We start from the raw sequence: 288358 nt of genomic DNA on the forward strand, positions 1-288358 counted from the left end.
AATTTTGTTTTATTTTGTTTGTTATCTCTGTTGGCTACCCTGCCTCCTCTGTTCTGGAACTGATAGAGGAGGAGGAAGTTTTCATTTAGTATCTTCTGTGACCTTGTGCAATTTCAGTGTAAGACACTGGCCAGACTCCCAGGGTAATACTCACATGATGTAACAATCATGGTGAAGGCCAACATAAGTCGAATGAGGAACCTCCACCCTGCAGAATGCTGGTGATAAGGAAAACCCCTGCTTGGAATTGACTTGGTGGGGAAAGAAACCCTGGCCAAGCAGCAAAGACTGAAAATCCTCAGCTGCCACCAAGCCCCTAAACCGCTGATTTGGTCCGTAACTTAAAAGGAAAAAAAGCAGGAGCATGGAGGGAGAAACATAACAACCTTAATAGTTGCTGCTAATTTAAAGAGACAAGAACAGGAGGATTGTGTGCACTCCGACGTTTATTTTTTTTTCCCTAAGGGAAATTCTGAGAAATCCTTTGGGAATTACAACCATCTGTAGATGTGAATTCTGACTCTTGATTTTCAAATATTATAGCTTTCACCCAGTTTCCCCAAAATGCAGGGACTGGTGGGTAAGAAGAGCAGAGGGAGGGAGTAGGATGTTGGGTGGCACCTCTGTCCACTAGCGAACAGCCCTAAAATCCTCGGATGACCCTTCTCTGTGTCCTTGGGTGATTTCTGTGTTCTGCCCCTCTTCACTGAGTTGGGAGAACCCCATTCTATCACAATAGCAGGAAGATAAGAGTTCCAAAGCGTTCAGCTTTCATACCTGCTATAACTGCTGTAACTGGTGTGTGTGTGTGTGTGTGTGTGTGTGTGTGTGTGTGTGTGTGTGTGAGAAAAGCAAGTGAATCGTGCTGTGCTGTATTTAAAAAGACCGATTGCCCACTTAGAATTTTTTTTCCGGAGTATTTGACTGTTTATCTCAATAGACAATCAGCCCTCAAATTCAGCGAAATGAACAGTACTGATAAGGAAGATGGAGAGGCTGGGAAACCCACACAGTCAGATGGAGCTGTCCAAACAGCCACAGTGACAGGGGAGGACGGGAAGCAAAGACAGAGAAAGTCTGTCTGTCTCTTCTCTTTTCTTGCACAATCCGGCAATGCCTGGTGTGCAAAATCGCTCACAGAAGATCAGCCTTCACGCGGGGGAGAAGTGTGTGTCGGGTGCAGCTGGCAGATGCGGTGGTCTGCCACCCAAAGAGGAGCGTCTCCCCCCGCGGCTCGCACCAAGTGCGCTGCTCCGGCGGGGGATGACTTCATGCGGCCCGCCTGGAGTAGCCAGCGGCGGCTGCAGCTGCAGGTGGGGCGGGGGCCGCGCGAGCCCATAGATCCCTGCACACGCGGCCAGACGGCGGGACTGCAGCCCGGGGCAGCCAGGACGCGCCTCTCCATCCTGAAGGTGAGCCACTAGCCCGCGCTAGCCGCCCTGAGCCGGGCTTTCCGCCTGGGTGATGATTGGCTTTGTAAGATCCGGAAAAGAAGAGATAACCCTGCTGCATTCTGCAGTGGGAAAAGGAGTAAGGGAGTGAAAGGTTGATCAGCCGTGCTTTGGAGATGGGAGGGGAGATGTTCCCGAGCAAACAAAGGGGCTTTCAGCTTTCAGCTCTTAAAGGTGATCAACCATTTCCGTAGCATGTTGGTTTAGACACCAAGGAGGATTCGAAATGTGAAACAGTCTGAGTGCCTGTTTTACCTTTGTGTCTTCCACCTTCATTCGATCATTCATTCCCTGGCTTGGGAGCACCATGTCCTTGGAAGCAGTTGGGGAAGCCGTCAGTAATCTTGCATCTATGTGTCTTCTTTGGTTCTCTGCCATCCCTGGTATCAGAGTGTTTCTTCACTCACCTCAATGTCATAACACCTGCTCGCTTCAATGCTGTGCCTTTGGGAGTCTGGGTGGAGGGAAAACTTCGCTCTCCTCCGAGTTCTGCTTGCTGTGGGCTGCACTTGGCACTTTCTCCCTTCATTTTCATCTTCCCTGTCAATTTCAGTTCATTGATTTACAGAGATGCTGTATCTACTCACAGGTCAACTCACCATCTCTCATGCTCCTCCAATTCCGTGGCTGACTTCATCAAGGACCCAAAAAGGGCATTGCCTCTCACAGGGTTCCTTATTGGGTATTCCCTTAACATACTATCACCGGTGTACTTTCCCCAGACGCATAGAATAAAATGCCCTGTTTTCCGCCCAGGACCAACATGGTTTTCTCTAACTGCCGTTCTTGCAGTCACTCTGGTTGGATAGTCACAACGGCTTGGGTGGGAAAACAGACTATATTGGGCTTTGCAGCCAGTTTTCTCTGTACAGCCATGGGTAGAGGAACACTGAAAATAGCAGTCTATCTAGTTCTCTTAAAAAAAAAAAATCTAGCTCTCTGGGTTGTAAGAAAATTAGCTATCAGAGTTTGGGGCAACCATTCCAAAAAAAATAAGTAGCGTGCTTGTGCTAGGATTCCTCAATAACCTCCAAATGGGGCTTTCCCATTGGCAGACAGAAAGCCTGGCGGTCTGCCCAATCCCAGGCTTGGATTATTTGATCATCCCAGGTTTGTCTCCTCAATATAGGGTCCTCACATTCTGAGCCTCGGCTGCCAGCCCCCCCCCCTCGCCCCCGCTCCCCCCAGCCCAAGTCCTTATTCCTGTTGTCACCTAGTTGCATACATCTGAATATGATGTGACACGTTAAGATGACTGTGGTGGGTGCTGTGGATGTGTGCCTCACCATCAGAGCCGTTACAGTGAGCCAGACTGTGGGGAGTCCATGAGCCAAAATTCCATTTAATTTTAAAGATCTGTCATCCCGACACTTGAAACTGGAAAAGCAGTTTGACTCAACAGCCATGCCGTTTCCTTCAGGAGGAAAGGTGATAAGGCAATGAAGAGGAGGACAAAATCTAACCTAAAATGTCACGGTTGCTTGTCTCTCTTTCCCAGAGTGCGAATTCTCTGAAGTCAGGCTAATTCTAGTGTGCACTGGTATTACTTTTCTAATTACAAATTCCTTGTGAGAAATGCACTCTAGGAAGATTTGGATTTGTTCCTTTGTCTCCGCTCTCAGTATCCGAGCAGAGGGAGGGGATGCCCACCACAAAATGGTCCACTCCACAAACTGTCGCGGGGATTTTCAGGAACTGAGGGCCATTTCTGTTTGTTTATTGTAGTGTTTTGAACATGGTTTATATTTCAGGTATTTAACACTTGAGATTCTAGAGTTTTGACTCAATAACATCTTCTAGTAAAGGAAACAAAGAATAAGATTTGGGGGTGGAGGGAAGTCCTTACTACCATAACCTTTAGTGATTCAAAAATACTTAATGCATCAATCATTTTCTTCTGAAAAATAACTAATTTTATAATAAATATAAATAATCCCTTTTTTAAAACTTAGCTCAATGCTTTCTAAGTCTAAGTCCCATTATATAATGATCACTCGATCCTACAGGACTAAAAACAATTTCTATAATGCTAAGAGCCATATGTTTTGGTTAAGAGAGAGCTATCTGAGAACATCCCAATAGTGGTTAAAAATTCTAAGATGCTGTTATTTGGTTTCTGAGGAAAGAAATCAGTTCAGGATCAAGGGGGCTGGTGCTTGGTGAGCTGGTAGGATGCCTGCCAATGTTGTCACTCTAAACAAATTACTAAGTGAAGGACTGGAGTCAGAGGCACCTTGTAGGGAAGAAGACAACTTAAAGATGTCATTTTCATTCTGGTACAAATGAGGAGGACAGGACACATATGGAACTCCAGATATGGACCTTGTTATGTTTAAACAATTTTGAGAAATATTTATAAACTTAGAGCTCTAAGTAGAAGCTCACCCACTCTCACACACACTCACACACACAGTTCCACAAGCACATACACTCATACTCATGCATAAATGGTGCTTCGACTAGAATTAATTTATCACTGTATTTCCTTTACTTTGCAAGTTTCTTGGGTGAAAAAGAGAATGAATTAGCTGGTTGGTGTTCAGAAATGAAGAAGGAATGGAGAATAGAATGCTTCACAGAATTAGGTGCTAAATGAGCTGTGAGCATTCCTGTATGTTTGACAAGATAGAATTGAAGTCAATCAGTTGCTTTCGCACCCCATGGACACTGTCTATGTCTAGCAGGCAGTAATAGCAGATCCTGAGCAGGGGCAAATTGCGAGGTCAGAGTTGACTTCTCATGACAAAAGAGTATATCGTGGTTTGTATTGCTGCCATTTGCTGCACTTAAAATAGCCTTGAGTTGAAATAATGAAAAAATGGAAAAGAAAGACAAAGGAATAAATGTCATTTTGTTTATCCAGTTCCTCTACTGAGAATGAGTAGGGGAAATGGTGTTATATTGGAGTTCTGAGCTAAAGTAGGGAACCCTATCTCAAACAAACACAAAAAGCTACTTAATGGACAGAGGTCTGCAATACTCTACTTTTTTCAGTATTTATGATAAATAATACTTACCATACAGAGTGAGAGCTCTTCATTCAGCTCACTAACCCTCTCAAAGTAACCAATGCCCAGCCATACATGAATTCATTCCTATACATGCCTCCTGATAGCAGGCATGTTTAGCTATCCTGCCAGGTCTTGTTCACAGATGCCCCTGGCTCTTCCACGACGCCTTCTCTGATGAGATAAGCTTTCTTCTCCTTTGTCTAAATCCCTACTGTTTTTTTTTTTTTTTTTTTTTTTTTTATGTCTTACACTAACCTTTCACGTGAAGATGCACTGTCTCTTTATTAAATGCAGACATACAAAACAAAGTCCGGGACTAAAATCAGCATATTACCGGCAACAAATTTTACAGTGCTCAGCTATGTGTATCCAGGGAAAATGTTCATGGATCTTTCATGACTAAGGGACTCATACTTAGATTACTGTGTTGACAAATGTGTAGAGGAACACTGCCAGAAGTTGACTGCTGTAGTCTACTTTGAGACACACTCATTTATCACTAGAAAAAAATATATCTCCTTCATTTGTAACTTATTCTTAATATTGCTTACTGCAGAAATTTATTTGTCTTTGTCAAGTGAAGGAAACAATGATAAATTATGTTCATCCGCCAAACAAGTTCCAGTGTAAGGAGACACATATAGCCTTGAATAAATTCTCAGCTGGAATGTATGAGGCTGGAACCAGCTGGCACAGCTGCTGTTAATTCAAACAGGTGTCATAAGAACAAAAAAATCAAGAAGGAGAGATTGAAAGCTCAAGAGGACACCCTCAGCTGTCACTTTCTCTACATTCCCCCTAAATCTTTTGGTTTCTAGCCAAAATATGACATTGTATAAGCACAACAACTTAGTGTAATTTTTTTAAAAAACCTTCGACTATCCCCACTCTTGAAATTTTATAGTGTATTTTGTAATTTTTAAAAATGTGACACTATACACACTTATGGGAAACTGGAACATATATTATATATAAGTTTTATGTATATTAAAATTAGTATAGTAATTTAACTATGTAAGATTTGAAATTACATAACACATCAATTTACCACTTTAACTCATTTAATCGTATACATTTGAAATGTTCTACAAACACTATGCTATCCATTTTCAGAACTTTTTCATCATCCTAAACAGACTCTGTGTGTGTCAAATAGTAATCCATCAGTCTTTGTTGTACCCTTCAGGCCCTAGTACTCTCTGTATCTGTGCCTATAAAATTGTCTATTTTGTCATAAAAATAGAAATATTACACTAATTGTCTTATTATGTCTGGCTTTTTACACTTAACACAATGCATTCAGAGTTCATCCATACCACTGTGTCAGGATTTCATTCTAATTTAAAGCTATTTTATTCTATGCATATACTGAATTTTGTAATTTTTAGTTACAGAACATTTTCAGTACATTATGTTTCTAACATGCATAATGCTATTTAGAAAATTAATAATATTTACCAGTTTTCTATGTGTATGCCATAATTTATTCAGTCAAAAACAGTTTGTAAGTATGTATTAAGTTCATAGTTGTCTTGTGATTTCAAGCCATGGTTATATTGTTATGGACATAGCAGTTATATGTATATAACATAAAGTTATATATCTTGTTTATATATAACATAAAAGTTACTGCATTTTACATTTGGTGGAAGTATGCGTAAACATTTAGGTTTGAATATGTAAACTAATTATGAAAATTGTGATCTTCTTCAGCAGATAGTATTTATGTTTATGACTGAACCAGTTCCAACAATCTTGCAAATGAACCCAAGTAATAAAAGGGAATCCATCTAGCATAATCTGAGTAAGGAGAGAGTCTCACATTTTTTCATTTGTAGTTTGCGAAGAAAAACACTCTGCATAAATATTGGAAGATTTCAAGTCTCACATATTCTGTCATTTCAGGATAGTGCCAGTGCATCACAGATGTCAAGTCTTCTAACAACGATGAATTAATGTAAAATGATCTGTAGCAATTTTTCTTTGTCTCAAGTTCCAGAAATGGATCGTTGTATCTAGCCTAATCTAAAGCATGATCTGTTTTTTAAGTTCAAATTTATGGACTAGCTTTATGGTAAATCTACTTTGTCTTCCTGGTATATCCTTTTAGTTTTTCTTTTTGTTTGTTTTTCTCATATCTTACATCCAGATTGCACTTTCCCCTCTCTCCTTCCCCCAGTCTCTCCTCGCTACCTCCACTCTCCCCCAAATCCACCTCCCCTCAGAAAAGAGCAGGTCTCCCAGGGACATCAACCTAACAAGCATAACAGGCTACATACAATAAGACCAGGGCCATGCCATCACTTCAAGACTGGATGAGGCAGCACAAAAGGAAAAAAAGATCCCTCAAGCAGGCAGATGAGGCAGAGGCAGCCCCCACCCCCACTGTTATGAATCTCACAGGAACACCAAACTATCCAGCCATAACACACATGCAGAGGACCTAAGTTAGACCCCTACAGGCCCCTTGGCCTCTGCAAACCCTCATGAGTCCCAGTCAATTGATTCTGTGGGTCATGTTCTCTTGGTGTCCCTGACCCCTCTGGTTCCTCAGATCCTTCCTCCCCGTCCTCCTCGGGACTCCCAAGCTCTGCCTAATGTTTAGCTGTGGGACTCTGCATCTTCTCCCATTAGTTGCTGTATGAAGTCTCTCTGGTCTCTTTGATGAAGATTCTGCTAGGCTCCGGTCCCAGAACACTCTGAAGATAGGAAAAACTGTAGGTCAAAGTGTTTGTGGCTTGGTGGGCGTCCCAATCCCTCCACTTGAGGCCTTTCCAGTTACAGAAGATGGTTGGTTCAGGCTCTGTGTCCCCATTACTTTTTTTGCTAGTGTTATTCTCGTAGCTTCTGTGGAGTTTCCCTTGCACCAGGTTTCCATTGCACCTCGCCTCAAATTCACCCCAAATCCAGTCGTTTCTCCCAGTGTTTTCTCCCCCTACCTCAACCTGATCCTTCCTATTCCCAACCCCAACTATCCACCCATGTGATCTCTTCTATTTCCTCTTCCCAGAGAGATCCTTGTATCACCACTTAAGCCCTCCTTGTTATGTAGCCTCTCTGGGTCTGTGGACTGTCCCATGATTATCCTTTACTTTAGAGCTAATATTCACTTATAAGTGAGTACATATCATGTTTATCTTTCTGGGTGTGAGTTACCTCACTCAGGATGAATTTTTTCTACTTCCATCCATTTGCTTGCAGATTTCAAGATGTTATTTTTGTTTGTTTGTTTTTTGAGACAGGGCTTCTCTGTGTAGGCCTGGCTGTCCTGGAACTCACTTTTTAGAACAGTCTGGCCTCCAACTCAGAGATCCAACTGTCTGCCTCATGAATGCTGGGATTAAAGGGGTGTGCCACCACAAACCAGCTGTTTGTTTGTTTGTTTTTGTTTTTTTCATTTTTGTTTTTAACAGCTGAGTAATACTCCATTGTATAAATATACCACGTTTTCTTATCCATTCTTAGGTTGAGGGATATCTAGGTTGTTTCCAGTTTCTGGCTATTATGAATAAAGCTGTTGTGAACATAGTTGAGCAAATCCTTGTGGTAGGATGGAGCATTCTTTGGGTATATGCCCAGGAGTGGTATAGCTGGGTCTTGAGGTAGATCTCTTCCCCATTTTCTCAGGAATCTCCACATTTATTTCCAAAGTGACTGTACAGTTTGCACTCCCACCAGCGGTGGAGGAGTGTTCCCCTGGCTCCACATCCTTTCCAGCATGAGCTGTCACTTGTGTTTTTGATCTTAGCCATTCTGACAGGTGTAAGATGGAATCTCAGAGTTGTTTTGATTTGCATTTTCCTGATGACTACTGATGCTGAACATTTCTTTAAGTGTTTCTCAGCCATTTAAGATTCCTCTATTGAGAATTCGGTTTATATCTGTACCAATTTTTTTGTTTGGATTATTTAGTCTGTTGATGTCTATTTTCTTGAGTTCTTAATATGTTAGATATCAGCCCTCTGTCAGATATGAAGTTGGTGAAGATCTTTTCTCATTCTGTATACTGCCATTTTGTCTTATTGACAGTGTCCTTTGACTTACAGAAGCTTTTCAGTTTCATGTCCCATTTATTAATTGTTCATCTTAGTGCCTGCATTATTGGTGTTCTGTTCAGGAAGTTATCTCCTATGCCAATTTGATAAGAGCTATTCCTCACTTTCTTTTCTTGAAACACAATTAAAAAAATCCACCAGCTAGTACTTAAGCTGAATTATCCAGTGTTTGGAATATCGAAAGCATCAATGGAACTAGGGGATGTAACTACTCACTGCATAAGTGTGCCTTGGTTGTCTTGTGCATTGGAGGAGCAACACTATAATATAAAGATGAAAGAATGAATGTTGTGACGTATATTTAAGGGACATTTGAAACTAATTGGTTGCAAGAATTTATATTCAAAGAACAAAATCATCCCACAAAGTAGGCCCTAGACAGATAACAGTGATATTTTATGGATGTTTTTCCTTTGTTGCTAGAGGTGGAGAGACTTATTGATGGACAGTTTTCTTCTTACTTGCTGTTGTCCTTGTTTCTCAGAAGAGCAATCTTAAAATACCCATTCTGACCTTTGCCTATATGAATATGAACACTTCTTAAACAATACATGGCAGCTTCTATGAGGAAAAAAGGTACAAGCTTTAAGCTTTTCGTTGAGATTATACCTGCAGTGCACGCAATCTACTGAATCCTTCCGTTGTGTAACTTTGAATTTAACTGAATAAATAGAAAAGTCAATAATATCTTTATTGCCTTTTCTTATGCTTTCATCCCTGTTCCTTCATGCTCAGCTTCTCTTGATAACTGTAATATAGGAAGGGGACAGCCAGATCTCAATATTTTCATGCAATTACAAACTTAATCCTGATAGAATATGCCCAAGTGCCTGAAGAGCTGGTAGATGTCAAAAAGAATCACTGGTAATAATCTTTCCTAGTCCTCAAACTTGAGCTTATCTTTAAAGACTAGCAGATTTTCACTACTGACTGGTAGTATGTCAGTAATATCAGATTTTTGGGAAAAAAATCACACGTTTTTGTTTCTAATTATAAAGTATGCTTGCTGGTTTTTGAGAAGGATTTATTCTGAAAAGACTATGTTAGCATTCTCCTCAAGTGAAGTTTTGACAGGGCTGTGTATCCAAGTGTCATCTCATTTGATGGTTCTCAATAGTTAAAAACTGGGGCTGGGGCTCAGCCATTAAGAGGAGCACTGACTGCTCTTCCAGGCTTCCAGGGGATCTGGGTAAATTCCCAGCACCCACACATGCCTCACAACTGTCTATAACTTCAGTCCCAGGGGATCTGACACTTTCTTCTAACCTTTGCCTCCTCTCTCTCTCCCTCCCTCTCTCTCTCCCTCTCTCTCCCTCTCCCTCTCTCTCTCTCTCCTCTCTCTCTCTCCCTCTCCCTCTCTCTCTCTCCCTCTCTCTCTCTCTCCCTCTCTCTCTCTCTCCCTCTCTTCCTCCCTCCCTCTCTCCCTCCCTCCTTCCCTCCGTCCCTCCCTCCCCCCTCTCTCTCTTGCTCTGGCTCTCCCTCTCTCCCTCTCCCTCTCCTCCCTCTCCCTCTCCCTTTCCCTCTCCCTCTCCCTCTCCCTCAAACCAAAACCTACTCATTTGAATTCAATTCCACTTAAATGGCAATTTGAGCCAGTAGACCTGTAATGCCATCATGTGACATTGTGAAGTCACAATTCACCCCCAAATGCAAAAAGATCTGATGGAAGACAAGCTCATTGAACAGGGGGATGGGGCTTGATGTCTTGATTATCTTAGAGAGAAAAGCCAGTAACCTGTTACACAAAGTATTTGCAGTGTTTAAATTCTCCTTCCTAGTAAGCAGCATGGGAAATGAGATGAGAAGGCAGTGAAATGTCATGAAAGGAAGAAGTCGAGTTGATTTCAGGTTGCTTGAGTATATGGTTAGTGTGGGTTTCTTTGCTTTATGGTTTTTTTCTTCAAATAAATTGACAGTAATTTTATACAGCATCCTAATGCAGCTCTTCAGTCGTTTCTGAGATGAGTTAAAACATGTACACTGACCACTGGGCTCTCCAGTTCCTTTTCTGTTTTTTATTTTTATTTTTATTTTTATTTTGAGTAGTTTGGGCAAGCACTTAGGTTATCCATGTGTCAAATGAAATTGCATTTGTAATTCATCTGCTAGCAAGGTGAGCTATTTGAGCATGCCTGAGCCTCCTGGGGTGCTATTTCAAAGCAATGGGCTCTGATCCTGCAGTCCTGTGGGAATTAGACTCAGCTTCTATTTTTGACTTTCAGGCAACTGATGGGATAATCTGATTCAAGTGACTGGCATCTTCTTTCTTCTCTGAATTATGTCGGATGTCCACTCCCACTTGTCACTGACTATCAGATGACAGTGAGGATGTTATGTGGGGGTGTTGATTTCAGAAGCCAAGTGCCCTGAAGAAGTGGAGCTGCCCCTTCCCTGGAGAAACACAGTTGCTGTGTTCTTTTTCCAGTGACAGTGTTGAATCCCTAAGGAAAGGATAGCTTGAGCCCATAAACACTATTAATGTCTACATCTGCCTCAAACAAGACCTTAAGTGACTGCTGGGGAAATGATAAAGATTTTTAAAACAATTTTTTATTTAATTTTTTGAGAATTTATGACAATGCATTTTTTTTTTGTTTGTTTTTTTTTTTTTGTTTTTCGAGACAGGGTTTCTCTGTGTAGCTTTGCGCCTTTCCTGGGACTCACTTGGTAGCCCAGGCTGGCCTCGAACTCACAGAGATCCGCCTGTCTCTGCCTCCCGAGTGCTGGGATTAAAGGCGTGCGCCGCCGCCGCCGCCGCCGCCGCCGCCGCCGCCGCCGCCGCCGCCGCCGCCGCCACCACCACCACCACCACCACCACCCGGCGACAATGCATTTTGAACATACCTTTTTAATGTGTAAAAATTGGTGAAATTTTATATAGCTATCAAAATAGTTAAGTTATCAAAAAGGAAAATTGATCTGTAACTATATGGTACATGAAACAGAGCTGGGTTTGGTCTGTTACATGTATTTATATTTGAAGCTCACAAAATTTAATATTCACAGAATGGTTCATTGCTAGGTACAGCTAATTAGATTTAATTAACAAGAACTTTAAACTAGTATTTTAAAAATGCAATGCCTGAAACACAAATTCTCTGATATGATGACTATTAATTCTTGAAAAGCAGATTTCAGTTTTTTGTTGTTGTTGAATGGCTTTATCTTATTTACGTGGATCATTTATTTGTGCTTAATGAAACTGGTATAAAAACCACCAAAGGCCTTATGTATTCTATAGTATGCAAATCATAGTTCAAAATTAGTATGTCATAGCTCGAGAGAAGGCTCAACTCTTAAGAGTGCATATTGCCCATTCAGAGGACACAAGTTTGTTTCCCAGCATCCACATCCAGAAACTTAACAACTTCCTGTAACTCCAGCTTCTGGGTGTCCAATGCTCCCTTCTGGCCTTTACAGGCACCCGTACTCACATGCACATACCTACATACAAACCCATACACATATACTTTATTAAAAATAATTTTTAAGTGAGATGTCTGTGGTGATTGTCAGCTCTGGCTGCACTTACATTGATTCACTGGGATTGGTGATCTCTTTATGTTTATCTGGGGATAGAATACCATCATTACCTTGGGTGAAAAACATACGTCATTAGTGAATATCTCCTCAATTTGAAGCCAATACACGGGCATAGGAAATTCATCAGACATTCATCAAAGGCTGGACATGGGGCCTAGTCTCTTTCTAAAATGTTGCCTTGAGAACAAGGAAAACACCTCTGTGAAAGATGCACATTTCTTCATTTGTACATTTATCACAGATGAAGAGAAGTGTTCTATGTACATTATAAGCTAATTTTCTTTAGTTAGTTTTATGTGAATAAATATTTATAGATTATGTGTGTGTGTATATTCATGACCTTTCTATTTCAAATACTTGATCACTACAAAGTTGAATTTCATTAAAATTTGAATAATATATGTTTTCTGAATCAATTTTTACAAAGAAAACATAGTTGCATTTTAATATCTGCACATGTACTGTATAAAACCTGGATTATAGATATTTATTTAAATGTTTAATAAATGTGTATTACTGACTTATTTCTACTACTCAATTAGGGGAAAACAAAGGCCTGAACACTGTGGTCTTTTAGCATGAACAGCATACTAACTTAGATTGTTTTTTCAGCAACTAAGTGTTTCTGCCCTTCTCATCGAATTTTCTCCTTTGAGTGATACATCGTCCAATGCAAAGGAATTTTCCTCGTCTGTCTGTTTTTCAGGCCGTGTGTCACAGTGCCTCTCTAGTCCTAATTGAACAGAGTGTTTTAGAACTCAGACATCGCCATGGCTACTGAACATCATCGGGATCCCTTACTTTTTATGTGGAGAGAAAGGGAGGGGCCAACTGTGCCCTGCGATGCTCACACTTTTCTGTTCTTGGCAGATTGCCCTCTTGTCCTAGAATCTAAGAAGGAATTCTAGTTCCTGATCTCAATTGCTGAGCTCAAACTAGAACATGGACCAAAGGAGCTGTGATTTTTTTTTTTTTAAGTCAGAAAATCAAATCTGATCTGACATTTATTCATCTGTCTTCACCATCATAACTCCAGGAGAATATTAGCCAGTTTTTTAAAAATAGCTAATTGCTGATTTCAATTATATTTATGTCAAGCTTTATCATAAATTGAGTTGCATAACACTTTCATGTAAAGAATTCATTTAACAAATACCCCGAGTTACACGTTACACTGCCTTTCTTCTGCATTACCTCGGAGTAAAATTATAGTTTAAAAAGTGCCTAGAGGCTAGACCTATTCATTAGGATTGAAAGGAAAAAAAGACTCTTTTTTAAAACTCTTCTCCATAATAGATTTCTCTTAGGATTAGTGATATATAAACTGATGATAGATGTGTGTACACTTGGACAATTTATTAAATGAATAGTCGTGTATCACATATTTTGTTCAATAGCTGACTGTATATTCACTCATAGTGCTGTAGGACTCTGTCAGCCACTGATGCAGATACCTTCATTACAATACACTTGATGGTATTCCCATAATGATAGAATTACTTGATGATGCATTTCTCAAAACGTACTATGGTGAAATGACATGGTTATAGTATATTTAATCATGAACTAAATTGTACAAACAGAAATTCCTTTCAAAGAAAAAATATTTATGATATCATTCAATATTTACATTTTATTAATTTGTGAAACATTGTATGTGTGTGTATGTGTGTGTATTGCCCCCAATTTAAGACTGTTCAACTTAGATTTTTCAACTTTACAGGACTTTAATAACAATTGTAATTTACATTAATAGTAAAAATACCTAGAACCATTCTATTTCTAACATTAAATACAGTGCTTATTAATCACACTGTAATTCAGCAGTTTGATATAAAGTAGATGTATTTTTAGCACAACTGTAGGCCAGTATACATATTCTGAGTATATATAGAGGTGGGATTAGGATAGATTGATTCCTGGATTAGCTATACAGAAAGTATCTTCAACTTTGGATGTCGTCTATTCACAGCAGGTTGGTTACATCATGACTCTGTATCTGTGATTTGTATTTCTTGTACATGTAAACTCTTCATTAATAGCAATGGTAGTTTAGGAATTTTAGTTCAACTACAAAGTATTAACAGGTTAAAAGTACTACAATTTTAGGGTCAATAAAATTCGAAAGTTACTGATGTCACTGTTATGATTTCTCAAAATTGCTATTTGAAATTTCATATTATATTTAAAAAAAATCCCTCATTTAGAGTTTCTGCCCCACTTAAACAGGCAGTGATGGCACACACCTTCAATCCCAGCACTTGGGAGTCACATGCTCTTAGTCCCAGTACTTGGGAGGTGGAGTTCAAGGCCAGGCTGGTCTATGGAAAGAGTTCCAGGGCAGCCAGAGTTATACAGAGACACCCTGTGTCAAAAAAAAAAATTAATAATAAATACTAGAGTTTCTGCCCCAATAATTACATAGTATTATAAAGATAATAACGAAATGATGTAGGGTTTGGAAATATAGCTTATACAATTGTTTTATAAATTACAGGTACCTATTGATGACACCTATTGATGATAAAATATATTTGATATTAAGTGTTTTCAAATTATTGTACTATATAACTGTGACCTTAATAAAATTAACAAATAACTTGCAGTGCTTGTTCTGTCTTACCTTATGACTCTCACTAATTATTAGTAGAATAGATGTTAAGTAACAATTCTATAAAGTCCATTTAGAATTTTTAAATCTCTAGTTCTGTTGCTTTTAAAATCTAATATATACATTCATTAAAAGAAAAGAATCTGGAGTTTTACATAAGCTTTCCAATGCATCAGTCATTTTAACATTATATATGAAATACATTTAAAAATCTGTATATGGTCTTTAATTAAATACAAATATTGGGGTAGTCCTTGAGACATTTGGTAACATTAAGTGTGCAAGAATGTGATATCCTTTAAGATGTATGAATTTCTAATGTAGATCTTTGACTTATTTGCACTAAATTATTTTATTCATTAAAATAATAGCTTATAGATACTTCTTTAATTGCAAGATGCTTGGAGAAGGAAATAACATAGAAATGAACAGCCAAACTTTTGTTTTGATAAAGTGCCAAGCAACAACATTACAATGCTAAGCATCCAAAGATCTTTATTCACAAAATGTTTTGAATACCATATATTATATGGTATTATATATATATATATATATATATATATATATATATATAGAGAGAGAGAGAGAGAGAGAGAGAGAGAGAGAGAGAAAATTGAAAAATCAGTTGTTAGTGCTTAAGCCAAGAGAGAGTCAGTGTGTGCTCATCTCCTTTATCAAGTACATTTAACATCTATACACTGCTTTCAGAACTCAGGAGGGATTTACTTGTGCAGACTAGCTGACCATTGTTAAAAGCGAGGCAAAGATGCTAAAAGGTGAATGTTTCATAGATTTCTTGCACAACTAGGCTGAAAAGGCAAATATAGTAGGGGAAGATGAATTATTCCTCATCCCTGACTAAATACAATCAATTATGTTTTAGAGGCATTATATTATCCTCAAAGCATCCCAGTGTCCGTTCTTCTGGTAGACCATACCAACTCCGAAGCTGGAAGAACAAGAGACTCATGTTTCAGACAGAGAACTGGAAGTTCATGGTGGTAATGTGCCAATTTAAGGAGCATCCATAAGAAACAGCAGCGCCAAATCAAACTCACTTCAAGGCAAGGCCAAAGCCGTGCTTGCCTTTCTGCTATAGTATGTAAGATACGATCACACAAATGAGAACTGGGCTCCAGTCTGCTCCTGAGTACCGATCCCTCAGCAGTCCCCACTGCTAACTACACCAGGAAGACCTCTGTGCAGGCTATTTGCATCAAGCCAGATGAACCCGGTTCGCATCCTCTCAAGTGTGGTTCACTCTTCTACTTCACCCCTAACCATAGCCTAGTTCGAGTACCTTTTGATTATCAACTACTGAATATACCATACACACTACTTGAAGACTGTCATGTGAGTAAACAAATACACACACTACTGATGGGGAACCTGACTTGAATAATTCCAATCTAGTTTGTGCTTGTGTAGTTCCACCATTACTGAGATCTTATTACTTGATTTAAGGATACACACATTCACTAGGTCCAATTCAAGACTCATTTCGCATACTATAACACTATTTCTGTAAATTGAATCTAATTGCAACACATAACTTTATAATCTCCCATTTTAAAAGTTATACAAAGTGCACAGAAAATTCTCTCCTATAACTATATTGTACGAATTTAATTCATTTTGATTAAGCATCTTTCAAATATGCAATAGTTAAATAACTTGTTTATGCGATTTGTATTATTTAATGCTTCTGAAACATTATCGTTATTGCCCAGTTTTTGTTTGTTTGTTTTGTTTTTTGTTTTTTGTTTTTTTTGTTTTCCCAATAGGTTAACACCTGCTGGGTATTCTTTCAGCTCCTACAAAAAAGCAAGAAAAGAAATATACTTATATTTTTAGCTTTAGTCAAGAGTTCTTCATTTAAGAATTAGTCCTTTGCTGTTATTGAAACACCAAATGTGCTTTTAGTACTAGAAATTTTTTTCTGTATGAATTTTTGGAAGTGTTTTTGTATGACGTAGTGTCATTAAGTAGTGAAGTGAAACTTGATTGTCCATTATTTCTTTGTTTCTTTAATGTCTGATGGTGAGAGCCCTCTTTTAAAGATTTACATTTTCAGTGTGCACATTGGCTGCTAAAATGTCAGAGACTGGTGATTTCGTTTTTTCAGTTGTAAAAAGCAAGATGCTAGAAGAATGGGGCTGAAGAAATGGCTCAGCCATTAAGAGGATGTGCTGCTTTTACAAAGGATCTGAGTTCTGTTCCCAGCACACCTCCTTTGGGCTACTTTCAAATGCCTATTCACACACACACACACACACACACACACACACACACACACACACACATCTTTAAAAAAGAAACTAAGGGAATAATTACAATTATATTTTTCTCCATTTAGCCAATCAGCTGCTCACATCAAGCGCCGTGTTTCCACATCTAAATGTGTCATACAGCCAGTGAAGTGAGAAATATCAATGCGCTAACTCTGTGCTGAAGCTGTTTTAAAGCCAAATGAATTTTTGCTCACAGCAATCCTAGAAGTGCATGTTATTATTCCGCTTTCACAGAAGGGCTGCCGAGGCATAGAATAATTGAGCACATTATGCATGACTGTGCAGGAAATAGAGGATTAAAACCAGGTGATCTGTTGTGAGAGTCCACTTTCTCAAGCCCTATCATGAACACAAAAAAAGTTCCCACCTCTTTCCTATGTTCTACAAACATTTATCAAACTGGAGTGGAGAAGAAGAGATACCAAAACCCTGCTCATTTGGTTATGCTCTATACTAGGGTGAAGTTCAATTTAAAAGCTTACAGAGACTTTACTAGAATAAATACTTCTGCGTATATTAGGATTATATCTCTATTAATATTATCAGATGGAGATAACACATGAATTTTGAATTATCACAAGTAAAACCCTGTGGCAGCCTCATATTGTAATATGAATAATTACAGTAATTTTTGCAGTAATAATTCTACCTTTCATAAAATTATTATCAGATATATTTCCACCTTTAGCTCTCAACTTAGTTCTGGTTGTACACATTTTTGTGTAAAAAGGCGTAGAATTTAGTAAGCTTCTTCTTTTTTGTTTCTGAGGTGGGTCTTTCTATCATAGCCTGTCTTAAAGTTTAGGTTGCCGTGATGAAACACCGTAAAGGCGACATAGACAGGACAGGGTTTGTTTAGCTTACATAACCTGAATCACTGTCCACTGGGAGAAACCAAGACAGCAACTCAAGCCGGGTGAGAGCATGGAGGCAGGAGTTGATCAGAGGCCATGGAGGGGTGCTTCTTACTGGCTTACTCCTTAGGGCTTGCCCAGCCTGCTTTCTTATTGAACCCAGGACCAGCAGCTAAGGAGTGGTTCCACCCACAGCAGGCTGTGCCCTCCCACATCCATCACTGATTAAGAAAATGTCATACTTGATAGTGGTGGACCATGCCTTTAATCCCAGCACTGGGGAAACAGAAGCAGAGGCAGGTGGATCTCTGAGTTCTAGGCCAGTCGGGTCTACAGATCAAGTTCCAGGACAGCCAGGGCTACACAAAGAAACCCTGTCTCAAAAAAAAAAAAAGCAAGGAAGGAAAGAAGAAAGGGAGGGAGGGAGGGAGGGAGGGAGGGAGCAGCAGGGTGCTGGGGGTAGAAAATGTCCTACAGGTTGGCCTATAGTCCAATCTTATTCAGCCAATTTCTCAGTTGAGGTTACCTGCTCTCCGATGACATTAGCTTGAGTCATATTGACATAAAATTGGCCAACACATAGCCCAAGGCTGGTCTTGAACTTGATCTGTATCACAACTAGGTCTTGAACTTTCTGTAAAGTCTAAGTTGATGTCAACTTCTTTGTCTTCCTACCTCAACCTTTCAAGTATTAGGATTGTAGACTTACATCACCATGGTCAGTTCCCCAGTAAGGTTTTAAATTAGGTTTACATCATCCGAGATACTGAAGAAAATATATAGCTTTTATCAGGAGGGAGGCAACTTGGTCCAATAGTAAAAACTAATTCTGTCTACCTTGTCTCATAGCTACACCTCCATTAAAGAAGGATGCAATAGACCAAATTACAGCATTCACTAATACATAGGGTTACTGTGTATGTAAAGGTCCCCAGCAGTGATTTCCCTGTTCTTTCTTATCCACTGCCTTAGCTTCTAAAGCAAGTGCAGCAAATGTCTTGGATATCAGACATTTGTTCTGTTTCTTCTTCGTACAGCAGAGTGGGCCTCATACAGTAGACCAACAGATGTTTATCTTTCCACTGCTGATTCTGTGGGAATGAGTCAAGCTCCATTTGAAGCACAGAAAAACTTGCATGCTCTCCACTCAACATCTAACTTTAAACACATACTCAGAAAATGATAGCCTGTCTATAATAAGCCTCTTACCGTCCCTCTAACTTCAGAGCTGTCAGATCCTGTCTGTCTTTGTTAGCAAGTAATTGCAGTTATGTTAATGTTTACTCTGGGTTAGTCACATGTGATTTGCAGTTTGTACCCCTTTTTGTTTTCCTGTATTGCAGCCTAAAACAGTTATGGGTTTTATTCAAGATAACTTAAGACTTTTGTTATGTTAGGTGTCAGGCACTCAGTGTACTAGGAACTCACAATAAAGTGTTAGTAGGAGAGTGTACATACTACACTTCAGTTTTCAAGGAAGACTATTAGGGAAGTATTCTTAAATCGAGAATCAAACAGGAAAAAGGTACGGAAATGTGTACAAATGAGATCTCAGTTGAATGTGTATGTTTGGATTTTAAATTTTGCATTATTTTATATATATGAGTGGTTTTTCTACGTGTGTGTGTACCACGTGCATGCTTGGTGCCTGTAGAGTTATTTAATGTTTAGCTCATATGTCTATGTTTTGGGGGACCAATCACATAGAAGGCTCATCTTTGGGGATGATTGATTTTCCCCCTCATAGTAGCTATTAGTTGCCTATAGCTTTTCACCTATACTTAGAGTCCTATGAGATTTCTCCTATTCAAGTTGGCTTGTCAACTGGTGTTGCCATCATTTGGGTCTTGCTTAGGCTACCGTACTGTTGAGATTTTGAGAGTGCAGCTTTCCTGTCCAATACAGAAGTTACAAATTGACAGCCAAGTCCTGAGCCGTTGACTTTTGCAATATCTCTACCTCCTCTTCTTGATGGGTAGAAGTTGGCATGTAGTGCCAACCAAAACTCAAAACCAGAGCACTTCTTTATCATGACATTCCTTTACCATCAATGAGGAAATAGGTTTCTGCTGTGTAAATCAATATGAATTGTGTCTTAATTAAAAGAGTTGATGTTGTGTTTCACTATGTCTTTGTTTCTACTAAAATTACTGTTATTTTATTGTCTATTAAATTAACCTAGAACAAACACCAAGTCCTGGTAGTTCAGGCATTTTTACTGTTCCAAATTTGCCATGGCTCCATCACCTATCTCTCTTCTAATTGTCCAATGCTAATCACAGCACAAGCCTCCTGAAGAGCTGGTAAGTGTTCTGATTTCTATGATACTTTTCAGGCCATCTACTCTGCCAGGCATTTGATTTCCCCAAGCAGAATGCACATGACACCCATTTTATTATAATATACTTTTACAGCTAATAAACAACCTAACATTATTAAATGACCCTAATCAAACCTGTGGTGTTAAAAAGAAGGGGCACAGATGCTTCTCTCATAGAGTGAACTCAGTGTCCTCATGGTACTTAAGATTTCTTGAATGAACTTAGCTCTGAATTTTCAAGATCCTTGCATGCATGTGATTTCTGAGTTTTGAATTCTCTCCTCCTACTCTTCATATTGTCTCCACCCCTTCCCCAAATAAAGCCTCACATTGGAGAAGTCAATAATTTACATCTTACATGGTTTTACTGTGGTTGATATAACAGTACCCTGAGCTGTAACTCCCTGGTCATTGTCGAGCATCCAACATGTATAAACTACTCAAATAGATGAATGTTGCTGACATTTTAATACAAAGTAAACTGACCTTGAAAAGTTCCATGGGGATAGTTATTAAAATTTATTAGTATATTTATATTTTAACATATCAATTGTAGTCGGTAGAAATCAAACCCTCCAATGTGCTCAGGGGTTGGGCAGGCAAAGTAAACATGTATTGTGGTAGTCAGGGAAGACATCAGTTAGTACACACTATGACCTTCACTCACACACATTTTGGTTTTGCTCATTAACTCCATCTAAGCCAAACAACACATAATTACTCTTATTAACCCTTGTGACAAAACTACTAAGAAGTATAAGAAAAGAGATTTTCATGAACATGACTTGTACATTCATCTACAATAAGAAAAAATAAATTAGGTAGTTAATAATAGGGAACTGATTAAGTTAAATTGTATCTACTGCACATCATATATTCCTTAATGTTAAACTCTGAATCATAGTGTGTGAAAAATGCCTTCCCAATTGGATACAACAAAGAAACAGGAGGACAATGGTATTTCACAACTGCCACTGTGTAGAAGTGTGCATCATGGGGAAAGAGAAAGAAAGACAGGAGTGAGGAAGGGAAGGACAGAAGCAGAAGAGAGAGGGGGTAGGGGAGTAAGGAATGCCTTCATGTTTCTGTGAAATGAAAACTGTCAGATTGTTCCTCTCATATGATTTTGTTTTCTAATTCAACACTGAGAAATCCTATTGTTTCCCCATCTCTGTAGAAAATTTTGGTAAACACTTTGATGCCCGTAGAAGACAACACCTAACAAGCAAAACCGGGTAACTTTGGATAATTGCTGTAGAATATTAATTGTGGGCTGTGATAGAAATACCATTGTCATAGCAACCACCAGCGATGTTATAGAGAAGAAATGACTTGTTTTTTTTTTCTTTTTTAATGGAGCTGACTAACAAGATCCCCTTTGAAATAGCTCTGGCACAGTGTAAGCTGATACACAAAGTTGAATAAATGCTAACACACAAGTTGATAAACCTTTTTATTGAGTCAGCTCCATTATTTTTGTTTGTTCAGCTGAATTGTCATCCTACATGACAATTGTTTTCATGTCCAAACTTCCCACAAGGGCTTCTGTGTTCAGTTCCACTCTGTTAGCACGAAGGACAAGAACACAGACTATTTGGAGAGCCTAGACTTGCTATGGTTTGTAAAAATAGTACCATTAACTAGCCCCAGGATGCTTCTCGTGATACAGTGAGGGTTTCTTCAATGGTGGAAACCTACTTCGTCATCTGCCTTAGTAACCAATCAACTAAAACTGCTAATTTTAAGATTATGCTAACGCCACAATTGGTTTCCTTGGAAACCACTTGCAAAAGCTGCATTGTCTTAGAAAATGTGCTCCTTTGCCAGTACATTCAAAGGGTGACACTTTGTCATCGTGTAAAAATTAGCATCATAGACATTGTGCCCTATAATCAAAGAGGCAGAGGTTGTCACTAGTTACATTTAAGCGGAAAATTCTACCTAAGATTGTTTTTAACTTGAGGTCAACTTTTATAGATGTGGATTTTTTATAAATAGCTATATATCTAAAATAGTGAATTTCCTTGTGTGTGTGTGTGTGTGTGTGTGTGTGTGTGTGTGTGTGTGTGATTATAAACTTTGAATGTAGTAAGGAAAACAAAGAAATGAAACAGCAACATCCTAGTACCCTAAAATAAGGAGCTGTATACTACTATCTGGATTGTGGAGATAATACTTCTCTTGTTTCCTTGACTCACAGGGTTATGTGTTTCATTGTTTTATGATAAGACACATCTGACATGAATTGGGGATTTTTTTTTTCTTGAAGAGAAAAAGCCAATAGCAACTGTGCACAATAGAAGTCAAAATCTGGCTGTGTTATAATGAAAAAAAAAATTGCAGAAAAACTTTTATTTAAGATTCAAGATTATTCTTTAGCTTAACTTCATAGGAAGGTTTCACAATGCTGTCTTTCTTTGAGATGGTTTAATTTTAAGAACTGACTTAGTAACTGCTATCATTTTACAACTTAAAGTTTTGGATGAATGCATCAATTATAAAACATCCCCTCTGTCTAGACTACCATGAAGCCTGGTGCTTGAATCGATCCTGATGTCTTCACAGAGATTTCAGCCATGAGGGACCATATTAAGTAACATATACAAGATGAACATGATGTATTACTCCCAAATTTGTTCATAATTATGAATGATTGAAGTCACAGAAATACGGGAGAAAGGGCCAAACAACTAGAGCAAGCATGCTCTGTGGCTTCTTCACAGTCATCTTGGGGACAGGCACAGTGAGGGAGAATAAAGGAATACGATTTTCAAAATAATTCTGGTTAAAAAAGAATATGATGGACTTTAAGGGTTCATTTAGTGCTAATAAAAGAGTAGTTCATCACTGGAGACAGAGAGCAGTTGGCAGAGGGCTTGGTGAAAAATAAATCCTACTTTGATCCCCAGCTGTACATAAAAAGGACATGGCGACACATGTCTGTGATGCAAGCCAGCCTGGGATATATGATATCCTCTTTCTAAAGAAAGAAAAACTAAATGAAGGAGTTGTTTGGGCCACTGTAAAGTATTTACTCTCAATCCTCACTAGCAAAGGCTGATTTTAACTAGCAGTTACAAAGGTTGGCAAGACAGTACTTACCATGAAAGTGGACAATTTGGTAGAAACCAGTTTTTTCTTAGCTAAACCTGGATGTAATCTACCTAAGGCAAAAAGTAGAAGACAGCTGATTTAATGGAGACCGTTTCCACAGGGGAGACTGTTTGGACTAAGAATGCAGCTGACTGAAAAGTCTGACAGGTGACCTGGTAGAGAAGTGCTGGAAGACCCAGTGGGGGAGAGAAAGGCTCTGTATAACCAGGCCATCTTTGTTCATTGACACCATCATTGACACCATTGACACCAAGAGTTGGGATTCTTCTGTCCCATAAAGATTGGAAAATTGGACACCATGTCCATCTTTTATAAGTTAGTTGATATAGATGCTCCTGTATGATATCTCTTTGAAGTTCTCAGGATCAACTCAGGTAATATACATTTAAGGCCCTCAAAAGAAATCCGGCAATTTAAAGTTTTTTAATGTAAGTGCTAAACAAAGGAGAAATCAGTGCCAACTCTCTGGGAAGGAAGACATTTGACTAGTTAAGCTTCAGATCACTTTTGGTCAATCAAATTTAGTCCACTTCCTATTTTGATTTGGATATTTCACTTATTACTTTACTATGGTGGCACAAGATTAAACTACTGTGCCAGATGCTTTTATGTCAACTTGACACAAGCGAAAGTCATCTGAGTGAAGGGAGCCTCAATTAAGAAAATATCTCCATAAGATCCTTCTGTAGGCAAACTTGTAGGGCATTTTCTTAATTGGGTATTGATGAGGGATAGACCAGTCCATTGTGGCTGGTGACATCCCTCCGCTGGAGGTCTCTCATTCTATAAGAAAGCAGGCTGAGCAAATCATAGGGATCAAGCTAGTAAGCAGAACTCCTCCATGGCCTCAGCATCAGCTCCTGCTTCCAAGTTCCTGCCCTGTGTGAGTTCCTCTCATGGCTTCCTTTAATGAAGCAATGTTGAAGTGTAAGCCAAATAAGGCATTTCCTCCCCAATTTGCTTTTTGGTCATGGTTTTTTGCCTTCACTGCAGCAGTAGAAGCCCTAACTAAGACAACTACCATGAGATTTGCCAGGTTGAATCACATATTTTTAAATATTTACTTATCTACTTACTAATTGACATGAGCCTTACTATAGAGCTCCAGCTTTCCTGCAATTGAGCACCACCTGTCTCAGACTTCCCACTGCCAGCATAGCTGATGTGAACCACCACACTCAGATGGTTCATTATTCTTGATGTGAACCATGGATTTTATTAGGGGAGTGATCCAGTTCAAATTTGTAACCTCAGGATTGACAGTAATGACCCTTACCATTTAGTAAATTAGCTATTTGCTGAAATAAATAGAACTGTAGGAAAACAGAGAATGTGGTACGCACTGACTATTAATATAGGAATAGCAGTAAGGAAATTAGAAAATAACTTAAAACTATTTGGAACAATGGATCCTTTAAGAAATATGATCAGAGGCTGTACATTCTTGGAAGATGAATTTTCCCAGCAAATCCTAGAAAACTGAAGGTAGACCACACTCAAAAATAGAAGGTTCATATTTAATTTATGCTGTGTGATACAAGCCATGTTAGAATAATCTGTGAGGAAAATACAGAAAATTCTATTTTTTAAATGAGAATGCCCATACACTTTTAGTATATTATATATTACATATATTTAGACATTTACCCACCACTATAACCAAATAATTCCACATTGGGACAGTCTTGAAGTTACATTTAAACATTTAAAAAGTTCAAGAAAGAATAAGTTTAGGATCCTGGATAGAGTACAGAGATCCTTTGCAAATCTGATATCTCTAAATCAATATCCATTAACTCTTGGTGATATCAATCTTTTCTAAAAGTACTCTCTGTTCCATTGATTTGGATATTGACTGCTGGTTTTATGAATTTATTAAACAGAGTAGTTCTGTTCACCAATGCTATTTAAGCATCTGACAGGGGGTGGAGGAAATACATTATTACTGGCTTCTTGACTCTTACTGTGTGTGATTATATGATGCAGAGCTGAATTTTAGCAACTGAAAGCTGGAAACATGAATGAAAACATTAATATGCTACAGCCATTCACACAAAGCCATTCGATTTCAACAAAACTGATTCTTGCACAGTCTAAAGAGGAGGCTTAGATAAGCACATCTATTTTTCTTTTCTAAAGAAGTTCTATGAAGTCAGCAAAAGGTCATCCTTAACCATGCAGACAAGACAACAGCTGGATCTTGGACACCAGCAATGCCACAGCCAAATAAATCCAAAGAGTGCTTATAAATGTTTAGATTGGCATCAGAACCCAGGGCGGGAAAGAAAGGGGAATGCCTTTTAGACATTGAGAAAGAATATCATTAGGAGACCCCAGGACATTGAACTATTTCATGAACATCCCTGACACCCAACATCCAACAAACCTTACGTGCATAAAGATGCTGGAGTCAAAGATCATGAGTTAGAGAAGCGAACCTATAGACCACCCTCTCACATTGCAGTCTACATTTTATGTATTCAATTATTTATTTATTTAGCCTCTAGAACTTGAGATTAAAGTCTGGACCTTGGACATGCTATACATGTGTTCTGTCGCTTAGAAATATCTCCAGTCTTTTTTAAAACCTTCATTTAACTTTGAGATAAGGACTAACCAAGTTGCCCAGACTTGCCCTGAGCCTACTCTGCAACCCAGACAGGTCTTAAATTTGTGAACTTTCTGCTTCAGCCTCTCAAGGAACTGAAATTATAGGCCTTGTATTACCAGGCCAGCTATGGCTTAGTAAGTCTGTCTCTATCTGTCTCTGTCTCTCTCTGTCTGTGTATGTGTGTGTCTCTGTCTGTCTGTCTGTTTCTCTCTGTGTCTCTCTCTGTTTCTCTGTCTCTGTCTCTCTGTGTCTCTCTCTGTCTGTCTCTGTCTCTGTCTCTGTCTCTCTCTCTCTGAAAAAACCCTTCTATATAGGCCAGGTAGACTTAGAACTTCTAGAGATCCACCTGCCTCTGCCTCATGTGTGCTGGGATTAAGGACATGGTGCCACCACACCCAGTCTTTAAATTCTATTTTTAATACATGTACAAAAAAATGTAAAAATATTTTAATTGTGTAAGAGTGATAGTTATTTATTAGTTAGTGTTGGTCCAAGTTGACTATGTGACCCCAGATATAGCCCTAAAATCCTGACAACTAGATTTGAAGAATATATTCTTCCTTCCCCAAATGCCACTTCTACTAAAGATTCTAAAGTAAGTAAATGTTTTTACAATAATACAGGTATTGAAATTCAGAGATATGGATCATTGATGAACACTTTGTGCTTCTGGTTGAAATTTTGAAAGTAATGAACAAAAATAGAGAATTTTCTGCTATTTGTGCTTAGCCATGATTCAAGAAAATGGCCTATTAGTTTACCAGGATGAAAAGCATCCTGTCTGGCAAGGGGTATAGTGCTATCCAAGAGAGAAATGACTATATTCAAAAGACTGACTTTTGCAGTGCCTGCTTCCATATTTCCAAGAGGCTTTTATGAATGGCAGCAAAGTCAGATTGGAGTTAGACCTAATGTAAATCTTTCATTATATAATGAGCAATGTTATGTTTAGGATAAGCTGTCAATAAACTGTATGTAATGATAGCAGTAGCAAATACTACATCTTGTTTATTTATTGAGAGATCTCCTATGGCCCTGGCTCCACTTGAACTTCTGATCCCTCTGGCTCAACCTCCCTAACTGCTGGGATTCAAAGCATACACCACCACATGCAGCCTGAATATTTTTTAACTAATAGTTTCTGTTACCTGTTTCCACTGTAGACACTGCCCTGATTTCTCTCTCTCTCTCTCCTCCACATCATCAAAACTTGCTTTTGAATAATTCAGGCTGAGATAAAAATGACTAATATCTGAAAGTACAGACATTATGAAAAAGAAAATTCTAGCTAAAGAAGTCATTCTCAGGTAAGGGAATGTCTACCAAACATTCACTAACTAAGTAGGATAGGAGACATGTTTAGGTACCAAAATTCTCTGCTTACGCAGTTATAACTCTAGTCCTATATAGTTGGAAGTCATATAGAAGTCATATAGTTGGAAAGGGAAATTAACTGCATAAAAGCCTCAAGATTATCAGGAAACAAAACAAAATCATCTTTAGGTCATAATTAGAAACTAGGTTTACCAAAGAGAGCAATGTAGCTGTCCATTTTCAAAACCTTGGCAGTGAAATGAAATTGGAGAAAGTAGCCTCCATGATAGTATGCAGGAAGGAAGACTAGTATGAGGTTACAAAAGTAATATGAATATCAGAACAGCATATGTAAATCCATACTTGTACAGAAATCATTTCTGTCTACCTAAGATGGCACATAAGCTTATTACTATTATTAATACATTGAGAAGAACCAGTGATTTTCATAAGATTCAATTGCCAAATGGGTCATATTTGAGTCAATAGGAATGACTCCATTAAACCATTGTCCAGGTTTACCATGTCATTTTATGGCCCTGGTGTGGAAGGAATCTGTGCCACAAACAACATATAGGTAATAATACCTGTCAAGAACATTGGCAATGCTTGAGCAAAAAATTAAATACTTTAGAGACCAATTTGTTTCAAATATAAATTTAAGATAAAAAATGAGATATCAATTTTAACTTTATTTTATAAATTAAAACAAATAGATTGATACTCATTAATCCAGTTACCAAAGGAATATGGAAATGGAATCTGAATGCAGATGGCTTTTTTTTCAGTACAACCACACAGTGAATTGTTTTCTGTTAGTTACATGGACCCTAATTTAGTAGTTTTTGATCATTTTACATGGAAAATAAAAGTGATTTTTCAACATTTACTCTCTTATAAGAGTATAGTAATAAAAGCAGTGTTTCTTTTTTCACCTCATTGGGTATTATGTAATTTGTTTGAAGGAAAAAAATGGCATTTCCTGGTACACAACAGCTTCTTGACTCTTCTGATGGTCATGAATATGAACCTTTTCTACAGAAGTATCTCTTGACCACAAACGGGATGATGCTGAAAATTCTGCAAGGAGAGAAAAACAATGAGACATAGCTTTCAACCCTTTATAACTATTCAAATTCCAAATGTACTTCACACAAATTTTATTATTCCTTCCTAATGACTTTAAGGTGAAATGTATTATTCTGTAAGTCTAATTATGGCATTAATATAATAGACTTCACATATTTCTATATCTTATGTTGATAACATTTAAATGTGAGCACTGAATTTTTATTGTTTCATGAACTAGAAGGCAGTCACTCTAACAAAAAGACCCTGGTGGGAACAAAGGATTTGGCACCAGCTGCTCTTTATCAGCTGTGATAATCATTACTCTGGCTGGCCCATTAATGACAATACATTACAAAATTTTCCCAACTAATGATTGACTCCGATTCACTGGTTCTGTTGCTGCCAATTTGACTACTCCTCTCAGATGTGGATACCATAACCTACATATCTTTTTCCCTTCCAATTTATCTCATGTGCAGCACATCCTAATCACTCACTTTACAATCAGATACTACTCGCTATAATAAGGAGAGAGCAGAGAAGAGGGAGGGACTATAATGGTGATTAGTGTTGCAGCTAATTAGAAGCCATGCTGTGGGGATAATAAGCCAGAGGAAGGACTGAAATGATGATATTTTAGTTTTAGAATGCTGTACATTAATCAACCAAATAGGACCCCACACCTAACTTTCTAGGTACTTCCTTTAACATGTGATACACAGCCAGCTTGTGAAGATTAGTAAGTAGCTAATAACAAAGAGGATTCAAAGAGTTACACATCTGCACAAGTCAGGTTGTCCTTATAAAAACATCCATTTATTGACTGTTCTTTTCTTCATTCACTGTGCTAGAACTTATATGATTGTCTAAGTTAAACAAAAACATTGTTCTAACTATAAGTCTGTGTGACATTAAATGAGAACTTAAGATAGAAGAAAATAAAGGGAATAAGGGAGAGGAAAGGGTTTAAAGACCCTTTTAGTTGTAAGGTGGGGTATGGTAATTATTGTTACACTGTCACGTCAGAAGAATATTAACATTCCCATCTTGTAGAGAATTCAGTTTTCAAATGCTAGTCCATCTGCCAGACCGTCATAGCTTGACCTCAGGAATTTCAGTTTTAGTGAGGGTAGAACTGGTAGAGTCCCCACTGTTGAAGTAAATAGGGATTTTTACTGGTTGTATTTGTATTTACTAATTTGTATTTGTGATTGTGTTTTGACCGTATCATGCAAGTATATAGTGCATTGCAATTCCACTCACCCAACTCTCTCAGTTCTCTCCCATTCTCACTGCCCGCTCCTCCTTCAGATACCTTTCCCACCTTTACGTCTTTTCAAACACATATTCTGGCCACATTAATTAGTCACTTATCCTTTCCAGGATAATGGTCCACATTTCAGGAGGAATTATCATTTTTTTACCCATAGAATTTTTATTGAGGTATTTATGCCAAGTATAGGTTTTGGCTGGTTTTATGTCAGCAGAGAAAGATGCAGCCTTACAGGCAAAGTGGGGTGCGCAGTTTGTGGTAAAGTGAGGATTACAGAGCTCTGTCGGGTACTCAGAGCAAGATCAATTTTGAAGTATTTTACATTAAATCGGGAAATAAATGCATTTTTCCACCCAAATATTATGTTAATTGTTTAAAATTCCCACAGCTGTCTTCAATCAGCATCAAGGAGACCGGGGGATAGGGCGGTCTAAGTAATAGATGAGGGAGACGCACACAAACCAAGGTCAGTGTCAGTATCGGAGTGGAACCCTAACTCCTTTCCCTGTGCAGCCTCCCGGTGTGAATAGTCAAGAGTTCATTGATTGCCTTTTCTGCATATTATTTACGTGACTGATCCTCACACACCATGATATCACTTTCTGTTTCACCATCGCTTGCTGTGTGTGCAAACCTTTCACCAAAATCACTGGCGCATGAATTATTTTCCATTTGCTGAATCTGGAATATTAGCTATCTTTGCATTTCAGGATTATTAGCCTGTAAACTTGTAATAGAGTTCAGGTGCCTGATAAATAAACAATCTTCCTATTATTACTTTTATAAAAAATAAATGTAAGTCTACAATATTCTTTAAGAAAAACTGACTTATTATCATGAATGTATGCGACACTTCCTTTCAAAGCAATCATTAAATATAAATTTCCCAACTGTAAACTGTCATGTTAACACAGCTAGCGACAATGACATTGTCTCCAATCACTGTTTTCATTTTCCTTGAAATGTACTTAGGATATATTTTCATCAGCTTGAATCTCTGACAAAGCCACCTCAGCTGTTCTTTTGAGGATTGATGGAGCTCACAATAAAAGATCTGAAATGTGTGAATCGTAATAGCTGAAGTGATGGAATATTTACTAACATGGAACTCAGTCCATCTAAGACAAGACACTGGAAAAGCAGGTCAACAGTGAAAGATTGAGAATATTTTTTTTGTTTGTTTGTTTTTTTTTTTTGTTTTTCGAGACAGGGTTTCTCTGTTTAGCTTTGCGCCTTTTCCTGGAACTCACTTGGTAGCCCAGGCTGGCCTCGAACTCACAGAGATCCGCCTGGCTCTGCCTCCCGAGTGCTGGGATTAAAGGCGTGCGCCACCACTGCCCGGAGAAATGAGATTCCTTTTTTTTTTTTTTTTTGGTTTTGAGAATAATTTTAAAGAACAATGAACTTGATATGTAGAACAACCTCTAAGAAAAACATGAAGTGAAAAACAAGCTTCATCCTTATCAAGAGAGAATTTGCAAATGATGTAATGTTTATAAATTGTGTTCTAATAATCTGGAACTACATATAGGGTATTATGTGTTTTTTAATCACATCGCTATGTCTTAGTACTGTCCCTATTGTAGGCAGCAAACTGACTTGGTGAAAGTTTGAACGTTACCTAATTAGAATCAGCAGCAAGACTTAAGCCAACTTAATTCCAGCGGAAGCATGTTTCTGCCTTATGAGTGTGTCTTTAGCTCACTGAGAACTGATGGGTTATCTGAGCCAGAAAAATGAAGCCCACTGGAAAGCTCTCTAAATGTGTTCATTGTTGGACTTGCTTCTGCTGGAGAATCTTCTGAAAAATTGCTTTCCTCTTAGAGAGCGGGCTTTAAATACTTTCTCTGATGATGTTTCTAAATCGTGCACATCAAAACTATTTTGCTTTAAGACCAAAATAAATAAAATTATAGTTTAGTGTCTCGTAGTGCCAGTGTGCCAGTGTCTGTTCTACATAGGTCAAAGCAAGTTAGGACGTGCCACAGTCTCTCCATTATAATAAGAACATTTTTTAGTAATTGAAGTAGAAAGCTTAATAATCACATGGCAAAAAAAAAAAAAAGAGGAAAGGAGACACTGAGTCCCACGTCAGAACCTCATGCTGATTCCTTAGCCTATCCCACAGCCCTAGGCCACAGATCTTAAACCATGGGAAAACCGATGGAGGGGATACATAACCAAATGTGGGCACGGGGGTGGGGGGGTGGGGGGGAAGGGGGCGGTTAAAATGAACAACACATAAAATGTAATTCCAAATCAAAGGCCCAGTGAATCCCAAATATTTCTGGTGGCACTTTTCCATGTGTCACCACAGGGCACCACTGCAGGCTGGACTCTGAACACATATGTGCACAATATGTGCACCATGCATGATGTCACACTGCACAATATTAACAAACACTGGGCACCTTAGATTGAAGACCACTGTATGCTATGGGTTGTAGAGTCTTTACTGCACATAGGAACTTCTCTGATCTGTTACAAACATAACGATTCAATTGCAAAAAAAAAAAAAAAAAAAAAAATAGGCTATGCATAATTTTCTACATTTTTCTACATGAAAGTGCCACATTAGCAGTGTGTCTTGAATTATATTGTGTTAAAATGCTGAATTTTGTGAATTGTTTGAATTAATGTTTAGATGCTCAAAAAACAAATCTTCAAGTGAACTTCATCTTGGGATTAAGTTAGAATTTCCAACAATTTTTCATAAAGTCCTAAACATGCCTCTGCTGTCTTGTATCACATATTTATAGGAACTAGAATTCTCAGGACTAATGTTATATAAAACAAAAATATCATAAACTCTGGAAAACATTGCATATGCTCTAAGTCTCTCCGTACATAGTATTTTGCTAAGATTTAATTCTCAATATAAGAATAAGCAAGTAACAAATTGGGTTCTCAGTCAGGATTTCCTTCGCTGTGATAAAAACACCATGACCAAAATCATCTTGGAGAGGAAACGGGTTTATATTATTTGACAACTAGTAATTCATGATGTAGTCAAGTTAGGACAGGGACTGGAGGCAGGAACTGATGAGGCGATGGAGGAATGCCGACTGCTAGATTGCTCCTACTGGTTTGCTGAGCCTGCTTTCTTTTAGCACCCAGGACCACCATCCCAGGGGTAACATTACATTCAATGAACCATACCCTCCTATATCAACAGAACTGACATGGATCCTTCCATTGGTGTGGGTCCTTCTAGATGAGGAGAACATCATATAAGCTCAGCCCTTATCATGCAGTCAGCATGTGCTGGACAACCTTGTCCCTTGAACCCATTTACATATAATTTTCAACTCCACAAATTGGCTTTTTGAGATTCATAAAAACCTAACCATTAAAAGACCTGTCACTGTTAGCTGACCCTGTGAATCAGAACACTTCCTGATCTGCTGGCTGACCCAAGAAACATCACTTAAACCCTTTAAAGTGTCAGATTTCTTTATCTGTAAAATGGAATAACAAGTATTCCTTCCTCATAGATTACTGAATAGTTAACATAAAGTAAGATAATGCATGATTACCTTTAGCACAATTCCTGGTTCTTCTGAGAACAGTTGCTCTTATTGTTGTTTTCTTTGTGGCCCGTTCTCAGCTCTGGCAAACCCATGGTGCTTTTTCAGAAAATCTTTACTGCACTGAGTTAACTGTACACCATGTATCATAGTAGGGCAGACCCCTTGCCCATTACTTCTCCCACCAAAGGGAGAAGCCACACACCAGGTCCTCTTCTTTTGCTCAGAACATCTTGTCCATCCCTTAGTTACAAAAATATATCACTGAGTTCCCCAATTTTTAAATAATACTCAACTGGAGTGGGTTTGTTTACCCTATGATAATGTGTCCCAGGAAGTTGGAGTCACCTGTTCAATTAAGACTAGTAATAATAATTAATGGTTGCTGTTATTTTGAGCCTTACAGAGATTTTTGTTTTCATTCAAACTATATACACAGGGCCTCAGCCCCCCTCCCCTGACCCCCGTCAGCTGTTCTCCAGTGTTACTGTCCTCAGTGAGTGGCATTTATTCAGCAGTTAGCTTTGTGCCTCTTTTCACTCGGGATGTCTGCTTCTGAGGAAAAGCACTGTCCTTCCCCATTAATGACTGCACACTCCAAGACAACAAAGCCACACAGGTCCTAGGTGCCCAGGAAACACGTGTTGGACAAGTGAGTAAATATGAAAAGGTATACACAAAGACACTGGTGCATGCTACAACCATGTCTCTTTTCAAGGAACAGAATCATCATAAAACACATTGACTCAGTAAGACTCAACCATGTGGTTGCCTGTGTGACTTGACGTACAAAGGATTGCTTTGCTTTTGAAGTATTCTGATGCTTTGGAAATAATTCACTCATTTAACTCGCTTAAAACATACTTTATTTTTTTTTTATCAATTCAAAACTTCCAGTATTAACTCCATCAAGAGGTAGCAACAATTACTGGTCATGTGACCTTTGATAAATTTCATATATATAGCCTTTTAGAGCCTCAATTTCCTCATCTGTGATGTGTAGAAAACAATAAGACAGAATTATGAGGAGAATAACCATTATGTTGAACATAAAGCTCTCCCATTAGTGTCTGGCACTTGACAAATACTACAAAATTACTGACTCTATCATTACTGTAATAGAGTTAAATATTAAGAATAATCTTTCAGAGTCACATATTCGTTGAAGGTGAATGAAGCGAGGAGAATATTTAGAGGTCAGATTAAGGGAGATCAAGCAAAACGTGCTGAGGTAGTGATCATGAAGGTCTGAAAGCATAACAGCACAGTAACATTTCAGAATTTTGCTTGCTTTCCTTTTCTTAAGAAACAACAAGCCCAGCGTGTGAGCATAGAACTTTTTATTGTCTGCGGTCACACAAGTTCCCTAGTGACCTTCACAAATGAAATTTCAGAGCGCTGTACAAATGCCTGGGGTGGGGAAGCCAGATGGAATCACGTTATAGAGTAAATGGAATGTGAGGATGGGGAGGCAAGGCATGCAGATCATTTCAAGAAGCGCAGCTGTGAAATGGAAAAGGCTGCTGGAGGCGGAGGAAGAGAAGGCTTCATGCTGCTCGCACCATTTTTAATACATAGAGAGGCGTTATTCATTTAGAAAAAATGAGTTTTGATTAGACTAATTTCTAAAGTATATAGGTAAGATGCAGAAAGAACTGTGCAGTCATTGGTAAGGTGAAAGAAACTGAAAGTACATTGCGTACAATGTAGATAGCTTTTTAACTCTGACAGTGAAAGGGAATTCAAAGACCAGTGCAGATGCTGATAAGATTTGACAGTGGGTCATTTACTGGCATCTGTTTTCTTTTTCTTCCTTTTCTTTCTTTGACGAGAGCTGAGGTAACTCATTATCTAAGAGCGGAAAGTATCAAGGACAAGAGGAAATGTGAGGACAGAATGAAAGGTTTTTTGTGTTTTTTTTTTCTAACAATCTTTAAAGGCAATGAGAGAAAGCTAAGCAGTGAGTCAGAACGGCAGTCCCAGGCTTGAAAGCCTATCTGAGGCTGGAAATTGTTCATTTATTGAACTATCAATTTGCCCTGTTAGCTGGGCAGACCTCACAAAGAGATGAAGTAAAAAATGAGAAAAGACAATTTTAAAAAAGGAAATACAGTTAGTATTTTGAATAAGTGTTTATTTGATGTTTAACCTCTGTAATTATAAAAAATAAAGAATATGAAGTTGTAGCTTATGAACTTATGAAAATCAAAAAATCATAGTACCTTATGTTGGCCAAGTTCTTTTTTGTTCCTTTTTTTATTATTAAGAATTTTTTTCTATTCACTTTACATACCAACCACAGATTCCCCCCCCCTTTCCCTCTTCCCACCCTGCAACCTTCCCCCCCCACCCCACCCCCACCCCCACAACCCAACCCACCCCCACATTTCCCAAGTTAAGGTTTCCCATCAATCCATTTGGGCACCACACAGCATTAATCCTCCCAACTCTTTAGGTTCCTATCAGTTGTCACATTTTCTTAGACTTTACTTATTTAAAGAATGAATGCTGATTGGATATTTCAGGACAGAAGTTATATTCTAGCCTACTCCCAGAACTTGTCTGATACTTTCCTTATGATAAGACAGGATTCTATTTGAAGGATTGACATGTCCTCCATAAGTCTTGGGCATTGAATACTTGGTCCCTATTTGGTGTCTGTTTGGATAGGATTAAAAAGCATGGCCTTGCTGGAGGAAGTATATCACTGGGCAGACTTTGGAGTTTGCAAAGACTCTAGCCATTTCCAGTTAGCTGTCAAAGTACAAGTGAAAATCATTTGTCATACCCCAAACCAGAAAGTCATGAAAACCTAAACAATGTAATCATTGCCAAGTAAACTTGGGTTGGAATTATAGTCAGTATGCTACATAAATTACTGATAAATCTTTGAAATATATAGTTCTTAAAATACATGAAAAAAGAAAATGTAAACAAAAATTGAAGCTATTAAGAATAAAGCCCAGTGAAAATAGTAAACATAAATTACACATTATCATTTAGTCATACTTGAGAAAAATAAAATAAAATAAAATTGACCACAACTGAAAACCAAAGAGAAAAATAGACCAGGGGTCTCATAATCTCAGAGACAATTGGGACAGTATGAAAAGTGCTATTACTTGTATCATGAGATTCTTAGATTGAAAAGGGAGCAAGGGAGACATAAAAAAAAAACTTGAAGAAATAGTGAACAAAGTGTGCAAATTACCAGAAGAAATAAACCTAGAGACTCAAGAACCCAAGTAGCCCAAGTACAGTAATAGCTATTTAAGCAGATATAATTATTAAAATTCTAGGTAGAAAAGATAAAGGAAAAAATTTAGAAAGAGGACAGAAATTTCACATTTTATTGATTCAAATGACAATAGATCTCAAATTTGAAACTCTGTAGGCCAGAAGTGTTTGTATAATGGATTTGAAGTGTTGAAGATAATGGCGGCAGCTTACTAGATAGAACACTTAGCTTAAATCACATAAAACCAGATGTGGTAGCTCATGCCTGTAATCCCAGCACATGAGAGGTAGGAATGCATACAGTCATCCCTGGCTACCTAAAATGTTTGAACCAGCCTGGGCTACATGAGGTCCTGCCCAAAAAGCAAACGGAGAAAGAAAGGAAAGAGGGAAGGAAGGGATGCTTAGAGGTAGGGGGGAAAACCAAGAAAGAAAGGGGAGTGGGAAGGGAGAGGGAATGAATGAAGGGAACTGTCAATTACAATTTTATTTCTAGTTTGACCTTGTTTGACTTTTAGAAATGAGCTATTGGGTATTTTTCTTATATACAAGATTGCAATCACATTTGAAAACAATTCTACTACAAAATTAATTTTTAAAGTAACAGCAACTTTTCTAAATTGCACACAGTTCTTTAGCGCACAGTTATTATAAAATACAAACCAATTTTTATCTAGTGTAACTTCATGATTTCAGTTAAAAATCCATGGGTGGCCATAATCTTGAGAGCTAATCTCAACATCCTTGCCACATAGGCATAAATCATTCAGTATCCTGTGCTATCTTTGCATCATCCTCTCTTTTCACTCCTTTCTGAACACTCGTTATACATCTTATGTACAACATTCCTTTCTGTCCTGTACAGAGTATTTTTATTTCTCTTGCCAACATATATTTCACTTCCCTTTCTTTTCAGAAACTCAGTCTCCCTTCCTAATTCACACACTATCCAAGACTGCCTTGTAGAATAAGGTGTTGTAATTATGGATTTACATTGGGTCTTCAGTCGATGAAATTAAAACACTGACTATAATAACACTACGTAGCTAAATGCCTGGCACACATAGTGGTGGCATGGTTATCCAATGCATATTGAACATGAGTGGTCAAATTAAAATTTTGTTTCAATTTCTTCACAATGATTCTGTCAAAGATACTGATGACTTTCCAAAACATCAGGGAATTGGGATTCTACACTTGATTCAATGGAGGAAATTTTCACTGATATCAATATCTGAATACTTCAAAGGAAGAACTTTTATGTGGGGTGTAAGGTTATCCATTGGCTTAAGAGCCAATCTCAAGGCAGTTTGATGCTATTGACATGGCCCCCACATCTCCTAGCATTTGCCCTCTCAGTACATACTCATTGCATCATACTGTTCCCCATAATTGCCTTTTGAGGTAAGTCTGGGAAGCTCGGCAATTAATGTTTCCTAATGTGATTTTAAACCAATTACAGTGGTTACTTGGGATATATGCATATCAGCTTTCTCACCCATTTATTGGGATAACCATGAGTCATATTCTTCAGAGTCTCAGAACTCCTCTGAAGAACTAACAGGTTCCTACAGGAGTAACTCATTCAGAACCATGGCTCTAGTTGCTTTCTTCCAGGCCCTATCTCCAATTTCCTACTCTACTCTTTAAATTAATTGGATGACCTCCTCCATAGACAGTTTGCATTTAACGTCTCATCTCAGATTCAGCTGCTGGTTGATCTCACACTAAGAAATCCCAAACTCTTTTTGACCTAAAAGCCCAGTACCTCTTAATAAATGGTAGTATTGCAAAGGAATGGCATAAGATATGTCATTCTTTGTAAATTGTACTGACTTCAAATCAAAACCAACATGAATTTACTAAGAAACAATTGTTATGGGAATGGCATGTGGGTAGAACAAGGTGGAAATAATGTCACTTGTTTTCTACTCATGGAGGTTGAAATTTATGGGCAGATGGTGTCTAACAGGTGTGGCTGCAATTTAAGAAGCCTGCTCCATTAGTCATCAGGAAATTGCTGTTAGTATTTTTGCAATGTTGACCTCAAAACATTAATGCTCCACTTGTTTCCACTTACCCTAATATCCATTGGCTTTGACTACTAATAGTTGATTTATCCAGTCTCTGCCATCCTGCTATAAAAATCATACACATGTGCACACATACTTTTATATGTGACAACTTGAAAAATCATTAAGGGTGTCTGTGAAATACCCTTCAAATAAGTTCTTATGTTTATTTTATGAATAATTAAATTTAATAAAACTAATTTTTGAAAATCTAAATGAAGATTGCTGAGAGGAAATCCAGTGGAGAAGGGAAGTGAATAAAATAAAATTTAAAAATAATTAGAAAACTTGAATCTTTTGTCCTCATTTTGTTTGTTAACTCATACAGGATGCCCAGCCTTCTGGGAACACTTTGCTTAGCTTGAAGTCTCAAACTGTAACCTGTGGTCTTATTACAGTGTATTTACTTCAAACTTATAAATTATAACCTTTCTTATAAATTAGAAGATATGGAGGACATTTACTTAAACGAGTAAGACAATGAAATCTATAGGTACAGATTATTAATATTTCACTAAACATTTATTTTCAGCTTCTGGAATATCAAGGCCTGATGACCCCAAGAAGCAATTTCTGGTAGAAATCTGAAGATTCTTTTTACGGGGAAAAAAGTCAATGAATTAAGGACAAGAAGGTTTCCAATCAGGTAGGAACACTAAAGAAAGTCACAGATTCAATCATGTCAAATGTACAGGTTTCTCAGTAGCTGTTTGAAACAGATGAGTCTCTCTAACTGAGAAGAGTTTGCTTTCAATTAATTCCTTGGAGGTGGAAGTGTTTACCAGAGAGTTCCTTGGAGGGAAGCAAATACAATAACAACATGATTTTTTTTTTTCCATTTTTAGCTCATGGTTACTATGTGCACTTAGTAAACTTGTGGCTTTAATCTCAGGAGGCTGTACATGCAGAATACTAGATGAACCCATTCCATCTTGTCTCCTAACACAAATCATTTTCATATGCTGTCTCCATGGCCCTTTAGTTGTTTATAAAAATCAAGGGCCCTGATAACATAAAGTGAGGAATACTTCCAGCTGACTGTATAAAGAAATTGACTTGGTTCTTCCTGGGGCCCATCTAGACTAAGTTTTGATGCTCAATGGAGTGGGAAGGGAGGAGAATGGTTGCACGTCGAAGAGAAACTGTTTTCATGTGGTTATGTACATCAGAATTCCATTCACAGTCTTCTTTTTCACTTACAATTTGAGATGGAAATTTACAGCAGAGAGCCTTTATATTTTATGAGACAAGAAACAGTGACATCAAAATCAAGGACTATTTTTCTCATGTGCAGTTAAGTGCTCAGCATTTAGCCTCATATATGACCTCTAGTCAGCATTCCAAACAAAGACGCATGATGAATGATAGATAGCTTAATGAGCGAATGAAACAAGTTAATAAGGCAAAAAAATTAAAATTAAAAAAATAAAAAAGGTGTCTGCCCTGATGTTGCATGATGTGTTGACTTCTGGAGTCCTAGGACCTATCACTGTAACTGAAACATGGGATAAAAGCCGTGAAAATCTATTGAAGGAATGGATTAATCCTCGTGATTCTGAGTCAAATTGGACAAGCCCAGACACCATGTTTGCCAAGGGCTATTGTAGAATTAGCCCTGACATAAAAGCTCAGATCTGACAGTTTACCTTGGTTTCAGATTAATTTTATAATAAGGTCACATAACATCCTTTCTTTACATGTAGACATATAGAACCTGCATTAAGCTTACTACCAGATGGTTGAAATGCGAGTAGAACATCCCTGCAATAATCTTCTATTTTAAGAAACATGTTTCTAAGAGAATTTTATAATGGTACTCTTAAAGATAATTTTAAAATAACTCTCAACTAAATTCTGCTTTGCATTCTTTTTGATGGGTGGAATAGCTACAGTGCCGAAGCAGTGATATTTCTGGGGGCTGTTGTTATCTTCTGTGGTCCCACGAAAGGAAAAAAAAGGTGCTTTATAATTAATTAAAGAAATGTAAATTTTATAGATTGCAGTTACCAAAAAAACCAAAACAACAAATGGTCTAAAATAACATACTGGAACTCATTTCAAAATATATAGAAATATATCTCCCTGGAGTTTTATTCCTTTACTGTTGGGTGGTACTCAGATGTACCTACTAATAGTGTGTCTGAGTTGCTAGGGTAGGCATCAATTGCTTTGCAGTTTTGCAAACGCTGTATGCATTTGTCAACAATCTCAAGTCTATCTCCCACACTTTTTTTCTTTCTTATATTCTCTTAGTAACAGAAGCTGCACTTATCTGATATCTTAAAGATTCTGGGCAGCCAAAAGGATAGTTCCACTTTAAGTACGGAGAATACATGTTCAGAAGTAGAATGCTTTATTATGAAACTAAGATCCTTCTATGAAAGAATTTCATAGCAGAAAGAAATTTACATATAAACCTGTAAACTTAAGTTTGTAAGTGGATGTGGATGGTCTTTAGAGGCAGAGATAGTTATCTTCAGAATTAAGGCCTGAAGGTAACACTTGCTATCTAGAGATTTTTAAAAACAATCTTATATAATATTTAGTTCTGGAAATATATATAATTTTTAAAATATAAGAACAAAATAAATGTCTCCAAAGTTAAGAACTAGGATGAACACCACAAGCTTTTCCTCTCATGTACGACATTGCTTTAAGCTTTTTCCATCAAAGAAATAACACTGTTCTTGGTTTCATATAAACATCCAAGAATTATTTTTATTGTATTGGGTAATCTTTTTTAATTTTGTACAATTACCATTATATTTTAAATAATTAGTACTTTTAAGTAAATATACTATTTCTAAGGTTCATACATTTGTTTGAACTTCTGTTTTCCTACCATTATTATAGTATTTTCTTGTGTAGAGATGAGCACGTTTATGATCATGTTGATAATGTTGGCATTGTCTTGGACTTATTTTAATAAGACTTAATGATTATTTATTTCAATATCCCCTTGTACACATGTGAGGTGTGTGTGTGTGTGTGTGTGTGTGTGTGTGTGTGTGTGTGTGTGTGTGTAGCCTTCTTCTCTATAGCTTCAGGCTTTGCCAAACTAGATGATGGACAGTTTCAATTTCAATAATTGGCTAGTGTTGCTTCAACAAATCTGAAAACCTTTTAGCTTAAATAACAAAGTTTTTTTCCATAGTTCTAGAAACAAACAAAAAAATCTGAGAGCTGTTTCTGTGCCTCTTGGTTGGCTGTTGCCGTGGCCACTCAGAGTAGATTAATGCCTCACCATTACAACCTCATTTAACCTGAAGTATCTCTGCAAAGACAGAGCTCTAAATGTTATCATATTAGAGTAGCAGCTTCACTGTGTGAATTTGTAGTAAATAATTCAGTCTATAGCAATCTAATGTAACTTTACTTCCAATCAGTAAAAAAATTCCTCATTGGTTTAATTATCAGCAAGTTTTCCAGTATGTGAAAATTCAGGAATATCTTCTACTATTATTTAGATTTTTATTTTATTTACTTACTTCTTACTGTTTTCAAGTATAAATAAATTAATAACCAGTGTACAAATAATTTCACTCAGGATAGTCTTTACTGGAAAAAAGGGTGTCTGGAGATAAATAGCCACTCTTAACATTAATGAAACCAAATTTATCTTTTAGGATAGTAGCTTTTTATATTAAAATGTTCTTTTCTTGTATTATGTTGTATAGATACCTGTTTTGGGGTGCAGTCTTCAAGTTCTAGTGTATTTTTCTTTCCAAGACAGTAATCTATGCAATATGATTCATATTTGATCCATTTTTATGAATCATCAAACTTTTCAGGACTAATCCAGTCACATTCTAGTAATTTTGTAGAGTTTATTTTAATTGTTTGTGTGTGTGCAAGTGGGTTTACATATGAGTGACGTGCCCAGTGAGGCCGGCAGAAAGAGTTGGGTATCTTGAAACTGAACCTTTAGGTGGTGGTGAGCTCCCTGACATGGGTGCTAGGACTCCAAATCTGTCCATCTGCAAGAACAGCATGTGCTTCTTATAACTTATCGCTCCAGAGCTCTACATCCTTGTAATTGTAAAGAATTCCCTGACTAATCTGATTTCCATATAAGTTATAGTCAGTTTCCGGACTCTTTACTCTGTTCCATTTGTCTGTTTCACTGCCCTCAAGTGCCACATCACATAATGCTTAATATAGCTCTATCTTTGTGTATGTAGTGAGCTAAAATACCCCCACATTAGGAAGATCTAGGCTATTCTTGGCCACTTGATCTCTCGTGTAAATCTCATAATTAGCAACTCCACAGAAGATCTGTCAAGTATTTGTATTGAAATTGTACCAAATGTGATAAAAAAAAAAAAAAGTTGAGAAACCCTCCACTCTTGCAGATAACATTTCCATCAGAGACTGGATCTATCTTTACACACAATTTTTAATAGAGTTTTTTTCTGCATAATCTCTTGCATATCTTTGTGTAACCTTATTCCAAATCAAGTTTGTTTTCTAACAATTGGAAATGATTTCCAGGGTCTTTTCTTGTAATTTCTTTGTCGAAACACCTTATTTTATATCTTGATCTTATTTTCAGACATTTTGATCATATCAATTCTCATTTTATAATAACAGTTTGACTTCTCTAATAACTGTAGACTTTCTCATAAAATGGAATAAATATAAAAATATTGTTTAAAGGTTAAGGTGAGCTCTGCTCAGAACTTTCTGTAATGGAAATGTTCTCCATGACGTCTAACAATGTAGCCCTTATGGGTGTGTGTGTGTGTGTGTGTGTGTGTGTGTGTGTGTGTGTGTGTGTGTGCATATGTATATATGGTTACATTTTTAATGTGTAGATATAATATATGTATATATATATATATATGTAAATGCAAATTCAGCAAAATTTAAAGTTCAATCCTGAGTAAACTCATTGGTTGTGACTTGACAGCAACCATATTATGGACAATCAGCCACACTGTAGGTGAAAAGACCTTCAGAGAAAGGCCAGAGTGCATACCTATGCTTTGACCAGTATCTGAAAGAAAGAAAGAAAGAAAGAAAGAAAGAAAGAAAGAAAGAAAGAAAGGAAGGAAGGAAGGAAGGAAGGAAGGAAGGAAGGAAGGAAGGAAGGAAGGAAGGAAGGAAGGAAGAAAAAAAAAGAAAAGGAGAGAGAGAGAGAGAGAGAGAGAGAGAGAGAGAGAGAGAGAGAGAGAGAGAGAGAGAGGTTGCATGTTTCTGAATAACAGAAAAAAAAGTGGACAGGGTCCAAAGTGCTTTGTGAAAAAGCTCTGAAAGCCTCCGCCCTGAGGGAGGGGCTGTTTAAAGGATGAGTATAGATTTCATTAAGAAGCAAATTAGTTCTTAGCTTGTTTGGTGGTTAGTATTTCTTGGGGGTTAACTGCTGACTAACTGATCAACAGGCTCTGAAGAACTGACTCTTGAAAAGATAATGATAAGTACTATTTTTAGAAATTTAGAAGATTGTGAGCTCTTCACCCAGGGCCAGAGATAAAACTTACATCCTATTCTTTTGATCAGGAGCAATTATCTTTGACTAATGGACCTCAACAAAGTCCAGATATCACCAACTTCTCATATATAAACTTAAACCTGAAGGGGGGGCTTCTTTTTCTGTCTTATCAGGGAAACAGGAGGTAAGGGTCCATCCTGAATTGTCTAGAAGGCTTCTAATACCAACAACATTAAGAGTTGAGACCATAAACTCATTGAGGAAAAAGATAAGGGACCAAACCCTCAAATACTTATGGTATTTCTGATATCTAGCTAGGATGGATCCAAGGAAATTTCTGGTTTGTGATCAAGGACGCTGATCAAGACCTCTGGTCCCTAAACTGCCTGCTGGTTTTCTGTCTAATGTCATCAGCAGTCATCCCTCTGAAGATGTAACCTTGACTGCTGTTAGGGAATTTGAATGAGGACTGATCTGGCTTTTTCTTGCTCTTCTGGGTCATAGGGTGTGGTCATTGCTACAATTCTCTAGCAGGCTTATCTAAAAGACTTTAAAAGTGCATAGATATGTGGTTTCATTTACATAACAAACAAGTGTAGCTAAGAAAGCAGCCATCAAGGGAACCCATATAGATGGGATTAGAGTACCATAATACTGTCTGACTACAGACTGGCTGTAAACAGAAAGATGGGAAATTAAAACAGCAGGTAAGTACATAAAGTGCAATGCTTAATAGATTGTAACTAGGGGTTATAATTGATATAAACCATTCCCACCATAAAATGCAAAGACCCTATTCCAAAGATAATTACCAATGGAATGATGGTGTTTGGCATGATCTCAGTCTAATTCTGAAAATACAATCACAGGAGATATTATCCAGAATATGTAGAATTATCCAGAATATGAACACAGTATTTTATTGACTGTTAGGAAGGGCTAGTTAAAGGTCTAGTCCTCAAGGGTCAGTTGGGCTTGGAATGAGTCTCTGGATCCTTTAAACTTTTATTTATTTATGTATTTTACCAGCTGTGCCATCTGTTGGGATAATTCTGAGTGTTGCTGGCCATACCATTTCTCGTGTAGGGGAGTTTATACTTCAGATAGAGGAACAAGGCAGCATTCAGTCCGTTTTTTTTTGTCATTTCAGGTACCCCCACCGTGGTATCTCACTCTTTGACCATTGGGGTCATTGGAACAGGACCCCAGATCTCAAACCTTTTTCTCCCATCAGGGATTGTCCCTGTAAAGAACACTATCCCTCAGTCTAGAGGTAAACTTCCCTAATGACCATTTCTGGACCACAGTTTTCTATCTACACTCACTGTTCATGAGTTTTTTGTTTGTTTGTTTTTTACTGTGATCTCATTACATTAAAATGAAGATGGTTATGGATCTTGAATTCATCCTTCCACATTTGACTGCTCATCCACATCTCAGATCTTCATAACTACAATTTTTTTATGTATCTGCTCTGTGAATCTCATACCAACGTTAACAAATATATTATGTGTTTTGCATTTTTTTTCTTTCCTTCTAGTGCAACAGTTCCCAACTTGTCACTCACAACCCCTTCACAGAGGTCACCTCAGACCATCGGAAAACACAGATATTTACATTATGATTCATAACAGTAGCAAAATTACAGTTATGAAGTAACAACCCAAATAATTTTATGGTTGAGGGTCATCAAAACATGACTGTATTATAGGGTTGCCGCATTAGGACGGTTGAGAATCAGTGATTTAGTGTTTTGAAATAGGCCCCCATTGGTTGTCTAAGTTGTTCTCTAACTTCCTGCCTCAGTGTTATGCCCAGATCACGGGGACCCCCAGAAGACCACCAAGGAGACTGAATCCCACATGTAAAAGCAAAGAGCTTTTATTTCAAGCTCAGAGCTTGGTCTCTCTGTCTGATGCAGCGATGAGAGCAGACAGCCCTGAGCCCGGGCAAGATAGGATTTTTATCATAGCAGAGATTGGGGTGAGGGGACTTCCAGGGTTCAGGACCCTGACTGGCTGACTTTTGTCTAGGAGGTATCTTGGTAAAAGGGGGAAATAGACCTGTGCTAGGTTCAGGGACATCTGGCGATCTTATCTAACCTTAACAGTTGGGATGTTTGGGATGTCAGGTACTTCCCCTTAGATGCTGAACTATCCTTGGCTGGAGTCAGCTTATGGCTTTTCCTGGATCTGGGTGTTGCCTGCCAGTAAGCCAGTCACAGAAGCTGTGTCTAGATCCCTAAGCCTGTCATGGCAGCTGTGTGGTTAAGCTGTTTCCACCCCCACCCCCACTCAGCATCCTGAATGTCTGGGAATAAAAGCATATACCACCACATCTGCCTACTATTTTACATTTATCTATCACTTCCACTCTAGTTTTTCCTATCTTTGCCACTATCCATTTGCTGAGATCAAAAACCGTGGCTTTACCCTTAACAAGTCATTATTCCAAGTTCCTACGTCTGGTTCATCTACAATTTGTAAAGACTAAATTCAACATCTAGCATGAACCCATCTCTTTTCTCACTAGCTTCTCTGAACCTCAAGCCATTATTGTTCACTCAGGTCAACAGACAACATCTTCCATGATCTACCACCTTCCTCTCTTGCCCCCATGTTTATCTTGTACTCTGTAACCAGTGCAAGATCCACAATAATCTAAAGAAACATGGAAATGGGTGACATGATTGTTTAAACCTCTGCCTCTCTTTAAAGTTAAAATACAAGTTTTATAGCTTTATATAATGTACATGTCCTTATTCAATGTTTTTCAAGCCTCAGTCTCCAAATGTATTTGCCACTGCTTCCTTAAACCTAGTATTTTTCTTCTCTGAAATTTTTTTCAACATTCTGATATTTGCACTTGTTTTGGTTGAAGCCTAAAAGATCTGTAAGATTCCAATGATCTAGATTTCAAAAAGCATTTGCATTCTATTTTGTGGAGACATTTGGGATAAGACTTTTTGGAAAACTAAAGATATATTTGTACATTATTCACACTTTTAACAATTCATCACTTGGTTAAATAAGAAATGTAAACTTAGATCTCAAACAAGAGTTACGAATGGTAAAATCCACGTGTTTGAAATCATGAACTTCGTGTGCTTATAGACACGGGAGCTGTACCGTGTACATGGCTGGTACAGTTGACCTGTGAGATGCACTGAAGATCAGCAGATGGTTTATAGTCCATGTGGCAAAAAAGGGGCGGAGGATAAGGTGAAGATGGGTCCAGATACTATCCCAAGCATGTTGACTAGTAATTATGCAGATCAATTCATAGAGTAGATAGCAGCCAAATGGCATTATTATTTTTAACCTATTAGGTATTAAATATTTAGGTGATTATCTGAGGGAAATGGTAAGGGCATTTTAGAAAGATAAAAGCATCAGATGGGGAAGGTACCACAGCCAGCAGCACTTAATAGCTACTCATAGCCTTTGGCTGCATGAGGAAAAGTTTGTATAGAAGGAAGGGCGACAGCAGTAAGAATTTGATAAAATATTTATCAATTCATTAAGGAAGGATATCTGGGATCGTGGTGACCAGTGTTTCTCACTGCCTGAGGGGTAAAGTAGGAAAAGAAAAAATAACCTATAATGAGCCATATGGTGTTGAATGAAAATGAATCATATTGAAGTGAATTGCATTTTTCAATGTAAACTGGTAAGAAATAAACACACATAAGGGATATAAGAATAAGCATATATGTTTTCATAGATATATGTCCCTAATCTCAAAGACCTGTCATTTGAGGAGTCCTACAGCTTCTTCCCTGCAGCAATGTCCTCACATAATGTCTTAGTTTCTAAATAGAGCTTTCCATTTAGAAGAACCAGGGATCTTTAAGGAAATGGCTGATTCAGAGGTAGATAAGGGAAAATATAAAATAGTCCTAGACTATTCTGCTGTTCCAATACATATAGAAAAAATTAGAGTGACTGGGGAATATCAAAGCATACTGGCCACACTGAAGCATTTCCACAGGATAAGTTACAAACAATACAGTCCTCAAAATAAGTAATGGCAAATTTTAATCACCTTCCACGGAAAGTTTAAGACTACACTGAAATAAGTAGTGGAGTTAGGTATAACTTTGATACTTATATAAAACAAAAATTATTAATGATGATGAAACAACTTTATAGTGAGAAAGGCAAGTGGGATTATTAGTGAATTTAATTAATATTAATATGCAAATAAGATAAAACTCAAAGGTTTGTCAGTATCATGTGCTAAGATGTCATGGTATAAATGCAGATTCACAGTCTGACATTTTCTGAATCCACTCATTGGTAAATTCAAACTGCTTTCTACAAATATAACTGACCTGTGATCTTGAAAGGTGTCAAGATCAGGCTACCCAAAAAGAAGCCCAAAAAGGTTTCCATATTAAAGAGAGTTGGCAGAAAGCTATATTAAATGCTGCATCTATATCCTGAGGAGATCCTTGTGATGTGAATGGTGTTACTGGATTAAGTGACGACCCTTACAAGGGTGTGAGGGTCATATCATGGCACTGTATTCAGGCCTGTGAGCATTCTGAATTCCATGATTTTGTTTTCTTGTATATTCATAGGAAATACTGAAGTATTTAGAATAGACAGGACCTCGTGTTGGTAACTTACGCTTACTGTTTGGGAAACAAATTACTTTTTACTTTTAATTCATTTTTTTTATTCATTTAATGTTTTTTAAAAAATTGTCAGCAACAATAAATCCCCAATTTCAGCTAAACCTCCTCTGGACTCCAGGAATGTTAAAAACTATTGACAGTGGCTTCAGGTTCTAGTGTCGGCCTGCTCATGTCATGTTAACACTTTATAATCCTGGCATTATTTCATTTAGGCCTTTATTTTTTTTCCTAATAGTATTTTTATTTTGTTTTGTCAATTATCTATGAAATAATGTGGTTATCTCTACTACAATAAAACCAACAAAATCCATAAGAATGAAAGTGAATACTTGTAGAATTTGTAAATATTTATTGACATTCAAATTAGAGTTAGTTGCAATAAAACTGATAAAGAAAACAATCATAAGGAATCCACTCAGAAACTCAGAATGGTCGAACATGTCTGTCAAGTGACAGACTCGGATGTCCCAACAGAAGTATGAGTTTTGGAATTATGTTTGGCATCAGACCATGAAACTATTGAGAAATTAATTAGCAAGTATTTAATGTGTGTGTGCACATGCATGTATATATACACACATATATACATATACTACATACTTACATATATATGTACAATATTGAGAAAAAAGAGAGTATTTAATGTGTGTATTCATGCATGCATGTATATACACATATACATGTATTATATACAAACATACATGCATATATATGTATAATATTAAGAAATCAGCAAGTATTTAATGCATTGTGCATGCATGCATATATATACACACACATATATACATCTAGCTTTCAATTCATTCTATTTATTATGCATACAGTGTTCTGTCTGCATATATCTCTGCAGGCCAGAAGAGAGCACCAGATCTCATTACAGGTGGTTGTGAGCCACCATGTGGTTGCTGGGAATTGAACTCAGAACCCTTGGAAGAGCAAGCAGCGCTCTTAACCTCTGAGCCATCTCTCCAGCCCGTCAATTCATTCTAAAATCAAGACATAAATTAGGTGCCAAACAATTTTTCCATTCTCTGAAGCCTGGACAGTTATTAGTTAAAACAAATCTGCTGTCCTACTGGCCTACACCTGGTTATAAATAGCAGTAAGACATGAGAACACCCAGCATGCCAAATGGGCCTTCTAAATATAACTTACCCTTCCTCCACAGCTTTGAAAAGAATGCTATCTTTTGTGAAAACATGGCCTTTACAAAGGGCACATGGAGGCTAAGGTCAGAGACTGTGAGACCTAGAAAATATTTGAAATATTTATTTAGTCTGGGAACCCATTTTTGGAGGCATAAGCACTAAAGCCATATTAAATTAATTTTGATACTCAGTATCAAATGATACATAAACAGTAATGACACTTCAGCCCATGTCTTGTAATCCATGGCCCATGGCATAAAACAGATAGGAAGAACTACTCATTTCCAGTGTGTTCAGCAGCAAGGCAGGCCCACCCTCTGGGCCTTGTTCTTCTTGCCCCTTTTAGAGGAAGGATTGACTTTGACAACTTTAGCCGTGACCAGTTTTCTAGTTGTTCTTTCTTGTACAATTCATTTCTCAAGTTCTGTTTCCATCTTTAAAATATACGAGACCTTTTCCTCTCTGTAAACAGTTCTGTCTGGTATTTGACTGTTGAATGGCCAGGCAACGCCAAGTACAGAAACACATTATAGCAAAGGAGCCAAGAGTGCAGGGCAGTAAGCCGGGCAGCAGAGATACCCTGCCTTAGGAGAGCAGAGAGAGGGGAGAAAACAGAAAATGTGTTTAAAAAAGTAAATATCCAGTTGATGTTTATCAGTACAATACAACATCTTAAGCTAATTGCAAAGAAATTCCTGTTGTTGGTATTGACACAGACTAGAGAGGAAACAAAATACCAAGATTTGTGTGTGTTCCAATTTCATGTGACTGTTCTAAAAGTTTCTACAGGGCCACTTTTCATAAATAAACAAAAAGGCCCTTTTTTAACTGTTCTCATTTGTCTGTACATTAATAAATGGATAAATAAGAAGATAAACTAAAAGTCATGGTTAAACCTGCCACAGCATTTGAAAGCACAGAAGACTGTGTATGTGCATGTATGTGTGTGAGCTAGTATACATATGTGTGCATGTGTGTGTGTTTGTGTATATGTGTTTTGTGTATCTGACCTGTCATAAAATTTTGAGGACTAGTATGCTGCCTTTGCAGTCAGTGAAATATAGCTCTCATTTTAAAATTATCCTAATTCTGCAAGCAAGGCCAGATTTGCTGGTGAGGTCAGCCATTGGTAAATTGGTAAGCATTCTGGGTGGTTCCTAGGTGTCATCCATATGAACACTTTCCTTTGCACACTTAGATGGAAGCATAACAAAGCATGCTGTAGGTGTTTACTCTATGTGCTCATGGAGTCTGTGTGGTGAAAAATATTAAAGTTGATGTGAACTGAGAAAGCTGTGAGACTCCCTGCGCAGCAGTGTAAGTGTAGAAGGGATGACAAGCACCAGGCCTTCTGGTGATCATTTAAAAGCATTTTGACAAAACATTATGGAAATCAGATAAGGCATTCCCAAGTTACGATGCTGAAGTAAAAATCTTCACTTAGACTATGTGTCAAAGAAGTTTGTACTATACTACAAATAACAGATTTGAGAATTGTTAGCTGTTAGTATTATTTTGTATCTAGCCTTGTATCTCTGTTTCAAGTCTTTTTTAACTTGAAAATTCATTGTAACTCTATCAGATGAGTTAAATTTTAATTGATAAAGACAGGCTTTAGCATTTAAATATTCATGATAATGAAAGGTAGTCACAAGGCCAAGTTCCAGTACTCAGAATCAATAAGATGCTCAATATGCACAATCAAGCCACACTTGTTTTGCTGGCCTGTAATAGCAACTATTGGAGAGGCTGAGGCTTTCCCAGATAGCCCAGTGGGTTAGAAGCTTGTTTCCAAGCCTTACAAGATGAGTTCAATCCCCAGAACCCAAAATTCCTGCAAGTTGTCATCTGACTCCTCATGAGCATGGCGGTGTAGATATGTTCTTTCCACACCCCTCAAATAAATCAATAAGAGTAAACAAGCAAACAAATATATAAATAAAAGAAACTGAGGAGGAAAATTGCAAATTCAAGGGCTGCAGGCTTTAAAAATGTTAAGTCAAGCCTTGACAATTCATTGAATCGCCGACTCAAAATAAACATTAAAAAGAAATACTGCGGATAAAACTCAGTAACAGAGTTCTTGCCCAAAGCCATATGTTCAATCACTGGTATTGAAAAAAAATATGTAGATACAGAGTCAAGTGTTTGTGATCATCTATGACACATCATTGTCTAGGCAAGTCAGTTTAACAAAATAAATATTATTATTTGTCTTCTCAATATAAATCTTTTTATATTACTGATACAATGACTTCATTCTTACATTTTAAGTATTTTGTTTAGTGAAATATCTCATTTGAAAGTGTCCATTGAACTGGACACACATCTGTAATCCCAGTACTTGGGAGGTTGAGGTAGAAACACTAGTTTAATGTCACCTTCTGCCATGTTGTGAGTCACAGAACAGCTGAGCTGAACTACAGGTGGTCCTGGAAGTAGAAGGAAGGGAAGGAAAGGAGGAAGACAGAGTGACAGAGCATCTGTCGATTTACGTATCAGTACCTCTTCTAATGGACACATTTCTCAATGTCCACATTAATACTTTTTAGAATGTTTATTTTTAATCTTTTCTTAATTTTAAAGTAATTGACTTAACTCTGCTGTTCTTCAGCAAACCCTCTTCTCTCTGTTTCTTTCACACTAACTTAGACAGTGTATTAGCATTCAGAAAGTCGAATGTATAGAAAAAGCCTTGAAATAACTTAAAGCAATGGTAAGGAGTATCAACATTGTGTAAGTAAGTCATTAATAAAAGGATTTTACAAACATAGTAATATTCAAATATATCAAGAATTGAATGGATTCACCATACTCTTGAGTAATGAATGGAGTTCATAACACTATATGGAAAGTAACATCTGCGAAGCAGATAATTGGCAGGAATTATACACATATTTAAAATATGCTAAGTGCAGTCATAGCATGTGTTATTTTTGGCTGAAAAGAGGCATATTGGGATGTATAAGCACAATTTCAATTGGAATTTCCAGATATGACACAAACAGAACTTGTGCTTGTCGAAGAAGAACTCATATTGGTGTGTGTGTGTGAAATGTGTGTGGTTTTTAGTTAATGCATTTCCACTCATTCAGCAAAGAAAAGATGAAGCATTGTGATATCATGAAGTGCCATTCTTAGACTTTTCAAACGGCTGTTCCTTTTCCATTTACCAAATAATGCCATCTGCTTATTTATCCCAGTTAAAACTCTAGACACACTCCAGGGTTCTCATCCCAGATCCCTCTGATTTCAACCATCCTACTCTCGTAGACACCATTCATCCCTTCTGTGGAGATAGAAGCCTCTTCCGTGTGCCCCAGCTCCTTCGTCCTCAGTGCCTAGCAGCTCTGCCTCAGTGTGGAGCAGGGATCTGAAAGCATTTTCCCCAAGAATGGACTAAAATTCATTATCATCATCATCCTTATTTTAAACACAAACAGTACATATTTAGTTGTTATGATCATTCAAAACAGGTAAATGTCACCAGCATCATATTTGCATAAATTGACAGGCATAACCAGGTCCCTTCTGTCTTTAGTTCTCTTTCAGTTATATTACCTACAAACTAATCTTTATTGCCTGACTCTAATTATCCTTAATTTTCTCTTTTTCTTTTTTAAGCCTTTCTTAGTCACAGACAATTTATGTTATTAACATTTACCAAATTAAAAGTCAACGTCATTTAGAAGTAACTGTGCGCCCTGGTTTTTGTGCACGCTGGTTTTATGGCAACTTGATACAAACTAGAATCATTGGATAGGGGGAAGCCTTACTGAGCAAACGCCTCCACAAGATTGAGCTGTAGGCAAGCCTGTAGGGCATTTTCTCAATTTGTGACTGATAGAAGAGGGCCCAGCCCATTGTGGGTGAGACCAGTCCTGGGCTGGAGGTCCCTAGTTCTATAAGAAAGCAGGATGAACAAGTCATGTGGGGCAAGCCAGTAAGTAGCACCCCTCCATGGCTTCTGCATCAGCTCCTGCTTCCAGGTTCCTGCCCTGTTTGAGTTCCTTCTGGATTTCTTCAAAGATGGACTACCCTGTGGAAGTATAAGCCAAATAAATCCTTTCCTCTCTGACTTGATTTTCAATCATGGTGTTTCATCACAGCAATAGTAATCTAAGAGAGTAACCAATTCTACTTAAAAACAAACTGGCATCCAATTTGATGAACTGCATTAATACCAGTATTGAAGTTATTAAACATTTTCTCCCTTTTGCAGGTTTTGTTTGTATTTTGGAATCATTTTCTCAGAAGTTACTTACAATTTTTGTAGATCCTTATCAAAATCCTAGTCACTGTTAATTGTGTTTTTATTCTCTTAAAGCTTGCCGGGCGGTGGTGGCGCACGCCTTTAATCCCAGCACTCGGGAGGCAGAGCCAGGTGGATCTCTGTGAGTTCGAGGCCAGCCTGGGCTACCAAGTGAGTTCCAGGAAAAGGCGCAAAGCTACACAGAGAAACCCTGTCTCGAAAAACCAAAAAAAAAAAAAAAAAAAAAAAAGCTAACCCACCTTCACAGTGAGGAATCTTGAATGTAAAGAGCATCTTCAAAGGATTAGACCAGATATGTGGAGTTTGAAGTAAGAAGGTTTTATAGACCAAACATAGAAATCAGGGAGGACTTACTGACTCTAATTAACATGTGTGATCAAATGATGATTGAAAAATCATGTTCTATAGCAATTTACATAGACAACCAGTTTGTGAAGTAATGTCTGTTTCAATATAGTGTAGAAATGGCTACATATTTATAAAGAAATATTGAGGTAAACTCTAAATAGAAAATTAAATAAGTTTAGCTTCTCATGTCCCAAAAGCATTATTGGAGAATGATTAATACTGATTGTGTGACTTAAAAATTCTAATCTGTTATTTCAGCATAAGAGAGCCATATTGATAACATTATTAAGACATTTAAATTTTCATTGTACACTTTCCAGTGTACCTGGCATTCTTTTTGAAGTTTTCAATATTCCTGAAGTACTCATGTTCATAAATTTCGCAGTTATTTTGTTATTTTTATGCTTATTATTATACATTAGACCAAACAAATAAACTTGACCTTCATTTGACTCTTCTTGTGAGCTTAAAAATGGAAAAGTAATCAATAATTTAAAAATGTGTCAGTGTCATAACCTATTTTTCGATTTTTTAAAACCACATTGTATCTATCACTTATTTATTGTATGTGTGTGTATACATGTGGATGTCAGAGGACAGCTTGTGGAATAGTTTCTCTCCCACCCCGCGAGGATCCCAGGAGTGGAGCTCAGCTAGCACTTAGGCTTGGGGGCAAGTGCCTTGACACCGTGAACCGACTTGCTAGCCCTTGATTTTCAAAAGCTAAGTATTTATCTGAACTACACAGGGGGAAGTACCTTACTTTAATGAGACAATATCTATGTTAAAAAGTATTTTTACTCCTAAAACTAATTTGGAGAGATTTACTTAAGGCGGACCATTACTAGCCTCAGGCTCTGAAAGCCGTTAGGATTTTGAAATTGGTAAATCCTGGTTTTCATTTTTATGTCGGTATTTCCACTTATTATGTAAGATATTAGAGAAATCAATTAAGCTGTCTGATTTAGTTTCTTCATTAGTAATGTACAGTGAATATTATTCATAGATAAATTAGCACTATTTCTGCCACTAATTAACTGTCTCAGCAGTGATATCACAGGGATTATATGACAGTCTTCAGAATATTCAATAAATGATATAGAAATCCCTCAAATAAGGGCAAAATAAATCATAGGAAGTCGTCAACTCTATTTTACAAAAGACATTGTAAACTAGCCATTGGCGAGATGACTTCTTCCCATGGGTGCAACTGAGACAATAGCTGTCTGTCTTGCTGAAGGATTCTTATTTATAATACGTTCTTGCTCTTTGCACTCCCCCTTTACCTAACTGAGGTAGCTTGAGATGTGTTGAACCTGTAAACCATGCATATTCATTTGCAACATTAGTTAAAAAATTATTTGATTAAAAAAAACTTAAAAACATAACTATTAATAAAAATGAACTAAGTTCAGTGTGCTAGAGATTGGTCAGTGCCTTCTGCTGCTGAGGTTACTGCTTAAATCCTCTGTTATAAATGAGAGCATATAAAGGCAGCTGGATAGCTGCTCATGCGTTGCTAGAGAAAAGGGAATTGAAGAAATTAATGTAGGAGGACCTGATCTTCCCCCTTAAAGCTATCTGGCTAGAGAAACATTAAAAACACAGAAATTGTCACTAGTAATGTTGGCTAAAGGGAAGTATTAACTGAGCAAAAGTATTTACGAGTACCCTTGAAGTCACTGGAGCCCTAAATAGAGTGAAAGTAGTTCCCAAAATAGATAGGGCCCCGGTTTTATTAACAGTTGTAAGTGACACTCTTTTGTTTTCAAGTTTTGACTGGCAAAACATTATGAGAGTAATGAAATTTAAGTTTTGTATTTTAGTAAAGAATTTAAGTTTTGATAAAAAAAATTGTGGAGAAGTGATTAAATAGAGATAAAATCAACCAACTTAAGAATTTATAAAAACACTATAAAATACATACACTAAAGCAAATACTAGGCTAACGTCTATACTAATGTTGACAATGTAAAATGGGAAAACTACCAACGGCTTTGAACTAATCAAACTAAGGACATGAACTTGCCAAAGAACCTACGTGTTTCACCACAACATACATTCAGTTAGTATTTTCTAAATGATGGACTTACTTAGAGTGTATATGACAAATCAATATCAAAGTATCAGTTTTATTGAGTCTCGGTCTTAGAGTGCACTTCTTTTCAGTATTTCATGTCCTAAAATGAGGAGGCCCATAAAGCCCCATTGTCCTGTGTCAAAAGACTCGGTTGTCTCTAGTAAATTTGTGACTGCTCAGGAAGAATCTAAACTGGCCCATTTTTTAACTGAATACCATTCCTGTTAGCATCTATATGAAGCAAACTCTGGTTATTTGAGCTTGGGTATTTTGCAATGGTTTTCTTGAAAATGAGTAAATGAGACGTTGTGAAAGTAATATCTAAGCTTTCACATGAAAATGATAATTTTTGGAAAATGTAGTCTCTGGTCCCATAAAGCTCTAAGTTTTAATTCCTAAAGACTTTATGATGATGCAGGTGGCATTAATAACCATTTTATATTATATAATTAAAAACACTGTCATTTGGAAAATTTTCCGACACAATGCCCAGTGAAACAATACATGCCAAAGGAGTGATTCTTGCTTGTGTGTGTGCACTGTGTGTATGCATTGTGTGTGTGTGTGTGTGTGTGTGCATTGTGTGTGTGCATGCACACATGTGCTTGCAAGGACAAAAGAGCCATTTACAATGCAAGGCAGATGTTAGACACATTAGTCAGACAGGGTGGAAAGCCTTTTGTTATGGTTTTATAGTCCACAGTATAAAAAAAATTCTACAGTTATCTGAAAAGAATATTCAAAGCCTCTTCACTTTCCAACCTAAGAGAAATCTGTGAGGGCCAGATTTTCTTCCCATAATTCAATGGGAGCAGCATATTGCAGTAAATCTAGTGCAGAAGCACACTGGAGAAACCAGCTGTCCCTGGTTAGCCAGACCTTTAGAAAAGCCAGAGTTACAAATGGAAAACGGGACAGAGTTCCTGCCATCGGTTTCTTTTGCTTTCAAAAACATTATTTCCTTTCCAATACAAATGTCTATGTAAATATATGATAGGGTTATTGGTATCGTTCAGCGAATTAATAAATACTTAAATTTGACCACTTCTTCATTTCGTACACAGTAAATCTTGGTAGATTTGTTCCACATAAATGAAAGCTCATTGGAGTTCTTGATCACCTTTCAGAATGCATGGAAATCTTAGACAACAAATGCCGATGTCTATCAAGCACTGAACACACTGCTAACTGCTCAGGGCCTTTTACAACAGCACAGGATTTCATTATTTTTAACACAAGCATTTTGTCAATGCATTTAAAGAGGGGAGCAAGAAAAGTTTTTTTTTTTTCTGCTTTTTACATTTAAACGTCTTTTTAAAAGAGAAGATCATATTGTTCACATTAGAGAGACGTCTTCAGTATTTGTGGAGGCAGTCCCTCCACTTTTCTTCCAAGTCTGTGAGTCTCATTTCATGTGTCCCATTTACAGAAGTAAAATTAGCATGTTCTCCAGTCACCGCTTGGCTCATGACTCAATGTCACTATAAAAACCATCTTCGCAGCTTCATAGGCTCCGCTTCTTCTCCTTCAGATAGGAGGCGTAAGTACCTGCCGCTGTGAGGCTCCCAAGCTTGACCTAAGTCTGTAGGTTCTGCTGGAGTAAAGCCTGGCTTATGTCCATGAGTAATTGCATTATAATATTGGAATAATTAAAGGGTGTATCCTAGAGAGAATGGGGCTGGCTCGAGGTGTGGGGAGCATGCTTATTTTTTATTTGTAAATTTTGATTGAATTGCATTAAATGTCATTTTTAATTTAAATTTTCAAATTCAATTTAACATTGGATAGCTCAATATTTAAAGAATAAAGTATCTTCCCCCCACTACATACTTAATATAATTTTGTGTTTGTATAACTGGGTACAGAAACCCACCATATTCCTTGTCTATATCTAATAAATTATCATTAGTTAATGTTTAGAAAATTCTATACAGAGCAGCACACATAAGAACTAGAGTTCATTATTACTATATTTTTCAAGGGTTTTCTCTTTATTTTATATAGTCAGAATATATGCAAATTGCTCCTCTGTTATACCGCTGTCAGGTTCTGGCATTTTTTTTTTTGATGATGTTGTTTTCTTTTCTCTTCTTTCTTTCTTTTCTTTCTTCCTTCCTTCCTTCCTTCCTTCCTTCCTTCCTTCCTTCCTTCCTTCCTGTTCCTTTGTATCTGTTATAACTTTTTGGAGATAATTCTCCAGAATTTCATAGCCAAAGTTCATTTTCCATGAAGTAATATGTTTGTTATATCTCTGAATATTTGGTTGCTGAATTAATAGACCTGTGCCTAAATAGTTGCTTCAGAGGAAAAGACATTGCATATATGAAAGCAAGTACTTTTGAGAACCTAAGAGTAATAATAAAAATTATTATCATGGAAAGACATACATAGAGTTCAAAGCAATGATGTATTTTGTTCAAAAATGATATCCCATTCCTTCTGCCTTGCATGTTTAGATGTGCTACTTTTTAGTTACTGTTTTTTTTATCATAAAATAAATCTATTGTTCATCAAAAAAGTATTATAAAAGTATTATAAAAACATCATTTCCTATTAATAGCTAGTACAATAATTAAGGCAATAATAACTAAATCCCTAATATTTAGTTTACAATTTACTTTAGATGTGTAGAGTGTGTACATATAAATATATACCAAAAACATTTAAGAGGTGGGCTTTTATTCAACTGTTCTCATTGTCACTCACTCACTCAAATGTAAGCTGCATGTGGCCATTTGAAGATAATTGCAATATGCCTTTATAACTTCCATACCCATGTTTGTCCCAGCATATGCCCATTAGCTAAGAGTGCACTAAATGAAAGTTCAAAGTTGTCAGTTCTGCTCACATGGGTACCTTCCCATGGGAAACGTAACCACTCTTCTCTGCTTCCTTTTTGATACTTCAAATCTCCGTAAAATCAGCAGCAGTGGAGCGAGTTAGACAAACCCTACATACGTCATTATGCAGAGAAAACAAGTTAGGGGGGAAAGCCAAGGACTGCTTTAATAAAATAAGGCCTGGCTTTTAAGCCATGGTCCTGTATATGATTTCAGGGTCACTTAAAACACTTAAAAATGCTGCCGGGCAGTGGTGGCACACGCCTTTAATCCCAGTACTTGGGAGACAGAGGCAGGCAGATCTTTGTGAGTTCGAGGCCAGCCTGGTTTACAGAGCGAGATCCAGGAAAGGAGCAAAGCTACACAGAGAAACCCTGTCTTGAAAAAAAAAACACTTAAAAATGAGCTATTGATTTTTACCTCTTTTTATTTTATTTTGCCAGATGATAAATAATAGCAAGTGTGTCCTTTCTTTTAAGTCCATGTTTTGAAACAACTATTTTAAAAAGACAATCACTAAGAATAGAAATTACTGTGGAAAAGCTTATTTCTCTAGCTCCATTTCTCCTTTAGTACTTACAAGTGTGTTCACCAGGCTGATATGTTTATTCAGCTCTAAACCTCCAGGTTCATGTAGAAATTATACATCATGTTGCTAATGTTGTTCTAGCTAATGACAATATATTTATAACTATAAGATTGAATTACTGCAAAGTCAAAACATTATTACTGACCCAGAAACAGCCTCATAAAGGAAAAGGAATGTGCTGGAACTTTATGAACCTAAGTTCCAAAAAACTTAAGTAACAAGGTAAAGATAGGCAATAGGTTGACTTATATGGGCTCTGTGTATAGAATCATACAGGTTGGAGTGGGTAAGTTTTTAGGATTTGTTAATTTGACATCTTCAGGAAGCAGGGGCATTTTCTGTGACTGCTGATGAAAGATAATTCATCATTTCTATTCACACTTTTATTTAGCTCTAACTATATGCAAGTGACTATGTTAGAAATTGCATACTATAAAAGAAATAACAAAATGCAGGTCCTTTTAAAAATAGTGTTATTGTTAGCTGGTAAATAAAATAATGGGATTCATATTGACATCTTTATGTACACAGCACTTTGTTTTACTCATGTCTATCACTCTATTCCCCTCTCCCTTCTTCCCATCCTCTTCCTTTCTGCCCCCCCCCCCCTTCTCTTCAAAGGATTCCACTTCTGCTATCTCTCATATTCATTCCACAATTGAGGGTATACACAATATTACCTCCATCCCATTAATAAGTTCTTAATTTGTTGTAGATTGCCATCTGTCTAGAAAGAGAGGTCACCATAATGCTGTCATTGCCTGTACAGAGAAAGTCCAGGTTCATGAAGTGCTGTCTGAAGACAGGGAGGGTAGAAAAAGGAAGACGAGTTTGGGCTGAATTTTGAGGGCTCAGTCTGTTTCACCAAGCAAATTTATTTGGGAACTGCATTCCAGGTGGAACAACAGATTTGAGCAAATGCACCATCACAGATCTCTGAAAAACACTGTGCTATATTTTGTAAAATACCAAGCATGAACGTGAGTGGTGAAGTAAAATCTGCAAAAGTAAGAGCCATTCAGATCATGGAGAGCCTTAAATGGAATTCTCACTTTCAGAATTTGTAGACTATGGGTGAGGCTTTGGAGGGTTTTGAGGATGGCCTGAGATCACCCTGGAAGCAGCATTCTAAACAGAGTGAAAATGTAAGTGATATAAAAAAAAAGTCAATATTTATTGAGAAATGGTTAGATATTGATTTCACCAGTGAGAGCTAAACAAAAATGTGCTAAACAAGGTGTATGATGTTACAGCAACTGATGATGGTATTGGAGATGAAATAAAATAAAACCAATAGCATGTCTCAAGAAAAAAAAGAAGGAAGAAAGGAAACAATTCACCAGTAAAAGACAATACAGAGAGATATTTAGGAGAAGAACTTTGAGAAAACTTACAGCCAGAGTCCTATATCCTTTTAGGAAGCAATGATGGAGCCATCACTGAAAACAGACAGTGTCTGATGTTTAGATTGGAAAGGGCTGGGAATAGTTCCCATGGATCAGAGCACAAGGAAATGTCACCTAGAGGTGAATAAGAGAATCAGTGCAACTCTGCCTACAGACTAATAATAGTCAGAAATGTCTAGTTGAGCCAATTGGCACAATTTTGTAACTTTTCCTGGTAACAGCCACCTGGTAGTGAGATCAAAGAAAGTGTACTGGGCTGTTTTCTCAGCATGAAACATAGGTAGGAAGGCATTGATCACAGTAGACCAAAGGGACTTCCTAATGCTTAGATGAAGAGACATGAACTGGTGGGTAACTGATTCACATGGCACTCCACCTAGCAAGACTGAAGTTAAAGGTTTTGAAGGAATTAAAGAGTGGTTCCATGTGAAGAACTGATTCGCAAAATATGAGAGGAAAGGGATGAAAGAGGTGACAATGGCCAGGGTAGGGGATTTCCAAATACAGGATTTTAGAAATGAGGTAGTTTTAAGTACCATTGTTATCATCCTTTCACTTCAAGCACATCAATTATCACATTATCTACTACCCTTCTTTACCAATTAGTAATTATGAACAAGATGGTTAAAGGTTTCTCAGTAATTCACTCTATGACTGGATGGCAGAGCAACAACCACAGCCCAAATTCTAGTTACTTTGATGAGGGAAAATATGTGGTGTAGAGAGCTGATAAAGTTGGCCAATGGTTTCATTGTTTTCTGATGATAGGTTCTGATGCCTTGAAGCTATAGCAAAACACCATGGTAGTTCCATGTGACATCAGAGCATACACACCTTGTATTATCCAGAAAGCTAAGAAAGAGGAAGAGGAGGACCCAGGGTCCTAAGACCTCCTTCAAGGTTATGCTGTCTATGATCTAACTCTCTTCTATTAGACGGTACCTTCTAAAGGTTCCACCACCTCCAATAGTAACATGAACTGGGACCTAAGTGTCTGTGATACATGGTATCCTGGTAAATTGTAATGTGCTCTTTAAGCTTATTGAGACAACTCTTCAAGAATGAGAACAGCTCCCTTGTCCCAGACACAAAGTGTCTAGACTGCCCTATCATAGAGCAGGCTAGTCCCCTTGCTCTTTGACATAGAGAAAGGAAGACAGCAAACAGCCAATTATAATTAAATATGTTGCATGTATATGTTTTTAGGGATGACTACTTGATGTTAGAAAATCAGGGGTCCATTCTTAGACTAATTCTCCATCTCTCAGAGGTCATTAACTGCCTGTAAGTCTCCATCTAGGAGTGGAGCCCATGAGATTTCTGCCTTCCATGTTGGTGTGTCAGCTGGTTTTGTCATTGTTCAGGTCGTGTTTAGGCATCCACATTGTTGAGATTTCATGGGTGAAGCTTCCCTGTCATATATAGAAGACATCTCCCAGCACAGCAGGTGCTCTGGTACTCTGACCCTTATAACCCTTGTGTCCTACCTTCTGCCGTGTTCCTGAGTGTTTGATGTGGGCGTTGTGCTGTGGATCTATCAGTGAGAGCTGGCCACCACACAGTCGGTTGTTCTCTGCATTTGACCAGTTGTGGCTTTCTACAGTGATCTCCATATTCTGTAAAAGGAAGTTTCTTTGATGAGGAGTGAGAATTACACATATTAAGGAACAGTAAACAGACTCAGAGACTGTACTTACACATTTATTCATTTACCTCCATGAATGCGTACATAACAATAATAATTAAAAAAGATCATGAAGTTGAGAAAGGACAATTGGGACATGAGAGGAGTTAGAGAGATGGGGGTAATTATATAAATACGGTACATTTATATAAAATAAAAATGAATTTAATTTAATAAAAATGTACCCTTAGTGACAGCTAGAAGATAAACCATTTCCAACAGAGGCTACTATTATCTAATAGTATACAAACGTCCATGTGGGACCTGGTGGCAGAAACTCACCCAAGAAGACCTGCTCTGCCCTGCTCTGCCCTGCTCTGCCCTGCTCTGCCCTGCTCTGCTCTGCTCTGCTCTGCCCTGCCCTGCTCTGCCCTACTCTGTTCTGCTCTGCTCTGCCCTGCTGTCAGTCTCCCAATCTGCAACTCCAGCATGGCTGTTTCAGTAGTTTCCCCACTCATTCTTGTCTAAGAATCTTACTTGATGTCACTAACTGAACTACTCCAACAGTTTTCATTAGGTGTTGAAAGAGCCCAATTTTATGATATTCTGCTATCTATATGTTTCCTCTATCTTCTATTTGCTATTTCTTCTTTTTCTTTTGCTTGCTATATACTTAATAGGCTCATTCATTTGAAACCCAAACTACACCTATCTTAGATAATTCTCCATATGGACTAGCATCCAACACATGGGCCTTTAGGGGGCATTCAGTATCTTGATTGTTTCAATATTCAAGTTTATGTATTGTGGATTTTGTCTGGGAAGTTCACTTTAATTCACTCTGCTAATTCAAAATTATATTTCAAGGACTATGTTACTCATCTCAAGCCATTGCTTGTCTCTAGGACAGAAGAGTCATCTTCCTGGATGTATTTGATCATTGACAATGTTTCATCATTGGCAGCAGTACTTGATCATTGGCAATGTTTAGAATTCCTGATGTAGGGTGATGATAGAATAAAAACTGTATTTGAATCTGTTTCTCAAGTATTCTTAGCTCTGTAGATAGTATACTTGCTGAATGCTCACCTCTGGACTGGACCACTTCATCAATCCTACCTTATTTTCAATTCAGCTCTAGAATATTATGAGAAAAGAGAATTTTAGGATATAAACCATGTAGAAACAAGCTATGGCCTGTGGGCTAAAGCTGGTCTTATACCATTTTCACAAAGCTCTTACTACATTTATTAAACTTATTATCTATGACTGTTTTAGACTATAAGTCAACATTGAGCAGTTGGAATAGAAGTCAAAGTATTGCTATTGAATCCTGAGCACAAGAAGGGTCCTAGATTCCTATTCCTTTGTTCTTACTTTTATTTTTGATGGCCTTGGGGTTGAAAGCAGGACATTGTGCACATAACATATATGTTCTACCACAGAACTATAACACTATCCCTTCAGAATTGTGGTTTTTTAAATAATTAAAAAAATATTTTTTGCTCTTATAATTACATCATTTTCCCTCTTCAACTTCCTCCCTCCAACTCCTTCCATACATCCTGTAGATCGCTCCAATTCATGGCCTATTAATTGTTACATATATACAAAAATACATAAATATGACTTGCTCAGCCTGTGTAATGTTACCTGTATGTATATTATCTTAGGACTGACCACTTGGTATTGGATAACCAGTTGAGAGTCTCTTCCCTGGGAAAGACCATTTCTCCAATGACACTCCCCAACTACCTATATTTCCTTGTCTAGGGTTGAGGTCCCATGAGCTTTCCCCCTTCTATATTATCACATCCATTGGTCTCATTAGTTCAGGTCTTGGTTAGGCAATGCAGTAGTTTGAATAAGAATGGTGTCCACAGTCTCATATATTTGAAAGTCTAACCACCAGGAAGTGGAGCCAATTTAAAGTATTAGAAAGATTAGGAGGTATGGCCCTAATGTTGGAGGAAATGTGTTCCTAGGAGCAGGCTTTGAGTTTTCAAAAGCCCACACCAGGCCCAGTGTCCCTTCTGACTGTGAATCAGGGTGTAGAACTCTCAGCTACTTCTCCAGCACCATGTATGCCTGCATGCTGCCATGCTCCACACCATAATAATAATGGAATAGCCTCTGAAACTGTAAGCTAGCCTTCAATTAAGTGCTTTCTTTTATAAGAGTTTCTTTGGATGTATTGTCTCTTCACAGCAATAGAACAGTAACTTTGACAGGAAGCCATGTTGATGACACTTCATCAAAATATAGCTTTTCTGACATTTCTAGTAGTTGAGTCTTACACCAAACTTTCTGTTCCTTTGGCTCTTACAACCCAACTCCCAATCTCTTCAATAATGGTCCTTGAGCCATACGTTCAGGAACTGGGTTGTGTATGTATCCACTGGGACCGGGCACCAAAGGATCATTTATTCTTTGCTTTTTCATTGGTTTTGGTGTTCTGTAATGGTATCCATTTCTTTCAAAAGGAAGTTTTTCTGACAAAACGTGAAAACTACATGTATCTGTGAGTGTAAGTGTAAACATTGGCAGTCAGGGAGGTGTTGGTTACAGCCAAGATATGTGTGCCACTACTGCACCCTTAGGGAGTTTCTGCCATGCTGGTCATTTTTGTGGTTTGATATAAACACTTCAGACAAGAATCCAAACCCTACTTCTAAGCACTTATTTCTCATTCATTTTATAAGCCATTCATTTCATAAGCCATTCATTTAATACTAATGTTTCTCTGTCAAATGTTCACCATTGATTAGAATTACATTCACCAATTAACTTCCCTTTCTTTCTTTTGCAGTCCCTGCTATGTGGATATTTGTTAGCAATGACTGATGTGGAAACTACATATGCAGATTTTATTGCTTCAGGAAGAACAGGTAGAAGAAATGCAATACATGATATCCTGGTTTCCTCTGCAAGTGGCAACAGCAATGAATTAGCCTTGAAATTAGCAGGTCTTGATATCAACAAGACAGGTGAGTCACTTTATGTAGACCTTTCTAGGAACATGACATGAAGTGATCTGACATTTCCCTACATGAGATTAGGACACATACACATAAACACACACACACACACACACACACACACACACACACACACATCAGATGACACAATTAAAAACAGTTCAAACAAGATGAAAGTCTCAAATTAGTTCCTCAATCCCTCCTTTTTTTCAGTGACTTATCATGAAAGGGTTCCCTACATCCATTGAAAAAATTAAAACACATGATCAAAAAAATTCAGTATCTACAAAAGCTTTGAAATTACTTATGGAGAAGCTTTAATAGAGTTAGGACTCCTGTCATGAATAATAATACTGGCTATCTCCTACATTTTGTACATATTTTAAAAGATTCACAACTGAGTCAGGCAGACCTTAATTCAAAGCATCATTCTAAAAGAGGTGCCCTAACCCATTTTTAGTGAGAATGGAAATAAAAATGTTTGTTACATAAGTACTATTTAGATAAAATGGTTTTTAAATTTTCATAATTGAATGGTTTTGTGGGGGAAAAATGTGTCTTAGTACTTATCCAAGTCACTTGACTTTACTAGTGAAAAAGAAAAGAATTAATGCATTAAAATATTTGATAGCCTTAATTCTGAGTATTAAAATAAGTTCTTTAATAGTTCCCCTATGCATAGCTTCTTCAAATTTATTAAAAAAGACTTGCACAAAATAATCATTAACTATGAAAAGAATTCACAATCAAAGAACCACAGTGTTGTGTACACAAAAGCAACCTATAATTTCTGACTCTGTAGCATTCAATATGGCTTCCCTATAAGAATAAACGTGTGAAAGCCTTCGGACTGTTGGACAATGTGTAAGGTTATGTACATGATTTTAAAAAGGCAGAATGTCATTCAGTTACTAAAGGTCAGTATATCATAGGCACCCTTTCAGTTTTAGATTAATGATAAATGTTGGCATCATGGCTGTGGACTGCATGGACCTGCATGTTTTAGGGCTCATCGCTTCCTTGCCGTTTTTGTATATACTTAACTCTGGAAGCAATTTGGAAAAAGACTATAGGGCATTATTTCATTTTATGGTCTTGAAATGAGTAAATATATTTTTCTGTGGTCTAGAAATTATTCCAGTTTCTTTTCATAGATTTATATTTTAATTTTTACTTGAATATTCAATTTTAAATGACTGCACAAATTTCAGAAAGCCTTAATATCGGACTTTTGACCCATGGAGTCATTTCTTCTGTTTTGCCTGTCACTCAGAATTGTTAGACTCAAGACTTTCATGCAAGAGAACATACTAAATTACTATAAGTAATTTTAATAGTAGTAATATTTATGTTCATAAAACAAAGTAAAATATAAGTCTGCACTAAATAAATTATAATTATATAATTGAAAAAATATTCAAACATATTGCTGGTCATAACATATCTTCTTTTCTAAACAGCTCTGCCTTTGAATCATAAGTATCTAAGCCCTTGCAAATTTTTTAGTTTCTCTTCAAATCATTAAGTTTCAAAGTAGGCAAGCTGTTAACAACCCTGACTTTACCATTCTCCATGCAAAAAAGAAATACACATAAAAGTCGAAACTATAAAACGTGATATACATTGAAACAAATACAGTACTTCTGAAGATTTGGAGGGACTTAGTTCATCACTTCTGTCTCTGTTTTCTTATAATATATATTTAACAATACCACTATTTCTTGATCAGTTAACAAACATTTAACAATGTCTATTTGCAGTGTATTGCTAAATCCTGAACAGTATCTTTAAACACCATCTTCATGGGAGTCAGGGTCCTCAGTCTGTATTTACACAGTTACTTTCATCCTTCATTATTCTGCTGTCTGGCATCTGCCTGAATCTGACTCCCATCCTGTGGTTAGGACAGATCAGAGACCAGCAAACTGTTGGACAAGAGACTGACCAACTATCAAAAATCCTTTCCATCTTCCACTGTTACTTTAAGTTTTGAATTAATAAAATATTTGAGAAATCAGGTGGATAATCCTAAAGTTATATAAATGATAGGAAAGGTAAATTTTAACTATTTCTTCCAATTAGAGGGTCAGGACACAATCCCTCCTGTGGTTTCTGGAGATTGTAAAAGCACATTTAAGAGTATTGAGCTTGGTTATGAGTTTTCCTTTATCAAAAGCACAGCCAGTCACAGATTAACCGAACATTTCGTAAGTTATTTGTTTCTGACTTTTGTTCCGATGTCACAGAAAGTGCCAAGCTCTGAATGCTTACACTATTTTCTTGGTCGTGCACTACCAAAAACCACATTTGTCTCCATAACATGTTCAGACTTTGTGGATATATGTCTAAAGTCTCCAACATCATACAGTAAGAGTCGGTAAGCATGAGCTCTTCTTTACCCTCCGTTTTCATTGTCCTTTTCAGAAGGTGAAGATGATGGACAGAGAAGCTCCACAGAACAAAGTGGGGAAGCCCAAGGAGAAGCCGCCAAATCTGAAAGCTAACACTCCATTCTGACCTTCACCGACACCTGACAGTGTGGCGAATCTCCTGACGTTGCTCGGATGTATTTGCTGCCATGGGTGGAGAGGAGGGGAAGAAAATGGCTGTGCTGCATGGCAAGAAGCTGTTCGTTGCCATGTTAAAAGTGGGGGCCGGGCCTGTGTCTGCAGACAGCCTTTTCCCTACCTCTGTCATTAGCAATGGTTGAAATCACCTGGCCTGTGCTCGGATATCGTTTTTGTATGGGTCCTTTCACTTGACCATATAATGAAATGCTTGTAGAGAGTAGCACCGACCTCGCTGATGATTCCTGTAGCATCTGGCCCCTCGTGATGTCAGAGGATTTAATTGTGTCTAATTGAAAAGGGTTGGTTGAACCCCAGAGTTTAACTATCTCTGGCTGGAGTAGTCACCCAGTAAAAGAACCATCCAGAGAGCACTGTTAGCATTCTGTCCCTGTGTGTTAGTGCTGTGTTATTTACACTGTTTCGTATCGTACAGTAGACCTGCTCAGCACTGCCCTTTGATTGCGTGTGTGAAACAAAATGATATACATTACTGTGAATTTTTATACCACTCATTTTTTAAAGGGCTGCCTTTTTAATTTTCCATAGTGTTGTGGCGTGCACAGGGAAGAACATACTTTTGTAAAACACTACTTTCCTCTTGAGAACTGTGTGCTGACAATGAAGTCCACCAGATTCACCGAGAGCCCTTTGCTTTATTACACAGGCATTTGGAGATATCCATTAATGTGAATATTGCCTGAGTTCAGTCTTCTCGGTATCTGCACAGCCAAGAATTCTGTCTATCAATATTGACTTTATTTCTAAATAAGAAGTTATTTCAACGAATTTTAATTTTTAATACTAAGAATTTTTGAAAATTGAGAAAGTGGAAAAAAGAAAGCCAGATAATTCTAATAACTGGAAATACTGTGCTCTGTGGATCAGTTTTGTCACACTGTTGTGTGCTATTGTTTAAATCTGGAGGATGGCTCATGAAGAAAGTACTCTCCTCCCCACCCTGTGGGTGACAGTCCAAAACATGAAGCCCTGTCTTGTGTTCTACCATGTCCTTTTTCAGCCCTTTCATATCCAGATGTTATTATGCACTTTTTAATGTTTGTAAACTTTTACTAATAATTAGTGTGACTTGCATTCTGATACAATAGTTATCACCTAACCACACTTTTACTGATGCTGTTGATGGCCTATGGTGTGTTTTGACATCGTGATTCTTGTATGGAAAATTTTTGTGGCCTGTGTAACCCTTCTGGTCAGTATTATGAAACCAACTGTCTGTGGTAATAAATAAGGATTCAGTAAGATGCCCAAGGTTCATGAATTGTGGGACAAATAACAGATGACAACAAAAGATCCCCGAAGTGTCCTGGAGGACATAGCTGCAGTTCCAGGGTAAGTAGAGAGCAATGTTTCAACATGCCGTCTGTGAGGCTGTCAGGAACTCGCCCTGTCTCTGTAGATGCTCACAAGGTGGAAGGTATGTCCGATCATGTCTTCCTTTACAGTGCATTTTTTACTGACTGGGAGGACATGAGTCTCATTTAGTCCCCAAATGGATGTTTTCCAGAAAAACAAGGAATGTTAAGTATGACTTTCTGGATATAGAACAACAAACAGATTAAGTATGAAGGCCTTGCTTTGATCCAACTCATTGGAGGCTAGTTAGGAGTGAAACAAATCTATCTATTGATAGACTCAAACATGTGAGCAGAAGCTTCTGGGCCAGGTTAGACAATCTTTGATAGTCTATTTAAAACATTCAACAGTTTTCAATGTCCTTGTTTAATTATCCTTATAGCCTCCTTGTGAATATGAAGTTCATTCTTAAAGTTGTGGAATTCCAAACTGATTTCACATGTGCTTTGTAAAGTTTAAAACCAGTGCTGAGTCTATGTGGAAGGTTTATATCCCTGTGTGATATACTATTACTAATGCATGTGGTGCCATGCTTGTCTTCAAATATATAAGTAGTGCTAAATGGAGAAGTCATATGGAGCTTTTGATTTTGTTTGGCCTCTTACTCTTTGTGTACTGTATTCAAACCCAGTGGTATTCTCAAGCTGTAAAGGAAAAAAAAAAAATCAACATTCTCAGTCTCCCACATTGTATCAATTTTGTTTGGCAAAAGTGCATAGAATCTCCTAATTTTCATTTAATATCTGTTATTTGCAAGTAAATAATAATGCATAGGGAATGAATCTGTAATGACAGACAGAAGAGGTGACAACCCAAACAAGTGCTTGTTAACCCCTCCAGCTGACTCACTTCAGAACCTTTCTTTCAGCTCTTCAAATGCACCATTTAGAGATCAGCCTTTCTCTCCTTCCACACATTGGGAAGTGAACATGAATAAGGACTGATTTTTGCAAGATTAGAAAGCTAATTTGAGCCCATGTTTCTCTATCAACAAAATTTTATTCCACATGTCATAAAATTAAAGCTAATTACACAGCATGTTTCTCTGTATAGAAAATGTTAGTGATGCATTCACTCAGCTTGTGTTTTACAAAGAAGGAACGTGAATTTCAAAAGGGACTTGCCTTTCTTGTGATTTGCAAATGAATCAATAACACATGTGGCTAAGCCCACTTTTATTTTTGTTTTATGTTTTTCTTTTTAAAATATTCAATTATAGCTTATTTTGAGAGTTTACTTCTGGCATGTAAACTGAAAATTTACATAGGTTTATGTTATAAATGTGTATCAATATTCTATGCTTTTTTATTTAATTACCGAGAAACGCAAAGATTTCCGTTTTTGATACATTAATGATAAGTGAGAAGTTGTTGAATTTACCTTTTTTCAACCGAGAGCATTTTTATGTCAATGCATGTTAATCTCGAGTTCACAGAAATGCTCTCGACTCTGTTCAAGAAATCACAAAATTCATTTTTCAAGGAATCCTAACATAGCAGCCCACTGTTGATGCCCTACCACTGAATCTTCCTCAGACATGGCATCAAGGTACCATTTTAGAAAATGAATGGCATTTCTATTTCTTCTCAGAGAAATAATAAAAGAAAAAAAAGATGTAACTGTTGGGCAGTAGGCTTCTGAGTTAATCCTGCAGTAGTAAGGAGCAGATGTGTAGTCATTAAATGAAAAGAAGAAAGGATCCATATTTGATGATGTCTTAGACGCCCTGCATTGTTCTTTGACTGAAGAATGGCAGCCTTGGAAGTCACTTGTGAGCTTCTATGACTTTTGTATTTAGCAATGTTGCATGCTCACACAATTGATATTAAAAGCAGCACTTGTTTTCTGAAATGCAGTCTATCAAGAGTATTTCTTTATTGTATACAAATACATGGTGCCAGAGAAAGGGCTGTAAAAGAGAAACTCAAAGCTTGAGGCATCTTGTAGTGTATGTCCCCAAGTCTCCTGATGTCACATCCCTGTCCTTTACCCTAGGAAGTTCTGCTTCACTCTACTGTAGTAGCCCAGCACCCCAATTTTGTCTCTGCCATAGCTGTCCCTCTCAAATCTGAAATGCCATCACACTTACACTTCTTACTTGGTTATCTGAAAGAGAGATTTTAAACATGCTGAAAGTTTTTAAAACATTCTCCAGCACACCCCAACACACACACACACACACACACACACACACACACACACACACACACACACTCAGAGAGAGAGAGAGAGAGAGAGAGAGAGAGAGAGAGAGAGAGAGAGAGAGAGAATCTATTACACTCCTTTTCCCTAAATTAACTTCTTACATGATTTTTGGTAACTTTCTTCCCTCCTACCCACATGTGAGAACTAGTGCAAGGCCTGAGGCCCCACATTGCCCCCTCTACTATAAGGAATTCAGATGAATCAGCAATGGCATACATTGTTAGAGACAGACCTCTTCACTGTGTTGAGGATGGCATTTGGTGTCAGGAGCTATTTGACTAGACCTTCCTTTATCTTTGTGGTATTCTCTTTTAGTTACAATACTTTTATCACATGCAGGTAGAAAAGACCAAGAAGAAAACCATGTAAGATTCAAGTGAAATTAGCCACTCACCAGGCAGGATCCAAAGTCTCCAGGCCAAATGGGCCTTGTAATCAAATCTGTCTTACTCAAGCTACTGAAACAAAACACACCTGGGAAACACTTCCTCTGTGTAATTCTCATGTCTGTCTAATTTAGGATGTTAGGAGTGGGGATCCTGGCTCTTGCCAGGTATAAAATCACATCAACACAATGATCTCAGTGTGACTCACTATCTGTTTGCATCGTGTCTGGTCTCCTTCCACAAGAAGATGAACATTTCCTCAGCATCTTCCTTCTGGGCAGGACTGCGTTGTCGCTTTTTCTCTTCGGTGCCTGCAAGTTCTATATTGTCTTTCTTGCACGCCTGCTCAATTTCAGATCAGCCAAATGTCTTTATTCACCTTTTAGATTGTGCTAAAATATGTCTAGCAATGTTTACTCATTGTTTGCAGTGGTCGCCTTGGCACAGGTACTTTGTAGGTCTCTGATTCCTGAAGGAACGGGGAAGCTTCCTGCTTCCTAAGATTTATTCCTTCATCAGAGACCATTAATTTTCTCACAACCTTTATAGAAGGCAAGTTAATTGTCTTTTTTGTGCTAATTTTGCCTTTCCATAAAGGTGCTCAAGTTTTCATGTCACCCCCTTTAGATTCACTCCTTATATTTCTCAAAACTATGATCTCTGTTTCCTGTTTTCTTGCATTTCCTCCTCATCTATCTTTCTGCCTTATGACTTACAGCATCTCTCACCATTAATAGCTCCTAGATACATAGTTGTCACTGATGTCTGAAATTTCTGAAATATAGACATTAAAGAAGAAATATTGAATCAGGGGACTAATGTCAAAATGTGTATATAATTTTTAATTGATCTCTACATGACAGAATATAGCAGAACTAGCAGAACATTGTGTCTTCTCCAAGGTAGAATCTACATATTCCACAAAACGCGTTCCCTCCGCAGAACACATTCTGAGATGTACACATGTCGCTACTCCATGACCATGGTCTCCCCATTATGATTGTTGGCTACATCCTCAGACCCCACAGCACCATTTCTTCATATGGGGTGTTTTCCACATATAGGGAACATCAACCTCAAACTTAGCCATCTAGAGATGGCCCAAGTCATCCTGTAAGTGCTGCTGGCAGTTTTACTCTGGGATGAGTGATAATGGTACCATCAGCTCTTTGCAAGAGCACTCATGCTTTGGTAAAATGGAGCCTCCTTGTACTTGGAGTTAGGCCTAACAACAGGCTTCATTTGCATTCATAGGTTTGTTTTGGTTTTTTGTTTGTTTGTTTGTTTTTTGAAAGTGTGCTTACTTATTGAGTGTTGTTTTCTAATTACTCATTCTTTCTGATCACTTCTTCATTCTCTACTTCCCTACTAAATATTGTTCTTCCATAGTAGTCAATCTATTCCAAGTGTGTGTGTGTGTGTGTGTGTGTGTGTGTGTGTGTGTGTGTGTGTACACGACAGGGGGAGTTAGCAGCTAAAATGAACCCGTGGGATTGAAATCAGGCCACTAGAGTTCTACCAGCTCCTGCCTGTTCTGTGCTAATTTCCTCCATCAGCATCACATTCACCATAGTAGGTCTCATATTCTCTTCTCTGGTGTGCAAGTTACTCCCATTCATCTGACCTATTGGACAGTTGGACATAGGCTTTCCAAAATATGCAAGTCAAGAAAAACCATTTATTTTTTAAATATCACATTCTATATGCCACCTTGATCAGGGAAAGCATTTTCCTGTTCTTAAAATTGTTTTCTTGCTTATTGACTCATTCTCATTAACTTTTTCAGATGATGCATCCTTAAATCTTTTCTCAAAAACTTTAAAGTTTACAATCTTCTTGACTTGTTTCCCCTTTTCAATATCCCACTTGTAAGGAATTAGATATCCCCTGTTCCTTATTCTCTAACATTTCGCCTTCTAATAGATCTTTTCTTTGGATAAAGTATGAATAAAAGATGGTAGCAACTGTATTTTCTCTTTATTTCTTTTTGTATCATCATTATCTGTTAGACACTTAGTATTTGTAAATAAAGTCTGAGCTCACAAGTATCACTAAGAGACAAATGTTATTTACAGATCAATTAGGAACAAATACAATTCAGGCATAAAATTGAGAGTTGAAACTGCTGACATCTGTAGCATATCTCACTGCAGAAAATTCAAACCTTTTTTATTTTACAGTAAAGTAAATACTTTTAAATGTCATCTCGAAGTCTATGTTGCATGTATATCTACATATTTGATACCCTTTGCAGAGATGAGATATCAAAGACCAGTATGAAACAAATGAAGTTAGAATAAAGGCACCTTTATATATATAATGACCCTATTAAAGCTCCTCATGGGAGTCCTATAGCCTATACTCTCCCAAGTTTGCTGAATTAAATCTAGCCAAAGACAGATGTAGCTTACTTCCCTGGCCCAAACACACTTCAATCAGAGAGAGCTCCAGGAAGGATATTGAAAACCTTAAACAAAGATATCCTGGACTTTCTAAGGACATGATTTACTGAGAAGTTTCCTGATAGGCTAAAGAAATAGTATTTCTGATGAGAATAAATTTCAACGGTAAGAAAAAGAAAAGAAAAGAATTAAAATGACTAAGGTGCATATGTTTATGTGCTCAAGAAACAAAATATGATGTATACTAAAATACATATTATATAACTTTGAAGTCTATTTTCTTAAAGATTGGATCTCTTATACAATACTGACATTGAATTATCACTTGAATTCTAATAGAACAAAAGAAGTATCTTGTATGTAAGGATTCTTACATGTTTGATGGTGGCTTTAGCTACATTATACTGACTGTTAGGCCAGCCAGAGCTATTACATGTAACAAGACAACTTAGAAAAAAAAAAAGCAGCAAACAGAAGGAGGCAAGAGGGAGGGAGGGAGAGAGAGAGGGAGGGAGGGAGGGAGGGAGGGAGGGAGGAAGGAAGGAAGGAAGGATAAAAGGAAGAGAGAAAAAAAGTATCTTGTTCTATTTTGCTCAAAAGAGGGATGAGAATAAGGCTTGCAGTGAAGAGAGAAGTTCCTAATGAACACGTGTGTGCACTTTGGCTGCTTTAGTAGTACCAGAGGCAGGTAATGTGACTACTATGACTGTCTTCCTGTATTTAATTTCCTCCTATCCCACTCTACAGAGATCTAAAGGCAAAAAGCAATGTAGAAATAACTATAGTTAGGAGCTGAGAAGGCAACAAATCTTGCATTCTCAGACCCTAAATGAGATCTAGTGTAACCTCAAGCTAGATAAGAAATAAGACTTCAACAGCTATTGGGATGTAAGTCTCCCCAATAGGTGAAGTTAGAAAAGAAAACCCTCAGAATTGAATAGATAACAGAATTATATAATTTGGAATTATACAATAGAAACAGATAATTATGGACATTGACCTTAGACAGGTCAGAAGACATGAGGATCATCATTTTCCCCACTGGAGCGCCATTCTTCCCTCATCACCTCTCTATCCCTATTTAGAAAGGTTTTTCTCACTTCAATTCTGTCTTCTTATTTGGTTTTGTTTTATTTTTTGGAACTTCTGTGTGTAAATTATCCCCATTTTTAAATACACAACTTTAGAGAATTATTATGTGGAGCAGAGTAAAGGGAGGAAATGCAAGCCTTGTGTTAGAAGGACCATGGCAGATTTGTTCTCCATTAGGTAGGAAGGTAAATCCTGACGCTTACAACAGCATGGCTTATCTACGCTACTTAAGTCGACAGGCATAACAGAGCTTATAAATAAAGGAGATCACATGAGGACTGAATGGCTTTCTAAAGGAGACTGACAAAAGGCTTCAGTAAACAGATGTTTTAAAAGACTAGAAAAGAAGGAAAAGGATCATTTTTATATGTTCTGATCTACTTTTTTTAATGCTGCTAAATGTACATAAGTAAATATCAGCAGTAATTTTCAATGATCCCTGGGTTTTAGATGAAGTCCTTTATTAGGATATATACAGTCGACACCCGATGGAGCCCTAAGGTTTGTTGAAATGAATTCAGTTACAACAAATGAGAACTAAAGTTCATTACATTAATTTATAAATGTCTGACTATTGTAAGCAATAATAGAAGAATATGAAACATGCCAAGTAGATTCCTGGGGAGAAATATCACTCAAAAGAAAACAAAACAAGGTCCACATGCTAGAATTATTTCCTAAGACAATGATTTCATTGAAATATGATTAGTTGTTTCTATTTCAAGATGACAGCAGATCTACACTAGTTTTACAGGGGGGAGAGTGAGAGTCCTATATTTTCTAAATGAATGAATGAAGTTAAGTGGAGCACAGTAAATAATTGTTAAGTATGGGGAAAGTAACTGGACTAAGCGGAGGAGTAGGAACCTAAGACCCTTGCAGGAAAACCTAGAAGCTGCAAGAAGCAGTTGAGCATGGCAGACTTGAAGAATGTGTCTGATGTGGTCCAGCCCTGGATGCCAGGTCAGCTCCAAGAGAAGAGTCAGAGAACACAGAAGTCAGGGCACGTGGAAACACAGCAACTCTGGGCAACAAGGAGCCCACGCCAAGCCTGCAGCAGCAAGGAAAGAATTCTGGGTGTGGGTGTTTAATTTCTGAAGGTATGCTCAGTGCTAGAAATGAAAGTTGTCTTAGGACTTATTTCAAGGTTAAGAATTCGGCAGCTGAAAAGGCCAAAGAAATTTCAGGAGGAAAATGAGCAGCAGGAAAATGAGCTGAGTGCCTTTACTTTCTATTGATGGCCTGAGCCACACTTCCATTTTTAAAGGGACCATGCTCCACACTGTTGACAACATGGATTTCACAACAATTACTCTCACCATAGGAATGAAGCAGAAGAATTTTACCTTTCCTTTGGGTAATAGTAATATATTCTGATCCTGATCAGAGGCTCTATTATATTACTTATTTCTCAAATTATTCTAAAATAAGAGAGCAAATGTATCTAAGACCACTAAGGGGCTCAACAAGTAAGGATACTTGGTGCCAAGACTGAACACCTGGGTTTGACCATAGGAAATCACACAGTAGAGGGAAGAACCCACCTACAAGTTATCTTCTGACCACTACAAGCACATATGGTATCCCCCACACACACAGAGAGAATTAAATAAATGTGAGAAAAACATTTGCTTCACTATAAATGAGTATGTGGGACTCATACAAGTCACACAATGACCCAAAGAAATGTAGTTCGGGAACTGAAAACCAGGACTAAACTTAAGTCGATGTTCTCAGTTGACAACATCTCTGCTTTCAACTAGACAAGAACTTTCCAACAGAGCAATAATACAAGCCAAACATATGACCTTAAATTCTCTAGAATTTAATTAAAAATATAAAGAAAACATTAAAATAACCCAATATATTTTAAGCTTTCATTTATTAAAAACTCTGTTTCTCAATACCAATTCCTCAAATTCCAGTATGTATTTTACAGATGGTATATCTTAAGTCAGACCACCCAAATGTGTTCTGGATGCCATATTTCACAATACATGACCACAGGTCATACTCTACTGTGTGTGGATTCAAAATGGGAAGTGTTGACTTTGAGGGAGAAGACCTATGCAATGTACATGTTCACATAGTTCTCAGGAATTCTGAAGTCTGACTTTATGTCACAATCATTTGGAAGAATTTTAAACATTAAGGAACTGGACTTAGTCTAAACAGATTTTAATTTAATTGTAATGTAAATCTCAGTTATCAGTATTTTTAAACTTTGTATTGAAGCATGATGAATATTTAAAACTGAACATGTGTTCATAATCCTATAGGTTTTCCTAGAATAAACACAGTCAGGTAAACAACATCCAGATCGAGGATCCAAATATACCGACACCTGGAATCCTCATCACATACCCTTTTAATCACTACCTCTTGGAAAAGCTAAATCCCCTGTGACTGGTAAAATGAGTCATATCCATCTGTCCTTTCAATGCTAAATCCAGTCTAACCCATCAACTAACACATCAGTGTTAATTTCAGATGGTCCTTCTGTAGAGTTCTACTAATATGATTTTATATCAGAATGACCTTCCCATCTCCAGGTCCACCCATTTAATTTTCTTTTCTTTCTTTCTTTTTTCCCTGAGACAAGGTTTCTCCTGGCTGTCCTGGAACTCGCTCTGTAGACCAGGCTGGCCTCGAACCCACAGAGATCTGCCTGATCCTATCACAGGCTATCATGTGTCTCCTCCCCTGTTCCAATCTTGCTGTTCCCCAGGATTCCATCTCCTATTCCCCATTTAGTTAGCCATAGATCACATTGGGGAGCATGCTGTGAAACCAGTAACACATTTCAATTGGTTTATTGAAAATACATTCTTTTCTCGTACAACACATCCAGACCACAGTTCCCCACTCTACTCCTCCTGACTCTGCCACCACACCTCTCCTCTGCTCCAGATGCATTCCTCCTCCGTCTCCCTTGAGAAAAGAGGCCTCCAAAAGACAACAACCAAACAGGACAAAACAAAATACAATAAGACAAAGTAAAGCCCTCATCTCAAGGCAACCCAATAGAAGGAAGAGTCCCAAGAGCAGGCAAGAGCCAGAATACTCCTGCTCCCACTGTTAGGAGTCGCACAAAACACCAAGCTAACGACCATAGCATATATGCAGAGGACCTGGTGCCGACTCATGCAGGCCTACTGCCTGCTGTTTCAGTCTGTGAGTCCATGTGAGCCCCGCTTAGGTTATTTGATAGACTGCGTTCTCTTGATGCTCTCTGTCCCCTCCAACTCCTACAACTTTTCTTCCCTCTTTTCGAGGGGGTCCCCATCTCTGAGGAGAGGGATCATTGGAGACCTCCAATTTAGACTCCCCCCCTCTCTCTCTCTGCATAATGTCTGTCTGTGGGTCTCTGCTCCTGATCCCATCTGCTGCCAGAGGAAACCTCTCTGAAAATGACTGGACAAGGCACTGATGTAGTAGTATAAAAGAATATCGTTAGGAATATTTATATATTCATTCATTCATTCATTCATTCATTCATTCATTCATTCTTCTACTTATTTACTTTTTTTATATTTTGTTTTGGCCTGATCTGTTTATTTCTACCCTAGGTCTCTAGGCTCCCCAACCTCTGGTTCCTGGCCATCCAGACAGGGTCGGGCATGGGCTCCCTCTGGTGGCCTGGGCCCCAAGTTAAACCAGACATTGGTTGGCCACTCCCAGAAGTTCTGTGTGACATTTCCCCAGAACATCTTGCAGGCTGGCAGGATTGTAGGTCGAAAGTTTTGTGGCTGGCTTGGTGGCCACTTTTCTCTTTCAGTAGCCTGCAGTGTGCCTTCCTGTGCCAAAGAGACTATAACAATGGTTCTCAACCTGTGGGTCAGGACTCCTTTGTCATCTGCAATAGAGTCCCACTCAAACTTCAAATTTTTACTATATAAGCTTAAACAGAATTCCCAGGTCCACTTGCTTTTTCTTGTTATACTTCCTCAACTTTCACTCCATCTTATTACCATCCAATGTATTGGTCCTAACAGTTCTGAATGAAATGTTCTGAAGAAATATCATTTGCTTCTCTTGTTGATAATCTCTCTTCTTCACATTCAAGGAGTTGAAAAACATTCACTTAGCAAATTCAGGCTTAGGATATTTCCCCAGTAACAAAATTAGAACATAATCACCCATTAAGATGTATCTCAACTCCACTCATCATGAAAAAACAGCAAGAAAAATGTCTTGAATCCATGAGCCCCTTGCTATAGTAAGGATTGCTCTAGTAAATCCTGAGCAAACATATTCTCGACATACTGAATTCACAATGCTGTTTGGCCTGTCATTTGTTGGAATTGCTTTACAATGGAGTTTCATTTCTCTTCTCTCAGAACAGTGCTGTGTTGTGCTTCCACTCCATAGAAGAATATTTTGAATGGATCTGACTTCACAAAGGCAGCACTCACAGCTGAGAAAGGGAAAATGTGGCCATCTGTTCCCTCTACTTGGTTCAATTTGACAGTGGCCTGTGGCAGCTGTCTTCTTTCTTGATTCGCCTTCCTCCCACCCAGCCCACCTGCCTCTTACTAAGGCTTCCTCACACACATGTGTTTCCACATTCTTTCCCTCCTACTCACACATCACCACTTTCCCTCATTTGATCTCTTCATTGTTCTTACAGTCAAGAGTAAATGGTCGCTTGCTGGACTCCATCCTCCAAGCCCAGTTGCCTCCCTGGCTTTTTGCTTATCACGTTGTGCACAGTGGCTCCTCTCTTCCCAACTTCTACCCAATTTATGTAACAGAAAAGGAACACCTGTCTTAATTTCCTAAGATGTGATTTAATATCAAGTTCGTTCCAAGTATAGAAACAACGAAGACATTGAAGAGTCTGTCTAATGCAGAGTTTGGAGAAGCAACAGTGCTGTTCAGGGTGTTCTTCATTTCAATTATTTAAGAATTCCTCTGAGCAGTCCACCAGCTATGGCAGAGTGGTCAGGAGTAATCATCACCAACTGCTACCACAAGTCCAAACCGCTATAAGTTCCCCAAAGTTTAGTGTCACACACTTGTTCAACTATGTTCATTGCTGCTCTATTCATGATAGCCAGAAACTGGAAACAACCTATATGTTCCTCAACAGAATGGATAAAGAAAATGTGGTTCGTTTACACAATTGAGTGTTACTCAGGAATTAAAAGAAATGAAATGATGAAATTTGCAAGCAAATGGATAGAACTAGAAGAAAATCATCCTGAGTGGGGTAACACAGACCCAGAAAGATAAATACTATATATATTCACTTATATGTAGATATTAGTCTTAAAATAAATAATAACCAAACTACATTTTGTATACCTAGAGATATTAGGTATAGAGGAAGGACCTGGGGAGACAAATGGTTCTATCTGGGAAAGACAAATATAATAGATTTTGTGGGTGTACTTGGGGGCAGGGGTGCAGGAATGGGAGAACTTCATGGGGAGGGGGAAAGGAGATGGGGTTGAGCAAAGGAATGTGGGGAGAGACAGCTAGAATTGTGGGGCACTTAAGGGATGATACAGAAAGCTAGTGCAGTGGAAACTCCCTAAAATATATGAAGATGACCCTAATAATGTCTCCAAATAATGAGGGAGATAATGTCCCAACTGGCCATCTCTTGTTACCAAATGAAACTTCCCAGTACCTTAACTGGGTTACATCCAATTGAGTTGTTATCCAAAGGAGTCCCATGAAAATACCCAAGACAGTAAGTTGCTCTCCACAAACTGACAGCAAGGCCTCATAGTTGAATACAATACCCATACAACTCATTTAACATGAAAATTTTTAGCTGATGCCTAAATAGAATCTTCACCCCTATGTTCTAGTGTCTTTAGAACAGGAAAGTACTCTACATGCTACCAAAAGAGAAACATAAATACAAACCAAACCACAAAACCTTTGATCTAAGTCTGTCCTGCATGCAATATATGCTAGGGCAATGGTTACCTTGTGAGAGTAACCAACCAATATCTGATTTGACTTCACTTAAGGCCACTCCATGAAATGGAACTCATACCTGATACTGCTTGGGTAATCAAGAACCAAAGACTAGATAGCCCAGAGACCTAAAGTAAAACCAAATACTAGTGGTCTAAAAAAAGTAAAAATAAAATGACTCCTAATGAGTATTCTGCTTTACTCATAGATGGATGTGATGCTCAGCCATCATCAGGGAAACTTCCTCCTTCAGCATATAGGAACAAATACAGAGACCCACAAGTAGACATGAGAGAGAGAGGTGGGAGGATGGGAGACCACATAGATTTAAATGGGATATCTCCATCAAATCCCTCACCTCAGAGCTCAGAGAATCCAGGGAAAGATGAAGCAGAAAGAATGTAAGAGGCAGAGGGGATGTAGGACACCAGGAGAACAAGGCCTCTAAGTCAACTTAGTAAAGGTCATATGAACTCACAGAGGCTGAGGCAGCATGCACAGGGCCTGCACAGGTTTACACTAGGTTGAATTTCATAATTTTGTGGGACTCCTGTGTATTTGAATGAGTGAGTCTCAGATTCTTGTGCCTTCACTTGGGGCTCTTTTCTTTCTTTTGTTTTGATTCGTCCAACTTGGATGTAATGGTTCTTGTTTTATTATATTTTATTTTGTCATGTTTTATTATGCCTTAGAAGCCTGTTCTTTTGTAATGAGAGACAGATAGGGAGTGGATCTTGATGGGAGGAGGGGAAAGAACTAGCAGGAGTAGAGGCAGGGGATAACTGTAATAAAGATGTCCTGTGTGGAAAAAAATCCATTTTTAAAAGAAGAGGACAAATAAGAATAAGTAAATAAAAATAAAAATGATCAGTGTCACACCTTTATTTCATCCTGCCATTAAATTTAAGAACCACACAGCTGATTTTAAAGCATGTGCTCAGAACCCTGACTACTAATTAACTCAACATATGACTTTGGACAATTAACTATTCTGAATCTTGCTTGCAAACAGTAATAGCATTTCTTGGGACTATTGACTACAGTCTCTCAGAATACTAAAGGTTGAGTGTTTATTTTTTTTTCTTTTTAAGAAAGTTGACATTAAAAATTCATCTTAAACACTGCATACAGTACTTAGCACAGAACACAAATAAACATTAGTTACTAACACTTAGTCATTGTGTCCACATGCAGCCTATAAGCTTAAATGACTTGGGCATCAAAATGGCTTTCTTTTTTCCTTAAGAAGTAAGATCACCCAACTGCATTTATTGAACAAATATGAATGACTTTTTTCTAAGTACTACATTTTCATCCTGTTGGCTATCCAACAATTAAGTCACAGCCATGAAACTGGTTTAGGTGGAATTCAGGAAAAGGAGGACTTGAATTAGACAATGTCCTCTGGTCTATCATCAGAAAGCCAAAGGTGGAGGAGTAAAGAACTGTTATCTATTTGAAGTAGGAGGTGGGAGGGTGCCTCATACTTCAGGACTATCTAAGAACCAATGCAAGTTCAACCTGATCTTTTCTTTTATCTTTTCAGCTTCAATATGTCAGTAGTTAGTGGAGGGTACCTTCACTCTCCTATCACTATGGAGTACAAGTCTATCAACAGTGGCATTGGAAGGAAGAGAAAAATCAATGGACAGTGTGGTCATCTGATAACATTTCCTTTCCTCTCAAACCTCAGACACTTCCTTCTTAGTCTTCTGACTCAGTTGCAGATAGAAACCCATACTCTTGGTATGCTGAGTAAAACTGAGACCAGACCCAGTTTTGTAAGAACTGTGACAAAAAATGAGAGAGTATAAATTGCTGGGATTACAAGTGTGCACCACCACTGCCCTGCTTTCCTATGGCTTGCTAATAGCTCTGACCCCCAGGCAACTTTATTTACTAACATACAAATCACATTTTAATACAAATAAAATATCACCATATTTCCCCTTTTCTATTTTAATAAAAAGAAAAAAGGAAAAAGCTTATAACTAACATAAGAAAAACTATATACAAAAGCACAATAACTATATACAATATATACAAGTAATAAATACCTAAACAATGTCTAGTTCATTTGTATTTGACAAATTCAGAGAAAATAATTCCATTATCTACCCTATTGTATCTAATTCACTTTCTATCCTAATTAATTTTCAACTATAACTAACTAATCTTCAGCTCCGTCAGAGACCCAAGAAGGAAATAATATTAGCTAACAAAAATAAAAACAGGAAGTACATTCAAGCAACTTCCAAAAAATTGTGAGTTGACAGAAACAGCCAGCTGTTTGGACAGTCATCTGAGGTTTCTCCGCAGTGTTGGGGCATCATCTTCAGCCTATAGGCTTAGCGTATCTGACAGACTCATTTGTGAAGTAGGATGTACACAAGATCAACAGTTCAACCTCACATTGGGTGAGAGCAGTCTATATACCAGAAACACCTGAATTCCACTAGTGTCCTGTCATGATTCAGGATTTTAAATTCTGGAAATTGTTGATGTTTTTTTAATTCAGCTGTCCATTCTTCTTGGCTATGTGTGTATGTGGCTTCATCTCAGCATCCCGTTCTTCTCCACATCCCTCTATTAAATGTCAGTCTACTATTGAGAGGCGTGAGCTTAATTACTTTTCAAGAATAACTGTTTCAGCTGCTGTCCCATTGCACATCAGAAGCCATCGGCCCACTGCCTATTAAAAGCTGCCTTCAAAGAAAAGGGCACTGTACCTTTTCTGGATTGCAAAGGCCACTTCAGGGGTGGTGCCATATTGTCCTGGCCTCAGAAGATGTCTTTTGATAAAGCCATAACCACACTTGTTTTGGCAAGAATCAATAGTTCTTTGTTTCATGTCCTGTCTGTCCTGTTTGTCAGCAGTTGATTCGAGGATACTTTGTTGTCCAGTGGCTAACTTTTGTCACAATGAAAGTTAACTCCAATTGCATTTTTTCAATGCGCATATTTTCTCTGAAGTAGATTGGTACTGCCAGGAGCCAACATGTCTCATAGTCATGACAGAAAAGAAAAAATTTCTAAGTTATTAAAACATTTTAAATGCCATATTCTGTTGATGTAACTAACCGTCTTATTAAATAAGAAACACAGAAACAATGTAAAAGAGAAAGCCGAGAGGTCAGAGCTCAGAGCTAAAATCTCACCCTTCCGCCTGCGGTGTCCTAGCTTCCTGAAAAGAGACTTATTTCCTGTCTGTTCGTCTATTTATAGTATTTTGTTCTGCCTTCTCATTGGTTGTAAACCCAAACACGTGACTGCCTCGTCACTGTCTGAATGTACAGCCCCCTAGGTCTTAAAGGTATATGTCTCCAATGCTGGCTGTATCCCTGAACACACAGAGATCTATGGGATTAAAGGCGTGTGCCACCACCGCCACACTCTTGCTAAGGCTCTAATAGCTCTGACCCCCGGACAACTTTATTTATTAACATACAATCAAAATCACATTTCAGTACAATTAGATTACCACCACAATATTCTGTACATCTCTGAAGGGTTTGAAGATAACCTGTCTATCTAAAATGTATCTATTCAATCTTGAAAACATACCTAATATGACTATAAGTTCTATTATAATACCTAACTAATAACTTTCATTTCTTTATATCCTAATAGTTGGTAATAACAACATTCAAGGATCAGAAAACTGCATTACATTGTTAAATGAATGGTATAAGTACAATTAGAAATATACATATAGCTTTTTTTTTTTTTTTTTTTTTTTTTTGGTTTTTCAAGACAGGGTTTCTCTGTGTAGCTTTGTGCCTTTTCCTGGAACTCACTTTTGGTAGCCCAGGCTGGCCTTGAACTCACAGAGATCTGCCTGGCTCTGCCTCCCGAGTGCTGGGATTAAAGACATGCGCCACCACCGCCCGGCAGCATTTTCTAATAATATCAATTTCAATATATATAATTTGTATACAATATAAAACAGTCCAATCCAATGTAAAGTATTTACATTTTTCTTTTCTTTTCTTTCTTTTTTTTAAAACAAGAACCTTAAATCTAATCTCCTTTGCTTAGCCCTTTTCCTAACCCTTGACAACAACTTGTAACCAACCCCCCTAATCCATGAAAATTATCCCAGACCCAAAACCCATTAAAAGACCAAAAAAAAAAAAAAAAAAAAAAAAAAAAAACCACCCGCCCCACACTACCTCTTTGGGAATGTGGGCGTCTTATTCTTGAAATTGCTTCCTGCTGGGTATGGTAGGCAGAGCTAGGTAAGTCTCTGTGTGTTCAGGTTACAGCCAGTATTGGATACACATGCCTTTAATCTCAATACCAATCATAGAAAACCCGGAGGTCTATACAGACAGGCTGTGACGAGGCAGTCATGTGATTGGGTTTACAACCAATGAGAAGGCAGAACAGAAACACTATAAAAAGACAGACACACAGGAAGTGGTTCTGGTTCGGAGAGGTAGGACCACCGCAGGAGGAAGGGTAAGGTTTTCACTCTTAGCTCTGACCTCTTGGCTTTCTTCTTTGCATTGGTTCTGTGTTTCTTATTTAATAAGATGGTTGGTTACATCTACAGTAAATGACTTCACCTAATGAAATTTTCTGTTGTGCTAGTTCATTTCAATGAAGATCTCCAGAATCTCCCCTTACTTATTGTTTTCTCTAGAGGGAAATGAAAAATGTTTTCTTTAGGCTTCTCTTCAATTTTAGACTGGCACTTTTGTGACAAATGGGACATACCATAAAATTCATACATACTTTAGAATATAGCATTATTTTTACATAACTAACATAACACACAGTAATCATGTACACTGGAGAAATGTTTTCTTGGTAATTAAAAACAAACTATCATCTGGCATATACATGGATTATGGTGTGTGCTGACTAGGTTTATGTCAACTTGACACAAGCTAGAGTAATCAGAAAGGAGAGAGCCTCAATTGAGAAAATGTCTTCATAAGATTGGACCATGCGCAAGCTTGCAGTACATTGTCTTAACTAGTGATTGATGGAAGAGGGCCCAGCCCATTATGAGTGACACTATCCCTGGACTGGTGGTCCCGGATTCCATAAGAAAGCAGGATGAGCAAGCTATGTAGAGCAAGCCAGTAAGCAGCACCCCTCCATGCCTCTGCATCGGCTCCTTCCTCCAGGTCCCTGGCCTGTTTGAGTTCCTGCCTTGGCTTCCCTCAATGGACTATGATGCATAAGCCAAACGTTTCTTCATGGCAATAGAAAGCTAAGACATGATGCTTATCAAACTGTTTACTCAACTAGAAAAATCTAAATTTTTTTCATTTAATTATAGCAATAGTAAAATAAAAAGTGTTTTTCCTTTAGGTGTAAACAAATTTCCTAAAGTAGACATTCTGGTCCATCAAATGTCAGTTATAATTGCCCTGGAGTAGATATTTATGTGAAATATGAGAACGGCAAGTTATTTAACAATAATTAAGCCAGCATTCATTATCTCAAGTAAAAATAAGCAATATGTCCATATTATATGTTTATTTACATGTTTCTATTTTCAAATCTCTATTTGTATAAACATTTGATAAATGATAAGTAATAGATATCTGCCTCTTGGTGGTAATATGCCATATTTTAAGAAAAATTAATACACTTATCTCTTAAAACACATTGAAGGGATTTTATTTTGGAAAACAACTCTCTTTGAATGATAGTGCAAGGTTTGCTTTGTGCCAAGAAAGGAAAAAGTCAATAGTGTCAGCCAACGGGATTGTGTTTGAGGGACAAGATAGATCTTAACATGCCCCTTTTGATTTATTTGTTGTGTAAGTCCTAAACATATGCACATACATGGTAAAGTGTTTTCAGGGAAACCAGGAACAATCTAAAACTTTACCTTATATTAAAAATATCTGGCCGGGCGGTGGTGGCGCACGCCTTTAATCCCAGCACTTGGGAGGCAGAGCCAGGCGGATCTCTGTGAGTTCGAGGCCAGCCTGGGCTACCAAGTGAGTTCCAGGAAAAGACGCAAAGCTACGCAGAGAAACCCTGTCTCGAAAAACTCAAAAAAAAAAAAAAAAAAAAAAAAAAAATATCTTCCCTTAAAGCCACCAACCCTAGGCCAGTGGTCCAGCTTGCCTTGATTTCCTTTAGCTAAGTAGACTATGAGTCTTGTACTTTCTCCTTACATAAAATCATCTTTGTCAAACAGACCTGGCCAAATAAGTGCAGGCTTGTTTCGCTAAGTGTCTTCTTTTCAATAGAATAAACCTTGATAGGTACCCAACATGATTTCACAGAAGCTCAGCATTCTTTACAAATCTACAAGTTAGAAATGCTGAAGGCTCACAGCCAGCATGGGTCTGTGCTAGGTCCTCTGAATATAGGGGGGCAGGGGGCTGTGGGACTCCTAACAATGGGAGTGGAGGTGTCTCTGACTCTGGTACCTGCTCTTTGGATCCTTTTCCTCCTACTGGGTTGCCTCATCCTGCATCAATATGATGGTTTGTGCCTCATCTTATTGCATCTTGCTATGCTCTATTCGGTCGATATCCCTGGGAATCCTGCTCTTTTCTGAGCAGAAACAGAAGAGCGGTGGATCTGTGGGGAATGGAGATGTGGCAGGGGTAGAGGACTGGGGGAGTAGAGGGAAGGGAGGCTGTGGTTGGGATGCATTATATGAGAGAAGAATAAATAAAAAAATTTAAAAAAGAACTAAAAAGTCCAAAAATCATAATTTACTAAGGTGATTATTTGAAACTGTGAGTAGATGCAAATTTATAAGTGTCCACTGTATAAGAAAAATAGTAAAATACTCTTATGCTTTGTGGAACTAGTAAACATTTAGCTTAAATACATATTAGCATATGTCATAGTAAAAATATACTTTAATACATAAAAGGCTAAAATTAATTTTGCAAATTTTCAACTTTCAGATTAATTAATTCAAGATTAAATGTTAAGCTCTTAAATCAGTTTGACTAGAATATGAGAATTTCTGTGGGAGACACAGACAGTATTTACATTGTGTTTAAACATCTGACAGTGTTTCATAAGTTTTGTCTGTTGATGGAGGAGAAATGACTGGGTGTACCTGGCATGAGTAATAAACAACAAACAACTTATCTGAATCCACATCTTCAAACAAACACATCAGAACTGCACAGTCTTTCTGTAGACACAATTGGAAATGTTTTCTTTCCTATTTTACTATTGATTTCAGAAGATGTCACAGTTGTGTTTTTGTAGAATGCCTGTCTTAGCAATTGAAAAGTCAATTCATTGGGATATGAATGTGTTTGATTGCTAAGGATAAACATTCATTTACTTATGGTTTAATATAAATTTAAATTTTAAAATGTCATTAAAAATTTAAACATTTCCCAAGTAAAAGTTAAAATGAACTTCCATATAGCCATTGTCCAGCTCTGGTGTTACTCATGTCCAGCATCCTTAGACGAAATTTCTCATCTACAGCCCCACAATTCCCAGCCAATGAGCAATTTGAGGAAAGACAGATGTGTAGATGTAACAGTCTTATAAAATAAGAAACACAGAGTCAAATGCAGAGTTAAAAGCCCAAGAGGTCAGAGCAGTAACTAAGAGCTGAGACTAAAACTGCCTTCTTATCCCTAGCTGCTGCTGCTGTCCATCCCCTGGGAAAGAGACCTACTTTCTGTTCTGCTTTTTCATTGGTTGTAAACCCAACCACATAACCTCCTCATCACTGCCTGTCTATACAGACCTCCAGGTCTCTATGGTTGGTATTGAGATTAAAGGCGCGTGTCTCCAAACTGGCTATGTCCTTGAACACACAGACTCTGCCTGCCATGTGATTGGATTAAGGGCATGCACCACCACCGCCTGGCTTCTGCTATGGCTTGCTACTATCTCTGACGCCCAGGCAACTTTATTTATTAACATATAAATAAAATCACATTTCAGCACCAATAAAACATCACCATACAGATGACATTAAATACACATTAAATAATGACATTGGTATCTCAGAAATGTAAGAACTATTTTTTTTGTCCAATGGTAACAGCTTTATCACAGCTAAAAAAAAAAAAAAAAAAGTAATTTCTGCCTATAAAAAAGTTACTGGCCAAGTTTTCAATTATCTTACATATCCACAAACTGTAGTTATCAATAAACTCTTGAAACTCCTTTTTATTAATAGTGTTATAATAATTTTTAGATTTGCAGATGGTAATAAATATCTGCTGAATATCTGCCTCCTGGTGGTCATAGGTAGGTATTTTTTTATTGTGGTTTGGGTTTTTTGTTTTTTTTTTTTAATAGTGAAAAGCATAAAACAGGATTCATTCAATATGGCCACACTGGGAAGATGGATAAAGAGATCCATGACCCCCTTCCTCTTGTCCATTTCCCTAGAGTGAGATGAAAATGTAAATAGCGGGGCAGGGATTACACATCAAAGCAATCCAGGTCAAGGTGTGATCTAGCATTGTCTGGACTTCAATCACATCCTGGGTGGTCTGACAATTGTTAGAGCTATGTGAAGCCTCTTTAACAGGAGACAAGTTTCTCCTTTGTCTAGTGCAGGCTTTTTTCTTTTCCTGCTTCCACTATGAAATTCCTGAGAGAAATTCCCATTTCTTAGGGTTCATTGTTTGAACAATCTGATAGACTGAGGGACACCTGAGTCTCTAAAATATCTTCATTTCTTCCAGGCCAATTACAACTATCAACTTCCTGTTATAACACCTCAGACTTGAGGGGAAATCTCTCTATTTGTGAAATACACACAATAAACAGGATGCAAGTGGGAACTAAAGTTAGAACACATTTGGTGTCAGGTAGCCATGCATAAGAACCATTTTTTCACAACATTTGGTTTTTAATTGCTTTGGAGAGGGTTGGCACACTCTGCTCCACCTTGTTAGTTTGATATACATTTTCTTTCTTTTTCTTTCTTTCTTTCTTTTCTTTTTTTTTTTTTTCTGAGACAGGGTTTCTCTGTGTAGCTTTGGAACCTGTCCTGGATCTCACTTTGTAGACCAGGTTGGCCTCGAACCTCGAACTCACAGATATCCACCTGGCTCTGCCTCCCGAGTGCTGGGATTAAAAGCCACCACTGCCTGGCTATACATTTTCATCATGAAGCCAAAGCTGGCCTCAAACTTATGACCCTCCTTTATCAGCATCTCAAGGGCTGAGATTGCAGTCAAATACAACAAGCTAAGTATGAGACTATTTTAATTATGACAACTTACCCTCTTGTTACAGAAGAATATTCTCAGAAGGCATTGCTGATCATTTACCTGGTGGTTTATTCTCCATTGTTCCATGGTGCCAGGATAAGATGCATTCTGGTTTGTCTGAAGTCCCTTCTGGGCAATGTCCCAGCATCTGAGAAATATTGCTAAAGTTCTCTTCATCAAGAGCTGTACATCTTTTCATAGAGGGCAGGCAGAGGGTGCCTGAAAGACCATCTGTATCCATTTCAAGTAGGCTCTAGTTGGTTTCAGGAGTTAGTAGTAGCAAAAAGAACTTTCTCCATCTTCTCATGACTCTCTACTTCTGGAGACAGCAATGGATGGAAGAACATCTATCTCTTGGGCTCTGCCTAGGGATTTTATTTTATTTTATTTTATTTTATTTTATTTTACTTTATGATCTCCAAGGATGGGCTCAAGAGTGATGAGCTAGGATCTGTTTTCAGGCATTTTGATTGCTGTTGGAGTGGCTAGAGTCATAGGGTGAGGTCCCTCCTACATGGTTTCTTACATAACTTACTCAGACCTTTGTGACTCACCTAGATTTTTCCATCTTTGTCTTCATCTTTCCCACTGTGGAAATCACCCAGCCATGTTAATTTAGAGCAAATTATTCTTATGTGATGGGAAAACTGAAGGGCAAAACTCCTGAGAGACCTGAATAAGCCAAATGGAGTCTTTTTAACTGAGAGCAGGGCTGTCCCAAGCAGATTGGCAGGAAGCAGCCTCTGACCTCTAGCTGGTTTGAGTTTTTAAGAGCAAAAAACCCAAATGTCAGTACACATAGAGTCATCTCTAAAGTGTTGTTTACAGAAGTAGAGAGAGAACATTTAAATGATCAGGCAGTTAACCTTTAGGTCAGAGTCACATTGCATGGGAATTTAAGGCTGGTCCAGAGGCCAGTTTGACCCGATAGTTTTAGCACTTATAGTATCCTTAGGAATACTTCCCTGAGATGAAGTATACAGTTCCGTAGTCTGGTATAGGAAATTCACTGACTGTATTATGGCTGTACAGCCTGAGTTAGAGTCTGAGCTGAGTTTTCTGTTCCCATGGTCCCATTAGGCCTCCGGGAAGTTGAAAATCTAAATGAAAAAAAAAAATTGGATAAGAGGATGGAGGTATGCAATTGAATGCCTACAGCACAGGAAATTCAAGGAGTGCAGTGATCTCCTGTGGTCTCAGTGGTACTGGGAAGGAAGTTTTATAGGTGCCTGGCTAACACCATTTTAGTTTATTTATTCGAAGTTTTCAAAAGGAAAAAAAAAACCATACCTCTGGCTCTCAAAACACAAGGGAAGGGGTTTGCTTTTGGAAATTTGTTCATTTTGAAAAGCAATGGAAAGTTTACTGAGCAGATGGTACAGAGATCTTGCAGCTTCTTCCAGAGATAACATCTCCCACAAATACAGAGAACGTGTTGGAAGTGATGGAGCAGTGATAATCTCTGAGGACTAAGTACAATCCCCACATAATTCAGATTTCCTCATGATTTCATTTGTTTGTTTTTTGATACAGGGTTTCTCTCTGTAGATCTAGATGTCCTGGAACTTACTGTGTAGACCAGCTTAACATCCAACTCAGAGATCTGCCTGCCTCTGCCTTTGGGTGCTGGGATTAAAGGCATATGGCACCATGCCAGGCTCCTTTTTTCTTGTGGCCTCTGTTTGTTTGTTTGTTTTTTCAAATCTTTGGATACAACATTATATGTATCATGTTGAGTCTTCTTAGGATAACTTTGCCTCTGGAAATTTTTAAACTTTCCTTTTTTGTAAAGACTTCATAGCTTTCATGGATAACAATGGCATACTTTGTAGGATATCCAGTTGATATTTTTTATGATTGCACTGGGATTCTGGGTTTTGAGCATGAACACACAATTACAAAGTGCCACTTTTACTGAATTACATCTAGGACATATTCAACCAAAATGACTGTCACTGGTGATATTGACTTTGATCACCAGGAAGAAGTCATTATGTCAAGGTCTCCTCTGAAAGTTTTTTCTTTCCTCTTTATACATAATGTCATTTATAAAGAAGAGGCAGTGTCTATCACACACTAAGCTATGCTGGGGGAGAGTTTCTGCATAATTAATTTGACATCCTTTGTCAAGAGGGGTTTATTTCTTCACTCTATTTATTCACTTGTTGACTAACAGATACTTATTTTATAACTGAGATTGTAATCAATGTTATTTGAATCTATTAATAAAATCGTTACAGATCAGGTAATAGAAACCCCCTTCGATCGGTTTCTGTGCCCTTTGATATGTGAGAAAACAATATGCTTTCCTACTTCCTGACACTGCCATAAAATGTAGAGGATTCACATATGTCTTCTGGCCAGTCTCAGACTCAGTCATTAAAGAACTCAGAAGCCCTGGTTTTTTAATTGAAGAACGGCAACAAAAACCAAGATCTGGATCCTGCATGATGTCAGTGATACTTTAGTATTATGAATATCTATCAATATTTCTATATTGCTATCAACTATACCTATACTCTATATACCTATGTTATTATTGTTCTCTAATGTCTGTAATTCTAACCATCATTACAGACATTAGTCTAGCCTCATTCATGACATATGAATTCTCATTCCAGCAATGAGAAACTGACATACACATTGCCTTCATCATTTACTTAATTATACTATTTAGGTGTTCATGTAAAGCTATATTAGACTTCTCTCTCTCCCTCTCCTCCCTCTCCTTCCCCCTCCCCCTCCCCCTTTCCCTCTCCCTCTCCCTCTCCCTGGTTTTTCGAGACAGGGTTTCTCGGTGTAGCTTTGGCGCCTTTTCTGGAACTCACTCTGTAGGCCAGGCTGGCCTCGAACACACAGAGATCCATCCACCTGCCTCTGCCTCCAAAGTGCTGGGATTAAAAGTGTGCACCACCACTGCCCGGCTGTATTAGACTCTTATTCTGTATGTGCATGCAACATACATCTACCCACTGGAGTCCAGCACCTCTGTGTACTGTTCCTTTCTATTTCAAACATTCATTTTCCAGGCTACTTAGATCAGCACCTTTTCCCCACCATTGTCATGAGGTTGTAGTCACATCTACATCTAGATAATTTTTTGATGGTATACTCTCCTTCCCTCAGATCCTCCAAATTTCTAATATTATATATATATATATATATATACATATATATATATTCATTATCAAATAACTCGTCACTGATGTTTTCTAGTATTTTCCTGGGTTGCCCTTTCCAGAATGACATATGTTCATTCTCAATTTGTAAAGTAATTCATTGATTCATTCTCTGATTCTCTTTACCTTTTAATACTTTAAATTTATAGCTCTGATACATTTAAAATTTATTAAAATAGAACTCATCAAATTTTATATTTATGTGGATTTGATGTGTCTCAATACCATTTATTTAAACACCTGTATTGACTTCATACATTTGACATGTCATAGTTCTCTATTAAGCTCAATATGCAGTGGGATATTTCTGGAGCTTGTTTTTTGTTCTATATTTAGCATGTTTAGTCAAGCAAGGGCAATCTACTCTTCAATTAAAGCATCCTTCTAATATGCTTTAACATTTCCCAAAGCCAGCAGTCTACCACCTGCACCACTGTGATTCTTCCTCAGTGATTTTCCTGGTTGGTTCATTTGTTCTTTCACATGACCATTATAAGAAACTAGTGAAGTGCTAGAAAATTTCTGGAGGCATTTTTATTGGACTTGTGTTAAATGGCTAACCTAAGAAGGAGGTGACATCATTCTGATGATTTTTTTTTTTCCTTTCAGGAGCACAGTTTATCTTCCATTTTTCTAAATTTGCTTTTGTAAGTTACATAAGCAGTTTACATTATTGGTCATGTATATTGATATTGGTCATGTATATTGAAGGCATTTCTTTTAAATTTGTGTCAAGTTTTGATATTTATTTATCTATCATTGTTTGGTTGGTATTGGTGAAATTATTAAGGCCACTCCACATAGTTAAAAGGATATTTATTTAATGGCATAACTTGCAAATTAAAGGATAGGTAGGTCACGGGGTCTGGGGAAGGTGTATCACAGTCCAGCAGTGTTCTCTGGAGCTCTGCTCAGTGCACCTCCACCGTTCAGGTTCACGGAACAGAGAGAGCCCTGGCCCATCCAGATCTCGGGTCTCCAGGTGCCTCCCCTGGCCCTGCCTTGTAGGTGTGACAGTTGCCAGAGTCTCAATGGGGGTTGGAACTTCCAGATCAAAGCTGGAATGGCTACCCACTACAGGTTGGTTTTGTTTTATCTCAGTAAGTGGAATCTTCTTCCACTAAATTTTCTAACTGGTTTTGTTTAAATGAATCAAAGCTGCTGATAGCAGATACTATATATGCTATAGCATCTTCTGTAATTCTCTAGTAGACAGTAAATAGAAGCTACTGAGGCTAGACTGATATGTGTAATGATGGTTAAAGTTGAAGAACAATATTAACTTCCTGATTGTAGCTATATTAATTTTTGTTGTATTATTAGAATTGAGATGCTTTAAAATCCTGTCTAGGAGATGGAGCAATGGCTCAGTAATTAAGAACATATGTGGATCTTGCACAGGATCCAGGTTCAGTTCCCAGTACCCACACAATGACTTATAATCAACTCTACTCCAGTTCCAAGAGATCAAGTGCCTTCTTTTGGCCTCCATAAACATCAGGCACATACATGATGCATATATATGTACATCCAGGCAAAACACTCACACACTTATAGTAAAAACTTAAGTGCCATTGTTTATAGAAATGTTGTCTGTATCTGCTTTTGAGTCTCCATTTTCCAGGCTACTATTTGCAACTTACTGTAAACAGACACAGTAATGGAATTCTTTGTCATCTCAATGTATCAGAATCTTTACTACTTTCACAGTTGGCCTATTAGACAATGAATAAGTAAACCATAATGTTAAGGAATTGTTATCAATTGCTATGTATTGAAGCATTTTTAATATGAACAGACACTTCACACTTTGCTCTAAGCGTGTGCTACTATTATTTTCCCTGTTTTTTTTTAATTGATAACTTCCACTTTATACTTTTTTAGTATTTAACTTCTCTTTAGAACTCAAAGGACCACCAACTCCATGGATTGAACAACTTTTCTTCATCAAATAGGATTCTGCATAGCATAGATCTACTCAGTGACAAACACCAATGAACAAAATTGTCAATCAGCTCCACAGTGTTCAGAACTACTTTATTTTTTTAATTAATTTTTTTTAATTTTACATACCAACCACTGTTCCCCCTCTGTCCCCTTCTCCCACCCCATCCTCCCACTCATCCTACCTCCATCCTTTCCTCATAGGGGGTAAGGCCTCCCTTGGTAGTCAACACAGGCTGGCATACCAAGTTGGTGCTGGATCAAGCTCCTCCACCCAGCATTATGGCTGAGTAAAGCATCAAACCATAGCGAATGGGCTCTAAAAAGCCAGTTCATTTTTTTCAAAATGAAATTTGAACATATTTCTTTATTAGGATGCTCAAGAATGAACATTATTATCACTGTCTTCATGTGATAGAAAAAATGGATAAGGGCTCCCAAAGTGGTTATCAAAGGGCTCAAATCCCTATTCAATCAATGACAGGAAGTTTCTGATAACATTTGTCTCTGCTGTAAGTTCCAGCCCCGGAATCCTTCATTCCAGCACAAATTGACTATTTTTGTCCTTGATGCTTTTCCAGATCCAGGCAATCAAATCCACTCCAGGTTGCCTCTAAGTCTGCATGCATCCCTTTGAATTGTTACTGCATCGATACCCTCAGGAACTCAGTAAGGAATGGGATAAGAATATAAGGTTATACATAGCAAAACCCCACACAAATGGTATTTGAACAAAGGCTTCACATTATCAAATTTCCTCTTCAAATGACGGTGGGCGAAAGGGACTGATACCCAAAGAAAGATCTTCAGTCCAGGTAACATGTATAGAGATCTTGTATGCAAAAGCATGAGGGACCAGCATTACTGTCGCTTTACCCGCACAGAGAAATGAGTTTTCGGATGAAAGTAGACACTATCCCTGGTTTGGGTTTCTCTGCTGTTCAATGGAGACATTCTGTCTCTCACCTGTCCTTTTTTTAAAGGAAGATCAAAAAATGGTACAAGAGAGGATGAGGAGATAGGGACAAAACAATCCTGTAAGACAAATTTAAAAAATTACAAAAAACAGATGTCATACAATATTTACAATAGAAACTGGCTGAAAACACTACATGCTAACAGACGATATGATACATAAAAGGGCAGTCAAGAAAGGGCAGAGGCCACAGGCCTACACCAAGAACCTTTCAATAAACTACTGAATGGAGTGATCTGCTGTTTTAGCTGAGAGCCTTCTTTGATGATAACAGAACAGGTGAGGACAAGCCTAGAGACTCCACAGGCCTGTCCTAGGTTCTAGGTCCTGCTTGGAGTGCACAACACATAGAGGACATTCTTGTCTTCACAGCAGTGGAAGGTGTAGGAACATCTCCAAGGGCTCAGCATCTGCTGCCATCACAATGAACCCAGAGATGCCCTGTTGAGAGTTTTGGTGACTTCATTGGCTCCTTTCCAAAGCTACTTGTAGTTCCACAACTGCTGAACAAGGTCCAGCAGCTTCTTGGTGAGGTGGACATCTGCGAGGGGATAGGCCTTTGGATTCACATCTGCCTCTATCATGGCTGCCGTGAGCTGGTCTTGCCGCAATGTGAGAACAGCCCACCTCAGACAGGCAGAACTTTTTTCTTAATTGTCCATCATACGTATGCATTCCTCTTGGGAAGTGTTTGTGGTCATGGTAGCCAACGTAAGTAAACCAAATAAGCCCTCAGCCTGACTGTTTCCATGGTCACAAACTTGGAAAGCTTAAAACTGTAGGAAACTAGTGTCAAATGAATGACTTGGATGCAAGACTCACAAACCACCTACATTTTAGAATTTTAACACGAAAAACAGTATCTTTTTGGTGATGCTCATCCTGGAGTTCTGACTAGTTTAAGAAAAGCAGCAGCTGATCATGATTGCTATCTTCTCACCTGTCATGTCATGCTTCCGCCACTCTCAAAGGAACAGAAACAGCAAACCTCACATTTCCCACACCACTCTACGCTGTCTGTTCACTGGATTTAAAAGTAGTGTTCTCCTAGTGGCACAGTTTCTTCTTCTCAAGTGCCAGCGAGGACTGGCTGATTCCAATAAAAGAATCTGCATTTTCAAGCCCTGCACACACCAGCATTCCATTCCAGAACAAGCCCAGACAGGGTTGTTTTTCATTCACAAAAGAAATCCACCGGCCTGAGCCAACTTGCCTTGTGTGCTTAAGGAAACCTGCAAGTGGCGCCACATTACTGAGAACCCAAATCCTTCCTGTTCTTTTTAAGGAGACTTTAAGGTGTCTCCTGGCTGTCCCACAGGTGTATTTTAAGTAGGAAAACAGAAAGGTTTTGTTGTTGTTGTTTCTGATTGCTTGTTTGTTTTTTAATAGAAGATAGCTAAACTGAAAGAAGAGCATTAAACTACGAAGGTAACATAGGGTTAGTGAGAGAACTGTTGTTACAAATGACACACACACACACACACACACACACACACACTTCATGGGGAGCAGGGACTAATCTCTATATTCTCTTAAAAGATGATTATCCAGAGTATTTTATCTTGGGATCAAATAATATTAAATCTCTAGAAATTATTTAGTTTGAATTCTGATTGAGCATTTCCTAATACGCTTCTCTGCAGTTGCCATAGTCTAAATATTTTGTGAGCCTTATAAACTACAAATTTTGGCCATAAAAAGCATCATTAACTAAGTTTATTTGATAAACTATAGAAAATGCTTTCCTTTCTAATTCACCAAATGATACAGTTAAACTGACTACCAGAGGCAATCTTAACATGGTAAGTATATTGCAAACGGAGAATGTAGAAAATATGGAGGCATGAGTGTTTTGTGTGTTAAAGTTCTCTGCACTTGACTCTGATAACAGCTTTGAATATTGGATGCTCTTACACTCTTTTGTAAGAACAGGAGTTAGAGATAAAAATGGAATAGTATATTCCACATACAATTTACTAGATTAGAAATGTCCCTTTATGTGACCCATAGAAAGAAAGTCAACAGCTCTACTGCCACTGCTGTGCCTGTCATATGCACATGAGGCATGAATAAAGGCAACTGTGGCTTTCATTTCCTCTACTCATTTCATTAATTCTATCAGTGTGCTTCAAAAACAGATTTAGAATCCAAGGAGGAATCTTAAGCATGCAATAACAGAATAAGAATTTTGCCAAAAATGTTCATATGATATCCAATTTATAATGTACTTTTTATTTGTGAAGAATCTAGACATTTGAGGTAGAAGTGTCATGTTTTCACAATCCAAAGCAATAGGTCCTCTATCTTCCTACTGCTGGTCTGTGCTTACCCTCTTATCTATCTATTGTTCCTTTAGGAGCAGCAACTGTTATAATTAATTTTAATTCATTCTCCAAGAGAAGCAATCTCCTAACACACTCCTTTGCATATGATGATGAATAATTTGTAAATGCTTTATTTTCCTATTTTAATTTATAAAATTAGTTTTTCTCTCTAAGCCTGGCTAATTTTACTCAACATAATGATCTCCATTTCCATTCTTGTTGTCACAGATAGTAGGATTTCATCTCCTTTATTCCATCACATGGAATATATTACTGAAATATTTCTTTATTCATGCATCAGTTTGTGGGCACCTAGATTGAATTAGTATCTTGACAATTTTGAGTTGTATTAAAATAAATACTGAGATGCAGATGTTTATTCATTAATAGTTATTCCATTTCATTTGTGTATACCCCATTCTGCTAAATTTCTGAGTCTGTAATATTTTGCTATATTGATTTACACCCCCACTTAAAGAATCCATGTGGTTCCTTTTCTTTACATTATTTGTAGGATTTGGTTTTTCATTTTTGATTTTGGGTTTTGGGTTTTTTAAAAAGACTTTGAAATGATTTTTATTTGTGTATATGTGTCCCTGTGAGTGCATATCATGTATGTGCAGGTGATGGAATTATGGGAGGTTATGGGGCTGCCTTACATGTATGTTGGGAACTCAACTTGGGTCCTCTAGAAGAACAGCAACCACTCTTAACTATTGGACTATCTGACCATCACCAGGATTTGTTATCTTCTGTCTTTGATGGTAGCAAACTCTAACTGGAGTCAAATGATCTATCACTATAGTTTGGATTGGCACCTCCCTGGTGATTATCAGAGACATGTTTTGTTCCATATACCTGTTGGCATCTTTTGAGAAATACCTATATAAATCTGTTGATGATTCTTATTAGATTATTGAGAGTTTTCACTATTAGGTTATATGAGTTTCTTACACATTCTAGATGATTGCTTTACAAGCTGTATAGTTTGAAAATCTTTATCTGCTGTAGAATAATCCTCTTCTATACTGTAAAGATTTTCCACTTGAATTGGTTTAATAAAATGCTGATTGGCCAGTAGCTAGGCAGGAAGTATAGGTGGGTTGACCAAACTAAGAAGGGCAGGTTCAGAGAGTGGCCGGCAAACACAGAGAAGCAAGATGAGAATGTAGTACTCAGAAAAGGTACCAAGCCATGTGGCTAAACATAGGTAAGAATTATGGGTTAATTTAAGTGTAAGAGTTAGATAGTAACAAGCCTGAGCTATCAGCCAAGCATTTAAGTAATATTAAGCCTTTGTGTCAGTTATTTGGGAGCAAGCAGTTGGGACAGTAAATGTACATTTACATTTATCCTATCTTTTCTTTACACTAATTTCTTTCAATCTACAAAATATTTAATTTGATGTAATCCTACTTACCAAAATTTGCTTTAGTTGCCCATGGTTTTGTGAACATGCAATTTTCTCATCCCTGTTTATTGAAAAGACTGTTCTTAAAGAAGTGCATATTTTTAGCAGTTTTGTAAAACATTTGTGCAGATTTAGTTCCAGACTCTCTGTCATGTTCTCTTGGCTTCTGTGCCATTGTGTAAAGACAGTTCCATGCTTTTAACTGCTATAACTTTTTAGTATGTTTTGAATTCATGGAAAGATAAAATGTCCTGATTTCTTATTTTTGATCAAGATTTCCTTGTTTTGTCTAGTTCATGGGTTACTTGTTTACTTTGTTCCATGGGAGTTTTCTGACTCCTCACCCCATCCCTTTTTTTGATAGGTATTTGATTAAACCTATAGACTGCTTTGAGTACTATAGACATTTCAATAAAACTGATTATTTCAATTCAGGAATCCTTTCATTTTTTGTAGGTGTCTTCTTCTCTGTTTTTACCAATGTTTTATAGTTGTCATTATGCAGGCCCTTTTGCCTAGATATTTTTGTAGCTATGATAAATAACATGGCTTCCTATTTCTGACCATTCACTATTGATGCATTGGTAGTTTCTTTTACATTGATTTTTGTATCCTTTAGCTTTGCTGAAGTTTTTCCCACTCCAATAATTTTCTGGCTGTGGTGGTTTGAATAAGAATGGCTCCCATAGGCTCATATTTTTGAATGCTTAGTCACCAGGGAGTGGTGTAGCCTTGTTGGAAGAAGTGTGTCACTGGAGAGTAGGCTTTGGGGTTTTAAATGCCCCTGCTAGGCCCAGTCCTTCTTCCTTCCTTCCTTTCCTTTCCTTTTCTTTCTTTCTTTCTTTCTCTTTCTTTCTTTCTTTCTTTCTTTCTTTCTTTCTTTCTTTCTTTCTCTCTCTCTCTCTCTCTCTCTCTCTCTCTCTCTCTCTCTCTCTCCCTTCCTTCCTTCCTTCCTTTCTTTCTTTCTCTCTCTTTCTTTCCTTCCTTTCTTTCTTTCTCTCTCTCTCTCTCCCTCTCCCTCTTCCCCACCACCTCTTTGCTTGCAGATTAGGATGTAGCTCTCAGCTAGTGTTCCAGCACCATGCTTGCTGCCATGCTTTCCACCATGACAGTGACTGACCCTCTGAAAAATGTAAGGAAGCCCCCAAATAAATACTTTATTTTATAGGGTCTCTATGGTCGTGGTGTCTCTTCACAGCACTAGAATAGTGATTAAAACACTGGTGAAGTCTTTAGAGTTTGCTATATGTAAAGTTTGCTTCTCTTAATATGACAAGTAGTACTTGCTGTGGAGCAGTACTGCTGCATGCTGTGAATGTGTGTTGCTACCACTAGTTAATAAAGAAGCTGCTCTGGCCTATGGTGTAGTTATAGTCAGACAGGAAACACAGGAAAGATATACAGAGAAGGAAGGCAGGGTCAAAGGAGATGGAGCAAGCCACCGCCTGAGAAGCAAGATGTAATGAAACTCAGGTAAAGCCGTGAGACACATGGTGATACATAGATTAATAGAAATCAGTTAATTTAAGACAAGTGAGCTAGTTAGCAAAAAGCCTGGCCCATAGACCAAACAGTTTGTAACTAATATTAAACCTCTGGGTGGTTATTTTAAAAGCTGCCGTGGGACTCTGGGACTGGGTGGGACAGAGAAAAGTGTCTGGCTATAGACACTTGACCAATCTGTATGCCATTTATATCTGTCCCATAATTTTTCAGTTGTAGAATTTAATTTTGACTGTACATTTAGCCAGACATTTTTTTTTCTCCTGGTATGGTGTTTACTTCTCACTGCAATGTGCCTTAGTCATTCAAATTGAATAAATTTTTTTAAAAACTTAAATTACTAAAATATTTCTCACCCATATGACTATTTGTTTCTGTTTTTTGACCAATTGCCCTTTGTATTACAAATTTATGTCAAGTGAAACTATTTAAAATATATAAGTAAGACTTTTACCTGATTCAAAAATTGACTTTAAAAGTAATATAGTCACAAGGAGGAAAAGGAGGCCCTCAAGAGGTACAGTGATCACAGACATCAATGAAGGAAGCTGAAAAGGGAGGTTGTGGGGAAACTCCGATTCACTGAATTGTGAGCATATTTGGTTTAGGATAAAGTATTCAAGAGAAAACCATTGCAGTAGCTATCAGAAATGGGGGTTCCCAGAGCTCTGTTAACTCAGCAACTGCACAGACATTATGTTCACTCTCTCTAACCCTAATAACTGAGCACATGCCACTGTGGAAACTTCAAAGACTCTGTAAACATCTCCTGTGCTATAGGACTCCAGGAGAAGTTTTCTATATGAAGAATAAGATCAGTCTATACCCTTGTTAGCCCCAGGTTCTGGGCTTTGTTATCTAAATGAATAGCAAAACAATAGTGGAGACAATGATGCTGTGTGTGTAGCATCTCTATAGCTAGTCCATCTTCTTTCCTTCATTACAAAGGTTAGCAAAGGTTACAAATGATTTCTAACTCTTCCTTAGTGTTTCTAATCCTCCATTCTTCCTTTCCTCATGCTTATCCAGTTGCATTTTCATACAATACTATGGTATTTCAGAATAGAACATTGTTACTTGGCTTTGTAAATTAGAAGAAATATAGCCAGAGCCGTTTGTCTACTTTATAAGCACCTAACATGGCTGTTTTGGAACATAAAGTAAGCAAGAATGATTTGACAATCAAGGTAGGTTAAAACAATAAGAAATCCCAAAATAGAACTTCCTGCCAAAAAACACGTAGTTGGTGCTAATATGGATAGAAAGTCCTTTTGGAGAAGTCAGTCCTAATAGTATCTTTTTAAAAACATATTTAAAGCTTATGTACAAGCATTTATTGTATGTTGAGTATATTCTCTTAGTAGTATATAATGCCACTGAGTATCCAGACAGAATTCAAAATCAGAATTATAATTGTTTACTTAATTCCCAAATTCTAAACATTTATTTTAGATTTATTTTATAGCTTGTTGAGAATGAAGTATATTTTAAGTATGGTTGTCTTTATTTTGAGTATATGAGAAATATCAACAGAATCAAGATGGCTCTGGTGACCTTGGCGGCCTGGGCTCATTGTAGCAGCTGAGGCCAGAGCCTAGATCTCTCTGAAGAGTGAACAGTCCAGTGAAAACACCCAGGCCAGGCCCCGCCCTAGCTGAGCCCAGTCATGCACTCCAGGAAGCACAAAGACAACACTGTGGCCCTGCACCTGGCTGGGTGTGGTGAGAAGTAAGTAGCTGGTGGAGTGATGGGAAAGAAGGAAGAGAGAAAATGGGTGGTGGAGAAATGGAAAAGGTTTGTGTGCCATGAAGTGAGGTGAACAGGAGTCAAGGAGGTTGCTGTTCTTGCTCCTTGGGAGAAGGTGAATTACACTGCCCATCCTTGAGCAGGTAACAAACACATGTGGTAGTGGACCTGTTTCATCTTCCTTTGAGAAAACTGACCACGGTAGGTATCGATGTGACTCCCAGAGCTGCATCCTAGCCCAGGAAGAAAAGCAGTGCTGACAAAATGGAGACCCACAAATGACCAGATATGTCCTGCTGTGTTTACTTCTCATCATTGGCCTAGCTGCTAATCTCTCTAGTTGGTTGTGGTGGTGGTTCAACCATGAACCGGAAGACTCTGTGTTGAATTACAGTTCTACTGTGTTGTGTCTAACTTTGGCCAGAGATTTGTTTCCTTTGTTAGCTTTGTGTTAGAAAAACACTTGAAGACACCCGGAGGTGTAGTGGGTAGCTGTTCCAGCTTTGCCCTGGAAGTACTACCCCCATTGAGGCTTCCGGTAACTGTCACACCTACAAGGCAGGGCCGAGAGAGGAGCCCTTAAGACACGAGATCCAGATGTGCCGGCTCTCTTGGTTCCTGGATCCTGGATGCTGGAGATAGATTGAGCAGAGTTCTCCAGAGAACACTGCTGGACTGTACTACACCTTTCCCAGACCCTGTAACCTATCCCTTTACTTGTAAGTTACCCCACAAAATAAACCTCCCTTTTTACTACGTGGAGTTGCCTTAATACCTCCACCAATACAGAAGCCCTGCCCACCACCATGAAGGAAGATGACACCCAGAGATCCTGCTCAACGATTGGCCTTCCCACAGCATGAGCCACTATGGTGTGCAATGTAAGCATTGGCCAGAGAGATGGGAGAGAAAGAGAAGCTGAAAAGTTTGAGCACAATGAACAGAGACAGATCTGAAGATGTGAAGGTGGCAAGGAACCGTCTGATGTGAGTAGCCTGCTACCATGAGCTACCCGAGGCCATGATGAAGTCCTGACCCATCCATGCTGCTGCTGAGGACTGTGTCTGGGACTGTGGCCAAGCAGCAGCAAGGGTCAGTGATGATGTTCATGGCCCATGTTATCACCAAAGTCCATGTGGATATCCTGGTCTGGACTGCCGCCTGGGACCATATTGACATCCAAGGGCTGCACAGAGTTGGCCCCACCCCTCACTGGTGGCCCACCAGAGTGAGCTCATCATAACTGCCTCAGCCAAAGTTGCAGGCAGCAAGAGACAGGGCCAGTCTTCTTGTTCTCATGCCATCTGGGCTGGCTCACCTGCACCCATATCACCAGGGCTAGCTCTACTGAGGGTTCCCTCTATCGAGTGCCTGGGCAGGAGAGTGCCTGGACACACTTGGGCAGCACAGTAGAGCTGGCTCTGATGGCAGGGTCCAGGATAAGACAGCTCTGAGGCTGTGGGCTGGTCCTATTACTTCTCTGTTGTGAGGTGGTGTGTTCAAGAGAGAGATGCCCCTCCTCTTGCCCCTTGTCATCTGTAGCAGATGGGAGAGCTGGCCTCAGGGATATGAGAGCAGGAGAGCTCGTTCTGCCCCTCACCAACTGCAGCACTCAGGAGATCAAGCCCTTGGGTGCCTGCCGGTGAGCCAGTCCATGACAGCAGAACTGGTTGGATCTCGTTTCCTGTCTGCATTGGTTGAGCTAGTTGGGGCAGTGCTGAAGAGCTCACTCTGGTGGTAAGGACTCAGCAGAGGTGGCAGGCTGACAACTCAGCTACCATCCAGGTCCAGAACAGGTCTATGATTTAGCCCACTGCAACATCTACCTAATCTGTCAACTGCTGGAGCTTGTAAAAGGGCTGGTTCTGCAGATCCCAAGCTGCAGGATCTCCAGGACACAGGGCAGCAACAGAATATCTAAGAGGAGTCCCACTGAGGATCCAGTATTGATAGTGCAGCAGAAGCCACAGGTATCAAAACAGATCAATGACTCATTGAAATGAACATTTGCAAGAAAGGATGTATGGACTAAAGTATACTCCGTGACTCACTATGACACACTACACCTCCCATGACAAGATTAAAAAAAATTATTTTTATTTTTATTTCATTTGGGGGGATTGCAAGGGCAGAAGGCAGTTAAGAAGGGACAGAGAGATGAGTGGGATTGGGATGCATGATGGAAAATCCACAAAGGGTCAATAAAAAAATTAAAAGAAAAAATGAGAAAAGGAAGAGAAATGTAAGTATACATGGATAAAATGATAGAGTAATTTGTTCATTTAAAAAATCATAAGATGCCGGGCGTGGTGGCGCACGCCTTTAATCCCAGCACTTGGGAGGCAGAGGCAGGTGGATCTTTGTGAGTTCGAGGCCAGCCTGGGCTACCAAGTGAGCTCCAGGAAAGGCGCAAAGCTACACAGAGAAACCCTGTCTCGAAAAAACCAAAAAAAAAAAAAAAAAAAAAAAAAATCATAAGACACAAATTCAGAAAATCCACTATCAATATTGATTACAGTATTAGAATGAAAAGAGACTATTACTAAATGTATTATTATTTTTTTTTTTTTTTTGGTTTTTCGAGACAGGGTTTCTTTGTGTAGCTTTTCGCCTTTCCTGGAACTCACTTGGTAGCCCAGGCTGGCCTCGAACTCATAGAGATCCGCCTGCCTCTGCCTCCCGAGTGCTGGGATTAAAGGCGTGCGCCACCAACGCCCGGCAATGTATTATTTTTTAAATAGGAAAAAAAATCTAATGATCATCTTTCAATGGTCATAAAGCCAGAATCAAACTGTTACATGCTTTACTGTGGCATTGCATTTGCTTTATAGAAAGGAAAAGTAAATTAACTTTTAACAAATTCTCTTTTAAAGTTTATTACCTTTTAAAATAAATTAACTTTAAAGAAAATTCTTTCTATTTTCTGCTTATACAATGGTTTCATTACACCATGGAATATGATGAAGACTGAAATGTAATTATATATCACCAATAACTTCAACTATTTTAATAAAGGAAAGTTTCCATGTAAATTTTCTTTCTTGTAACTGAAATTTCTCCTAGTTAATTTTTAATGAGAAACCACTAGGGGGCAACCAAGCATCATTTCCATTTCCCCTCTTGTAGCATATACATAATGTATGATAACCATCTGATGTCTTAAAGATTTCCATTTTTATAAAATTGAATTAAACACAAACTAATTGCAGAAATATTCCCAAATCTTTCATTTTGCTTCATATTTCATGAAGCATTTTTAGTACTTTTAAAATCTGAGTAAAGTTCAAATGTAAATTATGAATTGTTTTCTCCAAAAAACAGAACCAATAATATATATATTTTTGGATAAAATTTATTATACAGACTTAGCTCTTCAGTATGGAAGCTGAACTTTTTCTAATCTTCTCTCTGTAGGGTGGAGTTCTTCCAGAAGCACTGCTGATATAAAATTGATAAAGTACAAAAGCCTGTATGTAACACGAATTTTAAAAGGTGTTATTAATAAATAACCCAGTGCCAGATATTGAGGTGAAGTCTGAATGATCTGAGAGACAGAACAAGCCACAGCCAACCTCACCTTGCCATATCCTCAGCTGATCTTGTTTTCTCAGACTGAAAATCTCTGAGTCCTCACTGGAATGGATCTCAGCTGAACTGCTGCCAAAAAGCCTCTGGTTCCTGGCCCTCAGCCTCAAGAGAGCAAATTCCTGTTTCCTCACGCCTTATATACCTTTCTATGTCCAGCTATATTACTTCCTGGGATTAAAGGCATGTGTCTTTCTCAAGCAAAGGCAAGAGATCCCAAGTCTTGGGATCAAAGGTATGTGACACCATGCCTGGCTGTTTCCACTGTGACCTTGAACTCACAGAGAGTTTATGTCAATGACAAGAAAAAGAGTAGTTTAAACAAACAAATAAACAAAAACACTTACTAACTTATCAGTTCTCCCAGTCTTTGGCCTACCACAAAGACTTTTGCATCTAAACAAGTCAATGCTTTATATTTCAGACATAATGTACTTACTAGTCAATATACTGAACTTGGAATCTTGGCTTTGTCAAATGAAAATTGTGCAACCCTGTGAAAACTTGCTTCTGGGAACACAATTATCTCCACCCTCAAAAGGGGAGAATGCATTATCTCAATCTCTCAAGTAGATTAGCTGTGATACTGTGTGCCATCTGTCATGCAACACACCTAGCACAGAGCTTCTACTTAACAAATGTCCAGTTGTCATTACCAAAAGAGCACGACATTGTGTGTGCGTGTGCATGTGCGTGTGCGTGTGCGTGTGCGTGTGCGTGTGTGTGTGTGTGTGTGTGTGTGTGTCTGTGGAGGCCAGAAGAGGGAAGGTGTTGGATTCTCTGGAACTGAACGCACAGGCAATTGTGAGCCATCAATTGTAGATGCTGGGAACCAAACCTCAGTCTTTTGCAGAAGTAATTCGTAAACAATTGTTTCTAACCACTGAGGCCTCTTTCCATCCCAGAGGCATGGCATTTTGATGGCACAAGTTGAAAAGTATAGATCACCTTCAAAATACTAATGTTTTGTCACAGGTAGGTCAGTTGCTTCTGTGTACTAAAAGTTCCTGGCGTTTGAACTATCCCCCATCCATTACTCAAATTATCTCCTTTCAAGACATTTCAATAAATATTTATGCAATCATAAATAATATTGGAATGATTGTAAACCAACGTTGAGGATCTGCCACTGTGCTGGATCCAGTGAGCAAACATAAAGGCATGGCTTCTGTCCTCAAGAGTGACAACTGACAGAGTTTGGACAAAGGAGGAAAGGTAAAGAAGGAAGAGGAGAAAGGAGAGCAGGCAGGAGGACCTGAGAAGTAGGAAGAAGAGGAGGAAGAAGGAAGAGAGAGCAGACTGGGGAAGAGAGGAAAAAGAGTTATGTTTCATTACTAGAGCAAGTCAGGGAGACCTTATGATTATAAACACATACAAGGAACAGTAGCGTGATAGAACATGGTACTCTTATTTTATTATGATGTCTTAAGAATAAGTGTTCACAAATTTCTGATACATGCAAAAAGGTTTGGGGTGCCACATAGAGAATGCTGTGGAACATGGGAAGAAGACAAAGTACCATATGTAAAGATGATGCTTTGCAAGAACTGTGTTTGGGAGTTCAGACAGAGATGACAAAATCTACAAAGTGTAAAGGTTTCCCCAAGATCTCAGTGGTCAGTTTCAATAAGCACCCTAAGGGCAGACCGACTTCAGAAAGCTTACATCTGTATTGTGTAAGCTGTGGCAGTCCTGCAATTTCCTAGCAGCCTTCAGACAATTACTCGGCATAGAGGTCATTACTCAGCTGGAAAGTGAAAGTAATTTTGTTATTTCTTTCTGTTGTTGTTTCTAAAGAAGCATAAAGTGGTTCTGAACAGCTTCGTGCTGTGTAAAGAGAACAAGCACATGCTCTAACAGAACTATAACATGTTGCTTTCCAATTTGGCTTCTCGTGTCCACTTGTATATGATCAATCTTTTTAATTTGAAAGCAAAATTTAATTCACTTTAAATTTCTTGCTATGGTAGAAGGAGTAGGATATTTTAGAAATATAAATAAATAGAAATATACATAAAAAGTACTTGAAGTTCCTAATATTAAGACTCCATGTGTGTTTTCTACATACCCAAGCCTAAATCCAAGTATGCTTACTGTTTTGCAATCTGGAAATAGAAAATGTTAATGCTATACTATTTGAACTCTACTTAAAAACACTTCTGCAGCCAGAATCAACAAGCCTCAGCTAGGAATTTAATGACCAATCTGGAAAGAATGAGAGACTATTTATGTCCCTGTTTTGGGGGGAGAAGTAGAGCCTTGAACTAACAATTATATCTTGCCAAACTGATAAGGAAAAGTTTATTGATTGAATAAGTACTCAGAGGAAAGATTTAGATTATAACACTTTTAATCTGTATCTTTTAAACATGACTTCTCAAGTATTTATTTTTGATAATTCATATCTATATAGATAGATCTAGATATACACACATCGATCATATCTACCATCGCCACACCCCCTTTCTACTTCCCAGGACGCCCTCCACATTACCCTCCCACCTGCATGCCTTCACTCTTTCTTGATGAGTTTTGTTTTACTGTTAACACAGAGTCCAATCGGCACTGCCTGCTGGGATACTGACTGATTTTACTGACTTGATCTATAAGGACTATTTTTTTAAATACATCCTTAGTTTTGTATAACCAATTTGCTAACCACCACTTTTTCTTGGTTCACTTGCCCCTGTTTACAACTTTAACACCCAGTTTATCTGTTTACTTTTTGTTCAGAAAATGAAATGCTTTTATGAAAAAACAAAGAAATAAAAAACAAAGCTACAGGCTAAAAGTTCTAACCAGTTTTATTTTAGAAAACTAGGAGTTATTTTAGGAAGTTATTTTAGTTTTGAACACTCCTCCTTTCAGTCCTATATTGTAAAATGTAATTAAGTTTACCTACCAATCTCATAATATGTGGTGCAGCACTATTATCTTTATTATGAAATTTCTGATATGTATTTATTTGGGAGCTGGCTGGTCTTGTTCAACTCCAACGTGATAGTTTTTACTTTGTCTTATTACATTTTATTATTATCCCATAGAAGCCTATTTTTTTTAATGAAATCTAGGAAGAGAATGGATCTGAATGGGGGGTGGGGGGGATGAAGTGGGAGGAGCAGAGGGAGGGCAAACTGTAAACAGGATATATCATGTGAGAAAAAAATCTATTTTCAATAAAAGGCAAAAAAAAATTTTAGGATTTCAAATGAGAAAACATTTTTGTAGTAAAAACTTAACATTTTCTTTGTCTTCAAAATAAAATTCCTTAGTCTTAACAAACCTTAGCCTCTTTAACATAGAATGGGACATAGTACCTAATAATAGGTTATAAGAATTGTGGGGAATTACATGGGAATGGCATTCATGATGTTATATATACCTTAGCCATTATGTGTTAAATAAAATCTACTTACTTAAAAAAACTGTTTAGAAAACTATGGTATTTATTCATATTTACTGAACATTTTAGCAAATATTTACTGTCATTAGCTGAAATCTTAAACTAATCATCCCAAGTCCATAGTGGACCTAAGAGAATGTAGAGAATTACTGTTAATAATGATTGAGTGGATAGTTGATAGGCTATGTAGTCACAATCAATCCCTTGAAATATCTAGGAGCAAAGAGTTTTAATGCAAGACATCATCCCACATTAGTGCAAATTTTAGAGTCTAATACCAAGATTACAGTAGATCAGAGTAGCTCGTGATAACATCACTAGGCATCACATCTCCAATCCTAGCACTCAGAAAACTGAGGCAGGAGAACAGTGAGTAAAGGACAGCCTCAGAGATTTTTAAGACAGCAAGATGTCAAACAAACAAGGAAAAACCAATGGCGGTCATTGCACCATCCTAAATAGTGTGTGTGTGTGTGTGTGTGTGTGTGTGTGTGTGTGTGTGTGTGTGTGTGTGTGTATTTGGTCATAGTCACTAGAACTAGGGAGGAGTCTTGTGAAAGTTATTATTAATAAAAGGTTCCTTCTAAGTGATAAGGGTAAGTTCAGTCTGTAGGGCAGAAGAAGATATTTGCAGATGTAGTCTTTCTTGAAGATTGTGTTTAATACACCTGAGTCTAGCTAGCTAGTCAATTAGCCATTGTTCAATGACTTCCACTTTGATACAGGGGTGGTGGGGAGGGAGGCACAATACTCTTTCAGTTTGGCTATACCACTTATGAGGAAGATGGTTCTTTAGAGAAGAAAGCAGCTATTGATCATTAGTTATGGCTAACTGGAGGGCCAGCCTCCAGCAGCCCAGGGTATGCAAAAAATTCAATGAAGGTGGTGAGAGCTAGATTTTTCTATCTGAGGGGAAAATAAGGAAATACACACTTTCTGATGATGATTTTCTCTTTTACTTCAACTTAAGAAATCTCTTTCTGAAAAATCTATCTCCACACAGTTACATTCTTTACATACAGCTATATATCTCCCTTTACATACATACATCTCTCTCCTGCATAGCCATATATTTCTATATACAGTTACTTTTTTTTGGTTTTTCAAGACAGGGTTTCTCTGTGTAGCTTTGCACCTTCCCTGGATCTCGCTCCGTAGACCAGGCTGTCCTCAAACTCACAAAGATCCACCTGCCTCTGCCTCCCGAGTGCTGGGATTAAAGGCGTGTGCCACCACCGCCCAGCACAGTTACATTTTTTATATAGTTCCACATTTCTCTTCTATACATATTTCTTCTCTCTACTCTGCTACATTCCTTCACACACTACTAGATCATTCACTCACTCTTTACTCACTTACTCACTCTCCTCTGTGTACACATCTCTCCCCTATACCTCTTTTCTATATAGCTATACAAGCTCTCTCTTCTACATAGCTACTCATCTTCTCCCCAGCCCTCTCTGCACACATCTCCTGCTCTCTCAGCACACACAGACACCTCACACACATGCTCACTCACACTCACTCACACACTCACTCCTCAACAGCTAAACTCTGGACAATTAGGTGTTACATTTTCAGGGCCTGACTCATTCTCATTTCTCAGGCTAGGGAGGTCACATTGACCAGCCAGTTAGTAATACTTGGCAGAGCATGTAGCAGTTGGCTGAACCTTGAACCTCGTACCATTGGGAATATGTGCAGAAAGCCAACTGCTGCAGGAAAGTTATGTCTTAATGTCTTCAGCTTGATTTTGGTTTAACAGACACTTGAGAACTTGTCCTTGAGTATTCTCTGCAGGGGCAGCTAGTTTGTTTTGAGGTCGAGCCAAACGTGTGAAAAGTTGTCTTTGTGACTGAGAATACTGTCACTTTCTTGTGTCAGTTATGAAAAAGACTCTAGTATTATTTCTATTCATCAGAATTATACAGCTTAAGCGGAAATCATCTTCATGACCATCCACAATTATATGTGTGCCCAAAAGATGTAAAACATACTACCAATGGGCTGTGGAAGAAATCTCACAGTGTTCTTTTTAGGGAAGAAATGTAGTGGCACAGTAGAAAAATTACAGACAGAAGCCACCAATTATTGATAGTCAGTGACCCCACAGCCTTGCCAAGTGAGGCTTCCCATCAGGGAGTTATTCGTCTGGTGGGTCAACCTGTTAAATACTAGTTGTCACCTGCTGTATGCTCCCACAGCCCTTAGCTGAGGGAACAACTTTGAGTAAGGGGCATTAGAGGCAATAATAACCTTGGCTACTAAAGGTAATTGATTCTCATAATAAGAGAGGAAATAAGGGTTAATAACTTTCTAACTGTCAAAGAAATTTCAAGTAATTTTGGAATATTGAATAATAGCCACTATAGTTTTCAAAATATTCTAATTTTTTGAAAATTGATATTCAATAAGTTATAGGTAAATTAAATTGCTGTAAGTGACAATATTTACTATCTAGAGTTCTTATGTCACTATATAAATTATGTGTTGAAAGCACATAAGTAGATAAGGTTCTTATTTCTGCTTTGTTTGTCCATTAGCTGCTAAGAAACACAAATGTACATAGGCTCAAGAAATCTCAGGTCTCTTAGAAACAGCAAACAACTGATTCATATGATTACAGGTAGGCAATGTGCCAAATTCTTACTTTCAGTATACTTCTAAGTCAGAAATAAATAAGCAGAACAGTGTATTGTCAAGGTAAAATGTGGTAAACAAGTTTTCACAACAGTATGCTTCAGTTGTTTACATCTGTATACGTACTTAATGACATATAATTTTATTTGCATATAGAGCATTTAGTTTCCACTTTAATGTATTCTAATTCTAAACAAAGCCAACTAATCAATTATATTAGTAATTATCATATGCTTTGAGAGTGAATTTTCACATATCTATTTCTATTAAAAGACAGATACTGAAACTGTATTATTTAAAGATTGTCCTTTTTACAAAAGTCATATGATTTTTAAAAATGAAGAAATGTCTGTTCATTTAAATAGTTTAAATTAAGAGAGTTTTCCTTTTTTGGAAACAGTAAAAATACCCAAACTTACAGTTTCTGAGGTTCAGTCTTTTATCATCATGATGGGGTGCATGGCGGCAGGCAGGCAGACATGGTGCTGGCTGCATCTTGATCAGAAGGCAACAGGAAGTTGACTGAAAGTCATACATAAGGAAGTTTGAGCAAAGAGACCTCAAAGCCCACCTCCACAGGGACATATTTCCTACAACAAGGCCATACCTACCCTAACAAAGCCACACCTCCTAACAGTACCACTCCCTCTGAGCTTATGGGGGCCAATTACATTCAAACTATCACGGAAGAAGAGAAGAGAAGAGAAGAAAAGAAATAAAACAAGAGGTTTGCTAAAACTTCCATGAATCCTTTCCCATATGAGTATTAAATTGAAAAAATATTTACCACTTAAATTTCATTAACTGCTTCCATCCTATTCACTTCATATATCCTATTTTTTTATTTCACCAAGAAAGATGTCCATTCTCTCTGAGTACTTCTTTATACTGAGAACAAAGCTCCTTGTTAAATAATCTTGGTCTGAGTTTATTTCCTTTTATAGGGAAAATTTTAGAAACACTGATTTCTAATAATGAGGAAGCTACAATTAGATTTCTAGTAGACATCATACACAAAGGCCTCCTGATAGAGCAAAAGCCAAATGGATTAGTAAAGGTGATAATTCTAACACTAATAGAAAAATGTATAGGAAAACTTTCTCTTAGCCTATAGGTCAATATAAAATTAAATATAAATTAAAATGCAAAAATCATGAAGAAAATATACAATAGTCTCTTTTATTCATCATTTCTGCCCATTTTATTATCTGTGGTCAACTGGAATATTAAGTGGAATACTATAGAAATGAAATATACATTTTTATGAATTCTGAAATTTTATGCTTTCCTGGTTGAATAATGAAATCTAATACTGCCTATCTCTGTCCTGACCAGGGTGTCAACCACCCTTCTGTTAAGCGCACACCACCCTGGAGTGGCATGCATCAATTAGTCACCCAGTGGCCATCATCATTATGAGATATAGTGCCATGGCATTAAAGTGTTTATGTTCACGCAATTCTCACCCTTACTTAATAACAGAATAGGAGTAAAGACTATGGTAATTTCATTAGAGTATATTGCCATAACTGATCTATTGTTACCTTTATTGTTCTCTCATATAGTTACTAATTATAAAATAAATTGATCATAGATACAGATGTGTAAGGAAAAAGCAAAGAATCTTTGGGTTTTGTATTACGTGTGCTTTCAGGCATCCAGTGAGATCTTGAAATTTACCTCCTGTGCATACAGGAGACTACTCAGGTTGATGGATTTGACAGACGTCTCATTAAAAGAAGTCTTTTCATTGAATCATCAAAGGCAGAATGAACAAATTGGAAAAATATTTTAAATAATATAAATTGGCTAAACTTAAATATCTAAACTACACAAGTCAAAGCAGATAGTACTAAAAGTCAAATCTGAATTAACATGTATATAAAGAATCAATCAGCCCAACAATTAAAAAATGGATACAAATTAGAGATAAGGCAGCTATTAATGAGATGTAGGGAGGTGGATCCTCCACATGCAGCTGAGAATAGTGTACACTGACCAGCACAGCACTGCCGAGAACAATCTGGCCATAATTAGTGGAAATAAATATGACCTGGTAATCTATCCCAGGGATGCATCCAAGAGCAACTCGAGCCCAGGTTCATAAGGGGACATGCACAAAGATGTCCATTGTAGCAGCAAGTTAGAGGCAACTGACTTCTTCACTTCTGCAATGGGAAGGCAAAGGGTGATGCATGCATCAGAACTTCCTAACCATCATTCAGAAACAGAAACCCAGTATTGCATGCTTGTGAATCTCTGGACATACATTAAACATTTGAATTAAAAACTAAAATCAAACCTGGGAGTAGTGATGAATACTTAAAATCCTAGCACTTAGAAGACTGTACATTCAAGGCCAGCCTCAGCCACACAGTAATTACAGGCCAGACAGGGCTTCACAAGACATTGTCTCAAAGAAAAATAAAAAAATAAAAATTATAAGTAAACAGAATTCTATAGTAAAATGTTGTTTACATACATTAAAATCATAAACTCATAAAACAGCATCATTTATGTTAGAAGAGATCACTCACACACACAGGTTTCTATGACTTCAAAGCAGTGGTTCTCAACCTTCCTGATACTGTGACCCTTTAATACAGTTCCTCATGCTGTGGTGATCCTCCCACATAAAATTATTTTCATTGCAACTTCATAAGTGTAATTTTGCTACTGTTATGAATCAGAATATAAATATCTGTGCTTTATGATGGTATGGGGGGGTCATGACCCACTGATTGAGAACCACTGCTTTTGAGCATTTGATGTAGTATAATGGTGTCTAATAGTGAGGGTGCTTTAACAGAGTTAAAAAGAGAATGAAGAACAAGAATGCAAAATTTTTAGAAAGATATATTAGAATATAGAATTAATTCAATTCCTTGTAACTGGCATTAAAATATACAAATCCTATTGCCTGAACTACTAGAAAAATATTATACAATAATAAACACTATACACGCACTACCCTTGTTTCTTTATTCTTTCCCAGAATGTGCCAGGCTCACATGGTATTCCTAATAAGGCTTATACCATTATGTTTTTGGTGGTCCCTACCTCTCCAATGATACTCTTCAAGATACAATTTAACTTCTGCGTCTTATACATCTTTTAAATATTTCCATTCATAAAAGTATCTGAAACAAATTGTTTTCAGACACTGTTCCATGACATCTAAGACTTAGCTCTGCATCATGTCTTATGCAGGACTCGCTCTACTTGGTATGAACTTCCCAGAGATCAGAGAGCTAACTTTGAAACTCCCTGCCATGCCTAGAGTACTGGTGTGCACACAGGGAGATCCCAATGAACATCTAATAGATTTGCAGTAGCAATTCTAAATCTATTTGAAGTTCTGATTGCAAGAGATGGGTAGGTGGGATCCTAGTAGGATGTTGAAAGATGCAGTGTTTTCTGTGAAGAAATAAGTTAGGAAGTAGAAGGGAATGAAAGATACTTCCCTAACTGCAAACAGAAAGGCATGGATCTCTTGTCCACTGAGGAGGATGCAGCTGTACATCAGAAAGAGATGAAGCCGGCTTTAGCTTGCTTGTTATCAAAACTTCCTTTCTTACTTGGTGTCTTCTTGCCTAGGATACCCTTTTCCTCGACAAATTCCCATCTCTTACAGTAAGCTTTTCATTCCTGATTGTTCAGTGCAATAATCAGCCATTCCTCCTTTTCCCTGAACATTTAATGGATTTTGCCTTGTACTTCAAAATCAAAGAAACCTTACCCAGTTCAAAATTTGCATCTTCAGTCTACAACAGCCCCCTCCCTGCACTTATAAGTACCATGTTTCTTTTGATTTAATACTGAAATATATCATTTGCTTATGATTGCCTAATGCATACATTATTTCTTGAACACCAAACTGCAGGTCATTCACCATGTTGCCACAGATGCGAGAAATGCCCTCCATAGTAAAGCTGATTAAACGAAGCTGTGTTTTCTCACTGAGATTCAGAATCTCATTCAGCTGCACTGTGCAAACGATCTGAATGAGAACCAAAGGCTGGCTTTTGAAAAGGAACTTGAACTTTGTGTGAGATCCAACAGAAAGCTGGAGCTTCCAAACACAAAAAGCTATGTGTAGCTGACTGAGTTCCACGGAAACTAAAGAAGGGCAGTGTAACAGCTCCATTGAATGTGACAGACGGGGACACAATATGAAGTGACCAAGTCATAGATTTGAAGTGATAAGACACAGTAGAATATCTACTTCATCTACTTCCTACTTTGGGGGTCTGGATCAGGGCAGACAAATATTTTTCTAACTTAGTTTTCCCTTTTGTGTGGTAAGAAAATGAGAAAAGTCCCATTATCAGCTTCTTACTAACATCACTTGGTAGCTAAAATAGAATACAGATTACAGCTTAGAATCATAAGAGAAAAAAGCTGAAGCATTCACTTTTGTATCTGGTTAGTAGAAAAGTGAGCCTGAGGCCTAAAAGGTAATCAATAAATGTTTGCTAAATGAATGCACGAGGAAACAGCAATGGACTACAGAGACGTTACATCAGAGGTATGTGCCAAGAAGGAAGATATTCACAATGCAGGCTTTCAGGGGGCAGGGAGAGGAACATGGGCAATCAGGGAGGGCTGTGTCTTCTTTATGTTGGAGCTGGTACCAGGGGATAGCCTCAGGAGGTAAGATGGCTGTAACATAAGCGCTCTGTGCGTCCAGCACTGCAGAGGAGACCGGCAAACATGATTTTAGAATTAAGCTACATGATAGGAGTGTCTATCCAAATGCGTATTCAGCCACACGTCTGAAAGCTTGAGTTCTTATTTGCTGCAGGAAGGAGAAAAGGCAGGGGAGAGAGACACATAGGATATCATGGTAGGCTTCAGTGTTACACCCAGCAGAGACTAAATCCAGGCTCTACTAGTCATTCTGGCACAAATATTGACAAAACATTAATCGCTGAGGCATCTGGAAGATGAAGATTTTAATTTTGAAAACTGAAGATTGTAGGATGTACTCTGTAGACCTGTTCTGCAGATTGAATGTATGGATGCATGAGGGGCAAAACATACTTCACATGCTATATGGTTTTTTCCCTTTTTATTATTAATGTGCTGTATGGTGATGCGTGTAAATACACATGCACATGTGCCATGGCTCTCATATGTGGAGGTCAGAGGACAACCTAGGAGTTGGTTCTCTCCACTGCCGGCTCTGGAGAGCAGGCTCACAAGGCCAGGTTTGTACACTAAGTGCTTTTCCCTAAGTCGACTGGCCTGCCTCACAATGTCCTTTGTTGTTGTTGTTGCTATTTTTATTATTGTAATTAATGTTACTGTAGATTTTATGGTCATAAGGTTTGTATCCAATCACCTAAATATTTGTCTTAACTTCAGGTGAAACACTTGCAATTTGCAAATAAGTGGCTTCTTTAATTTTATATTTTCTTCATGTGTATTTTTCTGCCTTTGGTATTCTTGTAAAAGCTGCCCCAACCCCATCTGATTTTGTTTTAGAAGCACAAAAGGAGGAAGGAGGAAGAAAAAGACACATAGCCTTGCTAAGTTGCCTGTGTGGCGGTCACCAGGCTGTCCTGGTTTAGAAACTCAGAAGTGAGGAAGGGCCAGAGTAAGAACCAGGGAAGGACTCATGAGACAATTCCCGAAGGGGAGGTTTGCTGCATAATTCTACACAAGAGAGGACTCTACCGCATTCAAATGCACTTCGAGCATCTTCTCAAAGACAGTCCTCCTTGGGGTTTACTTGTTTAAAAACAAAACCCGAGAGTTCTCGGTTTATTAAATGTATACAGAATTAAGATAGGATAACCTTTGAATTGGACAGATCAATAAGAAAGTAATGTAAGATTTGTAAAGGACAAAATAATAGTGGTAACTTACCAGTACATACCTTGGAATCAGCAAATAACAGGGCTAAGTATATTTTCAAAAAGCTGTAGTCTGGAGGAAAATGTGTTAACTTGTGAAGCAAAACCATTACAATGGTTGTAGTTCCTTTTGAGTCTTCTTCACCCCCACGTTTTGATTCTGACAGAAGCAGGCCTCCTTGTGCCTCTGGTAGGCTGGCTTCCCAGTTTAAACTCCTCAGTACAGCCTTGTTTTGATGAGATGTAGAACTTGCTTAGTTCTAAGGAGAGCAGACTGAATCTAAGTGCCCTGCTGGGCAGGGGAAGGTTGTGTGAGCGCAAAAGTTTCACTTCCAATTTTGGGCCCAACTTTTTATGCTGAGGAAATGGTTTTCAAAGTTTAGCACGGCCTCAGTTTCACAACCCCGGACAGAAAATAAATCTCTCTAGGAGACATTGTCTGTGTCTGTAAAAAAAAAAAAAAAAAAGGTGGGGAGTGGGGGAAGTTGTGTCTGCCGAGCAAGTCCGGGGGATGTTTGACTAAATAGAGAACCTTGGAGGATGTGGGACCTAGGCTCCTTTAGATTGCTACAAGAGCCACTCCGTTCCTAGGGACCGCAAAAAGACATCCTTGTATTGACTGGAGATGAGGAGCTCCAGAGGTGCAGAGGTATTCTAGGCAGGAAAACAAGGTCGGAGGGGGTGGGGGGTAAAGGCTGCTGGAGTGGAACAAAGGCGTGGCAGGATCTCAGGAACGCCGAGTGAAGCCGCCGCTGCTCCCAGGGAGGGCGGCTGGAAAAACCTGGTGTAGGGAGCGTTCTCCCTGGAGACCGCCGGAGGCGCGGCCCCGCCCTCCGTAGCCCCGCCCCAGCTAACGTGGACCAATGGGAGAGCTGGATGTTAGCGTGTGGGAGGCGCGGCTGGGTTGCTACAGCCAGAGCTGGGCGGCGGCGGCGGCGGGCGCTGCCGGAGGAGCCCGAGGCGGTGCGCCATGGAGGGGCTGGAAGGTGAGATGCCGGGGGATGCGGCCGCGGGGCTCGAGCGGGTCGGGGCGACAGGGGCCGGGGCTCCCGGGGCGAGTGCGGCCGGCCGGCACTGCGCCGAGGTCCCCGCGCCCGCCGATGCCGGGGCCGGAGCTGTGACCGCGGGCTGCCAGCGGCGCACGGTCCGCGGCTTCCCCGCGGGGTCGGGAGCCCCTCGTCCTCTCTCCTGCAAGGCCTTCCCACCATTACCGGGTCCTTCCTGACCCCCGAGTCTCCTTTGGGGAGTCAGCGTCTCTGGTGAGGTTTTAATATCTTTGCAAACTGTATTCTCGGTTAATGTTCGCGAGGTCCGGGTCGCCAGCCCCTGCTGGCCCCGCAGGACTCGCCCCACCTCCTGCTAGCTCCCGACACACACCTTGGGCATTCCTGGGTAGCCTTCCTTCCATTTCTGCCGCGTCTTGGTCGGAGGGATGCCAGAGCATCTCCAAGGAAGTGTCCCTGGCCAGCTCTACACCGCGAACAATAGCTCCAGCCTGATGGTTTATTCACGAGGACTAACTAGGGAAGAGCCAGCTTTGGTTCCTTATCTTCTCTTTTTCCTGGTGGTGTAACCATGGCTTCAGATTTTGCTTTGTTCCCAATTCTTTCACTTTTTCTCCCTTTTCATCCATTTTAATCCTGTCTGAGGACAACATTCGTTTAAAAACAAAGGGAGGGAAGAAAACAAAAAACCAACCTAGCAGTGGTAGCAACAGCTTTAAGATTAAAAAAGACAGTGTACATTTATGATAAACAAGCTTTCAGAATTTTTGGATCCTGGTTTTGTTGGTTTGTTTTACTTTAAAAGAAAAAAAAATTCCACCACTTAACATACTTGGAATGAGCAGGGGCACCGAGCCTTTCATTTTCTTGTATTATAGATAGTTATTTCAGGACGTGTTTTGAAGTGAAAAGTGGTAACTGATAACTTTCTTTCAGTAATTTAAGTGCACCAGAAAGAAAATGCAATAGTATGATTATGGATTTTATTTCATAGTTTTATTTTGCAATGAAGCCCTCACCAAACACCTTGAAGGCGATAAAGAATTCCAGTTGACCACATATGGGCCCAGCTACAGTTTACTGTGACCTGTGAAGGTCTTGATGTACCATCCAACTTTACATGAAATGAGAAATTGTAAAGACTTCCTTTCAAAAATCTTTTTTGGGAGCCTCTGCAGGCAGCTTATTTTAATTATTTAAAACTATACTGGTGTAGAGACTATATATAGAAAACAGGGCTGAAACATGGGTTCCAGAATTTTTATAATGTTATAGTGCATGAAGAATGTTTTAGAACACTTCCCAGATTTTTACTGATCAACATTTACTGTGGAAGAAATATTCACCCAATGTTTCATTTACTCATCCTATGCATGCAAAGAATAAAAGTATAGCCAAAGCTCTACCCATTCTAAGAAACTTAACATTTTAAGCTGTGCTAATATTGCTGTTGCAATGTAAGTCAGAAATTTTGAAAATATAATTGAAAACTATCATACTATTCAGTCACCTGAGTGTGTGTGTGTATAGAATATATGGATCCTGGTTTAATATGGAATGAGCATGATTTCTGAGTCTGGTTTGTGTCAAGCAGTACCAACCCTTTGACGCTTTGATTTTTTTTTTTTTCCTAACAAAATAGGATGCCATCATTAAATGTGTTTAATTGTAATGATTGAGGTTGAAATGTAAGAAAATAGTTCTTTTTGTCTGGCAGAACAGCTGAATATTGGCAATTTCAAGTAGTTCAACATAATAAACGCTCAGGGTGTTCTGTTGATTGGAAAACAGTGCGCTTTTTCTGGCTTCAACCCCACCCCACCCCCACCTTCCTTAAAAAAAAAAATCAGTTCCTATTACATCACATTTTGCAGACTTCATTCATTAATTTATTCACCCATGCTTTTACTTTGTAAGTTATTTGATAGCTTTCTTCATTATTGGAATTTATAGGACAATGTATTGTAAAAATGTTCAAGTTTGTTTACTGTATCTTTGTCATTTAGCAAAAATATTCTTTGACATTTGACTTACATTTTTAGTTGAAAGTAGTTACTGGTCTCTTGAAAAAGTTCTTTCCAAGCTATTTTTACTCTTTTAAAGTAAATGTTTATTGCTTACTTATAAATCATATACCATTTATGTTATTTTTGATCTTCTGTGACTTTTATGTCTCTGGAATTGTCACAAAGTGAATTATTAAATTGCATACTGTATTTTAAACCAGTGTTGTTACAATTTTGTATAACCCATAGCAGAACTTTTGCACAGCTTAGAGAAAAGCCTTTGATCCCTTTTTGTGTGAAAGTATACCCTGGATGCACCTAAGGAGCGTAGAAGTCATTTTAGAGCTGGGGACTTCTAATATCTTACAAGTTTTATCATCTGTAAGATTGAGGTGATAAAGTCTAAGGTTTTATCCTTACAGACAGTATTGTCATTGCCTTCCTAATATCCTAAGATATGCTATAACAACTATGGCAGACATTAGGCAGGCCACTCCTCTTCTGGACTGCTGCATTTATTATCTTAGTATTGCTCTTCTGTGTTGTCACACCTACCTAGTAGAAGTCTGCCATCATGCTTTGTTAATGCTTATCTTTTGTTTTAGCTTAGTATAAATGTGTACTGGTTTACTGAATAACTATACATCTTTGTTAGTAGTATTCATCTGTTTGTCATTGCCGTGGCTTTTGATTGATGCTGAGTTGGAATTCAGGTATTTTAATGGCCAGAAAGGTTCAAAGAAGCTTTTATCTAAACTATTATTTTCTTGTTGTCTTTTTTATTTTTTCTCTATGATTTGGGAATGTACATTTTTTTGAAAATTTATGTTTTTGTTTATGAGTGTTTGGCTTACATGTATGTACATGTACTATGTCTACGCCTAGTGCTGGCAGAGATCAAAAGGAAGCATCAAATCGCCTGGAACTATAGTTACTGGCCGTTGTGAACCCCCATGTTGATACTGGGATTGGAACCCTAGGTCCTTTGCAAGAGCAAAAGTACTTGCTAGTACTCTTTACCATTTGGCCAGTTCTCTAATCCACAATTTGGGCATATTACTCAAATCAGAATCTCAGTTATCTCAGCTATAAAAAGCAAAGCTATTAAACATTAAATCTGACTGACTCTATTAAGTATTAAACATGCACAGAAAAAAAAACATTAGTTAAATGTCAAGTGCATTGAAGTACATATTTATTCAATGGGTAAAGACTAAGGAAGCATGTTAGATGCTTAAGAGTATTCAGTTATAGCTAAAACATTGCATGCCATCTCTCCTGGCCTACCAGGTGAGTCCCACATAACTGTGCCCAAGATAGACTGGAACAAAAGCAGAGACCTCAAATGCATATATATATATATATATATATATATATATATATATATATATATATATAGTGAAGATTAAAACTATGAGTTCAAGGCCAGCCTGGTCTACAGAGTGAGATCCAGGACAGGCACCAAAACTACACAGAGAAACCCTGTCTCGGGGGGTGGGGTGGGGGAACAAAAACAAAAAAACCTATGGCAAATGTAGAGTAAAATCAAAGGGAGGGTAAATTTGGGAGATAGTTCTGAGATTGGAAAATGAGCTACGACTTTTTGTTACAAGAGAGAAAAAAGATTCCTGACTTAATGCCTTTGGCTTGAAATATGTTTGTGTAGTACTTGGGAGTATCAGATTTAAAATAAACATACCTCAGAGTTAACTTGGAAATTATTTACCTGAAAGTTTTAGTGGTTATCACTAGCAAGAGGGAGCCATTGCCTAGGCAAATCATACTTAACAAAGTGAGAAAAGAAGCTGCTTATAAAATCCCATATTTTGGGGTTAGGTAGAATGGGAAATTCAATGGGCAGAGTTTTTAGAGAAGTTTTAAAACTTGCCAAAAAAAAAAAAAAAGAATGTGGGGAAGAAACAATATTTATGAAGAAACAAATGAACTAGAAGAAACATTATTTGAGTGTAGGTAGGAAATCTAGTTCTAACCTGCCAAATCCTGCTTAGATGTTGAAACCTGGGAAATTTAGGATTGGGGAGAAATACAGTAGCCTAAAGAGGAAGAACATTAAAAGTCAAAAGATTTGTGAACAGGATCTTATGTTATGGAAAAGCCTAGTCAATGAGGGTTCAGAAGAGGTGGTTAAACATGACAGTTAATAGATTGATGGTGAGTGGTTACCTCCCATTTCTTAGTCTCTGTTACTATTAGTTTTCCCTGATCTTGTCTACTTCCCAAAGATAGCCTTGGCTATCTTTCCCATATTCTTTTTTTTTTCTTCTTTTTGTGGTTAATCCCCTGACATTTTATTAGTTTCAATTCACTTTTCTCCCTAGTATTTGAAGAGTAGGGTCTCTGTAAGATTAGGGTTTTTGTTTTTATTTTATTTCATTTTATTATTTTGTCTTTAGCTGAATATGTCTTAGAACATTTTATCTAATGCAAGAAAATCAACTAGTATTTGTTGAATCAAGTAAGAGGCCCGCTTTAATTTAGTGGATAGGCTTAGAAAGTGTGTCTGTAATCGTGTAGGGAGTGACAGAGAGGCAGAGACTAGCCAAACAATGTCAGTACTTGAAAATATACTACTCAGGACATTGGTCTTAAGTATTTCCAGGGTGTAAAATGATTACTGATGAAATGAGTGTAAGAAAATACCAGCACTCTACATCTATTTTTTTTCTTAATTGAGGAAGTAAGAAAACTCATTTAACTTTGTTTAATATAACATTTCATAAATATTTGCCTGTATAATAAGGAGTTTGAGACCGATTTATGAAAAGGAGAAACAGGTTTCTGTTCAGACTGGGTAGAGAGGGAAATGAGACTAGGAAGGAACATAGAGCAGTGTCTCTGTGTCTGCCACATCCCTTTTCAGCTCCTCAGTGGATGCCTGGAACCAGCCCTTAGGTGCGGTGATTTTTCCATGTATACACTTAACAAAGAAAAAATTGAGCTTGTATATTAGACATACTAAGAGATTGACAATAAATTGAATAATTATACTCTGACATTAACTATGAAAATGTGGCTTTGAGAAAGCATGTCAAGATAAAAGTTAGTTTCTTGGATTGTAGTTGACTAGGTCAATGTCACTGCAGTAAAAGAAACCCTAGATTAAGAAAAGTCAGAATTATTCTGAGATAAGATATTGATTGAGAGAGAGCTGGAAATTAGAGAAAGCTTGAGTGTTTTAAGAAAATTTTAATCTTTTAAATTATATTTATTAATCCAAAGTCAGATAATTCAAGTGGTATGGAGGGTGAAGGTTATGCACAGAATAACATGTGTATATGTGGAAGTCTAACGAGATTTGAAAAGGGAAATTTTAAGACATTTTGGAGATAGTAGGTCTGAAAGGAGACCGTCTGTAAAGGATCTTGGGAAGAAAGTGATATAATAAATTCAAGAGTTCTGTTACATGCTAAAAGTTGGTTTCAGATGAGCTGTGGTCCTTTATAATTTATAAGACCGCCTGTAAGCAAATTGGTGTACATAATGGATACCAGAATTGCTTCTGTTTTCCAAAATTTCTTTTCAAATTGTTTCTCCTATGAATTGTATACAATTTAGAGTATTACAACTATTTTGGATAGTGTATTATTTCATCTCACCAATATTATATACTAGTATTACATAAAAGTATAATTTCAAGCCTTATACAAGTTTTGAAGCTAATACATACTAGAACTCTTAACAGAATCAAGTTTGTGCTAGATAAGTTTTACCAAGGTTGGTTTTCTGAGTTTTAGAATACTAAAGTATTTAAAAATATTAAAGTATTTTTAAATAAAATATTTTTCTTATATTTTGGCAATTTTATATGTGTGTACAGTGTATTATCATATCCACCCAGACTCTTCGTTCCTACTTCCCAGAGACACTTGCCAACACATCCCCATGTCTTCATATTTTTTCCTTATTTATTATTTTAATAACCGTTGAGTCCAGGCTCATTATATACATGCATATAATGTACCTTCGGTGACTTCTAAGTGCAGTGTCTGTTTCTTTTCCAGTGAAAAGCATTTCATCGCAGTCCTTCCCATCTTTCACTTGTTACGTTCTTCTAACACCTTTCTCTGAGATACTCTCTGAATCCTGGTTAAGTCCTCAGCAGTCACTTATTCTCAGCACTTTGACTGCTTTTGAATCTCTACATAAACAACTACCCACTTGAGAAGAAGCTTCTCTAGCCAAGCTGAAGACAGTACTGATCTATGGATATAAATGTAAATATTTAGAACACTGACAATATATCTGTTTAGTGAGACAACAGTTATAGGCTCCTTCTGGAGTCCACGGCCCTTGAGCCAGGGACTTTTGACCAGATTTACGGTACCAGTCATGAATCCATCCCATTGATCAGGCCTGAAATCCAATTAAAAAGTAGTTGGTTTCCTCATATCCTTCATGCAACTATTGCCAGGCAGGTTGGTATTATAACATCTGAGTCCATCACTGGATAAGACTGCATATATTTTTTCTCCCCCAGTGGCCTCCTGTGGTGGTTTGAATGAAAGTGACTGCCATAAGCTGATAGGGATTGGCACTGTTAGGTGGCGTGGCCTCGTTGGAGGAAGTGTGTTACTGAGGGTGGGCTTTGATGTGTCTTTGAGGTTTCAAGCCAGACACATTGTCACTGTCTCTTCCTGCTGCCTCCTGCCCCAGATGTAGAAATCTCAGCTTTGTCCAGCTGGTCTGGTATGGTGGCCTCTGTGCCACCATACTTCTTCCTACAATGGTTGATAATGGACTAAACTTTGGAATCTGCAACCTAGCCCCAACTAAATGTTTCCCTTTGTAAGAGTTGCCATAGTCACAGTGTCTCACAGCAGTTAAACCCTAAGACACCTCCGTAGCACCCTTTTGCACTGTTGAAAGCTTGCCACCAGGGAAGAAATTTTCAGGTCAGTTCTAGCTTTCAGGTCATGTAGCATGATGTCTACATGTCTTGTAGCCAAAGGGTGTCCTTTCTTTGGCAGTAGGGTCTTACCATCTAGTAATAGTGGGCAATCAATCAAGAGCAATGGCAATATCTTTGTTGGTTTATGGGCCTGTAGGACTTCTATGACCAGTAACTATATGTGGCACTGAAATTTTCATTTAATATTCCATGTCTTTTGGAGGAATCATTGTCCATCCATGCAGGGTACCTGTGGCACAATAAAGTCTTTATTGACATGTTTTCACCAATTGATTCAAGTGCTTTTTTCCAACGTGTTTGGTCTTTGCTACAATTTTCAAGTTGCTTCAATGTCAACTCTGCCGTATTTTTATGTGCTTTAAGATTTGTTAGATTTTGGCACTGAGGAGAGCTTAGTGGAGTTTGCATAACTCAGAAAGTATGAGTATTATGTAAGGTAAAGCATTTTATTATGTGACATCCTAATTGTAAATTTTAGGTAGATTTAATGCATATTATCCATATGTGACAGATGCTAAGCTGAGCCTATCCATATGATTAGGTACATAGTTATTTCTAGTTCAACTGATGATGCCCTCTAACAAGGAGAAAGAGTACATTTTCTTGGTATAGATTGTTGACATTCTCAGTTCTCTGTCTGGACACTTGGAAGTGATTTCACCAGCATAGTACATACTACATGAGGTGTTTGTTTTCCATACGCATTGGCTTATTCATTCTTATATCTGAGGAATTTAAAAAATACAAGAGACGGAAGTGTTTTGTTAATCCATTCATATTTCCTACTAAGGCAGTTGTGATGTTTTGTTATATTTTGATATGTTGTAGATAAAAAAGCCACATGCATCATGTAACTTAATATCCTTATTTTATACCAGAGAGCTGCAACTTAAAGTTAGATAATATAAGACAGATTCCAGTTATTTTTCTACTGCACTGTACTGCTATTACTGTTATACCTTTTAAATGATTTCATAGAACAAAATGTAGCTTTTGGTTTTTGAGACCTAATTTATTTATCATAACCACTTTGTGTAAGTTTTTAGTAGGTCTTGGTATCAATTGATATGCACATGTTGGTAAATCAAAAGGAAATTAGAAATTTGTGTTTTTCTTATTTTGAAAAACTTTCCCCCCTTTTATTGAGGTTATTACCTGTGGTGCTTTAAATGAGGATGGCATCCCCATAGGCTCATATCATTTAACATTTGGTCCCTAGTTGGTTGAACTGTTCAAGAAGGATTAGAAGGCGTGGCTTCTTTGTTGGAGGAGATATGTCACTAGGAGTAGGCTGTGAAGTTTTAAGGCCCATGTCATTGCCAGCTAGAGCTTTTTCTGCTTTGTGGTTGCTATCTCAGCATGTAAGCTATCAGCTGCTGCTCCAGTGTCCTGACTACCTGCCTGCCGCTATACTCTCCGCCATAATTGTCATAGACTCGCCCTCTGAAACTGTAAGCCCCCAATAAACTTTCTTCTGTAAGGTGCCATGGTCATAATGTCTTCACAGCAATAGAGAAATAACAGAGAGGAGTTGGTACCAGGAAGTGGGCTATTACTCTGACAGGCCTGGCCATATTGTTTGAAGGCCTGTGGAAGACTTTGGGACCGTGAACCAGGAAAATGATGGAATGCTGTAAGGTGAGGGCTTATGGGCCATCCTGAACCAGGAAAATGATGGAAGGCTGTAAGGTGAGGGCTTATGGGCCATCCTGAACCAGGAAAATGATGGAATGCTGTAAGGTGAGGGCTTATGGGCCATCCTGAACCAGGAAAATGATGGAAGGCTGTAAGGTGAGGGCTTATGGGCCATCCTGAACCAGGAAAATGATGGAAGGCTGTAAGGTGAGGGCTTATGGGCCATCCCAGTAGGAGTTTTGAAGACAGTGGTGCTGAGAGCACTGTGGACTATGGAGGAGGCTGAGGAGGTTTCAGAGGAAACAATATTAACAACTGAGGTAGAGAACATTCTTAGGATAGTTTAGCCAAGAATGTGGCTGCCTTTTCATTGGTCCTAAGAATACCCCTAAATTGAAGGCTTTTGGACTACTTTTATTGCTAGAAGAGATCCTAAGACAGCCTAATATTGCCTCTGTCACTTGGAAGTTGTAGTTTGGAAGTATGTATGTTGGAAGTATGTAGTTTGCTTTTTCCTTTTATAGGGGTTACCGTTAAAAGAATATCTTAGTCTCAGAAGAGACTGGACTTTTAAACTGTGCTGAGACTGAAGGACTGGGGAATTTTGAAGTTGAACAAAATGCATTTTGATATGGCCATAAGCCTCTGGAGGTTAGGGGGTGGAATGTGGTAGTTTGAATGAGACGGGCCTCTATGGCTTATGTGCTTGAATACTTGGTCCCCAGTTGGTGGAACTGTTTGGGAAGGATGTGGTCTGCTTGTAGGAGGAGTCACATTTCACTGGGGGCTGGCTTTGACTTTTCAAAGTCCATGCCATTCCCAGTTAGCTTGTGTGCTCCCTCCCTCCTCCCCTGCCTCCCCCGGCCCCTCCCTCCCCCTCTGCCTTTGGTTGTGTTAAGATGAACATTCTCACCTACTGCCCCAGCACCATCCCTGCTTACCTGCCTGCTCCCATGCTCTCTGTCATGATAGTAATGGACTTAACCACTGAAACCATAACCCCCCAATAAACTCTTTGTTTACAAATTGCCTTGGTCATGGTATATTTGCAGCAATAGAAAATTAACTAAGACATTACCTTTCCCCTGCCCCTCTGAAACAGGGTCTTGCTAAGAAAGCCAAACTGGCCTTAAAAGCCCTGATCTTCACATCTTAGCCTCTCTAGAGTGCCAGGATTGTAGGAGTGTATCACATAGCCTAAGATTATTTCTGCTGTATATATTCCTTTTTATATTTTTTTTTAGTGCCAGTGATTTTTTTCCTTAAAAACATTTTTAACATGTTTGATGACTTGAGAGAATTCCCCAAATCAAATTTTATCATATGGTAAACCAATGGCAGCCATTAAGTTTTAAGTTTTTTATTGAAAACATGAGAGATGATTTTATCCTCCTGGAGTGAATAGAGAAATAAGTGGATAGTGCTGGATTTATGAGAGCAATGATTCTGTTTTTCACCATTGTGCTCCAGTATGTGTCTGGTAACCAGTAGAAACTCAAATAGCCATTCAGATCATATCAGTGAATTCATTTTTTTCTGAATGGTTAACTGTTAAAGGAATGTGCATATGCTTGTGTGTGTGTGTGTGTGTGTGTGTGTGTGTGTGTGTAGTGTGATTAAACCTGTGCCTTTAGGCATGCTAAGCACCTACCACTAAGCCGTACCTGCTGCCTCAGAAATTATCCTGAGGTTTTGATTTATAATGGACCTAATAAGTGGATAACTAAAGAAAGATGCTTTTAAGCAAGTGAACTATGAATTTTTTTTAACATTTATACTGTTTAATTTTTAAATCATTGCTTTATATTTAAAAGAATATATGAAAACTCAGGAAGCTTAAAATATTATTAAGCATGTTCTGTTACTTTGACTCACTAATTTAAAGACATTCTTGTCTTAATGAACTTACTGAGGTTCTATATGGAAACTACTTCAGCTTTCATAGTCCAGTCGGTGAGGTTCCTCTTAAGTAACCCGTTTTAATGCCAGTACCAGGGGAGGAAAACATCAGGTGAACCTTAGATTTGCTTTTCTAATGTCAGCTTTCTACTGTCCAGACATTTCACCTCCACCTGAGATTCCAAATAGTCACTGTTCACCTGAACTAGGGCAGTAGGGTACTAGGCAACTGAGAACAAGAGCCCTTCTGTGACTGCGTTTGAGTTCCTTCTGACTGCTCTATTTTGGATCACTATATTGTTTTTCTGTGGACTCACCTAATGACTGAAGGACATATTTTATGGAGTCAAATTGTGCATTTTTTTCAGGAGTTTGTTACTTTAAACAGAACATTTTTTTTCTAATATTTCTTTATATAGATAGAGAGCTTTCATAATCAGTGTAATTTCATCAGGAAGATATGTGGGTAATTTTACAGGTTTGCAGTTCACTTTTAGAAAAGTATAGGTGTAAAGTTAAGTTTAAGTTTAATACTTAGTAGAAAATAAAATATTTATTAAATCAGCTGTGTAGTGTCCCGGAGAACATAGTTTTATTTTCTTTTGAATCATTTCAGCAATAAAATTTGTATGATGGTACATGGTAGGCTACTTTAATGGTATAAAGATTGTAGCTAGCTATTTATTATTTAGTTAACTGGGACCAATTTTACCTCAATGTAAAAGTCTAATGGGTGATTATAATATAAGTATTATATGTGTGTGTAAAAATGAATAATTTACAGAAGACTTGGAGGTTACATAACTAGATGATCTCTTTTTTTATTGATTAAATTTTTCCCTGTCCGATCACAGTATAACTAGATGATCTTAACTTTGGGAATTTATATTTTGTGTTATCTGTTGATAATAAAACAGGATTCCTTTGATTCTAGGCTCCCAGATAAGCTTAGGATGATTAACTACTCTTAAGTGATAGTTCTTCATGTCTTAGAGCTGTTATTAAGTTAGATCTGATTCTGAATTCTTTGTCTTTACAGTAGACATAAGTAGAAGAAAACTATGTTTCCAACCATATCAATTTGGTTATGCTTGGATTAGCATTGTTTTATGTGTACTGTTATATTTCAGGTCACTGATCACTCTAAGCCTTAGGCCATTTTATTGATGATTTTGCTCATTTTGAAGTGTAACTTCTAAATAAGAGCTCCCAACTCACCTCTAAGACCTAAGAGAAAACATTAAAAGTTAAAATTTTGCAATTTGATTTGTGAAAGATTTTAATTGGATTATTTTGTGTTTTAGAAAATGGAGGTGTTGTCCAGGTTGGAGAACTGTTGCCTTGCAAGATTTGTGGAAGAACATTCTTTCCATTGGCACTGGTGAGTAGGCGGAGTCTAGCCTGTGTGCATTGGAACCTAGTAGATCTGTGATCATTTCGTGCTTGAGGACAGTTGTGCAAAAGTTATGGAGGACTCACAGGATAATCTTTGAAAATTAGTTTCCTCTGAAAATGACTGAACTTCTGAGCTCTGCTTTTATACACTAAATCTTCCAGCTTTGTAGGAATAGTAGGAATATTATGAGTTAGAAACACAAAACACAAATTTGAGGCAAAACTCTTCATGAATATAAATGAGACTGTATTAACAAAAATGTTATAATCTCTAGAATTTGCTTTAAAAGTACTACATGAGCAGGATATTTTGCTAAAATGTGAGGAATTGATAAGCAGTATAAGGAATAAATACTGTCACTCTTTCTGTTTTCTTCCTGTGTTTGAAATCATCCAAAGCAAAGATTTTGTTGTTTTAACAGTATAAAAATGCAGCTAAAAATGTGTTAATTTCATCTGCTTATCATGTAAACATTGAATAGAAACATGTTTAATTAATATTGATAAAATTACTCAGGTATATGTAGAATAATAATCATGCCTTTGTATCTTCTTTAATCTCAAATAAAATGTGCAGTTACTAGTAATTTAATATTAATGTTTTTAAAGTATCAGTCTGCTAATTGGAGTTCTGGCACAGTCTACTGTGGATCTTGCAAGCTACTTCTCTTAAGGATAGGTAGGAATTAATGCTTGAAAATGTTCTGATTACAGATACCTTCTAAATAATGATGGCTTTTTTGTAATCATTTAGAAATACTGTCAGTACATTCAGCAATTTCTTCACAAAGTATTTTTAAAATATGCCACTTAGTTTCTACAGAAGAAAATAAAAATCATATACCTCCCGATTTAAATATTTCATTAAATGATATCAAAGTTTAAAACAACTGCAGTTTGTATAATACAATTTCTAAGTAGGCAGCACATCCCCTTGACATATACTGCTAACTTTCCAAGAACAGACATATATATGTGAGACTACTAGAAAGTTGCCTGCTAGCATTATTTTATGATTTATGAGAAGTAGAGCCAAAAGCAGTGGGTAGTACCTCTAATCCTAACACATGGAAATCCAGAGAAGGAAGATAGCTACAAGTTTTAAGGCCAGCCTGAGCTATAGTGTAAAACCCTGTGTCAAGAGAGAAAAAAGAAAAAAAAAAGATATTTAAAAAATACATTCTAGGTGATGAAGAGATGGTTCAACAATTAAGAGCACTTGTTGCCCTTGCAAAGGACCCAGGTCCTGCTTCCTGGACCCATACTGATGGTGTCTTACAAGCCTCTATAACTCCATTTCCAGGGGATCCTACAACCTCTTCTGACCTCTGTAGATAACAGGCGTGCATGTGGTACACGTACATATTTAAACATACATGCTCATACACACACAAGTACATCTTCAAACTTTTTATTTAAGAGCATTTGTAGTCCAGTGTTGATTGAAATAAAGCTAAAACCAAATACAGATAGACAGCGGGTTCATGATTGGCTTCAGTACTAAATGGGCCAATTCTTTTCTTTTTTTCCTCAGACAGACATCCCAGTGCCCATTTCATGAGCACTTACTGAAATGTGAAAGGAACAAAGGTACATTCAGTACAATGACATCAGTCAGCAAACTTTCTGTAGTGGAGGGAGAATTTTGTTTTTCTAGAGAACTGGTTATTTGGAGATTAGCTGAGATAAGTTTTAACTGTGTGTGCTTAAAATGAACAAATGAGTTAGCATTTATTAACAATTTAGATGCAGATGTTTACATACTACAAGAAAAGTCTTAGATGAAGAAAGCAAGCTTGAGTTCTAGATGGAGGAAAAAGTTTTGAATTCTAGGAGAAAAGGGATAATTGTATGGGAAGGACACAAATCTGACCACTCCACTCGTTATTTTGGGTTAGTGTTGTATTAATCTATTTTTATGTTACCGTATGTAATCCAACTACCAGTGGGGTAACTTTTGTAACCCTGAGACTGAATCAGTCTCCCCTTACATGGTTTTTCTCATGTTTATATTTTGTGTTTACTAAGGACTTTTCATTGAAGTATCTTTGAATTGTTTCATTATTGCTTATTCTTAGCAACAGTGAAAACTGGAATATTAAGTGACTTCTGATGAAATTTTAGGATAGCATTTCTTTAGTTTCCTGAAAGGTAGGTAGGGTGTGTGTGTGTATGTGTGTGTGTGTGTGTGTGTGTGTGTGTGTGTGTGTGTGTGTTTTAAAGCTTAATTAAGGAAAGATAGAACTGTTTCCCTCTGGGTTTTTTAATGTGGTGTATAAGCTGGACTGAATTTTTAGTTTTGCGGTCTTCTCTTCTGTAGAAAAGAAAATATTATGCTGCATTTCTTCATTTTAACAGAAAAAGCATGGACCCATTTGCCAGAAAACTGCCACTAAAAAAAGGAAGACTTTTGATTCCAGCAGGCAGAGAGCTGAAGGCACTGATATTCCCACAGTCAAACCTCTTAAACCCAGGGTAAGTATAAGCTTCGGAACACTATAAACCTTGTTATTACACTTACTGAAAAAATCAAATGAGTAATGAATGTTACTCTGGGTAGAGTAAACAAAATTCCATGTTATGTGTTTAGAATAAATATCAGAAACCTAAATCTTATTTTAATGGAAAACAGATGAATGAATAAAAATGTCATTGATATGAAGTGTAAAACTATATGGAAAACTCTACAGGTTGTCAGTCTAGCTGTATAGAACTTCACTGGGAGCTAGTTTAAAATGGAACAAGCATTTGAGTGGCTCCCTTAAACTAGCTGTGTGATGCTTTTATTGTGAGTTAATTTAAATAACAGATAAAATAAATTTAATAAAGTGGGTTTTTTTAAGTTAAATTGGGACTGGAGAGATAACTTAGCAATTAAAAGTACTTGGTAGTCTTCAGAGGAACCACAGGTTCAGTTCCCAGGCCCTGTGTCCAGTAGCTCATCTTCTTAGAAAAAGTTATTGAACCTAAGTTAATCAAATGTTTATTTTTGTTTTGCTGTCTGTGTATATTTGCAGGGAAGATGTGAGACTTGACTAGGAAGCATAAAGCAGTATGTACAGTTGTACAGTGTTAATAGAAGTGGTGTCTTATGGGGTTGTTGTGGACATTACATAAGATTGTAATATTCAGAAGTTACTCTGCTTTTAGCAAAGTTTTATTTAATCACTTTAAGAGTAAAAGCAAAGTAAAAACTATATGAAGCAGTTTATTGCTTATTCTTCCCTAAAGTGTGGTCCATAGTGCATTAATAGCAGCATTATTTGAGAACTTGTTAGAAATGCAGAATCTTGGGCCTCACATATACACTGAATTAAAATCTGCTGTTTACAAGATTTTTGGGTGAGTCACATACATATTGAAGTTTGAAAAGCAATTAGAAGACTTTAACATTGTATTATACTTTGTTTTTGAGAGAATGTAATTTTAATAATCTGATATTAACATATCAAACCATACAAAAGGAAGTAAAAATAGCTCTTTTTGCCTGCTCATTAGAAATAACAGTTACTTCCACATTTATGTTTAAGCCTTTGCAGGATGTCTAAAAACCTCCATGGAACATAAAGGAATGGTATAAATGTATAAAGCCATGCTTCCTGCATTCTTTTGGTATATTGTACTATACTTCTTACTGTATTTATCTGTTTCAAGGAAATCCTACAAAATCACAAGCACCTAAACAATAAAACACACTTTAGTTTTGGTAAAATTAAAGACAGGACATTATGCACAGATTATGTGTATAAGAACTGCCTACCCGGGCAGTGGTGGCACAAGCCTTTAATCCCAGCACTCAGGAGGCAGAGCCAGGCCGATCTCTGTGAGTTCGAGGCCAGCCTGGTCTACAGAGTGAGATCTAGGACAGGCACCAAAACTAACAGAGAAACCCTGTCTCGAAAAAAAATAAAATAAAATAAAGAACTGCCTAAAGCAATTGAAATCCAGCCTAAATTACCTCAAAAAGAATATGTAGGAAGTTTATGGGATTCTGTGGCTAAGAATCTGACACGATATACATGAGGGAGGTCTTTTCATCTTAAAGGTAATTTCTCTAAGGTGAGTTCTTTAAGGATGTATAACTTTCTTAATAACTACACCATGTTAGACACAAGGTAAATTATGCAAACTTGTATTGGTGGGATCTGGAATGGGCAGGGCTAAAAATGAACAGAAGCCAGAAAGGAGAAAGGGGGGAGATGGGGAATAGAGTGGAGCAGGCCCTGTGCTAGAGGTTTTCAGAACCCTTCCTGAAGGTAAGAGGCCCAATTAGAAAGTGGGTGTCTTTCTAAAAGTGGTTACTTGAACAGGGGTGGGGGAATCACAGCAATGGCTTTCTATTCTCCATAGACATGTAAGAGGTAAGTACCTGCAGTCACACAGAGCCTTATTTACAGTAGCATGTTCCTCCCCAAGAAGAGAGTTGTTTCTTGTAGCCTAGCAGTTTCCTTGTGCTTTTCTTCCCTCAAATCTCTTCCAAGTAGCTGCACCAGTACTGCAGCTCTAGTTGGTGGTGTAAACCTGGAGAATGGAGCCTAAAAATGAGGTGGATTAAAGTCTCATGCAATAGACAACTTTATTTAGGGTATCAAACAGTTTATATTCTGAGGGTAGAGCAAGGTTATGTGAGCAAAGTTCACTTGAGTTCAAGTTGTATACAGTCACAGGAGTAAATCATATGAGTTTAGGCTGAATGTAGTCAGGAAACATCATCTGTATAATAGTGGATAAGATGATGGGTGATCTAAAGTGAAATCCACTCTTATTGTTACATCTGGGAGGGGTGCGAAAACATTCCAAGAACAACCTATGTTATGGAGGACCAAAGGTTACAAGACTCTTGTCTTCTTTACTTGGAGTTTTCTCACCAGTGCTCAGAATTCTCTTCACACAGCTTCATTCATGGACCTATTTGCCACACCAGAAAAACCAAATACATTCATTGATGAATAAATAATAAGAAGGCTGTTAGCAGCTTTCATTGATACAAAGATCTGTCTGTACAGAAAACAAGTGGAAAAGACCAGTACACCTTGCCATTAGATTACTGATACTGTGGAACAGATAAATGTCTCCATTTAACTGTAATTAAGAAAGTCTTAATGTAAGATTTTGCGTATATATCCATGAGGGAAGTAGGTTTATAATTTTTCTTTTAACAAAGTTTTTGTTGCTCTCATAAAATCTTTTGGGAATATTGCTTTGTTGTTACACTTTAAAAGAATTCAGTAGTATAGGGATATGGGCCTGGGAAATTTTTGGTGGGAAACATTTTAAATAATAAATTTACTTTTTAAAAAATGATACAAGTTTTGTGACTTTTTGCTGGTTGCTATTTTGTTTTGTAAAGATTGTTAGTTATTTAGCTGCGTTGTGTTCTTACCCTACAAGGAAGTGTCACGAAACACAACAGAATCCACTTATAAGAGTTTATTAGAGATAAAGGGATAGAGAGTGTACAGGCCTGTGAGAGAGACACGTGCGTGGAGAAGAGAAAGAGAGAGAAGAGAACCGGGAATATGGCGCTCCTCTTTAAAACCGGCTGGGGGCGTGACCAGGTCACGTCACTACTCCATGTGTGTGCGTAGATCACATGGTCACATTGCGCGCTTACGTGGCCATGTAACATCACGGATCCTGGTTACGCGAGACGCCTTGACCCGGAACTTGCTAGGCGGAGGTGTCCAGGTCCGCCAGGTATCCTGGTTACGAGAGATGCCCTGACCCGGAAATGCCTATCCTGACTGGAATTGGCTAGGCGGAAGTGTCCACCTGGTATATGCGACCGTGGGGGCGTGTTGTGAACCCTTCAAAGATACTTTGCATTTTTTGTTAATTATCAAATTTCTTGTCAAAGGTTTTCTTTTTATATTTCTTCATGTAAGAACGATGCATCATTTGCTATTTTTCATTTCTAGGTGAGTTTGAGAACTTCATACATCAGCACTGTATACACAGTACTCCTGGCTCCCATCCTTCCCAGCAGTTCTTCCCAAATTCATGATGTCTTCTTTAATTGTTATATGCACACTACATGCACACACATGTGTATGTACTACTTACTGAGTTCATTTAACATTGCTCATGTGTCCAGGGTTGACTTCTTGGGGTTAGATAACCTATACAGGAGCTCATCCCAGGAGAAGATGGATTCTTCCTCTCTCAGTAGCCACACGCTATCTGTAGCTCTTAACTTAGGGGCTTTTCCCATCTACTTTGATATGTCAGCTGGTATCATCATTGTGCTAGTCTTCTTCAGGGAAGCATATTTTTTAGTTTTATGGATGCAGCTCTCCTGTCGTGTCTAGTGGGCACTGTCTTGCAGCAGTTGTCTTGTTCCTCTGACTCTTACGGTCTTTCTGTCTCCTTCTCTGTGATTATCCCTGAGGCTTGGGGATAGCGGGTTGCCTAATGGCTGTATCAGTTGGGGTTGGCTACCACAGTCACCTCTTGTCTGCAGTTGTGGCTCTCTGTATGAGCCTCCATCTGCTATAAAGAGATGCTTTATGGATGAGGTGTGAGAACTACACATTTCAGTCTAGGCCTGTACATATGCTGCATGACCAGAGCTAGGCCTGGGAGTTGGGGTTTTAATTCTTATTCTTTAGTTTTGCTTTTGTTTTTTTAAATAACTGTCTTTTGACTTTGATTGAATGCATTTTCCTGATTTTAAAAATAAAGACATTAAGAATAGTTGGACTAATACAAGCTAGTATCATGGTTAGTGGATAGATTGCAGAAGTGGTAGAATCAGCCAGTTAGGAGCTGGTTCAGTTACAACCAATACTTGAGATGCCAGCTGATACACTCAAAGAAACAAAATGAAACTGTGTGCATATTGGCAATTATAGCATACTGGAAAATAGGAATCAACTGAGAAATTACTATGGACAGTTAAGACAATAAAGTAAAAATGGGAAATGTACAAAAATACTAGGTTTGGTATACTTAATAGTCTCTTAAGTCATGATGAATCTTGTATAGAATAGCAACACAAGGTGTAAGATTATTTAGAAATACATTTTACAATAAAGAGGAATCATTCTATGAAAAATACTTGAAATACTAAAAGATGCAAATGAATACTTGTTCAATTGAGATAACATATAAAATGTACTTACATAGGTCAATTCAACATAATAAAGATTAGGTTCCCTAGATCATTTATGAATGAAATGTTACATTTTTCTAGTTAAACTAATAGTTTTTATTTTTAGTGACACGCCAATTATAAAGCTGATACAGAAAGTGCACGTATAAGAGTAAGGCAAAGCTTGGGAAATGGCCATGATTTAAGATTACCCTGTTAAATATCAAATAATGCCATAAGGTTTTAGTGTTTAAAATCTTAGTTCTCAAACAAGGATCATCAAAGCAATGGGATGAACAGGAATATTCAGGTATAGATCTACACTCATGTGTCTAGTTGATGGTGAATGTTTTATTTCAGTATTGGGGTAGGGTGGAGTAGGGAGTCGAAGGGTACAGAAACTACAGCATGACTTTTTTTTAAATAGTTAGTTGAACTCTTTATGTCACAGTATATACCAGAATGAATAAAATACACAATGAATAATAATTAAAGAAACAAAGCAACACACACACACACACACACACACACACACACACACCCCAGAAAATAGTAAATTGACTAACACTTTTCAAATAATTCTGCATATCAGAGGACCTATAGGTCCACAGGAATTGGAGAGGGAAAGAATAATTTCTTCTCTACCTAGGGAAAATTATCCCAGAAAGCCTAAAAGCCAGGGAAAGAAGTTGACTAGGAATATGATCCACTTGCAGAATAAATACAGACTCTGTGAGATGATGACAGCATCTCACTCATAAAAGACAATCCAGTGGCATCCACAGTGTGGACTGTTTCCTTCCTCCAGAGCCAGTTTAGAACCTTTAGTTCTGGTCAGTTTTCCTGTAGAAGGCCGAGAAAGGAGAAAGTCAGAGTAGGGTCACAAATACAGCTGCATCCCTGCAGAGGACTTGACAGTATCTGCCTCGAGGAGAATGGAATTTAAAAGCTCCACAGTGTGACTGCAGATTTTTAATTTGAGAAAGATCACTGATGGATTCCTGCTAAGAGAACATTTAACGTAATATGGCTTTAACTGAACTTTTATTTCACTATATTAAAAAGTATATTTTGATGTTGTTTTTTTCTTACTTTTAGCCAGAACCACCAAAGAAGCCATCTAATTGGAGAAGAAAGCATGAAGAATTCATTGCTACCATAAGAGCAGCAAAAGGCCTTGATCAGGCACTTAAAGAGGGGGGCAAACTTCCTCCTCCCCCTCCACCTTCTTATGACCCTGGTATGTGGAGTAGTTAGTAGTGACAGAAAAGTTCATGTGGGCAAAGAATTACAGAATTTATTTTTTCAGTTGGTGTAAAGTAATTTTTATGTTGAAACCCAAAGGCACATAATCTTTAAGTACTTTGATGTCAAATAATGGTGATAATTCAAGCATCTAGATATAAAGATATATCCTTACAGAGCAATAAAAACACTACTTTTTTTTTTATCACAATGCTTTTATTTAAACATAAGCTTTATGTCTCTTTTTTTTTTTTTTGGGTTTTTGAGACAGGGTTTCTCTGTGTATTTTTGCGCCTTTCCTGGAACTCACTTGGTAGCCCAGACTGGCCCCGAACTCACAGAGATCCACCTGTCTCTGCCTCCTGAATGCTGGGATTAAAGGCGTGTGCTACCACCGCCCGGCTAAGCTTTATGTCTTAAAAATTATAAATATAAAATATTAATAATATAGAAAAATCAATCATGCTCATTACACATTCATCAGGATTCAAATAGTTATGTTGCTTGGTTCTTTGGTACCTTGCATGAAAAGAAAGTTATATTTCTAAAATATATAATTAATCCAGAACCTGTGGTATAGACTAATTACCTAAATTATGTTTCAGAAAAATACATTGTTACAGTTTCCACTGGGAAACTCGAAGCTAATTATCAAGGTAAAACAATTGTAATAAATACATAGAAGATATTGAGCTACACTTAAAGTAGTAGAATTTACATTTTGCTGTTGGATATGAGAGCATCGTCAACAGGCTGTTATTTTAATGTAAACAGCTACATTAAAATTGAATTAGTGATCGAGATTGGAGTTTACTCCTAGTAAAGAGAATGTTCTTTAGCGGACCTGGATGTGAGTAAACATTTTTTCTAGAGGAGACATTTCCCAGCCATTTCAGTCAAAGACCGAGTTGTAATTAGGTATTTAATATCGCTAAGGCTACTGATAGAACTGCTTAGCTTTCTCATGTTATAAGCCTTGAATAATACGTAAATGAATGGGTAGAGTTATAGTTAAAAAAAAAAAAAAAAAAAAAAAAAAAAAACACTTTATTTTCTAAAAAGGGTAATAGGCAGACTGGATTACACTTATAGGCTATAATTTGCCAACTCCTGAAGTATTAATAATTCTGTGCATTTCTGGGATAATCACACTGGGCTGCCCAGGACCCTTCTTCGTCTACATTTATGTTCTATGAAGTTGAGCACCCTGCTTTAGAGACATTTCCGTACTACACCTTATCTTCTAAGGCTTTTCATATCCATGTAAGTAATGAAGGAGTGCCAGTTAATCAGGATAATCTGGGCTGTAGTAATTCTTTCAGTGTTTGAAATTGCCATAGATTGTTGCTAAATATGTTAGACTATTCCACTAATAAGCAGAAAAATTTTCTGAAATTTGAATTATGTCAATGAAGGTTTGATTTTTAAATTATTTCTTCCATTTCTTGGGACCACTTTTAGAAAATAAGTTTCTTGGCAGTCTGTTTACTATTTCTTGATTTTTTTAAAAGATTTTTTAGTTTAATCTGTACATGAATTTCTATTTTAATGTGTTTTTTACTGTTTAAGTGCCATATAAAGTTTATGTCCATGATGAAAGCAAATATTTTTCTTTTACTGTTTCTTTTCTACTAACATTTTTATTTTTTATTTTTCTCTTCAAATTGATTGAAATGCAGGAGATAGAATTGGTTTTTGGACTTTTTTTTTTTTGGTTTTTCGAGACAGGGTTTCTCTGCGTAGCTTTGCGCCTTTCCTGGAGCTCACTTGGTAGCCCAGGCTGGTAGCTCGAACTCACAGAGATACGCCTGGCTCTGCCTCCCGAGTGCTGGGATTAAAGGCGTGCACCACCACCGCCCGGCCGGTTTTTGGACTTTTTAAAAAAAATCTTTACTAAGTTTAGGTCAGCTAAGTTGGATACTGTATGAGAATGGGAGCCATGCTTATAAGGTGTCCTTGTTTATATTACTTATTCATCTTGAACTACTGATCCTAGAAGTCCTACTGTCCATTACAGGTGTTCCTTTACTAACTGCTTTCTTCTTTGATGTGCTTTAGATTACATTCAGTGTCCATATTGCCAGAGGAGGTTCAACGAAAATGCAGCGGATAGACATATCAATTTCTGTAAAGAACAGGCAGCACGCATTAGTAATAAGGGCAAATTTTCTGCTGATCCCAAAGGAAAGCCAGCTTCTCGGCCACAGGTGAAATGCACGATTTAAATTATTTCTCCAAATTAGTGAGAATGTGCCTCTTTAAGATTCATACTTTTATGTTTATGATTTATAAAATTAAACTAGAGTTTTCCCATCGGCTAAAATGGATGTGTTATTGCTAAGGGCTTTGATACAAAATTTGAATGACTACTTGAGAAAAAAATAGCACATATTAATTTATTTGAAAGGTATTTTGTTTAGTAGGGACTTCATTCCTTTCTCTAGTATTGCTAAATTGCATTTTATAAATCTTTTTTACTCAGTTTAAAGTATATTCTAATTTTTATCTTTTTACTTACAGTTCATTTCAAGTGAATCATTTATTGGATGATAATTATAATGTTTATAGATACAGTTTGTTTTTAATTCTGTTTTAGTTTGAGACAGTATTTGCCAAAGGCTTTATACTATTAAAATGTGTTCCGTTATCTTGTATGTGTTCTTATGGTATATTATGCTACATGGCATCTGGAATAAAGTGTTTGTTCTACATTTGTGTGTTGAGACTTATAAATGCCAGACTGAACTAAGTACTGTTGACATTTCTTTTGATTTTTCACACCAATTATAGGAAATTTGTTAAAATCTTTAGCTTTGATTATAGTATGTTCTATTTCTTATGTTAATTTTACCTCTTATATGTCACATACTTGGAAATTTTCTTAAATTGTAGTGTTGTCTAAAATTGTAATCCATAATATACAATTGCTTATTTATTGGTTCTTTAAAGTGTCTTTTTCCTGATGATTTTATTTTGAAGTGTATTTTACCTCATAAGAAAATTAGTTATTTCAACTTATGATTCTTAGTTTTGCTCACATTTTCTTTCTTTTCTTTAACTTAAATATGTGCTTTTGCCAGTCTATAGACTAGACTATAATTAGTTGTTTTTTGTTTTGTTTTGTTTTAAATTTGTCGCTAAGCACCCTGGGCTGTTTTGTTTGGACAGGCACATGAAATGCAATTCTTCTTAGTAAATTGCTTTAGGTCTGTCATGCTTCTGCCTTCAGTTATTTTCATGTACACAAACACATGCACATTCTGCTGCTTTTATCTTTTTTCTTTGTTTTCATTGCTTTTCTACCTCTTTGACATGGTCTGTCTGGAGACATTTCAAATTAAATCCATTGCTGTCCAGTTTGGCTGACTAACTTTGATTTATACATCTGATCTGTGTGCTGGCAGGTGTTTGCTACAATCTCAGATGGGGTTGAAGTGGCAGTTTCTTCTTAGCTAATCTAAAATTCAGTGCTTTAAAATGGTTTTCATATCATTGTAAATATTATTTGTAGTTTCCTGAGACACTTAGTTTTTGTAGAAGAGTTGGTCTACTCAAACATTTTTGTCAAAAATAAACTTGTTTTGATTTCTCCATTAGAGTACTTTATTTTATAAATATGGACACTTACCTTAACCATATTTAAGTGTATACTCGATATTACTAAATGTATTCAGATTGCTGCATAACTGTCATCACTGTCTGTCTCTACAGCTTTTCTTGTAAAACAAAATTTCTGTCATTAGGTCTGCTGAGATGTTGAATTACTAGTTTGCACTCCCTGATGACAAAATGACACTGATTTTTTTTTAATTTTCATTATTTTAGTATAAGCCATCTCCACTTAAAAAATCAAATTCTCCTGGGACTACATCATCAGGATCTTCCCGACTACCACAACCAAGTACTACTAACAAAACTGTTGTAGGTAATGAGATCTGTATGGCAAACTAAATAAACAAACAAAGGAAAACCATGTTAGTTGATAAGGATGATGAAATGATGAAAGTAGCCTTATCTAGATTGTTAAAAAAATTGTGAGTAAGAAATTTAGAGTAGTAATTCTTTCTGGGTAAAACTGAAATAGGGTTGAGTTGCTTCTATAACCAAGTTCTTTTCTGGATTACTTGAGAGGCCACAGTGATTGTAGGGGCTTCTTGTACAGCTGTTCCTATAAGACAAGCGCTAACAGCTTAGAGAAGATAACCTAAAGTGAGGTGTTATGTGGGTCAGTGATGAGATAAAAATGAGAAGGAACATATTCCTCATTAATAGTTGTAAATTATTTATAACTATAGGCACAAAGAGTGTTGATAGGGAACCCTTTTCCTTGTTAGAGTCTCTGTTTTGTATGACTTTTCTTTCAGACTATTCTTAAAACTGACCTTTTTTATTATAAGGTGTGCCTTCGGGTAAAGCATCTTCAGTTAACAGTTCTCTGGGAAACAAACTTCAGACCTTATCTCCTTCTCATAAAGCAATAGCAGCCCCCCAGGCAGGGTAAGTGTATATTGAATGTGGTATTGGTGCTGTATGTTTAAATTATATCAGTGTTTTGTGTTTGTCCTTAATCCTTTTTCTAAGTTCATTTGTTTCTTTTAGCATATTGCTAGTAAGGAGATATTCAGTAATGCTATTGAAAAATCTCAGGATAGCTGTTTCAGAAAAATATAGTTGGTATTTATTAAGATCCTTAAAGTTGTGTGTGTGTGTACATGTGCGTGCGTGTGTGTGTGTGTGTGTGTGTGTGTATGCATGTGTGTGTGTGTATGCATGTGTGTGTGTGTATGTGTTTGAGTGAACAGTTGTATTTTGGGAGCATCTAAGAAATAATGAAAAATATTAAAGGTTTAGTAATAGCTGTCATATTTTGAACACTATTTCAGACATTGTGCTGCACATTTTGATAGGATTTAAGTCTTCACTATCGTCATGGAGTAACTCAGAATCAGATTTGTTTAAAGCTATGTAACTTTTAGGAAGAGCGAGGTGCTGATTGAGATCTCTTTGAGTAGAAAACAGTTAAATGTTTTTATTATAATGTACAAAAATTGCCTATTTTATAATAATGTATAAAAATCACCTAAGTGTATAGTTTTAATGGAATAATATGTATAGAAATATAAAGATATTTGGCAACCATGAAGATATTTATAAATGCATTTTCATAACGATTTTGCTATGAGAAAAATGTAGCGTACAAAATTTAAAATGGAATTTCTTATTGTATACTTACAGTGTATGAAGTGTAGTATGATGGAACTGGTACTAGAAATATGTTTAGGCAAAAATATACTGAATTATCAGTTTAGGTAAGACTGTTCACTAATAGTTTTATTCTTCCTATATGACTATCATTTTATACAGATGTCTTTTAGTGAAAAAGCTTCTACTTTTAATGATCCATTGTAATGTTGGAAACATCTTTGATAATATTAGATAGTTTATTATCTAAATATTTATTTTCATATTTAAATGTAAATCTAAAGATTTACACTCCTCTGTTAATGAATCACAAGGTTAAGGAACTGGTATAAAACCATCAGTACTGACGTTTTTGTCTTTTTTTTTAACATACGTGATGGTTAAAAAAACATAGCTCACACTATTTTGAGTATGCTTTATCTCTGACTCATAGTCACTAATTTTCATGAAGACAATTTACAGAGGAATAATTGCCAGTTGTCAATAACCCTCTTCCTCACTCAATTCAGACAGCATAGGAAATCCAAGATATACAAAGACCTTGAATCTGGGAGATGAGTCAGTGGGTAAACATTTGCCATTTAAGTAAGAGTATCTGAGTTCAGATCCTGGAACCCACGTAAGTCCCAGGCGTGATGATACACATAACTGTATTCCCATCATTCTGCCGGGGAATCCCTGGAAGCTCATGGACCAGCTAGCCTGATATACGTAGCAGTAAATAAGGAACTTGTGGCAAAAAGGCAGAGGTGAGGACTAGTTCCTGATGTTGTCTTCTTAGCCTCACGTGTGCACCATGGCACATGTATGCCTACATTTAGACACACCAATATGTGTACACATACATACAGATATCACATACCCATACACACACACACATATACACACACAGACACACACAAAGTTTAGTGTGATGACGATACAGCTTAGTGGTGGGACAGTTGCCTAGCATGTGCAGAGCCTTGAGTTCAATTCCCAGCATCATCAAAAAGAAAACAAATAATCAAGACTACAGAATAGAAAAGGAACAAAAACCAACTAACAATATGCTAACGAAGTACAATAAATTGTCTTTTTCTTTTTCATCTTCTGGTGGTTAAAAAAGCAAAACAATACTAATTTATTATTGTCTTGTCTACCGGTAGACTCATTTCATAATAATGCATAGACATAGCAGTTAATTTTACAAAGACTTTTTACTCTAGTAAAGAGAATTGCTTTTACTTGGGCTCTGATATTTTTAGTATTTTGGTTATCGCTGATTATAAGTTAGAAGGCAATATTTTTCAGTACTTCTGTTATACTGATGATTTTCTCTTTGGTCATATTAAGTTGTATTTCACACTTTTTAAGTAGGCTGTGCATATGAAGCTGGCTAGTAGAATTTTTCAAAAACAGTTTGGGGGCTGGGGAGGTGGTTCAGTGGTTAAAGTACATGCTGTTCAAGCATGAGAAATAGGGTTCTTATCCTGAGAAGCCATGCAGCACTGAGTGGGCATAGCAGTCTGCCTGTAATTCCAACCCTGGAGGTGGCTTCACAGTTCCCAGATTAAGCTGGCTAAAAGACTAGCCTTACCAATAGTTTTGGGTTCGATGGAGAGACCCTGCTTCAATGAATAAGATGGAAGAACACAGTCAAGGATGATTCCTGATACCCACCTCAATCCTCCACAAGCCTGTATACACACATGCATGCACACCCACACATCCAAAAATAATCAAAAATGTGCACACATACATGCAAACTCTACAGACACAAAGAGACAAGAGAGAGAAAGACAGAGGAACAGGCAGCACACAGTACTGAGTGAGTGAGCACACTGATCATGGAGTCAGAAACCCAGGCTCTTGTATTCTGCTATGCCACTAGGTAGGTAAGTAACAGTATATCTCTCTGACACCTCTTTGTGACTGTGTTTAGACTTTGAATACTGCTGTAAAAAACCTAACCAACATTTATATGATCCCTAAGAGAAAAATGTCTTTACTAAGAGGCAGAGATTTTGAGCATTGCTTATCATGCCATGAAAATTGATCACTTTGGTTACCCCATATCATATTAAACTGTCAGTCATATGTGTTCAGATTCCAATTGTCCATATGAAGAGCCTTCTGCTTGAACAGGAGTTATTGTTTACTTCTGGCCAACTATATTAGTTGGAGTATCACTGTGTTCCTGTAATGTATTAGAACCACTTAACAACTGTCTGTTTAGTGCCAGCTACCCTTTCTGTTTTAGAAGTTTTGGAGCAGTGATTCATTTGATTGTTTCCTTGATAAACTATAAAACACCGTGATGACAGGATCAACAATAAAAAATCATCATCAACAACAGCAAAACCACAGAAAAGGACCTTAACTAAATTCCTGGAATTTTTAGGGGTTGAATGATAAAACTAATGAATTGATCAATTTAATTTATCAACTATAAGCTTGTTGGCCCATCCTAAAGTAGTGGTCCTGGTGACGAATTATGTAACTTTTGCATGGGAATGATCTTTTTCAGTTGTGCGTTAATTCCGGATTGAGTGAAGGTAGGATTAAGACATTTAGTCAGCTGTAACATTGAAGGTGTCGAGCATTATCTGAGATTGATAAATGTCATCACTTGATCCTACGGTTGTTTCAAACATGCTGTTTATAGCCTTTAGTATGGTTTACTCATGTATGTATGCTAGTCTTATCATATATTGAGATTATGATATTTTAATATTTGGACTTGGAAAAATTCCTGTTTGGTAATTCTAGATAACTTGTAGTGAATTTCTACATTATTTTAAATAAAACACACAAATAGAAATTTTCACCTGAATTCTCAAAGATTCAGAAATATGATGGAACACTAAGTTATTAAATATTGTCACCTTTGGATAAGATCACAAAACTGACACTGCTTAATGTTTGTCATTTTAAATATATACTGAGCATAACATTTTCTATAGCTGAGTTACTGTTTTTCAATAATTTATTTCAGTTACTATGGGAAAAAAAAAACCTAGTAGTCGTAGTAGATGGGTTAAAAAGTACAGCTACAGAATACATGTAAGGAACATTTGTGAGTGTGTGTGGATGTGTGTATACAAATGTGTGTGTGTAGGCCTGAGGTCAATGTTGCCTTTATCTTCTCATTTTCTGAAGCAGGTCTGTCATTGAACCTGTAGTTCATAAATTCTGCTAGTGTGGCTGGCTGGAGCTACAGGGTTTGGCCTGCCATCACCCAGGACAGGTGCACACAATGTTCAGCTTTTTACAGGGTTTCTGGGGATTCGAACTCCTGTCCTCCTGCTTGTGCAGCAAGCAGTTTACTGACTGAGCCATCTCCCCAGCCCTGGAGAACATCTTTTAATCAAAAACTGTATTTTTAATGCTTTATTATATCCAATTAGTAGGAAATAAATGTCTCTAGTTTTTATATGGTAGAAACGTGTTTCTTTAAAATTTTTTCTTTTGTGTTTATTCATTTTGTGTGTGCATGTGCATACCAAGGCATACATGTGGAAGTCATAGACAACTTGTGGGAAGCAGGTGTTCTTTTTTCCACCATGTATGCCCTAGGGATCGAACTCAGGTCGTCTGCATTAGCCGAAAGCACCTTCATCTGCTGAGCCATCTTGCCAACCCAGAAGCCTCTTTGTTTTACAGAAGCAAAGCTAGCTTGTTGTGTGCATTGAAAATGATTGAAGCTATCGTATTAGGGCGATTTCTTTATTGTGGACTTGTTATATGAAACTTTCTGTGATGAATTACAATTTATATATAATATGTAAAATATACGTATTATATATGGATCATTCTAGAGTCTGAATGTCACAGAGTCTCCTAACTACAGAGATCCACAGTATAACAAATGCCACCTGGTAAGGTTTCCCAGTACGATTCCTGAAATTGTCTCTTGATGGTGCAACAATCTGTGCTGTTTTCTGCAGCTAACGGCTCCTCATAAGCAGGGAGATTTATTTCTCAGTAGACTTATTTTTATATCAGTAGTAAACAAGGAACTTTTCTTAAGTTGAAATTTACTTCATCAGGAATTGTTTGAGATCATTTCCAAATATTTCCTCAAATGGCTGTTCAGCTATGAATCCTTTGAAAATTCAAAGAAGTGCTGAATAAGATCTTGATAATTAATTGATATTTATAAAGTTTAGTTTATGTACACAACCTAACAATAGGAGATTGTAGCAGAACATATACTTGCTTTTAGCCCCAGTCACATTTACTAGTAGTTAGTTTAAGAAGCATTTGAATTTTGTGTCTGCCTAAAACCATCATTTATATGGACACTATATAAAATTTTATATAGTATGTTTATATTTTATATATTATAGTTGGTTGAATTTGTAACTCATATCTGGCAGAAATCATCTCTGGGGCCCACCCACCTTTCAGTTAGGTTTTCACAATGTAAGCATATTCTCAACCCTCTTGTATATAGAGAACAGGAAACAGCCACCTTAGATAACTACCTTAGATTTTTGTCCCATTCTATGTATCTCATTTTTATGTGTTGATTCACATGCAGGATTTACACCTGTTACCATAATTAAAGAATCTGTTTGTATTTAAACTATACAGTTGGTGTGTGGTGTTTGTGGTGCTGAGTTAAATCTAGGGCCTTAAGTGTGGTCAGCTGAAGTTTTCTTACATCTAAATTTAGTAACTCTTTCTCTGAGACAGATTTCATTCCTTATTCATAAGTCACAGATGCTTTTTTACAGACAGTGTCTACGACAGTATTGCTTTGACAATTATTTAACATTTAACAACTCAAAGCATAAAAATGACCAATTAGAATTTGAAGTCATTGGATTGTCTTATAGTCTTTTAAATTAAAGGTAAATTTTAATCTGAAAGACTTGTAGAAGTTGTGTTTAAGACATTTACTGAAGGTTGTTTGTAATGTGCATACTACTATGTGCATACTGTTGCCACCAACTTTGATGAATAGACAGGAACATCAAAATGACATTAACATTGCTCCTGAGAGACCCTTACATTCTGGAAAGAGTAACAGATCCTTTTTTGATACTAACCTCTTTAAGAACAAGCATCAGCTCTTGGTTTACTGGTCTGTTCGCTCAAGTTAGCAGCGTCTGACAACATCATATATGTCTTTAGGGCTTACTGAGTTAAATGAGTAAAAAATAAAAGTGAGTGAGCAGATATCTCTTTAAAGGAATATGTATGTTCATATATATATGAGACAGAATCTTACTGTGTAGTTTTGGCTGGCTTAGAACTCTTGAAGACTAGGCTGAGCTTGAACTTATGGTAGTCATCCTCTGCCTCTGGAGTGTTGGAATTAAAGGCATGCTCTTCCACACTAGCTCAAGAATATATTTAATGTTATAGATGGCTTGTTTTTTACCAATCATTTGAGATAATTTTTCTAATTTCTAATTTTCCTGTTCTCTGCCATGAGTGGATATTGGTGATAATATATGATTTGACTGTATAGCTAATGTAAAACAATTAAGTGTCCTATAAACCTGCAGTTAGCACTAGTATCCACTAGATGGAGATATTGTATGCTTTAGGTTTAAAAGGTTTCACAATGGTGTGGTTGTTTAAGCTTTTGCCTGTGATATTTAAAAGACCATGTCTTTTAAAGTATACATCATGTTTTGCCTTTTTACTACATATATTTCAGAAACAAACTCATTCCATATTGGAAAGTGAGATAAGGTAAATATGTAAGCATTCCATATTCAATTATATCTTTCAAATTCAAGGACAATCATAAAGTAAAATACTAGAGAAGAAAGGTTCTTCCATTTCAGGGAAAATGAAAATTGTGTTATCTGTGACTAACAGCTTGGAGTTCACATATGGCTTCACACAGACGGTTGTTTCATGATTTGTTCTCCACTCTGGTAGATGTGCTGATGCTGCGTGGAAACAGGCAGGGTAGCCTAAGTGGTCAGAGCTTACAGTCTAATGATGGACACTTGGTGAACTCAGAAATCTGTGACATGTGCCTTCATCCTGGCAGGCAGTCATTTAAGGGAAGAGGGTGCATGTCTAGTGAACCAGAATGTCTTTTTCTGAAGAACAATAATCCTTATGTCTACATAATTCTTTAGAGGCAAGCAACCAGTAGCAATCTCCTTATGGGTACACCTTTATATATTTTGATAGTAAGATGGACAAGTTAGGCCCTCCACTCCGAACTGGAAGACATGTGCAAAGGTTGTATGACAATGATACAAAGTCAGACAGTGCCTTCAAAAGACATGAGTTATTTCCAGTTTACAAGTAAGTATTTATAATGCAGATACTTCTTATAGGCTTCCTATTATAGAATACTATACTTTTTATACTTTCTATGTAAAAGTGATCTTACCTTAATCATTTTAAGCCATTTTAGTGCTAAGTGGCTAACAAGTGTAAAATATTTTTATTATTATTAAGGGTTTCTATTCAGATTAACACTGATCATGCTTTTTATTCTATTTAATGTTAATTTTATAAGGTATTGTAGCAGTCACCTTCAACAGTATTTTTTGTGAATGCTAAATATTTTTAGGAGTAGTAGCCTTACAAAGAAGCGCATAGGGCAAATTACATAGTCAAGCAGATGATGAAATATAGCTAGAGGAAAATAGGTCCTAGAAAAGCAGTCAGGTGATCCGTAGTCTTTTTGAATTGTTTATAAATCCCGCATGGTACATAGAAGAGGTGTGAAACTGCTGGATAACACACCTGTCTCCTTTGGCCTGCTGGCCAAGAACAGCGGCCATCACAGTCACTCTTAAAGCACTCAGAAGCATGAGATTTGAGGATTGACATATTTGGACTTCAGTATCTATCAATTTTAGTCCTCATTCATACATTATGAAATTAGGATGTAACAAATGGATATCTGTTTAAAATTTAAAAATATTAATGAAGTTCATGGTACATCCTACTTATTATTCATCCTGAAATATACTGATAAATTCAACTATGTATGCAATGAAATAGTTACAGGAGAAGATTCTAACATAGCATGTTTGATTCTGAGTAGTTAGTGATCATTTGTAGGAGAACATTGTGTTCTGAGCCTTGAATTGATACAAATATCAGGGGAAATTGTCTAGGAAAAAGATGAAAAAAAATAGCACGTTAAGTTTATGTATAGACTTAGGATAAATACTTACCAGATTGTGGCCAGGAAGAAAAATGTTTTGAGTATGTGAGCTATAGGTAGAGAATTAATCAGCATAGATAGTTCTTTCTAGTCGCTTCAGAATGGCTCTTGACAGATTTCATCTCTTAGATGATATTAGAACAATAGATGTATAGTATCATAGCTATTTGGGTTGATAATCTTATTATTTTCCTTGAAGTTTAATCATTTAATATTTAATATATTTATAGATGATATTCAAGGTATTTTTAGCTATGTATCTTGACACATTATATGAAGGTAATAGTGTGCCTGGAAATACTTGCAGAGCTTTTAAAAAAGAAAAGGAAAGAACTATACTTCCTATTTGAATGACACTCTGACAGTTTTCTTTACATGGAGATCAACTTAAGAAAGGCATGATTCCACTTCCCCTTTATAAAACTAGAATAGAGTAAGCCTCACAGATAGACTCGGGAGACAATTTGAAGAATGTTGGCTGTCTCATCAGTGTGCCAGTGTGTTTCTTTGCTGGAGAAGCTAACTACTCAGAGCAACCATTCTGGATTGTAGCAGTGTGTGTTGAATATAGGATCTGTACTGTTACCCACTAAATTCAAGTACTAATCTGGCCGCATAATAGCATTACAGCTTACACAGTCTCTAAACAAGGTTCTCCAAGCCAGTCATGTGGTACAATATATTTAGACAATATCTCAAAAACAAAATGTCAACATAGAAAGAAATGATATCTTCATATTTAGTATAGTGAGTATTTGGAGAATAGTTATTACATGCATTTATTTTGGAAGTAGTTATTCAACCTGTTAGGGATGCTTCCAACCTTACTATATATATAAATAGAGTAGGAAGAATTTCAGCCATAGATTGGGAACTGCTAGAGAATTTTTCACGTTTTTTTTTCCATTTATATTACAAAACTGCTTGTTTGCAAAATGAACTTAGTCCTTAAAGAAGAAGAGGGACTGTTGCCTTCTTGGCTTTCTGAATATTGGCTTTGCAGCATACTTCTAGAGTCATTTTGGTTAAGTTACTCAAGGGCTTTTTGTAAAGCCTTTTTTTTATCTGTAACATGAAATTATTTATTAGAATTAAATAAACATGCAAATCAGAAATGAATTTGGTATGTAGTAGTAACTATTAAAAGTGAACATGTGGAGCTGGAGAGAGATGGCTCAGCAGTTAAGAGCACTGCCTGCCCTTCCAGATGACCCGGGTTCAATACCCACATGGCAGCTCACAGCCATCTGTAGCTCCAGTTCTGGGGTTCTGACATCATTACACAGACGTGCAAGCGGGCAGAACACCAGTGTGCATGTAATAAAAATGCATCATTTAAAACTTTTTAAAAGTTGCCGGGCGGTAGTGGCTCACGCCTTTAATCCCAGCACTCGGGAGGCAGAGGCAGGCGGATCTCTGTGAGTTCGAGGCCAGCCTGGTCTCCAAAGCGAGTTCCAGGAAAGACGCAAAGCTACACAGAGAAACCCTGTCTTGAAAAACCAAAATAAAAAAAAAAAAAAAAAAAAGTTAACATGTAGTGGGATATCAATAGTAGTATAATAAACATGCTGCATTTTTATATGAATTTATACCTTAAAACCTTTCTGTAATGTAAATGATGAATTTACCAATGAGGAAACTCAAGTTATCCTCATTATCATTGTCATTACCAAGTTGTTCGTTAACAGTGGAATTTTAATCTAAATTTATGTAAATCCCATAGCCTCTCCTGATAATATTATATTATAATTCAGAAATCTGAAGATTAAAAATGGAAATTCAAACTAACAAGTCTCAATCATACAGATTTTCAGTCTGTGCAGTTGGTGAATTTAAATCTTTATTTATTTTTAGTCATTCTAAGAACTTTCATAAAAGTGAATATTATCATTTAAAATAGCTAACAAATTTTCTTATTTTAACAGTATTCTGTATTTCTAGGCTAGCAATAATACTTGTTTAGTGTTTGCTTAGGAGTTGTCCATAAACAGTTAACAGCGTCCATGTTGTGAGCAATTATAAATGAGGCTTTTTAACTAGGCTTTTAAAATGAAATTTTCTATAAGGCATAAGTAATATTTTGATCTATGTTGTATTTTATGAAAGTAATGTTATACAATGTATCATTAACACATTATACTGCTTGTTTTCAGATTAAAAATACTTACTTGGAATTGATTCTCTTGGACTTCTCTACGGCCTCTGTTTTTCTACTGGTATAAAAAGATCAATCAAGAAACATTCGTGTTTATACTTTTTCATCATGTTGTCACTTTCTCTCTTCCAGAGGTAACATCAAACCTCGAAATACTACACCTCCTAGCTTGGCAAGAAATTCTGGGGCTGGTGTGCTTACCAACAAAAGAAAAACGTTTACTGAGAGCTATGTAGCCAGGTATGTTTAGCTCACTAACCTAATAATTAGAATGAAAATTAATGTATGCAGTCAAGTTCTATATACAATGGTAGGTAATATGCTATGTATGATTTGGTTTCCTTTATTGTAGAACTCAATGTAGCCTTCAAATGGACCAGAAATTGTTGAGGTATAAATACTGTTTTCTTATACTTTTTCATTGTAAATACTCAAATATTCCCATGTTCAGTTTTACTGCATTTATTTAGCTTTTTCTTTTCCTTTTTTCTTGCATGTTTAAATATCAAGTGCAGTATTAACTGTGCAAATAGACCATATGAATATCACTATTATAATTTTCCATATTTTGATATTTAAGCCTTTCCTGAAAAGACTATATGTATACACACACACACACACACACACACACACACACACACACACAGAGATTAACATTATTTTTGAATGAAAAGATAGAGAGAAAAATGGAAAAATCATAATTAAGAGATAACTGGAAAGTTAATATCAAGTTTGTCCATAAGATGTGTCATGAGACCCTGTCCACAGGTGAGTCATGAGCTACAAACTGGATTTTGAAATTTTTAGTAGTGAGGGGACAATGGCTGTAGAGGTATGGTTCATAATGTCTATAAAGTAAAAACTACATTTTCTCTAAAAAGTATACTTAGTCAGAGGTCTTAAAAACTCTCCTAGGAGCTTTATGAGGAAGGTCCTGGGTGACATAGTGAATAACTTCAGTAATATCCTTACTGTAAACATGGCACAAGTTTCATAGTTTGTTTCACTGAAGGCCAAGGACATGATACCCTGTGATGTACTCATAGTTGTGATGTGTGTGTCATAAGTGTATATTACATGCTTTGTCTCAAGTGTGTAACATATCCAATTCTCCAGAATTTTGATTTAACTCAGGGATAGGTTCAAATCCTCAATCTTGTCCTCAACCTTAGCTTCCTGTCAGAATCATCTTGGGACTTCCTAAAGCTGAAGTGATAGATTTTGAGATCATGTTTAGAGAGTGGGCATTTGTGCATCTGCCATAGACAGAGCTTTAAGAGTGATACTTCGTGTAACAAGATGTGAATAACAGTGAAACACATGAATTATTATGCTCCCAGCTAGATTCTTGAATAAATGCTGTCTGTCTCTGCTGGGGTCTTGATGTATATCAAATGTCATAGACATGAACCTCGTTCTTGGAGGTCTGAAATATGGCTTTACTGTGATATATATACAGATTTACATATGTGTATCTCCATGTACTTTGAATCAAGGTTGGAAGTAGGATTAACATTCTCTTATACTTAATAAATTAAAAAATATATACATTTCTGTATCATATACTTTAGTATTCTAAAATGTTGTATCTAGAGAGGCGATCAAAAGAAAAGAAATACTAACAAGCAGAAGCAGAAACTTCCCAGTAAGAAATGCAGTTTTTTTTTAAATGATTGATACCTCAAAAGAAGCCAGAACCTCTCTCGTTGATTTTTTTTTTAACACTTTTACATCTCAGGGGGTAACAATCATGATTGTAACAGACCAGGATTTCCGAGATATTTCTTTTCTTAGAAAAATAACAGAGTGTACAGTCTCAAAATTGTTCTTGGTGAAACACCTAGAAATGTGAGATTATAGTGAAAATTTGTTAATATATATATTGAAAAGACCAATTATTGAGTAAATCACAATTAATACCTAGTGTATTTCCTGACTAGAGATTGGTATCTTAGATGTTATTACAGTCTTTTTCTCAGCAACAAGCAGGAAATAGTTTTTATAATAATGTCACTTGAATACACAAATTTAAATTACAAGGGAATCAGTTTAAAGACCGTGAAAATTTTTTGACATAGAAAAATTAAACTTTCAATGATATTGAAGAATATAAAGTAGATGTAATCTACCCTTAGAATATTTAATACCAAAAATCCATTTTGAAAAGCTGTCTGTACCAATCACTAAATTAACACATATATTAATATTATTTTCAGATAATTCATGAATCTTGATTAATCATTTTGAAAATATGTGTAAAGAACAAAGGTCTGAAATTAACCCAGACAAGGCAAAAAACAATATTGTGAATGATATGTGAAGTACAGTAGTTGATACGGTTTGATATTGATTCCTGGATAAACAAATAAAATGAAATTATTAGAGGGAAAGGCCTTGGTCACATGGATGGCTAGAAATCTGCCCCACTGCAGAGGAAGCAATGCGGAGTGGAGTATTCTGGAACTAACAAATTTGCCCATATAGGAGAAAATCAGTGATCGGAGCCCTTGCTGTGCATAGGCTTGAGTATGTACACTGATACTCTCTCTCTCTCTGTCTCTCTCTCCCTCTCTCTCTCTCTCTCTCTCTGTGTGTGTGTCTCTCTCTCTCTCTCTCTCTGTGTCTCTCTCTCTCTCTCCTCCCCTTCCCCCCCCATACACACATACACACATACAAAACAGTAAATTAATTGTTAGTAAGCTAAATGCCTGTATTTGGAAAGTAAAGCCATTAAGATTGTAGAAAAACAGGAAGTCATTATCTGATATAGGAAGGGATTTTTTGAATATTTTAATAAATACTGATTTACAGCAAAGGATACATTTGACCATGCTAAAGCAAAAAAAAAAAAAAATAGTGCTGCAAAAGCCTGAGATTCATTGAAATCACACCACATATTGGGAGAGGAGCTTACTGTTCACAGCCAAATGTGTCCAAGCCTTTGACATTATGTCACTGTGTTGTCATATATAAAGTTTAATTTTGATATCAGTGCAGTTGACTTATCAAAAAATGCAAAAAACAATGCAATCTGACAATATTTTAATAAGCTTTTGATTTTTGTGTTGGGTCCCATTTGTAGCTTGTTTTTGGCCACATGAGGCCCATGGTCACTGAGTTGGACTTGCCTGATTGACAGTGATATGTAGGGATTTGCTACAAATACAATGGTAAGGGTGAACCCATATAATTGATAACTCTGTGGCTTGGTGGGAATAGAGGACAGGAACAGCAAATTGCCAGAAGAAGAACTGTCAATGCCAGAGAAATGTGAAAGGATATTTAGCCTTACAAACAGGAATATGCATATATTAAAACTATGTAGGTAACCATTTTATACTTAACGAGGTGAACAAAAGAAAATGTCTTAGCACAAAACACATTGATAGGAAATGGGATAATGAAGAACCTTGTGTGCTCCTAGTTGGAGCATGCATTGGCCAGCAATTATGTACAGAATTTAGTAATGCCTAGCAAAGTTGAAGTTTTAGTATTATATGAAATATTTACTAATGGGTGATTGATCATGTTGGGTATTGTTTTTTTAACATTTTGAATTAACTATATATTTCACTGGCATAAACCTAGTTTATTTTTCCCTTGTTACTCTCCCTTGACTAATATTATATATACATCCTAATTCATTTAATATTGTGTTTGTGATTTGTAAGGGTTATTCCAAGCTGTAATTTACTCTCAATATCTAACTGTGTGTCTCCATTTGGGTAACTTTAGTGATTGTACAAACTATTCCTCTTGGGACTACAATCAGGAGAATATGTGTGGAGTATTAAAACACAGGAGAAGCCAGGCGGTGGTGGAGCACACTTTTAATTCCAGCACTTGGGAGGCAGAGACAGGTGGATCTCTGTGAGTTCGAGGGTAGCCTGGTCTACAGAGTGAGTTCTAGGACAGGCTCCAAAGCTACAGAGAAACCCTGTCTCTAAAAACCAAACCAAAACAAAACAAAAACAAAAAACATGAGATGCTGATATTTACTTCCTTTTTATCTCAAGTTTTAAGTGCATAGCAGCCTGTAGCCTTCTTCCATTACCTTCCCACATCTGAATTACAGGGGTGTTTCACCATGCATGCCCAGAGATCGTTTTAGAACTTGAACTAGAGGACTATTAAAGTTCACATTAAGATTTTAGTTTTCGTATATTAATTACTTCCTGTTATTTATTTTATTGGGTTATATTAAAACTACTAGTGTGAGTGAAATTGATTCCTGCACTTCTTTCTCTACTTCTGTAGGCCAGATGGAGACTATACATCTTCAGTTAATGGTGGAAACATTAAAGGCATTGAGGGAAATTCATCTGGACACTTACCAAAGTTCTGCCATGAGTGTGGGACAAAATACCCTGTTGAGTGGGCAAAGTTCTGCTGTGAATGTGGCATTCGAAGAATGATTCTGTGAACAGAATCTCACCGGTTGAGGGGCGAGGCTCAGAATTTGATGATTATTGCTGCTTTGACACCCAGGGCACTTCTTCTAGTTAGTTGTGCTAAAGCTATTTACAGTACCCTTTCCCTTAGTCTGTGGAGCATAGTCCTTTGGCTGTATAATGTGTTTGTATATATTTGTATGTATGTATATATATTCTGTATATAATAAATCTGATTTCTTCAACCTGTGCATTCAAGGAAATACTTAAGTACATGTCAAAACCTAAGTTGATATGAGATCATTGTCTTGGGTATTGCTCTTCAGTGGTTTAAACACATTAGTATACTTGCACAAGCACTCCTATTCTAGTGATGAGCCTTATAAGCTTTAGCATAACCGCATCTCTGAACAAGAAATCAGAAGAGATGCTGTTGTTGATGCCTGTGACCAGTAACATCATAGAGAATGGGATACTGGAGTTTCTGCTCTTAAGAGAATGTTGTTTAGTCATTATCAGTTGATGTGAAGTCATTTTCCCAGCTGAACTCTTCAGCAGCTAGTGTTAAATTCCAAAAAAAAAAAAAAAAAAAAAAAAAAATGATGAAAAGGAAAATCTGAGGTCCATATTGCTGGTAACTTCATGAATTATTAATTACATAACCTAATTAAATTATTAAACATATACTCATCTGTGAACATGCAATTATGCAATCTCCTTTTCAGAAATGACTGGGCATATAAATGTATTTTACTCTGCTTATAACTGAATGATTAATTTACCTCCATCTTATTTGAACACATTTTCTCTCCACTTCCAATTGTATTCTGAGATTTTATTTTTCCTTCTTTTGGCATAACTCCTTTGAAGAGTAGTTTTAGTTTACTACTACAGTCTTAGCAGTATTAAATATAAAATTATTTAAGGTACACAGGTGGATTTTTTTGTAAAATCTTACATGTTTAAACATTTTATTTGTGTATGGTGTTTATAGGAAATTAATGCATTTTAAAACAAATCACCCTGCCCAATAAATAATAATTGTGGTACTCATTAATTCTGCGCATGCAGGCGAAGCTGTTTTTAGTTCCTCATGGTTCATATAGTTAGTAGTACATTGAAAGATCTACATCTAGTTTTCCTTTTCATAGTTTCTTTAGTGCTTACCATTGAAATAACATATATATTACACTTGACTACAGTACGTTTTGATCATTCTTACTTTCACTATAACAACACTCACTGGCCGGCCGCTTTGGCAGAGTGTGTTCCACAGTCCTGCAGTAATAGCTGTTCAGTCTGAACTTTACCTTACAAGGGTGCCAATAGCATTTTTTTGTGTGGATGTGGTTCCTGCCTTGCTTGTTTCTGATTAAGGATGGATGTAGAAATTCATTGCTTAGAATTTCATTTCTGAAATTTATCCGCTACTTTCTGTTTTATTTTAATTTGTGGAGGGATTTTAAACTTGTAACAAGTCATAATCTTGTTCACCTAATACTTCCTTTCTTGTTATTAGATTTTCTCCCTTGTTTATTCTGTTTGGTCATATTGATAAATTCAAAGCTAGTCAGTTTGAATAAGTAGTAATGAATTTAGAAGACTAATAAAACAATTTAGATTTTCATTTTAGTAATTTCTTTTTGTTTAATTAGTTATAAATATATGAAGAACTTTTAATTCAACTTTATCTAGGAATGAGCACTATTTCTTTCAATTGTATTTTTAACTTACATAATCTTTTATCCTACTTAGAGTGGGTGGATAGATCGTTTTTAAATAAACAGACATGTTTGTCATTGACTTCTACAGTAGCCAGTGTTAAAAACATACTACAGAGATAAGCTGATCAAACACAATCAGTTCCAGAAACTAGTGATCACTATAGACAGTAAGTTGGTGAAATACACATTTGAAATATGTTACAATTTTTAACAGATTTCTATGGTCCATATTTTACTCTAATGTTGATGTGTTGTGCAATAGTTTTTTTTTTAAGCAGTCTTCCTATGCACCATTCATTTTTATTTATTTGCACAATTATTTGCAAGTGTGATAGAATGAAAAGTGATTGTTAAGGTTAAATTAAGATGGAATATTGCTTATAGATTATTCTGAAAGTTATTCACTTGAAACAAATAAGACCATTGTGACCGCTGTTGTCTCTTATTCACTGTTTTTTAAATTATAAATGATATATTCATTTTGAATCAATAAAGACACAAAACATAAATTGTTGTTTGTTACATTTATTGATACCTTTTAGAATGATAGGCATAAACTAGATTAAATAAAATGTTTATAAAATACACTTTTAATAATACCATAGTTTTTTAATTGCTGTTTTATGGCTTTTATTAAACATTTGTTACAAGCTTTTTTTTTTTTTATCTTTTTAATTGATTCTCTGTGGATATCCCATCATGCATCCTGATTCCATTCATTGCCCCTTCCCCTTCCGCTTTCTTCCACCCTCTGTCCTTGCAACTTCCCCCCAAAAACAAAATTTAAAAGTAAAAACAAAGTCTCTGCATGGAAGCTGTAGTGTGGCCCAGTGAGTCACACAGTATACCCTTTAGTCTGTCCATCTTTACTTGTATGTGTTCATTACAATGAGTCATTGGTCTGGGTTGAGGCCTCTGGCTTTTGCTACACTATTGACACTGGTCCCTCACTGGGACTCCTCTTGGATATCCTATTGTTGTCATGTGTCATGGAGATCCTGTAGCTTTGGATCTGCAGGTCCAGCCCCTTCACATGCTCCAGTAGTTCACAGATGTAGTGGGTGTTGGGATAGGCTACCTTCTTTCTGGTCCTGGTTCTGAGCCTGGGTGGTGGCTGGTTTGGTCAGCCTGCAAGCTTTCCCTCAGTGTCACCTCCCAGGTGATCTTTCCAGCACTTCCTCTGCTAGTTCACCTCATGTAGCAGACAGCAAGGAGAGGGTCATTTCTTCTGGTGTTCACACTCTTGGGTCCAGCCCACCTCTACTCACACCGTCAGGGCCAGCTCTGCTGTTTTGCCCAGGTGAGTTAACAGGGCCCACTGTCTGGATTGCTGCAGTTGGTGAGGGGCAGGGCCAACTCTTTCACTTTTGTGCCCCCAGGTTGGCTCTCCTGATGCAAGTGGCAATGGAATTGGTGAGGAAGGGGGCTCTACTGCTCCTAAGCCTGCAGGCCTGGCTCACCCATGCCTGACAACAGGGTCAGCTCTAGTGTGCAAGGTGTCTTGCTGTAGCACTACTTTTCTTTGGGCCGCCAGCTCACAAAGAGTGACATGGAGACTTGGCTTTAATTATGAAAGCTCGGCCTGTAGCTCAGGCTTGTTCTAACTGGCTCTTATATCTTAAATCAACCTATTTATATTAATCTACGTTCTATCACGTGGTGGTACCTCTCCCATCTTGTACCTCCTGTTTCATCTCTGTGTCTCCTGGCTTCTCCTGCATGCATGGATTCCTCCTCATCTTCTTTTCTCTCTCTGGAAATCCCACCTGTATCTTTTGCCTGACTCTTGGCCATTCAACTTTTTAATACACCAATTACAGCAATACATCTTCACATAGTGTACAAGTATCCCACAACATCCGGCTGCTATCCTGTGTGCTGCAGCTGGTGATGGGCAGGGACAGCCCTCCCACTGTTGTGGCAGGCTCTCTCACCTGCGGCAGGTGGCAAGGATCAAGGGGAGGGACAGCATTTTTCTTCTTATAAGTTTTGTAAGGTATAGGAATACTGTTTTTATACCCAACAAAGTTTTAAATTGAAAGTAATATTTCTAGATAAATACTATACAATTTAATGGAAAATAGTTATAATGAGTCAAGACTAGACCATAATTGAAATTTTAAGACAAACGCTATATCTAATGAAAATATGGCTATTAGATGTTTCATTTGTATTCTATTTTTTCCTAAGCTAAAAATGAATGCTTTTTCACTAGGAATAGAAGCTCAAACAATAAAAATCTAATAGGAAAAAAAAAACACAGACTTCATCACAACACTTGGCTATTTATTTATGTTGAATATGAATGTATTTTATGTGGTAAATATATCTTCAGTACTGAGGTCATTCGATTTTTGAAATGGATTATTTTATTGAGTATATCTGGGAAAAGCTTAAATTAGAACACTCGTTTTATTTTTACTTGGAAACATTTTGATGAAATATTTAAATACTGATTATTAAAATACTTTCTCTTATATGTGTATTGCTTTGGTTGCCACTAGAGGGTGCTTTTGTATAATTTACAATTCCCAGATTCCAGTTAGTTGTAAAGGTCTCTCAGTTTTGATTTTGAGACATGAAATTTTAGGGATTTATGAGTAATTCTTTGGTGCTTGTGTCACTTTTAGAAATCTCGATATTGATACCTTGAAGGGATAGTGTAAGCCATTGGGAGCGCCACCATGGGAGTAATTTAAAGCAATAGTCAATATTGCCTTTCAACAATTTTTAGCAAAACACCATTCTAGAATATTGCCGGCTGGCTGTTGCTTCAACATTTCACCTTAGTCGTACATGAACATGATGGGTAAAGATAACAAATTTACATTTAATTGCGAAGAAAATGCTTTTAAATTGTGCATAAAATACTCCAATTGTGTTAAAACTGTACAAATAAAATACATGAAACATTTTTTTCCTATATTTTGCTTGCTTCTACTAGGATATTTGGTGAAGTTTATGTAAATTTCATACATTGTGGACTGTGTAAATGAATATGTAGTATATTTATACACCTTATGAAGGAAATAGTTTTATAGTTTTCAGAATCAAGTGTGACTATGTCTTATCTAAGACTGCCACTTTTCTATTGAATTCAAGCATACACGGGTGTAAATGCTGCCTTTGTGCGCTGGGTTAGCTAAGTAATTTTTGCAGTAATTTACTGTGAAAAATGCAGTTAAACCCAAGTACTATTTTAATGAAAAATTTCTGAATTTTACTCACGAAACTTCTAAACAGTCTTTTTTTTTTGTCATACTCTTTCCTTTTATGTGAATTTTACTGTACTTGAAATAAGAATTAAACTTAGTTGGAATAGCTGGTAGGTGTTTGTCTTGCTTCTATTGACCAAGTTGTGCAGCTGTGAAATAATTCAAAATTTTTTCTGCTATTGTTTTTGTCTCTCAATTATTTTGGTCAAGAATATACTTCAAAAGTAGAAAGTTATTTTGTTTAACAGTCTCCCCAAACTCACACTACTTATAGGGGACTATCATATAAACCTCACAAGAAAGGAGTTTTAAATTTTATTTTAAACACTACTTTCTCAACTCTTTGTAAAGATGCCACTTAATTAGTATTTCAAAGTAATTAAACAATTTTAGGATACAATGGACTATAAGATAAAATCAAAACGCCAATTACATGAGCATGGCATTTCTGCCCTTCTTGGTCCATTTAGTAAGTATTGTCATAGTTCTCTTGTGTCTGTAGAATAACTGATTCTCCCTGATGATGTTACCAGGGAGCTCCTTACTATGGGTAAGAGACCTAGACTCACTACCAGTATTTAAGTAGAAGACAAGAAGCAATATAAGAAATTAAACATTCTCTAAGTAATAGTTAAAAGTAAAAAAGATTGGCTATGTGGTAGATTTTAAACTTAAATTTTGTTATCATTTATAATGAACATTTTGTGTTCGTATGGCTAGACTCTTGAAAATCCTCCTGCATTTGGTGAGTTTTCTGAGTTGGATTATCTCACTGCCGCTAAATCATAGTCAACTTAGCTTTCCATCCTTTCTTGCTTTCTTGTAATAAGATTATGACTTTGTGACTAGGAAACAACTGAGCAGGTATGTATTAAGATTCTCCAAAAGAGAAGAACTAATAGGAGTGTGTCTGTTTATGTTTGTACACATAGATGTGTGTGTGTGTGTGTGTGTGTGTGTGTGTGTGTGTGTACTAGAACATATACATATGTTGTAGTATAGATATGTATGTGTACTTGTATAAATACACAGGGACTTACTAAATTCATTTTCCACATCAGAGGCTGAATCTGCAGTCCCATTAGAGTTCACCTCTGAGTCACACAGTGGCCATCTGTAGGCTGAAGAGCACACATGTTGAATGAACTGTTGGAGCAAGAATTTTACCAACAGTTCAAGTCTTTCATGAATAAATAATTAAAACCAAGGAAGAAATGTTATAGCCTTTAATAAACATTTAAATATTGTACTTTATTTTGCCATAGTCAGAATATTTTTCAGTGTTGATAGGGAGCATTACAGACATCTTGCATGTTTAGAGTTGACCGTTAGATGCAAATGCCCTCAGGTCCCTAGCTAATGGCTTATCCATTCTACCAGTTCTTCAAGGTAGAGGACTACCATGTAGTAGATCCTATTTTATCATGAAACATAACCCACTTAGCAGAGTCTGATAAAGAAACTGAATTCTTAAAGTATAATTTGTTCCTGACAGTTTGAGAGAACTGTTTGTTTTTGTTTTTTTCAAACAGTGATTATGAAACAAACTTTAAACAATCAATTCTTCTCTCAAAACTGTGTTCATGCCAGCTGTCTGTACCATTGAGGATGAAGTCCATATGGGTTGGGGAAGAGGAAGAGCAAGAGGACATGGCCACCCCACATGGAACGTCACTGGAGCATGTGTGGATTGCATACAAACATTCAGCCCACAGCTACAGGCTGAAGTGGCTGGGAAGAGCAAGAAGAATGTGAGTTCAGCAAAGCAAACTGTCATCTCTTTTAGAAATTTGGCCTCTGCGGGGTAGTGTTCTTCTTCCTTAAAATTGAATGAAGACCGCAGGCCTTTCAAATGATTTAAACAGGTGTATACATAGAATATACAGAGGCGTCTTTTCAATGAGAGTCGTTTAATGTAACAAAAATAGTGTTCCTAGCTGAACATATTGGCTTATGCCTGCAATCTGAAATGGGAGCATCATAATTTCAAGGCCAGCCTGAGGTACAAATGAGACACCATTGCAAAACTAGAAATTGGAGTTTCTTCTTTTAACGTAGTTGTGGGGGCTGTGCCATGCTGATTCTTGGACCAGTGTGTTGATGGTATGTGTTGAATGAAAGTTGGATCAAATGGCAGTGCACAGTGAATGCTTGAGATTAAGTGAGCCTGACAGTGTTAATACATACATCATTTATTTTAAAAAGAGAAACTATTCAAAGTAGGCGATTGGTAGTATTGTATGAAAATATTTTATATAAAGGTAATGTCAAAATTAAATATATACATTAATTAAAAGTCTAACATATATTATTATCTTAAAATATACTTCCCAAATTGAAAATTCAGTTAAACAAGCTTTAGTATACATAAATGACAAAAGTTACTGAATACTAAAGTTCAATATCTTTGGACTAAGTGCATTTCTGTCTTTAAAAATTCTTTTATTTAAAAATATGTGCTATGCTCTTTACTGAAGGTTTGTGTTATACATTCATGTTTAACTACATTTCTTGATATCTGTCTTAAGTGCCTTAAGCTTTTTTTGTAATTTTTTCTTTTTTCTTTTTGCTGTTGCTGCTGCTTTAGGATGTGACTCTTGTTGTCGTGAGCATTATCCATCACTGTGAGCCCTCCAGCATCTCCAGCATACAAGACGACAGTTCCACTCTTCAGATTGTTCACTGATGCCCAGTGGACCATAACATCATTTTGCTGATGAATTCTCTTAGGTTTTATTTTTGTAGGTTTGATATCTTCTGAAATATTTGGAAAAGGTTTAGAAAGTATTGCAGATAACATGATTGCCTTACAACATCAGTGCAGTCGATATATGTCCATATGTATATTCTGACTGCAGCTATCAGTTACAGATTGTTTGTGTCCATTTTCTAGTACCTCATTGTGGATTTCCCAGTGGCTCTGATCATTTGACCAGGAGGCATCCAGCAACTTCTGAAGAGATTTCATTTCCTCAAAATGTATAAACTGGCAGATTTTTGGAGACTGCAATTGCACGTCCTATGTTTATATACTGCCCTTCAAAATTTTATTCCAACAAGTTTTTATCTCTCTCAGTAGTCTCTTTAGGAAACATGGGTCATTCTTTTTCTGTTCCTTTAAATTCTTTTCTTCCTGGAAAAATAAATTCATAAGATTTAATTTAATTTAACTCTTTGATATAACATGTCTCAAGACATTTGCATTTTATTTTTCATCATATTAGATTATACCTAATATTTAGTATACCAGAATGAAGACTCTTGCATGACATCTTAAAACTATGACCTATGGTGATATTTATGATTTCTGACTGACAGGAAAGTCCAGGCTACTTAAGCTTAATGTATCATCTGCCATTTTCACCCTGTATCAGTGGACTCCTATAAATGATACATATTTTACATCATTTAATTGAACTTCTTTTATGAAAAAATTAATTTTAGTGAAAAGATTTAACACTGATAATATTTAGATTAATAATAATTTGTCTGATTCTTAGAGTCTGCTACAAAAACAGTGTTTACTGAAGTATTGCTGCCATCTGCCTTCTAAGTTGATTTTTGTCACCTCATTAAGAACTTTGAAAGGCTACTGGTACAGTGTTGAGAAAATGGAGAGAGATGCCTGCATACAGCAGATACTGGAGAGCAACAGTCATATTTCCTCTGAGCCGTGTGACATGGTAGGATGATTCCTCATTTAATGAAGAACCAGTTATTGAATATTTTCTGGGCCAGATATTACTCTAAGTATACCACATACTTTATTCTGTTTACTTGGTAACCCCATGACCTTGATGATTTTACCTCTGTCCAAAATTGAGGATACTAAGTCACAAAGAGGTAAGAGCCAGTGTGACATGGATACATCTTGAGCTCATTTTTTAAATTTAGTCACAAATTCATATCTCTGTTAGTTATATACTTAAGTAACAGCAGCATGTGGCTTTTAAGTAACTTCAGAGAGCGTATGAGAGATTTTGAAAATAGATATGGGGAAACTTTTCATTAATCTTTTCAGCAGGGACACCAGAACATTTTTAAAGAACCAATGGAAGTCCCCTTGACTAAGTACTGTATTTGAATAAGAGAAAGGCAATTGGTACTTCCATGGCCTTAGTGTAAGTACATTTCCATAGGTTCTACATCCTTGGATTTAATCAACTGAAATTGGAATATACTTGAAGAATATGGGTAGACTGCACCGAACATGTGTGGACTCTTGTTCTTGTCATTGTTCCTCAAACTACACATCATAAAATCTAAATACTTATCATTTCCATTGCTCTGGGCATTTTAAGAGGCCTATATGCAATTTAGAGTATATAGGAGGACATGTGTAGGTTATATACAGAAACCCCATCCTTTTCTGTAAGGAATGTGAGCATTGACAGAACTTTGTATGTGAGGAGATGGCCTGACTATTCACCTTGAATAGTGATGTACAACAATACACGACATGGAAAAAGTAGGCAGAAAAAACATTGCTTTTATCTCTCAGATTCTGGAGATTAAAGTATTCTAAACTTTTCAAATTATTAGTCACATGTTCTTAGCATTTTTATTTTGTGTCCAGCTAACATATTTGTATACTTTGAGTTGGGATGTCTAGAGTATGAAAACCCACCTACTGCCTAACAGAGAATGTTTATGTTTCCATGTATGTGTTGATTAAACATCAGTAATGGAAAGAATCCATCATCCACAAGTCAGCATACTCATTGTTCAATGTCCCAGACTGCTTGGTTTTTAAAGCAGATTCAAATGGGCTTTCTGACTTTGGAACCCGGGCAAGACCGACTTTCTAAAAACTGAGGCTTCCTTGCAGAGTGAGGTACTACATCTCTACTTGAAGTGGTCAGCAGCACTTACAGTGCTATCACAAGAGCGGTGACCACCAGGGAATGATTGCAGCCTACCCAGGAATGAGCATGCTTGGTTCACAGTCAGCATGCTTTTGGTTCACAACCCATGCTTACCTTGCTTGTGCAGTTCACCAGTGTTTGTGTGCCTTGGGAAACTGTTAGTAAGTGGATATTGAACTCTTCACTGATATTCATTTTCAGAAATTGCTTCAATTTACGAGCAGCACGATTTAGAAAAGCAGCTTCCTAAGAAAAGAATCCAAAAGGGCTGTGATAAGAAATTTTAGTTTCTCAATTAATATAAAGCTAGAGCCCTGTCTCTTAGTAAAACGCCACCTCCACCCCAGCTTTCACTTCTGGTTAATCACATGACTGACGAGTAACAGAATGAAACTGCTTGGCTCTGAGAAGACAGAGAACATGAAGTGCCTAGACTCTGGTTTAATGATTATCTGGCTTTGAAATAGCCGTTTCTCCAGTATGTACATGTGGCTTTATCATTTATGGGTGAATGCGTTACAAGACAATATACTTTTCACAGGGTAATCAAAGAAGAAGGCTGCTGGAAACATGAGTGAGGAAAGGTATGTGTGGTTTCTCTTGCTACCATTTTTGAAAATTAGAGTTCTGGAAGAATAGGTGATAGTAAAATAAAAAATTGAAGAGCCATGTAACCTAACACATAGGCTTTTTAGATAAATTAGTTAATAAGTTAATACATAAAAAGAATTTATGGTTTTGTGATACTGTGGTGTTAATAGCTACATGAGTTGTAGAAAGACTATTAAGGAATATCTCTGTTTCTTTGGGGGGAAATTACAAACTTTTGAAGATATTTTTTCATTGTAACTGACTAACTAAAGCTGATTTGGGCATAAACTTCAGCAAATACTAAAAAAAATTTCAAACTGTCTAAAACTAAATGGTGTGTGTGTGTGTACATGTTCAATCATTTAGCAAGATCTTTCCTTCATAAAATTTTTTTTCGGGGAGAGACATTTGTGCCTTTATATTTTTAGTATTTTCAAGATGAAAAACAGGAAAGTAGAAGAACAAATTATTATCTACTTTTTAATCTATTGAGGACAGGATGTTTGTAAAATTAACATATAATAGACTACAGTATAATATAATAGATGAATGAAAATCCTGTCATTAAGATAAAAAGATTATGGCATTAATTTAATTATCTAGCAAGTTTGTATAAAATCAATGTCATATGGCAAATTCCAAATTATTATTACCTTTGTATCATCACACGGATGTTTTTTAAAAAAGTTTGGTTCATTATTTGGGCAATTGTTTCCAGTTCCTGTCATTTTGTCCTGTAATAAATAATATAAAACAATATGGTTAATGCTGAGGATGTCTCTAACATATAGTCATAAAAGAACATTTTAATATCTGGCATACATATGAACACTTTAAGGAAAGTAAATTTGCCTAGCTCCACTTACTGGGCATCAAGAATAGTTTTCTTTACATGAAAACTAAGGAAATATGTACAGTATCACCTCAAATCAAATTCAGAATCTTTTAAGAACTAGTTGGACTAGCTCTGTCCAACAAACTGGCAATTCCAGGCGATCATACTTCTTGAAGACTTCAGACAATCGTAATCTGCTTGATATTGTGAGAGCAATAAGGAGAACAAGGGCCAGATTAGTAAAGGGCTTGTAATGTCCACCTACCACTCAGGAGTGTGCGTTGGTCTTATTACTCATACAAAGAACATGTGGTTTCCTGACTTTAAAATATATGTTTGACTGTTTTACCTGTAGGAAGTTGTGTCTGAATACATAATTGTTTAAAGATTCAGTACTTAGTGATGGCCATTCAAAGTTTTCTGCAAAACTCTGCATTGAAGCTAATTTAAGGGAATAGTGACGTTGTTTCCCGTGGCATTTGGCACATGGCCACTGCATCCTTTGAACATGGTAACTTCTTACCTTAGGAAAAGCATGCTTTTGGAGATGTATCTGTGCCAACCACATAGCATAACTCTAAACAATCACAGTTGTAAGACATATATTTCCTAAAACTATCATCTTATTATAGCTAAAGGTAGTAAAAAATTATTTGTCCACTAAGTCAGTTTTCTATCAACTTTTATTTAATCCCAAGAATGACATCAAATTGCATATACACTTTTCTTTGGTAAAACATACAAAATCTCATATGTAATATGTCAAATAATTAAATCCCTGGAACATTCTAGCAAATTTCATAACAATATTTGAAAATCCTTTTTGGTTAGAACAATGCTCTGGAAAACTAATAAAATTCAGTTTCATATGCCTGCAGAAGAGAATGTTGTACAGATTGACTTGTCACATGTTTGATCAAGAATTAACGAGGATGCTACTATACCTTTGACATGGGCAAATAAGATGTCAGAGTTGCCTTCTGAAGTTACTATTTATGCCTATCAAGAGCAGCTCTGAGTATGAATTCATAGTAAAAGAAAACAGTTCCTATCTCACAGTTTAGCAAGTATCAGCATAATAGATTCTTATAAGCATTTTGGTTCATTTAAACATTATTTTCGGTTTATTATAAATATGGAAAACCACGATAGAAGAGCAAAGACACTGTGAGCTATAGTTGGAATTGTTCCTAGAAAAGGTCTTTGATTTCATTAGGTTGTGCCTTTCAGATTTTTTTTCCTATTACTTATTTAACCCTCTTGTCTTAATTATTGTTCTGCTGCTGTGAAGAGACATTAGGATCAAGGCAACTCATATAAAAAAAAAAGTATCAACTGGGGGCTTGCTTAAAGTTTTAGAGGTTTTGTCCTTGACCATCATGGCAGGAAGCAGACAGACATGGCACTGAAGTAGTAGCTGACAGTTTTACATCCTGATCCATAAGCAGAGACTAGACCTGGCATGGGGCTTGAAACTTCAAAGCCCTCCCTCGCCTCTCCAACAATGCCACAGCTGCCAATCCTTCACAAATAGTTCCACTAACTAGTAACTAAACATTCAAGTCTATGAGCCAACTGGGGCCATTCTCATTCAAACCACCACATTCCACTCCCTGGTCCCCATAGGCTGGTAGCCATATCAGAATGTAAAGTGCATTCAGTCCAACTTCAAAAGTCTCCATAATCTTTCAGTCTCAAGACTAAAAATTCAAAGTCTCTTTGAGACTTAAGGCAATCCCTTAATTTTAGAACCCTGTAAAAGCAAAAATCAAAATGCCAATCACAAACTTCCAACATACAGTGGTACAAAATATACATTACCATTCCAAAAGGGAGGTACAGGAACATGTTAATGAAACACTGGACCAAAGCAAAACTGACACCTAGCAGGGCAGACTCCAAATTCTGTATCCCTCTGCCCAATGTCAAAGGGCTGAATAGATAGCTCTTCATATCTCCCACACCTTCCAACTTTGCTGACTGAAACGCACTTATCTTTCTTGGGCTGGTTCCACACACAGTGTCGCTTCTCTTCTTGGCAAATATCCTAGGCTGTAGATTCTCCAACATCTTAAGATCCTCATCACAATCCAGGCTTCACCTTCACAGCTTTACAGAATGGTCTCCCTGGGCCTCTGTGCAAGGACTCCCTTGCCACATGCCTCACCTCAACAGCTTTTCTCAACCATGGAGGGAGATTCCATAATCCCTTTCCTGTATTGTTCTTGATCTAAAGCCAGAAGAACTACTGCTTGCTGGAGTTGGAAACAGACTCTAAAGTCAGAAGTTCTCCTGCTTGCTAGAGTTGGAACCTGGTCCCTCCTTGAATTATATTTGCATAAGCCTTCCATTGTTCAGGCCAAGGAAATCCTTCAGACCTTTTCCTTTCACAGGTTGCAGGATTAGCTGGGACTTATCTTGCCCAGAGGTTACTGCTCCCTTTATTCCATTCAGCATCAGGCCTTTAAGCTTCTCATCTGATTGAGTGCCAGTACAAAATTTCTTGGTTCTCTTTTTCTCTTTAAGCTGTACATTTTGTATATCTCTTTGCGCTGCTTGCTCCTCTTCATTGTGGGTATGCATGAGTGATCACTAATAACCACTCGACACAGTCCATACTACGCTGTCTTGAAATCTCCTTGGCCAATAATATTATTACAAAATTCTTCAATTTAGCCTCTGGTGGATTTTTTTTTTGACAAGAGCAGAAAGCATTCATATTCTTTGCCAAAATATCACAAGAATGGTGTCTAGTGTAGTAGATGCCGTTTTCCTCCGAAACTCCTTGAGCAGTGCCTGCCTGCATAGTCCAAACTGCCCTCAGCACTACTGTCTTCCATGCTTGTACTAAGATGGCCCATCAAACCCCACTTAAATAGTCAACTGACTTTTCTTGTCCAAAGTGCCAACGTCATCCATATTTTTCCCAACAACAGCATGGTCAGGCCTGCCACACCTTTATTTGCAAACACTAATAATAGGACATACCTTCTATATCAGTTTTATTAATTATTTTGCTTTATGTGTGTTTTTCTACAAAATATTATATATGATTACTTAATGAGGCACTAATTTCCAGTTTATATTTTAGTCCTCATTTTCCCTTGAAAGTCCAAAGAGCTCACCATTTTTCCAATTTTCATTTCTCTGGTATTATACTAATTTTGTCATCTTTTATGTTAGTTTCTTAAAGAATGTTAAGAAGAAAATTGTTAGCATTTTCTCGTTGTTTGAATCTTAGAGGGTCCTTCAATAAAAATCCCAGAGCCAGATATCAGGGTGAAAGCTGAAAGATCAGAGAAGCAGAACAGCCAGCCATTAGTTCTTACCTTTATGAAATGCTCAGTCTAAAGAGAGTGAGTTCCTGTTTCCTCTACTTACATACCTTTCTCTGTCCTGCCATATTGCTTCCTAGAATTAAAGCCATGTGTGCTTCCCAAGCAAAGGCATGAGATCTCAAGTGCTGGGATTAAAGGTGTGTGCCACCACTGCCTGACCTCTATATCTAATCTAGTGGCTGGCTCTGTCCTCTGATCCTCAGGCCAGTACACAACATATCACCAAATTTTCTAATGCTTTTATAATTAATCTATTATTTATTTTGCATGTGCAGATGACAGAATACAGGTGTGTACTTACAATAGCACATGTATGGAAGATAGAGGACAACTCTGGAGAGTTCTTTCCTATCACCTTGTGAGACCCAGGGATTGAACTCATGTCTGTAGGCCAACACACAAATACTTTCACTACTAAGTCATCTCATTGGCCCTAATATTTTTATTTAAATTCTTTTTACTTTGCTTATATATTTTGTTCATTTCTTCATTTTTGCTGGAGTCATTAAATAGTACTTCTGACTTTCTAAGTGGAGGCTAAAGTTATTTTATTTTTCAGCTAATACTTAGCAGTGCCTCCCACCTCATGGGAAAATGGGTCCACTTCCCATGGTTGCTTTAGCAAATTATCAGAAACATGTTAGTTCAAAAAAATAAAAATGTACTCTGTTATATTCCTAGAGGTGAGAAATTTAAATCAAAGTATTGGCTGAAGGTTCTAAGTGAAGATCCATAATCTGGCTCTTCTATCTACTGCTGGTTTCGAGCATCCCTTATGTACCTGGCTTATGGCCACATCACCATAGACATCATGTATGTCTCTGGTCTCTCAGGTTTCTGTCTTTTAAGGACATTTACAATAGCAGAGCTCCTCTGATTTGTGCAGTATAATTTTCCCATGTCAAATCTTTGATTTAGTCACATTTCCAAGACTCTTTTACTATAAATTTCCAGGGACTAAAATTTGGTGTGTTTGGATGACATAATTTAACTTCCTACTGAGAAGTATGTTGTCTGCCCATAAATATTGGATTTGACCTAAAGATTGACTTTTCAGTAGTGGACATAAGCAGATTAGACCATAGTACAATTCACTCTATAAATTGGTCTCTTCTTATTTTTTCTATATAGGGACAAGCACCAGGAAGCAGCTGGTTCATTATCTATCATCACATAATAAATTTTAGTAAAGGTAGTATAAATAATAAAAATTTATCCTATGTAATTTCTGAAGTTAGAATTTGGGAGAGGCTTCTGGATCCACATCTGCCATGAAACACAGTTAAGATGATAGCCTTGTCCATAGTCATCATGTTTCAACTAAAACTTGAGTATTTACTCTTAGGGTGCTTTATTTATGATAGGAGCTCTCAAGGTTTTACCACAGAAGCCTTTATTCAGGCTTTCTTGAGTCCTTAAACCTAGTGTCTGGCTTTTCTTCATTGTTCCACACCCCAAAGAAAGAGGTTTTCTACCTTTTCTGATTCAGTTTTAGATGTCACACACTGTCTTTTCCGCCTTATTTCATTAGCTCATATGGGATCATTCAGTCCATTCTACCTTCAAGGGGAAAGAATTTGAACTCTATTTCAAAAGAAGTTTCAAAGATTTTGTACCCATATATAAAAACAGCCATATTCTTCCATCTCATGACTCAGAATGAATTGTTTGGAAAATGATGGATCATGGTGTGTATTTGTGAGTCTCAGGAATGAATGTTACATGTTTTTCTTACATAGTAAAAGTTACTGTTAGATATCAGTTAACTGGCCAAAAATAAGGGAGGTTAAAGATAAAGATAATCAACAGGCCAGCTATTCTGTTACCCAATTGTTGTATTTTCCCACCATAGAATAGTTCTCTTGCATTTCCTTTCTAGAATAGAATTTCAGCAGTGACTCCCAGTGATCACATGGCCTCTGAGCAAACCTGTGTGCATTTATTGCATTCACTGCTTCTAGTTAGTATTTAAGTGCCTATTTGCCGCTTCCTTGCATATGTTTTCTGAGATTGGTCCTCAAGACACAAAATACAGACAAAGAAATGGAAAACTCAATCTTAAGTTTGGTTCTAGTTTTTGAAAATTTGTTTTCTACAAAAACATTCTTAATTTCTGATTACCATCATTGCACTACAAATCTTAGTCCATCAAAAAGTCTCATGGGAGGCCGGGCGGTGGTGGCACATGCCTTTAATCCCAGCACTCGGGAAGCAGAGACAGGTGGATCTCTGTGAGTTTGAGGCCAGCCTGGGCTACCAAGTGAGTTCCAGGAAAGGCGCAAAGCTACACAGAGAAACCCTGTCTCGAAAAACCAAAAAAAAAAAAAAAAAGTCTCATGGGAAGGAGCTTATAAAATGTTGACCTGATATTCCCTGTATGAAATTTATAAAGTTGTATGTTGTTTACAGAATCCTGTTTCAATTGGTACACAACTTACAGCCTAGCAGGCTGTATTTTGAATTGGTATTTATTTGATAATTTAAATGAAAAGTCACTTATCCTTTACCAAATACTTGTACACCTACCTTATGCCATTTAGTAGTAGAGATACAACTGTAATAAAAATTACAAAAAAATTATATATGGTTCCTTTTCTCAATGTGTTATTGTTTGGTGGTAAAAACAGAATTTAATCTGATAGCCACCATTAATTAACAACTTGGTAATTGTGAAATTATGAAAGATAAATGGTATTACCCTAGTTGATTTTGTTGTTGTTAACATGTCAAAAGATATAGTTATCTGAGAAGAGGAAACCTCAGTTGAGAAAATGCCTCCATTATATATTGCCTATAGGGCTTGTCTGTAGGGCATTTTATTGATTAATGATTGATACAAAAGGTTCCAACCCTGGGCAGGTGGTCTTTGGGTTTATACAAAAGCAAACTGAGCAAGCCACAGGGAGAAAGCCAGAAATAAGCATTTCTCTAACATCTCTGCTTTGGTTCCTGTTTTCAGATTCCTGTTTTGAGTTTCTACCCTGATTTCCCTTTCTTGATAAACTATAACTGTGAACTGATGTAAACTTTTCTGCCTCAAGTTGCTTTAGGTCATGAAGTTTATCACAGCAATAGACAAGTGCTACACACATTGTACTTAGGAACTCCCATCAAGGCCTTGACTAGGATTGGGCATTTCAACTAAGTGCTGTACCAAAAGTTGCCTAAAGATAAAGAGACAGAAGGACTCAAAACCTAGAAAAGAGGGTTTATAATTAGCTCCCTCTGGAGTGAAAGTGGCATGGCAGTAGGTGGCTGAATAAAATTAATCAAAAGAAGGCAACATATCTGATAGATAAGAGATACAGCATCCTAAAAAATAGAAGGATGCTGGAAAAAGTCAGATTGTTGTTCAATATTAAGAGTGTGTAAAGAAACCTTTCTAAGTTCTACAAGTAAAACTCAACTATTGACTATATACCGGGTTGGGTTGGTAGGGGTCAAGTATGTATCTGGGCAAATATCAGATTTTTTTTTGTCATCTGTCATTGAATAATGGCTTACTAGTGTCTTAGCTAGTGTTTTAATTGCTGTAATTAAACACCATGACCAAAAGCACCTTGAGAAGAAAGGGTTTATGTCAATATACAGGTCCACATCATAGTCCATAACCCATTGAAGTAAGGGCAGGAACTCAAACAGGGCGAAAACTTGGAGAAAGGAAGGAACTGATGAAGAGACCATGGAGGACTGCTGCTTACTGGCTTGTTCAGTGTTCTTTCTTAGAACACCCTGCATATAATCCACAGTGGTCTGGGCCTTCCCACATAAAAAACTATTAGAAAATTGGCCACAAGCTTTCCCACAGGCCAATGTAATGGACAAAATCAATCAATTCAAATACTTTTTTCAAAAATGACTCTATTCTGTCAAGTTGTCATAAAATCAGCCAGTGCAATTGGATTTCCTGGTAGGAAAGAAATCATAGATATGGGAGGAGGGGGAGACTTGAATAATATTTAGGAAGTAAACTTAAGATGATTTTAAAATAAAAATTAAGAAAGACTGATAAATTAGGGATGATTCTTAGGTTTTCTGGCCTATGTAATAAAATATTCTGTCTGGAAATTTACTCGAATATGGAACAATAGAAAAGGTAGAATGAATCCAGTTATGTGTCTGAGATGATAAGTGATGCTCAAGCTGACTTTCAGAAACCCAAGAACAGATGTCAAACAGATAGGTACATAGTGAAGCTATAGATGTAAAGCTAAGAGAAGAAGTTGTTCTGATGTTGCAGTCTATATTGTAAATGCTAAATTAAAGGTCACATTGAGGCTTGTACACATATGTCCATAGAAGGAAAACTAAGCTAATATGGAGAAGATAGTGCTAAAAATAATCACGGAATAAATAAAAATAATATGCATTATAGTCAACCACGGATTTAGAAGTAGAAAACTGACAGAAAGTAAATTAAACCCAAAGTATCAAAGAAAATAAATGAACCTAGATGCACACTTCTCAAACTATACTGGCATACTAAATCCTAGAAAGTACAAAAATATATGTGTACTCAAGAAATATTTATCTTAACCAAGCAAAGCTGATTTAGCATTCAAATGCCAATTAATGTAATCAATCACATCATCGGACTAGTGAAAATTCTCATGATTGTATTAACATATGCAAAATAAATTTTTATTTATATAAAGTCTATTAGAAACTAAAAGGCTAGGGCTAAGAGAAATTTCCTCATTTTATGAGAGAGACATGAATATCTGTGATTTTTGGTCTGTAGCTATCCTAAAACCAACACCCTATGTGAAGGATGACTGTACTACCAAAAACAAGTGAAATTTGACATAAGTATATGTATTATCATTTTATTGTAACATCCCTAAAATGATATATTAAGGCCTATATCTAGAAAGGCATGAAGGAATGTTTTAAAAACTCAGACGATATCAAAGGAATAGAGGAGAGAGACATCCTATGTCCATATATAGAAAGACTGCTGAAAGTCAAAATGACTTGACAAATTCAATGTAATCCAAGTTAAAATCCCACTGAATTATTTTAAGAATTAGCAAAGTAATTCTACTGTTTTTATTGAGAAGAAGGACTCTTTGTCACAAACAATATTGAAGAACATAGTTCAAGAGCAGGTGTTGTATAGCCTGGAGACTCACTATAAAGGTGATCATCACTGTTCTGGGATATAGATGAAAGAGTAACAAGTAGGTGAATGGGATACTCTTGACACCTTTTAAGTAGACCTATTTGAAAATAGAGAGCTGATCTGTGGCAGAAGAGCAAAGGGAATAACTACAATATCACACTCTGACAAGTGGATTTGGGGACAAATAGATATAAACCCTTCTTACCCCAAAAGAAGTTGAAACAAATATTATACCTTTCAGAAATTTGACTCAAGTGAATCATGATGTAGTAGAAAATGCTAAACTAAAATCCTCCGAGATTATGACATAGGGGAAAACCTAGATCATTTGCATGCTGATATTTTTAAAGACAATAATTTTAAAAGTATGATCCTTTAAAAGTATGAAAGAAATAAGTGAAAGTGAAAACTCACCCAACTTTATAATTTTGCTTTGCAAAAAGAAACTGTCAAGAGAATGTGACAATCTAATGCAGACTGGGAAAAAAATTTCACAAGAAACATCAAATGAAGACCATCTTTAAATTTTTAAATAGAAGTCTTCAAACAACAGTAAGATAAAGAACAACCCATTCAAAAGGGAAAGAAAGCCCTGTGTCCTGAAAATACACCACACTAACGATGATATGTGGATGATGAAGCATATAAAGAGATATTCAACATCACATGTCACCAGGGAAAGGAAAAGAAAACAGTGAAATGCCACATCTCTCTCATGACTTTTGCAATATCTCAAACAGACCACACCAAACACTGGACAGGGTATGAAGCAATAAGAATTCTCAGTTATTGCCTGTGGGAATCCAAAATGGCACTTCCATTTTGGAAGACAGTTGGGCTGTTTATTTTATAAAATTAAGCAAACTTTTCTTTAACTCAGCAATCTTGATCCCCAGTATTTACCCAAAGGATTTGAAAGCATGCTCATATAAATGCTGCAAATAGACATTTAAGGTGGCTTTGTTATTTTCTCAATTGTGAAGCAATGAAAGTATTTCTCAGCAGGTAAGTGAATAACCAATGGCACTTCTAGACAATGGGATACTTTTTTACTGAAAAAAAAGGGGGGGGGTGTCAAACTACAGTAAGACCCGAGGGAAATTTACATCCATTTTGCTAATGAAAGAAGCATTTAAGAAAACCATTGATACAGTAAAACTCCATAACTTCCAGAGATCGGGACAATGAAACTTTTCTGTATGGCTCTATGATTTGGATATTTGATATTTGAAAAATCAATTCATCGTTTGATTCTTTTCACCAAAAAAAGAACTCTGAAGTAACGGTGATAATGATGTGCAGAATCCTAGATGGTAATAAATATATCATTATAATAGAATGTGTTGCTTTTAGAGCAGTTTTTCTGGAGGCCAGGGAGATATTGGAGCTCAAATCTTTTGGGTCAAATTTGGTTTTGTTGAAATTAACATTGGTCTTAAAAATAAATCTTATTATTTGAAAATGTTTCTACAAAAATTAAGTGAGGGGTGCAACTCCAAACCATTGACAAATGGCTGGTCATGACATCAAATGTCTATAATCTCGGCACCTGGTTAATGGACGTATGAAGAGTTAAGATCATCTTTAACTATATCTTTAGCACATTAGAGGCCAGCCTGGACTATATGAGACCATGTCTCAAAAAAATGTGTGAACAATAACCAAGGATGACATAATTAGCACTTTAAGGAAGTAAACAGACACACACATGCACGCACACACACACACACACTACACACACACACACACACACACACACACACACACACACACACGAGGTTAGTATTATTCAATTTGTCTAAAGCCCTGCAAAGATAGAATCTAGGCATTATAAATGATATTTTCTGAATATTTATTTTTGTAAGAAAACTTACAAGCAACCAAACCAGTAAATTTATATTTTAAAAAAAGTGTTAACCCTTTGTTTAGAAAATACCAAATGGTTATAGGAAAATGTCATTAGGAGTCATTTTATTGCTATGTTCTTTTGCAAAATAATAGTCTTTGTTTTTCCCCCATGCCCATGGTACATTTAGTCTTAAATTCTTGGGTGTCAAGTATGGGCTCCATCTCATGGAATGGGCCTTAATTCTAACCAGAAAGTAGTTGGTTGATCCCATAACATTTGTGCCACTATTGTACCATATTATACATTGCAGGTAGGGCACTGTTGTAAATAGCAGGGTTTATAGCTGGGTTGATGGTGACCTTTCTCCTCTAGTAGTGTGCAGAGTACCTTCCAGTGCCATGAATGCTTCTCACTAGAGACCAGGTCAACTTTGTAGAGTTTGATAGATATGTAAGTGTTGTCTTCAGCAATAGGGCCTTACTGCCAGTTTGTAGAGAGCAACCAATAAATAGCCTCGCTAATAGCCTGTGATGTTTGGGGGTTTCCATGGGCCCCTTTGTCCAATGATTCAACAAGATATTACCCATTCCTGACACTGGAAATTTTACTTGGTGGTGTAAGATATCTAGTTGGGACACTGTCTCCTGTTATTTGGTGACTCCATTTAGATTTTTTTATATATGCACACATTTTAGAGAACTACTCACAGCAGTAGGTTTCCATATGTTTTTTTCAAATGGCCTTTAGTGGTAGTTGTCCTTCCCATTTTCCTTCTTTATCCTTTTCTTCCACCCCTCCCCATTTAACCCTATTCTAACTTCACCCTTTCTTCTATAACAATATATTCTGTTTCTATGGGAGATCTTCTCCTGCCCCCTACTCCCTTACTAAGCACCTGACCTCAGTGGTTATTGTGACTCTAGCATGCATAACTATGTCTTAAAAGCTAACATCCACACATAAGGTAGCTTACAATGCTTATGCAGTATCCACTATGCTGTCTTTATATAAATGAACTTGATGCAAAAGTTTTAATCAATAATCTTAATAGAAGAGTTGTGAAGATAAATTCTATCAAAATATATCTAAATCTTAACATCACATATTGGTGATGCTTTTTGTTTATTTACCAATGCATACATTTACCTTAAAATATTTTATGTAATATAAAGTAATATTTTACAGCAATATTTGTCTTCATAATAAGATAAAATGCTAAAAAACAGGTTAAATTTTGACTAGTCCTTTGAAAGAACCTAATCCTAGATGGTTCTTAAATTTCAATATATGACTAATAGGAAAAGAGAACAGTGGAATCAGGAATTCCAGAATGAGAAAACAGAGTGAAGGCACTGTGGTCCAAAAACGTGTAGCTTGTTTGGGAAATAGCAAGCAATCCTGTTATTTTGTTATATTGTTAGAAAGACAGCAGTCAAGACAGGGTGAAAATTAGGGTGAGCAAACTGCAAAGAAAAGTGTCCAGATAGGGAATTAGCTCTGTGTTCTGGAACAACTAGTGGGAAGTTACTGCACCAGGCTGCGGCATGGTCTCAGCCCTGCATTATAATGACAAGCACTTGTTTAGGAAATATTCAGAAAGATCCAGAAATGCATTTCTGAAGATTGTATTTTCTCACTTTGCCTGAGAAGCAAATTCAGTGATGGGTAGACATGAATCATGGAAGGAATAGAGTAAGAAGAAGGGCAAATGCAGAAACAGGAGAAAGCTTGCTTGCAATAATTCTGCATTGTTGGATGTTTGCAACTGGGACAGTTGATTGAAGGCCCTGACTCCCACCTGGCAATGTCTTATCAAATATACAAGCATGCGTCAGTGTGGAACAGCCATTGTAAAGTAAATTATATGGCAATAAACTCCCAAATTGTTCTGTTTTCTGCAAAAAGAATATGGGATAAAACAAACATTTATGGGCTGAACCATGTTTAATATATTTAATATTTTGGATGACTCTTTACAAGTTCTCCTCAATGAACAACTTTTGCAAAGGTATATTTACAAATAACAGGAATTTGTAAAAACTAAGGCAATCTCTACGAAATCCTGTACCCTAAGTCTCTCCTTTAACTTCCCCATGCTTCTAAGTTAATGAAGACAGCTATCTGAGAACAGAAACTGCAGTCTTCCTGTTTGGACAGTATTTCCTTATAATGAACATGAATAATATTTTTGACACGCAAGAAACAAACTATACTTAATATACTAATTAAATACCCCCAAAATGTATCCTACTAAAATGTATGTATAAATTTTAATGTGTACTACATTGTAGTAAATAACAACAAAGTTATTTAGATAAACAAAATTGTAATTTTGTTAATCTCCCACTCCTTATGGCCAAGAGCAGGTCAAGGAAACCACAAGAAACCAATAGTTTCCATTCTGCTCATTTAGTTTATGCTCCTAAGGCAACCTGTTTTATAGTATGTATGTTGATTGCAGTTAAAACAATAGTAGAAATAGAAAAATAAATGTTTTAACAATTAGTATCTATGGAAATTTACTGTAGAGAACTCCAGGAGGAAAATGCAAAGACCATCCCCCACAAAAAGAACCTTCACAATACTGTTTCCCAAATATAGTGTTTCAGAATATCATCATGAAGGTGTCCCACCAAATACTTAGATAACAAACATTGAAATGGTTAGTTTTTGCTTATAAAAACACTGGTATATGCCGGGCAGTGGTGACGCACGCCTTTAATCCCAGCACTCGGGAGGCAGAGACAGGTGGATCTCTGTGAGTTCGAGGCCAGCCTGGGCTACCAAGTGAGATTCAGGAGAGGCGCAAAGTCACACAGAGAAACCCTGTCTCGAAAAACAAAACAAAACAAAACAAAAAAAACAAAACAAAACAAAACAAAACCCACTGGTATACAATTTATTTGATCAGATGGAGCATAAAAAGTCACTTGGTAAAACTGTCTAGAAATATTAATATTATTAAATGTGAAAGAAAAGGTCTCTCAAAAAGGCATCTCATAAATACTGGTTATTAAACTCTTGTACAAAATTATATCTATACCAGATAGATCCCTTTTGCATGGGGTGAATGAGTATTCTCTACTTGTGGGGTGCCTTCCTAGCTCGACTTCTAATGCAACTTCAATATACAATGTGCCGTTTATTACTTAGTGCTAGTTAAGTTGTAGTTATGTAAGACTGATGATAAGAAAGGATGTTGCAGGAATTATATGAGTCAACAATTGGCAGATTTCCTTGGATAACAACGTTCATGTCAAATGCAGACACACTGCATAGTTATTGGAAACCTGGTAACATAACCACCCACTCTTGATGTAGTGCCACAGACCATAAAGTTTGCATATATACTGCTCTAAGGATGTAGATTGGAATTTTAAGATTTATCTGCTTGGGTATCCCTCTCAAAGTCTTCAAAGTAGACTATAATTCTACATGAGTGCAGCAGAAAGAATATAGTAACATAAAGTTAATCATGCTATTGGAATTAAATAATTATATAATAAGAATAGACCCCAGATACTATGCAAACCAAATGTCTAATTAAAATGAGGAAAGTGAGACTCTGAAAGAATGAGATGATTTATTCAAAGTCAGATAGACAATGACAGAGCAGAATCTCCGATTTAAATGCTTCCTCCTCCAATGCAGTGTTCCTCTTCTAAGGCTGGGGTGACTTGGGGGAGCCTTTCTTTGAACATCTTGTGCAAAATGAAAAGGCTTGATAAGAACAGTGGCTTACACACACACACACACACACACACACACACACACACACACACACGTCCATGAAGTTTGGAATTCCACATGGTAACTCAAGGCCTACTTAGAAGTGGACATTCCATGATGGAGGCCAGCTACAGCTTAGGGCCTCATTGGAGTTCTGGGTAGTATTTTATCAAAAGAAATAATGGCTAACTAAAAATTTGAAGACAGAAGTTAATACAGACCAGTTTGTGAGTTCTATAAGATGCAAAATCATTTTGTATGTTTGTTAACAGAAATTTACTTGCTTGAGCCAAGCAACTTGGAGCCATTTTGAATATGACAGGGTTTTTTTTTTTTTATTTTCATCTGTTCTTAGGGGTGGGCCTATGACAGCAAATTTGGAAAGCATTGTTGCATATATTTTCTTTCTAAACTGAGTTGTATACTACCACTGCGAAACTCTTACCAAGTTCTAGGCACTGTTCCATCAGTCTTAATATATTAAATCACTCAATCCTTATATCAATTCAATGAAATATAGATGTTGATATTATCTTCATTTTATAAATTGAGAAATTTAGTCCAGAGAGATTAACTCATTTGTCCACTATCACATAACTTGAAAGTGTTCTGCATGTTGATGCAGGATCCATTATACCATGACATATGATACACCAGACATTGCTCTCTATAGTCATCATGGTGTACAGAAATTTTCTTCTCTTTAAATTACATTTCTCTGTCACAGTCCTTAATACCAGTGATGACCACTGAGTTAGTAACTTGTGCAAATGACCTGCATTAATAGAAAAACAGCTAAAGCACAGAAATTATCACTATGTGATCAAAAATGTTATACAATAACCAGTTTTCTGACTGAGACTCAACATTTTTAAGCATTTAAGAAAAATGATTGAAAGTAGCAAACAATGTTCAGATGTGGGTTTAAAACTAATAAAATTAATATAATTTTGATAAAATAGCTCTTACAGCGCAAGTATATTAACTATACCAGACTCATCAAAGGACTGGCAATAGGATACCTACAAGCCAAGTGTAGAGCAAACACGTCTTGGCAATAAAGGAGACGTGTGCAAAAGGAGTTGGAGGAAGCCTCCCTCACTAAGGTAGACTTCAGAATCCTGTTGTGGCTGTAGCATTCACTTTATGCTCCAACCTAGAAAAAGCCTTCTTTTCCAAAACCTCAGGGTGCTTAGGTCGTGCACTTCCACAACTCTTTTGGAGACATTTCCGTTAAGAATGTCATCTATTTAATAGTGTTTTCTGTATTGTACTTACTCCTTCCTACTGTAAGAACTCCATTTCTTTTTCATTTTTCAATTTTTGCATATTTTCTATAAAAATGTCAATATTGCCAATCACATATCCCCAAACTTTCAAAGGATACCTACTGCCGTTTGTCAGTTTTACTACAACTTTATGCTGATATACTGTAACCCGGTCTAGGTTCAAATGTAAATGTTGATATATCCTTTCTGTAGGCTCTCCCTGAGAGTTTCCTCCCAAGTATACAACATCTAATTATCCCATTCTGCAATTAAAATTATTCAATCTGTATTATTTAGTCTTACAAAATCCAGTTTCCTCACACTGGCATGTTTTAGCTTCCACATTTTGTACACATACTCAGATTTCCATCTGAGTTTTTGCCATAGGGGCGATTCATTTTTAGGTATAAGTATTGGGCAGCCAAGTCAGATTAGTTGGTACCTTCAACATTTTAAACTATAATCATTCCATTGTTTTGTAATTATTTCTTCAAGAGTCTTATCTCTCCTTCAAACTCTTTACTTCACAGGCTTCAGATTCAGGATGACAGACCATTCTTTTGTATAGTTGCATACATTATTTAACAGTTTATGTACAATCCATGAGAAGTATTTCATTAAAAACATAAAAGACTTCATTGCAGGTACAGGATTCCAGGCTTCACTGGAGCAGTCCTTGCTGATGTGGGACAACTCCCTTCTAGTTTTGCCTCCTTTTTATCTAGTCATTCTCCAGTGTCCTATTAAAATTGAAATTCCTTCCATTTCTGCAGTCCATTAAAAGTAGAACACATTATTCATCTCTCCTTTGGCAGATTACAATTAGTAAATGCTGTTTTACATTTAATTAAATGAACCATGAAAGAACTTAAGGTTTCCAAGAGGTCTGGAAAAACTGATTGAGACCCTATTTTTTGCATTTGAGGAGATGATAATCAATAATCAGTCTTAAGGTTAATATGCTGTAATAGCTGAATACTATGTCAAAGTGGCAACCAAATCAACAATTAAAAATATGCCAAATATGAACTTGTAATAATTACTACTATGCTTTACTTTATAACTGTTTATAACTACATGATCTTTATATATGGATTTAAACTCTGGATCATTCTGTGTGTGCTGTGGTGTGGGGTGTGTGTGTGTGTGTGTGTGTGTGTATGTGCACGATTACAAAGTGATTAGCCTAAGACCTTTCATATCTTAGCACAATGCTCTACCAGTGAGGTATATTCCTTTTGCCCTCCTAGGTTTATTTTAAGGATACAAAGTGCAGTCAAGTACCAGGTTGAATATATTTAAAGATTCTGGAAAGCAGAAGTGAGGTGATCACCAGTAGAAGAAATATTTCTAAAAAAAGTTGCCAAGTGAAGCAACACAGTCCAATTTGGTAGACTAAGCTATCACTCAGAATGAGAAGGGAGTGCTTTATTCTACAGCTTGGTCCAGTAACAATAAGCAACCTACTAGTCAGATTGCAAGGACGTAAGCCGACAGTTATGACAATTATTATACTCAATTAATATAAAGAATATGTAAAGAATATGAGTCATATAACTATTTTACACTGTGGCTGTTATGGTCTAAAGGTTTATGTGAACCCAGGCTCAATTGTTGAAATCTTTAATTCTCAGTGTGATGAGGTAGGGGCTCTGGAAGGCGATTATGTCACAAGAATAGAGCTGTCAAGAATGGAGTTAGCGCTCTAACAAAGAGACCTCAGAAAGCTCTCTTGTGCTCTTTCTACAGTGTGAAGCCATGCAAAGGCCAATGTGGGCAACCAGGAAAGGCTCTTACCATGCTGTTACCATTGTCTCCTTCCTATTGTATGTAAACCACCCAATCTTGTTACTTTGATATGGCCACGAGAAAGGACAGTCACTCCTGCATGTCAGTATCTTTATAATTTAAAAATGTTTGCATACTTTAGTGTAATATAGTAAAGTATACTCAGTGGTTAACTTAGTCAATAAACACTAGTTAAGAAGCATATTTGGTGGTGAAGATGCAGTGACTTACAAGACAGAATCTGCACTCACAAATAAATCAGTTCTGGACAGTTAGTAAGAGTCATGAGGAAAGAAAATTAATTGACAACATAACAGAGAGGAAAATTTCTGATAGTAGAAATAAGTGAATAAAGCTGGGCATGGTGGCCTTTAATCTCAGCACTTGAGAGGCAGAGGCAGGCAGATCTCTGTGAGTTGGAGGCCAGCCTGGTCTACAAATTGAGTTCCAGGACAGCCAGGGCTGTTACACAGAGAAACCCTGTCTCAAAAAAAAGGGGGGGGAAGAAGGAAAGAAGGAAGAAGGTAGAGAGGAAGGGAGGGACGGAGGGAGGGAGGGAAGGAGAAAAGGAAGGAAAGAAGGAAAGAAAGTTAATCAAGTGACTCCTATGGCAACCAACTGACGTGGCGCTGTACTTCTGCACTCATTCTCTTGCTTCATTGGATTTTGAGCACTGTCTTGAGCTGTTTCTCACTTTCTCACCTTTTCTTACTCCCCTCCTCTCTCAGATTTTATCTTACAGCAAAATGGAAAGAAAGTGCACCAGAATAGCTTCCCACACCATCACTCCTGTGCTCCCATCTAATGGTTTGTTTTCTGTTATAATGTGTCATGAGGTGTGGTGAACTGACTCCCGTGATGAGATACACGGTCTGTGGCCTGTAAGTTCACTCCCAAATGAGAATGTTCTTAAAGTCTTTCTGCCCATCGTGCTATTTATGGAGTGGAAATTGCTTCCTCCCTGGAAACTAGTTGTGTTCCAAAAGAGGTGAGGTTTAGAGAATTCAAATAAATACTGCCAGTCTTTATTTAATTGTATGAAATTATCTTTATTTTATGTTTTTAAACATTATGAAAACATTTTAGCTTTCTAGAAAAACTAGAGATTCACATATTCTCCTTCTCTGTGCCTAATTTTCCCAATTTTTAATGTCTTACATTAGTGAAACATCTCCACTATAGTTCACAAGCCAATGCTGAGTCATTACTGCCCACTTAATTTCAGAGAAACATTCCTTCACCCTTTGTGCTGCAAAGTTCTAGGAGCTTTCAAGTGTATATAAAGCATAAAATTTAATGAATACCCATTATCATCCTTTTCTTGAATAGCATGTACTGGTTGATATCAAATCCAGTAAAGCCCATGTTTTCTCCTTGATTATTTTCTGTGGCTTTTATGGTGTGTTTGTGGCACTTGTCCTATAGTCCATCTTATCTTAAGTTGGAGGGGAAATGTGTGATCTGCTTAGTTTTGTTGCATTGTTTCAAATAAAACGGATGTTCAATTGTTCAGTATATACTGTTGATTCCTCTAGACTTATAGTGAATCTTTAATTTATATAGTGTCAATTCACTGAGTTTTTATTCAGTGATACACTGGTTATTTAAAAAACTTTTGGTATTTTATAATCTTAAATCCAGTTACAAAGAATGGAGGTGAGGCTCAGCAATTGCATGCTTACTCCTTCTGCAGAAGGTCAAAGGTCAGTTCTCAGCGCTACGTCAGATGGCACGCAACCAACTGTAACTCAGCTACAGGGGCTCGAGCATCCTCTTCTCACCACAGGCACCAACATATATGTAGTACACATTGTCACACACACACTCACGCACGCGCACGCACACATACACACACACACTCACATGCACATAAATAAAAGTAAATCTTTTTTAAAAACTCAGTTTCAGGTATCACAAACAAACCTGACTGGTTTAGCTTGGATCTGCATTGATTCTACAGAAGTCAGGAAGAGGTAGATTAGTAATATGGAGTCTTTTTACTCATCATGGGCATTGTTTCCTTTTTTTCACTTTCCACTCTGATTATTAGTATTTCTTTTTTCCAAATAGTTTTGATGTTTTCCTTTCTAATTTTCTAAGTTGGAAGCTTGGGTTGGTCATTTCCTATGACTAATCTTTTTTAATGCATACAACCAATGCTCTAAATGCACTTACTGTGACCCACCATTATTTCAATGAAAATATTCATTTCATTCAATTCAAAAACTTTTAATTAATATGGAGACATCATGATAAATCCACACTATCTGAACTTGTTTAATCTCCTTTTGTTTTCTATCTGTCTTTCTGATTTTGTTCATTTCCAGCTTAATTATGTTTGATTTCATAGTATATTTCACATGGTTTTCACTTTTAAAAAAATTAAAATGTACTTTCTCTCCCCAAATATGTTCAGTTTTGATGAATGTCCCAATATGTAAGCTTGGGAAAAAAATGTTGTATGCTCTTATGTGCTGAAGTACATTATAAATGCAGTTAGTTTGGGGTGATTTATAGGGCCTTTTAGCTCAATGATATGTTTCTGATTTTGATTTTTCCCTTGGCTGAATCTGTCAATTAGCACTAAGAAAGTTAAAATATTTAAATAGTAAATTTATTTTTTTTCATGCAATTTATTATTTTTAATTTTATTATTACCATTTTCTAAAACTATAATGGTTTACAAAAAAATCCCATTTTTTTTCCTGAGGAAAGTCTAGGGATATTCTGTTGGGTTATAATTTAAAGTGTCATGTGAATAAAATCCAGGTGCTGGCCAGCCCTAAGCTCTTAAATAGAGGCTCAGGGAAGGATCTGCTTCCAGACTAATTCCATTTGTTAGCTCATTCACCTCATTCTAACTGTAGGTCAAGATTGAAGGCTTGGGGAAGGAGATACCTTCATGATGTTATACTTGTGATTCTGTCTGCTTGATTCAATCTTAGGCTGAGGTCTCCACTCTTCAGTGACAATAATCAGGGAGCTCTCTCTGGTCCTGTGAATGCCAGCATCCTTTCTAATGTAGCCTGCTTTAATCCAGCAGCATTTCTTCAGGTTCTCTCCTTGTTTGAAAATCACTGTCTCCCTCTTCTTTCACCAGCTGGACAAAGTGTCCTACTGTTAAGACCTTAAGTGATTATATGGCATATATGTGAATAAAATCTCTATCATAAGACTCAAATGTATGGTTCAAATGACAGGGGATTTGCTTCCGTGCCTGAATCCCTGGGTTCAATACTTAAAACAACAGCTGATTAAGTTAACTAAACAATGGACTCTTTTGTTATTGTATCATGGCAATTTTTATCCTTAACAATCATCATTGGCCTTGACTTAGCTCTATCTGAAATAAACACAGCCATTTCAACTTTTTCATTCTCCTTCCCTCTACTTTTAATCTATGGATTCATTTACTTTAAAAACAATTTTCTTGTAGACAACATATTGTTGAATCTTTCAAAAAGATACACTCAGATTTTTAAAAAGATCTGTTATATTTTTTAGTGTGTGTGTGTGTGTGTGTGTGTGTGTGTGTGTGTGTGTGTGTGTGTGTATCTGTGTCGGGGCATGTTTTTTGCGAGTACAGGCACCTACAGATGTTAGAAGAGAGCATCACTTCTATGGAGCAAGCTGGAATTAAAAGTACTTGTGAGCCATGGATGTTGGTGTTGGAATCCAAGCTTGGGTCCTCTGCAAGAACAGTATGTGCTCTTAACCACTGGTCATTTCTTCAGCCTGACTTTTTCTTTTAATTGGCATTTTTTAAAAACAATTAATTGTGAAACAAAAAAGACTTAGCTCTTGAAGGACAACTCACTTTCTTAAATTATGATGCATTCATTCATACTCTTTTTAAATTTTTTATTTATGTGCATTGGTGTTTTGCCTGCATGAGGATGTTGAGTACCCTGGAACTGGAGTTACAGACACCTGTGAGTTGCCATGTAGATACTGAGAACTGAAGCTGGGTCCTGTGAAAGAACCTGGATTCAGTGCTCTTAACTGCTGAGCCATCTCTCCAGCACCTCATACGTGTTCCTATATTTTCATATAAGAAATGTTTTATAATCTAGCCTAACTGAATATAATTTCATTTCTATTATGGCCAATTTATTTTTTTGTTAATTGCAAACATTTAAACAATATATTCAGAATTGTAATTTTTTCAAATTTATAATTTTTATGTATGTAGATATATAATGCATGGAGGCCAGAAGACAACTTTGTAGAATTGGCTCTCTTCTATCTTCATGTGAATCCCAGAAACTGAACTTAGGTTTCCAGGCTATTTTTTTCAGTGTTGAATAATTTTACCCAACAAGCTATCTTGGCATCCCTACTTAGACATACTTAAAGAAATAATTTATGATAATTTGACCTTTTGTTAGTTAGTCACTTCTGCTAATAAATCAATCAAATGCAAGGCTGAGCCCACAGCTAGAAAGAGTTGTTAAATACAATAGAGTACTGTGCTTAAGGAAGAACATTAGGAACAATAACTCAAATGTCAGAAAGTAGAAAGATGCACACCAGAGGTTGGGATATGAGGCAGGGCCCTGCTGTGGAAGCAGTCTGAGGGATCAGGAGATGACCTGTCCAGATCATTCACATGGGAAATCAGTATCATGAATAGGACTATGCAAATGTTAAGGAAATGTATTGAATGGTAAGGAATTTAATGATAAATGAGATGAATGAGAGGGAGTGTTAAGGGTGGTCTGGGAGGTCAGGATTCAATGATAGGTCAAATGCTAATGAATTAACAAAGAGTAAACAGAAGCAGAACAGAATAAAAGCAATTAGTTCTGTAGAATATACAGGACAGATGGCTAGATATTTCTATTGATATTTGAATTAAATGGTTTTTAAAGTTCACATAATAAGTGTGGATCAAAAGCTCTTTGAAAGCTATAAGCACAAGGTTAGAGATTCAGTCTGTGAAGGTCCCAGAAAAGAAATAGAAGACAAAGACATAGGAAGTTACAAACTTATTGGTCATTAGAACGTAATTTATAACATTAAGACAACTTTTCATTGACAATAATTAGACTGAGCCATTCTCACAGACTCCCATTTATATCAATGGTGCTATTTTGAAATAGAGTCAGAAACTTGTTCTGATGACTAAGAATTAAACAGTGCAAGCATACAAGATAGGATTAAACAAAATAATTGTAATGGATATAACACTTACAAAACCATCCAAACTCACTCATATCAGAAAGTTCCTGATACTTGATGAGAAGACTATATACAACAAACTTAAAGTTATTATTATATTAAGTGGAGACAGACAGGGCATCTCCTCTAAAATCAAGAATGAGACAAGGATACCTACTCTCCCTTTCTTAATTAATATAGTGCTTGAAGCCCTAGTTGATGTTATAAGAGCCTATGACCCCATCAAGAACTGTGGTCCTGTTGTGCTTCACAAGACAAATACTATATCCCTCAGCATTTTATAGTTCCATAATCCTACAAGACCCATATACTACTTGTACTTGATCTGAAGGACATTGGGGCAAACTTGTCTATATCTTGCAGTGAGAAAATCTGTGACAATCCAGTCTACAAGCCCTGTTACTACTTTCACACATTCTGTAAATGTATTGAAGTTCTTCTCTTCAATCTATGGCTTAGGTTTGAAGTTAATATCACCCATGTTTATTCAATAGGAACTGAGGAAGTGTGTGTGTGTGTGTGTGTGTGTGTGTGTGTGTGTGTGTGTATGCATGTGCATGCTATATTTCAAAGATCTCTCAGAAGTTTGAGCATCACTTACATTTGCTATGCTGTATCTAAAAAATATCAAATAAATGTCTGGAAGCTCCAGGACACCAGAAACCAGGATCACAATTTGTAGTAACATTTACATTTGTCTCCACAAAATCTAAAGACAGTCTCTTCCACAGTCCATGAGCTTTGACCAGAGCCAATGGTGTCATTCAAATTCACTGGTGTCATTGTGCTTGTCCCACATGCACTATAAAAGGATCCCTTCTTGGTTTGTAACCAAAACACAGCATTTCCCAGCACCATACACAAGAGCATTACCATGCTCCGTCCACAGGACCTGGAGAAGATAATTCTCTGTTTTCTGTAGCTTTAGAATGAGAATGATGGGTGTTTCCCTAACACATGTCATCACCTGTTCCTGTCTTGTGGGACCTGGAGACAATTCCACAGACCGTGCATCAGCATAACCATGACTACTGTCATCACATATCAAAGTTCCTCAAGTGCTTGGTTCTGTAGGGCCTGATGACATATACATTTAGAAGTTCACATTATCTTAAACTATGGACGACTACATTCACGAGTCACTTCAATATGGATCATCAAGGCACTCATAGACTTTGACATTGGTTATACCTAAATAAATCACATGGACACTAAACTTTTAAGTCATCTGGAGTCAGAGGAAGGATCAACGGACACCTTATATATATATTTTTTAATGAAAAAATTGTTCTCATACAAAGGATACTCAATAAAATAAGAGAAGTGTTTCATTACATGTGCAGAAATCAATGCAGGGACCTAAGGTTCATGGAAAGCCAAGGAACTTTGATACCTCCAGGGAGAACAGACTGATTCTCCAGGAAAAGATCGCAATTGTAAGGAAATCTGCAAAATGCTTTAAAAAAGAATCCAAATAAGGATGTTAGAGAATCTTAGTGACACCCAAGAGGATGTGGATAGGTGACACAATGAAAATGAGAAAAAAAATGAGCAAAAACAAACAAACAACAACAAAAGCCATGAGTAGGAGAGTAGAAGAGTCGACATAGAAATCATATCAAGTCATCAGAAATCCTAAAGATGCAAACTTCAGCCTTAAATTTCAAGAAATAGAGCAAACATAAGAACAAGTTTCTAAACTTGGAAGACACAATAAATAAAGCAGCAGAAAAAAATAAGGAAATAAAAAAGAACAATTGAAGTATATAGATACATTAAAATATTTATGACACCATTAAGAGAAGAATTACTTATATTACAGAAACTCTAGGAGAACACACATCCAGAAAGCATTAAGACAGTTAACAAAATGAAAGCTAAAGAGTCCCCCCATCTTCAAATTTGGACGCAGACAACCAGATTCAAGGAGCTCAAAGGATCCTGACAAGACTCATTCAAAGAAGACTGTCTCCAGCATAATTTCATATTCCAAATGTGAAAGTACAAGACACATGGAACTCTAAAACCAGTGTAGGAAAAGTGTCTCTAATAACTGAAACCCCATCAGACTGGCAGCAGATGTTTCCACAGCATTCCTACATGCCAGAAGGGAATGGAATGATATGTTAAAACTCTGATTTTTTTAAAAACAGCATATCAAGTTTAGTATATCCATCAAATCTATCATCTGTAAATGAAGGAGAAGTAAGTTTTTCTAGAAAAGCAAAAAACTGACAGAATTTACCACCACCAGACGAGAGTCCTTCACTGGAAACAAGGACAGTAACTACTGTTCCGAAAATATACCACTGTACAAATTCATAGACAGAACAAATACATGAAAGAGAAAGAGAATAAAGCCTTGAAGAACAGGAGAGGCACCAAACTACAAAATAATTAATTGATGTGGGAAGAAATGAAGGATACACAAAACAGTAAGGCAACAATAAAATGGCTTGGGATGATAGCTCACACCTATAATCTCAGCACTTGGAAAGCAGAGTCCAGAGGATTCTGAATTGGCTTCCAACCTGGGCTATATGGCTAGATATATCTTATCAAACAAAAAGAAAACAACAAAATGATTAAAGGAAGCTTCAATTTATAGATAATAACTTTGACTATCAGAACATGTAAGTCACCAATCAAAAGACATAGATTTACTGAATGAACAACAACAACAACAAAAGGCAAGGCCCAGTTATACAACTAACTATCTATTGGAAACCCACTTCACTGGCAAAGACAAGCATGGGTTGCAAGTGTTGGAAAAACTTGAGCAATGCAAGGGAACATAAAGTGATGAGGGTTATAATATTATAATAAAGCAATTAGCAGTGTATGCATTAATTATAAATACACACCCAACACTAGACTACACAATACATAAAGCAGACACTCATCGACCTAACAGTAGAGATTCAGTGCAATGCGAGTTAGTTGGAGACTTTAGCATCTGATTTTCATAGTAGGAAAATATTTCAAACAGAAAATCAGCAAGTAAAAATTAGAATTGAACCATTCTATAGAATAAAGGGACCTAAACAGGTACTTAGAAAACATTTCAACCAAAAGCAGCAAAGTATACATTTTCTTCATTGGAACACAGAATCTTCTCCCAAATAGATAATATGTTAGGTTACAAATCACATACCAATAACCAAAAAAAAAAAAAAAAAAAAAAAAGTAATCGTATCGTGTGTCTTCACAGAGCACGGGGAAATCAATGAAAAGTATGAAACAGAACAGGAGCCACATTGTTATTAAGGAGCCATATTATCATATCTTATTATTAAGTCTCCATATCTTACAAGAATAAGTTTGTTTCCTAAGCCTAATGTATCCTGCAAACCATGCTTTCAACCTATGCTGAACCTGAGACTCCATGATGTATACCTGCCCCTTTGCCTTGCTAAACTCCTGAGCCAGAAATATATGATTGCCCTTCTGTCTTATGAAAACATGTCTTCCCAGGCACCTTGATGATCCTCCTTCCACATAATGTATTCTTGCCTCCTTTCTAACACTCAGCTATCTTCACAGCTGTTTTCTATCAACCCTTCCCCATCCCCATAAAAGGGACCTCAAAAGCCTGTGGGGGCTGCTCTCTGAAATTCCAACGTAGGGTGAAGCAGCTTTCTGGCCAGTCCCTTGTGCACCTTTGAATAAAGCTTGCTTAATCAGAAAGCCATGGAAATGGTTTTTTCTCATGTCTAACATAGATCATATGTTAGGTTTCAAATCAAATATCAATAATATTTTAAAAAGGGAATCATATTATGTCTCTTTGCCAAGCACAATGAAATTAAACTAGAAGTTGAAGAAAGGAAGAGCAATAGGTATCACAATCTATGAGATACATCTTTATTAGTTATTTGTTTATAATAATCAAATACATGAAAAGTAAATAGAAAAATTTAAAATAGACAAGCTAACAATACAATTCAAAGACTCCAAATTACAAAATAAGATAAAGTTAGTAGGAAACAAACTTCAGAGCAAAAATAGATGAAATCATAAACCAAAAAAATCAAGTAAATGAGTTCATATTCTGAAAATATAAACAAATTAAAAAATATTTATTTACAGAAAAAGGGAAAAGAGCTAAACCAGTATAATCAGAGCTATAAAAGGAGACACAAACTAATACCACAAAACTATACAGAATATACTGTGAACAACTATATACAAATAACTGGGACAGCTAAAAAAATGTTCTGAAAGGGATGACTCTATCTATCATCTATCTATCTATCTATCTATCTATCTATCTATCTATCTATCAGTTGGTTTTTTGAGACAGGGTTTCTCTGTGTAGCACTGGGTTTCCTGGAACTCACTCTGTAGACCAGGCTAGTCTTGAACTCACAGTTTCACCTGCCCCTGCCTCCTGAGTGCTACAATCCCAGGGAACTGGAATTACAGATGGTTGTTGGCCATGTGGGTTCTGGAAATCAAACCAGGGGCCTTCTGGAAGAGCAGCCAGTGTGCTTGACCCTTGAACCATCTCTCTACATTCTCCTGCAAATAAGACTTTAAATACACAAAAAATAATTTGTACCAACAATTGAAAAAATGTGAATTAAAATAGGTAATGCAGGCTGGAAAGATAGCTCAACAGTTAAGACCACTGTCTGATCTTGCAGAGGACTGGGGTTTGGTTCCCATCACCAATTTGTGTGGCTTACAGCCTCCTGTAACTTCAGCTCCAGGGGACATAATACCCTAACTGATTTCTGTAGGCACTCAGAGGCATTTGCACTGCTCACAAACAGACTACTACAAATAAACATTAATAAAATGAAATGTGATAAGGGCATCTTTCTGTTTTGAGAATTCTAAACATTAAGTGATTTTGCTGACGAAGAGCACCAGATCACATCAAGCAGTCTATATACACTAGCACTGTTGAGGGCTCCTTCGGAGGCAAATCCACTAAGGTCTGTCAATACTTCAGTGTGCTCTCAGGTACTAAATCTGCTCTGCAGGTCTGTTGGTGGTAGCAATGCCCTGTGACTTTCTCTTCCCTTTTCCTCAGATTAGCAGAAAGCATCTTTATGATCACATTGCCATGGCATTGCTCAGGTGGACCTACAGAGGTGTCTCCCTTGCCTTCTCGGTCGTCTTTGGAAAAGCAGCCACGCCTTGTCACCAGGAGCAGCATCAGTGATGCTGTGCTGGTTGCTGGCTGAATGTGTTGAGATTATCTACTCTGTATTTTCAGGAAAAGGTGTGCCATGAATTGGTTAAGTAAGCCTCTTCTGTTAAACTTCCAACAAGCTCCTCTTCCCTTAGCCCCTCTCTTTACATTTTTTTTTGCATATGCATCTTTGCTTGTTGATTGCTGTTGAAATAATACTATTTATTTCTGTGTACAGGTGATACAGTTGAGTCAGACATATCATCTTGATGAAAAAGATCAGTTAGCAGCAACATTTAATGTTACTCAATATCCAAATATCATGAAATAGAAAATGTGGAAATTACTGTGTAGTGGACACCCTTTTCTTTTTCTGTCAGTTGGCAAACGACATGGAACGTTATGTCCAAGTTTTCATTAACCACTTTGCATTTTCCATACCTCTTCAAGAGGCAAAATATTTTTCCAAGATATCAGTCCACTTCAATGTATGTAGCAGAGACAGTAGAGTAAAAGAAACGGACCTTTAACAATGTCTCCTGTCTTATGAACATTTGGGAGGGATTTTGTTTGACACACAATGCTCCAGTCTGACTACAAAGGTAAAATTATTGATTAAATCAACCTTACATGATAACTTTTACATGCTACTTTATTGTCTAAGTGGAAACCCCAAAGAAATGTCATCAGCAACAAACTCCTGGAACAAAGTAGTGATTTTAAAAAGATTGCAAGATACATGGTTAACATAAAAAAGTCTGTATATATACAAATATTGCAATAAATAAATGCAATTTGAAATGAAAACCAACATTATTTAAAATCCTGCTAAAGTATGGAATATTTCAGTTAAGTCTACCAATTATGAATGTGATCCATATGGAGAAGAGTGCAAAACTCTGATGAAAAAAATCAAAGAAAGGCATGGGCAGGTGGTAAGACAACTCACAGTAGTATTTAAGAGACTCTGTCTTAAAGATATGGATTCATAGGCCTTACCAAATAAGATAAGTAGATGACAATAAGGTATCTTATACATTATAAGGAAGAATTTGACTCACATTTCTAAGAGAAATAATCAAGTTTGAAAGATTGAAACATGAGCATGATTGCAACTACTTAACATTCCAGGAAAAACTAGAAAGACAGTTGCCAAGGATTCTGGGAAGGGAGAGAAGGATGGGTTGATTGAACATGGGATGGGGGAGGTGAGGGCAGTGAACCATGGTATATGATACTGTGCTGGTATGGCATTATCTGTCTACCTAAACCCAAAGACCTGCATAAAACACAGAACAAAACCTGAAAACAGTATATTAGTATTGGTTCATCTATTGTGACAAATCCACTATATAATAATAGTGGAAACTGCAACGGTGCGGGGAGTACATGGAAGTTTTCTACTTTTTCCTCAAATGTTCCATAATAAAAGTCTTGAAGGTATAAAATCTATTACTTAAGAAAATAATTTATTCACAGCAAGTGAACATTAGCTTAGAGAAAATTAAACTCTATATACAGTAAGATATATGCAACTGGACACCTTGAAATAAAATAGCTGTATATTACTTCCCATCACTATTTGCAGATGTTATATGATTTTACTTTCTGTTTCCTAATGTGAAACACCTTCCACAATGAACAGAGTAAACAGGAGACAAACAAATTCAGGCTGTAATGAGTTCTGCTTATCTGGTAGAAGATGAGAACAGGACCTAAATGGGTAGCGTGTTTAATTTCTAAAGGACAGAGAAATGCCAACCATGAAGGTGCATAGTTCTAGTTCATTATATTTTATTCCATACTTACCTCCTTTCTTGTCAAGAATTACAGTGGGTATCTAATTATAGAACTGAGTACCAAAAGTATAATCACATTTCCAAGTAAGTGAAAGATGTAAACAAAACAAAACAAAACAAAAAAACACGTACCAATTCATCGATGCTGATCATCAGCACACTCTCATATGCTTTACCTTCTTTATCTTTAATGTGGCAGTCAGATGATGTGACAGGCAACAGAACAAGGATCAGGGGAGGAATTCCAAAGATATATCTAAAAGAAACTGAATCCAACATTTAATAAGCCCAAGGTAGATATCACAACATGCTACACTAGGTTGTGTCTGTCTTACAGTGGGAATTAACACCTACATCTAATAATTTTAAAAATACATCTTAATTCTGGCGTAGTATAGAAAGAGCTATAAAAATTGAACTGTATGACAAGGCAGGGCTGCAGTGTGATTTAGGATTAGGGTTTGTTGCTGGTGTATAGGTGGTATCTACATTTTATGCCAAACAGCTAGAACGGAATCGAAGACTTCTGAAAGACATCCAGTAGGGGGTGGGTGTGAGAGTTTTGCCAGGTGAATTTTTACCAAACATTCCCAAAAGAAAATATATTTACAAGAAAAGAGGTATGCTACAGTTTCTAAAAGTCACGCATTATTTAAAATATGTGAAAGATGTGATGTGAATGTTTATTTACACAGACATCATAGTCCTCATGAAGGCAAATACAGTCCTTTTCTGGAGGCATTGATGTGGGGAGCAACTCTTTGGTGTTGCACTATGGTGATTCTTGGTTTGTCATGATGAAGTTTAGAGAGCTTTACCTCCCCCAAACTCTGATAATGTTAAATTCTGTTTGAAGACTCATCTCTGTATTTTATTATTTTGTGTATTTTACCAAAGACCTAGATTCTGTTCAAGCAGAGCTCTTTTTTAATTCCTTTCATGTTAGGAAAAGCTCAACTCAGGTGATTACTTTTGGTAAGTCTTGCCAATCAGAGTCAACTGTCCAATCAAAAGGAATGAAATTTTAAATGAAATCATCCGGGGTAAGTAATTAAGATGAAAACCAAAATGATACCTCGAAACATTAAAACCAACCCATTTCTTCATGAGTCTATATGTGTCTTGCTTTTATCTTTCCATGAACTTGATTGTATTAATAATATAATGTGCATTTCACAAATTAATGTTATAACATTCCAGTGCTCACCATTTTATGTGTGTGTTCTCTTAGAGTCTAAACAATGTTTCTTTAAACCAAAGAAATTGACACTAGCAACAGTCTAAAGACTGTAAAGGATATCGTATGAATGTCATCTATTATATTTTTATCCAATGATATTAAAAAGGCAGAAATATTCACCATAAATTATAGTACAAGTAATCCATGTTTTTATAAATAAAGTGGACTTGGTAGAAGTTATGGGATCTCAGAGCCTCAACCAAAGACAAAGAACAACAGGCAACTAAGGCATGCTAAGCACAATGAAAAGCCCTCCCTACCAAATTGGTTATCCATTACCAAGTCATTAGTCCTGAAATTATATATATATATATATATATATATATATATATATATATATATATATGACATTATACAGAACAAGCAGGATATATATATATATATATATATATATATATATATATATATATTTATGAATATCTTTCTCCTCCATCTCTCTCCCCCTCTTCCCCCCATTTGCATGTATGTGTATGAAATTACAAAGAAAAGAAGGCCATCAATTTGAAGGAGAGTAATGGGGGAAATAGAAGATGGAGGGTAGAAAGGGAAGAAGGGAAATGATACAATAATATTTTAATGTCAAAACCTCATAAAATGTGAAGATTTGTCACTGTGATTGTTTTAATAAAGAAGATGACTGGCTAATAGATGAACAGGATAAAGTTAGGCAGGAGAGCCAAACTGAGAATGATGGAAGGAGGAAAGAGCATCAGAGGATCATCAGCCAGATGCAGAATAAGTCAGACACACAAAATGGGATAGAGGAAAAATTCACAAGCCTCAGGACAGCACATAGATTAACAGAAGTGGTTTAAGTTGTAAGAGCTAGTTAGTAACAAGCCTGAGCTATTGGCTGAGCATTTACAATTAATATTAAGCCTCAGTGTATTTATTTGAGAGCTGTTGGCAGGACAGAAACTTCAGCCAACACCATAATTCATAGCTTCCCATCCTTAAATAAAACTAATACTTGATACACTCAGAAAATAATCCACGAGTGGGCATAAAATTTATTCAAAACTCTCCACTAAATAATTCATTTCAGATCAAAGATTATGATCCTAGCTGCTTTTAATTGCACTGCTGAGCCAGGGACTGTTAGGGATATCTATCTATCTATCTATCTATCTATCTATCTATCTATCTATCTATCATCTATGTATGTATGTATGTATCTATCTATCTATCTATCTATCTATCTATCTATCATCTACCATCTTATGTATCTATCACTGAAGGTTATTTATATATGTATAGATATAAGTATATGCTCCATATTTTATTATATATATAAAGAAAGAGAGAACTTCAAGTTAGCTTACAGTTTGTAGCACACAAACAACAATTACTAAGATTAGATGTTAACCTAAGTCTTCTATCTCATTGGGATTTGATTTTAATATGCCTACAGTCACTTGATAACATATTTCACACTGGTATTTGGATTGAAAGCCACTTCCTTACAATATCATTTATCTAGCCCTCTCCTACTACCATTCTTTCACCCAGGGTACACACTCATCAATTATTAACACGTTTCATCATAGCTACATAAATTTTTATAGCATCATGCTTTTGATTTCATCTTTGGCCTTACAGGTCTCCAAAACTTAAGCTTTGGGAGGAGTAGACAGAGGAGAAAGATGGGGGATGTGACATGAATTCAAAGAAGAATGTGATGAAGTCATTAGTGAAGAAATTAATTTGCATCTCTATATAAATGTTATTACAAATGTCCATTTTCTGTGTTTTAATAAGTTATTTTATTTGATAAGATTAAAGTTTTCCTCTTCATTTCAATAATATGTGCCTCCCAGATTCATATAACTTACAATTCACTGGACAGCATTTTGTCAATGGTTTACAATATTAGTTTGGTTGAATATTCTTTGCATATGTGTACTATGCGAAAACTTCAATTCTGAAACTATTCTTAAAATATATTTTTTTTTCTGTAGACCCTTGAAATTAAGCAAGGTAGCTACTGACAGACCAGGGTAATACAACACAGGGAGAGTTTAGAATATAGAGAATTTGGGATCTTGTCTTGATCTGACAGTGGGCTATGTGACTCAAAACAGCTGAAATTCATTTAAACTTCTTGTACCTTATCTCTAAAATTAAAACTTTCAATGACTTCTTAATGTAGCTCTTTTCTCTCTCATCTCTCAAACACTTTGACTTTTAAGATTCTATTTCATTATCCAAATAGAGAAAGCCTTCGTATTTAAATTGCCTCAAGCATAATTCCATAAACACACCAGGGTCCAAGATATCTCATAGATTCTTGGCTCTACCATCAATAGTGTGTTCTTTTTTCTGTAATTGCAGAGTGTATTCCACATACATGCACAGTAACAAATGAAGATTTTTCTGACTTGATGGTGTTTCTAACGCTGTTGTTTCAATGGGAAGGGAATTTAATATTTGCCATATTTTGCTTCTTTTTGTTTCATAGCACACTCCCGAGCCTCCCCTGAACTTTTCATTAGGTCACAGATAAGAAAACTGTAGGAACAATACAAGACATGTGTTGGCTTGTAGGATTGTCTTTAAACCTCCCAAAGGGTTTGAAACTGGAGAATTTGTTTTCAGTAGGGAATTTGGTTAAACCAGAATGATAGCTGTCGAAAAATTCTTGTTGGTTTTTAATGTCAGCCAAATAATACATTCAATCTTCAGCTGCTTAAGTTATGAGGTCAAAGTGAACATAAATAAGTTGACTTCTTCAGTCCATCATATCCAGTCATTTATTAGTTTCTTTAAGTTTTTGAGATTACAAAATAGTTTTATTTCTCCCATCCATTTCATCTCCCAAACCCTCCTATGTACCTTTCCTTAGTCTATTGCAAATTTACAGCCTCTTTTCTCATTGTTGGTATATATGTTTGTGTGTGTATACATTATACACACACACACACATATATATATATACCTAAATTCATAAACACAACCTGCTCAGTCTGTATAATCTCAGTTATATGCATGTTGCCCAAGTTGACCATTTGGATAACCAACTGGAGTGCTCTTCCCTGGGAAAGACTATTTCTCCCACACTCAGCATTTCTTAGTTGCCTGTAATCCTTTGTCTAAGGTTGAGGCCTTAGGGGCTTTTCCCATCTACATTAGGAAGTGTTCATTGAATGTCCTTTCATAAATCTCTTTCAACAGAGAATTCAATTCTATAGCCACTTTATGATGTTAATGCATACAAGTAAGTCATTCACATTTTACAGTGGAGAATCTGGAGCCCAAAGAACAATTCTCCAAAACAGTGTTTCTAGGAGAAGCCAGGACTCACATCTGACATGCTCAAGTTGACTTGTCCAGGAGTTCAGCTTTTAGCTACTCAACTACACTTCCTATAATGGTAACTGCATGTATAGATAGTCAAAAGAAGTTAAAAAAAAAATCATTGTCTTCTGCATGAACTTCCCCAAGGCACTTTCTGGCCAACCTCTGAAACTACAACATCTGCTCCTATTTCAAGGGAAAAGAGTAAATTTTTGAATATATTATAAAGTTATTTGTCAAGAGTCAGGATAAAAACACTTCATAACCATGGGCCATGCAATTTGGTTTTATGAAAGCACTTTCCATTTTTTGATTAAGATGTACATACACTGATAGGAAATTTCTAATTCTCCTTTAAAGCTCTTCCGGTTTCCTACTCATTCTTAGTTCTCCATGTTTCTCATTAGTTCACTTTATTGGCATACATGCATAATAACATTCTTAAATGAGGCAGCACAACTGAAGGTCAGCTGGGGAATCTTCACTTACTGCCCCAAATAATGGGGTGGAAACAAGAATAGCACAGTACACAGTCTTGATGGAGCTTAAGCTTCTAGTGAATGTATTTTGGAACAAAAATGAAGAAAGCCACTCATTTTAACTCCAGAGTTTAACATTTTCATGCTGTGTTTACTAACACCTTATGAAGGATAACTAACATGGACAAGAAATTAAGCTTCTTTAAATTACACACCTTTGCCTTCTTTTGTCCTTTGGTGTCCCCAGACCATAGATAAATCAAGGATTAAAGTCAGGAATGAAGCAGAAAGAAGCAAGTTCAGAAGCAAGCGCATTGCAAAGGAGACAGGGATGTACTCTTTCTCCTTATAATTAAACTCCCTTACAGAGAGGACTTCCATGTTTCTTTGGATAGCCTCTCATATCTCCACGTATTTTTATTTTTCTGACAAGTACTCCATTATGCCAGTTCTTGGTTCTCTGGTGCCTAAGAGATAGAAAATGATTGGACCTAAAGGAGTGGCCAGGAAAGCAGTAACACAGAGGTTCCCAAGGAAGAGCATCTGGAAGGCTCCCTGCTCCTGCACCCCGCAGGTTCTCTTGCTGGAGGAAGTGTTTACTGTGTATTTCCTCAAGTAGATCCTCTCTCCTCACACTCCATTCTGTTCTCCTCTAAGCTCTTGCAGCATTTGTTTATTTATTTATTTTAGTTCTAGCTACAAGTGAATTCCAGCCACTGTCAATTCTGTTCTTGCCCATTTTTAAGACCGTATTTCAAGCAAAAACAAACCTATTAGATTTGATTGCGGGGGGGGGGGGGCTAAGAATTTGTATTCATGGGTACTTGTAGTTCTATCTCCCTTTTGTAGCAAATATGTAGAAGGGGGAAGAAAGTCTGGCATTTTGCAATTCCAGCCCCAGGACTTGGGTTCCCAGCAAACAATGCAACATACAGCCTGGGTCGGAAACTCCCAGAATTACTGAGGGGAGAAGAGGGGGTTTTCCAGTGATCTGTCCTTTAGGGTTTAAAAGCGCATTCCCGGGAGCGACTCTCATTCTCTATGAAGTTGTGAGCTCCGAGAGCCCAGCGACTCCCTGAACCCAGGCAGCCTGTGAGTAACTTTGCGCGGCCAGGAAGCGGGGAAGGGCTGCTTGGGCATGTTGCTGGCTAGGGACAGTGTGGCTGATAGCCCCTGACAACTGAGACCTGGCTGCAGGCGGCCACCGCGGCGGGACTCCTGCACTGAGGCTCTGGGTCTGGGGATCGAAAGCCAGCATCGCGAACGGCTCCTCCCCGCCTGCCCGGGGTTGCAAGCCCAGGTGCCAATGGCTCTGGGCCACCGAGCTCAGCGCGGGTAGTGGCTGACCATGGGAGAGGCCATGCTCCCGGCCGGTCCAAAGTGCAAGGCCGGGCTATTCCCGGACGTGCGGGGGCGGGTGGCGCGTCCCGGAGTGTCCCAGAGTCCCCGACGCGATAGGCGCTGTTACTTGCGCGCACGGAGAGCAGCGCTTACCATGGAACATGGTCTGCGGGAGGTGGATGTAGTCATGATGATTGGGACTGCAGCAGGAGCGAGCTCTCACCACCCATAATGACGCCCGGGACCCCGGTCATCCGCCGAGTGGCCGCACGCCGGTGCTGGGCAGGGCAGTCCCGGCAGCTGGCTCCTCTCATCCACGCGGCGCCTAGTCCATCCATCCCAGGAGGGGCCGCATGCATCACTGGCTGGCCAGGCGCTCTGGCTTTGCCATAACTTCCGTAGACTCTGCCGGCAGAGTAGACAGGGTACTTTCAGTTTCTGCTTTGCGCTGGGTCTTCAGGTTCAATGTTTGGGTTTATACTCTTAGCGTCTTCCCCATGCACCTGGACCGGGATCTGTGGTCGCTGCAAATTTCGAAAGTACCTCAGCAGAAGCCAGCTGGCCTTCTGGATCAGAGAGATTCGGCTAAAAAGCTTTCCAAATGACTTGTAACCGCTTTGGCAACTCTGGGAGACTGGGAGCTAAAAGCCACCAGTTAATAATATGTCCACAGAAGCCACAATTGTGCAGCAGTGTGAAAGCTCTCTATTGCAAGTCAGTTCCACTGAGGAGGCGTCGCTGCTTCTGCCGCCCGATGTGGCGGACGTTGCCAAGTCATCTTTAAAAAAAAAAAAGGAAGTGAAGAATGATTAAGAGGGTCACGCCCTCTGCCCCTCCAAACTCTCTAAGTAGTTTCTTTCCTTTCTATCTTCTGTGCAATGCACCTGCTCAGGTGGGACTTTAAGAAAAAATTATTCTTGTGAGCCTACCTAGTCTAGTAGCTTCAGAAAACTAAAACTCATTAGTCAGGGGACAAGAAATTGCTCATAGTAATTGCTAACTAAATCCCACGGGTGCGTTTACCTGACATGATTAATAAACTATCTTGATTGCTTCATTGAAAAAAAAATTTTTTTTAGTAGGCCTGGATTACCAAGGTGATTGCGGATTTAGTGCTGGTTCTCATCATCAGGTGAAAGTGAGCAGTGCCAATAACTAGAGAGATCGTGTTAGTGGTTACCAGTTATGTAGCATCTGCTTTATACCAGTACTGTGGTGAGCATTTTACATGTATTGTGGCATCCGAAGCTCTCTGTGAGGCATACCATTTTCTTATCTGCAGTTCAGAGACAGATGTGGGAACAGAGGCTTCCTTGACTAACAGAGCTAAAGTCACATAGTTGGCCTAATTAGGACAAAACCCTCCAGCAGTCTGGCTTTAAAGTCTCTGCTTAGCTTCCCCCGTGTAAGAAAAGCCTCTGAATCCTGCAGTGTAGACCTGGAGACTAGAAGGAAGGTGACTGGGATGGTGGGTGTGCCCCTAACCATCTGGGGAGTTTCAGAAGGGTTTCTGGAGTTTGCAGTTCCTAAGCTGACATCTGAACAGAATCAGACTTGGGGACGGTATGGATCTTCAGGGACTGTTGTGGTGCAACGTGAAAAGAAGCAGAAGGGAAGGAGCGAGAAAAGGAGTGTTGACAACGAAAAGAAGCGGGGAGGGGGAGAGGCAGGGGCAGGGGCGGCTGTGTGTTAGAGCTTGAAACAAAGCGGTTCAAAATGGGCACTTGGCTACGGATTCTGCTGTTCCTCTGACTTTTCACATTCAGTCTACAAACACGCCAGTGCTCTTCTGAAATGAACGTTGCCAGGTGACTACAGAGGCTGATTAAGGAGATTTCCATTATTTCTCTGGCCTACAACAACTCTTTCATCCGTATCAAAACATTTGGGTATTTGATTGCACTTGTTTTTTTAACAACCTAATATTTTATTGATTATTTGGAAATTTCACATAATGCACTCCTTGTCACTGCTCCCTGCTTCCGTGTTCCTGCACGAGCTGGGTCCTTGTTGTTCTCCTGGGACCTGACTCATCTTCACCACAGCGCTGGCCTTTCCTCCCTGTTCCCAGACAGCTGCCCTCCACTGAGAACTTTTACCTAGTATGTGATTAGGATCCAATATTGCTGTGTGACAGGTTGGGGGAAAACTATGACGGTGAGAAAGTGCTTCAAGGGAGGATTGTGAAAGAATGTCCACAAAAGCAGGAAGAAAAATCAAGGAAAGAGAAAGAAAAACGGGAGAGGGGGCAAATGAAATCAGGAAACCAAACAGTGGGGAAAATTGTGTACTTCCAAAAGTGTCCCTGAAACTTAGATGGGGAGATAGGAAGTAGAAAGAGATGGGCTGCTGTGACTGTTAAAGATTAATTCTATAAACAAGCCCAGGTCTGTGATAAAAATATGGAACTCCCTGGCCTTGAAGATGAAGTAGTATTTAGCTGCTCCTGTTCTGTGCTTTCTTTTCCCCCTTCTGTTTTTGGGCTTTTCAGGGGGGTGTTGGGTCAAAGAACATCTATCAGCAATGCGCAAAAAGGGAAATCCGTTTTCCTTCCTGGTGCAAACACCCTAAAGGCTGACAGAATGAGGCTTGTGCATAGGCAAAATCTGAGGAAAATGAGGGGAAAGTATCTAGAGTTACAGGAAAGAAGAAGTACATTTCTTATAGGACCGTATCTATCCCCAAGTCTTAAGAATGTCTTCTGAAGAAAACATTTAGGAAGCATTTGGAATTTTAAAGGTTATTTGAAAATGAACACCTTTGAACTACATCATGTTATAAGAGGATTCTGAGAAAAGTAGTGTCATTTTGAAAGAATCAAAACAGCTTTTTTAAAATTAGTTGTTTGCTTTCTAATATAGATTGAACATACAGATTGACAAGGATAAATCTTTTATAAAGTTTTAGAGTGTTGATGATTAAATAAATGAAGTAGTAAGCCAGACCTGGTGGTGTAGACCTGTAAACCTAGCTACTCAAGAGTCAGAGGCAGGAGAATGAAAAAGTCAGTTCCTGCTTTGTCAGATTAGTGAGACCATGTCTTTAAACATAACAGAGTAGGAAGAGGAGAAGTAGTTTATGGCAAAGTTACAAAAATGGTTAATACTGTGTAATAGGAAATACTAAAATAAATGATAGGATGATGCTGACTTAAGAAAGAAAATTATTAGGGTTAACCAATGTCTTTCTCCCTCTCTACACTTTACAATTATTAAACAAAGCAGTCAATTATTAATCTCTCTGTTGTCCATGCCTGCCTTGAAATGGCACTCTTTATTTAAGCCTCCTGACTATTGAGAGGTTCTATGAATATACCAACATCCATGATGAAAAATTACTTTCTTGACTAATTATCTATACTCATTTTGCCTGACTAAATAGGACATCTATCTATCTATCTATCTATCTATCTATCTATCTATCTATCTATCTATCTATCTATGCACTCTGAGATCTAAAGTCTGTTGTATTGTGAACTGACATTTGCTGAAGTCTCTATGATTTAATCTTCAAGGCAAAAGTATTAAAATAATGTTTCAAACACACACACATTATAGATGTGTGAGCAGCAAACCGTCCGGGACCTATGGTTTGAGAGATCCATTCTTGGTCTACTGTTATGGCCATGAATATTTTAAATTATAGACAAGGAGACTCTTCACTTTTCCTTGGGCTTCATGAATTCAGTAGCTGAGCTGACTATGCTATTATGAATAGCAATGCATGCTTTTAAAGTGATTTTATGTGAGAGGAGAAAGTGATGTTAAATGTCTCATTTAGAAATTCAATGTGTTATGAGAAGAAAAAATGAGACACTATTTTAACTAGAGATTAAAGGGACTTTAAGCCCATTTTATTGTAAAATAAGTGTAAAAGAAGATTAATCCACCCTTTCAGGAAAGAAATATAGAATCAGATATAAGTTTCAAGTATTTTCACAGAATGAATTTTGGACATTAGCAAATGGTAATTGAGCATCAATTCATGTGTCATGGTTTCTTCTTGTTACATTCCTGAATAAACCATAAATTGACTGTGATACTACTTTTAAATTTGCTAATCTTCAGCTTGGAATTTCTAATTATACCCATAACCAGGATCACTTGTGAGATTCAGCTAATTTTATCAGATTTTACTTATAACACAAAAGGAACTGAGAACTGTGTTTTCTAAAACTTTGTAAAAAATGTCCCATGAAACTATTCATTTTTGGAGAACACATACTTGAGTTCAAGAATAAAGCGTATTTAGTTGCACGGAATGAAGTGCAAGGTTGGGGTGAGACTGAATTTCTGTTTTGGTCACCACGAGACTGAAAAAGAAAAGGTTTGTTCTGAAGGTTCAGTTAGAAATTAGGAACTCTGCTGTTGAGACATAAATGTAACACATCAGGGACAGTTAGAGCCATGGAAAACAATAAAGTTAATGAGCGTAAGTGCCAAAAGAATGAAGATATAATGCATATGGGAAAAGATTTTGTGCCACAAGCCCTGCAGAGTAAATGGGGCAACAAAATGTGTGCTCACCAACAAAGCCAACACAATGACAGCAAAGTAGGAAAGTCAGCACTCCATATAGCAAAGGAGGATTCATTTTCAAAGTAGTAATTAGTATTTTCAAAACCCACAAAGAGTGTGAGAAAGAGGACGACTGAAGCATGTGCCCCTTTGGCTTGCTTAGTCCTGAAGACAACCGTACAAATAGAGTAGTGTAGGTATGCCAATAGGGCATGGAAGTGGAGGAATACAGTGGAGGAGAATTTCCAGAGATGTTTGGTTGTGATGCAAGGCGTGGCCCCAGGTTTCACAAACATCACAGGCATAATGGAAGTTTTTGAGACGTGTTGAGGCACATTTACATATTAAATAGCAAAATTAGGTTCTAAAATAGTGGGGAGAATGGAATCAAGAAGCTAAAATTGCCTGATATGTTTTCTTATCCTCTCTGAGATTATTTTCAGCCTTTTATAATAACCAGAACCTGCTATGTATCAATAATTTTATGGCACTTTAAAATGTCCCCTGCAAATCACTTATACACTGCAGGCATAAATATTGTTTGGTCCAGTATTGCTCATGTTACCTTTTGGAAAGCGCAGCTGTAGTGTAGGAAGTTTGCTTTGCTTGGTTCTTTTGTGCACTAGTGAATATGTGGTTGGCAGTTGGAACTTTTTAAATATATGTTATATCTGGGAAGGGACTATACCTTAAATCTCTGCCTTTATAGAAGACCAGTCAATGAAAGTGTGCCTAAAACAATTTTTTCATGAAAAGAACTTGAAGAAAATGGAAAATGTTTTGCTTAAATCCCTCAGTGGCTTCTTTCTGTGCTCTCCAGTCGCTATTTGAAGATACTGAGTTGTTGTGCACTCTTGGACAGCAGTAAATGTCCCAGTCAGTCTAGAATTCTATGTAGTCAATAGATTGCCTTCTGAGTCACATGCTATATCCAGTTATGTCCTGTGGGGAAATAGAGACATCAGTCTGACCAAGTCTTGACTTGCTTTGATCACAGAGATCAGAACTCTGAGTGAAGCTATGATAATATCCAGGAATGTTACAATCCCAACTACTGACTGGCAATTATATGCCTAAGGTTCTGGTACAACTGTCAGTTCTTACATTTAACAGAAATTTAAATATTCTCTAATATGGAAGGCTGTCTCATTTATTGTCACATTAGAGGTTTCTTTGATTTTCTTCTCCAGTAAATCAAGTTTATTCCAGCATATTTGTTATTGCTTTAGACTCTTGGGATAATTATGATCTATTATATATGATTTGGAATGATTAGGTATTTTGCAATAATGACATTAATGAAGCTGTCTAGAGAGATATTGTACCTCTGTGAGTTTCTAGGTACAGCCATTGCACCACGATATGTGTCAGTTATCTGGCATCCTAACTACCATGAAAGTAAGAACACAATAAATGAAAATTTTAAGAGACAGAAGTACTAAGTGATTGAGGTTTTTGTGACAGGAAATGATTTCTGTAGACAAATAGTGGGGTATGACATAATGCCGGACTATTATGTCCTATGAAAAGGCAGTTGTTTCTTTGATTTCCCATGTCTTCAATTAAGTTAGCAATTTTCTTGATATTTAACTCGAAGTTTTCTAGTCATGCTTTTCTCTTTATATTATTTTGTGATCAGTGTGTGTATGTCTCTCTCTTTTCTCCCACTTTCTCTCTCTCTGTGTGTATGTATATTTGTATATAATTTCCCTCTTTTAAAGTGTTATCTTGTATATCTTTCATTCTCTAAACCCTTTAAACTTCAATCTAGGGCTGCAGAGATAGCCCAGCTGATGAATTCTTCATGTGAAGGTATGAGAACGGGAGCTAGGCTTCACAGACAGTGGTGGCCGGTATTCAGTGCTGCTATGATGAGAAGGGAGACACAAACAAGAGAATACCTGGAAGCTCATGGGCCAGCTAGCCTGGCTTATGTACATCAGGACACAAGAGAGTCTATCTCAGAAAAAGTGGGAGCGAGGCACAGACAGCTAAGAGCCTCTGGTCTACACACACACACACACACACACACACACACACACACACACACACGAAGATAAACTTTCATCTTCATAAAGTCAAATCTAGAAGGTACACCATATATGTGTATATATATACTTAGGAAGACACCTTTTCCTTTAAAACAAAACTAACCCAAAGCTCTGTTGATCTCTCTATTTATATAAGTAGAGAACTACTGATGTTTGTGTTCATCTTTCCTCCTTGTAACAAAAGAGCTGAGGTGACTTAAAGGGGTAGAGGAGTATTCTGTACACCCCAGTATTGACTCTGGGGCCTTTATTGGTAAAGACTTAAGAAACTTAGCTAAAACCTGTATTTGGCTGCAGAGGCAGAGGTGGTTCTGGAGGGACACAGAAGTCCCGTTAGGCCTCGGCCTGAGCAGTGGGGCAGTGATTGAGGAGCTGCGGTCTGTATAGAATTAGCATAGAATCAGGCGCGTAGATCAGGCACGGTCCTTACAGAAACAGCGTAGATTCCAGCCTTATGGAAAGAGCGTGGGTTCAGGTGCCGTCCTTAAGGAAACAGTGTAGACATGGTCCTTATGGAAACAGTGTAGATTCAGGCGCGATCCTTACAGAAAAAGCTTAGGCGCTGTCCTTCCTTACGGAAACAGTGTAGGCGTAGTCCTTAAGGAAACAGCGTAGATTTAGGTGCGGTCCTTATGGAAACAGTGTAGCCGCGATCCTTTTCCAACACAGTTTGTGTAAGTACATACAAACAAACAACTATTCTTTTCCTACATTATTTTTTAACATGTACACTGGTGTTCTATACACATTTTTTTGCAACTTCTTTTTCACTTATTACTATAGTTGGTACTAGGTTAAATGTTACACATGTGTTGGTAAGACGCTTCAGCTGGTAAACGGCACTCGCCAGCAAGCCAGACAACCGTCAGTTACAGAGATTTCAGAGGGATTCTGGGGTGAGGAGTAACAGGATAGAGGAGCCTGGTTCTAGAGGATAGAGACGTGTTGAGAAGACAGCTAATATAATACACTTGGAGGAGTCATAGAAAGCCTCCTAAGGGGCGCCCCCACCCCCAGAGGAAGCCCCAAGAGGAAAGATAAGGACAAGTATAGTGGGAGGCATGTTATGGTGAGTAGGAGAGAGAAAGAAAGAGAAAGAGAGAGAGGTGGTTCGGGGTTCGGGGCTCAGGGGGTTTTCGGTAAGTTGCCATGGCACTAGCAAGTGATTCCGCAGCTGTGGGTACAGGGTTCGAGCAGGAAGGAACGAGGCTGGAGAGATAGCGAGGCCTGGCCACCTGTGGTCTCAATGCCAGGCAGGGCAGAAGGAACCAGTCTGTTTACCAACTCCGCCCACTCCAGGCCCTGGACGTCTCAGATTCCTGGAGTCACTCACAGGTCACTGTCAGGCCAGATCACCAGTTGTATTTTATGCCAGGATTAAGCCGTGTGCTTTAAAAGGCAAGTCACAGAGACCGGAGAGATGGCTCTGTGGTTAGAGCACCGGTGCTCTTCCAGAGAACTTGGGTTTGAGTCCCAGCACCACATGGTGGCTCACAACTGACCTCTGTGGGCATTGAGCATGCATGCAGGCAAAAACACTCATACAGTTATATAAATATATATATTTATTTATAATAAAATATTTTTAAAATTTCTTTCCTTCATTTTACTTTTTTAAACCTTGTGTTGATTCTTTGTGAATTTCATGTCATGCATCCCAAACCCACTCATCACCATCCCTCCATATCTGCTATTCTGCCCTTGCGACCCCCTCCCCCAAAGACAACAAAACAAACAAACAAAAATGTGGCCGTGGAGCTGCAGCGCCGCGCAGTCCACCCTTTTGTCCAACAGCGTTACTTGCAAATGTTCACTGCGACCAGTCCTTGGACGGGTTCGAGGCCTCTGGCTTCTGCTACACTATCAATACTGCACCCTCACGGGAACTCCCCTTGGACATCCTGCTGTTGACCTGTGTCGTGAAGATCCTGCGGCTTTGGTTCTGCAGGACTGGCCTCTTCATGCTCCAGCGGTTCATGGATGGGGTCCCCCAACTCAAAGCTCTGGATCTGGGCCTGGGTGGTAGCTGAGCTGCCTGCTCTCCTGCACTCTGCCTAAGTGGGGGGCAGGGTCAGCTCTCCAGGCTGCTGTAATAATTTTTTTTTAAAGCAAGTCATAAATTGCCTCTGAAAATTCAACCCATTTTCCTGTTGAGGAAAATGGTCCTTTTGGGGTACTTTGCCTCAAACTTGCCTGAAGTCTGCATTTTCTTTCCTTGAGGGTGATGTGGAGAACGTCAGAAAACAGGACATAGCCAGTCTGTATGGGAGTGAGGAATTTACACCAACAAATTTTGACATAGGGTTCCCAGCCATTTGAGACCTTGGAGAATGGCTATATGAGAAGCTACATACGGCTTTTGGTCCCCGCTCAGTAACCTGGACCTGCAAGCGGCCACTCAGCAGGAAAGGCAAAGCATGTTTCTGGGGAATCTGTGGTTTTATTGTCGGCATGGCGACCGCGCCTGAATCTACGCTGTTTCCTAAGAACCGCGCCTGAATCTACGCTGTTTCCTAAGGACTGCACCTGAATCTACGCTATTTCTGTAAAGACCGCACCTATTTTGTTTCCATAAGGACCGTGCTGGAATCTAGGCTGTTTCCATAAGGACCGTGACTGAATCTATGCTGTTTCTGTAAGGACCGTGCCTGATCTACGCGCCTGAATCTGCTGTTTCTGTACAGACCGCAGCTCCTCAATCACTGCCCCTCTGCTCAGGCCGAGGCCTAACGGGACTTCTGTGTCCCTCCAGAACCACCTCTGCCTCTGCAGCCAAATACAGGTTTTAGCTAAGTTTCTTAAGTCTTTACCAATAAAGGCTCCAGAGTTTTTTGGGTTAGTTTTGTTTTAAAGGAAAAGGTGTCTTCCTAAGTATACGCATGCATGGTGTACCTTCTAGATTTGACTTTATACAGGTGAGCAGTACGTTATAGACTGTTTAATCACCAACATTTTCTACAGCCAAACATGTAGCTCTTTCTTCCTGGCTTTTAGGTGGTCTACTAGATGATTTTTTACTCAGTCAAACTCAACATAAGCCAGAACAGCAAAGTTTGGACAGTAAAAGAAAAATGTCATGGCCACCAACACTATGCAATTCAGGAGTGAGCACCTATCCCAATAAACAATGCAGTGTCCTCTGTCATCTGAAGACCTGCATTCACGGTGCTGAGGAGGCCCACATGTTCAGACAGGGGAAGCTGATGATAAATGACTACCTGGTCGTCAGCGTCACTAGTTTACACATCTAAGTGTCACTGAATCACTTACTCCCTTGGCTTTGTGCTCACAAGGACTCCCAGAGGCTTTATGCTGTTTAAGCAGGATTTCAGGAAACAATCGACTTCAGGGAAAGGTCTTAGAAAAACCCAACTTCCATGCCAGCCATCTAAGGAAAAAATGGCAAGAAGAATTAGAATGATAATTTAATAGATACTTTACGTTTTCAAAAACTGAATCATGGGGAAGGCTCAGCATGTACTGATTTGGACATGAGAACACATACACAATAGCTTTATACAAATATATATAATAGAACTATGAATGAAGTAACAGTAATCTGTGCCATCATCATGAATGGGATTGAACAGCTTTGCTGAAACCAACCTTCCCCCGTCCCCATGCATACCGTACCCATCTTTGGCTCTTTCTTGGTGTTGTAGTAACAGACCCTTTAATTAAAAAAAACACACAACTTGTCCTTTAATGTACAAACTCCAGGTTAGCTACTTTTACATATGTTTTATATATTATATAAATATATGTATTTACATATACATATTGCATGTATATTTATTTAACTTAGAAAATGTCACCCCCTGAACATATGAATGTATTGACCACAGACAATATGAATCTCCAGCCTACATCAGCATGCTGTGCCTAGTACCGAGGGATGGAAGGAGTGGCCTGGAATCCAAGCAAGTGCCAAGGGCAGAGTTGACCCCAATGCACCATGCTGAGAAAGGACAAGGACAACAATACCCCTACAGTTAGCCCAGATGTTCTTAACCAGGAAGACTGCACATAAATTCCCCACTGTTTTGATGAGACAGTATATTTTGTCTATGGTGGAGTAAGATGAAGCTGTGCCCTAAGATCAGCCTCTAAAATTGCCCAGGGGAAGGACCTTCTCCTGGAGAACTATTTACCATGGTCATTTTGTGATCAGGTACACTAGCAGAGTACAACTGAACCAGCGGTAATATATTTGCACTTGGAGTGCTGGATAGAAAGCTTTATCTTGCATATTTGTATTTGATGGTAAAATAAGACCTTTAGTACTAACATATACAAAGTACCACTAACTTCAGTAAACAGATTTAAAATTATGTATGTTCTACTTCTGCAGTTCTTACATTTTTATTAAAGACCTGGATCCTGAGGTGTTTGCTTAGGGGCTGTGTATCTTGTAAGCTGGACAGCAGGGTAACGAGCCTTACATCCAGCATCACTGGGGCACAGCACTGAAAAGAAAGCCGCAAGAAGACAGAGAAGAAAGGAAGGAGGGAAGGGGAAGAGGAGGGAAAAGAGGGAAGGGGGAGAGGAGGGAAGAGAGGGAAGGGGGAGAGGAGGGAAAGAGGGGGGAGGAGGGAAGTGAAGGAGGGAGGAAGGGGGAAAGTTCATATGTGTGTACATGTATATACACACATGTGGCAGCCAGAGGGCAACCCTGGTTGTTGTTCCTCAAGTGATATCAACCTTGTCACCTGTTTCTTGAGACAGGCCTCTCATCGGCCTGGTATTCACCAAGCAGCCTAGGACAGCTAGCCTGTGACCTCAGGAGCTCACCTGCCTCTACTTCCCAAACATAGGATTACAACTGCACACACCACACTTTTTTTCAATGTGGGTTTTGGCTCTTGAACTCAAGTCCTTGTACAGAAAGACTGTTAGGCTAAATTATCAGTCCAGCTCAGAACATGGTATTTTGTCTGCTTTCTACATTTCCATGCTCTCAGAATCTAGAATGCTACCTAATAGATAATCACTATCAAGTGACTATTTCTCAGTGAAGAAGTCAATGATCAGAAGATTCCACTGTTTAAAAACCTAGTGATGTGAGAGCGTGCCAATTGGCATTAATCCAATGAGAAAGCCAAAGTGCTTGCTTTTCTGATGGAAATCATATTCACAGAGAAGACACTGGAGGAGGAAGATAGAAGAGGATGTCACATCCTATATATCTCCCACAGAGCTCCAGGATAGATTTCATGACTGGGAAGATCCTGAAGTCACAGAACATGCCACTTGGGAACTTGGTAATTGGGAGCTGTAGATCTCTGGAGTACCACCACCTCCCCAGTCCATCATCACTGAGACAGTCTCAGCTGCTACAAATCCAACACTACTTTACAGAACTTCAGAGACACAACCTTCAACAAACACATAAAGGTCGATTTCAGTTTGGCACTATATTGTATGATGACAGACTTTTAACAAAATTGCTAATTTATTCCCTCAGCATTAGACCCCTTTTCCACTAACTTTATTATTGGAATTTTATTTTTGTCTTCCAGCCCAAAGCCATAGCTGCCTTCATAGGATTTAATCTGAAATGTAAAATAGTAACATTATTAATAAAGAACAAGGAGAGCATCCCAATGAAATCGATTGAAAGCATCAGTGTGCTTGCCTGCTAATCGCTATACCCGAAGGAAACTTAAGGCACAGCAGCTTACCAACAGTGACTTAGTTATGACATTCTCCACAACTTTCAAGTCATGTTTTCTTCAAGTCTTTTTTTAAATGAGATCTTTGTTGAATTTTAAACCACCAAAAGAGATAAACTCTATGACAAACCTGTTCTTGAAAGCAAACCTTTTGGTGCCTTTCTTCTAGCCATTTCCCCTCTTAAAGGGCAGCTAATTCAATACAGCCTATCAGCAGATGGGATTAACTGGGACGTTGCTTCCCTGCAGAATTAAACAGCAGCTCAAACAGTATGCATTTCTGAGGGACACTCTCGATAAGGCTCTGTGTCTCTCCCACTTCCACTGAGATGCCAACCGTCTCTCTCTTCTCCCGTGTTGGTAGCACATAGCAATAAAGGCCCCCACAGCAATGATACATGCGGGCAATGTTATACCTTTCATTGGCCTGTAATTCCTTGACAACTATAATATTTTTACAACTCTAAATGTACTATGACTTCAGTCACACAAGGAACTTCTGTCATCTTGAGTTTTACTTATCAGGTGCATTGCTCTGCTTGAGAATAAAGATTGACCCATTGTTTGCTTTTGCTTCCTGGCCTTTCTTTGAATTCACCACAGGTAACCAGATAGCACCCTGTGCCATGCAATATTCTAGGTGTGCAACTACAACACTGTACAATAAACAAAAATAAATCCTGCTTGATCATATTCATTTGTGCATTATACATTGCAACAAAATTTAACCACACAGTCAATGTAGACCCCATTTATCCTTTAATTTATAGATAATAATGTTAAAGGACAAAAGTGTCAAATGCTCAGCAAGATTTCTCTGAATGCCCTATGGTTTAGATTTTCAGGTTTTACTTTTTAAAATTTCACTATTTAAAATATGAAACTTAAACTATCTTGATTGTAACAATCATACTGACAACATATTGCACATCACCTCCATCCAAGTATATATTACTCTCAACAAGATCACATTCTACAAAATTGCTTCACAGTGTGCTGTGCTTGGCTATCAGTCTCCTCATTGCTGCTTGATGTTATTTCCTTGTCTCATTTGAAAGAATCCAGATAGTGAAAGTGAATCCCAAGATGTTCATTATATTGGACTTTGATTTCTTTTAGGGTTTATTACTAGAATCTTCTTTCATATATTGGTCTTTTTACTTAATGTCCATGAAGTCATAACTTTCTTATTCTTTCTTTCTCTGAAAATATTCTTTCAGTATATCAATTACTTATATTCTGTAATACATAATCACTTACTTTAACACTTGATGCTTACACAGCTCTTATAGATTGTAAATACAAATAGTATTCCAGAAATAACTTCTAAGGGAAGCCTAAATTATGTTTAACATTTTTATTTATTTCTTGTAGTATTCTCCAAAAGACACATATAATGAAAATGCTCTATTTTAAACAACAATATTTTCTTTAATGGTTATTTAATCAATTGCATGATTGGTCTCATTTGTTTCAATGATAACTTATTCAAAATTTAAGTTACACAGAAAGGCGGGTGACAGAACTTTTGTGTGAAAAGTTTCTTCCGCTTTACATTTTCCAGCTCAGTTTGCAAATATTTTCTCCATACTTGAATATAAGTATCTTTTTGTGTACTAGTTATATGATTTGTAGATGACCAATAATTTTTAAATTAAAACTTTAAACTAAAACTTTATTACAGGACAATTGGTTTGGATGTAGTCTTGCCAATCCTCTTTTATGCTTTTTTACATGATTTTACTCAACATGAATGAAGCATGTTATACTCCCTCTGTTTAGAGTCCCTACCCCCCATTTCCATTAATGTCACATTCTTAATCTATTCTTATTTTTATAATTTTACCTCTTCCTTTTCTTAATTTTTTTCTCTCTGCTTGTCAGCTGTGATATTTCCATTCTCCAGGGCTGCTTCTGGCACCATACATGAATGACTGCCTTTCTGTGTCATACGATCCTCACTGATGTCTTTGACCACAGCCCAACATGCAAGCTACCTCAGCGTTTCTATTAGTCATCCATGACTGTTCCCAACAAGCTAGTGTGTGCTGGGCCTAGACTTCTCAGAGAATTCTCAACATATACAATCTTGCACTGCTGCTGATCTCATTCTCCACACTCCGTGTCCTCCCCGAGTGTGTACTCCAGTAATCACCAAGGTTCTAAGCATGGAAATGAGAAAAGTAACTACTCTTCATAGCAGCTTTTCATTGGTAACTGTCCTTTCTCATTAACTGCTGCCGCTTTGGTTAGGTTCTTTGCTAACTCTCTGAATATGAAACTTCTGACTAAGATATTTTAGAAAACACTGTTGTCACATTTTCAGGGGCTTCCAGCTTCACATCTGTGCTGCTCATGGCCACTACATGGCATACAAGATACTTCATGACTTACATCCTCTCCTGTCACCTGGATGCCAAATCTTACACTGTCCTTTTAGTCAACAGGTCTACTCTATCTATCCTTAAAATTAAGCTTAAGTTTGACTTCCTTGGGTGCGATCTTTTTATGGTCACCCACATGTAACAAGTCATTTTTTCCTATCAAATGCTTATCAGCTATATTCTGATTATTTTGACAGTTTTCCACATTGTAATGTACTTGGAGAACTAGACCTCCCTTTTCTTGTGATAGATGTTGAATATTTGTCTTGCATTATACATTCGATGTATATCTGTTGATTACATAGATGGTTTTGGCTGCTGCACAAGCCATATCATTAGACTTTCAAAGTTCTCAAAATAAGAGAGTCATCTTGTTTGTGGTTGTACACTCAGTGTTTAGCACAGTATCTGGACACCCTGGAGCTCAGTAAGAGTACCATATATCACATCAGAGGTGTATGTAATCCTTTCTTCTGGCATCATCAGCAGGAAACTAGAGAATAGGTTAGGTGGACCATCTCATCCCTTAGTAATCTAAAATGTGAATTGACTTCACCTTTAAAACACATTGAATTTGTCATATATTTGAAAGACAAGTTCACTATTACATCATGCTTATCTGATACCAAAGTGTTAATTAACATATAAAACTATGTCCAAAACATAGTACAGTGTAAGGTAATTACCATGTGTTTAATAAGTATAAATTTTTTTTTTTTTTTTTTTTTTTTTTTTTTTTTTTTTTTTGGTTTTTCGAGACAGGGTTTCTCTGTGTAGCTTTGCGCCTTTCCTGGAGCTCACTTGGTAGCCCAGGCTGGCCTCGAACTCACAGAGATCCGCCTGGCTCTGCCTCCCGAGTGCTGGGATTAAAGGCGTGCGCCACCAACGCCCGGCAATAAGTATAAATTTTTATAAACTAGAATGGATAATGATGCTACAAGATTTTCTTTTAAAAATTGTATGCAAGTAGATCTAAAATCAACTCTGTGTGTGTGTGTGTGTGTGTGTGTGTGTGTGTGTGTGATGTGTGTGTGTGTGTATAAGTTGTGTGTGTTGTAATAATAAAAAGATGAGCTACCATAAGCCTGGTAGTAGAAAGGCAATTAGTTAAACATGAAAGAATCTCTTACATGGAACATTCAAATATTGCCTTTAAATAGTACTATTGACCAGAATGTTTTCATTTGCATTGTGAGGTTAACTTTGCTCATTTCATATCCCTACTCTTTCTGAAAAATAAAGAAGACATGTCTTGTTGAGGCGAGCACATCTAGCAAGCATTCCAGAGTGGCCTGGTTTTATTTGGAACACTGATTTATGGGAGCTATTTGGTTTCAGCAATATTTATGATGACTTCCAGTGGTTTCTAGGTGGCCCTGTAAATACAATTTTGTAAGTGTCTTGGCAGATGGAAGGTTGTGTTGCAAAAATTGTGTCTATAAAACATGTTTACAAACTATTTTAATAGTTGTTTTGATGGTGGTTTTGAGGTTTGTGTTGGAAATTATAAATAAAAATATTCTCTCAACTTAAATCATGTGGATGGTAAGTTGACCATTTTCAAGCAACATTCATTAATAGATATTTGTATTTAGTTCTAATTCATCTGCTTAAATTTCTCCCATATTTCCAAATATACTTTTACATACTTGAAAGTATCTTAGGCCACTCATATTTCAGTCATGCTGTCAGCATAGAATGACCACAGGAAAAAACTCCTAAAACTGGCAATTCATATTGTGACAGACACAATGAATGAACAAGAATGAGTCTCTGTGCATCCCAGCCTTTAATGTAAATACTAGAACATGCTGCCATGCCGGAGGCTCATGTCTTAATGACTTTTCTTCAAAATTACCTCCTAAATGTGTGCACCTTTTTAATACTAACATGGTTTCTTGAGGTTTAGTAAGATGTCTCTGTGAATGAAGGCGCTTGCTGTCAAACTTGACAACCTGATTTCAATACCTGTGGCCCCCTAGTGAAAGGAGAGAATCGACTCTCACAAGTTGTCCTCTGTTCTATGCATGTGTGCCAGTCAGGACACACACACAAATAAACAATAAATAAATAAATTATAAATGAATAAAGTATAAGTGAATAAATAAAATATAAGTAAATGCTGCAAAATTAAAATTAAGTATTTGAAAACAGCTCATAAAAGCAGGTTTCAGAATCTCAGTATATTATTCTTTAGATGATTATGATTTAATAATGGACTTTATTCTTGAAAATAGTGAAAAATAATAAATAAAAAGTTCAGGAATCCTCCGAAAAATGATGAGTTCTGTTTGGAAGAGTCACGGTTCGCATGACAACAGCAGCCAGGCAGGTGAGATGAAGAGAGACTCCAGCCTGCTGTGGACTATCATGGCCGCAGAGCTCAGGTCTGGGTGACACAGGCTGGCATGCACTGCCACCACTGGGCGTTCTAGTCTAGCAGGTTAGGCTGACGCTTTGCACCGTTTACCGGAACTTCCCAGTGTTTCAATGCTGTCTCCGCTTTTCTGAGTACTTGATTTTATAATCTCTGCTTTATAACAATAGCCTTCCTTAGTCCTTTCACTCTGTGGAAGCTCTTGAAATTCCTTTGTCTGAAGGGTTTTTCTCTCTGTTTTATATAAACTGTACCACAAAGAATGAGTCCAGTAGAAAATATCATGTGGTCTTCCTTCCCATGCAGTTTTCCCTGTATCACTCTCACACACTTTACCTCTCTAACATTTGTCTACATTTGACAGAGCACACACTTACTTGGTTATTTTCTTACCACTGTAACATAAACAGCATGAGCTTTATTTATTTATTTATTTATTTATTTATTTATTTATTTATTTATTTATTTTTGTTTTTTTTCAAGACAGGGTTTCTCTGTGTAGCTTTGCGCCTTTCCTGGAACTCGCTTTGGAGACCAGGCTGGCCTCGAACTCACAGAGATCCGCCTGGCTCTGCCTCTGGAGTGCTGGGATTAAAGGCGTGCGCCACCACCGCCTGGCTGAGCTTTTTTTTTTTTTTTTAATTTTCCACTGATGTATCCTCACGTTTTAGAATAAGAAATAAGAGTAAGCTCCTGAAATAAGAATAAGAATAAGCAAAGAATAAGCTCCTGATATCTAGTCACACAAATGGATGTTCCACAGATTACCAACAATTGGGTGGAAAATGGCTGAAGAATTATACATATTTAAGCTTGAGAAAAAAGGCATAATAATGAAGATGAATGTATTGGTTTGTTCTTGCCTACAAGAAGTGATTGTGTGTATATCTTCTTAAAACTTTGTTCTCAGAAATGTCACATTGTTTTCTTAAAACCAGTCACTGTTAGATTTATTCCACACCCCCAAATCAGCAAATGATACAAATATCCTATTACTTATAAGCACATCCCTGTGCGAGAGGTATGAGAAATTGGCCAAAGGAAGAAGCCTGTAGTTTTTGAATTAGCCAATCACACAGGAAGTGTTTAGTTCACATTAGAGTTCCCATTCTGAGACTATGTATTGTTAAATGTTACAGATAGAAGTATTATTTAGTCGCAGAACATACTGACTTTTGAAAATAATCTCTCCTTTTCCTATGGCTGTTTTTTGAGAGTCTTCTTATTACCATTGGTTTCCAAAGTGTTATCTTAGTGTGCTTTGGCACAAGTTTATTTTTTAATTATTGTTTCGTATTTGTAAATCTTTTTGAACTTACAGTTTAGCATGTTTTAACAGTTTAGCAATTTAGCTATTATTTCTTCAGTTGCATTCTCCATTCCAATCTGACACCTATTCCTGAGATGATATACTTTCTCAGTATACCCACAAAGTCTCTGGTGTTTTCCATTTGTTTTATCTTTCCATGCTTCACACTAGTATCTTCTAATATTCTATTACTTTATTAATTTGTTTGTTTTTAGTGTGTTTGTTCATGTGTGTGCATTTTTTATTGACTAAGCATTCACTATATAAATGTAAACTCTATTTGTGGTAAGACATCAAGTATTTGTGGGTGTATTTCTCTTTGTTTAATTTTTCATGTTTTTTGATTTCTTTATGGTCTGGTAGTAAATATAACCCCAGTATGTGCTGGATATGGATTTTAAACCTAGTTTGTCAGAATAATTGGAGTTATACTGTGATAAATACTTTTCTTTAGAGCAGTGGTTCTCAAGCTTCCCAATGCTGCAACCCTTTAATACAGTTCCTCATGTTATAGTGACCCCCAACCACAAGATTATTTTGTTGCTACTTCATAACTATAATTTTGACACTGTTATGAATCATAATTTAAATATCTGTTTTCTGATGGTCTTAGGCGACCCCTGTGAAAGGGTCATTGATCCCCTCAAAGGGGTTAAGAACCACTGATTTAGAGAGGGTAATTCATTTGCTTTTTCTAAGCAATTAATGGTACTTCCAGTTTGAGACCATCTTAACCTGAGTTTTTGGCTTTATATTTCACAGATCATCCAACTACAAATACTAAACTAAAATTCTACAGAAAGATTGGTTAACTTAGTTACAACTTATGATAAGGAGACAAGTTTTAGTCTTTCAAATGTAAAACAGTGAATATTTGCAGTATTCTTTTTTTATAGGACCCAGGCTTTGACTCCAGCCTTATTGCCACATGACATCACAAAGTATTCAGCTTAATCTCAGAGCCTGTGTTAATGTTGTACTTATTTTCCCGAGTTCTTGCTTTCTCTGATAATTCTGTTTTTATTAGCTCAGTGGCACTTGCAAGAATTTTCTTTTATTTCATTATTCTTATTCACTTGGAAGTTTCTTCTTAATTCTTAGTGTTATGTGAAGGCATACTTATTAATATTTTGAGAAGTTTTTCTTAAAATCTTTTTATCTTCCTACACCATTTGCAATGTATAGTAATTATAGACTTTTATGTTGATAATACTTTCCTTTAGGTTTTCTTAAGGTATTCTCCATGGTTTTTGAGCATACATTCAATGTTATAGAGAAGTCTATCCTATAGCGGGATTTGAAGGAGGATGAGTAGGGGCACACACGGCCTCATGAAATACAAGTTCAGTCTGTATATTTAGCTGGGCAAAGTTCAAGCTCAAGTTCAAATGAGTGGAGAATAAACTCAGAATAGTAATAAAGAACTAATACTGGTTCCACAACTTTTCACACTGATAGATGTTGTTGTTATTTTTATTTCAGAAGAAATGGAGATATGGAGACACTAAGTAATGTATTAGACATAGGTTTGTCTCAGTATGTAACTCAGGTAATCTGCTTTCAGGCTGAGCTCTGAATTCCACCTACACTTTCTCAATGAGGATGCCAAATCAGCTGAATGAATAGAATGAATGAAAGAAGAAAGGCAAAAGATAACAAAGGGGGTTTGAAGCAACTATATAAAGACAGAGAGAGAGAGAAAGAGAGAGAGAGAGAGAGAGAGAGAGAGGGAAAGGAGGAGGGAGGAAGAAAGGGAGGGGAGGAGGAGGGGAGGGAGGGAGAGAGAATTTATTCTGTGATAATGCTGATAGTCTCTTTGTAAAAACAAGGGTGACATGTAGCCTGTAGATATTTGAAAGAGAGAGGTATGCTGTTGAAGGTGCTTGGCTTACAGAAGACTGCAGCTGTTAGAATCCACTTCTTACAGTAACTGGAAGAGATCCACAATATCAAATAAAATAACATTGGAAAATTCCTCAGAATTTATCTGCTTGTTTAATATGAGACACAACTAAGAATAATTGGTATTAACATTATTGGATCTTGTTTTGTGAATTCTATTGTGCTTTAACATCTAGAAAAGGATAAGAAGAACTCCACAGGTGCAAATAATGTTTTGTGTTCTAAAAATAAGTGTTCCAAGTATCATCAAGGTCACAGTTCTACATCTGAAGACAAAGGCCACGTATGGCTATATATCTCTTATCCTCCAAAGACTATTTATTACCCAACTACTATAAGCTATGTATAATTCTAGACAGTGGGAACATGGCATTGGGGAAAGAAAGCAAATACCTATATACTTATGAAGCTTTTATTCTGGTATGGGGCCACTGAGAATAAAAAAGCCTCATAATTAAGTTATATGATGACAACAAACACCTTAAGTATAATTAACAAAATGAAGAAAAACATGTAGTTGGGGAATGCCCCAACAGTTGGAGACTTCAGTGGTGGTGTGTTCCTTGATCCAGTGACTTATGAACTAAGTGTGAGCCTTAGAAATATTTAGACAAAAAATGAGGTCTGAGTCTGGAACAAATGAGAATTACCATCACTTGTTTGCAGAATTGATGGAGGATATAGAGTAGATCCTACAGACCCAAGGTAGAGAGTTTGCTTACTTCCTGGAACTGTGGGGCCAGATGCAGAGGGCTTTGCAGATAATCCTAATAATTTGATGTTAATAAAATGTGAGGATCTTCTTGTTTCAAGCTTCGACATCTTAAAAAGCCACTTTTTCTGCCTTGTTGAGAGCAGACTGGGTTGGGTTAGGTTCAAAGTAGAGAAACCAGTTTGGAGGATGTTGTAATCATCCAAGTTAAAGAAGGTAGTCTTAGGCTAGGGAGGTAACAATGCAGGTCTTAGGGAGAGGCGAGAACCTGTATAAAGCTGGGAGACAAGAGTCATCAAAATATGTTAGCAGATCGGATGGAGAAAAATGTGAGGGAAAATTGGAAGGTTCTTTGTTTGAGCATCTGAATGGAACATTAAATCCTTAAGCAGAGTGGAAAAGAGACCAACATTTGGAAGGATGGAAAGCCCCAGCCATGACATGCAAACCTGAAATGCTTCCTGTCTAGCCTTTACATACATGGATATGGAGCTCAAGGGAGAATGGTGAACGGCAGACATAGGCTTGAAAGAAGACCAAGACTGTGTGGCATTGAAAGTCATATCCAATATAAATACCGTCGTTGCACTGAAGGTAGAAGGGGTTTTAGAGAACAGGACAATGAAGCACTTGAGCATTAAAAGATCTTGGAAGTCAGGGTATGGGGTACCTGTGATCCTAGGAACTGGAAGGTAGACATAGGAGGATAGCAAATTTGAGAGTGGCATTGACTACACAGATAGACCTTCTGTCAACTAAATAAAAACAAAACAAAACAAAGGCTGGTAAAATAAGGAAGGACTGTCAAAAGAAACTAAAACTGAGAGGAACTGAGCAGAATAATCAATAGGTGTGGGATGAAATCAAGAGTACCTTTTGAAGGCCAAGTGAGTACTCAGTCAAGTGTCTCACTGATGAAAGGAGGTTTAAAAGGCAGCATGGAAGGGCTTGGCAATATGGAGGTCACTGGAGACATCTAATTAAGACCTAAGCATGGCTCAGTAGAAGTAAAAACAAGAGAAGGAAAGGAATCAGGATGGGCAATGGCAGATTTAGAGAGAGAGTTGGGTCAAAAGGATTAGATGTGTGTGGTCTTTAAAGAAAGAGAGAAAGAAATAAAGAACAATGTAAGTGAGATAATACCATATTTATGTACTAAGGAAACTTTGCAGGAAAGAGGGGAAAGTGCAGCTGCAGGGGAGAAGGCAGGGAGTCAAGGACCTGTTTCCTTGTGTAGGTCGGTAGAATGAAAGCAGCCTAGCACACGATTCAGTGGTTAGCTCCAGAAAGGCATGTAGGTATATTTGCTGTGGGCATATATGACAGTGGGTCCCTGGAAGAGTGCCTTCAGATCACTTCAAATTTCGAATCACAGAAGAGACTGACAACAGGAAGATGGGGAGTGATTAGAGGCAAGAGAAGGGTGAGAGGTATTTCTGAAAAGTGCCATCTAGGAGAATGGGTAAATTATTCATCATGCACAAGGAATGTTGAGTGGGTGTAAAGACAGGTATCTTTCTAGCAATGTCAACTCCAAGCTACTCAGCACTCTAGAACTAGTGAAAAGCTCACTAGATCTCTGAGGTCTTTGCTTTCCTCCTTTCTGCCTCTGCTTCTTGAAGAGTACAAGTGGAGTCACTGCCCCACTCACTAGCTAAACTGCACTGCTTGCAGTTTTGTGATTTCTGCATTACCTTCTCTAATTGCTTGCACTTCATAAATTAGTTCATCATTGCATTAATAATTAATGTTTATGGTGGGAGCCATGTTGAGCTAAGCTTGGCTTTATAAGTGAGCTAAGCTTTTTTTTTTAAACAAACAGATGTACTTGTTTCTGAATCAAGTGTGTAGATTGGAGTTATAGAAACACGGTTATGAGTTAGTGTTATTTTGAATTAGTAAAATAGTATCTAGGCCATAAAACCTTTTATTCAGAACAGTTTTATGAATGAAAAGAACATGTGTTTAATGATATAGAGGGAATATCCGTTTCAGTAGTTTCTGTTCTTACATGGTCAGAAAGGAAAGCCAAAGACTAGAGAGGGGAAATTCTTCAATTTTTAGGTCTATCAACTTAGCAAAAACTTTACATTTGTGTTCGGACTTTCTGTATCACATGAGAATGATACATACAAGAATTTCCTAGGCAAGGTAGATGGAGTCTGAATGTCTCCACTGACGATGTGCCTCCAAGCTTAAAGTATTAGTGAGATGTGAGAATGCTTTATTAATGCTCTAAGTCAAACTAAGAAAAGCCTAGAAATAACTAAGGTTATTATTAGCATTATGAAGAATAAAATGGGTAAGAAAATTTAGAGAGAAGTGAAAGAAATATATGTTCAAAATTAGATCCAAAACAAAACAAAAAATAAAGAAGAAACAAGTTTTTCTGAGCCTTGGTCCTGACTTAATCATTGACTAGAAACCTTAAACAAATCCTTTTGCTAGTGAAACTAACCCTTGCATTAAAAAATTCTGGCTAGAATGGCAAGTCCTCTAAAGAATTATTTAGTACTAAAGAATGGTTCTACAAAGTATTTAAACTATATAATCTATTAACATTTTATGTGAAAAGGTGTTGATGCTCATTTTATTTCTCAACAGCTAAAGAAAATGGGCCTTTAGTTTCATAGCTTCTTTAATAATACTGTAAGTAACAAAAAGGTAGAAAAGAGCACATTTATTCTAATTTCTCACTAATAATACTTGCTGTTTATAAGGCTGTTGGGCAAAATTGCTTTAATATATTAGTTTTATTTTAATTACATTTTATTGATATAGGAAAACTGTTTTTACTTTGTGCATTTGTCAAATTTTCTGTTTATAAAATATTTTGAATCGATGTCTTGTTTTACTAATGTAGAAAATGTTCATTTACAAATAAATATTTGACAATTCTCAATCTTCATTAATATAGCACCTCTTTCCACCAAACTATTCCTCATATTCTTAGGAAACATTTTTCAATGACTTCTTCAATGTTCCTAGAACTATTTGGTGTTATTACTGAGGTAATTTTTTTTCTGACTTCATATTCATGGATTTAAAAACCCATGCAAAAATTTTGATTTAGAAGTTGAGAAAAATGTAAAATATATTTTTGATGGTGTTTTGGTACTTATGTTGATTGTGGAGTTTTTTTTCCCTGGGTCTTCTTTGGATGGCATATTAACCAACCTTCCAATACCAATACATTTTTCCATCCTGAGAGTTGGTGATGTTACAGAATTTCAGTACAGTAATGGATGGCAAATCTACATTTTATTCCTCGTTTTTTGCTATTAAAGGTATGACGAGGTGGGCCTATGGCTCTGATTTTTTTACATTGTTTTGGTCAAGTTTTGTTTTTAGCTTACACTACCTTTATCAAATATGCTCTCCTTTCCTCTGTGCTCATTTGAAGTCTAAAAGAATTCTCCTCTATCACTGTGTTGTTAAAAAACAGCTTTGCCCATATTTTCTTTTATTATTAATTTGTTTTGCAACAATTTGATCCTTGAAACACATTAAAAGATTTTTCAAACATATAAGCCTGGAAAAGGAAGATACCTTATAGGAAGAAAACAACCTTACTGAGAATTGAAGATGAGGGGAATTCCAATCAGTAGTAGTTTATATACTGTAGATTTGTGCTTTTCTTAGCACTATGATCTGTCTTTAAAAATTTCTTCTCTTCCCTAAAGAAAATTTTTATAGAATATGCTATGTTTTGAATATTGTGGTTTCTGACATATTTTTAAGTGAACTTTTGTTCTTCTTAGAAAAAAGACTGTGAAATAACATACTTTTCCCCTAGTAGCATAAGTAGGTTGTAATGGGTCTCTATTTGATTTTCTTGGTCTATCCTTTGAATGTATTCCTCCAAATTAAATATAAGTTTAGTTATGTTGTACCCAAGGAAAGCAGAGAAGGAGCTGTGGCCATGACAAGCTTTATTTTTGCCTCTTTCTGCCCTCGTGTGTATGTGAGATAGAAAATGTAGCATATTTCAGTTCTAATGAGTTGTGTGAGTTCTCAAATGGGTAAGTTAGCACTGTGGGAAGGTTGTTTGTTTGTCCTGGACTGATCCTGGATTATTCGCCTATGTTAGCTGAAGAGCTGAAATGCAAGGCTGAATACATGACCCAGGACGAGGTCGCTAGGTCTGGTGACCAGGGTTTTTTTCTGGAACTTGTACAATCGATGTGTGTATGTTTGTGAAATTTTCTCACCCTAGAATATGATAATACTTTGGCCACTGTCATGTGAGAAAAAAAATCTGTAACTTCAAAGAAATATGGATCTATATACGTTGATACAGACTAGTTAGTAACCACAGAGCTGGGGCAGGAGGATCCACAGTTCTAGGCCAAATTGGGCTGTATAGAGCACCTCAGTTTTATCGACAAGGTGAGACTTTGTCTCAGAATAGAGAGGGATAGAGGAAAAAGGAGAGAAAGGGAGAGAGACAGGAAGACAGAGGGAGAAAGAGTCAGAGAGAGGGAGAGGGAAGAGGAGAGAGTGAGGGCCAAAGGAGAAAAGAAGGGACAAGACCTGCAGTGAAACCTATCAATTTAATCTATAAAATTAATATGCATTAATAATTTTATTAAAAAGAGAAGATCAAGATTGATTGAGCAAACACTGACAACAGACTAAGGAGTGCTGAGGAAAGTCTGTCCACATTTTCATGTTTACTTACCCTGGGGCAGAGACAGTCCATGGCAGAGATCCATCTTACTCAAGGCTGCCTTTCTACCCTGTCCCCCAGTGACCCACCTGTTTTGAATATTGGAAGACCTTGTTTCACTTCTGAATATTTTCAGGAAAGGAAGTTGTACATCTTTTTTAAAAACCTTTCCACAATAATCTCTATTTTTACTATATTTGATAATAACTCATGCCAAAATCTGCAATATTTTGTTGGCAGTGTTTACTACCTTCAGAACTGACAAACATTTCTTTCTCAACTGCATTTCTTCTGGGTTTTATCTATTATACCACGTCTCAGTTTCTGAGAAGATGTGATAGGTGGTTTTCACAAGAAATCACTGATTTCTTTTTCTTTCACGTGAACTCCAATGAGCAAAACATCTGTGAACACTTGATGTCGGAATGATAAGTTGGCTTCCCTCTTATGAGTTTCTCAAACCAAGTCACCCAGAGCAGGTTCACATCAGGATTATTTACTGGAGGACATTCAACACCATCAATACACAAAAGAGCGTTGCATTTTAAAAAGACAGCTGTAATGTGCAGCATTTCACAGTTCATTTTAAATCCAAACCCCTCAGTGTTTTCTATGAAGCATTACAGGTGAAGAATAAGTTATCAGAACAGACTCTGGAAGATATTGATTTATCAGCATCGTTTTTCCTAATGTAGGTAAAGCAGTTATAAGGAACAAATAGATCTTTTGCATATTAATTAGCCTTGCAAAGGTAATCATGAAAACAATCCTTTCCCTGTTCATGCTCCTTTTCTCTTTCTTCCCAGCAAACGCTTATACCTTGTATCATATATGGAAGGATTTGCTTGATTCATCATCCTCCATAGGTACAAAAGGAACAGTGGGTGGAAATAATACACTTACCTGTAGTTTATAAAGTAGTAGGGTGACTACATGAATACGTTAAAGGGCTGGGAGTGCTGGTGCACGCCTTTAATCCCAGCACCTGGGAAGCAGAAGCAGACAGATCTCTGTGAGTTTGAGGCAAGCCTGGGCTACATCCTGAGACCCTGTCTCAAAAAACCAAACCAAAACAAAACAAAACAAAACAAAACAAAACAACAACAACAACAAAATTACATTAAAGGCACTGTGAAAAAATATCCCATTGTCCTATAATGAAATTGATAGACGGGCTGTTTTAAAGGATACTCTTATAACACATGGATGCATTGAGAATCACGGTATTATTTTGTAATTTACTAATATTTCCAAATTTGCAGTCATTTATTTATTTATTTTTAAAGACTTATTTTTGTTTTATTTTATATATTTTAAAATAAATACACTATTTATTTTTGCATTCTAGCTACAGTTTTCCCTCCCTTCTCTCCTCCCATCCCTTCCCCACCTCATCCTCCTCTGTTCCTACCCCCCAATCTGCTCATCCTCAGTTTCTGTTTAGGAAAGGGCAGGTCTTCCATGAGTATCAACGGAACATGGCATAGCAAGTTGCAGTAACTCTAAGCACTTCCCATGTATTAAGGTTGGGCAAGGCCACCCAGTATGGGGACTAGTGTCTCAAAAGCCCGCAAATAGTCAGAGACAGCCTGTTTCCACCATTAGGAGTCCCACAAGAGGACCAAGCTACACAACTGTAACATATATGCAGAGGGTCATTCCCATGCAAGATCCCTGGTTGTTAATTCAGTCTCTGTGAGGCAACTAAGAGCCCAGCTTAGTTGATTCTGTGGGTTTTCTTGTGGTGCCTCTCTGGCTTCTACAATCCTTCCTCCCCCTCTTCCTCAGGATTCCCTGAACTCTGCTTAATGTTTAGCTGTGGGGCTGCATCTGTTTCCACCAGTTGATGGATGAAGCCTCTCTGATGACAGTTCGGCTAGGCACCAATCTGGTCACAGGAAATGGCCACTTGAGGCTACATATCTGTTATTGCTAGCAGTCTAAGCTGGGGTCTTCCTTGTAAATTCCTGGGAGGTTCCCTTGAGAAAGATTTTTACCTGACCCCGAAATGTTCCCCTTTCCAGTAGTCTCAGCATTCCCTCCCTACATCCCCTCCCCAACCTGATCGCTCATGTTCCCATCCTCATCTGCCCTCAATCCACTCATGAAATCTCTTCTACTTCCCCATCCCAGGGAGACTCAGGTGTCCCTTCATGAAACTTTCTTGTTATCTAGTCTCTCTAAGTCTGTGGATTGTAACATAGTTATCCTTTATTTTCCAGCTAATATCCACTTATGAGTGAGTACACACCATGTTTGTCTTTCTTGGTCTTAGTTACCTTACTCAGGATGATTTTTTTTCTAGCTCCATCCATTTGCCTTTAAATTTCCTGGTGTCCTTGTTTTTAACAGCTGAGTAATAATGCATAGTGTAAATGTACCACATTTTCCTTATCCATTCCTCAGTTGAGGAACCTCGGGTTGTTTCCAGTTTCTGGCTATTACAAATAAAGCTGCTGTGAACATAGTTGAGCAAGTGTCCTTGTGGTATGATTGAGCATCCTTTGTGTATATGCCCAAGAGTGGTTATGCTGGATCTTGCAATAGATTGAGTCCCAGTTTTCTAAGAAACCGCCACACTGACTTCCAAAGTGGCTGTACAAGTTTGTACTTGCACCAGCAGTGGAGAAGTGTTCCCCTTGCTCCACATCCTCTCCAGCATGAGCTGTCACATGTGTTTTTGACTTTAGCCATTTTCACATGTATAAGGTGAAATATCAGAATTGTTTTGACTTGCATTTCCCTGTGGCTACAGATGTTGAACATCTCAGTAAGTGGTTCTGGGCAATTTGAAATTCTCTTTTTAAAGGAATTTTTTTTTATTATTATTGTGTGTGTGCAAGTCATTCCATGGAAGTGAAGTTATAAACCACCAGGCATGTATGATGGGGACTGAATCAGAGTCCTCTGCAAGAGCTGAAGGATTAAATGTCCTCTTACAGCTTTCAGCATTTAAACCCTATTGTAGAATATCACTTTAATTATGCAAACATGTGTTGCTGTTTCACTTTGCCTGCCTGAGCCACCTGATTGGTCTAATAAAGAGCGGAATGGCCAATAGCTAGTCAGAGAAAGGATAGATAGGGCTGGCAGGCAGAGAGAATAAATAGGAGAAGAGAAAAAGAACAAGAGAAGAAGAAAGAAGATAATGAGCCAGAAAGAGAGGGACATGCCCAGGGCCAAAAACCAGGTACCCGCTAGCCAGCCAGACACTGGAGGAAGCAGGAAATTAAGGCATACCGAAAGAAAGGTAAAAAGCCCCGAGGTAAAAGGTAGATAATAAAGAAGCAGGTTAGTTTAAGTTAAAGAAAAAAAGCTAGCCAGAAACAAGCTTAGGCTAGGCGGAACATTCATAACTAGTAAGAAGTCTCCATGTCATGATTTTGGAGCTGTTTGGTGACCCAAAAGAATAAGTCTTTAACTCCTTTAACTCTTACTTCAATAATGTTGAGAGGTGATTAGGCCATGAGGGCTCTGTTCTCATGAAAAGATTCATTTAATCATCTCTAGAGTAGGTTTGTCATCAGTAAATACATTTGCTAGAGCAGTATATGCTCAGCTCCTTTTCTTGGCTAAAAGTATACTCTTTTGCCCTGATCATAGGATATTCTGGAAGGGGGGATAGAATGATTGCAATAGCCAGATGACTGGGATGTCTGATGCTAGATAGTGTCTTATAGGCATGACAGGGAAGCTGCATACGTGAAATCTCTATACAACATGGCTGGATAAGCAAGACTTGAATAATGGCAGTATCAATCCACAATGTCATCATGGTTAGTGGGAATTTCACAAAGCTTCATACCTTGATGAGGATGTACAAGCAATCAATAGCTGCTTTTGAGAGAATCGGTCTTTCCTGTAGATGAGCTTCCTGATAAGTTATCCAATTTCAAGTGGTCAGCCATAAACACAAGTACATAAGAGTGACTCTAAATGAGCTCAGTAGGTGTGTGTGTGTGTGTGTGTGTGTGTGTGTGTGTGTGTGTGTGTGTAAAACAGTAATAATTATAGAGGAAGATGTCATAATTTGAGGAGTTAAAGGAGACATGAAAGGAAGTAGAAGTGGAGGGGGTGGAATGATTTAAACACAGTACTCATGTATGAAATGATTAAAGTTATTTTTCTTTTAAAAGAAAAGGTCTATATTGCCAGAAAGTCTCATTAAAGGAAATGCTGCTGGCAAATTCTTTGAAAAGGAGAAGAGCCACAGGGAAAGGCTCAATTTCCTTAGATGTTATGTAACATTTGGAGAAATATAAACAATGCCACCCATTCTGATGCTACCCATCAGAAATGGGGAACAAGTATTGGAAACTTCCATAAAAGTCATCCTTATCATAAAGTAGCAGAAAACTTGACTGAATTATGCCCATGCCTGAAGGCTTTGTGGAAGGAGAAGCTTAACATTAGGGAGCTGGAACATTTACTGTAAGAAACTTCTAAGCAGAATATTCAAGGACCCACAGCCTTCTTGTAGGTGATTACAGTAAAATGAGAGAGAACAAAATAATACAGATATGAAATTTATAATTAAAAGCAAACAAAGAAGAGGAGATGATGTGGCCAAGCTGCCCTTTGATAAATGAATAAGCATGAGTAAAAGAAAGCTAGGTGTTCTTCATCAAGATAATACAAAAATATCCTGCAGTAATTCAGAGGTTTTGCAGGCTGCCTTCAACTGTCAGAGGTCCAGTGATCAAGAAGGGCAGAATGGCTCTGGAATATGGACCTGGGTGCTATCTGTGGACTTGTTGTCTAGTTTCATGGCCTCAGGGATATCCTACCTACGTTGTATGCAGTTCCTTGCTACCCTAGCTGTGCCTCAAGAAGCCTTAGGGTCAGCTTGGGTAATAGGTCTGGAGGGTACAAATAGTAAAGTCTGGAAGGGCTCCATTGGCACTGATTTAGCAATCATGTAGGACACTAGCACTGTGGGGAATGGCTTCTGGCACCTACATCTCAAAGGAATTCATCAACAGTCTAGAGGCCCAGGCACAGACTTGTTGCAAGGGAAGGTATGGAGCTCATAGTTTATAGGATATTTTTCTCACATTTGATTTCAATGGTTTTGTTTTATGTTTTGGTTTGTTTTGTTTTTGTAGAAAGAATCCAGAGTTATACCCTTGAATGTCCATAGTTTCAACTACAACTTTGGAGCTGGGCCTTCTGAGTTTGTGATTAAAGACAGAGTATGAGTCAGAATCAAGTACAGGGACACTGACCTTTCTGTCGAGACTGGCTTAGTAGAAGGCCACCATAGGGCAATAGGAATAACTGCTTTATTGTGTCTCCTTCCTTGTCTGGAAGTATGAATACCAAGCAATACTGCCCCTAACCTTCCAGATGGGTCCTTAATGGTCTGATTCAAATTGTCATTGGAAAGTTGAGGCCTAGATCTCCAGTGAACCCTGGATAGACAAGTCTTGGGGTAGGACTTCTTTATAAGGGCTAAGTATACAAAGGAAGAGACTGGCAAGAGCTACATGTGTTCTCTGGAGCCAGACACATGAAACTGGAGTCCAGGAAGCCTTCAAGTTCTAGTGGAAAACTAGCAACTCAGTAGAAAAACTAGGTAGGATAGAGAGTAGGAATCAGCTTTCTAACAAAAATCATGTCCTCTGTAGAGAGAAGTCAATCTAGAGCTTGGGCTTTTAGTACATCCTTCCTGGCATCATTATGTGAATACATAATGCTGGCATATAGTAGCCCTGGCAGGGTCCTGAAGGAGACAAAACCTTATCTAGTTAAATACAGATGTTTCACTTGACTTCATGAATTTCTCCACAGCAAACTTTGTGCATTCTGCTCACACTCTCAAGACCCACCAGTGAAGGAAATCAGAGTCCTAGGGACTGGGGATACTATTGGATACTCCTGTCTTCCTACACTTCTTTTTGCCACTGTTATGCTTACTCCATTAATCTAGGTGTTAGTGAATGAGAGGAATGGTAAAGTGTCCTCCACTGCAATTCTGGGCAATAAATGGAGGGACATAAGAAGGAAACAAGGAGATGAGATAAAGGGAGGGACCCTATGACTACTTGCTTAGAGTTTTCAACTTCTGATTGCTTAGGTCCTTCTAAATATCAGGAGTTGGAGTTGACCTTACTCTAAAGTATTACCAACAGAATCTCTGTGTGAGGCTTAGGTATCTTCTTAAAGATATATTTATTATTTTTGTTTCATGTGTCTATGTGAGTGTCTGCATGAATGTGTCTGTCTCTGTGTCTTTGTGTCTCTATCTCTCTTTGTCTGTCTGTCTCTCTCGATAGCTCACTTACTCTCCTCTCTCTCTCTCTCTCTCTCTCTCTCTCTCTCTCTCTCTCTCTCTCTCTCTGTGTGTGTGTGTGTATGATCCTCTGGAACTTATATAAATGGGTAGTTGTGAACCTCCTGAGTTGGTACCGGGAACCAAACCCAATTCCTCTGCATGAAGAGCAAGTGCTCTTAACCACTTAGCCATCTCTCCAGCTTGGGATTTTTTTTTTTCTTTTTTGCTTCTTGGATGACTAATATATGCAGGCAGAAATGAGATCTAGTGGATATCTATCAAGCCATTACACAAACATGAAAGAATGGTCAATTGTGTAAAACCAATGATTTATAAGTATATACACATCATAACACATATTAATACATACACATTTATAATATATGCATTAAAAAGCACACAGAGCTACTCCTTTTAATTATTCTTTTAACTGCTCTATTTATATAAATTCTATTAAGATGTTTTACTCCAAGTATGCTCTGTCAAATGTCAGTTCCTGAGTATTTATAGGCAGAGGAAATAAGGAAGATGAATTTCCTTGTTTGGGAACTACATAAAACAGAGTTCCTATAGTTGTTTCCTTTTCATTCCCCTTTCTTCTGTCTTCTCATCTTCCACCCTGACACTCCCATTCCTCCATCTTTCCCTTACTTCCTTTTCCTCCTCTTTCTTCCTTCCTACGTGGGATGGTCGAATCTGAAGCATGTTCTAATGCTAGTTGAACAGAGATTATATTTTCTTCTCTTGTGGACATTACTCTAAAGGTGTCTTTGGAAGCATTTGCAAAGCAACGCTGTAAGTATAGGAGGGCAGAAATATGAAGATAGCTTCTTCAGGGTAAGCTCATGTTATCTGATGGCTGCCTCCTTAAAGCTTGGCAACGTTCAGGATGTGGGGTATTTCTCAATACCGTCCTCGATTATGTAATAAATAGTTCAATGAATACTTGTGAAGACGTTATCACACCACTCAGCTCACAACTAGGGGAACATTCCAAAGAAGGAGCCCAGTTTACATGATTTGACTTTTGAGGACAATCTTCTTCTTCTTTTTTTCTTCTGTTTTTCTCTTTAAAATAGCCCTGGCTATGTAAGAATGAATACGTAAGCAGATATCCTTGTGTAAATATACATGACAGTAGAAGTCTGGGTCAATTTTCTTTTCTTTTCACAACTGTTTGATAATTTCTGAGAATAATCAAATTCTGAAAGCTATCCTCAAAATCTGAGCTAATAATTTAGTTTTTCTAAAAAGGAGAAAATTCCCCTTTGAAAAAAATGTAGTTGCTAATGTATAGCAAAAAATTGATTTCAATATGGAGGATAGGAGATGAGTGTGACTCGTTTTTTTCATGGTGTCCCTGAGTTCATTGGTGAATGAAAAGGAACCATGAAGCATTTGGTGAATATTTGGCAGAAGTACTAGACACCACATGTCTGAAGAGTTTCTGAAAATAAGATCCACTGTCTTACCATCGCTCCTTTGAGGACACCATCATTGTGGTATGCTTTCCGTTACTGTGATAAAACACTGACAGAAACAAATTGGGGAAGGAAGGCTTTATTTTGCTTTCAGGTTACAATCTTTGCTTTCAGGTTACAATCGAGGGAAGCTGAGACATGAACCTGAAGCAGGAGTCTGAAGCAGGTATGTTGCTTACTGGCTTGTCCCCCTGGATTGCTCAGCTACATTCCTTATACAGACCATATCCTCTGGGCCAGGGATGGCACTATTTACAGTTGACTTGGCCATTCTACATCGGTTAGCAACCACGAAAATGTCCCACAGACAAATCCACAGACTCACATGATGAATGCAATCCTTCAAATTGATATTCCTTCTTCCCAGAGATGTCTAGGTTTGTATCAAGGGATTAGAAAACCAGCCAGCATTTTGCATTTTGTCTACACTACATTTAATACTGTTCAATACATTTAAACACTAACAGAGAAAACAGACTTGATAAAGAACCCTGGCAGGGTTAGGAATTTCTGATGTCCCTTTAGTTCATCATTAGAGATCTGTCAGATCCTCTCAGTGTTCTGGGGGAAAGGACTCTTACCCCACTTGCCTAACGAATCTGAACATACAAGAGCCCATCAAAATTTAGTGAAAAGGAGAGAAGGTCTGAGAATGAGCCAAAGCAAGAGCCATTCTTTTATAGGAAAGAATTCTTTTTAACTTAGAAAGAATGATGGATATATAAATATTCCCATTAAAAAAAAACCCTCATGGGATGATTTCTCTTTTAAAGAAATTCGATCTTTGCTTGGTGGTGACAGAAAGAAGTGATCTAAGCAATAAACACACCTACACAACATGTTGATTACAGTATTGAAAATTTCACTACTCTCTATTGTTCTTGAGGTCATAGGTTTTGTCTTGTTTGTGAGCCTCAGAAAGTTATTATTAGATTTGTTTTCTTTGTAGAATATTTTCCACTTTAAAAATGTTTATTCTAACTATTTTTATCTTCTTTGTTTATTTTGCCAGGTTCTTTTCCGTCACCACCAAATCAGTTTGAGTCAGAGTAGAAGAAGCTCCAGCACATCGGTATCACCACCATTGCCATTGCTGTCCTCATGTTTCAGTGGGCATCACCTCCTGAAAAAGAAAAGATTATACAAGGGGAATTTATTTCAATAGCCTTTTATTTTACTGAAAACTGTATATGTCTAACGTAAAATTATATTTTATTCAGCCACCAGAGGGAGCCTCCAAATGTATGGATTCTGAAAAAGAAATATGACTGAAGTAAGTGTCAACTTTATAAATCTTATGATTGACAATTAAAAGCCCAATCCATTCCATGCCATTGGGTTCCATGATTCTTTTCACCCAGAAGGTGTCTAAGGTCTTCTCCTGATACATGTGCCACATCATTTTGATTAATAGTTCTTATAGAATAGACTATTTTTTGCATGATTTTGATTTTTGTCATAGTTTGAGTGTTTCTGGTATTTTAATTTTACAATTTGATTGTTGAGGCTCATCAATTTCTTGCTTCAAAAGTATTTTTCTTCCATACTTCTTTTTGATCCTAGATCTTACAGGTGTATTTTTAGTCTTCAAATTGATGATCTTTATCCACATATATTTTTTTTCTGTAACCCCCAAATTGAGGGTTTGTCACATCTCTTCCTTTCCATATTTATTTATTTTGATACATTGCTTGTCTGGCCAGGTTTTATTATTAAATATTTAAGAAGAGTCCTGGGGTTTTAGAGTTATGAGTCTTTTTTATATTTGGAAATGTCAGCCTAATACATGTTTGACAAATAGGGTGAACATGATATTCTCAGGTGGTTTCCTTCCATCATCTGCAATTTCATTTTCTCCCATGGAGAATCAAGTGTTTCAAAAATTTCCCACAAATATTATTTACACAGTGCATGAGGAAGGATGTTATCCAACTGCTTCCTGCAGGCAGAGCTGACTATCTTTCATAATTAAGAGCTCTGGACCTCCCAGAAATGCCCTTCTTTGATTGCTAAGCACCTTGTAAGTAAACTTCAGTCACCGTGTCCTTGTGGCTTTCTGGTGTGCTCTCTCTCTCTCTCCATCCCTCATTATATAGACTTATGCATTTATCATGATACTGTTACCACAGTAGTTAAGGTAGTAAATATAAGTAAATATATCTATTATGTCAAAGAATTTCCTCTTATCTCCTATCTATTGTGATAAGGACACTTATGGTAGTAGCACAACCCTAGGGAAGGACAGCTCTTGAAAGAATTCTGTTTGTCAACTGCTTCTGCATCCTGCTGTCAAGTGTCCCAATTTTTTTTTCACACAGTAATGTCATCAATCATGTTTTGTGGCTGTGAAAAACTGTTGTTCACAGAGGTTAAGCAAATTATCCAAGGTCACAGAGCAGATGAGTGAAGCCTGGGAACTGATCCAGGACTCTGAACTGCTGGGTTGACATATTGTCAACCATTGCTTCACACAGCTGCAGGCTGGCCTGCTCCTTACCATTGCGCTTAATAAAAGTCAGCTATTTTAACTCTCAACCTGAGTTGAAGTCAATGGAATTTCACTAAAATTACTAGAATGTTGTCTCAGTAGAAAAATGAATTTTGAATAATGAATAGAGGTGAAACTGATTCATTCCAAGTCAGTATTGACATAGTCATCCTTCTTTTCTTTCTTTTAACTTCTTATTCTCCTGAAACTGCTTACAGAAGTGCAGTATTTCCACAAAAGGTTTCCATGAAGACACCACGATATTCATGAATTTCATGAATATCAACATTTTAGACAGAGTATTCCTTTGATATTTGTATAATTACATAATAATTGTATGTTGATCACTATGTGGATAAATAAAGGCTATTTTCAAATAAAGTAAAATATGAAATATGTCAACTCACCATTTTGAATTTTTCTGCACCAAGCACAGGTATTCTCCAACAAATACGTATTTAATGGCTCACTTGATGCTGGCCTTCTAGTAGCCAAATGAGCTCATTGACTTTGCACCTTCGGAGTCTAAGGAAAGATAATGTCTCTCAGCGACAAACAAAGTCAGTAGGTCTACTTCACTGAGATTGCTGCCTGGACCAGCTGCTTTGCCATTTGCAGTAACAGATACCCATGAGCACACAAGTCAGGCCTTGCAGTCCGTCGCTTGTTTGGAGTTTCTTCAGCACTGGTTTGTCCCCCATTACCTCTGCTGTACCTTCAGAAACAGCCGGAGGCCTAGTTTTGTGCACTTTGGGAAACAGATTCATACTCGGCTCTAGTAAAGACACATGAGTGCTGCCTCCTCTGCCTACCACAGGGGGCAGCCCATGACTAATAAAGTGTTTAAAGAAACACTAAGGAAAAGTAAGGAAATACAATAAAAATGTTAAAACAGATTTCCAGTGTCATTTTTAATAGCGCATTGCATCACTGGGGTTTATTTCACTTATTTAAAAATAAACAACTCTTCATTAATGCTGAGGATGTATGCAATCAGACCTTAATAAAACTAGGGTTTAAGAGTGTTTTACAGAAAGCAATTTCTTCATGTTTATGTTTTTATGCTTCTTATTTCAGATTTAATAATTCCATGAAAATGTTTCGCTCAGTGTCCCAGCTTTGTCACACTCTCACAAATAAATAATGCACTCCTTAGAAAACATCCTTCCCAAAGGAGAAAGTGCTGTAAGCATTCATTTTGACTTGTCTTGGAGGCAGTGGTTTTCATCTTTTGTGATACATTTTTAAAAGCCTGAGCAAAAGTGCATAAAGCATAGTTACTCTTAATGAGATGAGCTGCATGCAAAATTCAGAACTCTCAAGGCTACTGAGGCACATGAAGAAATATCACTCGTGGTGACTGCCGAGCAGAGGCTTGCCTGTGCTCTCCTACTTCCATTTTTAGCATGATGACAGTAACGTGTACCCTGGAACTTATCTGCTGGGAGTTAAATTTTAACTCCTCTACTTGCCCAATTATATCAGACATGTTACTTAGTTTCTATGCTTCAGTTTACTTATTAAAACTGGAAATATAGTTTGTAACGGGGGTTAATGGGGCTAACATTTTTTGGTTTTTCCATATTATTTAAAATAGAGTGTATAATAGTATTCGTTTTAACAAAACACTTTTTGTAGCACAATTTTCCACTATAACTCAACATTTCCATAGCAATGATTAAGTTTTCCCATCACCAACCTAGAATGCTTACATATGAAATCCACTTGTTCCATGCATTAATAAACAGAATCTGAGGTTTTTCCCATCCCCTGAAAGGGAGCCATGGCACTTGAAGGCCTGATATGAAATGGAGTGAGGTAGTAAACACAGAATGCTTAGAAAAGGCTCTGGATGTAAATAAGCATTAAATAAATGTTTACTGATAAAGGACTATGCACAGAATCATCATATAAGGCAAACAAACTGGGCTAACATTGAAGAGGCTAAAGAAGTATCACAGGAAGAAAACAAATGGCTTATAAAGAGGACAGAACTGTCGTGACCAGATTTAAATCAGAATTCTTTTGTTTGTTTTGGTTTTTTGGTTTTTTTTTCAAGACAGGGTTTCTCTGTGTAGCTTTGAGCCTTTCCTGGAACTCACTCTGTAGACCACGCTGGCCTTGAACTCACAGAGATCTGCCTGCCTCTGCCTCCTAAGTGCTGGTGGTGCACCACCACCGCTCGGCTTAAATCAGAAAATTTTTAGCCCATACTTTTGAAAGTAAAGAAAATAGAGTGAGTTTCCAAAAAACTTTATTATTCCTGGATTTTATAGGCATTTTATGAATTAGAATAAAGAACAATATTTTAAAAATAAGTTCACATTGACTAGAAAAACATTGTAGAAACATTAATACTTACTAAAATGCATGAAAGACAAACCACATTCTTTGGTTTGTCTTGCTTCTCTCTGTAGCTCATTGGTGGAGTATATCACCTTTTTAATGAATATGAGTAGCAAAAAAATGGAAAGTGCATGCCTAATGATGAGTAGGGTACTTAGGGTCTGAACATGGTGGTATACATCAGTCATTACAACACTAGAAATGAGAACCCTGTTTTGAGACCAGCCAGGTTACATAGGTAGTTGGTCTCTCAAAAGAGACAAGTCAGCTATTACCATGTAAAAAGGAGCTGACATTGTATGGTGTGGAATAGGAGCCATCTTAATTTTAAGCAACGGAGATTTTGTATCAGATAACTTAACTGAGCTCAAAAGTCCCCTCTTTGGGCCACCAAGATGGTTCAGTGGGGAAAGGTGCTAGTTGAAGTGTTTGTTCTAGTTAATAAATAGCTGAATTTTTTCTTACAAATATAAAACAAAATTCTTTAAAGAGAACATGCAGAATGTATGGATGACTTAGATAATATATTTCATTATGGAACACTTTCAGTCTTTCTCAGGACACACAATTTGATCCCTTGCCTCCTTTGTGAACGTACCATTTGGGGCTCTATTGGAAAATTAGAGAATTGTAAGATTAGCTGTGTCTTGGTTTGTCAAAACATGCAAAGAAAGGGCAAGATGGAGCTGGCTCCTGATGTGGAGGACCCTGTGGAGCCTGCCCTCTCTCTGCTGCCGGCTAGCTTCTTTCCTGGAGGTTAACCTGGGAGAAATGCAAGGAAGGCAAACTCCTGCTTGAAGTAGGTAAGTTTCTCTCTGCTGCTCTCATTTACCTAGGGACAACTAAATGCCTTACCTAATACTTTTCCCTAATAACTGTAATTATTTAAATGTTGACAATGTACGTGCTCCTCCCTCCATGACTAAGCATCCGAGGAGAAACAGAGTTTTGTTTGGTTTTTGAGAAAATATGTTAACTATTAAAAAGTCCTCTATGCCCCAAATTTTTGGTAATGTGCTTTGTCTGCAGGAGGGCTATTTCTTACATGCAAAAACTCAGAAAACACACTACCTACAATCACTCCCAAGGGATGCAATTTACCAATTGAGTAATCAATTAATTAGAACACACATCACAAAAGCGAGGAAGTTATGGAGAAAGTGAGACAGTAAGATTGAAACTAGTTGAAGTATTTGTTTTAGTTAATAAATAGCTGAATTTTTTCTTATAAATATAAAACAAAATCCTTTAAAGGGAACATGCAGAATGTATTAAAGCTAGACTGGACCTGAGAATCCAGATTATTTCAGTTAGTCAGCTATGTAGTTTTTTGTTTTGTTTTTTTGTTTTTTGTTTTTAATGAAACAGTGTTTGAGTGTATAGCCTAGGCTGGCTTGGAATATATCATGTAGCCCAGAGTGGCCACAAACTAATGGTCAGCCGTCCATATACTGTAGCTAGAGTTTTCCTGCCTGGCCCACAGACAGGACAAATCTTTGTCTCCCGCCAGTCCCACAGCCGCTCAGACCCAACCAAGTAAACACAGAGACTTATTTTGCTTACAAACTGTATGGCCATGGCAGGCTTCTTGATAACTTTTCTTACATCTTAAATTAATCCATTTCCACAAATCTATACCTTGCCATGTGGCTCGCGGCTTACCGGTATCTTTTCATGTTGCTTGTCAGGGTGGCGGCTGACTGTGTCTCTTTCTGCCTTCCTGTTCTTTTATTTCTCTTCTCTGTTAGTCCTGCCTATACTTTCTGCCTAGCCACGGCCAATCAGGTTTTATTTATTGACCAATCAGAGCAACTTGACATACAGACCATCCCCCAGCACAGCCAAGTGCAGACCATTTCAGACACCTGCACTCAGGCCCGTGGTCCTAATTATTCTCTATGCGGACCTGCTGGGTAAAGCCACGAGGAACCCAAGAACGGGCTCCCACAGGATATACAGAACATCCCACAGCAAAATGCATTATCTTTTTAAATACGGTATTTTTAGCTAGTCTTTGAGAATTCCATAGATGTATACATTTCATACATATATACGTATAAACAAAATGTATGCATTTCAATTATATTCACACCTGACTGCCTTCCTCCAATTCCTCGTGGATCCTTTTCCTCCTTCATGTTTTCTTTTGTTTTCTATATAACTGAATCCCCACATTCTCCTCCCAATTTCATGTTCTCTTTTGTTTTATATATTACTCATAGAGTCCAGTTAATTTTGACTGTATACACAATCTGTATACACAGGGATGATATACTAAAAGAAAACTGACCCACCCCCTCCTTAGCAGCCTCAACTGTTGGTAGTTCCTCAGAAGAGATGGAAGCTCATGAGCCCCTCCTCCATCCGTCCTGGAATGTTTACTGGCTCGGTCTTGCACAGGAAACAGCAGATGCTGTGAGTTCATGAGTTCAACAGGCTCTTCAAGTCCAGAAGACACTATTTATTCCCAGCCCTCCCAACCCACAAGTACTGATGGGAGGTGGGTTTGGTGGCCAGAAGAAGGGAAGTAAAACTTTCTTATTCCTCATTTTTTTAATAAGGGAAGCCATTGGATGTTATTTCTGAACTGATGGTGAGTACTTCAGATGAAGTTTACATTACAATAAATTTATCACGAACCCATAGCTTCTGTGTTCCTGACACTGGGCCCACAAGTGTTGGACCCATGTAACGGACAGATATGGATGGGAAGGGCTTACGGGGGTCTTCCCACTTACTGCTGATCTATTGGCAACTAACAGGTTCTGGGAGAGGGAGAGGTGTAATTACCCACTTATGTCTTGACTGGTGAGCCCACAAGACTCCAGTGGATAGTTCCAAGTCCAGGGTCATACATACATACATACATACATTAAGACCCAGTTAAACTCTGTAGGACACAGAACAAAACAAAAAGTAATGAATGTCAAAAAGTAATTTACAAGGAAGAAACAGAGATTATACGAGTGGAAAGGAAGAGAGGTGGGGGCTGGAAGAGAAACCAGAACTCGTTGTACACTTATCTGAAATTGTCAATGAATAACATTTATTAATGAAAAATGCTAGTGTGTATGTAATCAGTGTAGACATGAAAAGTTGTGTGGCTTATAAATTACTGCAGAAACCAAACAAAGAAAATGCCCATATACGGAACTAGTGATAGTAAGAAATAGGACAGAACAAACAGAGTATGAAACACGGTGCTATGTAGATGATTGAACATTTCACTTACATCCAGAAACAAAAAGAAACTTAATTAAGCCCACTGTAACCCACAAATATTAAAATTGCACTGCTCTAAAGATCTAACTATTCATGATACAGAAACAAAAATGACAGAGATGTAAAATATAAAAGATAAACTTAGCAAAACTCAGCTAGATAAAAAGCAGGACTGTCAGTATAAATTGAAATACAATTCCAAAGCTTAGTAGTGATAGGAAGAAAGATGAAGCATTCACTCACAGCCACGACGTACAGAACTAAGCTCTAGCAACCAAACTCAGGGGAGTTAATACAGACAAAGCAGAAACAGAGAAAGGTTGAGAAGAAACAAGGTTCAGTGACCATTAGAGATATTGCCACTACTTGCAGTTTTTGAAGAGTGATTATTTATATGGAATAAATAATCTGTAGACCATGATAGGTTACTTAGTTAGACTATAATTCCTTGATTCCCTTACCAGATGATCACACAGCAGGCCACATAAGAACTCTCAATAAGGGCTAGAGAGATGGCTCAGTTGCTAAAGGTTAGGCTCACAATTCAAAATATAAGAAATTCTGATAAATTTTCCAATTGGAGAAATGTGCAGGTCATATCTTATTTTAAAACATTATTTTAATGTTTCATTGAAACATTACAGAAGCATTTACAACTTCTTTGCAAATTAAAATTATTCCCTAAGGAATTCTTGTCAACAATGAAGTTGGAGTTAAATTTTTACTTTGTCTTTCTGACAATAATGCAGAATTTCCCCCTGAGTACCCACTGCACACAGTCCATTTCTATTGTTAAAATGTATTGAACCACTTAAAATGTGCTAACTTTAATGGAAGGGCTTCCTTGAGTGTTAAAAATAGAACTGAAATCCAGTCTTCCCTACAGAACAAATCAAAATAGAAAACTTTCTGAAGAGACTAGTCTTGGGCTAGGCAAGGAGAAGGGGAATGCGAATGAATCTCCTAAGCACAGTGGAAAATCAAAAATGCTGCTAAAATAAGGTAGGTCCCATCAACAACATCAGAATATTGTCCTGTGGATGAAGGTAGAAGGCCAGGAAGTTTGTGTGTGTTGGCTGGTGCACACAGTGAGTAAACAGACAGTAAAAACATCTCCACCAAGAAAGCGTAACCACATTGGTTTGGCATTCAGATTTACACTACTTGTGTTGATTTAGGAAACAAAATATGACATGTATAAGATTTTTCAGTAAAATGAAACAGAAAGGACAAATTGAAAACAGCAGCATAAAATAGCATGATAAACTACGTAGGCAGAAAACCAGAGATGCCCTGAAGAAGTTTAGGTGAAAATTCCACAGAAAAGTTTTATGGATATAAGCTCACAGTCAAAACTAAAATACATGAAGAGATAAACCATGGTGAATGAGAAAGGTTGTGGCATAGAATATATCAGAAATTAGCATGTACAATATTTTACGAGGAAATTAAGGGAACGTGTAATGAAAATATATCAAGTATGTGATAATGCTTCCCAAAGACAAGAACTAAGAAAGAGAAATTACTTAAAGAGACAAAGATTAAGATTTTCTACAATTGATTAAAGACATGGATCCTTGTCTGGGAGATTCATAATAGAACCTTAATCAGCCGGGCAATGGTGGCACATGCCTTTGATCCCAGAATTCAGGAGGCAGAGCCAGGTGGATCTCTGTGAGTTTGAGGCCAGCCTGATCTATAGAGTGAGCTCCAGGGTAGGCACCAAAATTACACAGAGAAACCCTGTCTTGAAAAAAATAAAACAAAAAAAGAAAGAAACAAAATAAAGCCTTAATCAGATAAAAATGAAAGTGAAATAAATACTTTAAGGCTTCTTTGTTTCCCAACAGAATTCCAAAAGGAAAGAGATATTTAGAAGACCATAGGGAAATGTATCTACACACAAATAAAATCAATAGAATATTTTTATAGTGAGGAGTAAAAATCTTATGTTTCTACTGCTCTTCAAAAATGAAGATGAAGAATATGATCACAAATATCCCAAATTCACTTAAGGAACATGGAAAAGAAGATATAATTGATATAAATATTTTTTTCCTAGACAGTGTATGAAGTACAAGATTAAAATAAGAAAAAAAACTTTGTGTGTAAACACTGCAGTAAATATAAGCAAGAATACAGAACTATGCTTGTAATGAGAATATACAAAACTGATGTCTATATTTTGGAATAGACAAACTTTTGAGCTAGAAGTTCCACACAGTAGAGGTGTGAAATGTGGAACAGGGCTCATAGAGATAAAAGTTGTAAAGTCTCTTGTTGAAAAACAAGGTAAAGAAAGAAACTTCTAACTTGTAATTTCAATATTACACATTTTAGCATAACCATGTATGGAGAAGTAGAAATCACTTCAGTTAGTTCTAAAAAGATAGGATAAAGAAATACAATAAGAAAATTTTATGTACCTCATGTGTTCCTTTTAGACCTTTGTTAAATGAAAAGGAACCATAAATGAAGACACACAGCAAAAAGAAAATAAGATGGCAGAAAGTTCCAACTACATCAATAATCATAGTAAACAGAATGTGTATTATAACAGTAAATATAAATGTATCATTTTTTCCCAAGTAAAAGTAAGTAACATTATATTGGAAAAAAACTCAGCTATATGCAGTATAAGGTCAACAAGTTAAGGATACAAGGGATGACAAAGGAAAATTTACTGAATAGACATTGGCCAGAATAAAAATCATTAACATGACTAAATAAAATCTTAAGGCACATAAATTAGAATAAAAGGGACTACTACTTAAAGATTAAATACCCAATTAATCAAATTACCATATATTCATTGTCTATTTTCTAATGTACAATTGGCAGTTTATGTCTCCTTGTTCATTTTTTCTTGTATGGTTGGTCCTCTTATTGATTAAGAAATTATGCTCTACTTCTAATATTAATTAATCATTTAAATTAAAAACCTTATAAATATTTTATCCTGGATTTTTGGTTTGCCCACTTAAACATTTATATTATCTTTAGGAATTGGTGTAAATTTTTTTCTAAATGCAAACTGAGTCTACATTCATCATAATAAGGTATTCTTGAGTGTATGTATATAAATATACATACCACATTTCCTATCTACAGTTGAATGTAATGAAGTATTCAGTCAAAGTGAAACACTCTTTAAACTGTTTTCAAGACTCAGTGAGTTTGACTCTTATGGCTACAAAGATTAGAAAGTCACTGAGGTAACTGCTCCTGAATATAATGAAAAGGATCAGACAGAAAATGATATCTCTAATCTTTAAACGTTCAAGAAATATTAGAAAAACCAGAAAATTTCTATGGCGAATATAAAACTACCCTTTATATTTTGAAGGTCTATGGTGATGCCTCTGAAAAAACAGGAACAAAATTTAATTATATTGATTGCAGAATGTAAATTCGCAGTCTATCTTTTTTATTTAATTTTTTTCTTTTCTTTTATATATCAACCTCTGTTCTGCCTCTCTCCCCTTCTCCCGCTCCCTGCTCCACCTACCCCATTGCACTCCCATCCCCTCACAGCCTATCTTGTGTGAATGTGGAATGGATTTTATTCCAAAGTAAACTATTAAATGTGTATGAATTGTTAAGGTAGAATACACTAGTGTACCTACCAGAGAGCTTGAATCTGATGTGCTACTGTGTAGCGGAAGTGAACCGAACGTGTACATGGAGATGAACCTAACATGTACTTGGAGCACTTGTAATCTAGTTGGTGACTTTGCTTGTGGAAGTTATGGAGCATTAGGGAGGTAGCCCCTGATGGAAGAAATATGCTTCCAGGTGTAGGCGTTTAATTATTTTTATTATTTTACTTTATGTGTATGGATGTTTGATCTGCCTGCATATCTGCATATTATGTGTATGTCTGGTGTCTGCAGAGGTCAGAAGAGGATCTTAGGTCCCCCAGAACTGGTATTTAAAATGGTTGTGTGCCACCATGTAGGTACTAGGAATTGAACCTCCATCCTAGGGAAGAGCAGTCAGTACTATTAACTGCTGAGCTATTTCTCCAGCATCCCACTAGAGGGTGAATGCTGTGAGTTTTGAGAGTGCTGAGCTTGGAACTGTTTCCATGTCCTCATCTCTGTGTTCCTGTCTGTAGAGGAAGGTGTGATCTCTCAGCTCCTTGCTCCTGCAGACATGTCTGCCACTTGCTTCCACACCTTTACTGCCATTCTGGACACTGCCTCTGAAACCATAGCCCGAGTAAACTCTTCCTTAGTTCATAACAGCCACAGAAAAGCAGTCAGTGTAGAGAGGTATCCATACCTTTGAAATATGTCGATGTCATCCACAGGCTGTCAGTGGAAGAGGCCAACACTGAATTGGTCTTTCCAGGAAGATAATGCAATATTTATTTGCCAAAAACTAACTGGCACATTCTGTATTATGCTTATTGGGGTGGAAGCTTTAATTCATTAGGATCTTTATTAGGGCGAATTAATCTCTTGTCCATCAAATTAAATTCCTCTTACATCTTAGAAAAGCACTTCTTGATCTATATACCATGAAGATTTTCAAGCTGACAGATCCACGATTTGCATCATCATCATAGATAAGAATCACTGGAGCTGGAGCGAGAGCTCAGTGGTTAAGAGCACTTGCTTGCTCTCCCAGAGGACCAGACTTTGTTCCCAGTGCACATACCAGGGAGCTAACAGCTGCCTATAGATCCAGCTTTTCTAGTCATTGTGGGTACCCATATTCACATACACATACTTACATCTCCTCCCCTAATTCTAACCCTCCCTGAAGATCTAGGGCCTCTTAATGAAAGGGGAATTTAGGGACCCATTGAAATGGTGACATAACCATTTTTCATTTTTCTTAGCCAAAAGACATGTAAGACCAGTTGATAGAGCAATATGCTGTGTAGCAAAAAAAAAATTGTAAATTTTTGACAATTAACAGAAATTACTAGTATCAAAATACCAATGTGGGTTTATAATAGATAACAAATGGATTTATGCACTAAGGTTAAGTTGCCCAGTGTGTCTATGGATTCAGTCCGTGGTTATCTCTCTAATTCCTAAGTATGTAATTGGTATGGACATGCATGGCATCTGACAGAATCCCTGCATTGTCTCACTCTCCCAGGATTAGGGGATATAATGTAAGAGCAGGTGAGTGTAAGCGGACATGGCAATGTCCCCTTCCAGGAGTTCTTTAAGTTTTTTTTTTTTCATAGAACTATAACCAGACATTCATTTTTAGTAATGTTACAGGACAGAGTGAACTTAAGGCATCATAGAAGTGGCTTTGTGAAGAATAAGGTTGGTAATAAAGTGAACAATGCTGCTGTGTGCTGAGAGCTCCTCAGAGCCTCTGTAACTTTTGTTTTCGTGTTTTAGCTGTTCACATGTGCCAGTACGGTAGTGTGCTTTTGTACATAATCTCAAACATTGCATGCACTTTAAAATTACTTTTATATTATTTTAATTTTTTTCATACAATATATTTCAAACATATATCTCCCCACAGCACTTGTTTTTATGTAACTGCTTTTAGACTCTTTGCACCTACGTTCTTTACAGTAGTCAGCAGAGAATTATGCCCAAAGTTTTAAAGAAAAACTTATGAAGAGATGGACTACAAAAATAAATATACTGAATCTTCTAAGTGGGAATTGATAGAGTGGGGATTTAAATCGAGATATTTTCAACTAGGATTTTATCTTCTTAGAAATTTTTTTTTGCTCTTTGGAGATACATGCTAATAGCTTACATAGAACAGTAAAAGTTTTGGGACTCACCACAAGCAACTAACATTGTCATATGGTAGATGCATGTTTTATCAAAGAGATATTTTACAATTGTTTGAGCAATGGTTGTCCTGGGAAATATTCTGTATCTAAGATATTGCCTTGAAAAAAAGAATCTCACAAGGACCATGAATCTTGTGCTTATTAAAATCTTCTGTCTTGGGATCACATGTCATGATCTTTGTTATCCCCTATACCTTCAACTTTTAGTACTGCATGCTTGATACTCTCCACATACATCTGCACTATGGCTCCTACACCTTAGTCTCTGGGGAGTGGTGGAAGAGGGGACAGAAAGATTATGAGCGCTAGAAGACAGGGGCCTCTGCTGTGAGATACTGTCTTTATGTGTGACAAAGAAGCTGCAGATATGAGCTCTCACCAACATAGTTGCCTGAGCAGGATCTACAGAGCAATCCCATCAGTTGACATGCCTATATGGATGGAGGAAATATAATATTTCACACTTAGATGAAAGAGCTACATACAGGTGGTCAATGCTTACAGAGAGGAGAGGAGAAATCAATTTCCTATAGGAACAAGTTCCCACATAGGCTTGCCATTACAAGTGTTCAGCCCTGGACACAGGTAGTATAAATAATGCAAAATGGACTCAGGGGGTGTATTATTCAGGGTTCTCTAAGAGATAATAGCCAATAGAAATAATATTAAAGGAATTATTAGACTGACCCACAGGATATAGTATGGGAAGTCTAGCAATGGCTGTTTCAGAAGGAAAGGGTTAAGGCCGAGCATCCTGTTCAGTCCATGAAGCTCCAGATGTCTCTGGAGTCCCAGTCAGGCGCTGGAACCTGGGAAGATTTTTAGAGAGCTGTTCATTTTCAGTCTCTATTGGAATCCTGCAGAAGTTAGATATAATCCTGTAAGTGAACTTGCCAGTGAGAGTGAGGACAGGCAAGAAGCAAAGCATGTTTCTTCCGTGTTCTTCTTATTTGGGCTGCTACCAAAAGGCTTCTTCTTCCCACCTCAAGTAATCCTATTAAAAAAAATCCCACTAATTTTCTCAATAGGTACATCTTACCAAATATAAATTAAGATCAGGTAAGCAATTAAACATATCTATTACCCCTAGTGGAATAAAAGCTGTCATTAAAAGTTTCCCCATCCCCCCCAAAAAAAGGCTAGGTCCAGATGGTTTTGGAGAATTCTAAAAGTTCTGGAGAGATTAGGGATACAAGGGACATACCTCAACATAATAAAGGCAATTTACAGCAAACCTATCGCAAACATCAATTTAAATAGAGTAATTCAACTAAAATCAGGAACAAGACATGGTTTTCCACAATGTAGTTCTTGAAGTATTAGCTAAAGCAATAAGACAACTTCACAAGATCAAGGGGATACAAATTGGAATGTAAGAAGTCAAAGTATTGTTATTTGCAGATGATATGATAGTATGTATAAGTGTTGTGGGATGGTCTGTATGTCAAATGCTCTGATTGATCAAGAAATAAAACACTGATTGGCCAGTGGCCAGGCAGGAAGTACAGGCAGGACTAACAGAGAGGAGAATAAGAGAACAGGAAGGTGGGAGGAGACACTGCCAGCCGCCACCATGACAAGCAGCATGTGAAGATGCCGTAAGCCAGGAGCCATGTAGCAAGGTATAGATTTATAGAAATGGATTAATTTAAGATGTAAGAGCTAGATAGCTAGAAGCCTGAGCCATTAGCCAAACAGTTTAAATAATATAAGTGTCTGTGTGTTTATTTTATAAATGGGCTGTCGGACTGCCGGGGTGTGGCGAGAGCTGGAGAGAAAACTCTCCAGCCACATATAAGTGACCCTAAAATTCCATCAGGGAACTCGTACATCTGATAAACACTTGCAGCAAAGTAGCTGGATACAAGATTAACAGCAGCAACTACAACAAAAACAAAAACCCAGACCAAACTAAACCCAAAACCAGTAGCCCTCCTCTATGCAAATGGCAAACAGATTGAGAAAGGAATAAGGGAAACACCATCATTCACAATAGCCTCAAGTAATATAAAATATCTTTTTTTTTTTTTTTTTTTTTGGTTTTTTGAGACAGGGTTTCTTTGTGTAGCTTTGCGCCTTTCCTGGATCTCGCTCTGTAGACAAGGTTGGCCTCGAACTCACAAAGATCCACCTGCCTCTGCCTCCCGAGTGCTGGGATTAAAGGCGTGCACCACTCTAACCAAGCAAGTGAAAGACTTGTATGCTAAAGCCTTCAAGTCTTTGAAGAAAAAAATCATAGAAGATATCAGAAGCTGGAAAGGTCTCCCATGCTCATGATGGGTAGGATTAACACGGTAAAAAATGGCCATCCTACCAGAAGCAATCCAGAAATTCAACCCCCATTTAAGTTCCAATACAGTTCTTCCTAGATCTTGAAAGGAAAATTCTCAGATTCATATGGAAAAACAAAAATCTAGGATAGCTAAAACAATCCAGAACCATAAAAGAACTGCTGGAAATCTCACTATTCCAGATTTCCAGTTGTACTACAAAGCTATGGTCATAAAAATAACATGGCATTGGCATGAAAACGGGCATGCTGATGAATGAAATCGAATTGAAGATGCAGACATAAATCCACATACCTATGGACATCTGATTCTTGATGAAGAAACCAGAAATACTCAATGGAAAAATGACAGTATCTTCAACAAATGGTGCTAGTCAAACTGGGTATCTTCATGTAGAAGAATGCAAATAGATCTATGCTTATCATCCTGCACAAAAGTCAAGTCCAAATGGATTAAAGACCTGAACATAAAATTAGGTACACTGAACCTTTATATAAGAGAAAAGTGGGGAATAACTCGGAACTCATTGATACAGAAGAGGATTTTCTGAACAGAGCAGTGATATCACAGGCACTAAGATTAATAAATGGGACCTCATGAAACTGAAAAGCTTTCTGTAAGGCAAAAGACATTGTCATTCAAACAAAGTAGCATACAGAATGAGAAAGGATTTTTTAAATCAACTCTACTTCTGATAGAGGGCTAATATCCAAAATATATAAAGAACTCAAGAAACATGTTATCAAAAAAACAAGTAATCCAATTAAAAATGGGATACAACCTAATCAGAATTCTCAATAGAGACAACTCAAATGGCTGAGAAACACAAAGAAATGTGCAACATCCTTAGCCATCAGTGAAATGTAAATCAAAACTGCTTTGAGATTCCATCTTACACCTGTCAGAATGGCTAACATCACTAACAAAAGTTATAGCTCATGCTATCAAGGATGTGGAATAAGGGAAACACTCCTCCATTGCTGATAGGAGTGCAGACTTTCACAGGTACTATAGAAATTAGTATGGTGGTTCCTCAGAAAGTCAGGAATTGATGTACTTCAAGACCCAGCTATACCACTCTTGGCTATATACCTAAAGGATGCTTCATCCTATTATAGGAACACTTGCCTAATAACGTTCTTTGGTGCTGTATTCATAATAGCAAGGAACTGGAAATAACCTAGACATCTCTCAACAGAAAAATGGATAAATAAAACATGGTATATTTACACAATGGAGTATTACTGAGCTGTTAAAAAAGTGACATCATGAAGTTTGCAGGCAAATGGATGGGACCAGAAAAAAATCATCCTGAGTGAGGTAACCCAAACCCAGAAAGATAAATATGGTATTGTTTGCTTATATGTGGATATTAGCCATTAAAAAAATGATAACCAAGCTACATCTGTAGAACCAGAGAGGTCAATGAATCTCCCTAGGAAGGAACACAGAATAGATTTTATGAGTGGACTAGGGTGGGGTGGGGATAAGAATGGGAGAACCAAGTCGGGAGGGGGAGGAGAGAGGGAGTTGAGGGAGGGAATGAGGGAAGAGACAGCTAGAACTGAGAGGTTGTCTGGAAATCTAGTGCAGAGAAAACTTCCTAAAATATAAGAAGGCAAGCCCAATGATGTCTCCAAATAATGAAGAACACCAAGTCCCACCTGGCTATCTCTTGTCCCCATATGAAGCTTCCAGTACTGGTACTGTATTACATTCAATTGCACTGTGGACCAAAGAGGTCCATGGGAATCCTCAAACAACCCAGGCTGTTGCCAAGACAATAGGTTGCTGTCTGAAACTGGTAACAAGGCCACATTTCTGAAGACAACACTCACACAACTCATTGAACTTGGAGAGTTCAAGCTGGTACCTACACAGAACCTTCACGTTAAGTCCAAGTGTCATGCATGGTACAGGAAGGTACTCTGCATGCTACCAAAAAGATATGTAGATGCCAGCCCATCCACAAAATCTTTGATCTATAGTCTGCCCTGTCTGCAAAAGTGGCTAGGGCAACAGTGGCTCAAAGCTTGTGGGAGTAACTAACCAATGCCGCATTTGACTTAAGGCCCCCTCCTCAAGACCCATACCTGATACCGCTTGAGTGACCAAGATCCAGAGAGCAGATAGACAGGATAAAGGACATCAGGAAGACAAGGCCCTCTAAATCAACTGAGCTCATCTGAACCTAAGAGACTGAAGCAGCAAGAACAAAGCCAACACAAGTCTGTAGCAGGTCCTCTGCATATGTACTACAGCTTTCAGTTTAGTGTTTTTATGGGGCTCCTGACTGTGGAAATGAGTGGGTCTCTGCTGTTTGTGACTTCTCTTGTGACTTCCTTCTGCTGGGTTGCCTTGTCCAATTTTGATGTGATGATTTTTGTTTCATCTTATCATATTTTATTTTGTTGTGTTTGGTTGTTGTCTCTTAGAAACCTGTTCTTTTCCAATGTGAGACATTAAGGGAGTGAATCCAGACAGGAGGGGAGGTTGGGAGGAACTGGAAGAAGTAGAGGGAGGAGAAACTGTAATCAGGGTTTATTGTACAAAAAAAAATCTATTTTTAATAAAGGATATTAAAAAAGAAAGAAGAGAGAGACAGAAAGAGAGAGAGAGACACACACACACACAGAGACAGAGAGAGAGAGAAAGGAAGGAAGGAAGGAAGGAAGGAAGGAAGGAAGGAAGGAAGGAAGGAAGGAAGGAAGGAAGCTGGGTATGGTGGTGCACACCTTTAATCCCAATACTCAGGAGACAGAGGCAGGTGGATCTCTATGAGTTTGAGGCCAGCCTAGTTTACAAAGTTCCAGGACAGCCAAAGATACACAGAGAAACCCTTTCTTGAACCCCCTCCCCCAAAAGAAAGTAAGAAAGAAAACTCATTACAGGTGTCCCAGTACTTTAGGTCTTAGGTGATTTCAGGTGTAGTCAAGTTGATAATTACCATTAGCCACCACAATAAGTCATATACACATGTGTGCATATATATGCATGCATGTAACAATAATAATTAAAGAAGATATCACAAAATTGACAGGAGGAATGGGGTATTTGGAGGGAGGGAAATGAGTAGGAGTGACACAGATGGAGAACTTATGTATCTAGTTCTCCAAGAAACAAAATCATCAAGCAAATAAATAAATCAATGATGCAATCTGCAGGAATCTGAAAAAACTGGGATGAGTTTCTTTTTTTCCTCTTCATCTTCTTTCAGAGTACTGAGAAACATTGAACGTAATGAATTTATTTATTTAACTTTAGACCAAATATTGGGTGTCCTCTGGGAAAGTCTCTCTTCCATTCAGATACAGAAAAAGGAATGCCTTGAAATATGTTTTCTTTCTTATGATAATGGTGGGCAGATTAATGATCAGCAGACTATCATGGACATTTAAAGTGCACCTGACATTTACCTTATAAATTTCTGCATGAAATGCTTGCCAGTGTAAAAATCTGTTAGATTCAAACACTAACTTTTAGCTCTTTTATAATAACCTTTCTTTTACAGTTTCCCGATTAAATATTTTTATTAAAATAGACACTATAAAATATTTTAAAAGTAAGTGAAGATTTTTTCCCTTATCACATCTTTTGTGCTAATGGATAAAATACCCTATTTTAAAATTTATACAATCTTGCTGAAAATAGTGAAAAAAATAGCAATTTTATTTAATGAGTATAACATTGTTTGTACTGGAACACACAATGACCCTAGTATGGTGTGGTCATACATGTTCACCGAGAGCAAATATTTGTTGTCAATGCTTTCTCTTCCACAAAATTAATGAAAAGTTGAAAAATTAATAGTTAATTGTTCTATCCTTTAGTATATTCGTTTTGTTATCTGTTTCTGTTGTCACTATCTAAGCATCTTAATCTTAAAGCTACATTCCCTCAGAAGTGAGCATACCTTTAAACAGACGGACAAACAAAGATGGCTTTCATTTGATATGAGCATGATGGCTGTCTATCTCTGCTGGAGAAAAAGGACCTGCTGATGAAAAGTGAATACTGGGCAGGAGGCAGGGAAGAAGACACATGAGTCACCAAGCAGACCCTGAAAACGAAGCTCCTAAATAAAGATAAGCAAGGACACATGCATCGAGGATAGAGGGCGTGGTGAAGGACCTCGAGCCGCTGGGAAGGTCAGTGGGCTTCCAGCATGGCCCAGTTACAAATACTGAGAGCAGTATGACGCTAACAGAATATCCAGTGCCTGAGGAGTGGTGGAAGTGTTTCCAGAAAAACAAAAACAAAAAACAAACAATTGTAAAGTGATGGAGGGATGTCTTTCTGTACGCTGCAAATATGTGTTGCTCTGATTGGTTGATAAATAAAGCCGTTTGGCCTATGGCAAGGCTGCTTAGAGACAGGCGGGAAATTCAAAGAGAGAGACAGGAAGAAGGGGGAGACAGATGCCAGAGAGCTGCCCAAGGAGCAACATGTAATGGGACAAAGGTAAAGCCACGGAACATGTGATGATACGTAGATTAATAGTTATGGGCTAATTTAAGATATAGAGCTAGCTAGCTAAAAGCTTGAGCCATGACCATGCAGTTATAATTAATGTAAGCCTCAGTGTATTTACTTGGGGGACGCGAGTGAGATTTGTCCCAAATGCCAGCAGGCTGAGACACAGGAAGTCTTCCAGCTACAGTAAAGTGCTCTAAAGTAATTAAATCTGGACATAGATTGGCATTCATCATAATTAAACTCTAGAGAATTCATCTCATCAGCATGTTGTGTGTACCATTCGACATATATGGAAACTGAGACCAGAAGAAGCTAAATGGCTTTGTAGAGACAATGCGAATATTTTTTATATCAAATCAGGAAATCTTGTTTATAATTCTGATACTAATATTCCACCCCAACTTCTAATACAAATTAGAAATGTATTACTTAAGATACAAATTTATAGTATTTCCTCTATACTACTTAATATTGTTATACTACTTAATGCACTTCAGTTCCAAACACTTACAGATTGGCCACTATGTGTAGTAAATATGTTAGAAAATATGAAGTTGAAAGAAACTCTGTACCTAGACTGAAAAGGGGCTTGTGTTGGGCACTTTTCTGTTACTGCAATAAAATGCTTAAGTAAAACATTTCATAAGGAGGCAAGGTTCACTTTGGCCTATGGTTTTGGAGTTTTCAGTTAATAGTTGGTTGGTTCTTTTGGTTTTGGGTCTGTGGTGAGGCAGATGGTCATGATAGGAACATGTCGGGGAGGAAACTGCTCATGAGATTGCAGTCAGGAGGCACAGAGAGAAGGGTCAGAGTTCTCATCTTACATTACAAGGGATATCCCAATGACCTGACTTCTTCCCACTAGGTCCCACTGCTTAAAGAGTCTACCACCTTCCAGTAGAGGGAAGGGTTACCTAATGACTAAGCTTTTAACACATAGGCTTTTGGGGAAGAGCCAACCCAACTATAGCAAAGCTTATAAGTTATTAAAAAGCATCTAATATGGATGTGCATCTAAACTGATGACAGCATGTTTCTAAATCTGTCTGACTATAAGATTTACCTAGGGCACATTGAACATATAAATTCATGGGCTTCATTCTTGGATAAAGATTCACAGATTTGAGGGTAGGGACTTATTTAGTTGTCTAAGAAATATTCTAGGTGATTTTATAATCTAGTAGCTCAGGCAGATATTGTTGCTAAAATCCCCTGATTTTTTCCAATCTGAAATTACCTAAAGGGCATTAGAAAATCACCAGTGCCTCTGACCACCCTTGCCAATCTCTACTGTTGAGATGGTGATGGCTGACTGCCTTGGGGGCATGCCTTTGCATTTGGATTTTCTTGAATTCATGTAACTCAGAGAGAGGAAAAAGTTTGGGGAGTACTTTTCTGTGCTGTGATTTGTGGAGTTCAAGAAGATATCAGTAAGTAAACACCATCCAAAAATAATTACATTGATATATATTGAAATTTTGCCACATCACAAGTATTTCTTAAGTTTATCAGAGTAATTAGATTATTATTTGTATTTCACAGATGAAACCTCTGAAATTTAAGAAACATGCTCAGGCTTATGGGATTTGAAATGGATAAATAAGTACTAAAAATATATTTAAGCCGAGCTTAATATGATATAATATAACATAACATAATATAACATACCTATAATCCCTGTACTGAGAGATGAAGGCTGGAGGATCAGAAAGAAGTTCAAGGTTATATTCTCAGTAACACAGCATGTTTGAAGCCAGCGAGCCTGGGTTACATAAGACCTTTCCTTGAAAAAAAAAAGGCATAAACAAACAAGGAAACAAAAACCTAGATTTGCTTGAATATGAAATTTGAGCCTTGATTATTTTGCTTGACTCATTTTGGACTGGCCACATGCATATAGGGCCTGTGTGCATCATATACACAATCATGAAGAGAGCAAGTATGTGGTGGTGTTGTGTTCCCCAAAATATTGTGCACCCTAATAAACTTATCTGGGTTCAGAGAACAGAAAAGCCACTAGATACAGAGATCAGAAAATGGTGGCACTCACACCTTTAATCCTAGCATTCCAGAGGCAGAAATCCCTCTGGATCTCTGTGAGTTCAAGGCCACATTGGAAACAGCCAGGCATGGTGACACATGCCTTTAATCCCAGAAAGTGAGCCTTTAATCTCAGGGAGTGATGATAGAAGGCAGAAAGATATATAAGGCGTGAAGACTAGAAACCAGCGGCATTTGGCTGGTTAAGCTTTCAGGCTTTTGAGCAGCAGTTCAGCTGAGATTCATTTGGATGAGGACTCAGAGGCTTCCAGTCTGAGGAAACAGGACCAGCTGAGGAACTGGCAAGGTGAGGTAGCTGTGGCTTGTTCTGCTTTTCTGATCTTCCAGCTTTCACCCCAATAACTGGCCTCAGGTTTGATTTTATTAATTATTATTTTATTAATAAGTACCTTTAAGATTCATGCTACACAAGTGATTCTAGAACAAATTGTGTTGATTGTCGTTTCATTGTAAAGAAACAGAATGAAGAACATAATGGTGAGAGATAGAATCTAGGCTAGGAGGTAGACAATATGATCAAAGGACACAAGAGTGGATGTCTGAGTCTGTGAGGGAGGCTTTGGAGTCTCAGCTTGCAGCCCTGAGATGAGCAGCTCATGCTGTGCAGTGCTGTTTTAAAATGGCAAGCCTTATGTATGGACAGCTTAAAAGATAACCACCTTGGATTGAAAAATCAGAGCTTAAATATTTACCTGAGCTTTAGAGGTTAAACTTTTCTCAATTTCGTTTTGCTTGTCCCTGTTAATATATTACCCTAAATTATACAGGGCGTATTCAGGCCCATGCCATAATTCCCAAGGAGTCCTGAAATTGCTGAAGAGTTGTTCTGGGACTTTCAAAGTACAGGGCAGTGTTTGTCTTTCCCAGCAAGTGGGATTCCAGAGACTTCTAGCCTAGACAAATAGTACAAACATCTCCAAAGAAAATGCTTCAACACACAGTCACACCAGATCTAGAATCTTCTCTTTGCAACACAATGTCTGTACTTCTTTGAAGAATCAGACAATGTAGTTGGGTGTTGGATGCTTAAAAATAGCTAATCTCTCTTATCACATGACGAAGCTATTATCATAGGTTTTCTAAACTATCAGCTATTGGAAAAGAAAGACTATTTTAGAGTAGAAAGAAGAGTGTTGTAAAAACTTGGACTCTCAAAACATTGATAGAGACGAGTTTCCTGGGCACAGATTCTGAGACATAACTGGCACTTACATCATATATCTATGGGGCATATTTTATCATAGCCACAATCACTAAATTGTGTCAAACAGGAAGGGGACTCTAGAATTCCTTTCCCCTATGATTGAATGAAATACCCATAATAGAATTATAAAGTTTATCAATATATTGTGAATTCATTAATTTCTTTGTCCCTTCAATCATAGTTTGCACATCAAATGTATGCTCAATATCTGTACTGTTTCCAGAAGTATATTGTGTATAATGTTTCCAGAAGTATATTGTATGCTGATGACAGAGAGCCAGCAAAGATTAAACATTCTATCCACTGCATTGATTAACCATACAAACATGTAAATGGTATTTATTCCATTACATGATAAATGCATCAGTGTGTCTGCTAAGAAGTCCTCAGTCTAGAGGAGGAATATGTTTCAATTGAACAAATTTTTATAGACACAAAATGGAAAGATAAATAATTAAGAAAGTCCATATTTAAATCCAAACCTATGTGGGGCAGTTCATTTGTAATAGTAGAATTATAACGTATCAGGGAAATAAATGTCAGTTTATCTAGTAAATGTTGTAGATGTGAGTATCTGTTAAAATTTTACAAAGTATTAGAAAACTACTGATGTTGATGATGATGTGTGTGCACGTGTGTGTGTGTGTGTGTGTGTGTGTGTGTATCAGTATTTATATCAATCCCTGATATAAAAATGGCATGAACATAGGTTTGGAGGCCTCAAAGTTCACTTCCAGACAACAGTGACCCATCTGAAGCAGCAGGACTAGGGGAAGTTTGAATTAGACTCATAGGCCACACAAATAAAGGAAAGCAGCCAGAATGGAGATGGCCTAGGATACAACACCAAGAATTCTGTTATTTGTCCAGCAGACATTGACAACCCATGCATTATTTTTGGATAGAGAATGCAAAGGTTAGATGTCAGTCAGTTTTAAAGCCTGCTCTTGTGAGTCTCCAGAGGTGAGATAAATGCCGACTGGAAATGTGTGAGTGGACAACATTGGAGATGTGTGCACCAGGTTAGTGGCTACAGTGAGAAGTCGGAAAGGTGACTGGATTACAGAGAGAAAGTGAGACCAGAAAGGACCTACACTTCTAAAGCTACAAATTACAAATAGTATAGGGAGCCGGGCGGTGGTGGCGCACGCCTTTAATCCCAGCACTCGGGAGGCAGAGCCAGGCGGATCTCTGTGAGTTCGAGGCCAGCCTGGGCTACCAAGTGAGCTCCAGGAAAGGCGCAAAGCTACACAGAGAAACCCTGTCTCGAAAAACCAAAAAAAAAAAAAAAAAAAAAAAAAAAAAAAAACAAATAGTATAGGGAAATGGTGAAGGAAAGGGACTCACACAAATTGGCTCAAGTCTAAGGGAAAGTTTCTCAGAAGTCTGGAAGTTGAACACGGAGCTGTGATGTGAACAAACCATTGGTCCTACAGGTATCAGAAAGGAGGCAGAGGTGTGTCTATGTCTATACTTTGTATGAAACCTGAAGTATAAATAAACTACATTTGGAAACTGCATATAAAGTATTAGCATATTTAAGATTTATGTGTGGAGTCAGACAGATGCCTACATGGGTAGATAGGTAAAGGTTGCACTGTTATCCCAGTGTCTAGCAAAGGTGCAGTAGGTCAGCACAGGAGCTGGGTGGAACACTGGCAATAGAAACAGTGATTTGCCAAGACTTTTTGTCAGTTTCACCATTAGATAGTCCTCAGTTCAATTGCCGAAAAGAGGAATTTGGACAAGATGTAGTGAAAATTTTATAATGTTAAATATATAATATTTGATAAATGACACTAAGTTAGTTAATAGTAAATAGACTTGCTATTTGCAAAACAATGGAAATGGTTTTGTTATTCTAAGGATATATGCACAATTATTGCTTTCTTTAAATACCAATTAAAAATGAATTTTTCTCTTTAACCTAGTAAGTACAGTTGGGGTAATTTTCATAAAAAACCTCCTTGGAAAAGACATTATTTGGTTATTACTCAGAACCTGAGTAAATTCAACCTCATTATACAAAACTACATTTTTATTTACCCAAGATTCTGTAAAGTCATAGTAGTAAGCTATTTTCTGAGATCAGGCTGTATTGTGGTATGCAAGGGAGTTTCCACAAGGCAATCTCCCACATAAATCTCCAGCAGGTCCCATAATGTCAAGTATAGCATACTCAATAATTGACTCTTTATCCAGCATGGAGATGAGACTGTTTCTCACCTAGTATTACATGTCACGGACCAGCAAGGGCAGTTAAATCTGATCAAGTACATGCACATCAGTGTGTCTGTGTGTGATTATGTTCACACATGGTAGCTTTATGACGCTGAAATCCAATCTATATACTCAGCAGGTTTGTATAAATAGCCCCCAGCTGGGGTTGATGGGCAGGGATATTTCTACTTCAAATGAGTTCTAGTATAATGTTACAGTGTGATGCTTCAGTATAATGAAATATAATGGTGTATTTCCAAGCTTTTTGGGTGTCAAAAAGGTTCTTATAATCATTGAGTTATTGAAATGACTGGATTAAAAAAAAAGAAAGGTTTTAAGAACTAGTAGGAAAATACTAGCAGAACTGGTGAGGACAATTAAACTTTAAAGCAGCGGCAACTCCGAATTGAGGTTGTCATGACATGGTGAATGAGGACATCCTATTTCTGTCCACCACTTTCACGATCATTTGATTTCAATGGTTAGATTATAAATTTCCCCATGATGAAATTAATGTAGTCTAATTAAATGCAAAAAAATGAAAGGGACAGGATTTTTATTAGTTTTTCATAACAGGACATAGATGTGTTCTGGATGTCTACTCATTATTTAGATAACTCTCAGATCCAAGGGCAGAATTAACTATCAAAAATATCACAACTACAAGGGGGCATGGTGATGCATCATTGTAATCCTGGCACTAGGAAGGCTGAAGCCTTAAAATGAACTGCCATTAGACATTTGGAAGTATAGTTTCCTCAAAGCGGTTCTGAGACTGAGACTATGCATACTTCTCACTGCTTCCTGTTTGCATTTTTAGGAGCCACAATTTCACTAATGTGGAGTTTCACAAAAGAAATAAAGTCATTATGAATAGTTTATTACCATTAGAAGAGAATAGTTATGGACTATGTCAACAGAAGTGCTATGAAGTAAACAAGATACACTACTATTAATATACCAAATCACAGTGTACAGGGTAGAAGGGCCAGGGAGCCCTGCTGAGACTTTGGATAACCAGGAAAAGTGAGAAAGCCGGAAGTGATTCACTTGTGGGCTCTAGATTTAATCCTCAAATGTCAAGCATTAGGAGCAAATAAGAGGCTGGCCTTCTTCCTGGGTGAAGGCACATATGAGAACTGGTGTGGAGGTGAGATCTAGGTGTGAATTTGACCCAGGATGCTCCTCTGCTGGCATGCCTTCAGTATTTCAGAAGAACGCAGCATCGTGCTGGTGGTCCTGACTTGACTGGATTCCTATTTCCAAAGTAATGTGCTACTACTGCTCTTTGGCTCGTGATTCTCAGTTTTCAAAAGTTATGAAGAGGAACTCAGACGCCTGTGATGCCTTTGGCAACTTAGGCAACCCTACTAAGACTTAGATTCCGTGTGTGAAATGAGTCAAAACTCTTGCATTTTGTCTTGTCCTAATTTAAGGAAGTCTATGCTACAAGCGAGCTTCCGATCCGGAACTCCAGGCTGTGGGACTCCAGGTGGCAGCCCAGCTCTGAGGAGCAGTAGTGTAAGCAATTCTGTTTTACTCTCCTTGCAGTTAATTAGCACCACAGACAGGTTTTACTAAGCATACTGTGTTTAATTTACAGACACATAAATCACTGACATGTTCGTTTGGCGTTTCAACATGAGAGGGGCCAAGCTTTCCCAGTGGCTTTTTGGGATATCATTTCCATTTTGAGAATGAACTAGCCAGGAACCAAAATGAAATTCAAAAACGAAGCTGGGGTGGGGAACAAGAGAATTATATAATAATACATCTCAAAGACTAGGGGGTGTCAGATGCTGCATCTCATTGTTTGCTGGGTCTCTTTCCTTTTGAAGGTGTACAGTGCTGAGCAATAACACAATGGGGGGACAGCCCTCCCTTCAGAGCTCTCCTGAGTGGGACCCTGTCCTCAGATCTTGCTTTGTCTTCCCTTGACTGGTCCCCAACAGCCACCTAACTTTTAGTCCCATTACTCTGTTGTCTTGTGTAGCACTTGTGTATAAAAAACAATGGGCTATTTTGAAAAGTCTAAAGATGCCCATTGTAAAAAGTTGACAACCAATGATGAGAGACATTCTTGCTGGGCGTATTTGTATGAAATGTCAAGGTTACTTCAATGATACAAGCACAGGCTTGGATTGTATTCACAAAATTTGGTATTATTCTGATTTCTACTACTAATAAACAGGGAAAATTTATCAACCTATTTTATACCCACAACCCCCCTTTTTAATCCAAATTGCTAATGCTTGGCTAAAATATTCCTTGTGCAGAGATAAATACAGACATCTATTTGGTTCAAGATGACACAATAAATGTCAACCTGGAGCTGTATGTAAAGTGTCAGGGAATGGGAAAGGAAATACACAGGAACAAGTTAAGGCGACTGAGGATGTTAATGGTAGACAGGTCCATTATAGGGAAGGCACAGTAAACAGAAGTGGTGCAGAGGCTTGTCTACTCAGTCTGCTGTGGGAAATGACACACCTTCTTGAGCAAAAGGCTCAAGGTCCTGAGGAAAGCGAAGGCTGTTTCCTGTCATTGATTGGTTAGCTCAAGTTGCTCTACTGAGTTAAAATTTTCAGGCTGGTGGGTGGTTCTGAGGAGGTACCTGTGAATGTAGCAGCAAGGAGGAACATGGGCAGTCTTCTCTTCTTGTTGGTTTAGCACTCTGGCCAAGTGAATTTTTCATGGAGGGGCGTCTGAAACACTTCCAATCCCACACCTCATGTAGATGTCGGTGAAGCTGTAGGCTCAACTACTTCAGACACTGATTTTTGGTCATATTTGAGGACTATGCATTTTAATAGTCAGGTAAGGAAATAACAGAAAATGAAGTGAGGACTTGGAGATAGATTAAAAATAATGAATTATTTTCCTCTTTCTTACTTGATGTTCTCTGAACCAGGAAATTTGTCACACATTTCTCTTTATTAGCGTTGGGAAGCAATGCTTCTGAGGTAGATTGTATCTCAGTGTATAATTAATATAGTCTTAGCCTAGTTAAAGCATTGAAATGAGGTAAAACTCCTTTAGCCTGGTAAGCAACGCTAAATTATGAAACCCACTGAGGTATACTGTAGCCTGTAGCATTCCATCATCTCTTAACACATGCTCATTCTCCACACTGTGCCTCATTCACAAAGCAGAGAGAAGAGTCAAATGTCGTCTTATATTTCTAACTGAAGCCCCACAAGGGTTGCTTGCTTCTTGATGGGTTTTCATCATGTGAATCCAGGCTCATCTGAACTAGAAGATAAAGCGTTCTTTGGATCACATAAGGGCGTGCATGGGTTCCAGCCCAGAATCGTTACTAAAAGGCTTCTAACACTGGTGATGCTCAGTGTCATCCAAAGGGTGTCACTAACCTGTGCCTCCTTAGAGAATTCACTTACAATCTGAGAACTGCAATGAGCTGGTGTCGAATTAGCACCTTTGTTTGCTTTTCCTTGGACTTGTCAAAAGGAAGATTAATGTGCAGGTTTTCTGCACTCAATGCAGCTTTTCTTAGCAGAATGTGGTGTCTACATCAAAATCCCATTTAGATGCAGAAAAACTCGCTACTGTGCAATGATGATCTTGTTACCTTTTCTCTAGTTTCCCAGTATCATTTTTTTTCCCCAGCAAACAAACATTTACTCCTGTTCAAGTCTCCTTCCACAACCTTCCCAACCCTTTGATGCCAAATATTATCACCCGAATCTCACCCATAAGTTGGGAAAAAACAAGAGTTCAGCAAAGGTGGAAACAATGAAAAATAACACCTGTGGGGTCATTTTACAAATGGAATCACTAAAAGCAGTGTTTCTTGCTGGGTAATAGCATAGAACCTTTAAATCACAGAGATTAGAGACAGGAGACCTGCCAGGTCACCTTGTCCACCTCCTGCAGCAGCTTTTTGCATTTCATGTGAAATGACATGAGAGCTGGAGCATTTACAGCAGCCCTGGGGAGACTTGCTCCCAGGTAATACATCTCCCTGTTGAGAAAATGTCTCAGGGAGCTGGCAAGCTTTTCTTTTGTTTAATTTCACATTGTTCTGCATCTCTGCAGCCTTTGAAAATGCAGCCATACCTTTTCTGGTTCCTTCCTTTTTAAAACTAACAATCTTGCAATACCACGACATTATTATTGTCTCCTTGTCTAATTATTTGAGCCCATCGGCACAAATGTGTGCCTTAAAATACTACCCTTATAGATTAGAGCCTATTGCTGAACCCGAAGATACCCCAAAGAGTTATTCACTGCATTCCCATTCATTCTGTATGGGAGCCTGTGGCCTGTTCTTCATTTGTGTGTGTATGTGTACTCAAATCTATAGACAATGAAGGTGGTATTAAACCCAGTGACTAGGCAGCACAATTTCATTACAATGTAGATAGTTCCTACAGACACGATTTATTTTGCTAATGCCACAACTTACTGAGACATCCTCAGGTTCATTATCCTGTGGATCTAAATGCTCTCTGGTGTTCCTGGTTGTGTGAGGAAATGCTGACTCTGGGTGTTTCAGAGCCTGAGCACAGTCTTATGAGTAAATTATTCTATCTATAGGCATTTCAAAATGCCATGCATTACAGCATCTCCAGATTATAAGCCCTACATTTTGGAGTTTATTCTAATCTCTGGATTAGAAATGAAGGTAGAATTCACTTAGGAGTATCCCTGGGCAAACATCAGATGGATTTCAAAGACCGGACTTCATTTCAATGTGCTCTGCCTTGTTGTATGGAAAAGCTTTTGCAATCAGCATCATAACATGGCCTCTGGTGATTCACTGTTCACCACTTAATGTCCCCAATAAGCATTGGCATGGAGTCTTTCCCATAACACACCAGGGCTAAGTTACAACATTTAGATAATACTGCAAAGAAGGCTTTTGGGCAACCAAGGGGTGATGTATACATAACTTATCATGTAAATTATGGTTTGAATTCTTGGAATTCTATGTCTTAACCAATCTTAGTTTTTGTTTTAGTGTGTGTGTGTGTGTGTGTGTGTGTGTGTGTGTGTGTGTCTGTGTCTGTGTGTGTCTGTGTGTGTGTATGTGCATGCATGCCTGCCTGTCTGTCTGTCTGTCTGTGAGCATGTTATTATGTATGCTGGTGCATGTGTGAGTTGTGGTTGCTCATGTTGAGGCCATAGGACAACCTTGGGTGTTATTCTAAAGTACCATCTACCTCCTTTGAGACAGGGTCTTCCATTCATTGGGAACATATAAATTACATTAAATTGATTGGCTAATAAGACCCCGGGGATCCACTTGTTCCTAGATATGGGATTCCAAATGTAAGCCAGTACAGTAGGCTTATGTTTATGCTGGGGCTGAACTGTCTCAGTTTTGCAAGACAATTAGTTTATAACTAAACTACCTCTATATATCCACTCCTATTAGATTTTTCCCTATCTCCACTCAATGGATTTTTTTCGTCTTCACCCAATATCTCACAACACAGGCATTGTGGTGTCCCCAAATTGAAACTTCTCTAACTCCAGAAAGATCCTGAGAAAGAAGAGTTACTTGTCTCTACCTCTGATATTTTGCTCAATATGAGAGGGAGATATTTATATTCCTGTAAACCAACTAAACAGTGGGAGAAAGCTTTTATGTCCCCCCCCCCAAAAAAAAATCAGAATACCTTGGGGTAAAAACAGAAATACCCCCTCCAAATGAAGTGATCTTCTCTTAGGCTTTACTACTACAGAAAGAATGCTTGGGGGAGCAGTAAAGGGAATGAACGTCCGACAGAAAGACTGTGGATAGGTGGAAACAATGAACAGAGGGCACTCACTACTTCGCCCACACTATCTCATTTACTTATCACCTAATGATTTTCAGGTAGGTCTGTCTGCCTCCCCTAGCTCATATTCTTCCTTCTACACACACTGCTCTATTTTTCAAAGACATGTGGATTAATGAGACAATAATGTTGGTAAAGTGTTCTAATTTCCTCTGAGAAAAAAAGCTATAAAATTTTATTGTTATGGTTGCTCTTATTATCGAAGCTCAATGGATGCTTTAGTGGTGCCACTGATGTAACTAATATTACTCCCATTTATTTCATTTAGGGAAATAAAGTCTAAAAATACAAAGGAGCAGATTTATTGAGTTTTGGATTCAGCAACTCTGCACTTGGGGATATTAACAAGGAAATCCGAAGCTAAGATTTGGAGGGCCATCATGGGAGCTGTAATCCAGTGGTGCTCTTTGTGATGCTTGGTGACCTGAGAGTGGAGAAGAGAGCGCTAGATGCACCGTTCTTCTCTGGTTCCTTAGGATGAAGCATAGAATGTAGCAATAATTCTCCCATTTGCTTGAGGAAACAACAGTGGACTCAACACAGATTATCTGCTTACCCAAGAGGATGGGCCCTCCTGCCGTACATGTGTAAAAGCAGGAACAACTATAGAAAGAACCAGAGAACCACAGCATGGATGGTCCCAGTGCTACCATTTTGGAAAGCTGCACTTGTGCTCAAATAATCACATTTGAAAAATGATAGAGTAGAAAAATAGAATCTGGAATTTTATGTGGCAATTACATGCTTAATTGTCATTTGATTGAGTTGGGGTTTTGGTGTGATTTTTTTTAATATGTTCTAGATTGTTTTCAGTTGGGAGAGTTGTGTACTTCGCTCAGTCTGGGCTTGAGGTTGAAGTAGAAAGGAACATCTCTATGACACTGTTAGTGAAACTCTTGATGCCTAGTGACAGTGCCCATCTTAGGAGATGGTGTCAATACTTTGTGGTATTGGGAACTTGGTGTAGGGCCAATTGCACTAAACTGTTGTTCCATGTTACTTACTACAAATTTGCATAGATTAATCTTTCTGATAATTTAATCTACCTTGGCTTTCTCCAACCTTTTTGTTGAAAAAAAGATATAATAAATAGTTGTTCCAGCATGGTGAAGTGAAATAAAGAATCAGGAGATTTGGGGGCTCTTATTTTGTTGAGATGGGTATGCTGCTGGTGTGTAATATCAAAACTAAGTGCTACCATGCACTAAGATGCACATATGTTTAAGAGAAACTTTTTGTTGACTGATGCAAAATATGCCAGTACAAATCATTTGTTCATTGGATTCTGGAAAGTATTCACTTGATCCATAATAAAAATATCTTTCTCATCTCTAGCCCTGTTTTCTTGCTTACTGTCCAACATAGAGAGTTAATGAGAAACAAGAGGGAAACAGGAAGTGGCCAGGAAGCAGAGAATACAAAGTCCTTATAGAAACTAAATGTCTCAGCCTAGGAATAGCTTTGTCATCTCAGCCTCACAGCACTTGTTTTATTTTTTATTTTTTTCTACTTCTTCAGTGAAAAGCAAAGTCCTCATTATCACCTCTTCTTCATACTCCTACTCAACTCTCCAGGAATCTTGTTTGCTTTAACTAAACTATTTCCATAATTGAAAAGAGAAGAGGAAAATATACTTTTGTAGTTTGGCATCTTATATTTAATTTAAACAGGAGAACATTTATTTTGGTGAAAGTCTAGTGCAATACTTAACAGACAGTACGTGCTAAGTGGATTCACTGGATTAAAGATGGGCTTAGTAATAATTTCTTGGTAGTCAGTCTTTGGGGGTATAGGAGACAGTCCCTGTGACAAAATAATTTACTGTTGTGTAGTGGAAGGGACATATAGGTTAGTACCCCAGTAGTGTATGTGAACAATGTCAGTAAGAGGCAGAACAGAACACTGTGGAATCATTGGAAAATAGCAGTTCACCAGGGAAGTGGTGAAGAAAAGCTCACAACAATGTTGTAAGAGTGAGCTCTTCAAGGAGAGTGAAACCATTGCAGGTTCATAAAAGATACCTTTTGAGTTCCTACAAAGACAGAAGTTATGGGAACATGACAGACAGGCTGTTGATAACATTTCAAGTTTAGTGTGTCAATCTAGATCTTGGGTCTAAAAACTCTTGTATGTGATCCCTAGAGGATGCATGGGGTGTTACTCTGTGGGTATCGAGACCAACAAAAGGTTTTGGCCTGCGAGAAACAACTTGTTCTTTGTTTGTTTTTCTTTTAATGAAAAGAAGCTATATTTTTATCAGAGAAACTAGTATCTGTTATCCCAAAGTAAGTATCATTTTGGGCCTGCTAAGTGATATACCGTAGATTGAATGGCTTATGAAAAAGAGAAAAGTGTTTCTCACACATCTAGAGGTTGAGAACCCGGCACTGGGGAGCCAGAAAGGTAGGGTCTTGTGGAGGCCTCTACCATGTTGCATGCCTTATGCTCATGGGATGGACAGAAGAAAGATAACTCTCTGATCTCTCCTCATAGCAACCCTAAAACATGTGTCCATGAAGGCCTCACCCTCATGACCCAGTTATCTCTTAATATCCACACATTTACCTTGAGAGTGTGATTTCACGGGGATTTTGAGACCATAATTTCCAGGCTACTGTAAACATAAGGAGGGTTCTTAATGGCAGTGAGATAAGGAGACAGATATTCTTAACATAGACTCATTTGTAATGATTGATGGGGTGGGGGTTGACATAGAGTGGAGGTTCTTATAATGTTATATCATTAAAATGAGAACACAGGATTCAGGTAAGATTTTAATTGGTCCAATACTCCTTTCCTTAAGCGCTATTAATATATCAAGAATTATAGGGTATGTGAGGGAATGGAAACATGGCTCAGAGGTTAAGAGCACCTACTGCCCTTGCAGAGGAGTAGAATTTAGTTCCCAGCACTCACATGATGCCACTCACAACTATCTGAAACTCCAGTTTCAGAGGATCCAATACCACCTTCTGGCTTCTGGGGTTCTCAAGCACACAAGTGATACACATCCATATGTGAAAAAATACATACATAAACATCAAATATAAATAAGTAAATCTCAAAAGCTCTGTGTAGGAGTGTGGGATACAACAAGGCTAAATATCTCTACCTTTAAGTTGGAGCTATGCAGTGGTAAAGTGTATTTTTCCTAACGGACAATAAAATCTTTTTTTGACTTAGTAGTGGCTTAGAAATAAAGGAAAGATTAAACATGGTTGAAATCTGCATGTAATTAAAGCAGTGTGTATGCATCTTAGAACAGGATTGTTTGATCCAAAATTATTAGACAGTTCTAATTTGGAACCCTGTCATATTAGGAATGTGCAAAGGATATAAAAGAGTAGACATGTCCACACGATGTGCAGACAATTTAGAGCATGGAATACAAATAATGAGGTGAGGGCAGAGTTTCTAGAAAAAGGGAAATACGGTGAACCATGACATGTGCTACATAGAATTCATGTAGGACTGAAATAAATGATTGTATTTAGCATTGGGAGGCTACTGCTGATTTCAATGAGAAAAAATATTGCTGATGTTGAGGCTAGTTACATTCAAAAGACTAAGAATGAAAGAGCATACAAATGTTGATTGAAAAATTACATTTGAATATGATAAATTATAAACAAAGATAGTTAAAGGGTGATGATGTCAGATCATCAAGAAAAGTTTGGAAAAATCCGACTGGGAAAAATGGATCCACACCAGATCACTGTAGCTACTGTTCTCACTAATCAACCACAACACCTTGGTGGATCCTCATGGGTCAGGGATGTCAGTTCAATAGCCTGTTACTGATACTGCACCTGCGCTGCATAACAATTCAGCAAGAATAGCATAGCTAATTTTGATTCCTTCACTCATGTCTTCATCTATTTTTTTCATTGAATATTTGAAATGATATTGTGAATGTGGTGCATACAAACAGTGCACATTGAAGGGTAAGGCTCTTAGCTCTGACCTCTTGGTCTTTCATCTTTGCATTGGTTCTGTGTTTCTTATTGAATAAGATGGTTACTTCTACATTTGGCACCCAACATGACAAGAATCCATTAAAAACTGCTTGGCTTGGCTTGGCGGCAGGTCGGGTTCCCTCCTTGGTGACCCGCTCCCTAGCTCGGGCCCAGGTCAGCTTGGTCTCAGGCCGGACTGACCGTAGCCCCAAGCGGTTAGCTGCAGCTGGAGCTACTTGCTTAAAGCCAGTGCTACAAACAACTCAGGCCTGCTGTGCTGAACAGGGCCCCTGCCTGTAAAGCCAATACACATGGTCGGAGCTTAAGGAAGCCAGAGCCCAGGCTTGACTTGGCTCAAGTGGGAACACGTGGCTGATTTAAGCTTTTAGCCAGAACTTGTGGCTTCTGTCTCTCTCTCTCTCTCTCTCTCCCTCTCCCTCTCCCTCCCTCCCTCCCTCCCCCCTCCCCCTCCCCCTTTCGATTCACACCTTGGACACTAGGTGGCTGTTTTGAAATTCCCTCGGATTTCTACTGTTCTATGCAGATTTGGTAAGTCAAATAGGATAGCAGATATTTTAAAGGAAACTATTTAAAAGAGAAATTTTTTTCCACATTAAAAAATGGGTTTTATGTGTACATTGGAAGAAAATTGGGCTTTGTTTGAAATTTTAGGCAGTCTGACAATAGAACAACTATATGAGAAGATTAATATTGATCGAATTATGTACTTTATTACTTTTCTTATCCTCATTTTACTATTTAAAAAGATAGTCAATTTAAGTGCCAGGATAAAAGTTTTAGAAAAACCTGTTAAACCTGTTAAAATGAATTACAGAGAAATTCATATTCAGACAGAAGAAATTAACAGTGAAGTTGTTTCAAGATTGGATCATAAGGTTACAGAAAGAAAGCCTGTTTTCACACAGTCACCCTTAATTTATTCGGTAACCATACAGCAGTTACCTGATCAAGTGAATACACAAAATATTTGGGCTCCAAATGAAATATTAGATTTATGAAGGTTTAAGGAGGCAATAGTATCTTATGGCATGCATTCCCCATATGTAAAGCAAATGTTAAACACCTGGTCAACTTATAATAGGGTTATACCAGAACTGGCGCTGTGGGATGAACTGAACGCCCGGTTAAGGCACCCGATGCTGGCACTCATCGCAGTTTTATCTGGTAAAGTGAATGATTAGAGGTCTTGGGGCCGAAACGATCTCAACCTATTCTCAAACTTTTAACTGGATAAGAAGCCCGGCTCGCTGGCGTGGAGTCAGGCGTCGAATGCGAGTGCCTAGTGGGCCACTTTTGGTAAGCAGAACTAATGTGGTGGTATTGTGTTCCCCCAAATATTGTGCACCCTAATAAACTTATCTGGGGTCAGAGACAAAACAGTCACTAGATACAAAGGCTAGAAAATGGTGGCACTCACACCTTTAATCTTAGCATTCCAGAGGCAGAAATCCATGTGTTCAAGGATGCAGCCAAGCATGGTGACTCATGCCTTTAATCCCAGAAATCTAGCCTTTAATTCCAGGGAGTGATGGTAGAAAGGAAAGATATATAAGGCGTGAAGACCAGAAACTAGAAGCATTTGGCTAGTTAAGCATTTGGCTGGTTAAACTTTTTGGTTTTGAGCAGCACAGTTCAGCTAAGAGCCATTTGGATATGAGGACACAGAGGCTTCCAGTCTGAGGAAACAAGATCAGCTGAGAAGTTGGCCAGGTGAGGTTATCTGTGGCTTATTCTGGTTCTCTGATCTTCCAGTTCACTCCAATACCTGGCTCAGGTTTGTTTTATTAATAAGAACTTTTAAGATTCATGCTACAGTACATGTGTTCTGGGTAGCTCACAAGAGATGACTACTCAGACATAGTTTACAGACAATGGGAAGTCTTTATTCCAGCCAGCTGGGACCACACCCAGGTATTCAGGGACACAGGTGTGGTCCTCAGTGTCCAGAATACAGGGTTTTTGAAAGCAGAAACCACATTGTGGCATTTCACTCAGCAGCTTCAGGATTGGCTGCTTTGCAGAAGCAAGCCATCTAACAGAAGCTAAGATAAGCAGTTCCTTGTAGGGGAATTCACAGAAACACGCTAAGATAAGTTACCTAGGGCATCCTGGCCTTGAGGTTCTGAGAATAGATCTGGGTAATTTTCTCTGTATTCTCCATCAAGGCATTCAAATTCTAGTTAAGCAAGAAATGACCTCAGCAAGAATACAAGATGGAGGAAATTTTGAACTGTACTGTCTTGTCAAACATGTGTAAAAGATGATATGGATATGGAACAAAGGCGGAGGGTGGGGAGTGCCATACACATGTTGATATCTACATTACGAGGCCACAGGGGACAAAATGAAATCATCCACTAAACTATGAATAATAATGGGGCGTGGTACATGCAGGGGTGGTAAGCGACCGGGTTTTCATTGCAAAAACCAGACAAGTCATATCAAGGGCTGAGGAGACAGAAATAGTTTTAATGCATTTTATTTTTAAAATGTACAAACTCTACATATGTTAAAATGTACAACATTAGTAATAGCAGTAGTAAAATTTTATGTACTATGTCATACTATCCTCTATAGTTAATCCCCCCTTTAAAATATGCCTGGCCATCATATTTGTCTACATGTGTTATATGGTGCATGATCCAAAAAGAAGTCATTTTTAAAAAGATCTATTTAACTTTTATTTATCTGTGTGTCTGCCTAAGTATGTGTGTGTGTGTGTGTGTGTGTGTGTGTGTGTGTGTGTGTGTACTCATGGAGGCCAAAGGGCACTGGATCCCTGGAGGCTAGAGTTACAGGCTTCTGTGAGCTCCTTGATATGGGTCCTGAGAACTGAACTCTGGAATTCTGAAAGAACAGCAAGTGCTCTGAACCTCTGAGATACCTCTGCAGACTAGAGAATTAGCATTGCTAGCAAACGAACACTCAGAAGCTAATATTTCAGTGTTTATGTCTTCTAAAATTATTTTGTTTTGATATTAGTTCTCCAATATGGATGAAGATGGCATTGACTAAGTGTTGCTTCTTGTAGATTGTTGATCTAGATAGTTTAAGAAGTAACGAGTTTTCATCGAGTCTCTGCTTGGCTCATGTGATGTAAACCACCTTTGAAACAAATTTCCTGCTCTGTAATGGAAAAATGACACAGGCTGTCATGAAACAGCTATACCTACATTCTACAGTAATCACTTTTTCAGGGAGGCAAGTGGAAAAAAAAAGAACTGAGGAAATGTTATGAATGGTAAATAGAATGAATGGAAATCAGGAAGAGTTAGGGAAGAAGGAAGAGAAAAAGGAAGAAAACAGGAAACAGTGGGAAGTGCAGAGTAAGCCTTTGTTATAGTTGGCTTCAGGACCACAGGTTTGGATAAACACTACTTTGATTTTCCTATTGTAAATTACAGTATATGAAGTGTGAATCTGTTACAAAGAAAAATTCAAGACACAAAACATCACATACTTTTCTTTCCCAGGGACATTTTTGCTTCATACAGAGTACTTAGACATTCACTGGTTTCTTTAGGACAATCAATGCAAATCTTCAGAAAATTCATGATAAACTCTATGTATATATGTGGTTGTGAATGAGAAGTTTCCCTGAGAAAAATGGTGAAGAAGGGAAAATATCCTGTTTTGTTTTTTTAAATGGGGATTAACTTGCACCTTGTCAGCCACATTCCCAAGCTCTATTTGCAGATGAGCAGGATGGTGCCTCAAAGTACAAAAAAACCGCACAAGAACTTCTTGTGGAGTCTGGCATGTATCCACATGATGGGAAGCAGGCAGGAATAGGTACCCATATGCTAGACTGATTGGTTTGTTGGTGATTAAGAAGGGCCTACTATGAGTCAGTATAGACTGCACTGATGGTGTGAAGAAGAGTAAAGATGCCTAGAAATGGTCCTTGCAGCAAGTGCTTTCTGTCAGGGGAGAGAAAATCCTTGAATGAACTGAGAAACAGATTTCTCAATGTGGAAGAATCGAGGTGGCTGAGCTGTTGTAAATCAGGAGGATTAGACACTCCCAGCTCCAGAAAGGTGCAGTCTTCAGAGCTCACTACCCAAACAGTTACAGCTCAGAAATTCATGAAAGAGCTAGAGGGCAGATTAAAAGCCTGCTGAGCTCTTAGAACATCTTCTGCCCATAACCTCCCAGCGGCACCCTAACTCTCTCATTCTGATAGGGTCAGAAAGAAGGGCAAGTAGGAGGAAAAAATAAGCCAACACCTTCCTCCTGGCTGAGGAGGGAAAATGATTTGAAGTTAAAGAAAATTGAGTTTTTCTGTTGGACTTTGATGGTTATGTTAATAATTATGTCTTATTCCATGGCCAGTGTTAATAAGAGAAGAGAAATTTAATCACTATTATAAGACATCAAGTCAGTACTCACTTATTCAGCATTTTATCTTAAAAAGTGGTGCGATGGGAACATCTATCAAACACTAAAACAAATATATGAATTGAGATATGAACATTAGATCTCTTTGTAGGCTATGCTTCCCTGAGAATTTTCTCAACTGTGAACATATTTATGTTTTCTAGTGAAGCATGTTTCTTCATTATATCCTGTTTCTTCATGCATGTATCATCTATTTCTTTTAGTGCTCTTTCCCCTCTTTGGAAATGTGTATGGGTATGTACATGTTTGTGTGTGTGTGTGTGTGTGTGTGTGTGTGTGTGTGTGTGTGTACATGTGTGCATGCGTGTGGAGGTTAACATTATATATCTTTTTCAATTACTACCAATCTTATTTTCGAGTCAGGGTCTCTCACTGAATCTGAAGCTCATGACGTACAGGTCAGCATGCCCCAGAGGTCATCCTGTCTGCCTCCCCTCTGCTGTAGTTACAATGTAATATTACACCCAGGATTTCACCTGGGTGCTGTGGACATGAACTCAGGTCCTGGTGCTTGTATTGTAAGTACTTTATGGATTGAACTTCCCAGCCCAAGTTCTTAATTTTTATCTATGGAAAGTCCCACATTTCAAGAGACTTTTCACAATGATGACAATGGCATCTACCATATATCTATTAATCTGTTGTCAATATGTTGATGTATATATTAAAACATATTCACATTTAAACTACTCAAATCCCTACCCCCAGTTCCTGCCATCTCCACTATCTCTACCATTTTTCTCTCTCTGTCCTTGAAGACTTAATATTATAATATTTTCAATATTCAGCAATACTTCAAAAAAAAACCAAGAAGTCATTTTCAAAGATGTGCTTTCATCCATTTTTTCTTTCTCTACTCCTTTCCACCAAATTTTCCTTTGTCTCTTTCAGTAGCATGTCTACCCTCTCTTCCTACCATGTCAGTTTCTTATTACCCATATCATATCCCAAATCCTTGTGTCCATTCTCCAGACTTTCACTGAAATTTCTAAAATGCACACACAATCCTATCATCTCCTGGTTTAAAATCTTCATGTTATTCTACAGCATAGAGAAAATCATTTCCAACTTTAAACACATTGTAGCTGTGATTTGCCTTATCTGTGTCACACATTATTCTCTGTATGCTGGTCATAATATTCTGTTTTTCTTTTCTTTTTTTTCCAATAACAAGCTGTATAGCATCATATCTCTATCATGTACTGCACTGCTCCTTATTCTCCAATGACCGTTTCCTTTCTTATCTTGTCACATCCCTTTCCTTGCCTTCCTCTCACCTATAAAATATCAATATCCTTCTCTAGATAGCTTTCCATTGGATACTGACCAAAATCAAGCACCCACACTGCACATTCATCTTTTATTCTTATTTTCCCCCTTTGGTTTACAATCTCTTAACTTCCCCAGCAGTAACTGACATTCCTCATCCTGCTATACTCTTGTGGGTAAAGTAAATTCTCTGGGTAAGTTAATAAAATAGCTAATGGACTTTTAAGACTAACGCTAATTCAGTGTTTGCATGTCCTGGACATTTATATACACTCACCCAACTTAATTACAACATTACACTGAGACTTTTGTTTCTGAAGGGAGGGACTCAATTTGCTCATCATAGTTTCCTGGAGCCTATGAGCAAGCCTGGCCCTGGCAAAGTACAAGAACTCTGTGTTGCAGCATGGAATGAATTAATAAATGGCAAATATCTCTATGAAAAATAGGCTATCATAATTTCCATAGGAGAAAGAGAAGGCATGGAACTAGTGAAGTGATTTGATATGTAGTATTTGAAATAAAATCAACTCACACCTTGCACAGTTCCTTTTAAACATTAATGAGATATTGTTCTATCCATTCAGGCTGGGACATGACTGCCATTTTAAAACTGGTAGCACAGAAAACAGTCTTCACAAAACCCACAACAAACAAACATTCATGAGAATAATCAATAACAGCACCACCAAGAACTCTGTAGTTTGAAATGAAACGTAAGTGCTACAAGGAATTTCAAATTCATTTAATCAATGCCCCTAGAAACTGAAATTTAGCTGCTGAAGAGATAGCCCAGCAGTTAAGAGCACTGGCCATTTTTCCAGAGGACCTGGGTTCAATTCCCAGCACCCACATGGCAGCCCAAAACCATCAGTAACTTCAGTTCCAGGGGATATGATGGCCTTTTTTGCCACCACAAACATGCAAAGGGTGCACAGACATACATGAAGACAAAACATCCATGCACATAGAATGAAATATATATGTATATATACATACATAATAAAAAGAAAATGAAAGTTAGAACAGTGAGTGAGACTTCACACAAGATCATACTCATAACTCTGAGCAAGTGGACAGTAAACGAAGGCTTTGTCAGGTGAGAGCTGGACTTCATTAAGGAAGCAGTTTTCACTCTCTTACTACGGATGTGAATGTTTTACTTTGTTATCTCTGTCACATAACAGGACGGCGATAAGGAGAAAAACTGGCTAAAAGTTTATATATTTTATATAAACGTGAAAAGTAGAACCTGCATTGATTATTAGGGATCTTTAAAGTTTCACAGCTGAGTGATAGCATAAAAATATTTACAAGCCAGGCAGTGGTGGCACATGCCTTTAATCCTAGCACTCGGGAGGCAGAGGCAGGCCTGATCTACAGAACAAGATCCAGGAAAGGCACAAAGCTACACAGAGAAACCCTGTCTCAAAAAAAAATTACTTTAAGTTTATATAAAAATACTGTTAAGATCCAGGTTGATTGTCCATGAACTGCTCTCTGTGTAAAGCTCTAGAAAATTTTGCTTAGTTATTGAAACTGCTGGATGTTTTGAGAGGGGCCATTTTTTTTTTAAGTCTCTAACTGTACTCTTGGTGCAACAGAAGCATGCTTAAGAACACAGCTCCTTGAATAGCACCCAAGGAGTTGCTGGTTAGGGAGGCACCAGAGACTCCCAAAGCATCCCAGCCTACTTCCATTTCTTTGGTTGTCCACTAGCACACGATGGTAAGACATACTGCTGAAATACCGCATGTTGGATGCATGATACAGAAAAGTCAAGCTGAAGTTTCCTCTTTGCTGGCTATCATTCACAGTACCCAAGGTGCTGTGCAGGCTGCTAGAAGCACAAAGTCATCACTGGATCTTACCCAGCTGTAGATCCTGTGTGCTATAATTCGTACCTATCAGCCACGATACCTACTGGTGCAGTAGCATCAGGACTGTCTGGAGGATAGCCAACTACTTTCTAATTGGATTTTGGGCCTCTTCCATGGGAGAGAATATATATTTGGCACTGTGAACCTGCTTAAAAGCCTAAGGCTGGAGAGGTCAAAGACTCTAGGAGGAACATAGCATTAATATTTTGCTAAGCAGACATGTACGCAAGCTGCAATTTGAAAATTTATGTTTCTTCCCACAGACTAGTGCTGCTCTCAGCCTGGGTCAGGGAGTCTTCTTCACGCCGTGGGCAGCAGTGAATGCAGAGACTTCACAGTGCTGAGAATGAGTGAGAGACTGCTGAGGGCCGAGCCCTAAACATAGCATTGGTATCACCCACCCAAGGCCCAGAGAATGCTGTGAAAGAAGCAGAAAGAATGTGAGAGCCAAGGATAAAGAAGAGCCTGGGAAGTGCTGTTTTCTGCTTATGACATGGCCACTGCACTAGTAATCATATAGGGGTTGTGGGTATATGTGCAAGAGCTGCACACTCACACACACACACACACAACACAAAAAAATACAACAACAAACAATGAAAAAAGGAAGGAGATTAGTTGGGAAGAAAGGTGATGGTGATTTTCTTTGTTGAAGGTGTTTAAGATAGGAAATTGAGGGGTTACTACAATCTCATTGGACACACCTATAAAATTGTCAAAAATAAAAATAATAAAACAGCTTCAGGCCAACATTGTTTTGGTTCAAATCTTGGCTCAGCTGCTTGTAGCTGCATGTATCTTGGGTGACTCAGGGAATGCCCCATGCCTCAGTTTACTCAGTGGTGTACCAATGTGAATAGAACCTCATGGTGTTGTGAGGAAGCAATGTGTTTGCATGCAAAGGCCTTAGAACCATGCCTGCCATAATAAATCAGTTAATAAAGTTAGCTTTTTATTGTTTATAAAGTGTGTGAGTCAAGCTAGCTCAAAAAGTAAATGGCATTCTTAAGACCATCCAAATTTCAATGTCTGATTTCACCAACTGAGAATTGTTTAAATATTAATAGGTGAGATAACTGTGCAAGCAAAGTGCCATGGGAATCAGGGGGCAAGCAAAAGGAATAAAGAATGGGCCTGTTCTTCAAGTGACAAGCCATACGGACAAGTCACACCTGTGATGTAGGAGCACTCAAAGCAACTGGGTTTGCAATTGTTCATAAAAGCCCCATGAAATTCTATCTGCTGACATGAAAATAGCAGTCCATTAATTCTGATAGATTTGAAATCCCTCTCCCATGCACAGCAGGCAGCTTGATGGGGTGAGCATGCACTTACACCTGCTTACTTAATGTTCATGGCTAGCAAGAAGAGCACTTACCCAACACTGAATAACAACCGTGATCATGCTTAAATAGTCTAGGACTGAAATCAGAACTATTCAGATCTTACCAAACTTCCAGAGAAACAGGTCAGTGATCAAAGTGTCTGCTCTATTCAGTGCTCTCGGTCTTGATATTTAATCTCAGAAAGCTCAATGTGTGCCATGCACTGCCACCTGGGAGTTCTGCAGTTTGCTGCTGTGCAATCTGACAAGATTCCAGCCTGGCAAAAGCACCTCTCATATGACTGCCACCCTGCAGAATGAGACCAAGCTTCCGAGGTGGCGCTAAGTCTGTCAGGATGAGCTCTGTCTTACTTGACAACATAGGAGAACATGGAGTATCAGCTGCAGGCTGTGGGGTGTATTCTATGACTGGTCAACTCCAGAACCTTTTGTTTAAATGTGGATTGAACTTGTTTGAACCCTAATGTTGCTATATGATATATTTTTTAAATTACACTGTCTACATTTTCTACATATTTAGGATATTGAATGTTTACATATCTATTTGCCTGGATGTTACTTTCTACTCACTAGCTCATTAATGTGACAACTGTTCCAGAACTTAGTATATTATGTGCATCACATTAAAACTGTGCATTTCCTTGAATGGATAACTTGGTTCTTTGCTTAATAAGGGCACAAGGGACATTGATGTTAAACATACTAAGCACACCCTTCTTCAGATTCAAAATTAATATAATCATCATCAGTTCTCCATGAACCTTCATTCAGCAGAGAGGAAGAAGTCTCATATTTCACATTTAGCCACCACTGAGAAAATGCTAAAAGCTTTTTCTCAGACCGTCATTTTTACAAATGTCAGGCTTGCCAACATGACATGCTCCAGAAACTCACTTTAATTTGGATAACAACTAAGTGCTTGTCACATGCTAAGTCACTGGAACTATTTACAGCTCAATTCTGCAGTATGGAAACTAGCAAGCTGTCCCCAAGCCTCTTTAATTTCCCTCCTTACCTCTCACCAGCAGCATGCACCATTTCTTATCACAAAAAGAGGTCTGAGCTTATTTTTGGTCGCCTATGATGCAGTGTTGAGCATCACTTTATTCCTGAGATGAGAGGCTTCTGCTGTTGCCTTGTGCAGCTTCTTATTGGAAGCATAATTCTGTGCTTCTCTGCTGAGAATGTGTGAAAAGACTGTAGTAAAAATTGTTCTGCAAAGAAAATAAGATACCAAGACACTGTGGCAAGCATCACATGTGGATCATATGGAGAAACTCATGTGCATGCCCCATGCCTTTGTGAAGGTTTTGGATTTCTTTTGATCAATCTGGGGAGCTGCTCTGAAGGGAAAGTGTTTCTTCTTTGTTCTTGGCAATGAGAGCTAAATAAGAAACATACACACCTTGAATTTGTGTGATTGAACAATGTGATTTATCATTGAGTATAGTCAGTGTAACAACACATCTGTCACTGAGACACAGTTTATATGTGTTAGGAATATATCTTAGCCACTGAGTCTGCACTGTGGCTAAATTTCCTTGAGTATAGTCCATGAATGAGTAGCTTCTGTTACTCCATTCAATACTGGAAGTTTGGGAAATGCAAGTGACATAGATGGGCACATACTGATGACAGAAGCATATTCAGAAAGGAGGTTGAGGTTGAGAATCTGGGCTTGGGAAACTGGATATTTTAAACCAGCATCTTGGCCCAATGGCAGCAGTGCCCACAGATTCTTCATGGTGCAGTGCCTAGTTGATGCTGACAGAGATGGCATTGGTCATGCCAGTGGGACTCAAATTAAGGTAGTGTTTAGCATCTTTAAGTGTGCCTTATGACTAACTCTTAAATTTGGAAATTTAACCATCTCATGAATTCTGACAGCCAGTGAAATGCTTATGGCACATTCATCTTTCACCTTCTGTTAAGGAAATATTATAGCAGGTTCCAGCAGATCTCCTTAAGTCAAGATAGTTCTTAAAATTTAAGTCTCATTATGTAATAGTCTAATAATTTGGTAAAATAAAGAACAAAATTAGAATATTTTAAAACTATACAAAATGTAAACTCTATTTTATTACTAATTAAATAATTAACTTGTATTGAAAATAGATTCTTCTCTCATACAATACATCCGGATCACATTCTCCCTGCCCTCCACTACTCCAAGATCCCATATCTCCCCTCTTCCCTAGATCCACTCCCTCTGTTTCCTCTTCAGAAAAGAAAAGGCCACCAAGAGACTACTGTCAAACAGGATAAAACAAGATATGCTAAGACAATGCAGAAGCCCTTATATCAAGGTCAGGCAACGCAACCCAATAGGAGAAAATGAATCACAAGGGCAGGCAAATGAGTCAGAGATACATCTGCTCTCACTTTTAGGATGCCCTCTCCAAATACCAAGCTAACAGTCATAATATATGTGCAGAGAATCTGGTACAGGCTCCGTACTTGCCACTTCAATCTCTGTGAGCCCATGTGAGCCCCACCTAGTTGATTCAGTGGGCCATGTTCCCCTGTGTCCTCTATCCCCTCTGACTCCTTCAGTCTTTCCTCCCCTCTTCCAATGGGGTTCCCTGGTTTCTGAGGAGATGGATCCAAGGAGACCTCCAATTTAGAGTTGCTTAATGTCTGGCTGTGGCTCTCTGCACCTGCTCCTATCTGCTGCCAGAGGAAATTTCTGTAATGACAACTGGACCAAGCACTGATCTATGAGTGTAGCAGAATATCCTTAGGGATCATTTCATTGACTTTTTTTTTTTTTTTTGCCAGTCGTGTTAGGTTTTATCCTAGGCTCCTGGACTGCTCAGTCTCTGCTTCCTGGCCATTCAAGCACTGTAGGGCAGAGACTCCCTTTTGTAGAATGGGTCTCAAGTTAAACCAAACATTGATTGGTCACTCCCATGAGTTATGTATCACAATTTCCTCAACACACCTTGCAAGCAGAACAGATTGTAGGTCATGAGTTCTGTTCCTGGGTTGGTGTCCACGTTTTCTCTTTCAGTATACCTGCAGAGTTTCTTCCCATGACAAAGGGATTACAATGTAGGAAGGCATGAAGGCTCCATGCAGGCACAAGCTCAGCCTCACTAATTTCAGTGAGTGGTGTGGATGTTGTGCTGGGCAATGGAGCTCAACTGTTCTAGCATCAGCCTGGATTGTTTAGGGATCTCCACGAAATCCCTTAGGCAACAAACTCAACTGAATGAAACCCAGTATCACCACTGGAAGCCTTGCCTGGCTGCAAAAGATGGCCAGCTCAGACTCCATATCCTCCAATACTAGGAGTCAGCACTAGGGCCACCCTCATAGATTCCAGGTATTTTCCACTGCACTGGGTTTCCACACCACCCTCCAAACCACCCCCCACCCCGCTCCCGCCAACTCTAGCTGTCTCTCTCCCCATTTTCTACCTATACCTCTCTCCTGATCCCCCCTGTTCCTGTCCCCACCCCACTCCCAGTCTACCTGCAAAATTTGTTTTACTTCCTCATTCCAGGGAGATCCATGCATCTCCTCTAGAACTCTACTCTTTACCTAACCTCTCTGGGTCTGTGGATTGTAGCTTGTTTATCATTTACTTAACAGCTTTCAAGGTATGGGTTACTTCACTCATGATAATTTTTTTCTACTTGCATCCCTTTGTCTGTAAATTTCATGATATCATTTTTAATAGCTGAATAATATTTAATTGTGTAAATGTATCACATTTTATTTATTCATTCTTCAATTGTGAGACATTTAGTTTGTGTCTACTTTCTGGCTATTATTAATAAAGCCACGATGAACATAGTTGAGAAAGTTTCCTTGTGATAGACTACAGAGAGTTTTTTTTGAGTATATGACCAAAAGTGATATAGCTAGGTCTTGATGTATATCAATTCCCAGTTTTCTGAGGAACTGACATATTGATTTCAATAGTGGCTGTACAAGTTTGCGCTCCCAC

At 37.6% G+C, this 288358-nt stretch overlaps 3 protein-coding genes and 1 long non-coding RNA gene across 11 annotated transcripts; 3 read left to right on the forward strand and 1 right to left on the reverse strand.

The window, feature by feature from the left end:
• Nucleotides 1-888: 888 nt before the first annotated feature.
• On the forward strand, nucleotides 889-71506 carry Pkia (cAMP-dependent protein kinase inhibitor alpha). 5 transcript variants are annotated; one of them, XM_028890414.2, is made up of 5 exons: nucleotides 1329-1412; nucleotides 38888-39001; nucleotides 44937-45059; nucleotides 65543-65720; nucleotides 68136-71506. In XM_028890414.2, the coding sequence occupies exons 4-5, from the start codon at nucleotides 65570-65572 to the stop codon at nucleotides 68213-68215; spliced, it is 231 nt and encodes a 76-aa protein (XP_028746247.1). In that variant the 5' UTR covers nucleotides 1329-1412; nucleotides 38888-39001; nucleotides 44937-45059; nucleotides 65543-65569; the 3' UTR covers nucleotides 68216-71506. The 5 variants fall into 5 exon arrangements, with proteins under 5 accessions (XP_028746245.1, XP_028746243.1, XP_028746247.1 ...); XM_028890413.2 differs by lacking the exon at nucleotides 44937-45059; XM_028890410.2 differs by lacking the exons at nucleotides 38888-39001; nucleotides 44937-45059 and having other exon boundaries at nucleotides 1264-1412.
• A 48791-nt stretch (nucleotides 71507-120297) lies between these two features.
• Zc2hc1a (zinc finger C2HC-type containing 1A) lies at nucleotides 120298-160100 on the forward strand. 2 transcript variants are annotated; one of them, XM_028890409.2, is made up of 10 exons: nucleotides 120298-120405; nucleotides 132198-132274; nucleotides 134647-134763; nucleotides 140477-140618; nucleotides 142682-142830; nucleotides 144449-144548; nucleotides 145021-145120; nucleotides 151964-152080; nucleotides 155242-155349; nucleotides 159367-160100. In XM_028890409.2, the coding sequence occupies exons 1-10, from the start codon at nucleotides 120390-120392 to the stop codon at nucleotides 159530-159532; spliced, it is 1092 nt and encodes a 363-aa protein (XP_028746242.1). In that variant the 5' UTR covers nucleotides 120298-120389; the 3' UTR covers nucleotides 159533-160100. The 2 variants fall into 2 exon arrangements, with proteins under 2 accessions (XP_028746242.1, XP_028746241.1); XM_028890408.2 differs by lacking the exon at nucleotides 151964-152080.
• A 5571-nt stretch (nucleotides 160101-165671) lies between these two features.
• Nucleotides 165672-207074, reverse strand: Il7 (interleukin 7). Of its 2 annotated transcripts, XM_028890417.2 has the most exons (5): nucleotides 206452-207074; nucleotides 200077-200210; nucleotides 170549-170629; nucleotides 169419-169550; nucleotides 165672-167572 (listed from the first exon to the last, which is right to left on the reverse strand). In XM_028890417.2, the coding sequence occupies exons 1-5, from the start codon at nucleotides 206459-206461 to the stop codon at nucleotides 167465-167467; spliced, it is 465 nt and encodes a 154-aa protein (XP_028746250.1). In that variant the 5' UTR covers nucleotides 206462-207074; the 3' UTR covers nucleotides 165672-167464. The 2 variants fall into 2 exon arrangements, with proteins under 2 accessions (XP_028746250.1, XP_037058235.1); XM_037202340.1 differs by lacking the exon at nucleotides 206452-207074 and having other exon boundaries at nucleotides 200121-200202.
• Nucleotides 205789-242530, forward strand: LOC114707630. 2 transcript variants are annotated; one of them, XR_005090786.1, is made up of 4 exons: nucleotides 205789-206049; nucleotides 239761-239812; nucleotides 240659-240919; nucleotides 241555-242530. It is a non-coding gene; the product is annotated as an uncharacterized LOC114707630 (long non-coding RNA). The 2 variants fall into 2 exon arrangements; XR_005090785.1 differs by having other exon boundaries at nucleotides 205796-206049; nucleotides 240659-242530.
• Nucleotides 242531-288358: the final 45828 nt, after the last annotated feature.

The sequence above is a fragment of the Peromyscus leucopus genome, chromosome 2 (genome assembly GCF_004664715.2).
Source record: "Peromyscus leucopus breed LL Stock chromosome 2, UCI_PerLeu_2.1, whole genome shotgun sequence".
Classification (NCBI taxonomy): domain Eukaryota; kingdom Metazoa; phylum Chordata; class Mammalia; order Rodentia; family Cricetidae; genus Peromyscus; species Peromyscus leucopus.

Excerpts from the sequence above, each read along its gene's own strand:
- Il7 (XM_028890417.2), bottom strand. Across the intron at positions 169,551-170,548 it reads ATCCGTGTGATGATACAAAG|GAAGCTGCTTTTCTAAATCG; the intron begins GTAATAATAATT and ends TTCTTTTCTTAG. Across the intron at positions 167,573-169,418 it reads TGGTGAACTGCACAAGCAAG|GAAGAAAAGAATTTAAAGGA; the intron begins GTAAGCATGGGT and ends TTATTTTTCCAG.
- Zc2hc1a (XM_028890409.2), top strand. Across the intron at positions 144,549-145,020 it reads TACTAACAAAACTGTTGTAG|GTGTGCCTTCGGGTAAAGCA; the intron begins GTAATGAGATCT and ends TTTTATTATAAG. Across the intron at positions 155,350-159,366 it reads ACTGAGAGCTATGTAGCCAG|GCCAGATGGAGACTATACAT; the intron begins GTATGTTTAGCT and ends CTACTTCTGTAG.
- Pkia (XM_028890412.2), top strand. The coding sequence starts at position 966 with ATGAACAGTACTGATAAGGAAGATGGAGAGGCTGGGAAACCCACACAG. Across the intron at positions 1,413-38,887 it reads CGCGCCTCTCCATCCTGAAG|CTTCTGGAATATCAAGGCCT; the intron begins GTGAGCCACTAG and ends ATTTATTTTCAG.